This window comes from Dermacentor albipictus, chromosome 6 (genome assembly GCF_038994185.2).
Source record: "Dermacentor albipictus isolate Rhodes 1998 colony chromosome 6, USDA_Dalb.pri_finalv2, whole genome shotgun sequence".
NCBI lineage: Eukaryota > Metazoa > Arthropoda > Arachnida > Ixodida > Ixodidae > Dermacentor > Dermacentor albipictus.
The window spans coordinates 87,955,883-88,244,240 of NC_091826.1; the positions used below are offsets into that span (position 1 = coordinate 87,955,883).

The following is a 288,358-nucleotide window of genomic DNA, read 5'->3' on the forward strand; positions in this document are numbered from 1 at the left end:
AAATTGACCTGCCTTCGCTTTCCGTACAATGCAGCCTCACCATTAAACGCTAACGACGGTAATTGACTTGTGTGGATGATATAAAAATATTTACGCCTGCATTTCGTGGCGGCGGCAATAGGTGTCACAGTGCTTCGAGAGGGAAGCGCGAATGCACGAATTCCGAGATTACAGGCTTCGCCGGTCGCAATGCCCAGTCTCACAACTTTCGCAAACCCTATCGCATAAACTTTCTAGTTGAGATCGATTTTCTCTGAATTTTTTAAAGCGAAGCTTTCCATGCCTCTTCCTTTGAACTTCATACGGCGGCGGCTAGTGTTGTCTGGCACACAGTGCCGGCTGATGGTTCAAGGCGTGCATATATCACAAGAGGGAGCCATATTGAAAGGCGACGCGAGAAACTCGTTTGGACCCATCGAGCCCCCAGCCCCAAAAGTAAGCATTACAAAAACCGCAGCCCTCCTCTTTGTGCTAAGGTGCAAGTCTAGAGGGCACGTAGATAGACCTGCACAGAGGAGGCCGGAGAAGAGGCACTGTTCATAGAACAAGAGAGGGGGGGGGGTGACGTTTCAAGGCAAGGATAAGCTTACTACTATAACACAGCGGTGGCGGTCAAACTGAATAAGCTTAGGTTCAAGGTACGGCTGAGTACATTATTGCTATTTCCCAAAAATAAACACTACCCAGATATACACAGAGGGCAAATTTCGCAAGTCATGCAAAGCAGAATGGAGCGCATCTATATATTTTTTACTAGAGCGGCATATAAATCTACGAATTCGCATGTTAAGAAGCATTCTATGACAGCGTTACATGTGATAGTAGTTGTGGCAGTGACACACGTTAGATATACCTAATGTCAGCGTATCTTTCGTTTCTTTTTTCATTTTTTGTGTGCATGTCTGATCAACCCAATAGGTCATGTGGTTAACCTTAATGAGGCCCTCCATTTTAGCCTAACAATATTGTTTATGTTTCTTTGTCGTTCTTTGTCTAGGACTTATGTTAACCAATAAATATGTGTTCGCATGTTTTTTTTTAAATGATGCGTTGAAATATAACATTTGTTTAGAGGAGTGTCGTCATCCGTTTTATTCGATTTTGTTATTCCTATGCACAGAAGAATGAACACTTTCATGCAAGATTTGAAACGAAGAAAGAGGAATCTAGACAGACAATCACATACACCAAAAGCAACATCACTATCAAGAAAAGACATCTACGGTATTACCGAGAATTCACTCACCGTATTTACACATGCATGAAACATTTGTTGGTGGCGACGGTAAAATGTGTGACGCAGCTATGTTTATTGATACACTAAAAGCATGAAAACGGGGGAAAATGCATACACAACACACTAACTATCAAGAAAAGACAGATCCGGGTCCTGCACCGGCTCGTCACACACCCTGTCATCACTGTCCAGCCAGTCTGGGAATGGCGCAACTTTCAAAGGGTAATCGCCGTACTCGTCGTCGATCTGCGCGGTTTTGTAATTCTCGCTACCGCTAGGGACTGGACGGCAATCCCAACACTCTTCCTCGTCCACTCTCCTGCGCTTGGAGGGTCCAGGTTCTCCGTCATCAAAATTAGGCAAGACACCTTCTTGATCCCCAGAACTCTGCTTCGATGAATCTTTGTCCTCACCGTCGCAATCATCTCGCCCACGCTTCACGCCTGAGGCAGGAACGACCGGTACAGGAGGCCCGCCGTCGCCATCATCGTTGTCTTCGTCGTCGCTGGAGCTGCTGCTGTCAGAGTCGTCAAGCCAGGCCCATTCGTTCAGCGATTGCTCCAGCAACACGCGACGGTGCAGGCTTACCGACTTCTCGCCATTCTCGATTTCCTGGATCTTCTCCGTCGCCTGCGAGAGAAGAGCAGCGATGTTATAGCTTTTGTCGAAACTCATGCTGCAACTTACAGCGTTACCAACACGGTGTCGTCGCGGGCAGCGGGCTCGGCAGCGTCCGATCGGCAGCAACGTCAGCGGCCAACTGACTGCCTGCCTTATCTGAGAGAGGCGAGCGCTGCCCTTCCAAACATACTCTCTCCACTTCCCTTTATGCCTCCCCTCCGTCGAGGCCAGGGTGACGCGCTCAGGTCACTGACCTTGAAACCGGCTTCCCATTCCATTGATTCAGAAAAAAAGACAGAGCCAGATATTTATATTCAAAGTGATTATATCAATGAGCAAGCAAATGTTTTTGTCAATTAGGCCTTCATTGCTTTCATTCCACGGCGCCTAATACATTGTATTACATTAAAGCCACCTGTGGTGGTTCCTTATCTGAAGTCTCCAACCGAGGTACTTCTGCAGCCGTGCAACCCTGACCCCATTCCGTACTTTGGAAAGATCTATCAAATTTTATAGGGGAGAAAATTTATTTTTATGAGCAATATATTAGGCTTTCTTTCGTTCGCGTCTATTTTCTTTTGTTCCTTGGGAATTTAATCAACATAATATTTAAAATGTTTTTCCTTCTTCAGAGCTATAAAGCTATGCTCCTCTTACCTCGCTCTCATTTATGTTGCTATTTTTAACACTCTCATTTACCAAAAGCCATTTAAAAGTATTGAATTCATCGTGCCCTTTATATTTAGTAGTTTCATGGCGATTGCGTTGAATATTCAACCGTGAGTACGATTTCTTTGTATCGTTTTCTTTATCACTTGAGTCGCAATACATAACATATTTGCGATCGCCATCGCGAAGTTTATACCAGCAGCCAATATTTTATAGAAAGCAGGTGAACAATGACGTGAATTTCCACTACTGCGCTGAAGACTTGTAGAGTAGCATCGCGCAGAAGCCAGTACATTTTGTTGATAATTGTTAAAGTCCGGGGTTATAATTACTCAGCGGAGATGGTGAACGATCTTCATGTAAATCCAAGTACGAACACGTGTTTGCCGTGCAGGAAGACGGAAAAAATTGACCTGCCTTCGCTTTCCGTACAATGCAGCCTCACCATTAAACGCTAACGACGGTAATTGACTTGTGTGGATGATATAAAAATATTTACGCCTGCATTTCGTGGCGGCGGCAATAGGTGTCACAGTGCTTCGAGAGGGAAGCGCGAATGCACGAATTCCGAGATTACAGGCTTCGCCGGTCGCAATGCCCAGTCTCACAACTTTCGCAAACCCTATCGCATAAACTTTCTAGTTGAGATCGATTTTCTCTGAATTTTTTAAAGCGAAGCTTTCCATGCCTCTTCCTTTGAACTTCATACTGCGGCGGCTAGTGTTGTCTGGCACACAGTGCCGGCTGATGGTTCAAGGCGTGCATATATCACAAGAGGGAGCCATATTGAAAGGCGACGCGAGAAACTCGTTTGGACCCATCGAGCTCCAGCCCCAAAAGTAAGCATTACAAAAACCGCAGCCCTCCTCTTTGTGCTAAGGTGCAAGTCTAGAGGGCACGTAGATAGACCTGCACAGAGGAGGCCGGAGAAGAGGCACTTTTCATAGAACAAGGGAGGGGGGGGGGTGACGTTTCAAGGCAAGGATAAGCTTACGACTTTAACACAGCGGTGGCGGTCAAACTGAATAAGCTTAAGTTCAAGGTACGGCTGAGTACGTTATTGCTATTCCCAAAAAACAAACACTACCCAGATATATACAGAGGGCAAATTTCGCAAGTCGTAAAGCAGAATGGAGCGCATCTATATATTTTTTACTAGATCGGCATATAAATCTACGAATTCGCATGTTAAGAAGTATTCAATGACAGCGTTACATGTGATAGTAGTTGTGGCAGTGACACACGTTAGATACACCTAATGGCTGCGTATCTTTCGTTTCTTTTTTCATTTTTTGTGTGTATGTCTCATCCACCCAATAGGTCAGGTGGTTAACCTTAATGAGGCCCTCCATTTTAGCCAAAAAATATTGTTTATGTTTCTTTGTCGTTCTTTGTCTAGGACTTATGTTAACCAATAAATATGTGTTCGCGTGTTTTTGTTGAAATGATGCGTTGAAATATAACATTTGTTTAGCGGAGTGTCGTCATCCGTTTTATTCGATTTTCTTATTCCTATGCACAGAAGAATGACCACTTTCATGCAAGATTTGAAACGAAGAAAGAGGAATCTAAACAGACAATCACATACACCAAAAGCAACATCACTATCAAGAAAAGACATCTACGGTATTACCGAGAATTCACTCACCGTATTTACACATGCATGAAATATTTGTTGGTGGTGACGGTAAAATGTGTGACGCAGCTATGTTTATTGATACACTAAAAGCATGAAAACGGGGGAAAATGCATAAACAACACACTAACTATCAAGAAAAGACAGATCCGGGTCCTGCACCGGCTCGTCACACACCCTGCCATCACTGTCCAGCCAGTCTGGGAATGGCGCAACTTTCAAAGGGTAATCGCCGTACTCGTCGTCGATCTGCGCGGTTTTGTAATTCTCGTTACCGCTAGGGACTGCACGGCAATCCCAACACTCTTCCTCGTCCACTCTCCTGCGCATGGAGGGTCCAGGTTCTCCGTCATCAAAATTAGGCAAGACACCTTCTTGATCCCCAGAACTCTGCTTCGATGAATCTTTGTCCTCACCGTCGCAATCATCTCGCCCACGCTTCACGCCTGAGGCAGGAACGACCGGTACAGGAGGCCCGCCGTCGCCATCATCGTTGTCTTCGCCGTCGCTAGAGCTGCTGCTGTCAGAGTCGTCAAGCCAGGCCCATTCGTTCAGCGATTGCTCCAGCAACACGCGACGGTGCAGGCTTACCGACTTCTCGCCATTCTCGATTTCCTGGATCTTCTCCGTCGCCTGCGAGAGAAGAGCAGCGATGTTATAGCTTTTGTCGAAACTCATGCTGCAACTTACAGCGTTACCAACACGATGTCGTCGCGGGCAGCGGGCTCGGCAGCGTCCGATCGGCAGCAACGTCAGCGGCCAACTGACTGCCTGCCTTATATGAGAGAGGAGAGCGCTGCCCTTCCAAACATACTCTCTCCACTTCCCTTTATGCCTCCCCTCCGTCGAGGCCAGGGTGACGCGCTCAGGTCACTGACCTTGAAACCGGCTTCCCATTCCATTGATTCAGAAAAAAAGACAGAGCCAGATATTTATATTCAAAGTGATTATATCAATGAGCCAGCAAATGTTTTTGTCAATTAGGCCTTCATTACTTTCATTCCACGGCGCCTAATACATTGTATTACTTTAAAGCCACCTGTGGTGGTTCCTTATCTGAAGTCTTCAACCGAGGTACTTCTGCAGCCGTGCAACCCTGACCCCATTCCGTACATTGGAAAGTTCTATCAAATTTTATAGGGGAGAAAATTTATTTTTATGAGCAATATATTAGGCTTTCTTTCGTTCGCGTCTATTTTCTTTTGTTCCTTGGGAATTTAATCAACATAATATTTAAAATGTTTTTCCTTCTTCAGAGCTATAAAGCTATGCTCCTCTTACCTCGCTCTCATTTATGTTGCTATTTTTAACACTCTAATTTACCAAAAGCCATTTAAAAGTATTGAATTCATCGTGCCCTTTATATTTAGTAGTTTCATGGCGATTGCGTTGAATATTCAACCGTGAGTACGATTTCTTTGTATCGTTTTCTTTATCACTTGAGTCGCAATACATAACATATTTGCGATCGCCATCGCGAAGTTTATACCAGCAGCCAATATTTTATAGAAAGCAGGTGAACAATGACGTGAATTTCCACTACTGCGCTGAAGACTTGTAGAGTAGCATCGCGCAGAAGCCAGTACATTTTGTTGATAATTGTTAAAGTCCGGGGTTATAATTACTCAGCGGAGATGGTGAACGATCTTCATGTAAATCCAAGTACGAACACGTGTTTGCCGTGCAGGAAGACGGAAAAAATTGACCTGCCTTCGCTTTCCGTACAATGCAGCCTCACCATTAAACGCTAACGACGGTAATTGACTTGTGTGGATGATATAAAAATATTTACGCCTGCATTTCGTGGCGGCGGCAATAGGTGTCACAGTGCTTCGAGAGGGAAGCGCGAATGCACGAATTCCGAGATTACAGGCTTCGCCGGTCGCAATGCCCAGTCTCACAACTTTCGCAAACCCTATCGCATAAACTTTCTAGTTGAGATCGATTTTCTCTGAATTTTTTAAAGCGAAGCTTTCCATGCCTCTTCCTTTGAACTTCATACGGCGGCGGCTAGTGTTGTCTGGCACACAGTGCCGGCTGATGGTTCAAGGCGTGCATATATCACAAGAGGGAGCCATATTGAAAGGCGACGCGAGAAACTCGTTTGGACCCATCGAGCCCCCAGCCCCAAAAGTAAGCATTACAAAAACCGCAGCCCTCCTCTTTGTGCTAAGGTGCAAGTCTAGAGGGCACGTAGATAGACCTGCACAGAGGAGGCCGGAGAAGAGGCACTGTTCATAGAACAAGAGAGGGGGGGGGTGACGTTTCAAGGCAAGGATAAGCTTACTACTATAACACAGCGGTGGCGGTCAAACTGAATAAGCTTAGGTTCAAGGTACGGCTGAGTACATTATTGCTATTTCCCAAAAATAAACACTACCCAGATATACACAGAGGGCAAATTTCGCAAGTCATGCAAAGCAGAATGGAGCGCATCTATATATTTTTTACTAGAGCGGCATATAAATCTACGAATTCGCATGTTAAGAAGCATTCTATGACAGCGTTACATGTGATAGTAGTTGTGGCAGTGACACACGTTAGATATACCTAATGTCAGCGTATCTTTCGTTTCTTTTTTCATTTTTTGTGTGCATGTCTGATCAACCCAATAGGTCATGTGGTTAACCTTAATGAGGCCCTCCATTTTAGCCTAACAATATTGTTTATGTTTCTTTGTCGTTCTTTGTCTAGGACTTATGTTAACCAATAAATATGTGTTCGCATGTTTTTTTTTAAATGATGCGTTGAAATATAACATTTGTTTAGAGGAGTGTCGTCATCCGTTTTATTCGATTTTGTTATTCCTATGCACAGAAGAATGAACACTTTCATGCAAGATTTGAAACGAAGAAAGAGGAATCTAGACAGACAATCACATACACCAAAAGCAACATCACTATCAAGAAAAGACATCTACGGTATTACCGAGAATTCACTCACCGTATTTACACATGCATGAAACATTTGTTGGTGGCGACGGTAAAATGTGTGACGCAGCTATGTTTATTGATACACTAAAAGCATGAAAACGGGGGAAAATGCATACACAACACACTAACTATCAAGAAAAGACAGATCCGGGTCCTGCACCGGCTCGTCACACACCCTGTCATCACTGTCCAGCCAGTCTGGGAATGGCGCAACTTTCAAAGGGTAATCGCCGTACTCGTCGTCGATCTGCGCGGTTTTGTAATTCTCGCTACCGCTAGGGACTGGACGGCAATCCCAACACTCTTCCTCGTCCACTCTCCTGCGCTTGGAGGGTCCAGGTTCTCCGTCATCAAAATTAGGCAAGACACCTTCTTGATCCCCAGAACTCTGCTTCGATGAATCTTTGTCCTCACCGTCGCAATCATCTCGCCCACGCTTCACGCCTGAGGCAGGAACGACCGGTACAGGAGGCCCGCCGTCGCCATCATCGTTGTCTTCGTCGTCGCTGGAGCTGCTGCTGTCAGAGTCGTCAAGCCAGGCCCATTCGTTCAGCGATTGCTCCAGCAACACGCGACGGTGCAGGCTTACCGACTTCTCGCCATTCTCGATTTCCTGGATCTTCTCCGTCGCCTGCGAGAGAAGAGCAGCGATGTTATAGCTTTTGTCGAAACTCATGCTGCAACTTACAGCGTTACCAACACGGTGTCGTCGCGGGCAGCGGGCTCGGCAGCGTCCGATCGGCAGCAACGTCAGCGGCCAACTGACTGCCTGCCTTATCTGAGAGAGGCGAGCGCTGCCCTTCCAAACATACTCTCTCCACTTCCCTTTATGCCTCCCCTCCGTCGAGGCCAGGGTGACGCGCTCAGGTCACTGACCTTGAAACCGGCTTCCCATTCCATTGATTCAGAAAAAAAGACAGAGCCAGATATTTATATTCAAAGTGATTATATCAATGAGCAAGCAAATGTTTTTGTCAATTAGGCCTTCATTGCTTTCATTCCACGGCGCCTAATACATTGTATTACATTAAAGCCACCTGTGGTGGTTCCTTATCTGAAGTCTCCAACCGAGGTACTTCTGCAGCCGTGCAACCCTGACCCCATTCCGTACTTTGGAAAGATCTATCAAATTTTATAGGGGAGAAAATTTATTTTTATGAGCAATATATTAGGCTTTCTTTCGTTCGCGTCTATTTTCTTTTGTTCCTTGGGAATTTAATCAACATAATATTTAAAATGTTTTTCCTTCTTCAGAGCTATAAAGCTATGCTCCTCTTACCTCGCTCTCATTTATGTTGCTATTTTTAACACTCTCATTTACCAAAAGCCATTTAAAAGTATTGAATTCATCGTGCCCTTTATATTTAGTAGTTTCATGGCGATTGCGTTGAATATTCAACCGTGAGTACGATTTCTTTGTATCGTTTTCTTTATCACTTGAGTCGCAATACATAACATATTTGCGATCGCCATCGCGAAGTTTATACCAGCAGCCAATATTTTATAGAAAGCAGGTGAACAATGACGTGAATTTCCACTACTGCGCTGAAGACTTGTAGAGTAGCATCGCGCAGAAGCCAGTACATTTTGTTGATAATTGTTAAAGTCCGGGGTTATAATTACTCAGCGGAGATGGTGAACGATCTTCATGTAAATCCAAGTACGAACACGTGTTTGCCGTGCAGGAAGACGGAAAAAATTGACCTGCCTTCGCTTTCCGTACAATGCAGCCTCACCATTAAACGCTAACGACGGTAATTGACTTGTGTGGATGATATAAAAATATTTACGCCTGCATTTCGTGGCGGCGGCAATAGGTGTCACAGTGCTTCGAGAGGGAAGCGCGAATGCACGAATTCCGAGATTACAGGCTTCGCCGGTCGCAATGCCCAGTCTCACAACTTTCGCAAACCCTATCGCATAAACTTTCTAGTTGAGATCGATTTTCTCTGAATTTTTTAAAGCGAAGCTTTCCATGCCTCTTCCTTTGAACTTCATACTGCGGCGGCTAGTGTTGTCTGGCACACAGTGCCGGCTGATGGTTCAAGGCGTGCATATATCACAAGAGGGAGCCATATTGAAAGGCGACGCGAGAAACTCGTTTGGACCCATCGAGCTCCAGCCCCAAAAGTAAGCATTACAAAAACCGCAGCCCTCCTCTTTGTGCTAAGGTGCAAGTCTAGAGGGCACGTAGATAGACCTGCACAGAGGAGGCCGGAGAAGAGGCACTTTTCATAGAACAAGGGAGGGGGGGGGGGTGACGTTTCAAGGCAAGGATAAGCTTACGACTTTAACACAGCGGTGGCGGTCAAACTGAATAAGCTTAAGTTCAAGGTACGGCTGAGTACGTTATTGCTATTCCCAAAAAACAAACACTACCCAGATATATACAGAGGGCAAATTTCGCAAGTCGTAAAGCAGAATGGAGCGCATCTATATATTTTTTACTAGATCGGCATATAAATCTACGAATTCGCATGTTAAGAAGTATTCAATGACAGCGTTACATGTGATAGTAGTTGTGGCAGTGACACACGTTAGATACACCTAATGGCTGCGTATCTTTCGTTTCTTTTTTCATTTTTTGTGTGTATGTCTCATCCACCCAATAGGTCAGGTGGTTAACCTTAATGAGGCCCTCCATTTTAGCCAAAAAATATTGTTTATGTTTCTTTGTCGTTCTTTGTCTAGGACTTATGTTAACCAATAAATATGTGTTCGCGTGTTTTTGTTGAAATGATGCGTTGAAATATAACATTTGTTTAGCGGAGTGTCGTCATCCGTTTTATTCGATTTTCTTATTCCTATGCACAGAAGAATGACCACTTTCATGCAAGATTTGAAACGAAGAAAGAGGAATCTAAACAGACAATCACATACACCAAAAGCAACATCACTATCAAGAAAAGACATCTACGGTATTACCGAGAATTCACTCACCGTATTTACACATGCATGAAATATTTGTTGGTGGTGACGGTAAAATGTGTGACGCAGCTATGTTTATTGATACACTAAAAGCATGAAAACGGGGGAAAATGCATAAACAACACACTAACTATCAAGAAAAGACAGATCCGGGTCCTGCACCGGCTCGTCACACACCCTGCCATCACTGTCCAGCCAGTCTGGGAATGGCGCAACTTTCAAAGGGTAATCGCCGTACTCGTCGTCGATCTGCGCGGTTTTGTAATTCTCGTTACCGCTAGGGACTGCACGGCAATCCCAACACTCTTCCTCGTCCACTCTCCTGCGCATGGAGGGTCCAGGTTCTCCGTCATCAAAATTAGGCAAGACACCTTCTTGATCCCCAGAACTCTGCTTCGATGAATCTTTGTCCTCACCGTCGCAATCATCTCGCCCACGCTTCACGCCTGAGGCAGGAACGACCGGTACAGGAGGCCCGCCGTCGCCATCATCGTTGTCTTCGCCGTCGCTAGAGCTGCTGCTGTCAGAGTCGTCAAGCCAGGCCCATTCGTTCAGCGATTGCTCCAGCAACACGCGACGGTGCAGGCTTACCGACTTCTCGCCATTCTCGATTTCCTGGATCTTCTCCGTCGCCTGCGAGAGAAGAGCAGCGATGTTATAGCTTTTGTCGAAACTCATGCTGCAACTTACAGCGTTACCAACACGATGTCGTCGCGGGCAGCGGGCTCGGCAGCGTCCGATCGGCAGCAACGTCAGCGGCCAACTGACTGCCTGCCTTATATGAGAGAGGAGAGCGCTGCCCTTCCAAACATACTCTCTCCACTTCCCTTTATGCCTCCCCTCCGTCGAGGCCAGGGTGACGCGCTCAGGTCACTGACCTTGAAACCGGCTTCCCATTCCATTGATTCAGAAAAAAAGACAGAGCCAGATATTTATATTCAAAGTGATTATATCAATGAGCCAGCAAATGTTTTTGTCAATTAGGCCTTCATTACTTTCATTCCACGGCGCCTAATACATTGTATTACTTTAAAGCCACCTGTGGTGGTTCCTTATCTGAAGTCTTCAACCGAGGTACTTCTGCAGCCGTGCAACCCTGACCCCATTCCGTACATTGGAAAGTTCTATCAAATTTTATAGGGGAGAAAATTTATTTTTATGAGCAATATATTAGGCTTTCTTTCGTTCGCGTCTATTTTCTTTTGTTCCTTGGGAATTTAATCAACATAATATTTAAAATGTTTTTCCTTCTTCAGAGCTATAAAGCTATGCTCCTCTTACCTCGCTCTCATTTATGTTGCTATTTTTAACACTCTAATTTACCAAAAGCCATTTAAAAGTATTGAATTCATCGTGCCCTTTATATTTAGTAGTTTCATGGCGATTGCGTTGAATATTCAACCGTGAGTACGATTTCTTTGTATCGTTTTCTTTATCACACGAGTCGCAACACATAACATATTTGCGATCAACATCGCGAAGTTTATACCAGCAGCCAATATTTTATAGAAAGCAGGTGAACAATGACGTGAATTTCCACTACTGCGCTGAAGACTTGTCGAGTAGCATCGCGCAGAAGCCAGTACTTTTTGTTGATAAGTGTTAAAGTCCGGGGTTATAATTACTCTGCGGAGATGCTGAACGATCTTCATGTAAATCCAAGTACAAACACGTGTTTGCCGTGCAGGAAGACGGAAAAAATTGACGTGCCTTCGCTTTCCGTACAATGCAGCCTCACCATTAAACGCTAACGACGGTAATTGACTTGTGTGGATGATATAAAAATATATACGCCTGCATTTCGTGGCGGCGGCAATAGGTGTCACAGTGCTTCGAGAGGGAAGCGCGAATGCACGAATTCCGAGATTACAGGCTTCGCCGGTCGCAATGCCCAGTCTCACAACTTTCGCAAACCCTATCGCATAAACTTTCTAGTTGAGATCGATTTTCTCTGAATTTTATAAAGCGAAGCTTTCCATGCCTCTTCCTTTGAACTTCACACTGTGGCGGCTGCTGTTGTCTGGCACACAGTGCCGGCTGATGGTTAAAAGCGTGCATATATCACAAGAGGGAGCCATATTGAAAGGCGACGCGAGAAACTCGTTTGGACCCATCGAGCCCCCAGCCCCAAAAGTAAGCATTACAAAAACCGCAGCCCTCCTCTCAGAGGGCACGTAGATAGACCTGCACAGAGGAGGCCGGAGAAGAGGCACTTTTCATAGAACAAGAGAGGGGGGGGGTGACGTTTCAAGGCAAGGATAAGCTTACTACTATAACACAGCGGTGGCGGTCAAACTGAATAAGCTTAGGTTCAAGGTACGGCTGAGTACATTATTGCTATTTCCAAAAAATAAACACTACCCAGATATACACAGAGGGCAAATTTCGCAAGTCATGCAAAGCAGAATGGAGCGCATCTATATATTTTTTACTAGATCGGCATATAAATCTACGAATTCGCATGTTAAGAAGCATTCAATGACAGCGTTACATGTGATAGTAGTTGTGGCAGTGACACACGGTAGATATACCTAATGTCAGCGTATCTTTCGTTTCTTTTTTCATTTTTTGTGTGCATGTCTGATCAACCCAATAGGTCATGTGGTTAACCTTAATGAGGCCCTCCATTTTAGCCTAACAATATTGTTTATGTTTCTTTGTCGTTCTTTGTCTAGGACTTATGTTAACCAATAAATATGTGTTCGCATGTTTTTTTTGAAATGATGCGTTGAAATATAACATTTGTTTAGAGGAGTGTCGTCATCCGTTTTATTCGATTTTGTTATTCCTATGCACAGAAGAATGAACACTTTCATGCAAGATTTGAAACGAAGAAAGAGGAATCTAGACAGACAATCACATACACCAAAAGCAACATCACTATCAAGAAAAGACATCTATGGTATTACCGAGAATTCACTCACCGTATTTACACATGCATGAAATATTTGTTGGTGGCGACGGTAAAATGTGTGACGCAGCTATGTTTATTGATACACTAAAAGCATGAAAACGGGGGAAAATGCATAAACAACACACTAACTATCAAGAAAAGACAGATCCGGGTCCTGCACCGGCTCGTCACACACCCTGCCATCACTGTCCAGCCAGTCTGGGAATGGCGCAACTTTCAAAGGGTAATCGCCGTACTCGTTGTCGATCTGCGCGGTTTTGTAATTCTCGCTACCGCTAGGGACTGGACGGCAATCCCAACACTCTTCCTCGTCCACTCTCCTGCGCTTGGAGGGTCCAGGTTCTCCGTCATCAAAATTAGGCAAGACACCTTCTTGATCCCCAGAACTCTGCTTCGATGAATCTTTGTCCTCACCGTCGCAATCATCTCGCCCACGCTTCACGCCTGAGGCAGGAACGACCGGTACAGGAGGCCCGCCGTCGCCATCATCGCTGTCTTCGTCGTCGCTAGAGCTGCTGCTGTCAGAGTCATCAAGCCAGGCCCATTCCTTCAGCAATTGCTCCAGCAACACGCGACGCTGCAGGCTTACCGACTTCTCGCCATTCTCGATTTCCTGGATCTTCTCCGTCGCCTGCGAGAGAAGAGCAGCGATGTTATAGCTTTTGTCGAAACTCATGCTGCAACTTACAGCGTTACCAACACGATGTCGTCGCGGGCAGCGGGCTCGGCAGCGTCCGATCGGCAGCAACGTCAGCGGCCAACTGACTGCTTGCCTTATCTGAGAGAGGCGAGCGCTGCCCTTCCAAACATTCTCTCTCCACTTCCCTTTATGCCTCCACTCCGTAGAGGCCAGGGTGACGCGCTCAGGTCACTGACCTTGAAACCGGCTTCCCATTCCATTGATTCAGAAAAAAAGACAGAGCCAGATATTTATATTCAAAGTGATTATATCAATGAGCCAGCAAATGTTTTTGTCAATTAGGCCTTCATTACTTTCATTCCACGGCGCCTAATACATTGTATTACTTTAAAGCCACCTGTGGTGGTTCCTTATCTGAAGTCTTCAACCGAGGTACTTCTGCAGCCGTGCAACCCTGACCCCATTCCGTACTTTGGAAAGTTCTATCAAATTTTATAGGGGAGAAAATTTATTTTTATGAGCAATATATTAGGCTTTCTTTCGTTCGCGTCTATTTTCTTTTGTTCCTTGGGAATTTAATCAAAATAATATTTAAAATGTTTTTCCTTCTTCAGAGCTATAAAGCTATGCTCCTCTTACCTCGCTCTCATTTATGTTGCTATTTTTAACACTCTCATTTACCAAAAGCCATTTAAAAGTATTGAATTCATCGTGCCCTTTATATTTAGTAGTTTCATGGCGATTGCGTTGAATATTCAACCGTGAGTACGATTTCTGTGTATCGTTTTCTTTATCACTTGAGTCGCAACACACAACATATTTGCGATCGCCATCGCGAAGTTTATACCAGCAGCCAATATTTTATAGAAAGCAGGTGAACAATGACGTGAATTTCCACTACTGCGCTGAAGACTTGTAGAGTAGCATCGCGCAGAAGCCAGTACATTTTGTTGATAATTGTTAAAGTCCGGGGTTATAATTACTCTGCGGAGATGGTGAACGATCTTCATGTAAATCCAAGTACGAACACGTGTTTGCCGTGCAGGAAGACGGAAAAAATTGACGTGCCTTCGCTTTCCGTACAATGCAGCCTCACCATTAAACGCTAACGACGGTAATTGACTTGTGTGGATGATATAAAAATATATACGCCTGCATTTCGTGGCGGCGGCAATAGGTGTCACAGTGCTTCGAGAGGGAAGCCCGAATGCACGAATTCTGAGATTACAGGCTTCGCCGGTCGCAATGCCCAGTCTCACAACTTTCGCAAACCCTATCGCATAAACTTTCTAGTTGAGATCGATTTTCTCTGAAGTTTTTAAAGCGAAGCTTTCCATGCCTCTTCCTTTGAACTTCATACGGCGGCGGCTACTGTTGTCTGGCACACAGTGCCGGCTGATGGTTCAAGGCGTGCATATATCAAAAGAGGGAGCCATATTGAAAGGCTACGCGAGAAACTCGTTTGGACCCATCGAGCTCCAGCCCCAAAAGTAAGCATTACAAAAACCGCAGCCCTCCTCTTGGTGCTAAGGTGCAAGTCTAGAGGGCACGTAGATAGACCTGCACAGAGGAGGCCGGAGAAGAGGCACTTTTCATAGAACAAGAGAGGGGGGGGGGGTGACGTTTCAAGGCAAGGATAAGCTTACTACTATAACACAGCGGTGGCGGTCAAACTGAATAAGCTTAGGCTCAAGGTACGGCTGAGTACATTATTGCTATTTCCAAAAAATAAACACTACCCAGATATACACAGAGGGCAAATTTCGCAAGTCATGCAAAGCAGAATGGAGCGCATCTGTATATTTTTTACTAGATCGGCATATAAATCTACGAATTCGCATGTTAAGAAGTATTCAATGACAGCGTTACATGTGATAGTAGTTGTGGCAGTGACACACGTTAGATACACCTAATGGCAGCGTATCTTTCGTTTCTTTTTTCATTTTTTGTGTGCATGTCTGATCAACCCAATAGGTCAGGTGGTTAACCTTAATGAGGCCCTCCATTTTAGCCAAACAATATTCTTTATGTTTCTTTGTCGTTCTTTGTCTAGGACTTATGTTAACCAATAAATATGTGTTCGCATGTTTTTTTTTGAAATGATGCGTTGAAATATAACATTTGTTTAGCGGAGTGTCGTCATCCGTTTTATTCGATTTTGTTATTCTTATGCACAGAAGAATGAACACTTTCATGCAAGATTTGAAACGAAGAAAGAGGAATCTAGACAGACAATCACATACACCAAAAGCAACATCACTATCAAGAAAAGACATCTACGGTATTACCGAGAATTCACTCACCGTATTTACACATGCATGAAATATTTGTTGGTGGCGACGGTAAAATGCGTGACGCAGCTATGTTTATTGATAGACTAAAAGCATGAAAACGGGGGAAAATGCATAATCAACACACTAACTATCAAGAAAAGACAGATCCGGGTCCTGCACCGGCTCGTCACACACCCTGCCATCACTGTCCAGCCAGTCTGGGAATGGCGCAACTTTCAAAGGGTAATCGCCGTACTCGTCGTCGATCTGCGCGGTTTTGTAATTCTCGTTACCGCTAGGGACTGGACGGCAATCCCAACACTATTCCTCAACCACTCTCCTGCGCTTGGAGGGTCCAGGTTCTCCGTCATCAAAATTAGGCAAGACACCTTCTTGATCCCCAGAACTCTGCTTCGATGAATCTTTGTCCTCACCGTCGCAATCATCTCGCCCACGCTTCACGCCTGAGGCAGGAACGACCGGTACAGGAGGCCCGCCGTCGCCATCATTGTTGTCTTCGTCGTCGCTGGAGCTGCTGCTGTCAGAGTCGTCAAACCAGGCCCATTCGTTCAGCAATTGCTCCAGCAACACGCGACGGTGCAGGCTTACCGACTTCTCGCCATTCTCGATTTCCTGGATCTTCTCCGTCGCCTGCGAGAGAAGAGCAGCGATGTTATAGCTTTTGTCGAAACTCATGCTGCAACTTACAGCGTTACCAACACGATGTCGTCGCGGGCAGCGGGCTCGGCAGTGTCCGATCGGCAGCAACGTCAGCGGCCAACTGACTGCCTGCCTTATCTGAGAGAGGCGAGCGCTGCCCTCCCAAACATACTCTCTCCACTTCCCTTTATGCCTCCCCTCCGTCGAGGCCAGGGTGACGCGCTCAGGTCACTGACCTTGAAACCGGCTTCCCATTCCATTGATTCAGAAAAAAAGACAGAGCCAGATATTTATATTCAAAGTGATTATATCAATGAGCCAGCAAATGTTTTTGTCAATTAGGCCTTCATTACTTTCATTCCACGGCGCCTAATACATTGTATTACTTTAAAACCACCTGTGGTGGTTCCTTATCTGAAGTCTTCAACCGAGGTACTTCTGCAGCCGTGCAACCCTGACCCCATTCCGTACTTTGGAAAGTTCTATCAAATTTTATAGGGGAGAAAATTTATTTTTATGAGCAATATATTAGGCTTTCTTTCGTTCGCGTCTATTTTCTTTTGTTCCTTGGGAATTTAATCAAAATAATATTTAAAATGTTTTTCCTTCTTCAGTGCTATAAAGCTATGCTCCTCTTACCTCGCTCTCATTTATGTTGCTATTTTTAACACTCTCATTTACCAAAAGCCATTTAAAAGTATTGAATTCATCGTGCCCTTTATATTTAGTAGTTTCATGGCGATTGCGTTGAATATTCAACCGTGAGTACGATTTCTTTGTATCGTTTTCATTATCACTCGAGTCGCAACACATAACATACTTGCGATCGCCATCGCGAAGTTTATACCAGCAGCCAATATTTTATAGAAAGCAGGTGAACAATGACGTGAATTTCCACAACCGCGCTGAAGACTTGTCGAGTAGCATCGCGCAGAAGCCAGTACTTTTTGTTGATAAGTGTTAAAGTCTGGGGTTATTACTCTGCGGAGATGGTGAACGATCTGCATGTAAATCCAAGTACGAATACGTGTTTGCCGTGCAGGAAGACGGAAAAAATTGACGTGCCTTCGCTTTCCGTACAATGCAGCCTCACCATTAAACGCTAACGTCGGTAATTGATTTGTGTGGATGATATAAAAATATTTACGCCTGCATTTCGTGGCGGCGGCAATAGGTGTCACAGTGCTTCGAGAGGGAAGCGCGAATGCACGAATTCCGAGATTACAGGCTTCGCCGGTCGCAATGCCCAGTCTCACAACTTTCGCAAACCCTATCACATGAACTTTCTAGTTGAGATCGATTTTCTCTGAATTTTTTAAAGCGAAGCTTTCCATGCCTCTTCCTTTGAACTTCACACTGTGGCGGCTACTGTTGTCTGGCACACAGTGCCGGCTGATTTATTTTATTTATTTATTTACAGATACTGCAGGCCCTTGTCGGGCCCATGCAGGAGTGGATACTGAGAATACAAACAAGAGAAGTAAATTTAAACTAATTACTTGACATAATTGCAAAGATATAATACATACAGAAGTGAAAAACAAAAAACCAAAAAACATGGCTATACACTGGACATAGATGACAAATGAATACGCGGACAAGGCAATATTATCAACTCAGTGTGTACACCACTTGGACTCGAATTTCAACAAAAGTTGACATTACTAATAGATTCAACAAATGATTACAGCGAAGCGGAGTTCACTGCTTCCTCAGATAACATATTCCAATAATAAATTGCGCGAGGAAATAAAGAGAACTTGTGAACATTGATGTGGCTGACTGGCTGTCTAATAGTTTTACTGTGGTGCGTTCGCTCTGATCGTTTGAAAGGATCCTGAAGATATCGTTCCCTTGATAGCTTAAAGTTCTCATGATAAAGTTGGTAAATAAATGTTAATCTAGATATTATCCTGCGCTGCTCAAGTTTTTCTAGGTTGGCTCTATTACGTAAGTTGCTGACACTGGAGTGACGGGAGTAAACAGAATAAATAAACCGCAAGGCTAAATTTTGTACTCTTTCGATTTTATCAATCAAGTATTGTTGGCAAGGGCTCCAAATAACCGATGCATACTCCAGTTTTGGTCGTATTAGCGCTTTGTATGCGTTTAGTTTTACTGCAGGAGGGGTATTTCGCAGTTTCCTTTTCAAAAACGACAATTTCTGTAGTGCACCCCGACAGACATTTTCAACATGCGGCTCCCAATTGAAGTTACTGGTAAGTGTGATGCCTAAATATTTAACTTTGTCAGTTCTTGTGATGGTAACGTTACCTAAAGAGTAAGTAAAGTCAAGGGGCTTCTTTTTGTTGCTAAACGTAATGTAAGCTGTTTTGGAAGTGTTTATTCTCAATCCCCACCTTGCGCACCATGCATCATAGGAGTGTAAAGAATTGTTCAATTTAATTTGGTCATCTCTGTTATTTATGGCTGTGTATACAACACAGTCGTCTGCAAATAGTTTAATCTGGATTGGTGGTTCGACGCAATGATGAATATCGTTAATGTATACCAAGAAAAGGAGAGGCCTGAGGACCGTGCCCTGCGGAACACCAGAGTACACATCCAAATCTTCGGAGACACTGCCATTTATGGCAACACACTGCTTTCCATCTCTTAGGTAGGATTCAATCCATGCCACTACTTTCTGTTCAATGCCAATTGCCTTAAGTTTTGTTAATAAATCTTTATGAGGAACAACATCAAACGCCTTTGAAAAATCCAAGAAAATAGCGTCCGTTTGGCCTTTTATATTGAGTGTACTAATTAATTCATCAGTTATTTCAGCAAGTTGGGTTACAGTAGATAAACCAGATCTAAAGCCATGCTGTTGCGGATAAAGCAGATTGTTATTTTCTAAGTAATTAACAATGGCCTTAATGATAATGTGTTCGAACATTTTACAACAGGTGCTAGTTAAAGAGACGGGCCTGTAGTTGTTAATTTCAAGAGTAGAGCCAGATTTATGCACCGGAATGATTTTTGCCGAGCGCCAATCATCAGGAATTACTGCAGTGCTTAAAGATATAACGAAAATAGGATGTAAATATTTGGCCACCCATACAGCATATCTGCTCAAAACGGTATTGGAGAGTTGGTCAAGACCAGGTGACTTCTTCACATCTAGCCTATGCAAGAGGCCCAGAACACCGTCCTCTGTTATCTCTACCTCGGGCATAGGACAATCATAGCCATATGATAGTAACGGTGCATGCGAAACTGTACGCGTGAACACGGATTGGAAAAATGCATTAAATTTGTTAGAAATGACAGTCGAGTCAACAATACTTTCACCTGAAACTTTTATCTCTGATATACCCCGTTTATCCTTTGATAGATAGCGCCAGAACTTCTGAGGTTCTTTGTTCATAAATGATTGCAAAGTGACTGAAAAAAAAACGTTCTTTCGCCAACCTTGTTTGCTCCCGCAGATTAAAAATAAGGCTTGAAACGTCTTTTGTATTACCGAGTTTACGTCGTCGCTTAATTTTACGTTTTAAATGAATCATTTCTCGCGTGAACCATGGGTATTCCCTATTAGTGCGTTTCTTTTTTAACGGGACATATTCTTGCTCGCAGAAAAGAAGAGTTTCTCTAAAGTATGACCACATTTTGTTAACATCACTGATATTCTTGAAGTTAGCAAAGCGTGATTCCAAATAGTTTAAAACCGCGATATCGTCGGCGTGTGTGTAATCTCTGACGAAAGTATCTGAAGGCTTAGTAGAAGAATGCCCTCCCACAACCGGACATGACAGAGCAAGCAACTTATGGTCAGATATGCCGTCTTCAACACTAACCGTACAGCCTTGAAGTGAGCTGCTAACAAGTGCTAAGTCAAGGAGTGAAGATGATGAATTATTGACCCTGGTATTGTCGGAAACTAGTTGGTGCAAACAAAAGTTGAATGTAGTCGTGAGCAATGCATGAGCACTTTTAGAATCTTTGCCGTCGTGAGAAAAATTAGACCAGTCTATTCCCGGCAGATTAAAGTCTCCCGTTATTATAATGTTCGACCGGGAATTCGTGTTATCCGCAAGGTAGTCGTGCATGGCTTCCACATATTCCGGTGAAGCATTTGGGGGTCGGTACACACCACTTAGAAGTATACTTTTGCCCCGGAATTCAAGTTTGCACCATATGCTTTCATGGTTATCAATCCCATCCATTAGTGTGAATGCAATATTATTTTTAATCGCGATAGCTACTCCACCACCTTGTGACTCTCTGTCTTTACGGATAAGCCTATAAGTAGAAGGTACGACTTCCGAATCCTGTACATGCGCATGTAACCATGTTTCAGTAATTATTAAGACATGCGGATGATAACAGGAGATTACATCTTCGAGGGAACCGGATTTATTTACGACGCTGCGCGCGTTGAGCGAGACAACTCGGAGAACTTTGCTTGAAGATTGTCATTTTTTATCGCGACTTCGTGTGGTTACACGGGCAGAAGCAGGGTGATCGGAATCACTCTGCGTCTGCGCATCAGATCGTGTGATTTCCACTCGGCGGTTTCGAAGCTGATCCCAGATATAAACTTTATCATCTATTTTCAATTTATCAAAAACAAGTGAAACCTTTGCTCCATTGGTCTTTTCCACAGTTGCAGAACGCCACAGTCTACCGCGCAAGTCTCGAATTTTTTTAGAAAAGTCCTCTGATATTGAAATCTGCGTTCCTTTTAGCTTATAGCATGATGACATTATTCTAGCTTTCTCAGAAAAATCAAAGAGCCTCAGCATAACTGGTCGGCATTTCCCAGCATGTTTATAACCAACCCTGTGAATGCGCTCAATTGAATTCACTTCGGTGTCAAGCAACTCCTTAAATATATCTTGTTTGACTCTATCTTGCAAGGATTTATTATCCTCTTTTGTTTCTTCACTTAATCCATAAATTATCACATTATTTCTTCGACTACGGTTTTCAAGATCATCAACCTTATTCGATAACTCATTCACTAGCTCCCTCGTCTCTTTGTAGTTTACTTCGTACTCAGCCAGCTTCTTTTCACATTTTTCTAATCGCCCAAGCTCTTTCTCCATTGAAGATAGCCTTTCTTGAACGTTGCCTACCGTTAATTCCAGTTGCTTCATGTTGGCGGTGAGTATGTTGAGCGTCATATTAGTCTTTGTTTGCTCTTTTAGGATTTGCCTGAGAAGCTGGCTATTTAGAGTCGCGTCGGATTCTGACTCTGAGGACGGTCCAGGGTTAGGCTCCACATCCCCTGATGTCAACAAGAGCAGTCTAATAACATGCAAACAATCGCACAGAGAAACAAGCAGGCACTGTGGGCTTGGCAGCACTGTCAATGTAAGTGAATCGTCCCGAATAGAATAGACAAAATACTTGTCACCAACCTGGACGAAAAAGCAGAAATGCATGAGCGTCCGTCCGAGCACGGTGCTGCCAAGCCCACTGAAAGGCTGTTGGAGATGGCTGCGGCTTTTATGCTCGAGCTGGGAAGTGTCCGTTGACCTCACACTACTGACGAGATCGGGTCGGAACAGCACTTGAGGCGCGGCTTTCCATGACGGTGCTCCATCGAGGGGACATTCCGGCGCAGGCGCGACAAATCTGTGTTGCAGTGAAAGAACCTCCGTCGGTCCCGCCATGGCATCCGCCCGCAAAAGGGCAATCTGGACGAAAAAGCAGAAATGCATGAGCATCCGTCCGAGCACGGTGCTGCCAAGCCCACTGAAAGGCTGTTGGAGATGGCTGCGGCTTTTATGCTCGAGCTGGGAAGTGTCCGTTGACGTCACACTACTGACGAGATCGTGTCGGAACAGCACTTGAGGCGCGGCTTTCCATGACGGTGCTCCATGGAGGGGACATTCCGGCGCAGGCGCGACAAATCTGTGTTGCAGTGAAAGAACCTCCGTCGGTCCCGCCATGGCATCCGCCCGCAAAAGGGCAATCTGGACGAAAAAGCAGAAATGCATGAGCATCCGTCCGAGCACGGTGCTGCCAAGCCCACTCAAGGCGTGCATGTTCAAGGCGTTCAAGGCGTGCATATATCACAAGAGGGAGCCATATTGAAAGGCGACACGAGAAACTCGTGTGGACCCATCGAGCCCCCAGCCCCAAAAGTAAGCATTACAAAAACCGCAGCCCTCCTCTTTGGGCTAAGGTGCAAGTCTAGAGGGCACTTAGATAGACCTGCACAGAGGAGGCCGGAGAAGAGGCACTTTTCATAGAACAAAAGAGGGGGGTGACGTTTCAAGGCAAGGATAAGCTCACTACTATAACACAGCGGTGGCGGTCAAACTGAATAAGCTTAGGTTCAAGGTACGGCTGAGTATATTATTGCTATTTCCAAAAAATAAACACTACCCAGATATACACAGAGGGCAAATTTCGCAAGTCATGCAAAGCAGAATGGAGCGCATCTGTTTATTTTTTACTAGATCGGCATATAAATCTACGAATTCGCATGTTAAGAAGTATTCAATGACAGCGTTACATGTGATAGTAGTTGTGGCAGTGACACACGTTAGATATACCTAATGTCAGCGTATCTTTCGTTTCTTTTTTCATTTTTTGTGTGCATGTCTGATCAACCCAATAGGTCATGTGGTTAACCTTAATGAGGCCCTCCATTTTAGCCTAACAATATTGTTTATGTTTCTTTGTCGTTCTTTGTCTAGGACTTATGTTAACCAATAAATATGTGTTCGCATGTTTTTTTTGAAATGATGCGTTGAAATATAACATTCGTTTAGAGGAATGTCGTCATCCGTTTTATTCGATTTTGTTATTCCTATGCACAGAAGAATGAACACTTTCATGCAAGATTTGAAACGAAGAAAGAGGAATCTAGACAGACAATCACATACACCAAAAGCAACATCACTATCAAGAAAAGACATCTACGGTATTACCGAGAATTCACTCACCGTATTTACACATGCATGAAATATTTGTTGGTGGCGACGGTAAAATGTGTGACGCAGCTATGTTTATTGATACACTAAATGCATGAAAACGGGGGAAAATGCATAAACAACACACTAACTATCAAGAAAAGACAGATCCGTGTCCTGCACCAGCTCGTCACACACCCTGCCATCACTGTCCAGCCAGTCTGGGAATGGCGCAACTTTCAAAGGGTAATCACCGTACTCGTCGTCGATCTGCGCGGTTTTGTAATTCTCGTTACCGCTAGGGACTGGACGGCAATCCCAACACTCTTCCTTGTCCACTCTCCTGCGCTTGGAGGGTCCAGGTTCGCCGTCATCAAAATTAGGCAAGACACCTTCTTGATCCCCAGAACTCTGCTTCGATGAATCTTTGTCCTCACCGTCGCAATCATCTCGCCCACGCTTCACGCCTGAGGCAGGAACGACCGGTACAGGAGGCCCGCCGTCGCCATCATCGCTGTCTTTGTCGTCGCTAGAGCTGCTGCTGTCAGAGTCATCAAGCCAGGCCCATTCGTTCAGCAATTGCTCCAGCAACACGCAACGCTGCAGGCTTACCGACTTCTCGCCATTCTCGATTTCCTGGATCTTCTCCGTCGCCTGCGAGAGAAGAGCAGCGATGTTATAGCTTTTGTCGAAACTCATGCTGCAACTTACAGCGTTACCAATACGGTGTCGTCGCGGGCAGCGGGCTCGGCAGCGTCCGATCGGCAGCAACGTCAGCGGCCAACTGACTGCCTTATCTGAGAGAGGCGAGCGCTGCCCTTCCAAACATACTCTCTCCACTTCCCTTTATGCCTTCCCTCCGTCGAGGCCAGGGTGACGCGCTCAGGTCACTGACCTTGAAACCGGCTTCCCATTCCATTGATTCAGAAAAAAAGACAGAGCCAGATATTTATATTCAAAGTGATTATATCAATGAGCCAGCAAATTTTTTTGTCAATTAGGCCTTCATTACTTTCATTACACGGCGCCTAATACATTGTATTACTTTAAAGCCACCTGTGGTGGTTCCTTATCTGAAGTCTTCAACCGAGGTACTTCTGCAGCCGTGCAACCCTGACCCCATTCCGTACTTTGAAAAGTTCTATCAAATTTTATAGGGGAGAAAATATATTTTTTTGAGCAATATATTAGGCTTTCTTTCGTTCGCGTCTATTTTCTTTTGTTACTTGGGAATTTAATCAAAATAATATTTAAAATGTTTTTCCTTCTTCAGAGCTATAAAGCTATGCTCCTCTTACCTCGCTCTCATTTATGTTGCTATTTTTAACACTCTAATTTACCAAAAGCCCTTTAAAAGTATTGAATTCATCGTGCCCTTTATATTTAGTAGTTTCATGGCGATTGCGTTGAATATTCAACCGTGAGTACGATTTCTTTGTATCGTTTTCATTATCACTCGAGTCGCAACACATAACATACTTGCGATCGCCATCGCGAAGTTTATACCAGCAGCCAATATTTTATAGAAAGCAGGTGAACAATGACGTGAATTTCCACTACCGCGCTGAAGACTTGTCGAGTAGCATCGCGCAGAAGCCAGTACTTTTTGTTGATAAGTGTTAAAGTCCGGGGTTATTACTCTGCGGAGATGGTGAACGATCTGCATGTAAATCCAAGTACGAACACGTGTTTGCCGTGCAGGAAGACGGAGAAAATTGACCTGCCTTCGCTTTCCGTACAATGCAGCCTCACCATTAAACGGTAACGACGGTAATTGACTTGTGTGGATGATATAAAAATATTTACGCCTGCATTTCGTGGGGGCGGCAATAGGTGTCACAGTGCTTCGAGAGGGAAGCCCGAATGCACGAATTCCGAGATGACAGGCTACGCCGGTCGCAATGCCCAGTCTCACAACTTTCGCAAACCCTATCGCATAAACTTTCTAGTTGAGATCGATTTTCTCTGAATTTTTTTAAGTGGAGCTTTCCTTGCCTCTTCCTTTGAACTTCACACTGTGGCGGCTGCTGTTGTCTGGCACACAGTTCCGGCTGATGGTTCAAGGCGTGCATATATCACAAGAGGGAGCCATATTGAAAAGCGACGCGAGAAACTCGTTTAGACCCATCGAGCCCCCAGCCCCAAAAGTAAGCATTACAAAAACTGCAGCCCTCCTCTTGGTGCTAAGGTGCAAGTCTAGAGGGCACGTAGATAGACCTGCACAGAGGAGGCCGGAGAAGAGGCACTTTTCATAGAACAAGGGAGGGGGGGAGTGACGTTTCAAGGCAAGGATAAGCTTACTACTTTAACACAGCGGTGGCGGTCAAACTGAATAAGCTTAAGTTCAAGGTACGGCTGAGTACGTTATTGCTATTTCCAAAAAATAAACACTACCCAGATATATACAGAGGGCAAATTTCGCAAGTCGTGCAAAGCAGAATGGAAAGCATCTATATATTTTTTACTAGATCGGCATATAAATGTACGAATTCGCATGTTAAGAAGTATTCAATGACAGCGTTACATGTGATAGTAGTTGTGGCATTGACACACGTTAGATACACCTAATGGCAGCATATCTTTCGTTTCTTTTTTCATTTTTTGTGTGCATGTCTCATCAACCCAATAGGTCAGCTGGTTAACCGTAATGAGGCCCTCCATTTTAGCCAAACAATATTGTTTATGTTTCGTTGTCGTTCTTTGTCTAGGACTTATGTTAACCAATAAATATGTGTTCGCGTGTTTTTGTTGAAATGATGCGTTGAAATATAACATTTGTTTAGCGGAGTGTCGTCTTCCGTTTTATTCGATTTTGTTATTCCTATGCACAGAAGAATGAACACTTTCGTGCAAGATTTGAAACGAAGAAAGAGGAATCTAAACAGACAATCACATACACCAAAAGCAACATCACTATCAAGAAAAGACATCTACGGTATTACCGAGTATTCACTCACCGTATTTACACATGCATGAAATATTTGTTGGTGGCGACGGTAAAATGTGTGACGCAGCTTTGTTTATTGATACACTAAAAGCATGAAAAGGGGGAAAACGGATAAACAACACACTAACTATCAAGAAAAGACAGATGCGGGTCCTGCACCGGCTCGTCTCACACCCTGCCTTCACTGTCCAGCCAGTCTGGGAATGGCGCAACTTTCAAAGGATAATCGCCATACTCGTCGTCGATCTGCGCGGTTTTGTAATTCTCCTGGTCACCGCTAGGCCCTGGACGGCAATCCCAACACTCTTCCTCGTCCACTCTCCGGCGCTTGCAGGGTCCAGGCTCTCCGTCATCAAAATTAGCCAAGACACCTTCTTGATCCCCAGAGTTCTGCTTCGATGAATCTTTGTCCTCACCGTCGCAATCATCTCGCCCACGCTTCACGCCTGAGGCAGGAACGACCGGTACAGGAGGCCCGCCGTCGCCATCATCGCTGTCTTCGTCGTCGCTAGAGCTGCTGCTGTCAGAGTCATCAAGCCAGGCCCATTCGTTCAGCAATTGCTCCAGCAACACGCGACGCTGCAGGCTTACCGACTTCTCGCCATTCTCGATTTCCTGGATCTTCTCCATCGGCTGCGAGAGAACAGCAGCGATGTTATAGCTTTTGTCGAAACTCATACTGCAACTTACAGCGTTACCAACATGGTGTCGTCACGGGCAGCGTGCTCGGCAGCGTCCGATCGGCAGCAACGTCAGCGGCCAACTGACTGCCTGCCTTACCTGAGAGAGGCGAGCGCTGCCCTTCCAAACATACTCTCTCCACTTCCCTTTATGCCTCCCCTCCGTCGAGGCCAGGGTGACGCGCTCAGGTCACTGACCTTGAAAGCGACATGCAATTCCATTGATTGGGGAAAAAAGGCGGAGCTAGATATTTATATTCAAAGTGATTATGTCAATAAGCCAGCATATTTCTTGTCAAATAGGCGCCCATTACTTTTATTCGACGGCACCTAATACATTGTTTTAGTTTACCGCCATCAGTGGCGGCTCTTTATCTGAAGCCTTCAACTGCGGTACTTCTGTACCGTGAAGCGTTACTCCAATTCCGTACTCTATTAAGCACTATCAAATTTTATATTCGAGAATGTAATTTTTGGACAGCAATATATAAGGCTTTCTTTCATTCGCGTCCATTTTTTTCTGTTCCTTGGGAATTTAACCAAAATATTACCATAATTGTTTTTCCTTCTTCCGAGCTAAAAACCTATTCTCCTCTTACCTGACTCTCATTTATGTTGCTTTCCTTGAGACTATCCTTTATGAAAAGCCGTTAAAAAGTGGTGAATCCATCCAGCGTTTCACATTTAGTAGTGTCATGGCGATTGCCTTGATTATTCAGCCGTGATTGCGATTTCTGCGCAGCGTTTCCATTATGACTCGTGTCGCAACACAACAGGTTTGCACGTGGCTGTCGAAAAGATTATAGCCGCAGCCAACATTTTATAGAAAGCTGCTTAACAATGGCGTGAAAGCCCCACATCGTGCCGAAGACTTGTCGAGAAACAGCGCGCTAGACGCAGTACTTTCTGGTAAAGAGTTTTAAAATTGGGGATGGTATTGGTGCGCGGAGATGACGAACGCTCTACATGGAAACCCAAGTACGAACACGTGTGTGCCCTGCAGGGAAGACAGTAAAAATTGACCGTGCCTTCACATTCTTTACAATGCAGCCTCACCGTCGAACGCTAACGACGTTAATTGATTTCTCTGCGATATTTTAAAGTATTTACGCCTACACTTCGCGGCTGTGCCAATACGTGTCGCAGTTGGTCTGGAGTCAAGCCTTGAATGCGCGCCTTCCTAGGTAAAAGGCTTCGTCGGTTGCAATTCCCTCTCACAACTTTCGCAAAGCCTATCGCATAAACGTAATCAACGTTCTACGTGGGATAGGTTTTCAGATAATTGTTTTTTAAAGCTGTGCTTTCCTTTCCTCTTCTTTTAAACTTCGCACTCCTGTGGCTGCTGCTCCCTGGCATACCAAGTTGGGAGGTGGTTCAAAGCGTGCCAATATGACAAGAGCAAATCATATATTAAAGGCGATGCGAGAAAGTCGTTTGGACCCAACGCATCGAATGTGCTCATTGTCCTCTTGAGCTCCCTGGCCTCGTCACATTTACCTTGTGACAGCTGTGATAATCCGTGACCCCCCAGCCCCAAAAAGAAGCATTGCAGAAACCGCACCGCTTCCCTTGGCGCTAAGGTGCAGGGCCAGAGGGGACGTCGATAGAACTGCCTTGAGGATGGCGCAGAAGAGGGACTTTTGACTTGAGGAGGGGGGAGAGGGATGACGTTTGAAGACAAGGCTAACCTTACTCATATACCACAGTGGTTGCGGGGAAACCGAGTAAGCATAAGTTCAAGGTACGGCTGGATACCGCATTGCTATTTACAGAAAATAAACAATATACAGATATGTAGAGATGGCAAATTACGCAGGTCGTGCAGAAGTAGTCCTGCAATTATTAAAGCACACCGCAGAGTGCAGGGGACACTATGGAGGCGGTCGACCGCCAAATGCACGTTTCTGTGCCCACTGCCGTAGCTTCGTGGCTGTCGCCTTGTTAGAAGTCGCGGACTTCATCCCTACGGTGGCAGCCCCATTTCGATGGGGCGGAATCGAAAACGCACGTGCACTTATCTTTCAATAGAATAAGCGCCAAAAAGTGACAGCACGCTAGAAGAAAAACAGACAGGACAAGGCGCTACTTGTCCTGTTTGTTTTTCTCGTGTGCTGTCACTTTTTGGCGCTTATTCTATTGAAAGCTAAGCACCAACTAGCCCCACAATGTGTTTTACGCGCACTTATGTTTTGCGACACGTTTCAGAACGTCATAGTGTCAAGCCTAATACTGTGTCCGCAACTACAGCGTGCTTCATAATCCGACGGAGGCTTTGGCACGCACAACCACGTAATCGAATTTGCGTTTATTATTACTGCCACTATAGGATGTGCCATGTGAGGCAGTGGCAATACTGAAACTTCTCAAGTTGTGAAGTGTGGCGCAACAAAATGCACAGCACCGACACCTCTCCTTTCGTGTTCTCTGTACTACGCAAACACTAAGCAGTGGTGCACGCGAGGTAACGTTTAAAAACTCACCACGCTTGTGTTACATTAAACGTTGAAGCAAGCAGACTTTCGGCGTCGACACCACCGATCACCATCATCAGCCTGGTTACGCCCACTGCAGGGCAAAGGCCTCTCCCATACTTCTCCAAAGACCCCGGTCATGTACTAATTGTGGCCACCGATAACTGTCATCAAGGAAAGCAACCAGCATAGAAACTTCACTTAACATGGATACTCACATTGCAGCGGATCTCCAACATTTTTTTGTTTCCCTGTCATTATTTGCCGATTATGGATCGCATTTATTTATTTTTTGTACTAAATCTTCGGCATATAAGCCAACACCTTCTGATTTTAAGAAGTATTCAATGACCGCTGTATGTATGATAGTGCTAGTTGTGGATCCGATAGACATCAGATACACCTACTGGCAGCGTATCTTTCGTCTCTTTTTTGTGTGTCTCATCAACCGAATAAGTCAGGTGATTAAACCTAAGGAGGCCCTCAACTTTCGCCAGGATATTTGGTTTAAATTTCTTTGAACATCGTTGTCTAGGATTTTGCTAACTAATAAATGTAATTTGGTTTTTTTTGTAGCAATTGTGCGTCCAAATATAAGATGTGTTTAGTGGAGTGTCGCCATCCGTCCGTTTTGATATGCATGCAGTTGTGAACGCTTTCATGCAACATTTTATTACGAAGAAAGAGAAATCTATAAAGACAACAACATCCGCCTAAAGCGCTTTCACTATCAAGAAAACACACCTACGATATTACCGACAATGCACTCACAGTATTGTACACATACACGAAACATTTGCTGCTAGCGATGGTAAAATGTGTAACGCAGCGCTGTTTATTGATACACAAAAAGCATGACAAGGGGGGCGGGGAATGCATAAACAACACACTAAATATCAAGAAATGACAGATCCGGTTCCTGCACCGGCTCCTCGCACACCCCGCCATCACTGTCCAGCCAGTCTGGGAACGGCGCAACTTTCATCCGGTAAGAGTCATGCTCGTCTTCGAGCTGCGGTGAGGTGTAATTTTCCTGGTCACCGCTAGGCCCTGGACTGCAATCACAGCACTCTTCCTGGTCCACTCTAGGGCGCTTGGAGGGTCCAGGCTCTCCGTCTGCAAAATTGGGCAATACACCTTCTTCATCTCTAGAATTCTCCTTCGATGAATGTTTGTCCTGACTGTCGCAATCGTCTCTGCCACGCTTCCCGCCGCAGGCACGGACGACGGGTACAGGAGGCCCGCCGTCACCACCATCGCTGTCCTCGTCGTCGCTGGAGCTGCTGCTGTCAGAGTCGTCTAGCCAGGCCCATTTGTTCAGCAATTGCTCCAGCAACACGCGACGGTGCAGGCTTACCGACTTCTCGTCATTCTCGATTTCCCGGATCTTCTCCGTCGCCTGCGAGAGAAGAGCAGTGACGTTAAGGCATTTGTCGAAACTCATACTGCAACTTACAGCGTTACCAATATGGTGTGGTCGCGGGCAGCGTGCTCGGCAGCGTCCGATCGGTAGCGACGTCAGCAGCCAACTGACCGCCTGCCTCATCTGAGAGAGGCGAGGGCTACCCTTCAAAACTTTCCCTCTGCACTCCCCTTTCTGCCTTGCCTCCGTCGAGGCGAAGGCGACGCGGTCAGGTCACTGACCTTGAAAGCGACATGCAATTCCATTGATTTGGAAAAGAAAGCCAGATATTTATATTCAAAGTGGTTATGTTAAAAAGCCGGCATATTTCTTGTCAAATAGGCTCCCATTATTTTTTTTTCGATGGCAGCTAATACAATGTTTTAGCACACCGCCACCTGTGGCGGTTCTTTATCTCATGTCTTCAACTGCGGATCGTCTGTACCGTACAACCCTAACTCCAATTCCGTAATCTATAAAGTTCTATCAAATTTTATAATAGAGAAAAGTAATTTTTGGAGAGCAATATATAAGGCTTTCTTTCATTCGCTTGCGTTTTTTTTTTGTTCCTTCGGAATTTAACCAAAATATTACTTAAATCGTTTTTCCTTGTTCAGAGCTAAAAACATATGCTCCTCTTATCTCGCTCTCGTTTATGTTGCTATCTTTAAGACCATCCTTTATCAAAAGCCGTTAAAATGTTGTGAATCCAACCTGCCTTTATTATATTGTAGTGTCATGATGATTGCCTTGAATATTCAGCCGCAAGTGCGATTTCTGCGCAGCGTTTCCATTATGACTCGAGTCTCAACACAACAGATTTGCACGTGGCCGTCGAAAAAGTTATAGCCGCAGCCAACATATTATAGAAAGCAGCTTAACAATGGCGTGAACGTCCACTATCGTGCTGAAACCTTGTCGAGAAACATCGCGCTGAACGCAGTACTTTCTGGTAAAAAGTGTTAAAAAGGGGGGTGATAATTGCTGCAGGGAGATAGCGAACGCTCTACATGGAAACCCAAGTATGAACACGTGTCTGCCTTGCAGGGAAGACGGTAAAAATTGACCGTGCCTTCACGTTCTGTACAATGCAGCCTCACCGTCGAACGCTAAAGACGTTAATTGATTTTTTTTGTGATATTTTAAAGCATTTACGCCTGCACTTCGCGGCGGTGCCAATACGTGTCGCAGTGGGTCTGGAGTCAAGCCTTGAAGGCACACATTCCTAGGTAAAAGGCTTCGTCGGTTGCAATTCCCTCTCACAACTTTCGCAAAGCTTATCGCACAAACGTAATCAACGTTCTACGCGGGATAGGTTTTCACATAATTTTTTTTAAGCGGTGCTTTCCTTCCCTCTTCTTTTTAACTTCGCACTCCTGCGGCTGCTGCTCTCTGGCACACCGTGTTGGGGGGTGATTCAAAGCGTGCCAATATGAAAAGAGCGTGTCATACAATAAAGGCGACGCGAAAAACTCGTTTGGACCCAAAGCATTGAATGTGCCCAATGTCTTCTGGAGCTCCCTGGCCTCGTCAAATTTACCTTGTGACAGCTGTAACTATCCGTGACCCCCCAGCCCCAAATATAAGCATTGCAGAAACTGCACCGCTTCCCTTGGCGCTAAGGTGCGAGACCAGAGGGGATGTCGACACAACTGCCTAGAGGAGGGCGGAGAAGAGAGACCTCACATGATAGGAAGGGGGGTGACGTTTGAAGGCAAGGCTAACCTTACTGATATACCACAGCCGTTTTGGGGACACAGAATAAGCAAAAGTTCAAGGTACGGCTCAATACGGTATTGCCATTTACAAAAAATAAACAATACGCAGATATTTAAAGACGGCAAATTACGCAGGTCGTGCAGAAGCAGCCCTGCAGTAACTAAACGGCACCGCAGAATACAGGGGACTCTACTGAAGCGGTCGACCGCCAAACGAACGTTTATCTGCCCACTGCGGTAGCATGGCGACTGTCGCCTTGTTAGAGGTCGCCGACTTCATCCCGACTGCGGCTGCCGCATTTCGACGGGGCGGAATCGAAAACGCACGTGCACTTATGTTTAGGGACACGTTTTAGAACATCATGGTGTCAAACAGCGTATACTACTACAACGTGCTTCGTAATCCGACGGAGGTTTTGGCACGCACAGCCACCTCATCGAATTTGCGTTTAGTACTTGCGCCACGAAACGATGTGCCATGTGAGGCAGTTGCAATACTGAAACTTCTCAAGTTGTGAAGTGTGGCGCCACAAAATGCATCGTACAAACACCTGTCCTTGTGTGTTCCCTGTACTACACAGACACCAAGCAATGGCGCACGCAAGGTAACGTTTAACATCTCCCCACGCTTGTGTTACTATAAACGTTGAAGCAAGCAGACCTTTGGCTTCAACACCAGCGATCATCATCATCAGCCTCGGTACGCCCAATGCAGGGCGAAGGCCTTTCCCATACATCTCCAACTACCCCGGTCATGTACTCACTGTGGCCACCGATAAGTATCATAGGAAAGCAACCAGCACAGAAACTTCACTTAACATAGATCCTCACATTGCAGCGGATCTACAAAATTTTTTTGTTTCCCTGTCATAATTTGCAGATTATGGAGCGCATCTATATTTTCGTTGTACTAAATCTTCGGCATATAAAGCAACACCTTCAGATTTTAAGAAGTAATAAATGAACGCTTTATGTGTGATAGTATAAGTTGTGGCTCCGAAAAACGAGGGTCATGCAATTCAATCCGGGACTTTGTTTTCTTTCCAGGTTTAAATGTACGCCTAGGCTGCAGGTTTTGTATGCAGCTGAAAGTGGTTCCTGTGCCCTGTTTTTGGTAGACGGCGCTCATTTTCCGCGCTTTTGGTTTGACTGTTATTCAAGATGGCGGAGAACAGTGTGAACGTCTACATGGAACACCGTATTGTGCTGAAGTTTTCAGTGAACGAGGGCCTAAGAGCTGCTGAAATTTATAGAAGACTTCAGGCTCAGTACGGTGATTATACAATCAGTCGTAGAAAGACATTTGAATGGTGTAAGCACTTCAAAGATGGCCGTGTCTCTATGACGGACGATCCCAGTCGTGGTGGATCACAGCCCACGGTGGTCATTCCTGAGAACAATGTGCGCGTGGAGCTGCTGATCGTGGGCAATCGTCGCATAACCTATCGTGAAATTGCAAGGGTGTGGAAGCTGCCGTTGGGAACAGTTAAAACATTAACTCATGATCATTTGTTGTTCCGAAAAGTGAGCGCACGCTCGGTCCCAAAGCAACTGTCCGCTTTTGACAGACACAGAAGAGTTGAAGTCTGTCGAGAACTGAAGGAAGGCCATGAAAGGGAAGGCCAGGACTTTCTGTATCACATCATGACATGTGACGAAACATGGTTCGCCCTTTCATCTGAGAATCCAAAAGAGCATCGATAAAGTGGAAGCATACGGAATCACTACCTCCCAAGAAATTTTGAACAGTTGCGTCTGCTGGTAAAGTGATGGCAAGTGTATTCTGGGATAAACAGGGAATTATTCACGCTTATTTTATACGCCATGGTGTCACTATCAACTGTGAGGATTACTGCCATTTTCTGCGTGATGTGCACGAGAGTTTACGGAAGAAACGTCCGGGTTTGATCACAAAGGGTGTGGTCTTTTTGCAAGACAATGCACGGTCGCATACCGCTCACCACACATTCAAAACAATCCAGGAACTTGGCTGGGAGATATCAGACCCCACCTCTATATTCCTGACTTCGCATCAAGTGATTTACACCTGTTCGGGCCCCTGAAGAATCCCCTTCGAGGAAAACATTTCAGCGCTGATGGTGAAGTGCAGAATGGTGTCCTACAATAGTTTCGTCGAAATAATAAATCTGTCTATGCCAAAGCATTGCAGCTAGGCGTTAGTTAAATGCTGTGATGAGCGTATAACTGTAGCTGGAGGTTATGTGGAAAAATAAATGCACTTTCCACTCTTTGAAATTTATTTTTCTATTTTTTTCAATGTCCTGGATTGACTTGAACGACTCTCGTATGTATGTATGTATGTATGTATGTATGTATGTATGTATGTATGTATGTATGTATGTATGTATGTATGTATGTATGTATGTATGTATGTATGTATGTATGTATGTACGTACGTACGTACGTACGTACGTACGTACGTATGTATGTATGGATGGATGGATGGATGGATGGATGGATGGATGGATGGATGGATGGATGGATGGATGGACGGATGGACGGACGGACGGACGGACGGACGGATGGTTGGATGGATGCCATCTTATTTTACCTAATGTACTACGTGCATTCATAAAGCAGAACACATTCCCAGCGCCAAACTTTGCGAGCCCCTAATGGGAACCTAAACCCATGGAGACGGGGCCCGCAGGCTCGGCTTCTTTCTACGCGCTGCTGCAACATACCCAAGCCACTGACATTGATTTATAGGTTGGTAGCATAGCAACGTTCAAGGCAGCTTTGCTCAAGACATCTCAGCAACAGCGCATGACACTTCTGAATGCACTGCAATGAAAATTTTATTGGAATTACTCGTTAATTCTGACCGGGCCTTACCAAATTTGAATTGGAACTTCAATGACTGTGTCGTTTCTGAGAGCAATGTTCAGTCTGTAATTCTAAATTTGTCGTTCAGCATTGTTGCAGTTGTGTTCATCCTTCCTTTCATTTTGTTCTTCGTGTTTCGGGAGCTTATATTAGTCTAACATTTTCAAACGCCGCAAGTAAACATTCATTTCTCGTTGTGATCGTAACGTGTGAACGTGAAGGATACGGGCAAACTAAGAGCTCGATCCTTTTTAGTTAGAACCCTATAAAACCAGACATAGATGAATTTGACTGGTCTTTTCATAGAAATTATGCAAATTATGCGAAAAAGAAAAAAAATGAGAACAGGCAAAATTTTATGAATATTTTATTTCTCTACCAAAGTTTGCTACCACCGGGGCTGCGGCCGCCCAGTGGTTGCAGGCACAATGAAAGTAATGACAAACAGTTTGCGGGTGTACAAGACTCAAATATGCATTACACATGAAATAACAGTGCATTGTCAGAGCACGGACAGGAAGGCAAGAAAACATGTCGCGGCGGATAAATGTGATACAGCGCCACCTCCGAACACAGCATCATCTAAACTTTCACACCAGCGCGTCACACCTCCGTCTGGTCGCGTCTCATCCGGTTGAGTGCGAGGACAGGCGAAAAACCTGAGAAACCTATTACCGTTAAAACAGCAGAAAAGGCTGAAAATATGAATTTGGGTTAACAACACAACGATGCGAATAAAGCTGAACACGTGTTGCTGTAAAGATATTTACGCAGCATTTGTCATTTCGTTGCGTTTTCCTCGAACAAGTGAGTCAAGAACGAGCAACATCTGCAAGGGTAATAAAGATGGCTGTAGACACTGCGACTATATATAAGTTGGCCGTCCTGCGATGGAGGCATGCGAAACTATGAAGTAGTTTGTCTGAAACGTAACGATGTGTGAGACTTCTAGAAAAACGGCTTCCACGGTAAAAACGAATCAGAGCACGCGGGAGCCGAACCCACATGTACCGCAAAGCGGTTGGCTTCACTCAACATTGAAGTGCTGTGGTCGAATACGTGGTTGAGCACTTTAGAAAAAAAAATTCTGGGGATTTACGGGCCCAAGCTATCATATGATTTTGAATCCGCCGTATTGGCGGACTACGGAATAATTTAGACCCTCCGAGGTTTCCTAGCACGCACCCAATACACGCTGCACGGGCGTTGTAGCACTTTGCTCTCACCAAGTGTACGGCTGGCAATGGCTGCGATTTGATCTCGCACACTCGGGCTTAGCAGCGCAACGCGAAAGCAACTGTAGGCCACCACGGCAGGTACTTTAGAATTAACCGCAACCTTCACCGTGGTAGAGGGAAAAGTTACCCTCCAAATGGAAAGTCTCGGCTGTGCATAATTTGAGATCTTGCATTCCTTTGATCCTTTACTGCTAGAAAATGCGCTACCACAGTAAGATAAAATACCATAGACCGTAGGAAATTACGTCATGTATTTTAATAACTCACAATAACACATTCCTAAAAAAATGTCATAAAGAAGCACACGAAGGAGGGAGGGTCAGGCGCAGAGGCCATCACCCGGCGTTAGGCACGGGGTCGCAGCCGAATAGTTGAAGCAACAGCTGAAACACCAGAACGATGCACAGGCACGGCGGCGCATCCTGTGAACGGTGAGACGGGAGGCGACGAGGCCGTTTATTCCAGCGAGTGCGCAAAACGACCGCGCTCCTCCGCTGAAAAGCTAGAGCGCTTCTAGATGGGTCTGTCCAGGTCCAGTAGCTGGTTGCACATGCGCACGGCGAGCACCAGATGCGACAGGTCGATGTGGGCCTGCCGCCAGGCCCTCGCGGTTAGACTCGGGTCTCGCTGTCTTTGGGCGCGGTACGCGTGTTCGTGGAGGAAGGCGAGCGCCTTTCCGGCGAAGGCGTCCTCCGGATCGGCGCCGAAAGCCATGTTCCTGCGTGTGTCAAAAGCGGGAGGCCCCCTAACGGCTCTGGCACTCTCACTTCGTGCGGAACTCATTTACGAAAGACGGGTTGTAGTGAACGTGTTTGTTTATTCTCGGGCAGCCTTGCTTTAGTGCATCGTGTGTTGTGGAGGCTTCGAGCGCAAATACATAAGCAGTATGTTTATAAACAAGCCACTATATTATAGGAAAAAAAGAAGAGCGAGCAACTGTGCTGACCTTTTTTTCATTTGCGATTGGCCGTTTTTCACAACAATCTTCGAAAAGCAACTTCTGGAAATTGGGCTATGCCCATTAATTTTATATCGGGGTAGAACTCCTGCGGTAAACTAGAACATTTCTTAAGAGGAAATAATAGGGAAGTTTGTTAATTTATCCTTTAAAACATTCTGGTGTTACACGTGCTAAAACTACGGTCTAATCATGGGCCACGCCATTGTGGGGGATCTCGGATTAATTTTGAGCACCTGGGGTCTTTCACGTAGCAACTAAGCTTTCACATAGCAACTAAGCCAGCGCAGTGGGTCCATGGGCACCTTGCAGTGGGCACGTGACGCTACGGTGGTTTCGTTCATCACGTACTGAAACGTGAACTGCACCACCGCTAGGGCTGCCTAGAAAATGACAAGGCGCTCCAAGCAACGCGCCCTTGCTTCATCCCTATGTTCTATGTTCCCTTCATCTCTATGTTCTTCATCCCTATGTTCAGCTAGAGGCATTGCGCCTCTAGCTGGGACCATCCATCATCACCTTCAGCTCTAGCTTGAGAACGCGCATGCGTTCGTGTATTCGAGTGCTACCACGCCTTCTCATGCCGACCGTGACATTTGCAGATTGGAACATCTCGGGTACTCTTGCCCTCCAACAAGCGAATGCAGGATTCATTGCGAATATGCGTGTTTAACCTATTTATTTATTTACTTATTTATTTATTTATTTATTTGAACATACTGCTAGCCTCCCATTTGAGACTGTTGCAGGAAAGGCGCAGGTTACATATTCAAGAGAACACAGTTCAAGTAGGCGTGGACATGGATAAGTTTGGTTGAATAAGGCAGTACATACGCACTCTATATTTATTATACGAATTCTATAAAAGGAGCGGGGAAAAATAGTAAACACCATGTTGGAAGGTTTAGCACACAGAAGAACAAAGAAAGAAAATGTAAATATATTTAATGTGCAATGCGCAAGAGACAGCATTCAGCAGGTATTTATATCAGGGCAGAATACAAGACACTGGGAAGTGAATCATAATGTGATTGTACGACGCAGCTCACCTATGTGCAGGTCAGAGCTACAGAGCATTGTTTCATACCTTGGCGATAAATGTTTCGAGCGATGTGCAGGTCACAACGTCATCAGGCAACATGTTCCATTCACGGATTGCATGTAGAAAAAAGGTGTACTTACATATGTCTTTGTAAAATCTGTCTTCTGTTAAGTGCTTGGTGTGTTTTGTTCGAGAACTACGTGTATCTGTCCGTAGTCACTAGTAAGTAGTAAGTAGTAAGACTAGTAAGACTAGTAAGTAGTCACTAGTCCGTAGTAAGTAGTCACTCCCATCGTTTTCGTGAGTATGTTGTCACTGAAGAAAAGAAAATTGCAAGATGCCTATGTCGTGCCGTGCCGTGTCTCGAGCGAGTTGTTGAAACGAGTCAAACGAGTCAAACAGCTGCACAGCGTTGTAATCCGCTAAACCACATCACTTAGCCAAAGATGCCAAACAACACACCCCATATTTTTTTTTTTTGTATGATATCATAGCCAGGTTCACTGCACTGAAGTTTGGCACGAAGTTAGAGTGAAATATTATTTCCTCTTTAATTTATTCCAAGTTTCTTCCCAAAAAACATCCTGGAAAGTTACGCGTCAATTTATCACGTGTTACTTTTTAGGGTGACGAACACAGGCTGGATCAACAGGGTTTGTTTTCATTCAACGGTCATGCGCACTTACCTGACGTTAGGCTTTCCTAGCAATCCGTCCCGCTTGATGAACGCTCTTTCAATCAGCACGAGTCTTTCGTTGACCATCCGCAAGGTGGGTTTGCTGCATGGAATTAACAAAGAGAGGGAATTCACGAAGGATAGCAGGAGCCTCGGCGCCTAAAGCAGGTCTCATTGCGCATGACGCGATGACTATCATCACCGACGTATTTAGGTCTACTGCAGGACGAAGCCCTTTGACAACAACAAATTGTAATAGACAAATGCATGCATTAATCGGCTCTATCTTGTATTGTAAGCGACAAGAAGATTGCTACATGCTCGGGCAACTTTTTATGGTCATAAAAGGAAAGCTACGGCGGAGAGACATGTACATGTAAAGGAGCCCCTAAAAAGAAGTCACGCACTCTCACCCATGTTAGTAGGCTCGGAGAGCATCAACGCAAAAAAAAAAATCTTAATTATAACAGCATAATAAGACAAAATAGACCTCTGAGCGGTAATAAACAAAGTTCTATCTTTATTTCTTTCTGCGTTCGGGCAAATCGGAAACCGCCGCACATGAAAGCCAGTCAGTTTAAGCATTTGTTTGAAGACACAAAAGCGCTCTCAAACACTGCCGGAATACTTGTCTAACAGTAACACATGCTCAGAAGTACCGCCTTCTCGGCGGCACAGGATGTTGTACGAGCGCATTACCGCCATTAAACCACCACCACTACTGCGTTCTAAAGCATTTTCCTTTCCTTGGCACCCATGTTGTTTGTTAGAACACAGAATACATGTCGCACATTTCGCTCGGATAGTTGATCAGACGAAACAAGCTCACACTGCGAGAAAAGACGAGGAGAGAGGCCAGAATGGCATAGGACGTTGCGCAGCCAGGTTAATATAGGCAAATGGGCAGCGAAATTTCTATAAAGCTGTCATGTCTAGAATGATTTGGCCTGTTGCAACTCTAACAATCCGTCATGGGGACAATTTATGTCAAGAAAGACGTATGACGTCACACCTGGACGTCGACATCTCCTGCTCAGCGCGAACGTCTGAGATTTTTTAGGGTCTGGCATTTCGACCGCCACGCCCGCAGTTATGGTTCTTCGCTGAGCTTGCAACTTGCCCCGGGTGATGCCGCAGTGCGTCATCAAATTGCAGGCATGACCTTTGTGTTCAGGTGAACTTAAGTACGCTGCTGATTTTGTAAATATTTTTTCGGTACGTTCCTTAAGAACGCCAGAGCATAGGATGGGAATGAGTGGCGGTATACCACAGATATTTCCAGAGCCGCCTCACTCTTATTTGCACTTCGTATTGTTATGCATCCCATATACGTATCTAAACAAAAAATAATATGTTTCAAAGAATGAATACAGTACGCAAAGCCAACACGCAATCGCAATATTACAATACATGCGCAACCTTTTCACAGAATCATTCAAGCACTCATAATTCTGTGCCGGCACCGTATAATCACATCTAACAGTTATCAGACAACACAGTGTTGCACCATATTGTCAACAAAATAAAAACACACATTTCAACCTATCAATTTTGCTGTCCGAAGTGCGCTCTGAGCTTGTCAAACACTGCCCCACGATTCTTCGCGTAGCGCTTTGCATTCATTGTCACGACGCGGCACACTACGTCGGATGCAGCAGCGTGAACATGCTCGATAACGACAAGTCTGGCCCTGACACCTTTTGCCTATCAATGCCGTGTGCTAGCTCAGGCGAAATTTGAAGTGAAGCGCATGCCAAGCGTTGAATAAACACGCAAATGAATAAAGAACAACGAACTGGACGATACCACCAGGCTCAAGTTATCAAAGCCATCCCGCACAACAATACCGCTGTACTGAGGCTTGCTAAGGCCGGCTGTATCACGGATCAGAAGCACTAGGCGTTAGGGGGCCCCAAAATGAACTAAAACACAGCAAAAAAAATTAAACATTTCCTACATTAGTATACCATATTCATCTGAGATTGTTAGCTTATTTGGCAATATTCTGTTGAAACATTTTCGAACATTTTTTTTATTTTTCACATATGTTTCTTCCTTCAGTGTTTGCCTCTCCCCCACTCCACCTAGTCGTGCTTACATCGTTCTGCTCTGCATGATTTCTCCACCAATAGGTGTTGGCTGCAAGATTCACGGCGCTTTCCTTTCCAAGTTTCACGACCTATAGCCCTAATGTGGTGTGCGAATAGTCTGCGCATCGCACCAACTGTCCCTTTTCCACTTTTTAAAGACACTTTATTTCTTAGAGGGTTACGGTATTTTACCGTATTGGGTATGACCCTATTTCGTGAGCCGACCCCGGAGATAGTGCAGTCTAAAACGTGTGCGCTGGGCCTGAACACAGATCTGGTACCAGTGTTCCCATGTTAACGGTAGTACCACCAAGCGATACCAGGGTTACAACCATGCCTTGTCACCATCTGGTACAGGTGGTAGCACCGTGAACCACTGTCGTGGTATCGTCATGTGCTTGTGTCTGTATTAAGGGGAGCGTTCTTGTATTTTTCCGTCGGGCCAAAGAAAAACAGGTAAACATTTATTTTGATGCATGTTCGGAGTAGACTTCGTGACAGCTTGCGTTTTGAGACACCGCCATTGCAACGTTGCGCCTCTGGTCGATGATGCAGACGCTGTCTTTTGAAATTCTGCGTGACTATCAGAATAAATTATACGGTTCATATACGCCACTCTTACTAACAACTCGACCAGGAAGATGACTATTTTTTACACTTGGCCAGGTACGGCTATCAGCTTCCTTAGCCTCCCTGGAAGTTTCTGAACTGTAATCCAAGTTCCGGCTTCATCTGTACCCACTAACAAAACGTGCCTATGAGGCACAATATGCATTGTAGGGGGGGGGGGGAAGAGCTTGCGGGCACCTGCCAACTGAATAGGCAATGCCACGTTAGGTGTTATACGAGGCGCCGCGACTCGATACAACAACCAAACTTCGCTGCCCCGTATGGCTCAAAATTTGCTTCAATTTTACGTGACTAAACAGAATATTCTACGCCACAGCAATTAAAGAAAAACCATGCAAGAGAATTTGTTTTCCAAAACACGCATTCTCTCTCAGGCGCATTTGCTCTTGACGGATACAGGCTCGGTGATGGCGTAATTGGGTGTCAAGTAGCAAGGGAACAACAGATCGCAATATTCGTAGCTGCCTTCGCCTAGCTTTCTTATTACTTTGTAGCTGAGGCTGCGATATAACGTAGGCGAATATTGGCGAAGATCCCCGGTGCGAATCTTTGGCTGCTTTTTGCCGCACAGATGCGAGTTGTTTGCTTGTCCCATGGGTAACACTTTTGTCTTTTGCCCTATACATTTTTTCTATTGCACACAACGGCGAGGTGTAACTGTACTTGTGTTTACAAAAGACGCATTTAAATAGTGAATTAATTCTCGCCACCAGAGATACCCCAAATTTCTGACCAGAGATTAAACCGGCGATAGCTACGAAAACTTATTTTAATAGACTTTTGAAGTTGTCTGCCACAGCTGTTGTCATTCTTGCAACCGTGAATACTTCGTTGCCCCAAAGAAACAATTCGATTTCACCCCTTAAGCAGAGGGTAGTGTGTCATAAGTCAATCAAACACCCTTTATGTACCCATGAATGCATCAAAACGTTTAGCGTGTTGTACAACTACAGATACAACTATACATGGCGGCGTTACACAAATGTGCTAGAAGAAACTCCCTCCGAGTACAACTACAGATACAACTATACATGGCGACGTTACACAAATGTGCCAGAAGAAACTCCCTCCAAGACATTTTATTAGCAGTCGCATCTAGCGAATGAGTGTTCACAGGTGGTGATTACACGCCAAATTGTCAACTCACTCGAGCTTGCGATTGCCCAACCAGGAGCGGAAATTCTGGGCCCGTTGTTGGAATTTCTTCGTCTCGCTGATCAGCCATTCTGGAGGGCAAAGAAGAAAGCGACTATACCATGCTGAAAGATGGACATAGAGATAAATGCATAACTGCAACGTTCGTGGCCGCATTATGTGACGGTCCGTATGCATATATATATATATATATATATATATATATATATATATATATATATATATATATATATATATATATATATATATATATATATATATATAGATATTGTTACGGGAATGAAGAAACGTTCGTATATTTACAGGTAGCTTTTAATGGCTGAGCCAACAAGCGTAGAGCATCGATCCTGCTAAAACACTTCTTCGTCCTCTCCAAGACCACCATCGGCGTCGTCTTCTTTCAACATTACCGACTGTGACATCACCCCCGTCGGAAAAAGCACCTGATTGGTGCGGCTCATCGGTCGAAGAAAGGTAAGGTTTGAGACGGCTGACGTGGATGATGTCAGAGAGGGGTGAAGGCACCGTGGCATTCAGCGGAGACACTTCATATGGGACAGGGGTCACCTGGCGAAGGATGCGGTAAGGGCCATATTATCTCGAGAGGAATTTCTCGGAAAGACCAACATGCCGAGCTGGATACCACACTAGCACAATAGCGCCTGGCTCGTAGTTCACGTCGTGATGGCGCTTGTCGTAACGCTACTTCTGGCGTGTCTGGGAAGCAGAAAGACGAATGCGGGCAATCTGGCGTGCTTGGGTCGCTGTGGCTATTACATCCCGAGTGTACTCTGTCGGCGACTCGAGCGTGGTCGAGAGGAGTGTCGAAAGGCAAAGTCGGCTCACGGCCGAAGAGGAGATAGAAGGGTGAATAGCCAGCTGTGTCGTGGCGCGAGGAATTGTAGGCGAACGTGACAAATGGTAGAGCAATGTCCCAGTCGCGATGATCGGAGGAAACATACATTGCGAGCATGTCCGTTAATGTACGGTTCAGGCGTTCGGTAAGACCGTTAGTTTGAGAATGGTAAGCGGTAGTAAGTTTATGTTTAGTAGCACATGATCGAAGTAGGTCGTCTATGACTTTGGCAAGAAAGTATCTGCCACGATCGGTGAGAAGTTGACGAGGTGCACCGTGGTTCAAGATAACGTCGTGAAGCAAGAAATCAGCGACGTCTGTAGCGCAGCTGGTCGGTAGGGCTCTAGTAATGGCATAGCGAGTTGTATAGTCTGTAGCGACGGCAATCCATCTATTTCCGTGCTTGGATATAGGGAATGGTCCGAGGAGATCAAGGCCAACGCGAAAAAAAGGGTCGGCCGGTATTTCCAAAGGCTGCAGCAGTCCGGCAGGAGGCACAGCTGGTCTTTTGCGGCGTTGACACGACTCACACGCGGCAACATAGCGCCGGACGGAGCGGTTGAGACGGGGCCAGAAGAACCGTCGCCGAATTCGGTTATAGGTCCGCGTAACGCCAAGGTGTCCAGCGGTGGGAACGTCGTGCATCTGCTGCAGTACAGTCTGTCGCAGATGAGACGGAATGACGGTCAGGAGCTCGGGCCCGTCGGGGTGCATGTTGCGGCGATACAGGATGCCATTTTGTAGCACGAACATGTGAAGGGATGGGTCAGACGGATCAGAGAGCAGGCGTTCGATAACTGGGTGTAACGACTCATCGCGTCGTTGTTCAGCGCCAATGTCTTGCAAGGCAGAGAGCGAAAGAACGCAGATCGGTGCGACATCCACTAAGCCGTCCGGTACATCGACGGGATTTCGAGACAGGCAGTCGGCGTCCTGATGTAGATGACCCGACTTGTAGACCACAGTGTATGTGTATTCCTGCAGCTGTAGGGCCCAGCGACCGAGGCGGCGGGTGGGATCCTTGAGGGAGGAAAGCCAACAAAGGGCGTGGTGGTCAGTTGTAACTGTAAATGGTCGTCCATATATGTAGGGTCGGAACTTGCCCACCGCCCAAATGAGGGCGAGGCACTCGCGCTCAGTAATCGAGTAATTGCGCTCGGCGGGAAAGAGGAGGCGACTGGCGTAGGCGATAACGTGGTCGTGCCCACATTGGCGTTGAGCTAAAACTGCGCCGATTCCGTAGCCACTGGCGTCAGTGCGGATTTCTGTCGGAGCGGAGGGGTCAAAATGGGCGAGAACAGGAGGTGTAGTAAGCAGCGTGATGAGCTGCGAGAAAGCAGACGCTTGTTCAGAGCCCCAATAGAAAGGAACGTCTTTCTTCAGGAGGTCAGTCAGGGGACGGGCAACACGGGCGAAATTTTCCACAAACCTGCGGAAGTAAGAGCAAAGGCCCATAAAGCTGCGAACATCTTTGGCACAAGTTGGTACAGGGAAATTCTGCACAGCATGAACTTTAGCGGGGTCGGGGCGAATGCCTGACGAATCGACAAGGTGTCCGAGCATAGTTATTTGGCGGTGACCGAAGTGGCACTTGGACGAGTTGAGCTGTAAGCCAGCGGTGCGAAAAACAGAAAGAACAGATGAAAGTCTTTCAAGATGAGTCGCAAAAGTTGAAGAGAAGACGATGACGTCATCAAAGTAGCACGAACAGATGGACCATTTCAAACCACGCAAGAGCATGTCCATCATCCGTTCAAAGGTCGCCGGGGCATTGCACAAGCCAAATGGCATTACTCGGAACTGATATAGGCCGTCTGGTGTGACGAATGCGGTCTTTTCACGGTCCATGTCATCCACGGCAATTTGCCAATATCCAGAGCGAAGGTCTATAGATGAAAAATAAGTGGCACCGTGGAGACAATCCAGAGCATCGTCAATGCGGGGAAGTGGATACACATCTTTCTTGGTGATCGTGTGTAGATGATGATAGTCAACGCAGAATCGCCAGCTGTTATCCTTCTTTTTGACAAGAACAACAGGGGACGCCCACGGACTGGAAGAGTATTCAATAATCCCTTTGGCAAGCATCTTGTCAACCTCGCTCTGGATAACTTGTCGTTCAGAGGGCGACACCCGGTATGGGCGTCTGCGAACAGGTGCTGCATCGCCGGTATTTACCCGATGCGTCACGACCGTAGTTTGTCGCAAAGGGCGATCGTTCAGATCGAAAATGTCGGAGTAGGACTCGAGGAGGCCACGGAGCTGTGCGGCTTGTTGGGTGGAGAGGTACGGTGCAATCATCTTTGTAAAGTCATCGGTCGGGGCTGATGCAGAAGGCGCAGAATGAGCAGTGGTCGAAGATGGCACAACAGATAGAGCAGAAATGTGGCACTCGTGCGTTGGTGACAACGTGGCAAGAGACATGCCTCGAGGAACTACTTGCGGGCACTGTCCGAAATATAGGATCGGAAGACATGTCTGATTGTCCGCAACAGAAACGATGGTGTGTGGGAAGGAGACATTGTGAGAAAGCAGGACTGACGTCGCGGGAGTGAGGACATAGTATCCATCAGGTACAGGTGGGCTGGCTAAAACAGGGATGAAGGTTGCTGCAAGAGATGGCAGGCGTATAAAATCCGCGGAACAAAGCTGAGCGGGAGCTTGAGCAGGAAGGTCAATGGGAACAGGTAGGGGTAAGTCAAGTTGTACGACACCGGCGGAACAGTCAATCAGAGCAGAATGGGCGGACAAAAAGTCGAGTCCGAGGATCACATTGTGAGGGCAACGTTCAAGCACACTAAACAAAACGGACGTGTAGCGAACGGCGACACTGACACGAGCAGTACACATTCCAAGCACAGCCTGAGTTCCACTATCGGCGACCTGGAGCAGTCGAGTCGGAGCAGGAGTAAGTACCTTTTTCAAGCGCGTTCGAAGCTCCGCACTCATGATGGAAATTTGGGCTCCAGTGTCGATGAGTGCTGTAACGGGAAAACCATCCACGTCCACGTCCAGAAGGTTCCGATTAGTAGGCAGGGTCAGCAGAGGAATTTCAGGCCGTTGTTCTAGAGCAGCGTCACCTCCAGGAGCTGCCCCAGTTAGTTTCCCGTCGGAGAGCGGCGACGGTAAGCTGGGGATGGAGAGCGACGCAGCTGGGGCGAACGGGAGCGGCGACTATGTGGTGATGACGATCGGCTGGTTGTGGTGGCTCGAGCGTTGTCAGGTGCGTCTCCAACCTCGGTGGAGAGTGATGGTGGGCGAGGATTCTGTGGGGAGCGGCGGTAGGCGGGAAAGCTTGGTTGAGAGTGGGCTGGCCAGGAACTTCGACAGTGGCGAGAAATGTGGCCCACACGTCCACAGTAAAAGCAGATGGGTCTATCGTCATGGGTGCGCCATTCGGCCGGGTTGCGATAGCTCGGATATGGACCGTATTGGCTCCGGTGAACAGGGGCAGTGGCAGCAGACGAAGCAAAGTCAGGACGGCTGGCGGAGCAGATGGATGGAAGACCTACATTCGCAAGTTCTTGGCGAATGACCGACTGAATAAGTGACACAAGCGGCCGGGAATCGTCAAAGCACTGCGTCACAGGCGTGGCAGGAGACGCTGCTTCGATTTCTCGCCGAACGATACGGACGACGTTCTCGGAGGAGGTGGGCTCACGCGGTGGACAAATGTCTTCGCACGTCGACGAAGCTGCGGTATTAGGTAGACGCGTAAACTGTTGAACTATGCGGCGACTCTTCGCGTCTTCAATGATCTTCGTTAATGATCTCATTGACCGTTGTGATATTCTTATAAACTGCAGGTTAAACGCGTCGTCCGCGATGCCCTTTAAGACGTGGCTGACCTTGTCTGCCTCTGCCATATTGTTATCTACTTTGCGGCAAAGAGCGAGGACGTCCTGGATATAGGCCACGCACGATTCAGTAGACGTCTGTACACGGGTCCCAAGGTCCTTCTTTGCAGCACGTTGGCGGCCGACGGGTTTGCCGAACAAATCCCTAAGCTTCTGTTTGCACTGGTCCCAACTCGTAATCTCTTCTCCATGTGTTTCGAACCAGACCCGTGCTGTTTTCTTGAGGTAGAATATTACATTAGCCAGCATAAGCGTGTTATCCCACCTGTTGTGTGCGCTGACCCGTTCATAATTCTGTAACCAGTCATCGACGTCAACGTTGTCAATCCCGGAAAACATGCCAGGGTCGCGAGGCTGGGCCAGGATGACCGTCGGTGGCGACGACGGGGCCGCGGTTGAACTGTCGCCTTCGGAAGACATGGCGGCCAGGTTACGTCCGCTGCGGAGCTCCGTCTTGCTCGATTACCTCGCACGTCCACCAATGATGTTACGGGAAGGAAGAAGCGTTCGTATATTTACAGGTAGCTTTTAATGGCTGAGCCAACAAGCGTAGAGCATCGATCCTGCTAAAACACTTCTTCGTCGTCTCCAAGACCACCATCAGCGTCGTCTTCTTTCAACGTTACCGACTGTGACAATATATATATATATATATATATATATATATATATATATATATATATATATATATATATATAAAGTAAAGACGCCGACAACAGGCAGTAACACGACAACAACAGCGCTGACTATCAAGCTGTGGTTCATTCTAACACAGCAAAAATAGTTAAGGGACAAACGGTAAGCAAGGAAGGCAGCCAATTTTGCCGTCAGAAAAAAGACAACGAAAAAAAGGAGAGAAACTAATGGTATATTCGACTGGTTGCCTTCAACGGCTGACTCGGATTTGGGCAGATCCGAGACTCGGGGGCAGAGGACAAGCGAGCACTTCGAACGTGTGAATCACTCTCGCACGAGGAAATCTCAGAGGCGAAAGCAAGTGACTGCAGGAACCGGCGGATTTCGCTAAGCCAAAACTCCCAGCCGCGGGCCCGTGGGACAAGATTTCCTTTCAGACGCTGGCATGCAGTGGCTCGTCACCAGGAACGGTGACATTGTGTCGTGCTGACGTGGCGGGAAATACTCTCAGTGTTGACGACTGTTCCGACGACGAGGCTCGGAGCTCCTGTGAGCGCTTGACGCTGGAAGAGAGCGGTCGAAAAGAGCCAGCCTACCGAAAGGCGCGCTCTGGCTTTCCACTAGCCTTGAGGGCACACGAGTGTTGCGAGAGTGGTCTGGAGCACTCCGAAAGGACCAGCCAAAGATGCCATGGGTAGCGAGTTACCAGGCATTGACTGGGGTAAAAGCCACGGCCGAACAGCAACATCACTAACTATATCTATTACGTGGTAAAACTGAAGGCAATCCTAAACAATGCCAGAAAGATTACAATTACCACGCAAAAATGACAAAATCAATGAAAAGAAATATGACAAGCAAAAAAACAGACATAGAGAACCCAAAATCGTTCGCTTCTGTTACCTGGCAGTCTGTTTTAAGGCTCGGCAAGAAGATCTTATATATTGTAACTAGAATCAGTTATGTTATATTGTCACTCACCAGACTCTTTGCTGCCATTGTCAGCATTATTTTTGCATTTCTTGTGTTTTTGGCTTGATCTTCAACATGAAATACTAACTAGTTTCCAATGTCCCATTAGTGCCCCTATGACGGTAGTTCAGCCCAGGAAACCCCTGGGTCATATAGTATGGTAGAGAAATAAATGCATACGCATCCAGTGTAACTGTTCATTTTATCATGCGAACGTCGCCAGGGAAAACAGGCCCTTGTCACTAGCCCGATTTCACACCTACTTTAAATGATACTAAGAGAGAGATCATAGGCTTTGAATGGCCTTCACTCAATTAAGGCCAATCACAGGCTATAAGAAAAGAAAGACAGGATGCCCCCAATCATTGTCAGATTTAAGGAATAGGCTGATCGGGACCTGTGGATTACGAAGAAATATGCACTTCAATCTGATTGCATATACATAAACGAAAACTTGACACGAGTGCAAAAGAAGTTGTTTTGGCTGAGCAGACAGAGGGACAGACAACAGGGCTATAAATTTGTCTGAATGCGCAATGGCATAATTTTCACTAAGCTCGACGAAGGAAGTCCTGCTATGATCATTGCAACAAGAAACGATTTGGAAAAATAAACTAATGTCTGAGTTCATGTCTTTTTCGGAGTGAGATTTTCACGTAAATCAGTTCAGTAAGAAAGAACGGTTAAAGCAATAGCTAAGTTTATTACATATAAACATACGAAGCAAAAACAAAAACTGGCACCGGTTATGTGCTTACGTAAACACTCGGCAGAAAAGAGGAGATGCAATCGTCTTGACAGGTTAATCTCGATTAAACTTGACGAAGCCTTTACAGCCTTGCTGAGTACTGTCATTACGCTTGGTGTCGAGAAAACAGAAAAGGAGGAGGGGTGGTCATGTTTGTGAGCGATACCTGGTTATTATATGAAATTGAGGTATCCATAGAAAACGCAGAAATGGTGCTTGTCTCTCTTAGCAAGATGGATACAACTTACATTGTATGTGCAATATGCAGAGCACCAAACAAGAACATTACTTTATTTCTCGAAGAGCTAACCTCACTCCTAAATATATATATAAATTAAAAGCAGTTTATTTTAGCGGCAGATCTAAATATAGATATAATGCTAAACTCAAAGAGGGTAGTAGGTAGAGACTACTTAGACCTGCAGGCTGAATTTGACTTAGTTAACCTTATTAGTAACTGTACAAGAGAGGAATTTTTAGGTTTCCTAATAACTACATCATGCATCGACCATATAATTGTTCATATAGAAAACAAACACTGTTCATCAGGAGTCATTAAATTGAAACTAGCAGATGACTACTTTGTGGCACTAGGAACCATGAAAGAAACTTGCAACCATAGGGACAATGCGAATATAAGACCTAGAATCAGGGGCATTTTAGACAGCATGAGTGTAGACAAAGCTATTCAGAACACAATCTGGCATGCTATATTAGCTTTGGATCATATGAGGCTATATAATAAATTTCTCGAAAAGTTCCACCTCATATACGCGATGTCATCCAAAGCTGGCAAAATAAAGCAAAGAAAACCAAACAACAATTGGATAACGCAGGATATCATGTGGTTGTGTTACTTAAAGGATAAACCTTGGCAGAACTGTAGAAGGGATCCAGAAAATGCCAGACTTAGGCAGGAATTTCGCATACTGCGAAATCTTATAACATCCAAAACACGACAGGCAAAAAGAAGATACCTATACTAGCAGTTTGCATAAACAGGAATGATGGAAGAAAAACATGAGAATTGCAAACAGTTTAATGGACTGCATCAAAGAGGCTATAATTGAGGATGTCAGCGACAAAAACTTTCCGAAGGACGAAACACAGTCATTGTGTGAACTGTTTAACGAGACATTCATTCACGCATCAGATAAGCTGCGCATGGCTCATGGTACGAATCATCTCGATATAAGTCAATACATTCATGCGCACAGACATCGTTCCTTCCTGAGATAACAGAAGCTGAGCTATGGAATATAATAGATAGAGTGAAGATGTTCAAACCACCAGGTTTTGATAAGATCGACGTACGAGACCTGCACTCAACGGAATATGAGAAACCGCAATAATGCCCAAGGAATAGAAAATTTCAGTAGTGAGACCTGTGTACAAAAGCGGAAAGAAAAGTGAGTGTGCAAACTACAGACCGATTTCTATTATATCGGCCCTGGCTTATAATTTGGCAAAACACGTGGCATCCGTTATGCAGTCTTTCTGCGACAAATATTCATTAAACAACCCGGCACAATATGGGTTCACAAAGGACCGGAACACAACTACACTCTTAGAAGAATTATCGGATAACGTTAACACCGCAATTGAAAACAATCACCTTATGCTAGCATTGTTTTTACACCTATCAAAGGCATCTACTATTATTGATCACTCCTTATTGTTGCAAAGGTTCCTCACCAACGAATGCTCCTAAGTGAGTCTCTATTTTTATATAGCTCACATTGCGATCCGTGCACATGTAATGCAATATTTATTGAACATGCGATCAAGTATCTCGGAACAGTATTTGATTAGCATATAACATGGAATGATCATGTGCAATATATATGTAACATGCTTAGAACTGTGTCTGAGTTGATGTACAACCTAAAAGGTAAAACTTCGATGTACTTGAGACGCACCATATACATGGCACTGGCTGAACCTGTTATACCCTACGGTATTGCATTGTATAGAAGTTGTTCTGATCACAAAATGGGGGCAATAAACCGCATAATTAAAAGAATAGTAAATAGTGTAACCTAGGGAAATATGCTGCAACAGGCTGACTAAGAGGAACAATGCAACATGCATGGCATACTGGAAATGCGTGAACTATTTTATTAAACTCTGTTCACACGTCATTACCATGCAAAAAATTTCAAAGTACCTGTAGAAAAAAATGACGTCGCCTTAAAAAAGACAGAACTATACATTAAGCCACGATGTCTTAGACATTATGGGAAAAAGATACGGTGATATTACGTGCCACAGATATTTAATGATCTTGTATAAGCGTTTGGGAATTTCAAAACTAAACGAAAAATGACTAAATCAATAAAGAAATCGTGCTCATCTTTGCAGATAAATCACTGATGGCCTCTTGCGTGCACAAGGTTGCTTTCTTGGGTTTGTGCCTTAGATGTTCTGTGAGTTGTAATATGGCTCATTTCAAGCTATTATGACGTGCTCTATTTATTTATTTACTTTGTTTAATTTATGTCGAGTTGTACTCATAAATGCTTATTATGTCTCTATAATTTTGTATAATATGCCTTGTATGCACAAGTATACCATACATCATTGTGTTGTGGTACACATTCCGTAATTCACCATTCTGGCTGAACAACCAACAAGCACGCTGTGCTGAGGTTGAACAAATGAAAACCTATGTACCAAATGAAGATTAGTTAATTTTGATTTGATTTTATTACACTGACCATTACATTTGACACCTCGCTTCTGCTGTCAGACGACACAAGTGATCAGAGCAACCAAGCTACGTCTGTTCATTTTATCGGCGCAACAATCAACGCTCCCTGGAATTTGCGCACAACGCGGCGCTACCATCGGCGAAAAGTGGCTGCGCGCTGACAGTGGTCCAGACTATAGCCGGGCTCCTTGGCCACACAGCCTCACTTATCTCCGTGCCACTCTCTACCTTGCCCATTTCGAGGCGCAACTAAAGCTTCCGAGGATCTGTCACAAGATACGGTGCTCCAGTAAGAAACTGAACCCTACTTGGAAGCCTAAGAGCTTTTCAATGGGTATTTAAAAGAAAAGGTAGCGTTGCATGGTCGACCTACCAAGCGATATGTTGTGCTTGCTCATCTCTTTGACGATGTGCGGCTCCAGCCCATCGACGGCCGCTCGCAGCTCGTCTGCCATTTCGGACACGTTGTAGGGCAGCAGCGCATCCTCGGCAAGCCGCAGGGTAAGCGCCGCGTTCATCTGGCTGCAACGCAGCGTCAGCTCGAACTTCGAGTCCACCGCATGTTCGAAAAGCTCGCGGTTGTCGTACGCCGTGTGGTAGGCCGGAAACCAGCCCGACGGTCGAGACTGCACGAAAAGGAATCGCTTGAAAACCTACGGCACAGAAATTTCTCTTTGGCCTAATTTGTTATGAATGATAAGCATATATCACTAAGGCAATCTTGGCAAAGCCTGAGAGCTTGTAATTGTTTATTTCTTGATGCGAAAGCGCTAAATGGCTCATTGAGCGGGAAACCTTCCTAGTAGTCTTCAGCTTTCGCCTAAAAGACGCGAAGGCGAATGCCTTGTACAACTTATTGTAATTCGGCTTAATCCACTTTAATCCGCTTTAATCCACCTTATTCCTCGTTCATCCACTATAATACGCCTTAACTCTCCTCAGTGAACCTTAGAAGACCCTAATCCTCACCAATCCGCCTAGTTATCTTTGGTCCACCTTAATACAATCACTAATCAATCATTAATAATCTCTTATGCACAGAGGGACATGTTTTGGTTCGCTTCTGACCTTCCTTGGGTCACGTAATATTTTTTTTACTTTACAAGGCCACCTGCAAACTTAGAGATGTATGGACGGTAAGGATGTAAGGCATGTAAGAGATGTAGAGCTGCATTTGCCGCTTCTCGGCAACTTCACCTTATGCAGCCGTAATATTTTCCAGGAAACGTTTCCGGCGAAAGCTATGCACGATGGCGAGTTTTCTGTTTTTTTTTTCCACCATACGGCCAGTGCCGCCGCCGCCGCGGATGCATGGAGGTGAGCACCATCTGGTGGTGTTTCATGGAACCTGGCAACGCCCCTGGTGCGTGCCTCCAGCTCTGATTGGTTGAAATTTAGGTCACGGACACCACACATTCATTGGAAGGTGTAGGTAAACAGCTTTGCTGTGGAACGTTGGTGGTAGTGAGTTTAGAACTTATGACCGCACCCTCAGAAGTCGATTCTTTCCCACAGGGCTAAACTTGCCAAGGCGTCTCAACGCGCTCGCTTGCCCGCGAGGAGTTCACAACTCGGACGATTCAGCGGCGTTCAGTTGAACAACAGTGATTTCGCATTCACAACTCATAAGTGCTTAGGTGTCCTCGGAATGTTGGTTTTAGGACCGAAGTGTGATCCCGTCATAAACCATTTGGTTGGTTCCGGGAGCCTATTTATTTCAGTAGTTCCGCTCAGCATGACAATTAGCCATATGCTGAATGGACGATTGTATGGTTGATTCGCGTGCTTTTCCAATCCAGGAGCAGTTGCTGCGCATGTCGTTGGTATCCTTTGACATCCTCCACTGGCTGTTTCGAAGCGCTCTAGACCGCTCTCGTGAACGGCGTTGCCTTCGGCTCGTTGAAGGAGGGCGGGCACCCTTCGTTCGGCTGGTTCTCGATCGCTCTCCTCCTTCTTCAAGCGCTCTGAGGCCCTTCGAGCACTGTGGTTGAAGCAGTCGTCCAGACTGTTTCCCGCAACGTCATAACATCAAAGAACCGCCGCTTCGGCGACAGTCCACCGTAACCGAGACAACCTAAGCTATTGCATGCTGGCGTCTCAGTGAATGCTCGTCCCGCCGGCGCATCCGCCGGTTTTACCGGCAGCGCTGGGAGCTTTGCATAGGCGAAACCGTGGGCGAAACATCGGACATTGGCAGCAGTAACGTGGTTTCGCATCTGGCGTCTCTTCCCTCGAGTGCGAATCATACGTTCGGCTTGCGCGCTTGTCCTTTACTGAGTTCGGGGAACGCCAGATCTGCCCAACTCTGCTTCGGGGGATGGAAGCGACCACTCCAAGGTACCGTTAGGAATGTGTCAGAGTAGTGAGAACAGCTGGAAAAATATTTGAACTATGGACCTGTGTGTACCGGTTTGGTCTTTGAGTGTGTATCCATGGGTATTTACTCAAGGTAGAGGGGCATATTGCGGGCATCTTAATTCGCTGACTCGGTTCCTCGCTTTTCTTTCGTCTGCATAAGAATTTACTCTAGGGGTGATTTTTCCAGCTGCGACTTTTGATACGGCGGTGCGTTCTTCTAGCCGGGCGAAAGGGAAAACCTGCTGCCACAGTAGGACGTCAGGTGTTGCATGAGCGGAGAGGGCAGCGCCGCAACCCAGCAGTGCAGCGCCTCAATGCCAGTCCCTTTTGTTCACTGCCGGTGAAACACGTGACCTCTTGCGTCGAGGTTACGGAGCAAGAATCGAGATTTTTGGACATGGAGGAATTTTTTCCTTACTCCAAGGGACTGGGCACCGAAAAAAAACCAACTGGGAATACTAAATCCTACCGTGCACCCTGGCCTATCCTAAGTGCTCTGAGGTTTTGATCACGTGTTGGCACGATACTCTTGGCTTCACGCGCGTTGTTTGATGCTCCTTCCTCACTCTTTCCTTCCACCATGTGAGAAGTTTTGCCGAAAAGCCAGCAGCTTGAGGTCATGTGTCACTTTAGGCAAGCGCTAACGGCGAGGCTTGCTTCTCAATTTCAGTATCTAAAACAGTTATTTTTGTGAACTTCCATTGATGCTATTGCTGTTATTTAAAACGTCTAATGTACAGAGCACTCTGAAAAATTTTCAAATGAAGCCACAGGTGGATTGAGGGGAAGTACACGTCCAGTTCTCTACCCAGTGTTACCAGCTACTGCTTAAAAAGCTCCTCAAAATGTATTTTTTTCTTTTTGTTTATAAGGTAATCCTTGATATGTTTACCATACTTATAAAAAGAACAAGGGAAAAGAAAACATTCTTTTCGGGGTGTTATGTTATGTGTCCCTTCATTACAGCGTTAACTTGAAGCCCATTTTTTACTTGGTCACATTACCTATTGGTGCGAAGGTGCTCATAATGCTCACAACACTTTCTTCTGTACGTATTGGGTAGGCGTAATCTTTACCGAGTAAAGAATGGGCTTCAAAGTTAAGGTACTTCTATGAGTACGGGGGTTAAAGTAGGCTTTATACGCGGTCTATAGTTATGTTTCAGCGCCAAATTGGTGATCACAACATTTATTACGGTATCCATTAGTAGGACACGTTTTTACAGCACGTGAAGTTGTAGGTATGTATTTGCCTTTCATAAAGTCGTTAGACTTAATACAAAGGAAGCATGCACAGTCTCGTCGGTGGGTCGTCACGTTTCGGTTACCTATATTGCTAACCCAGCTACACAGACAACACTCCGTCAATTCACCAATGGAAGCACAGAGGTTTCACGAGATAGCAGGTTGTTTGCAGGATTTTACTTTTAGTTCAATTGACAATTTTTGTGGAGGCTATTTCAGGACACGTTGTGGAAGCTACGCAAATAGCGCGACCTTACAAGTCTTACTCCACGGGCTTCAATGCATGGCAGTTCTTGATCTGCAACGATACTTATGAAATAACTAATTAACATACTGCAATTAACCATTGCAGACACAAGTTTACGTTACACAAGTAGACGTGGACGTGTCTCGTAGGGAAGCAAATAATCGCGCATTCTTTTTCTCCGAAGGACAACGTGCCCGGAAAATGATGAACCCTGACGGTGAATTCGTTCCTCCACTGGAGGCACCGGCGTTTGAGCCGGCGCCCGAAGAGTTTAAGCGCCCCATGGCACACATAGCAAAAATTCGACCCATCGCCGAACAGACTGGGATTTGCAAAACCAGGCCACCCCCGGACTCGCAGCCACCATTTGCAGTGGATGTGGAGAACTGGAAGCTTCTAAATGAACTAGAAGAAACAACGAGAATAAAGCTCAACATTATAGACCAAATAGCGAAATTTTGGAATCTGCAGGGGTCAAGACTGAAGATACCCAACATAGAAAAGAAGGTCATTGACCTCTATAAGCTTTATAGATTTGTCCACGATGAAGGCGGCATGGAGCAGGTGTGCCGAGAACGAAAGTTGAAAAAGGTGGCATCACGCAAGGGCTCTCTTTCCATGCGCACTTTGGGCTTGCTGCTATGGCAACCCCCATTATGAGCCCGTACTCTACCCATACGACATCTTCCAGAGTGGGGCCAACCTTGGCGAAGTTAACTTGAGTGAGAACTCTGAAGGCTGTGACAACAAAGGTCGGGACTATGTGCCCCACGGCATACCGTCGCGGCAAGCCATCAAGCCTCCCCATGATCGATCGGCCCATCCTTCCAAGCGCCATGGCATGGAACCGCCATAGTGTATGGACATTGTCGCAGGCGATGGTGTTGACTATACGAGCAACAATGAACTAAGAAAATTGCAGTTTTACGGAGAAGGACCGAAGATGCCACGCAACTGTCTAAAGGGTCTGGAAGCACATGCACTAATAACATGAAAGACGAGTGCTGTGAACTGAAAGATGAGCGAAAACCAAAACCTAGGATGCCGGTTATTGAGCAGATAGTGTGCCACACGTGTGGCCGGGGCGCTGACGATTAAAGCATGCTGCTGTGCGACGGATGTGACGATAGCTACCACACTTTCTGCCTGCTACCTCCGTTGCCCGCGATACCTCGGGGAGATTGGGGTTGTCCACACTACGTTGCTGCCGAATTGCTCAAACGCCAGGAAGCGTTCGGCTTTTGACAGGCAAGACGTGAATACACCCTCCAGGGCTTTGGTGAGACGGCAGACCGGTTCAAATCTAACTACTTCCAAGTGCCTGTGCATATGATTTCCACCGAGATGGTACAAAAAGAGTTCTAGAGGATTGTAGCTGCTCTTGATGAAGATGTCACAGTGGAATACGGTGCGGATCTGCACTCAGTGGATAACGGCTCGGGCTTTCCCACCAAGAACAGTGACCTCCTGCCTGGTGACGAGGAATACATGAACTGTGGCTGGAACATGAACAACCTCCCTGTTGTGGATGGTTCTGTGCGGCGACACATCAACGCAGACATCTCAGGGATGAAGATTCCATGGATGTATGTCGGTACGTGCTTTGCTACATTCGGCTGGCATAGCGAAGACCAGTGGAGCTACTGCATCAGCTACCTTCACTGGGTAGTTGATGGAGCCTTGATGGAGTTCTTGGTAGCCCAAGACTTGGTATGGAGTGCCCGATGGTAAAGCGGAGGTCTTCAAAGATGCCATGCGCTGTGCTGCACCTTAGCTTTTCCAAGCACAACCAGCCCTACTTCAGCTGGTTACAATAATGAACTCCAATATCCTCCAGGCTACAGGAGTGCCTATATATCAAACAGATCAAAACGCAGGGCAATTTGTAATCACATTGCGCAGATCCTACCATGCTGGCTTCAATCAGGGCTACAACTTTGGTGAAGCTGTCAATTTTTCACCTGCTGACTGGCTCCTCATAGGGCGATTATGCGTGTCGCACTAAAGCATGCTGCAGCAATTCTGCGTCTACTCGCATGCCGAGCTTGTGTGTAAGATGGCGGCCGATCCGGAGCACCTAGACATCAGTCCATCATCCACATACCAGGACATGTTGAAGATGGGGAGACAGAGAGAGAGCAACGGCGGTGCCTGCTGGATTGGGGCATCAGAGATGCGGAGCGCGAGGCATTCGAGCTCCGCATGATGGGTGGTTGATGAGATGTTGGGTGGTTGGGTGGGTGGTTGAGAGGTGGTTGAGATGTTGGGTGGTGTTGGGTGGGTGGTTGAGAGCTCGAGATGATGGGTGGCAGTGTGACTACTGCAAGACGATGTATTTCCTTTCAGCTGTCACATGCTCATGCAACGGCTCCAAATTTGGTCTGCGTACCTCATCGGGACCATCTTTGTGATTGCACACCCAGCAACCACTGCCTCAGGTACCGCTACACACTTGATAAGTTGCCCGTCATGCTCCAGCACCTGAAGGTCCGCGCAGAATCATTCTATAACTGGGTGATAAAAGTGAAGGCTGCACTGGAGGCCACCGAAGATGAAGACAAGGTGGAGCTTTCTGAGCTGAAGAAATTGGTTCAAGAGGAGAAGCGCTTTCCGCCGACGGAACTGCTTCAGTCACTGACAAAGGCTGTGCCGGAGTCCGGGAAGACGTCCAGTGTTGCCCAGCAGCTGCTGAGCAAGAAGGTGCGCAACCGTCAGTCGCAAGATGCCAAGTACACGTCTCGGCTCCCCCTCGACGAACTGCAGGTATTCTACGAGCAGATTTGCAAGTTGCCCTGTGTGATCAAAGAGTCGGCAATGATTCGGGATCTTGTGGACAGAGTTGTCGACTTCCAAAGCAGTACCCATGACCTGCTTACGTTGGATGAGATGGACGAGTCGTGGCGCCTAGAGAAGCTTCTCGAAGCAGGCCTCAACTTGGACATGGATCTGCCAGAGGTGCCACAGCTGAAGCAGAAAGTGCAGCAGGCGCAATGGCTAGAGGAAGTGCAGGCCACCCTGCTGCCACAGCCATAGCCACAGTCGGAGAGGCAGTCGGAGGCGCAGCCACCAGGGGAGAGGGATCCACCGACACTGGATGAGCCGCGCCGCCTGCTCGCCGCTGGGGTTGTCATACCCCCTCACCCAGTCTCTGGGCGTGGCTTGGCGAAGCTGCAACGTCTCCTGACAGGGTCCGAACAGTGGGAGGAGCGCGCAAAAACTTGTCTGCAGGCACAGCCACGCCAAACACTGGCTGCTTGCGAGGCACTGGCCGACGAAGGAGTCGCTATTCCTGTCCACCTGCCGAGCCTTGCCGCCCTGAAGGATGCAATCCGCAGGGCCAACGAGTGGGGTGCCCGTGTTGAAGCCCTTCAGGGCTCAGAGGCCAAATACCGTTACATAGAGAGCCCGGAGAACCTGATGCAGAAAGGCCGGCCAATCCCAGTGCGCCTGGAGCAGCTGCCCCAGATGGAGTCTCAGGTGGCCGCTGCAAAGGCCTTGAATGAACGCACGGAAGGCACTTTCCTCAAGAAGAACGCTGCCTACTCCCTGCTTGAGGTGTTGTCGCATCTATTAGGTCACTGCACGAGGCTAAAGGAAACGTATGCGTGATGCAGCACCATTGCCAGAAATGGAAGAGCCACCAAAGATCAAAGTGGAAGAGGCCAAGGATCCGACCAGCATTGTGGCTGCTTTGAAAAAGTACGGTGCACAGGAACTGGAGAGCATGAAGCAACTACATGTACGCAATTTGCGGAAGCACCTCGAGGACACAGGCCAGGCGCGCTACTGCACCTGCCGCAATTTATTCGGAGGCCAGATGCTTCAGTGTGAGCGCTACAAGGACTGGTTCCATGCCAGTTGTGTGCCGACAGCCAAGCCGAGAGGTGCGGGCAAGGCTGCCAACTCTGCGGGAGGCAGCAGCCCCGGTGGTGGCTCTTCCTTTCCAGCGGCGTCCGTGGCCTCTGCTGTCCTGGCCAAAGAGAGCAAGTTCCTGTGCCCTGCGTGCCTGCGGTCGCGGCGGCCTCGGCTCGAGACCATCCTGTCGCTTTTGGTGTCACTGCAAAAGCTGCCCGTGCGGCTGCCTGAAGGAGAGGCACTGCAGTGTCTTACCGAGCGGGCCATGTCGTGGCGGGACTGTGTCCGGCACGCACTGGCCACCGATGAGCTGGCGCAGCCCGGCCTCTCAAACTCATCGTTCTCTTCGTCTTTTTTTCTCTCTTCTTGTCCGCCCCTTTCATGTCCGTTACAAAATTACTTGTTGTCCATTTGTGCTTCTAGTTGGTGACGCAATGTGTTTTACTCGTGCTTTGGCTGTTCAAAGCAGAGAGGATTTACTCCGCTCGCTTAGAGGTGAATAAGTTCAGATCACCGACACTTTTCGTTTAATAAATATGCCATGTTTTGCGGCGCAGACGTAATCAATCTAATTTTACAATGAATTACATGACACGTACCTAATATACGTCTTTCATACGTGACCCGCTACTTTCTGCTCGCGGATGCATACCTTTCTGGACCAATATAGCTGGCCACTTGGACATTCCCCGTTTTGAATGAGCGCAAATAGTTTAGGGGGGAAAATGCATTGGGAAAAAGGAAGCAAAAACACGATCGTTGTCTTCGCTGTGAGAGAATGCTGCTGTAGTCGTGAACGAGTTCACAGCTGACGGAAACGCGTATCTTGCTTGTTTGATTCCAATAAAAATTATACGGTCCTTCGGGGTACGTTCGCACCGTCACCACCGGCGCCGCCACCATCGCGCTGTCGCGGTATTGGCGCACCTGCTACACGCATGTCAAGGATTAGCTGTCCAGAGATGCGCAGACGAGATATTCTTTCTTGTCATCAGAGGAAGATCTGCGGTCCCTTTTCTGGGGTTTCTTTCTTGCAATGTGCCTTTGACTTGAGAGTACAGAGGGCAGCGCAGTTTTATTCGTTTAACCGCCACTTAAATTTCCGTGGAAACGGGTTCATAGCGACCGCCAGAGTCCGTCATGACTGTCATATGTAAGAGGCATGGGACAGAAAAAGAAAAGAAGAGAATGATGTGCGCCGACCGGTCCGAACGGCACGAGCCCTCGAGGCGCGTGACCCGAGGTGTGATTGGAAGAGAAGCGGTGCCAAGGTGGGATTATCAACGTGGCTCTGGGCCAAGAAGGTTGGAGCGCCAGCTTCGCACTGGCGACGGGACCCATGGAGGTTCGGACAGGCCCGTGACGCTGGCGACCCAGGGTGTGCCCGTCGACCTCGGCGACGTTCGAGCTAGACTCCCTGGACCTGCTGCAGCCCTGCACGGCAGTGCCGGTCACTCCAGGAATCGGATCCCCCTTCTTCGGCAGACCAGCACGGACGATAGTCCCCTGAGCTTCTCGTCGGCACACGGAGAGGTAGAGGCGGAGCCCGGTGTTAGGCCTAGCCAGGGAGGCCTGAGTATCCCGTCACCAACATATTTCGGGACGCCGGCTCCGAGAAGGAGGAGCTGGCCGGCCGATACCAAGGAAGCAAAATTTCTGGAATCGGCGGGAGCACTGACGGTGACCAAGAGCCGACGGACATCGGACTTTGAGATGCGCACTACGGCTGAACTTTGTAAGAACGTTCCTTTTGTAAGCGTGCGGCAATAGGCCAGGGTTGCCGGACTTTCGCGCAGAACGCGCTAAGGACGAACGCAGGAAAAAATAAGGACATATTTGTGCTACACAAGTGTGGAGTTTTGTCTTTGTCAGTTGAGCTTTGAGTTACATTTTGAGTGTGTTTTATTTTGAGTTTGCTCTTAGTAAAATCTGTTTGCTGTGCTCACCGGCGTCTGCCGACTCCATCTCTCCCTACATCCGCACGGCCTTGAGATCAGTGTGACAATGACGAAGCGGTCGTTGGTCGTCGGTGGTTAATCTATGTCACTGGTTGCACGTAAAATAAGCTTTACCGCTTTGCAGTGTGCCGGCGACGGGAGGCGATCTTAACACATGGTGCCACTCGGGCCCACGCTGCGCATGCAACACCAAGCCAAGAATATGAACTTCAGTGAAAGCTGCAAATGGTAATTTTACAATAAAGCGAACTCGCAGTTACAAGTTTTCCTTATACCCCCCTTTCACTCCCGACCCCCTTGTCCGCGTTTCGCATCGGCTCGCTTCACTCCCCTTCGTGTCCATGTCAGGCGAGGCGGTGACGCATAGGAAAAAAAAGAACATGTACTGAAGAAGTCAACCGGGGAAATTTATGCAATATAATTGCACCAATATTAAAAAGACATTAGGAACACAATTTGAACTGATTGCCTAGCTATCATGAGCGCAATTTATTAATGCGACGGTGTAGAATACACGAAAGAAGAGGGAACTAATCCCGCAGTATTTATCCGCTCAGCCGGAGTGCAGCTCGGTTAGGGATATGCGAAGTAGAGCGCTTCCTCCTCCATAGTGTATAGCAGTGCGGAGGACACATTTCGAGAAGCGGAAGCTCATAGATCACCCTCGAGCTCTATACTGGCGTATTTGTGCGCGATGTTCGGGCAAATGAGAAAAAAATACGATAAAGAAGTTTTCCTAGTGTGTAGTGCCTTCGTTTGGGTGGCTAGTTAGGGAAACTAAAATGCGGGTCGTGTTTCCGCAGCCCGCTAGGGGAATACTTGGCGCTGGGCTCGTGGTGTCGTGGCCCTATTCTAACGTGAGTGACAGTGCAGCCAGTCATTTTTGTGCGTTTTCTTTCAATTAGGCCAGAGAAAACGAAGTGTTTCGCTAAATTCATTTAGCATGCGCCCTGCTTCCACTGAATTAGAAGTCACTGCCATGTACATCTATTTTAGTACTTTTCTGTATTTTTTATTCTATGATTACACCACTTAGCCCAAAGGTGCTGCAGCTGGGGGGTTACAATGTCGAAAACACACATAATGATTCAGACAGTACACTTGCTGACTTGATTGGCGATTCCATTCGGTAACGGAACGAACAAAAATGAATTAGCATACGTACACATTACTTCTAGTGCGGTATTCTAATATGCTGAAACAATGATGAATAGTCGCAGATACATAATGACGCCTGTGTAAATACATTTCCTTTCGAATAACGGTTTTACCATGAAACATTCGATAAAGAATTTTCAATAGCAGTTGTTTTCGACGAGCGGAAGGAATTTCCCATCCTATTTCGTTTTTCATATTGGTACAGCTATCGGTTTTCGAGTGTCAGCGTAAGACCAGCCTTGCTGCCCTTTTCTGGATTTTTTTCAAGTTTCTGACTTTGTGTTTTGCTGGGAAGCACTCTGATAACGGACGCATGAACTCTGGCTGCGTGCGCTTGCTTATGTATTTCTACAAATGGTGTAAATAAATTGCAGTCTCAGCCCTTCACCCGCACATCACGCATAATATGTTCCGCATTGCCTAAAATTTATAATTTGTAACACGTTCGCTTCCTGAAGGACATTAAGCAAACTTCCTGCGTGGCTCGCTATCAACGCTTGTAGAGCTCTGGAACGCTTAAATGTGTAATTTGCTGCAGATACAGCACTTACCCTGCAGCTTTAAACTTTTGGTTCACTCCTCACAGTATGACTCCCGTTCGCTGCAAATATAAAATTGCTTCTTACTTTCCTTTCTTTCGAGGGCAACGAAATACGGACCTGTATATCCACACGTATTTCAATATTTGCCTGCCTATATCAACGCTTGCATACCCCCAATTTCCTCTCCCTGTAATTTTGGTGAATGATCTCGGTCTTCCAGGACTGAGTTAGCATTCATCTATAATGTTTTCGGGTATTTTTTACTCACGATAACAGATAAAAAGTAACCGCGCGAAATAAGGTTCAAGCCGCTGCTTTTGCAGACAGCACCACCACTCCGCCGACAACACCGGCGGACGGCGCCAGGTGAGCGTTCTGGAAACAAGCTCCGCCTCCTCCCCTCCCCCCCCCATCCGCACCGCTTTCAGATCTTACCCATTCTGGCATCTAAGATTTTTGAATCCAAGATTCTTATCGCGGAGCAGTTTGATGTAGAGGAACGAGATGGCCCTTCCGGCTGCGCGCCTGACGTTGCCTCAGTGAAAACGTACGAATACGAAATCAAAACCGCTTCTGCTCCGCTGCTGTGCGATAAGTTGCCGAAAAAGCTACTGGGTGATTACTAACGCACCGCCTCCGTACATGGTGCAATATGTGAAATGGCATAGGGAAAATAGGTGCATTATATAGTTGGCTGCAAAAAGAGTGATTGGCCTAATGAGGGACGTAATGAAATGCGAAGGCCATTCACGGATCGCTGCTACATAAGGAGTGCTTGTGCTGCCAGGCCTTTGCATTACAGGGGTCTTATAGAGAATAAAAATTAAAAAATTACTCATCCGTCAATGTTGTATCAATAATCTCCAAAGAAAGCACTTCAATCCTGCCACATCACCAAGTACGGCTCGTTACAGAGTGACAAATGTAGTAACGCTGCTTCCTGTCAGTGTAGTGTAGTGTAGTGTCAGTGTAGTGTGAGTGCACGTGTGTCACTGCTGTGATAGTGCGTGGGCCTCCGTGAGCGTGTATACAGGGCTAGACGTGACGTCATCCGCAGACCCTTTCGCGAAATTGTTTGCTCCGGAGAAATGAGGTGGTGCTTTCGGCGGCGTACCACTAAAACCCCTTCATGCTCGACAGTAGCGACGCTCTTAGACATTTGCCGCCGTAGACTCAGCAACGCTGCCATCCTCCTCTCTTTGCTTCTTGATATCGCCGCGCTGGCGCTTCTCGCATGCATGATCGCCATATCAGCTAACCCTCATGGCCAAGGAGGCGTTGTGAAATTTGTTTTAGCTGTCTTTGTTTTAGTTTTTTCCAGCCGCCATTTCCAAGCCACGTGTTGATCGTGCTGCCACGGCGGACGCGAGTTTTGCAAGTTAAGTGAGCTTCGGTTGCCGAAAGATTGCGTGGCTGCTGCGCATTTTAATGCAGCAGCAAGCCAGAAAAGGGACTGGCGTTGTTTACAATCCCCAAAGGGAAACGGGAGTTTGTTCGGCGAAAACAATGGCTGCACAACACCTGAAGAAAAGACTCCGCCCTTACGAAACACGTCGTTCATTGCGAGGCTAGCAGCGTACTTCTTGTAAGACTTGCAGACAAATTTGCACGAACACTTTTATAATTTTTTCAAGCCACATCCTTTGCTAATTTTCTCACAGTTCAGCAGTGCACTTCACATTTACCGCGTGTGCGATTTCTCGCATACTTTTTTGTAACGGTTCGCCTCGCTATACAATGCGTTTCTTCTGGCTTTGGCATTGTTTTTTGAGCCTCATATAGCATTGTGTCAGTTCACTTGGCACAGTACATTGCGCAGATATTTAGTGCAAGCTAAATGTAGTTTCTATTACAACTGTACTGGCATGCCTTTGGAGGCTGAATTTGTCTCATAAAATTATATTCAACATTAAAAAAGGAAGAAAACTTTAAGGTCACAATAACTACTGCAAGGCTAATGTACAAGAACAGTTTTTTTATGCGAGTCATCTACCAGTTGCGAACGCTTAACCACGCCTAAAAAGCTATGAAGCATCCTTTCTTTCATCAATTAGTAGTCGCATCCCAAGAAGCTCAATTGTTCCTAGAGTTAAGTGCCGGAACTTAGGGAACACCAGTGGCGGATGGGTTGAAAAAAATATTGCGCATAATAAATGGTTTCCAGTGAAACCAAATACTTTTAAGTTCTTATGCATGAATTGAGAATGCGGCTTGATTTTTCGAACGCACGCTGTAGGCACCTGGCCTTCAATCTCTGACGGTCAGAATGAAAAAAAAAACACTTAACAGCTACCCTTATTCATGTGGAACAACTGGGGTCAGCGAAATAAGAAAATTAGGTTATTTTCTAAACACGACAAAGAAAGTTAAGAAATACGGCATTGTTTATTTACAAAATTTCCATGCCCAACAAAAGTCTCTAACGCATGCGAACTGCTAGCAGTTTCGTGGGAAAAACGTCATATTGTTTGGCTGCATAACACGACGCCCAGCCGCCCAGTGCTCGGTGCACAGCTTTATCTATTGGAACATGCTTCTCCTGGTGCATCTCTTAGCGCTATAGCCACGTGATAATCACTCAGGTTGAGATATATTGACTAAGGGGTACGCTGGGGGGCAGCCGCTGAAAGCTCTGATTTTGAGTGGTCGTAACCACTGAGGGGTCAGCATGTGGTCGAATACTGCCATGACCTGACGTCAAGCAGATGACGGGCACCGTTCACAGGGTGTACATCATTTGTCATTTACCCCCGTCGTCGCAGTTCAGCGGCTGTGGCGTTGTGCTTCGCTGCACGGGGGAAATGTAGACGTGTATGCAAAACTGAAAATGCAGGAATGGTATAAATTACACTTGTGGAAGGCCAGAAACCCCAATATACCCTTAAACAAAGACCTAAGTGATGTAAACTTGTTAAGTGAGTGAAGTCTTTAAGTGATTATTGACTTGAAATGTCCATGCTAGCTTCTCGCGAAGCTGTGTCAGACTTCGCCAGAGAAAGCAGTTTCAGATACGTAACTTTGCGTCGGACCAGCGTTATTATTATTTTCCCAATACTTCGATAGATTAAAGCTACTAAGTTCGACTAAATTTCTTCCGAAACACAACGGATAAACACAACATCCTCTCGAGGCCGCCTTCCCATGGGGGAAAAAGGTAATTCATAAAAGGAATAGGGATGGCTAAACGTCATTCTTTAAAATATTTTGGTGCAAAAATGGGTCATCAGCTAGATGAGGGTGATCGATGGATACAATTTTAATGCTGTCACCGACTTGATTGTACTTTAAGTATTTCAGCTGCTTTGTGGAGCTTAATTATTGCAAACGTTGAGTGGATGCGAGTTTTTCGTATTTTAACACGCAGTGCAATCGTCTTTTTTTCTGATAAAGGCTTCACTATCGCTGAGTGAAGTGCGCATTCGAAATCTGTCGTGTCAGGGAGATGATGCGCGGCAATTCTTATGCAGCGTCGTTACCTGTCGTTCAGTTTTGCGTCCTTCGTGGCTCACTGATACCGTGACGCCTAACTAGTGGATATTCCAGGAACAGTGGTCTGCCTATCCAGCTTAATACTTATCTTTGAGGTCACCTTAAAAGCCATGCTGGGCGTGACGCCTAAGCGAGTAACCATGGGCCGTCATGGCACTTGAACTCATCAGCATGTACCATAAGATAACCGCAAGGCGACGTAGTAACATGCAGATACAAAGTGGAAGGTAAGAGATGAAGCTTTACACCGTGCAAAAGTGCTTTCGAAGATCCGTGGAACTGCTTGGAGAGGCAAGCTTAACAGGAAGCCTACAGAGTTTGCCGGCTCGCTCACCTCCTTGGGTCGAAATGTGAACTCCACCGAGGGTATGCCCGCGTAGAAGCTGAAGGCCGCGTGGTCGCCGACGCCGTGGATAAGCGGGATGCTGCGGGTGAATGATTGGAGACCATGGAAGAGTGCGCGGGACGCTCCGACCTTAACAGAACGTTTGACCTCGCCTCACACGCCGGAGATGTGCAGATAGGCAAGGTTGACGAATCACTGTGAGCGCTAACAAAGGTAAAGTTTGGAAAAGCTCTGGCTCACGTTTATCAAAAGGCAATCTCACATCAGAAAGAGTGCGTTTACATTTATCCCTGCCAGACATCATGCATGAAATTGATAAACTGCATTTCAACTGAAAGTCTGCTGAACGAAATGAAAATTCCATAGAAATTTTAGCAACTACCAGCAGGATACGCTCCACGCGGAACACGTTTATACGGGTGCCTTGTCGTTTTAGTTTGTTTTGCTTAGCGTGAATACATATTGCCATTTTTTTTTTGCATTTACCGGTATGTGGGTGCAGAATCGATTCTTCGAAAAACCGCTAGTCGCAAATGAGCCTTCATGGTTCGTGCTTCTTTTTTCTCCTTTTCAAGTGACGCTGCTTTCGGTCAAGAACGCTTTAAACACGGGTTGATCTCATGGAATAAGCTGTCTTGAAGCGACCAATGCTCCACTACAGGTAGGTGCCTTTAGCATGTTTTTGGCACGGCTAATTAAATAATAAGGTTGTACATGCATGCATTAAGAGTATAATATGGTTCCGGTAAAGGAATTGTTGCCTGTGGTTAGGCTAACACTACGGCCAATTTCCTACTTGCTTAATACAGTTTTATGAAGTGAACGATGCAAACTTTTAGTTCCGTACTTTTAGAGCGCGAATGACGAACACTAAACGAAACCCACAATTAGCATATTTAGTGCTCGTACATTGCTCGCCTAATGCACCGCTTTCAAAAAGTTATACAAATTAAGCGGTGTTACCTGATGCGAAATTCACGCAACGAATTCGTACGTATTGCACGAATAAGACTTACCGGGGCCTTTTTGTCCCTTCTGCCTTTTCCCATTCGTCCATGAGTTTGATGCCACCATTGGGGACCTGCACATAGAATTACCGTTTTCCTTGATTATTTTTCATTTACTCAGAAGAATGAAAAATTACGAAAATGAACTGCACAGCTCATGGAAACTTCAGCTTCAATACAATAGAACGTCACTCATCAAATGCTTCTTCCGTCATCTTGTGTCATGCACGATTACTTTTCACTGTTTATTTTCCTGCTACATGTCATGACGCTCATGTGGCTTAGCGAAAGGCCGGTCGTTAGGTTCACGAGGAAAATTCTACGAAGAAATGATGTAAAGTGTTTTGTTCTACCCACCGTGGTTGCTCAGTGGCTATGGTGTTAGGCTGCTGAGCACGAGGTCGCGGGATCGAATCCCGGACACGGCGGCCGCATTTCGATGGGGCGCAATGCGAAAACACCCGTGTACTTAGATTTAGGTGCACGTTAAAGAACCCCAGGTGGTCGAAATTTCCGGAGTCCTCCACTACGGCGTGCCTCATAATCAGAAAGTGATTTCGGCACGTAAAACACCATAATTTAATTTTTTTGTTCTATTTTAAAATTAAATTAGGAGAGGTATTTACATCGGGTGGCCTTGACGTACTACGATAGTGCTTGTTGGGCTACTCTTCATCACTTCCGATCCTCAATCTTGCGTACCTTTGTCGTCTTTATTTTTTATTGAAATTGGACCCTGACAAATGTCTAAAATTCAAATTGCCCTATTTGCGCTTAAGTCGAGCTTGCGCCTGTACAGTTAACCTTTGTATTTGACTGTCGCTGGGTATCGTGTGCTCATGTAGTGATTAAAAGCACCGACAACGACAAAAAATCTTGAATTATAACGGTTTTGCGACTGACGTCTGAAAATGGTTTCTATATATAAGAGAACGTCTTGCCAGCTGCTGCCATCGTAACAAACTGTGAACGGGGGAAACGATTCGGTGAAAACTCTTCATGCATGACTGACCATCATCCTGCTGTTTTGCCAGCTGTAACGGCGTCCGGACCTCGTCAAGCTGCTCAAGCTTTTAGTCTCATACTCCTGCTTTCCTATGTAAATGAAGCTGATTGATGGATTGATGGAGTGGTTGATTGATTGATTGATTGATTGATTCATTCATTCATTCATTCATTCATTCATTCATTCATTGATAAGTGTCACCGGGCTCGATCATTTTAGGGAGCCGCGCAGGCATTTTTCATTTTGTAGCTGAGTTATAGTGCACTGCAACAACACATTGTTTGGTAAACAACTGGTAGCTCAAAATATAGGGTTATCCTGTGGTCAGAACATTTCTATGATACCAGTGGTAGGACTGCGTTATGTAATCCAGATATTTTTGGAAGCAAGCTTGCCTAAATTAGCACACTAACTAGCCACTAAGAAACCACACCCACAAAAAAACAAGAAAAACACCACTTCCAGTCTTTGAGGAAGCATTAAACTGAAAATTATACGGCTGCAATAATTTTCACTAATGCTGTTTGGCTGTTTAGGCTGTTTAGCCTGTCTTAGGTGTCGAGACATGGTGGATATTATGAATCTTCGCACTGCCCCGCGTTTGTTGAGAGCGGCCAGGTCCACAGGTCTGCAAAACTTTCCACCGAAAACACTGTTCGGTTTGCATTTCGTACTTTGGTGGGGTAACAATTGAAAGCCCACCGTAACCCACCGCCACCTCGTTTTTCAAGCTTGCGTGGAATTCCCGCATTGGACTGTGAAAGTTTAGCCCTGTACTCAGTGTCCAGGCCGATACGCATAAACAGCTATGCACCCTCGCGTGCTAACACTGAAAGTAATCACCTGCTTGGCTGCCTTGTATACCACGTCTCGCAATGTGGGCGACGCATGAACTGCGAATCGGGGTCCTGCGAGAAAGCCACAAACACTCACAGAAACAAACAAAACTAATAGCTAAGCTAAGCGTGGACGTACAAACACAGTGAGGCTAACTGCAGTACGGACTGAAGAGAACGTAGAACACTGTTAGAATGAGCAAATAACTTGAATTCAAACATGCAAACACCTGTTACACGTGTTTATATGTTATTAAAAACAAGGTCATCGAAGTAAACTTATCAGTACTTTAAAAAAAATGGCTGTGGCTTAGCTAAGGTTAAGCCCAGGATGCGAAGCATACTAGCCTTTATTTTAGTTGTTGAACCACTGTTTAGCTAGGTGAACTGCTGTTGCTTGGCTATATTTGGTTCGGCTAGACGAAGAAACAACTCATGCGTTACTGTGCTTCACCTTGGACGCCCCGCATTGGACGCGGTGAGCGTCGAGCAACGCAGCGTTCGGCGCGGCAACGAAATGTGCGCCTGAGCAAGCGACGCACGCCTGAGCCTTAGAAACAGCTCGTTTCTAAGGCAACACCGCATTCACTAGAGGCGCTTTTGTACCGCTTTGAAGCATCGTACTCGTGGCTCAGTGGTAGCGTCTCCGTCTCACACTCCGGAGACCCTGGTTCGATTCCCACCCAGCCCATCTTGCAAGAGTTGAGCCAAAGCCACTTCTCCTCTGTCGTGACGTCACGGTGCCACGTGGTTTCAAGGCGACACCACCGCGCCTGAGGAGCTGGGTTGAGCCCTCGTAATATGCTTCGCATAAAAGGTAATGTTAGCGACACAAATGCTGCCTGCAGAGCTAGCCTATTTAGTTTTGAGGAGAATATTTTCGCTTACATGTAGAGCCTGCATGTACACAGTAATAAAATTTTGTGCACTTTTCGATTTTGGCGTGTATGGCATATGCTTATACACGCGAAGGCAATCGCAATCGAGGATGGCTGCACATAACTCGGCACGTGCAAAGCGTTTTTGTTTTTATATACTCATCACGAAAGTTGACCTTCAGTGTGCTAAATTCGCATTCCGAGGTAACAGGACCGACACCAATATGAACAAAGGTAGGAGTGAATTTTATGTGGTTCGTCTGCAGGCTATTTGAAACCAACATTGCCTTGGCGTAGGGCAAGGACAGACTTAGTTTCTCAAAATTTCATATTTTATTAAAACAAAGATGCCGTTAGCAAGCAAGAATATTTTGGTGATGAACACACGTACCAGACACACAGCTGTCCACATTCACGTAGCCGACGGCACTGGAATCAAGCAGGACAATGTTTTCCTGAAGAAGAGAGTGAAAAAAAAAACAAGTGAGGACTGCAGTTCTTACGTAATCTGGCCTAAGGCATGACGATAGACAAAGGCGTCCACTCAGGGCATTCGTGAAGTGTCCTATCAAACTCTGTGCTGGCAGGGAAGATAATGATCTCCATTGTTCATAGGGTGGCACTACAGGCGAATCATATCTTATTTCGTACCTTGATATGAAAGGGACCTACGAAGTATGTATGTTTACTATCACAGCCACGGAAGTTAATTATTTAGCGAGTTATTATTAAAAAAAAATTTATACATAGGAAGTGCTTACGGCTCGGAGAACTAAATTTTGCATTTTCACCGAGAGAGATTGATTACAGAGTCAACAAGGCAACGTGCTACGATTGCACAGCAATGTCCTACATAGAATGGATGCTAACGCCACAGCAATGAGACTGAAGAATGAGTACACTAACACACTGCACAAGGCATTGCGAACTACCCGACATGATATAGCCCGACCACGCGAATCCACTTTCTAACTTTGATCTTGTCTACTTGAAATTTACTGCAGGGGAAGGATTAGCTGCTTAAGTAAATAAAGGGTATAGTATCACTTATGAAAAAAAAGAAACGTTTTTTGTCCTGTCTTTCTCCCTTTCTCTATTTCGTGTCCTAATTGTCATCTGTACCACAGGGCAAAAGAAGACAACGCTCCCCCCCCCCCTTCCATGCATCGGTTGCAACTATAAAGGCACTCATTCTTGAGTGCCTTAGCTAACATCCTACAGCGAGGAAATGAGCGTTCTTTTCCCATTTATCTCTTAATTGTGCATTTCTTTGCATCAAAGAATAGTTCTTTCTTTCATATTTGTTTTATCAGCAGGAGGTACCAATGTTATTAAATAAATAAATAAATAAATAAAAAACAACCTGACGGGCTAGTTTGCACTGCGTCGTAGCACTATTGCATTGCATAGCAGATATTGCAACATATTGTAACGAAAATGAACGAGACACTGCAGAATCAACACAAGGAAACAGTGTCTATTCAAAGGAAACACAGATTCAGGTTGCATTTTTATATATACATTCCTGCAGAAGTACCGCTGTTACAAATTCACGGGAGATTGTTTCCATGTCTCCTGCGAAGGCAATGCGTCTAAATAATGAGACTCGTTGAGAAATGAGCGGACGTTGCCCGTATTTTTAACACGATGCGATTCACCAAACGAGAACATCTGTGTGAGTCATGAGAGTGGGCTAGACTAGAAGGTAAATGTAGCACATTGCATGACGCGAGATGTTGCTTTTAATGGTCAACAGGAACTCACGTTTGACTTGTCTACTTTTTATACTTTGCACAGTGCTATCACATAAGCCAGGAGCACTGGCGTGAAACAATGGCTTAGCTGAAGATCATAACCGTGGTATGGTAGTGAGTAAAGACAAGTGCTTCCTGAAATAGTTACACGGCTTTCATCTTCTTTAATGCATTTGTAGGAGTGATTGGCATCACGGGTGATGCCCGCTACTTTGTCTATTAGGCAAACAGTACATATAAACATGGGCCTGCTCATACCACCACACAAATAAGATAAAATGTGAGCAGCAAAGGTAAATAATGTTCGTTTTGTGCTCTTCCTTAGCTTGATTCTAGGGTGTGGCCAATGTATGTAAAAATAGATTGTATGAATGATCAGTAAAAAAAGCAGCATGCACTATGCGGCTACGCATGAGTATGCGGCTACCCATTATAGTTACCAAATTCGCTTAGCATGCCGTGTTTTTTTCGCACCATGTTATTGTCCGTATTAAACGAAGCGGCATTCCCAATGCCGATATTTGGTCGTAAAAATGATGTCCCACGACTGACGTATATCCATTGCGCGATACGTTAAGGGAAGGAGACGGTAGTCAAAGACGACAGAGGGTTAGATGGAGGGACAACATCTAATTCTGCAGGTGTAGGACGGACTCCCTTGTTCCGGCACCGACGTAATTGAGCATCTGTTGGAGAGGGCGTGGCACTTGTCCTGCTGTTCAAGCTTGACAGGCTGACAACGTTATGGGGAACTACAGAAGACGCGCAGCTCAGCGGGCATGCCTTTTATTCGCAGTCCCTCAAGAATAAACTAAGCCAACCCGCCTCGCCGCCACCCTTCATTGTACCCACCTCGACCCACTCGCTGGATCCGGCGAATGCCATCTGCCCGGCAGCCCACGATGCCAACACGATTGTCCGGCGTGGAGACCAGCCACGCTTTATCAGCGTGCCCACGGCGCGACCGAGCTCCAGAAGCGCGGCTGTGGCCGATGACGGTTCGATGGCTCCGTAACCCCACGAGTCGTGGTGTGCCCCCGTGATGACGAAGCGATCTGCGCGAGGCAAAGTTCGTGAGAAACCGCTAGAACGTTCCGAAAAGGCACTTAAAGAGCTAGTAGATTGCAGTATACTTCACAGTGACCGGTAGCAGTGCCTAAACCGAGAAGAAAAAAACAATATGAGGTCTGTTCCGCTTTAGATAAAAACATTGTTTATACTCACTTCAAGGAAAAAAAAGCTTATTACAAGCAAGCCTATCAAGTGTAAACTTGCCTTTGAATTTGTGGGTGTGACATTTAGCGCAGATACGGGAGTGTGGCTTATAGTCATCACACCATCTCTTCACGTATATGTCCTGATTAAGCAGCAAAATGTACTGAAATGTTCTAGCTTGAGTATTTGAATAATTTAGTTTGGAGTAGATGCCATGAATATTCTTGAACTTTCTCGTAGTCTAAGTAGCAAAGGTTTTTCTCCTTGAAAGTATGAAGTCACGTGTCAGATTCCTGGGCGCGGTCATCATCATCATCATCATCATCATCATCATCATCATCATCATCGTCGTCGTCATCATCATCATCGTCATCATCATCATCATCAGCCTGGTTGCGCCCACTGCAGGGCAAAGGCCTCTCCCATGCTTCTCCAACAACCCCGGTCATGTACTAATTGTGGCCATGCCGTGCCTGCAAACTTCCTAATCTCATCCGCCCACCTAACTTTCTGCCGCCCCCTGCTACGCTTCCCTTCCCTTGGGATCCAGTCCGTAACCCTTAATGACCATCGGTTATCTTGCCTCCTCATTACATGTACTGCCCATGCCCATTTCTTTTTCTTGATTTCAACTAAGATGTCATTAACTCGCGTTTGTTCCCTCACCCAATCTGCTCTTTTCTTATCCCTTAACGTTACACCTATCATTCTTCTTTCCATAGCTCGTTGTGTCGTCCTCAATTTGAGTAGAACCCTTTTCGTAAGCCTCCAGGTTTCTGCCCCGTAGGTGAGTACTGATAGGTGATAGGTACTGGTGAGGCCTAATGATAGCGGAATGCGAAAGAATTCAGACATCCCGTTTTGCGTTTCTCGTACAAAACTCAAAAGGTTGTGTAAACTAGGTAACCCAGAATTCTCGACTAAGTTGTTTTTCATCGCCTATAAGGGCTATTTTGTGCGTCAAAGGAGTCCAAAACCGCCCCAGGAGCTTCGTGAAAAAGACACAATCCACGGACTGTCTGCGCTGCTGTGAACATCTCCACAAAATGTTGCACTCGTGCGCGGCGCGTAGGGTTCACAAGCGGAGCGCGATTTCCTCCATTTTGCAAACCCTTTCTCTTCTATTGAAGCCTTCTCTTTGCTCATCTTGGGGCAGCTGCCATGTTTCGTCATATAGTAGATTTATTTTCGTACGCGTATGCTTTTGGCCTATAGCTGATAGCAGTCGACGAGCGTTAGCTCGTTGTCGTGTCGTCACTACCGGGTGCTGCCGAGACTCTCGGCCGCGCCTGTCCGCTGGGAATGAAACTTTGCTGACATTGCTTATCGGTTGTCCGAGCATGTGTGTCTCGCTAATGTTCAGTAGGCTGGAATACTCACCTAACCTCACACTTCCAGAAACATAAACCCAGAAAACACCCGAGTTTGGTCTTGCCGCACCTCGCGAGGAACGGCGGTTAGCATTTACAAGGGACGTGCGCCAGTGCTGATTCATTACAGGCCGATCGTGGCTAAAGGTGCTACGTATTGAGCTTCGTATTGACCTTCGTATTGAGCTTCGTACTGAGCACTACAAAGTGCGCTATCTAGATTTGCCATTATCAACGCCTGACAAAGCCAGTCTGCACCCCTTAGCAGGGCACTACTAGGCTGTCGTGCACGTGATCGCGTACTACAGCCCTGCCGTGCTCACACAGTTGCACGTAGCTGCGTCTGTTGCCTAGCGTAAGTACCTCGGTCGCCGCAGGTTGGTGCGACGAGCCCTCTCGACTTAACCGCCCAAAGCGGGCTGTCGCCGTTCTACCGGCACAGATGCTCGTCCGTTCTTTGGGAGCGGAGAACGTTGAGGGCGAATGGGACAGGTAAATATGGCGCTTGAAGTATGTACGCTCGTGCTATGTCATTTCGAAAAATTGTTTCTGCAATATATTACTGGGAGGCACCATACTGGTTCCAATGCGTTTGTAGGCTTCAAAGAAATATGGTCGTGGACCCCGTTATGCGCCGCATGGATAAAAATTCTTCACAATGAGCTGGCGCAAAAACAGCATTGTGGCGGCGTAATTTCTTATGAGTTGTTTTTTTTAGTTATACAAAGCTACATGTTGGAGTAGTAGTAGTAGTAGTAGTAGTAGTAGTAGTAGTAGTAGTTAGAGTAGTACTTGGAGTTTATTGCAGCTTAGCGTAGTATCCTCCTTCTTTAATGCAGCCTTATGTTCAGGAAAAGTATCCTGCAAGGGACCTCCCATCCTACCTCATCCCATAGCTCACAACCTCCTGCTACTCGTTTTTGTTCTCCCGCACCTTCCTCCTACTCCTGCTCATTTCAGCGCGACAACGCGTCGTGGCTGAAAAGGTGCCTTTGGAAAGGCCATACAACTCGTCTCGTTCCATACGGGATTTCCCGTCTTTCGCACCTGCTGATGAGGGCGTGACTTAAGAGTGCCTGGAATATGGTATACACGAGGTCGTACTTAAATATACCGCTACCCTTGTAGACCTTACTCAAATACACATTTAAAAGGAGCGTTGAATAGAGATGGAAGTTGTCCGGCGTTAGTAAATTATAATTCTTCCATACCGAAGAACCCGCCTTTAAAGCGGTAAGAGGATTGGTGATCCGGAAAAGACGCGATAGACTAAGACAGGTGGCGACGCCTACGAGAAATCCCCACACCAGCTTACTATGACGTCACGGATTTTGACGGTGCCTGGTATGTCGAGGTTATTTGGTTATCGATAAAGAAAGAGATACACAGTGTTCTAAAAGGTCTATATACTGACCATAGCGATTTGTTTCGAAAACTACTAAAAGTAAAATTCGGCCTCCATTTTTTCTTGCAGTAATTAACCTCTTACTGTGAAATTAACAAAATAATAATTTAATAGCATATTTCAGAGGCGTAAGCTGCTGCAGTGTTTTTCTTTCTCGTCTTTTCAAGAAAACCAACAGAGGAAAGGCAGGCACTGTTTATGCGTTGACCTTTAGCACAATTTTTTGTCCTTTCTGCAACACGGCAGCGTTTGCGCAGTGATCCTTGTTTTCTCTGTAAGTTGTCTTGGAATATTTAATTACTTAAATGTGAAGTCGGGAATTGGAATTTGCTATGTTTCGCATAAACAAGCGCTGCAAAAATGATTCTTGCAAAGAAACCAACGGACCTGCAGTTAGGACTTCGACCGAGAGCACTTCGACCGGCACTGAAATATAGCTTTCTGAAGAAAACCTTACAGAAGAAGCAGTGGAGAGCTTAATTAGATTCAATTAGCACAACATATTGTCTAAATACGTTTGACACAGGCCCTAAAACACACCATGACTTAATTAAGGAATAGTGTCAGCTGCCGCTTGTACTTTCTTTTACATAGTGGGTGCAGATACACGTATCTATTTCAGCTGGCAAACGCGATAGCGCTTGCGCGTGAGACAGTGCAGTTGAGCAGTTAACATGCCCTCTGCCATCTCTGCCCACAAACGCAAACACACGAATACACACACCCGCACACACATGTACCGAAACACAAACACGCACACACAAACACACAAACAAACACGCGCGTGCGCATGCACTTATATATTCAGCATGCACACACACACACGCTAATACAGCGTGAACATACACTTCTAGCTTATTTTAAAAAATCTAGCTACAACAATGCCCCTCGGCACGCCTTTTTCGATTTACTGTGGGCTGGCAATGAGAAACTATGAAGATATGGTATATGAGTGCATGTCGTGTGCTCATTGTATCGCCGAGGCAACCCTGCAAAATGCGTGGCCTCGAAATTTACTCACCGGTTTCCCCACTTCCTTTGACGACTCCAAGCACGCTCTTCACAAGTCGCGTCACCCTCTTACTGCTCACTGACATTGCAACTTTCCTGCAGAAGAAAAACGAAGAGAAACGGACAATACACCAGCAGAACTATAACAGTTGGATGACTGAAGATATGAAGTTGATTGCACGTGATGTTGAACGGTAATTCACGTTTTCTGATATTCCAATTCCACCAGCTGAGTCGATGATAACAGAAGTCTTAAAGGGGCAAAAGTGGGTATTCTATATAGGCATTGTCAACCTCCGCGTTTAGATATTTCAAATGTATGAAGGGCACGATACTTCTGCCCTGTTCAGAAGGCACTAGCAATGGAAACGTTCTGCCAGGATCACAGATCGTGAGTGGCGCTTGAGTTTGGGCTTCTGCAATCTGACCGTCTTCTGCTCAGTTTTTCAAATAAGAAAAAAAAACTGCTTTCTCACTCCGTCTAGTTAGATCAAACCAAGTAGGACGAAACTCACTCCCGCACCGCTACTGCACATCGTTCACTGGCCCTGAAAATTGTACCGGTTCAGCGCAGCGCACACATCATCAGCACAAGCACAGTGGCACAGCACCGGAGCGAACATTAGCATGACATGAAGGAACGGACGCAAGCTTTTTCGCAGTGTAAGAATATAAATGTAATTAAGGAAACCTAGATAAATTATTCTTATGACCACTAATTATTATTCTTAATGTTCGGAAAAACAATTATCATGATTAGCAGTACAAATATTGTCAAACAATTGTGAATTGTGAACGCGCAAAATACGTCGTCATTGCCTTCTGCAGCATCTATACCTGGTTGAACGTTTCATTCTTATACGAAAAAGCCAAGTGCGAAAATTCTACAGATAGTGCCGCCTATGGAGTAATGTGGCTAATTTTCGACTAAACCATCACTAATTAGGCGTGTACCGCTAATGTTACCTAATCTGCGACTAATTCTCACCTCCTGTTGGCACAGGCGAAGCCGCACTGCAGAAACGATTGTTTTGCATGAGCCCTGCTTTAATAAGTGGCTCTATTTCCCAAAGTTTGCCGTACGACTGCTTCCCCTCAATATGGCTCTATCTACGGCAGTGCACCCTTTACAGGGATATTGTGCAATATGGGTAATTTTTGATCATCTTGACGCCAATCAATGTCCGTACGGTAATCTCTACCGACTTCGCGACTAATTGAAGCTTTTCGCGGGCACCTGAGGAGCCCCCTTGCTGACACTATTGTCTCGCGCGAGCCTTGCTTAGCTCAAATGAACCGACTGAATTTACCAAATTGTGTCATACGGGGCTTTGCCTCAACATAGCTCTATTCACGGCGGTGCCCCTTTTACGGAGATACAGTGAACTGTGGGTAATTTTCGACTGTATTGACGCTGATTATGCCCGTACCATTATTTGCACCTCATAATCATAATTATCGTATCTTTATGTCCACTGCAAGACGAAGGCCTCTCCCAACGATCCCCAATTACTGCTGTCATGCGCTGATTCCAACTTGTGCCTCCATATTTGCTAATTTCATAACCCCACCTAATTCTCTACCATCATCGGATGCATTACCCTTCATTTGCCGTCCATTCTGCACCTCTAATGGTCCATTGGTTACTTACCCTACGCATTAGATGGCCTGCTCATTTCAATTGTTTTACCGTATGGTCAACTAGAATATCGGCTATCTACGTTTGCGTTTGGACCTACAATGCTCTCTTTGTGGCCCTTAACGTGACACGCAACATATTTCGTTCCATCGCTCTTTGCGCGGTTATAAACTTGTTCTAGGGCATCTTCATTAACATTCATTTTTTTGCTCCATATGTTAGCACTGGTACAATGCAAAGATTGTGCGCTTTTCTTTTCAACTACAGGGGTAAGCTCTCAGTAAAGACATGGTATTGCCTGAGCGGCACACTCCAATCAATTTTAAGCATGAAATGTTTTAAGCTCCCATCGTCGGCCACCTTCATATGACCTTAAGCCAAAAGCCAGAGCCGTTATACCGGCATTCAAACGAGAACAACCAGGAAATTTGGGCGAACAAATCGAGATCATCCAGGCAAGCATTACGCACGCTAGTTACTTTAACTTTAAGTACGCTGAAGTTTTAGTTGTCATTTTCAGTATCCACGTTCAAAAGGCAGACACAGGGCACTATAGACTTGATTGTCATCTTTTGGTGCTGACGAAGCGAACGCCAGCGTTCCGCGGCGCGTCCGGCGGGCCACGAATGGCCGTTTGACCGAGATGATATTTGCAAGGATGATCTGTAGGTGACAGGAAACTATTGCGTCCATATAGACCAGTACGCAGCATAGCTCGGGCGCGGTATGATGTGGTGGGCTTTGTCGTTTCAAACGTGCACTACACCCAGTTTAAGATTGTGGCCAGTATCTTCTCCAATGAATCTGCTTTGCCTGTAGCCATTTCATGCTCCTACTCTCCATTACGGGAGAGCTAGCATTTTTTTGCTCTTGTGAATATTTCCTTCTCATGGTCAGGGTCGCCTGTGAGTAGTTGACCTAGGTATAGTTACTCTTGTACAGGCTCTAGAGGCTGAGTGGCCTTCATGAATTCGTGTTTTCTTTCCAGACTACTGTGAAAATTCTTCGTCTTGTGCGTATAATTCTTCAACGTCTCTTGCAAGGTCCTCAATCATTTGTTGCAGTTCATCTGTAGTGTTGCTGAATAGGAGAATGTCATCTACAAATCAAAGGTTGGTAAGATATCCACCGTTGATCTTCACTCCTTAGCCTTCCCAGCCTAGTAGCACGAATACTTCTTTTAAGCATGCAGTGAATAGTATTGGAGAGATTGTCTCCTTCCCTGATCCCTTTCTTGATAAATATTTTTACTTCTCTTGTGGAGAACCATGATAGCTGTGAAGTCTTTGTAGATATTTTCCAAGATATTCACGTATGCTTCTAGTACACCTTGATTACACAATGCTTCCATGACGGCTGGTATCTCTGCTGAATCAAATACCTTTCATAATTCATGAATACCATTTAAGAGGTTAATTCATGTGTTGGCCTGATTGCATTGAAAATTATCCTGGTGAATAGTTTATAGAATACGAAAAGCAAGCTAACAGGGCTTTAATTCTTCAGTTCTTTAGCTTTTCCCTTCCTATGGATTAGTATAACGTTACCATTCTTCCAACCCTCTAGTACACATGAAGTCGTGAGGCATTGCATATGATCGGGTCGCAAGCATTTTAAGCATATTATCTCTGCCACCTTTGATTAAATCGACTGTTATTCATTGTTCTCCTGCCACTTTGCTCCCGCACATGTTTTGCAAGGTGATTTTAACTTCATCGCTACTTATAGAAGAAGCCACTGCATCCTGTTCACTACTTCGAATGAAGGCAGCGTGGCTCTGTGGGTACTGTACAGGTCAGTACAGAATTCTTCCACTGCTTTTATAGTAACATCTAAATTGCTTATGATATTGCCCTGCATAACTTTCACTGGATGCACCTTGCGTTGTCCTGAGCCAAGTTTTCAGCCCACCGATTGCATAGTGCTGCGGTTTTAGAGCACGGCTTATACGCACCCGTTTCTGCAGCGAGCGTCACCCGCATTGGCGGCGTGGCCGAGAGAACAAGCACAGCGAAAGATGAAAGAGCGAACGCGAAGCGGGAGGTGAAACTCGCCAGCAGCGAACGGTAGAGACCAATGAGAGTGACTCCTTTGTGTCGTACGTGCGAGAAACTAATGTCATGCGGACCCGCCCAACGATTATTTTTGTAGTATCATCTGATTGCGTCTGCTCTGGCTCGCGCTTGTCTTGTTTGCGTGGTTTAGTAGAGTTCGCGCTTGTTTCGATTGTTATGGTTTGTTATTTTTGTAATGTGTTTGTGTCTGCGACATGAATGGCTTAGTACTTTCTGGAAGCCACGTGGGCACCAGCGATTACATTGGAACCTTCGACGAGTCATGTATAAAAGCCGATGTGCTTGTCCTGCAGGTCAGATTTCCGACGATCGCTGACTCTGCTCGACGCTATTGTTGGGCTTGAGTGTTACATGTTTTGTGGCCACAAGTTCGCTCACTAAAGAGATAATTTTTGCAATTCACAGGTTCAACACTCTTTCGTTCTTCACTGGTATTGCCATGTTACGATGTAATGACGATAGAACATAGTGTCAGCCACTTCTTTCCGAACAATTACCAACGCAATCAGTGGAAGAGTTTCCTCTACCGCACTGCTATTTTCTTTGCTCGTTAACATTGCGAATATACCATACTTTTTTCTAATAGATCAGTTTTGACATGTCAGCTAGTTGTACCTGATTTCTTCAGTTACACACTTTCAAGCTTTTCTCGTTTCCATAATATGCCCTTTGTTGCTTGGGAAAGCTTACCTACTGGTTGCCTGGGTGTCTTAGTTCCTATTTCAATTGCTTCTTCATAACTCAGCGTAGTTACGGTTTCAGTCATCAATTTTATGTTATCTTCATCTTGCTGTTCTAAAGCTGCATATCTGTTTGCGACAACCAGGGTTATTCGCTTGCTTTTATCCTTATGCGCCTAATTTAACCTCTATTTTCTTTAATAATATCACCTTTGTCTCCTAAAATTCAGAGAAATCGTAGACCTCACTAACCTATGGTGGCTGTCCTAAACCTACCTAACACTCCGATATCCTGCCCTATGCTGTGATCAGCAGAATGTATGAAATCTATTTTGCTTCGTCTTTTACCACTAGGGCTTTTCCAGGTCCACTTACTGCTACTGCATTTCCTGAGGAAGGTATTTATGATACGGAATCCATTCCTTTCCACGAATCCTACCAGCACCTTTCCTCAAGTAATACCTCTAATTTTATCTACTCTGCGACTAGTCCCGGCTTATTGTGAGCACCGGAGAAACCCCTTTAAAGGCGCCATTGCTTCTCGCGAGCGCAGCTATTTCCCAAAGTGTGCCATATAGTGGCTTCGCCTCAGCGTCGCTACCTTCGGCTGTACATCGTTTACAGGGATATATTGAAATGTGCGTAATTTTCCACTATATTGTCTCACATTATGCCCGTGCTGTTCTTTTTTTTTTTACTTTGTGACGAACTATCGATTCCTGTGGACGCTGGCGAAACCACCTTCCAGAAACACTTCGCTTGCGCGAGCCCTGCTGAGTTCAATGGAATTCGCTCCATTTCCTATAGTGTGCCGTACGTCAGCTTTGCCTCAACATCTGCATATCTACAGCTGCGCACCCCTTTCAGAGTTGGTGTGATGTGGGTAATTTTTGACCATATGGACGCTAGTTATACCCCTACCATTAATTCTATCTACTCTACTACTAATTCTAGCTTTGTAGGGGCGCCGGTAAAGCAACTTTCCAAACAACATTGCGTTGGACGAGCCCTGCTCACTACAAGCGAAGTCGCTCCATTTCCAAAAGTGTGCCGTATGGCGGCTTTGCCTCAACATTGTCTTATCTACGGCGGTGCACTCTTTACAGATATGTATTGTCAGGTGGGTAATTTTTGGCAATATGGACGTTAGTATAGCCGTCCCATAATTTGTACCTTCTCTGCTACTAATTCTCGCTTTGTGTGGGTGCCAGTAAAGCCACTTTCCAGACAACATTGCATTGGAAGAGCCCTGCTCACACAAGCAAAGTTACTCAGTTTCCAAAAGTGTGCTGTATGGCGGCTTTGCCGCAACATCGCTAAATCTACGGCGGTACACGCTTTACAGAGATGTAGTGTCAGGTGCCTAATTTTCGACCATAAGGACGCTAGTTACAGTCGTCCCATTAATTCTACCAATTCTGCTACTAATTGTTGCTTTCTGTGAGTGCCAATGAAGCCACTTTCCAGACAACATTGCGTTGTCTGGAAAGTGGAAAGCGAAATCACTCCATTTCCAAAAGTGAGCCGTATGGCGGCTTTGCCTCAATATCGCCATATCTACGGTAGTGCACCCTTTACGGAGATGCAATGTGAGGTGGGGAATTTCCACCACATGGATGCTAGTTACACCCGTACCATTATTTCTACCTACTCTGCTGCTTATTCTCGCTTTTTCCAAGTCTCTTTGCAAGCATCGTTGCCTTGCGCGAGCCCTGCTCATTATAAGGATGTGGCTCCATTTCCCAAACTGTATTATACGGTGGCTTTGCCTCAACATGGTCCTATCTACGGCGGTGCATGCTTTACAGAGATGCAGTGTGAGGTGGATAATTTACCACCATATGGAGGCTAGATATACCCGTACCGCTATTTCTACCTACCCTGCTATTAATTCTCGCTTTGTGTGGTCACCGTTGAAGCCACTTTCCAGACAAGATTGCGTAGTGCGAGTGCTGCTGATTATAAGCGATGTGGCTCCGTTTCCCAAAGTATGCTATACAGTGGCTTTGCCGCAACATCGTCTTGTCTAAGGCGGTGCATGCTTTACAGAGATGTAGTGTCAGGTGGGTAATTTTCGACCATATGGACACTAGTTGCGCCCGTACGAAAAATGCTGCCTGCTCTGCTACTAATTCTCGCTTTGTATGGGCGCCAGCGAAGCCACTCTCCAGACAACAATGCCTATCGCGTGCTTTGCTCAGTATAAGTTATGTGGCTCCATTTCCCAAAGTATGCCATATGGTGGTTTTGCCTCAACATCGTCCTATCTACGTCGGTGCAAGCTTTACAGAGATGTAGTGTCATGTGGGTAATTTTCAAACATATGGACGCTAGTTGCACCTGTCCCATTCTTCCTACTCTGCTACTAATTCACGCTTTGTATGGGTGCCAGTGAAGCCACTTCTCAGACAACACTGCGTTGCACGAGCCCTGCTCACTATAAGCGATGTCGCTCCATTTCCGAAAGTGTGCCATATGGTGGGTTTGCCTGAACATCGCCATATCTACGACAGTCCAGCCTTTACAAAGATGCAGTATGAGGTAGGCAATTTACGACCATAGGGACGTCAGTTATAGCCTTACCATAAACTGTACTTACTCTGCAACTAATTTTCGCTTTTCGTGGACACTGATGAAACCACGTTCCAGACAACACTGCCTAGCGCGATCCTTGCTCAGTATAGGTGAAGTCGCTCAGTTTCCGAAAGTACGCCGTAGAGCGGCTTTGCCTCAACATCGCCATATCTATGGCAGCGCACATGCTAAAGAGTTGCAGTTTAAGGTGGGTAATTTTCGACCATATGGAGGCTAGTTATACCCACAGCATTAATTCTACCCACTCTGCTACTAATTCTCACTTTGTGTTACCACCGCTGAACCCACTTTCCAGACAACATTGCATAGCACGAGCCGTGCTCAGTATAAGCAAAGTCGGTCCTTTTCCCGAAGTGTGCCGTACGGCGACTTTGCCTCAACATGTTTACATTGTGTCCCAGCTATCAGGAAGCACTTTTTAAAAAAGACGGGCCATTCTACTCGAAGATGACGAAGTGCATAATATTCACCGTCGAACACAGGAGCCGCCAGCAATTTTTGATGATGCCATCCCTATTGCAAAAACCAGTGCCACTGGGACCCAGTGCGCCGGATTATGGGCCCAGTGCAGCGCGCTGGACGCTGGGGCGCTGGGAAGGCGCTGGGAAGGCGCTGGGAAGGCGCTGGGAAGGCGCGGCGTACTGGGAGGCACTGGCTACTCGTGCAAAAAACAGCTCTAGCGCGTTAAATATGCGGTGCCTGGGCACCGTATATATTTTTTTTTAATACAGAAAGCAAGAAAGAGCGCTTTAGTGCAATAAAAAAAAGAAAAAAAAGCCGTAAGACATAAAACTGCTCTGACAAGGACTCGAACGACCGACATACACATCCCGAGCCCGCCACTTTACCACTACGCCACGCCACCAGACAAATATTCGCGGATAGTTTGCTATGTCAAAGCCGAGAAGCAGTTTGTTTCGCAGAGCTACGTCTTGTACAGACATCGTTGATGCGCTATCGCCCAGCAACTAAAACTCACGCCTGTACCAGAAATAAAAGTTGCTGTCCGTATTCAGCAGTATGCTTGGAAGTGCCACACCATCGATTATCACTTGCGATTGCTATTTTAACTACCCGCGCCGAGATCGCTCCCCACCAAAGCTTAGGCCTAGCGTATCCGTCGAGTCCGTCTTCCGGGCTGTCTAGGCGCAGGAATCAAGAAATCTAACAAGGATAAATCACTCTATATGTCAGCTTTTGCATCGATGTTCTTAAATAAACAGTTTTTTCATGTCTACAATGCCAGCACAAGAAGCGATGAACGCAGATGTGACGCGTCAAAAACACAGGTATGTGTGCTATCGCCGAAGGCTCCCAGCACTAGCCCGCGCTTCTCTGGCGAAGATCTATGACTAGACGGGCGTGTTGACTGAAAGGCATCACTGAACTAAGGAAACGGTGCATATCCTTTGCGTGAAAAATAAGAAATGGCTATCGAAATCGGCAGTAACAGGCCATACACCATCCCGGGTCGGCGGTTCATATAGGACTTTTTTTCGAAAGTAAAATAGCAATCGCAAGGGAAAATCAATGGTGTGGCACTTACAAGCATACTGCTGAATACGGACAGCAACTTTTTCTTTCTGGTACAGGCGTGAGTTTTAGTTGCTGGGCGATAGCGCATCAACCACGTCTGTAAGAGACGTAGCTCTGCGAAACGAACTGCTTCTCGGCTTTGAAATGGCAAATTATCTGCACATTCCCGTCTGGTGGCGTGGCGTAGTTTTTTTTTTTTTTTAGTGCGCAGGCCGGGGGTAACACTTTCTTGGCTGATCAAGAAGTCTAACTGGGCTTGCAGTTCTTTTTCGTGTTTTATTTTACTGTGCTTAAGTGCAGAAGCGACAACTTGAGCTTATCGATGTCGAAAATTATAGAGGAGCAGTGATACGGGCTCGTGCAGAGCATTTGTGGATGGGCGAAACGCCCACCAAACGCACCCTTAGTGACGAAAAAAGATAAGCGACCAAAAAAGATATCAAAGAAATAAGGTACCGGGGTGTAGTCACAGATAAGAAAAGTGATATAGAAGACGCTTTCATAGAGCACTTTCGGAAATTGTTTGGTGAAAGGAAAGAAGTAAACAAGGGATTTGTAAACGCTTTTCTTCCACTTATGCCGCAACTAGATAAAAATGCAAAATCAATCCTAGAAGCCTCAAAACATTAAAGGAAATTGAAAAATCAATCGATGATTTGAACCCCGGAAAGTCGCCCGGTCCCGATGGACTGGGTTCAGCGTTTTATAAGAAATTTAAAACTCCTATAGCTAAGCATTGCATGCGGTAATACAAGAGGCATATGACGTAGAAGAGCTTCCCCTTTCCTTCAGTCAATCACATATCATTCTCATTCCTAAAACGGACGACCGACTTAAGCAATTATTGGTAGGTTCTTACCGGCCAATTACCCTCTCTAACGTAGATTACAAGATATTCATGAAGGTCTTGGCAAGAAGATTACAAGGTTTTCTTAAAGATATAGTCGGACCACACCAGACGTGCGGAATTAAAGGTAGGAGCATAACGACGAACATTCATATAGCAAGAAATATTTTGGAGTGTTGTGATGTTTTTTCCAACCACGTGGCAATGCTCCAAATAGATCTGGAAAAAGCTTTTGACCTTGTTACGCACGAAATATTGTTTGCCATTATGGAATATGTAAATGTAGGGAAAATAATACTGGAAGGTGTAAAAATGTCGTACACTGGATGCTCTGCCTCAATTATAATTAACAAACAAGTCAGCAAAAGCATCCATGTCGTCTCTTCGGTGAAACAAGGGTGTCCTCTGTCGTCACTACTTTTTAGCATTTATTTGGAGCCATTTTGTTTAAAGATTATTCAAAATGAGGAAATAAGAGGCTTTCGTATTATGGCTTGTGAAGTCAAAATATTATCTTACGCCGACGACATAGCTGTTTTCTGTACCGATAGAGAAAGTGTAACAAATGCGATAAAAGATGCCACAGCTTTCTGTCAATACACAGGGAGCAGAATAAACTGGAATAAATGTCAGGGTTTCTGGCATGGTGAATGGGAAAGTGTGCCAGTCACGTACGCCAACATTCAGTGGACGACTACTCCAAGTAAATACCTAGGCGTACCACTACAACACTACAAGGATACAAAAGAATACTAGAAAGAAATGACAGACAAGGCTCGAGAGAAAACACAGAAATGGGGAGGACGAGACCTATCAATTTTTTCCCGTGCCACAGTGTGCAACATTTTTATTATTGCTCGAGTATGGTATGTTTTGGAAGCGTTACACATGTCGCGCATGAGTATTCAACGACTGCACAGAGTGTTGGCTGTTTTTGTATGGAACTCATCATGGGAAAGGGTGAGCAGCACAAATTTGTTCCTTTCAGTGCGATCAGGAGGACTGGGTTTGATTAATTTGTTCGTTAGACAAATTGTCTGTAGGTTCGTATATTATCGCAATCAAAGAAATCCTTTTTTAAGAAGTGTTATGCAAGTGAGACTGGCGAACGCATTGCCAGATGTCATTGTATCATCATGCGCCCATATGCAACGCAATGTCCGCGGATACATGCATTAAATTGTAGCGGCTGTCCAGTTTCTGAAAGTAAGATTTTCAATGGAATATCTCAGCGAGGTGAAGAGAAAACACCTCTACAAAGACCTAATTGATGTGATGATGCCTGCTCCCTTGTATCGAAGGATGTACAATCCTGGGCCAAGCAGCAATGTGTTAAAAAGGGTTAAAAGTATGACTATCCGATCGTCAGTCAAAACATTCTTTTTCATGTTCCATAGTGGCACACTTTCTACAATACCGTGGCTAAAGGAAAAAGGGTTGTTGGTACCATGGTCGGTTGACTGTGTAATATGCAAAAGGCCTGAAACAATCGAGCACATGTTTCTCGATTGCTGGGATGCCGTATTCTTATGGGACATCTTGCAAAGAACCCTAAAAAAGGAACTGCCGCTTACACCCTACGGCATTCGATTTCTTCCCGTCCAGAGCGAAGGTGTGCCGTACGATATGCTAATGATTCTAGTAATGCACAGTGTTTGGAAAACCAGAATCTCAGTGCGTAATGCGGACGTCAACGCGAGGTCAGCCCGGGACAGCTTCAACGAAAGCATCGCATATTTACGAGATGTGTACAAACAGAAGGAAGAAAAGCCAGATTGGTGTGTATATCTGGACGAACTCCTGACCGTAAAGCGTTTTTTACCCACTTATGCTAGCCAGACACAAGCTACCATTTTACTGTGATGTTATGATGGTATTTTTCACTGTATTGTGCCAAGTTGGCAATAAAGAAAAAAAAGTGGCGTGGCGTAGTGGTAAAGTGCCTGGCTTGTGGTCTGCAGGTCGCACGTTCGAATCCTTGTGGGAGCAGTTTTATTTTTTACGTTTTATTTACTTTTTTTTATTGCACTAAAGCGCTCTTTCTTGCTTTCTGCATTCAAAAAATATATACGGTGCTCAGGCACCGCATATTTAGCGTGCTAGAGCTATTTTTTGCACGAGTAGCCAGTGCCTCCCAGTACGCAGCGCCTTCCCAGCGTCCAGCGCGCTGCACTGGGCCCATAATCCGGCGCACTGGGTACCAGTGTCACTGGGTTTTGCAATAGGAATCCTATTTATTAATACATTAATTGCATCTCTTTATTTATTGCTTTGAACGAGGAGTTCGTGAAGAATTGAAATAATTACGCAGGTTTCGTCGATGAACATAAAACACACGAGTATGCGTCATCGCTCGATAGGAAAAGTTATGAACAAGTTTACACACAAATAATAGTCACAATATTTCCGTATCCTTTCGAAAGCGTACGCCACACGCGCCTATAGTCATAGTAAACAATGCGCCCGAGAAACTGATTGGGCAGAATGTGAACAAAGCGTAATGCATTCATTGTTGTTCGCACTGGTCTGATTCCTACAGTTCCAAATTGGAGGACAAATCTGCGGCTTTTTGCTCATAAAGAAAACGTTGGATAAGGAAAAAGCTATTATACGAAACCTTCTTTTGAGGAATCTCTATATGAAGCCTAGCTTTTAGGTATGATGAAGGAAACATCTTTGCATCATGCTTCATATTGACACGTGTACTTGTCCACGTAAAACTGGAGTCAAAGAGCACTTAACGTTCGCACATACAGCATGCATTTTTCCCAAAAAGATATTAAAACAATCTTATTGCTTAAAGGGGCCCTGAGTCACTTTTTAGTGAAGTCAAGAAATGCATTTGAAGGTAAAATAGACTACTTCAGAAACGCTTGGCTGCAAAACGTACTTCAATGCGTTGCGCCGAAGCGGAGCTACTCATAATCGAAAATTGTCATTGATCCCCTTCTCAGTGCTTCCGCTCTTTTGAATGACTTGCACTGCGAATGCGACGGCGGATCGGCCGTGCCCACAACGCGCCGCCTACTGAACGTTACCGTGGTGTGCAACTGAAACTTCATATTGGATTTTCAGGTAGACGCCACTACTTGTGGTTTTGGCGCCTACGACGCGCCATACGCGGTTATCCTGAGCGAGACAAAGTGCGCTCAGCCAGCGGCCTGGTCGCGGTACCCCGTTCGGTCGCGGTATCTACGCTACGTAGGAGACCGCAACTACAAAACTATGGGGTTTTACGTGCCAAAACCACTTTCTGATTATGAGGCACGCCGTAGTGGGGGACTCCGGAAATTTCGACCACCTGGGGTTCTTTAACGTGCACCTAAATCTAAGCACACGAGTGTTTTCGCATTTCGCCCCCATCGAAATGCGGCCGCCGTGGCCGGGATTTGATCCCGCGACCTCGTTCTCAGCAGCCTAACACCATAGCCACTGAGCAACCACGGCGGGTGAGACCGCAACTACATGCGTGTACGCGGCGTTTGCTTTGTGCACGACAGAGCTCAAGTGAGTGCTCGCGCGCATGCGATTCGTATGGCTGTGCTACTTGGTGGGGACCGGCTTTGTTCTGCACTAGCTTGACCGACGGAAAGCAGCCACATCCGACTTTCGCATTTTGATGCGCTCTCAATAGCTCAACATGAAGCAAAGCAATCGGACCGGAGTGGGTGCGTGCTCGCAAGCATGTGTGTGGACCAATCTTAAGTTTCGCGTGGTTCGAGGCAAGTTGAGTGTTCAAAACTAGTCGAAATTAGCGAAACCCGATGGCTACGACATCGGTGAGCAGGGCAGACAATGTTTAATTCCTGCACGGGCAGCCGCAGCCCAGCGTGAGCAGACAATAGTCGACTCCTTGCAGAAGCGCATATTTATTAACGAGATTAACGAGCACTGATCCCAACACCCTTCTCGATTGATGTCAACTATTCGACAATAGCGACTGCGTATGGGAATCTGCTATATTACGAAATAAAGCTCCCGGAAAAAAGTCAGGAGCCGAATTCTGTTGAAAAGGCAGCGCTTGAGAAAAAGAAAAAAAACACTTTGCGCTGCACTTGCGTGCTCTACGCGCCCCGGGCGACTGCACACGTGGTTGAAATGTTCACAGTAGCCTATGCTAACCGCGGTCTGTGTTTTGTCACCAAGCGCGAGTGGTGGTTCAGGACCCCTTCAGGAAAATTCATTGAAAGGCATACATCCGCTTAAAGCTGTCGCATTCACGGCAGTGTGCCCTGTGTAAAGAGAAGAGAAAGGATTTCCGGGCCCTGTTAACGCTAGGCTTATAATAAATGGCTCGTTGTGTGATCTTTTGCTGAATAATAAGTTTACGTGATTGTGCTAATAAAACCTGCGACAACAGGGAGAAAGCGTGAGAATGAGAGCTTTAAACCAGGCAGCAACCGCCGGCCTCGGCAAGGCGCTGCAGAGAAGCTGATTCACAATGTTCTCTTTGACGTTATTGCACTGTATCAGCTGAAAAAGATTACCCACCTTCCCTCGGGGAACAGTGGACCCGCCTTGTAGGTGGTAGTCAGGCCTCCCTTCCAACCAAGATCCTTGCCTCCAAGTGACCTGAATGGCGATACACAAACCGAGTAAAATTTAGGGGATTAGCGCAGCGTAGAACTAAAGATTTAGAAGGAGGGAGGCGAGCGAACATGAGCGCTAGAATAAATTTTTTTTATTCCTATAGTGAACAAGCAGGATTACTACCCCTGCGCATACGTTGAGCAGCCACAGTGATATTGTCGCAGCATTGTGTCGAACCAATGGAACTCATCCCCGAAGAGATTTCTGAAGAATAGACGTAACGCTAAGGCAATTCATGCCTACTAATACGGAAAGCCTCCAACAATCACTGAGGTGTTATGGGGGGAGCGCGTAAGCACCAATTTTGTTCAGGACCTTAGCCTAGAGCACTGCACGGGCCCTGAATGTGCCTAAAAAGCGGGTCCGGCCCAGCCAAGGGGCCGAACTCGGGCTGAGGGAACAATTGCTGAATTGCGCACATGTCCGGTTTTTTTTTTTTTCAGAGAGACCGATGTGTGTTCATTTTCCAGCTTAGTGCTACGTTTGAATAGATAAATGTTTCCTTTCATAAACCATCCTCCACTTCGAGGGATTCCACTTGTAACTCATTTACGAATAAAAAAACTCTTGTCAACATCATTCTGAGGTTATTAAGACCTAAGATTCGTACAGGTGATCGCGGTTAGGCGAGAGATGGACGGCTTGAAGTTCGAATAGAGGTAGCGCTTTGAATTTAACAGCTACCCAGGCTGTAAGCAAGTTCAAGTGCATTAGGGGGGTTGGGAGTGACAGCGAAGGACGAATTTCAAGAGTGGCAATACATCATATAGTCATATGAAAATGACCATTAGTTAGAAGGATATTTGTATTGCAATGACATTGAAGAGAGTGGAAGATATTTGAGTGGTGGTACGCTCGCTGAAACCAAAATTACTACTAGATTGTTTTCAGTTGTGCAAGGCATATTTCGTATTGCATCCACAAGAGGAATAATTGACAATGGTTTCATTACAGCTAGTCACATTTTTCCTGAGCAGAAGGCGCACTTCAAGGCAGAGTCATTTAAAATATTTTTCGCTGCATAAAAATGTGTAATTTTCGGTAGTAATCATTGATATGCTTCTTGGCACTGGTCTTATGGGTGATCATTTTGATTAAAAAAGTAAGATTTTAAGCAAGCTATTAAAGCATTGATTTTGAGCGGTATCAAGTGAAATCTGCGCTATTCATAAACGAAATATTTTTGTGGTAAGGGATAGTGCAAATTGCTACTGGTTTCTGTTATCTTTGTTCCCTATTTGTTCATGTTCAAGCGAGTTGAATGTTCTGCCATAGTTCATTGCACAATTATGTCGAACAAATTAACTTTAGGCTTTATGATATAAATAGTTCTTAGATCCATACGTTAAGCCTTCGCGAATGCCCCAGTATATGGCAAAATTCGTGAGAAGGACGTGAGAAAGAAAACAGAATTTTACTCACAGTGCATTATTTTACTGTTATATTCACACTAAATTAGGTGACTAACCCGCGTGGTCACAGCCTTGTATATGTTTTTCTGGCACCTGAGGGGTTCGCTGCGAAAGTTTTACGTTAAGGAACAGTTACATCATATCAAAATCTGATTAAAAATGGCTACGTTGCATACGCTGTACATGCACTGTTTAGCACTCTGCGCGATAATACGACGTTAGGCAGAGTCCAACTTAGCTCAGATTGCGAAACAAGGATGCTGAAATTAGGGACTGAAAAATGCACACCACTTATAGTAAAGCCGAAGTAAGCAATCAAAATGGCACGTTCCGTGCCACAATGTGATTGCACATGAGCACATCACCCATTTCTGTGTAATGAAGAAAGCTTCTAGTGGTCGTGCATTGTGGTATTTGTGAACGTTAATGAATAAGCGCATTTATATTTACATTCGATCCACGTTTATTGGGTTAAGTTCGATAACTGTACATCGCAATGATTATATGAGATTCTAAAGTAGCATGAAATGGCTAGTGGTGGGTACGGCAGTGTTCAGCTAGGCTTTCGCTTTATATTGCCGCACAACTAGTGGGAAAGTGTAGTACGGTTGATCACATCGCACTTTAAAGCACAAGCATGGTGATCAAAGCATTCACGTTTCTTTATTAAGCATCAGCTTTGACGTAAAACGTTATGCGCTGTATTGTGCGTCTTGCTAATAATGTTCCACTTCTTTTTCTATATCGTCATTCCCAAAGAGTAAGCAGTTGTGCCTGTATCGGTTGCGGTAGCCCTGATTCCTTCATATTTTCTTCACTGTCCATTGCATACATGTCATCTTTTTTTGCTCTGTGAATAATCGCAAACCCTTCGTTTCCTGCGCCGTAGGTGTAATTTATCGATTTCCTCTGCCTTGCAGAAAAGCCTTCATTGGGCAGATGGGCAGGTGCATGAACGAGCGCCTGCGGGAGCATAACAATATCTTAAAAGAAAAGCCGATCTTTCATCTCTCATCGCACTGCAGATCTTGTGGGTGCAAACCTTCCTTCGATAAAACTGACCTCATCACCAGGCACAGAGAGAGAAGGGCCCGTGAACTTCAAGAAGTCTTCCATATAGAATGATTGCGCGATGTTTGTATATCTGAGCCGTTTGTCTTTTTGCTGGCTTGTGAAACGCATTTGCTCAGTAAATATATCCACGTCGTTTAGACTCCGTGCGGACGCAGGTGGTTCTTTTTTTGCGTGTTTTCTTCATCAAGTGTTTTGTTCAATGAATTTCAGTTAGACGGCGCTCGTCCTGTGGCCTTCTAACTCGGTGTCGTACGTTGTTTTGCCGCTCGATTATTTAGTATAGATAGAATGTTGGCAACAGCAATTTCTTTTTTTCCCACTCGTTGCATATATAGTTTAGGGAACAACCATTACTGAAAAATAGTTAGCTAATATTGCGCAATCTGTAAACATCTTAATGTTTTTTGTATCTTTCGCGCACGGGAATCAAGGCGTACACGTAGGTTTTCATCGCTAATACCTACTCTGATTGTTAGTGAGCGCTCTTTTGTGTTGTGTGCTATTGTTCTGCTTTATGGTGCTCCATTTTTTTGTATGTTCAATATACACACACTCGCCATCCGAAATTAACACTGCTCTGCAGCGAAAACTGATGGTGCAGAGGCTTACTAAAGTTCCTATGCTGGAGTACACATTCTCACGTTCCGCCCTCAAAGTTTTTCACTGAGATTACGACAGGGTTGTCTGATATGCTACAAATTCTAAAATGCCATGGGAATCATGGTTCCAGGAGACGTTTCTGTTCCCAACCTAATGCTGATCAGTTGAGATTATTTGCCTTCCATTGTTTTCACGTCAGCTGCGTTTTAATGTGTTCGGCACATTGAAACCGGTATGAGCTATTCAGGAACAGCCAAGATTATCGAATGCGTCAGGCACAGTATTTTCCTGGTGCTTGACCGTCTAGCTTTTATATGCAAATACGAGTTTGCCGCACTCCGCAAGCTTAACAGGGGCTTGCGTTGCTGTGTTTGCGATGACAAAAGTATGAAGATATTGAAATGTTGGAATTCTCCCTAAGCTTTGAGGTCTTGTTTGCGCAGCGGGTTTCCATTAACCAGGGCGCTTCTGAATATCCACTCGAAGTTTTCTCTTAAATAGGGAAGGTGTAATAATCGAACAAGTGATTTTCTTAGAAGTGCTCTCACAAAAAGGCTCAAATTTTGAGATGACTCGAATCATTGATGATCGTCATCATCATCATGATAATAATTGATTATAGAAGTTGTTATAAGGCTAATAGTGATTAATATTGTTAGGCGAAGTACGAGTCAGTAAGACAAGCAACTATTTACATGTTATATTTACAACAGCGGTTGAAGAGCTGACCGGTTAGATTCATAGCGCGAGCCCAGTTTGTTCCTCCTCTTTTCTAGAGGGATGGTGCCCATGCACCTCGTTCAAACAAGCAAATATCACACCCGTCTCGCATAATCCCCCAGCGACAGAAGCGACGTCCCGGAGCGTCTAAATGTCATCACTGGGAGGGTGATGCTGCTTCAGTCGTGTAAGGTGCCCCATATCACTGGACTGGGAAGCAGATGGGGCGTCAGGTGCGATCTCGTAGATGACGGGAGTCACGGCACGAAGTATTCGGTATGAACCTTTGTAACGAGACAGCAGTTTTTTTGACAGGCCGACCTGACGCGACGGAGACCATAGAAGCACCAAAGAACCAGGCGGCAAGTACTCGTCTCGGTGTCGCTCTTCGTACAAACGCCTTTGAATGTCTTGGGATTTCGGAAGACGATCACGGGCAATTTCCCTTGCGTGGGCACAGCGGGCGATGGCCTCAAGTGCACATTCACTGGTCGGTGCCACGTGTACAGGGAGGGTTGTGCCGAGGGGCAGTTCTGGTTCTCGGCCGAATAGAAGGAAAAATGGGGAATAACCGGCTGTGTCGTGGCGCGAGGAATTATAAGCAAATGTCACAAGCGGTAGAGCGAGATTCCAGTCAGTCTGGTCTGAAGAGACATATTGCGCGAGCTGCAAGAGTTGCATGGCCTAGTTTTTCGTCCGTCCGTTTGGCGAGAAAAAGTGGGGAGGCTGGGGTGACGGGAATCGATGGCGTTGAGGCGACGGCGATCGCACGGAGGAGTGGCTGTCAGGGGCACAGAAGTAGGATACAGACGGCAAGGTTTATAACGGCAATCGGCGTATGGGCGAGGAGCAGAAAATGAGCTCCAGTACGGCAGTATCCAGGTGGTGGGGCAGTGGCGGGATACATGACCAACGCGGTGGCAGCGGAAGGAGATAGGTTTGTCGTCTGGGGTTCGCCATTCCACAGGATTGCCTGGTCTAGGAGCGAAATACTGGTTATTACAGGTTGTGGACATGGGAATGAGTGCCGAATCAGGCCGGGCGACAGAGCAGGTGGTAGGGATGCCAAGGTTTGCAATTTCTTGCCGCACAACTGCTTCGATAACGGAATTAGTGGGGGCCGCTTGGTCAAAGGTACCTTCAAGTGGGTCGTGGACGAAGGGGGGCTGGACTCACCGCTTCAATCTCACGGTGAACGACATGGGTGACGTTCTCTTGAAATGGTCGTGTGGCGGTAAGAGCGGAGAAAGAGGATGTGACAGGGGTGTTTGGGAGCCGGGAAAAGTGCGGGACGACGCGGCGGCTTTTGGCTACCTCGAAGCGCCGGAATTCTTTCACAATGGCGTCGACGGTAGAAACGTCGTTTAGACGAGCAAATTGAAGGCGTCGTCCACGATGCCTTTTAGGATATGGCCCCCCTTGTAAACCTCGGTCATGTGCTCGTCGACTTTCCAGCAAACTTCCTGTGTGTAGGAGACATACAATTCGGCTGACGACAGGACACGGGTGGCAAGCTCTTTTCGCGCAGCCTGTTGGCGACCTGACGGGTTGCCAAGTAGGTTGAAAAGCCTCTCTTTGAAGATGTCCCAGCTGGAGAGTTCGACCTCATGGGTGTGAAATCAGACACGTGGTGTCCCTTCCAGATAAAAGATCACTTTGGCAAGCATGATGGTAGGGTCCCAGTGGTGGCTTTGGCTAACACGCTCATACATGCTCAGCCAGTCATCGACGCCAACGCCATTTTGGGCGGAGAATGTCCCAGTATCACGGAGACTAGGAACCATAACGGACGTTGTGGTAGGCGCCGCACGTGTAGTTGGCAAAGGGGTGGTTCCATCGGAAACCATGGCTGAGAAGACGATGGTGCGGCTGTTTCTGAGCTCCGTGGCGAGGACGGGGAACGTTCCACCTCCACCACAATGTTAGGCGATGGAGGAGTCATAAGACGAGCAACTATTTACAGCTTATATTTACAACGACGATTGCAGCGCTGACCGGTTAGATTCACTGCGGCGATATCAGTTCGTTCTTTCTCCTCTTCTCTCGAGTGATGGCGCACACGCACCTCATTCAAACAAGCAAATATCACACGTGTGTAGCAATATTCAACCAAAGTACTACGACTATTGTAATGCAGAACTCAAAGCAGCAATTCTATATGGTCCTAACTGGTTCCAGAAAGGCTAAAGATGAAAAAATATTCAACGTAGCAAATTGCGGCCAAATGCGCTAAAGAATAAGCTACCAACCCCTCAACCGGCGCTTTGAGAGAGGCGATCGTTTGCGCGTCCCTGTCGGCAGAGTATAAAGGAAGTGTCACTAGCATGTAGCGATGGTGCTAATTTCTTGCATGAAACGACATCTATTCATTGTGAACCTTGATCACAAGATACGAAACATTGCCAATGTGCGACACTAGTTCCACCCGGCCCTTTATTAAACTTGCCCGCACAGGCAGGCGAATGAATAAGGAGTGCGCAAAGAATCGATCTTCGAGTGCGCTAATCAATGTAGATCCAGCAAGTGCTTACTCGAGGAAAACGGCAGCGTCATCGTAGCCAATCACAAGCGCAGGAATCGGCGAAAGGTTGCTGGTGTCTTCCTCTCGGACAGCTTTGTCTGCAGTTTCAAACGTCGTCGCATGGGAACAAAAATAATGAAAGGTGGAAAGTATTAGTCAAGCGCAGCTTGGTTTCATTAACAGTGCTAAAAAGACAGCGACACTTAATAAAATGAAACAGAATACGTCGTTGAAATACCTTGGTGTATAGGACATAACCGAAATATATCTCTTTAATTGTATAGTCGGATACAACTTTAGAAAAAAGGGGAGGCCCCGCCCAGATGACCAAAGCGGCGAAGTCATCGGCCGTCCGGCGCATGACGTCGGTCGAGAGTGCGCGCCCATTGGAGGATGCTCGTGTGCATCCACCTCGGTGGAGTAAACGCCCCCTTTTTTCTAAAGTTGTATCAGACTATAGACGAATCTATCAATGAGGGGCTAATAATGAATGCACCCACCAAGTTTGTCGGATAAAAAAGATAGAAAAGCATCAGCGAGAAGTCTGCAGAAGATACAGGTGTGAACGCATTTGGGGCTAATTAAAGGTAAAAAAAAACTTTGAAACCGTTATCAATGTCTACGGTCGGTCATACCATGTCGCTTTCTTTGTCTACATAGGCGCGATTGCAGCAGCTTTATTGAGATTATGTAATAATAGTAATAATAGTAATAATAATTCCTTTATTTTTCCATCCTTTGAGATTGGGGAGGCTAGAAATAAAAGCTGCACGAACAGCTTGACTTGCTCCTCCCCCCCCCCTCCCACATGAAATGCAATATGAGATGTTTTCAGCAGCGTGCAGTGCAAGCATGGAACCGCATAAACAAAAACAAAAAACACAACAATCAGCAGTCTTTGCAATAACAGAAAGCGCGCAATAGTCAAACATGCAGGCATTTTTCCATGCAGTCTTCGCAATAAGAAAAATGGCACAACAGTCCCGGTTAATTTGTCTATGTGTTCCCAAAAAAGGTAATAAAGAAATAGAAAAACAGTTACGAACGCAACAAGGCTATCTTGCGGTTACGACAGGTAAGCACAGGAGAGCGCATGAATTGCCATATATATATATATATATATATATATATATATATATATATATATATATATGCTCCAGTATATCTATGCTTTCATTCATGCTTAAACTAACAATTTTATAGAACAAAGTAATAATGTGAATGTCAGGCTACACTGACTGTAATCACGATGTCTTTCATGCAGACAGTTTTGGTTAAACGCGCTGAAGAGAAGCTTCACTTTAGGAGTATATAACGAGATAAATAGGAACGGAAGGATAGTTTTGCTGAGCTTACGCTGCATCAGCTTTGTGGCAGTTAAAAAATAATGCAAACCTGTTCCGACTGTACTAAGTAGACCTTTATTCAATATTTTATTTGTCAAGAATTCATAAAACTTAAAAGTCTTGTTAGGTCAAGTGTCATGTCTAGAATGGTATCTCTCAGCAATAAGAAACGTATCATAATTATGTAAAGCGCAGTTATCGAGACACATAAAACGGAAAATATTGACAGGTGACCCAGCACTCTCATGATGTATATCTCATTTGCCAGTATGGCTTTTGCAGAACCATCGTAAACACTTTACCATCTCACGAAAGCGCATGTCGCATGTGGCCGCTACGGATGCTCGAAACGATGTAGTTTACGGAAGTGCGATATCTGTTTTAGATATTAAGTTAAGCCTTTGTGAACTTTGTGCCTCAGTTTTGCTTAATGTTGGCAATCTTGGGTGACTACCACAAAACAATATAGTTGCTAAGTCACAATTTTGCTTCCAAAAGCCGTGAAAGTAAGATTTGTTTCTAAAAAAACAGCTTGATTTTAACTGGTTCGCCGGTGGTCCAATGAAAGTATTTCTGCATTTCACATGTCTTTCAATAGGGCTCATGGGAATATAATGAAAAATTAAGCATGTTAGCAAAACTGCACGCTTGGAGTGACAGCACAAACACACCAACCTCAATAGACGAAGAAGTCCACGGAGCAAGCGCTTAGTTTTGTTCATATACATAAAAAGCTAATAATTATACGCATACACGAAAGCTAAACAAGACAAGCAGGCAACACACGCATGCCCATGTGTACTCCCCCCCCCCCTCCACAAAAGAGCTACCAATGTACCTCATTTATTTCTGTGAATGCCTTAGATAAGGCTGGCTAATACTTGTGCATGTTGTTTTCATATCGCGCGTGTAATACGTTGTCAGGTATTCATAAAAAATAGTTGAGATTGTTAGCTTGACCCGTGGCCTTCTCCATCTTTAGGTGTCGTCTGTTCGCGCTGTTACGATGAGCAGACAAATCGAAGTCGTCCCGGAGCTGAATCTCTGTTTTTTTTTTTAAATGCAGGGTGACAACAAGTGAACCGACCAATGGACGGGTATCCGGGTGTCTCAGGGTCCCCGTAGTGGTAGAGCGAGCCCCTCTGCAGCGCCGAACCATCCACGAAAGCGGTTTTCGGGTAAACCTTTTCCGGGCCCAGCGGTGCCACATCCTCCGGGTCGGCGAACACGAGCAGGCCTACCCCGCCGCGCTCGTGGCAGTTGCGACCCTGTCACAGAGGAGAAACACACGACCGAGTTTGAATGGGCAGCGCATGGTATTTCTTACAGAGCTGTCAATCACTCGCTTAATGTAGAAAAAAAATTATATAATTACAGGGCACAAATTGGAGTCTCAAGCTTTTTTTTTTTATGCGTTTAATGAAATGCTGTACAAGTATTCATTCATCTTGTGTACCGAGTTTTGTTGCTTATTTGCCTGCCCGGCTAGTCAGCAGGAAGCTGAAAACCCCATCCCGTCACCCTCACGACCACGTAATAGACTGATTCTGGGCTCAGCCCACATTTCCAAATGCCTTATTATGGCAGCAAGCTGGGCTTAATGTCTAAAATAATTTATTCACGATGCTATCTATTTCTTTTTTCTCCTTCGATGTTAAGAACAAGCCGTGGCGATTCCCGGCCTCACGCGCCAACAGTCCCTGCATGCCGAGTTCAGTGGGTGTCTTTCAAGGTGTCAGATTTCTAGTATCTAGTGTAGCGGAAGCAATACGGTAAAAAAGAACGACTTTCAACAAAAGCGCGTTTCTTATCTCTGAAATATGAAATTTGGTTCTACACGCCCTTGTCTGAACACACTTCTTTTATGACTAACTAAACAAGTGCATACATAAGAACGGAAGATGTTGTTTAAGAAAGTCACGCCTGCTGAAACCTTGTACGCCAAGATTCAAGTGCGATCCTCTGAGGACGTGGTGTTAGCGTCTACGGTGGTAAACGGACGTCACACCAAGAAACACGCAAACGCACGCGCACTCGCGCAGCCAGACTGTCAGCTAGGAAGATTTCGCTTGTTTCACCATGCGACTTGGGCGCGGTTACCGCCAGTGACCTGGTCACAGTAGGTCACTGTCTGCACATCAACGCGTTTTCCGTTGGTTCAAAAGCTATTTTTCATTTATGACAATTGTAATATTTCTGGGCCTCTTTAAACTGTGAAACGAAGATGAGGCTTGGAATGCGAGCTGCAGCTATTTTCTAAAAAGGGGTATCACAAATTCAACAACTGAACTTGATGACGGTTCGCCGATTTGTTTTAACGTAAATATGTACAGTACTCACGGATTGAAATAGGACATTCGGAGCGCGTGGCCGTCGCTACATGCAGCGCCCCCCGTGGATGCTCATGGAACCAAGGTGCTGCATTGTGGTACAGCGCGAGGGGGAGAACATCTACGGCGCAGAATTACTCCTTCCGGTCGCCAACGGGCCGGCCTGTGGTTTACCACACTGCCTGCGTGGCGCTGCAAGGCTTGTGCGTTCGTGTGCCGACCGAAATGGTTCGGCGGTGCGCATTGCCCGTTTTGCGGCGGCGTCTACTTGCGGATCTTGCTTGCACGTTTTGGCGATGCGGCACGCATGCTGTGCAGTTAAGACACAGGATTCAGCTACGTGATAGCGTCGTACGTGCCTTCATTGACATGATCAACACTTGCACAAAAGAAAAGAAAGTTTATTTCGTCCGTTTTGTAACGACAAAAAAGAAAAGAAGCAGTCACAAGCCTGTCCTCGTGCGAGATTTAAACGAAGTCTCAGTATTTTGTTGGTTCGCCGCTAGCAGCGAATACGGCGGCAATTCTGCGTGGCAAGCTTTCGTAGAGGCTATCGCCCAAGGAAGAAGGCGCTAGCTTCTCCCATTCTTCTTGAAGAGCCGCGTACAGGTTGTCCGAAGAACACCTGTGGAATGGCCGACGAGACAGGGCCTTCTTTATTTCAGCCCATACATTCTCAATAATATTAATGTCCGCACCTTGCGGAGGCCAGTTCAACACCATCACACACTTGTCTTCCAGCAGCCGAGTCACGGATGCTGCGGTGTGAACTGGGCTCCGGTCGTGCTTGAAGTAAAACAAGCCGTCCTTAGATGGGCCAACCAGGGCGTACGGCATAAGGACGGTGTCGAGGAGGTCTAAGTATGCTGCGGCATCAAAGCGGCTGTCCGGGCGTGCAAGCGGACCGAAGCCGTCTTTGCAAATACACCCCCACACGTTGACGCTACATCGACCGCTGCTTGCAACACGATGCAGATTTGGGGTGTCGAACCTGGCTGAAGGAAGCGGAAAGAACACAAGACATTATTTTACTTCACTGCGATTGATAACCGCGACAATAGGGGTCCGGCTCTTGAATGTTGGCAGAATGCACTGCTTTAGTGACCATTTCTACGAACCGCTTGTGTCCAACCCACGAAACAAGGCACTCATGAAAAGTTTCTTGGCGTGCGCTCTGCTGACAGGCGCTTCTGCTGACGTCAGTACGACCAACAATGCCGGGTGTTATCATTTCGAGGCTGAATAAAGAAGGCAGTTTCTCGTCGGCTACTACACAGGTGTTCGCACGAAATAAGCTATTCTTTTGTGGAGATGGTTATCATATCTACGAACGCACACAAGGCGCAATCTCGCAGCTGGATCCCGTGTCTTGCTTGCACAGCATGCGTGCCGCATCACCAAAGCGCGTGCAATGAGAGCGTCGTCTGCTCGCGCAGGTGTGCACCATCGAGCCATTTCAGTCGGCACACGAAGGCGCGCAAGCCTTGCAGCGCCCCACTGGCAGTATGTTAAACCACAGGCCGGCTCTTTGGCGACCGGAAGGAGTAATTCTGCTCCGTAGATGTTCTCCCCCTCGCGCTATACCACAATGCAGCACCTTGGTTCCATGAGCATCCACGGGGGGCGCTGCATGTAGCGACGGCCACGCGCTCCGAGTGTCCTATTTCAATCCGTGAGTACTGTACACGTAACCACGAGGTAAACGGCCGTGAAAAAGCTCGACATTGTATCGGCGGCTCAAAAGTCTTTCATCCTACACTATTACAGGCTTATTTTATTACACTTGCTGTCCGCCAGGCAGCCAGAGGACGTCGCCGCGAAACAACTGGCTATCGTTCTTTCATTCAGGACAAAATGGCTCCGGTGCCTAAACTGCAGGGCGCCATGTGCCCGGCTTTGAAATGCAGCTTGCCGCAAGGGCGAGAATTCGAGTCTGAGTCGAGGTGGTTGTTGAGATTTTTTTTTTTCTGGCACTATGTCGGTGGTGAAGTTGACAATGTGGATGCGGGCTTACGGTGGAGTCATGGAAAGGACATACGCAACATACCAACGTCTTTGAGCTTCAGAAACAAGCGTCACCTTGTCGACGGGATGAGAGCCTCCAAAGCGAGCCAGGCAGATGCGCCCCTTGACCACGACGCCATTCCCTTCAAGCTTGTCCATATCTTCGCGCCGGCCATAGTTGACGAACACCAAGTCGGCCTGCGCGATTGAGTGTGTGCCAGAAAATGGTTCTAAGCACGCGTAAGTGAACGAAACCAATGCATTATGAATTTTTGGTTCGGGGGCTGGAATGGTGTGCTGTAGAGAAAGTTGACTAGGTGATCATGATGTCCTTCTAAATAAGCTTTCGTTGGCTGCAAGGTCTTCAATAGTCGCAGTGCGAAGAACATAAGCAGTGGGCGCCGAGCGAACCATGGAAGTGCGTCCAAGGTGCAGAGCTGAAAGGAAGTTGTCTCAAAGCAAGCAGTGGTTTGCGTCAGGCAGAATACACTCACTTCTGAGCACACCATTCCTGCACCGTAGGCAATCGCATGGGTGCTGCAGAACTTAGAATATTCATTCTGTGGCTAAATTGTTAGGAGCAAGATGTGCAGGCGCCGCCACGGCAAGCTGGAACTAGACAACCCGTGGATCGATGGATGGATTATTGGATGGATGGATGCTCTGAGCGGCTCCTTTAGAACGGTGCGGTGGGTGGCGCCACCACGGTCTGGCTTTTATATTGCCTAATGTCCTACCTATGTGCAAAAAGCTAAAAAAAAGGACGAGAGAAGAAACTCGCGATAAATTTCCATAACTAAACTTTCTTAACCCCTACAGTGAAATTGCTTTTTGAACGCCTCTGCTGTTTGTCGTTTCCCTACTTTTATTGCGGCAATCTTCCTATCTGTGCTTACTTCACTTCTCTCCGCAGAGCGACACCACTGGTGCTTGTCTAGCAACGAAGTCGCGATCACATTGATTGGCGAAGAGCCCGGCGCGCCGTCCGCCATGGTCTATCGTTCCTCCCCTTCTTCGCCACGTGTTGGTATCAAGACCGCGCGCACTCACGCTTCCGAGTTATCACACAATATTTAAGAGGTACCGTAGCAGACGACGTGCCTGATTTTCACTTGGATAGAGCGTGCGCAGCTAGTCTTCTCGAGACACCGTACGTGGCGTCACACGGAACCATGCCACAGGCTCCCCTGTTCTCGCTTGCAGTGGCCGAGCCTGGAGAACACTCATAACCGTGCACAGCTAAAACGAGTGCCGCATGTCGTTGCTAATTCGACCAGTCACATCTTTGAGAAACAGCTTGACAGAGAAGGTCTGAGAAACATCATAACCTCAGCACGGGTCAAGTTTCCTAACAGCTCTCAACACATTTCCTGAATGTATATAGTCCGTTACTCCTAATCAGACGGCCATTAAAAACTAACTGGAAGTTGAGGCATTTTACTTCAAAAGGACTCCTTGTGCAACTTCGTGCTTAGATTCCCTAGGTATACTTGATTGTGAAGCGAAATACATTTGATGAAAACGAAAAGAAAAGAAAGAACACAGTCGAGCGCCAGCTTTACTTGTCCCACTTTGGTTGCTGCGGTGGCCTGCGGCCCTAAAGCAATACATATTTGCTCCATACGGAAACATCGAAGCCTTAGAAATCTGCTATCAGTTTTCTCCGTTAACTCCGAATCGTGAATGCGCTCATATCCCGTTCTCCACCTGCCACGGGCCTATTTTCAGGTATCACAGAAAAAAATGAATTCCACTACGCCGTAAACCTGGTGCACGTTTCCTATACAAAACAGCGACGGAACCACACCTTACAAGAGGAAGCGCAAATTTTTTCTTATCAGACGAACCTCGACTGAGCCGTTCGGCGAGAAGGCCAGGTAGCCGGTCACCACACTCATCTTGCCAGCCTCTTTCTTCTCGATGAATTTGGCCTCGTGGCGAACGGTACCATCGGCTTCCAACAATTGCACCTGGAGCAAGATAAAGCAATACCAGAATAACTGCAGTACCAAATGCGCGTTCGTCGACTAATTCTGCCTTATCTGTGAATTTAAATCTCAATTGCAAATAATTTTTACTCAGCACCTGTGACTAAACGGTAAGCACAATGGAACGTTATAATGATTGAGGCAGGGAGTTATTCCACGACTAACGTCCCAGACATTGCGATCGACCCCCTCAGATTTTATTCTAAAAATTGTGATCAATCATGTTGCTGCACTAATTGAGGTGCGTGTGAGAAATATGCGTGGGATATGCAATACTACCAACACTTCCGCTTGTCCGCTTGCCTCAACCCTAGGCTGAGACTCATTCCTGGGGAGAGGTTGTGCTAGAAGTTATGGCGCATGCGCTACACTACGCCGAAAGCTACAAGCTCGGAAGGTGTTCTGCAGAAAAGTGGATCTCGTTCTGATCGGAGGGAGCCGGAAATTGAGGATGATGACGGAAATGGGAGACGCTGGGCACCCTAGGGATGAGTCATATAAAAAGAAAGCGTGGAAATAAAGAAAGACCCGACAGCTCATACGTGTTTCAAATGTCAAGAACATCAGTGATTGAAGTAAAGAGCGGGACCTCCCGAATACACCCAAACCAGGCACACAATCTACATTCTACTGCGTCGGTTGTACCTGCTCCAATGCAGAGACATGGCAGTGAAATACCCAATCCCAATACTCATTCAGGGTCTTTTATGTCCTTGCGAAACTTAGTGCTCAACGAAAACACAACGCCGCATCTCTCCGCTGTATGAGATCCGACAGGCGCAGTGAAGCGGACTTCCGGGCCGGCACGCGGGAACGCGATGGCCGTACAACTTAAAAAAGATATATATATATTTTAGCCTATATGACTCTCATCAAACTTTTGGGAAAAAAACATTTTTTATACTTTCTTCTAATTATTTAGGCATGCTTTTCTTACATGACAGCATGGCCTGTGTACATGCGCCTCAACATTATGCATTTCGCATAATTTTTTGCGTGTGTTTGCGCCTCGTCCACTTCAAAACTGCATGGCCTTTGACTTCAATGTTCTTTTTATTTTCACGCACTCATTGCTAACTCTCCAGCCCCACGATGCAGTTCTATTGTGTGTGTGAGTATTATAGGATTTTGTAAACATAGTCGAAATGGGCGCAGAATCGCAGTATTGCTTCAGCACAAAGCAGATAATGAGGCAACGCAGTGGCCACCAATAGGACACAATATGAAAGAGGAATTATTTCTTGCAAACAGCAACTTTTTATGGCATTCCGTGCAGTACTGAATTTTTGCGGCTGTCTTTTCGCAACTTAGGCTTCGCCCACCACGGCAACATTCAAATCGCTGTGAGACAGAAATTAAACAAAATATTTGAAGAATAGTTGGTGATGTCAAATAGCGCACCAAAACAATTAACGACAATTTTTTGTAATAGAATCGGAGAGGTTTGAGAGCCGTGTCTGGGACGTTTGGCATGCATTGACCAAGGCGTGAAGTCGCATATATAGGCTCTAAGGTGGAAGCTATAGGCGTTCCCCAGAGCAAGAATGCTGGGCGAGATGGGAGAGATCTGGAAGAGATGGAAACTGCTAGAGCCGTGTCACAATGTACTGCATTGGTTTCTAGCTAGAGCACCTACCCTTTCCTGCCTTAAGTAGTTGTTGGGGATAGTGGTTCATTTCTTACATAGAAAGCTGTATTGGCAAGTATTAGAACGAAGTAACCCGCATCCCTGAGCACACGTAATTACTAAAAACTGCACGAAGGCATGTATAGGATGTGGTACTGGTAGCATTTTCGCGCTTTTTCATTAATTTTCGCTCTCTAAAACAACTACTACAAATGAATGCTTTCGCTCTCATTGCTTACAGTGACACTCTTCCGAGTGTGGGGTCCATCCCTTCACTTGGCCTCGCTGATAAGCGTAAGTTCCCGAGCTATGCACTTGAACAGGTAACGATAATTCACCAGCATTCTCTGAGAAACATTAGTAAACTGAAGAATTCAATATGCATGGTATGAAGTATTTGGAACATAAGGACCCAATACACGGAAACGTTCAGATTTTGTGGTGGCGTAAGCGTGCTTTATTTAGGAGAAAACTTTAAATAGATGTCTGATTTACAAATACAAAGGAGAAATCGTTTCTTTAGCAACCAGTGAACCAAATTTCAAGAGGTGTGTTGCAGTTACTGGAAAAATTAAAATGTATTGATTGTTGGGAGAGAATTCTCGATTTAGGTGGGCAATTTTCTGAGAAATGTTGCTGAAGATCACAAATTTTCAGAAAACTATGAAGTTTAGAACGTTGTAACCGAGCAACGAAAACTGATATCACAATTCTCTGAATAAATCTAAAAGTACATCTAAAGCGGACAGTATTGGCGTATTATACATGACTCTCAGATACATAGTAATATGTGAGTATGAAATTTGACAAACCCTTTGTAAACCATATAACAAATATACGTAGGACACAAATTAGTAAAGCAAATTTGTCCCCTTTGAATGCTCTAATGGATGCAGTTTACAAAACTGCGATATCTGTTCTCAGTGCAGAGCTACGAATTTGTAAACTTCTTTCCTCTATTTTTTTCGAACTCACCAAATTGTAAAACATTCTGCTAAAAATTCAGGCTTGCAATCAAACTCCCGCTTGAAATACTCACCAGAATTTCACTTTTTCTCTCAAATGCAACAAAGTTCATTAAAATCGCCAAAAATACGTATCTGCATTTTACATGCATTTTAATAAGTGGCATCGGCGTTGGGCCTGAGCTAATGCTTCCTCTTAACCATCGTAAGAAAATAGCGTTGTCACTCGATGGTGTTCGTGTCACTACACATTGGTCAAGTAGTTTCGCACAGCACCAGAGTGTTGCTATGTTACAGGCACACTGAAACGCGCGCTACTTCAAAAGAGGCTCGTGCGAATCGAAAAATATGCGAATGAAAGGATCACAAAAGTTGTGGAAGAATCCAGTGGGTACTCACTTTGTTAGGGTTGCTTGTGTCTGGGTACCTGATGATAGCGAGAACAAAACAATAAAACATAAGTATACTTCATTTGCGCTAGATATACCTACTTTCGCCTATCGAGATTTGCGGTTCTCTGCGTTATTTTTCTTTCTGCTTCCTACAAAATCGGGAGGTTGGGGTGCTATTTCTGTTCATAAAATGGCGGCCTCCCCCACCTATACCTTGATGCCACGGTGATAATATCACTTAAAACAAGTCTTGCCTGTCTTTACAATTCTTAAACAATGCGTAAGGCGCATCCATGAAAAATAAAGATAATTGGAGTATATGCGAGGAGCATTTACAACGCAAAGTAGAAATGAAGCAGTTAAAACACAATTGAGGTAAGCTGGAAAAGAAAGTCTGGAAGAAAAATGAAAAGTTATTCTTATTTGGTGTAACTGACTGCGTTGCTTTAGTATGCCACATTTATAAATCTTAAAACGTTCCGTCACTCGATAATTCAAGCTCCGGACGAGTATCGTACAAGTGTGAGACCAGGGCATGCAGGAGCCTATCCTTGCTAATCAGACATGAGGAATGGTAAAACAGGTTTTGTGTGTCCAGAGTTATTCCTTTCATTTTCTTTCTTTCTTTCTGTCCTTCCCTTTCTCGTTGTTTTGTCCTTCCTAAAGCGTTAAACACCGTGGCATTAATGATGCGGAGCTTTCTGCGCCTCTTGCTTTAACCTTGCGCATGGTGGCTACTCCTGTCTTGCGGACTAGGCCACTTGAGCCACTCGGCATGTACCACTGGGCATGTTTCCATTCGTGACCAATTTCCTAGAATGTACATGTGTCAGTATGACACAATGGGTATAGAAGACCTACATGTATTCAGGTATCTGTCATCTGTGCATACATCTCACGCCAATGTTCTTCCCTGGTCATGCAATATACTTGCTCATGAAACAGATATCTAACAGCTGCAGGTGACGGGGCTGTACACTTTTCATCCACTACACGGCCACTACCTGGCCGACTCAAATAGGCTTCGCGTCATTTAGACTGGAACACTGCGTTCCGTCTGCATTTTTTATCAGTTCGCTACACAACTGGTTCATATTGTGTTTCCTTTTCGCATGGATTTCATCTTTTAAAACTCAGCATTGAGCCGCTTGATCTCTGTTATTCACACTAGTGGTTGCTTGATTTAGCTCGGTGCCTCATCAGGAGCGAACGGTTTCTTTTCGGGCAGGCCTACTAGACCTATGCGAGGTGCCTCACAGACCTTCTACCATCCAGTGGACCCTGGTGTGCTTCTTTGGTAAAGGTATCCAGTGAAGTGTCAGTTGGGCATCATTTATTCTGCATTTATTCTTGTAGTCTTGCTACACAAGGATTCCAACTAGGGGAGGGAGGGTGCATTCATTTAGATGCCGAGTAGGAAATGACAATTAGCACTAAGCCGAAAGTTATCACCAGAACAGCTTGGCGCAATACGATGTTTCAAAAAATGATCACGGCCAGTTTACCACGTTGTTTCCCACGATACAGTTTCTTTTGTTTTCAAAAAGTGCACGAAATTGTGATGCATGCGGAGAGTTCATTATCTTTGCAAACCGGCTGTAAATTTATATCTTTTTCAGGTGAAACACTCAACTTTTCTAGGGCTGTTTCTGAATTATTAGAGTTACTTTTCTGCACTTGCTTAGAATGGGCTGCTTTCTTATTGACCTGAATGAACGTTGCGTAGTTTATTGCTACGTGTGTGTTTCAAGCTCAATTCTTACAGAAGTTCGCCCTTAAGAGGAAGCTTTAGCTCGGGCCCAACTCCGACGCGGCCTATTCAAATACATGTAAAACGCAAAAACGTTTGTATGAGATAACTCCTGGAGCGCTTTTGATGAAATTTGTTGCATTTGAAAGAGAAAGCTAAATTATAGTGACTGTTGGAAGCGGAATTTCGATTTAGGGCTTTAATTTTCTTAAAACTATTTTCAAATATTTGACCGTTTGAAAAAAATAGAAGCACAATGTTTACAAATTCATACCTCTGCATCAAAAACTGATATCGCGGTTCTGTAAACGGCATCCATTAGATCATCCAAAGCGGACAAATTCGATATGTCATTTTACATCTTACATGAATTTGTTACGTTGGTTACAACGGTTTTGCAAAAGTTGTATTTCCCTCTAATTAATTTTTTTATATTCATGTGTAACATATCAATTTTGTCCGCTTTGGATGTACTACTAGATGCAATTCACAGAATTTTATTACCATTTTTAGTGGTTGAGTTACAGAGTTGTAAACGTCATAGTTTCGTTTTCTGAAAATTTTCGATTTTTGCCATTTTTTAATAAAAAATTGACAAACTAAATCGAAAATTCGAAACCAACGTCACTAGATTTTAAGTTTTTCTTTTAAATGCAACAAACCTCGTCAAATTTGGTGCAGTGGTCGCCGAGAAAAACGAATTCTCCTTTTACATGTATTTAGATAGGAGCACCCGAGCTAAAGCTCCGGAAGCTTTAGCTCGGGTGCCGCTATCTAAATACATGTAAAAGGAGAATTCGCTTTTCTCGGCAACCGCTGCACCAAATTTGACGAAGTTTGTTGCATTTAAAAGAAACACTTAAAGTCTAGGGACTGATGGTTTCGAGTTTGTGAGGAATGTCGTCAATGTTTTATCAATAATTGACAAAATCGAACATTTTCAAAATACCAAACTATCAAGTTTACAACTCTGCCACTCAGCAACGAAACATGATAATACAATTCTGTAAATTGCATTGAATAGTACATCTAAAGTGGACAAAATTGATATGTTACACATGAATATCGAAGAACTTAGTAATACGGATATATAGTTGTTGCAGAACCCGTGTAACCTGCGTAACAAATTCACGTGTTGCACGATGCACCTATCGAATTTGTCCGCTTTAAATGGTCTAATGGATGCTGTTTACAGAACCGCAATATCTTTTCTTGATGCAGAGTTATGAGTTTGTAAACTTCATGCTTTTATTTTTTTCAATCTGTCGAATATTTGAAAATCTTTTTAACAAAACGCATGCCCTAAATCGAAATTCCGCTTCCAACAGTCACTAGAATTCAACTTTCCCTCTCAAATGCAACAACTTTCATTAAAATTGGTCCAGGAGTAATCTCAGCAAAATGATGTTACGTTTTACATGTATTTGAATAGGCCGCGTCTAAGTTGGGCACGAGCTAAAGCTTCATCTTAATCACGTTCTGCTCATTATTCTAGCTGAATAATTATATGATACTTCATATAAGAAAAAAGTGTTTCATTCAAGCTGTCGTACTAACGAAAAATGAATTGTTGCACAATGCGAAGTCTTCATTATTGTATTACTGAAGCTAAGCAAACACATTGAAAGCAAATGAGAATTAGAATAGAGAGCGAGAACAGGTTACATACTTTTGGTGATGAGAGCTGGACAATGGTCCAGGTGGTCACTGCCAAATGCATGCAACACACTGCTAAATAGTTGCAGCACTAATTTGACCATATTCCATGTTACGTTAAGCATGTTTGCTACCATAATATATATATATATATATATATATATATATATATATATATATATATATATATATATATATATATATATATATATATATATATATATATATATATATATATATATATATATATGTATATATATATATATATATATATATATATATATAAATATATATATATATATATGTATATATATATAATATATGAGATCCACACCTCGCAATGGCTGAAACTAGCCCACCGCAAGCACCCCAAACCAGCCGAGTCCACAGCAAATAACCATTATGCATTCTCTGGTTCCCGATCGCTATCGCGGTGTAGTCTTCGAAGAGATTGAAGACTGGCTTGACAAGTACGAAGGCGTCGCGCAGATTAATCAGTGGACTGAGCAGCAAAAGCTCTCCCACGTCTACTTCGCCCTTGACGACAGTGGCCGCACTTGGTACGAGAACCGCGAAGCTAACCTAACGACATGGAATGACTTTCGTCAGAAAATTACAGATACTTTTGCGAGTGTCGGTCGACGCGAACGCGCCGAGGAAATGGTGGAGCTACGGGTACAAGAACCTAATGAGTCGGTCACAAGATTCGCCGAGGACATGGCCCGCGTCTTTCGTAGAGCCGGCCCGAACATGACTGAAGAAAGCTGCACTACCTCATGCGAGATGTAAAATAGCAGTAATCCGCGGGGATTGTGTGGAATCCACCAGTCACCGTGGCTGAATTTATCAAAGAGACTACGGCTATTGAGCGGGCCCTTCATCGGAGATGCAGGCAGTACGATCGACTGTCCGCCAGCACCAAAATCAATGCCACCGCAGTGACTGGCGAGTATCAGAACACCTTGCGAGAATTGATCAGAGAACTCGCCAGAGAGGAAATTCAAAAGATTCTGACACCGGCAGTGGATAGACCCGTAGCGCCGATCGCCGGAGTGGTGCGTGACGAAATAAGGTAGACGTTACCGGTAGCCTATCTTCAAGGGCACCTGCGTCCCATGACTCACGCAGCCGCTATCCCATGTCGACCACCCGTTACAACCACACCGCCATACCAGCAGCCTCCGACAGTCGCTCCTTGGTCGCCGCCGGAAGACGTGGCTTCGAGGCGCGCAACACGTTACGCAGCTCCAGTCATACCACTAGCCGCCGTTCACAGCGCCTTCTTCAACGCCGCAACATGACACCACGGGACGGCCACAATTTCGGAGAACCGACGCATGGCGCAGCGTCGATAGGCGCCCACTCTGTTTTCACTGCGGAGGTGCCGGCCCCATTTCGCGTCATTGTTGGCATCGCGACACATTATTTCGACCTTTTCGTCCGTGGTCCTATGGTCGACGTGCAAATGACGACTCCATGTTACGCCTTGACGGAACTGCTTTTCAGGGACCTCCAACAGAGCACCCGAATGACGACTCCGTGCCGTATGTTCAGTCCTTTCGGCCGTTGGTCGTGCTCTCCCACCCCTCCACGTCAGATGCATTCCCCTTCTGGACGTAATTTTGTTCACCTCCGAGGTTGAAGGTCGCCCAGCCCACGCCGGCGAAACTGAAGGCGGTGACCTCTGGGGGTAAGGTTGCAGGCCCACCGCAAGACAATAAAAAGCCCCCAAAGCTCTCGCCGCAGAACGACGTGAAGCAGGTAACCCTCGACACCAAAGAAATTGTGAGCGCCGACATTACGTTTTGGTGGGTGGACAGCCGGTGACAGCTTTAGTCGACACTGGTGCCGACTTCTCTATAATGAGTCAGGAACTCGTCCTCCCCCTGAAGAAAATAAAGACGCCATGGACGGGACCTCACATAAGGACGGCAGGCGGGCAATTACTGATGCCCACAGGAATATGTACTGCAAGAATTAGCATCCGGGATTCTTCTTTCGTGGCCGCTTTCATCGTTGTTCCCGCGGCTTGTAAATATTTGATTATCGGAATGGATTTCCTGGAAGAATATGGCGCCGTATTTATTATCCCGGACCGCATGGCGACGTTTTAAAAAAGCCCTGGTTTAGTCCATTAATAATCGCCGCTACGCAACTCCTTTCGTCTAGCAGAAAAAGACGTCGTCATCCCACCTCGATCATGTACCCTTGTTTCGGTAGCATGTGACGCACCGTTTCATTGCCAGGGAGTTGCCGACCAAATACCCACGTTGTTGCTTACTCACGGCATCTCGGTCGCACGAGGAATCGTAAATGTCACCGACAGGCGCACGAACCTGTTACTAACCAATTTTAGCAGAGAGCGACGGTACCATCCAAAGGGCATGGCTGTGGCTCATTTTGATGCTGTTGCGGATGTTCGCCGCTGCTGTTCTCTACTCGAAAAGGCGCCTGCGCAAGACCCGGCTCCTGCACTTGACGTCAACACTGCTTTGTCACAGCATGAACGACAGCGGCTTCTCACGCTATTGCCGAAGTTCAATGGCTGCTTTGCGTCAGCGTCCAGCGTTGGACGGACGCCTCTAACGAAGCATCGGATAATTACAGAGGATACGACAAGACCAAGCCACCAAAATTCTTTTCATGTGGCTCCCAGAGAACGTGGAGCCATACAAGCGACAAAAATGCTGGAGACGAAGTGATCCAACCATCAGTGAGTCCCTGGGGATTTCCTGTAGTTCTAGTCACGAAAAAAGACGGCAGCTTGCGTTTCTGCGTGAACTAGCGAAAACTGAATCAGGTGACAAAGAAAGACGTGTACTAACTGGCCTGTATAGATGATTCACTTGACGGTCTTCGTCACGCGCGTTACTTCTCTTCTATGGACTTAAGAAGCAGGCATTGGCAAATCGAGGTAGATCCGAGAGACCGCGAAAAAACTGCTTTTGTGACGCCAGACGGCCTGCACAAATTTAAAATCTTGCCTTTCGGCTTGTGCTCTGCTCCTGCTACGTTCCAACGCCTCATGGATACTGTGCTTTCGGGTCTGAAATGGAAAACCTATTTAGTGTACCTGGACGACGTCATCATGCTCTGCGCAACGTTCGAACGGCTTGAAGCGGTTCTGCGGCCCATACGGTCCGCCGGCCTCACCCTGAAGCCGGAGAGGTGCCACTTTGGCTTCGCGGAAATACACTTTCTCAGTCACGTCGTCAGCCACGCATGTGTTCGCCCAGATCCTGAGAAAATTGCCACCGTAGCACAGTTTGATTCAGTCGTAGAAAGCGTTTGATTCAGTCGAAACCTCAGCAGTCATGGAGGCATTAAGGAATCAGGGTGTATATGAGCCATATGTAAAAATACTGGAAGATATCTATAGCGGCTCCACAGCCACCGTAGTCCTCCATAAAGCAAGCTACAAAATCCCAATAAAGAAAGGCGTCAGGCAGGGAGATACGATATCTCCAATGCTATTCACAGCGTGTTTACAGGAGGTATTCAGAGACCTTGATTGGGAAGAATTGGGGATAAAAGTTAATGGAGAATACCTTAGTAACTTGCGATTCGCTGATGATATTGCCTTGCTTAGTAACTCAGGGGACCAATTGCAATGCATGCTCACTGACCTGGAGAGGCAAAGCAGAAGAGTGGGTCTAAAAATTAATCTGCAGAAAACTAAAGTAATGCTTAACAGTCTCGGGAGAGAACAGCAATTTACAATCGGCAGCGAGGCACTGGAAGTCGTAAGGGAATACATCTACTTAGGGCAGGTAGTGACGGCGGATCCGCATCACGAGACGGAAATAATCAGAAGAATAAGAATGGGCTGGGGTGCGTTTGGCAGGCATTCCCAAATCATGAACAGCAGGTTGCCATTATCCCTCAAGAGAAAAGTATATAATAGCTGTGTCTTACCAGTACTCACCTATGGGGCAGAAACCTGGAGGCTTACGAAAAGGGTTCTACTCAAATTGAGGACGACAAAACGAGCTATGGAAAGAAGAATGATAGGTGTAACGTTAAGGGATAAGAAAAGAGCAGATTGGGTGAGGGAACAAACGCGAGTTAATGACATCTTAGTTGAAATCAAGAAAAAGAAATGGGCATGGGCAGGACATGTAATGAGGAGGGAAGATAACCGATGGTCATTAAGGGTTACGGACTGGATCCCAAGGGAAGGGAAGCGTAGCAGGGGGCGGCAGAAAGTTAGGTGGGCGGATGAGATTACGAAGTTTGCAGGCACGGCATGGCCACAATTGGTACATGACCGGGGTTGTTGGAGAAGCATGGGAGAGGCCTTTTCCCTGCAGTGGGCGCAACCAGGCTGATGGTCATGATGAGCAGTTTCCCGTACCATCCGATAAAAAGGCTCTCAGCCGCTTCCTGGTCTTCTGTGCCTATTACCGATGGTTTATTGCGGGGTTTGCTCGCATTGCGTCGTCGTTAACTCGCCTGACGAGAGATGACGTTGCTTTTGTATAGGGCGAGGTGCATTCAACGACTTGCGGAGACGTCTCCAGACACCTCCCGTGATTGCTTACTTTGATGAGACCGCTCCTACACTGCTCCACACTGATCCCAGCGACGCTGGCTTGGGAGCTGGTCTTGTGCAGCGGCAGGAGGGCACAAAAAGAGTACTTGCCTATGCAAATAGAACACGGTCACGCACACAGGCTAATTACTCCACAACTGGGAGAGAATGCCTCGTCGTAGTATGGGTGGTCATGAAATTTCGCCCATATTTGTATGACCGCCACTTCACAGTTATCAGCGACCATCATTCACTGTTTTGGTTGACAAACCTTAACGATCCTTCAGGACGACTGGCGCATTGGAGCCTACGGCTGCAAGAGCTTGACATGACAGCCAAGTACAAGTCGGGGAAACGACATATGGATGCGGATTGCCTGTCTCTATCGCTGCTAGAGTCGTCTGCTCCACCCGAAGAAGACTCGGCATTTCTCTTTGTTCTGGAAACATCCACCATTGCGCAACAACAACGGGCCGACCCTGAGTTGCTTAAACTCATCAATTACTTAGAGGGCAGATTTGCGAAACTGCCTAGAGTTTTCGCAAGAGGACTGTTGTCGTTTTGTTTTCCGGTCAAAGTCCTCTACAAAAGAAACTTTTCTTCGACCGGGTCCCCCTATCTGCTCGTCATTCCTGCAGCTTTTCGTACGGAAGTACTTAGAGCCTGTCACAACGAGGTGACTTCTGGTCGCATAGGCTGCACGAGAACGTTGGCCAGAGTACAGCAGAAGTATTACTGGCCGAGACTTACCACTACCATGAAACATCCCGTTCGCACTTGCCTCGACTGCCAGAAACAAGTCGCCTCTGTCGAAACCAGCCGCATGACCGTCCAGGTTTCTCTAATACCATTTGATCAAATCCGAATAGATATATTTGGCCCACTTCGTACTTCTACTGGCAGTGCAGCGGTGGCGTAGAGGTAGAACACCTGCCTCGCGTGCAAGAGGGCCGTGGTTTGAATCCCGGTGCCGGCAATTTTCCACCGGATAAAAAAAAAATTCGCGTGTTGATGAAATTGCATAAACAGGCCTGGAGTGTGGCCTGATCCCGGTGACCAGAACCGGTAACGCACTCCCTCACCAGAGCAGGATTGGCCACCCTGGTGCAGTACATGGCCACAACCTCCTATATGAACAACACAATCAAACCCCGGCCCTCAGTCCCCAGCAGCTGCGAAGCAACTGACCACGGCCGCGGTCAGACCTGCGATGCTGCAGAGGGTGCTAAGAATCACTGGCTCCGGACAGGCCGCCATTGCAATATGAACCTGGCAACGTTTAACGCTAGAACGTTATCTAGTGAGGCGTGCCTAGCAGTGCTATTGGAGGAATTAGAGGGCAGTAAATGGGATATAATAGGGCTCAGTGAAGTTAGGAGGCCAAAAGAAGCATATACAGTGCTAAAAAGCGGGCACGTCCTGTGCTACCGGGGCTTAGCAGAAAGAAGGGAACTAGGCGTCGGATTCCTGATTAATAAGAGTATAGCTGGTAACATACAGTAATTCTATAGCATTAACGAGAGGGTGGCAGGTCTTGTTGTGAAACTTAATAAGAGGTACAAAATGAAGATTGTACAGGTCTACGCCCCTACATCCAGTCATGATGACCGGGAAGTCGAAAGCTTCTATGAAGACGTGGAATCGGCGATGGGTAGAGTGAAAACTAAATACACTATACTAATGGGTGACTTTAATGCCAAGGTAGGCAAAAAGCAGGCTGGAGACAAGGCAGTGGGGGAATATGGCATAGGCACTAGGAATATCAGGGGGGAGTTATTAGTAGAGTTTGCGGAACAGAATAATATGAGGATAATGAATACCTTCTTCCGCAAGCGGGATAGCCGAAAATGGACGTGGAGGGGCCCGAACGGCGAGACTAGAAATGAAATAGGCTTCATACTCTGCGCTAGCCCTGGAATCATACAAGATGTGGACGTGCTCGGCAAGGTGCGCTGCAGTGACCACAGGATGGTAAGAACTCGAATTAGCCTAGACCTGAGAAGGGAACGGAAGAAACTGGTACATAAGAAGCCGATCAATGAGTTAGCGGTAAGAAGGAAAATAGAGGAATTCCAGATCAAGCTTCAGAACAGATATTCGGCTTTCACTCAGGAAGAGGACCTTAGTGTTGAAGCAATGAGCGACAATCTTGTGGACATCATTAAGGAGTGTGCAATGGAAGTCGGTGGTAACTCCGTTAGGCAGGATACCAGTAAACTATCGCAGGAGACGAAAGATCTCATCAAGAAACGCCAATGTATGAAAGCCTCTAACCCTACAGCTAGAAGAGAAGTGGCAGAACTTTCGAAGTTAATCAACAAGCGTAAGACAGCTGACATAAGGAAGTATAATATGGATAGAATTAAACATGCTCTTAGGAACGGAGGAAGCCTAAAAACAGTGAAGAAGAAACTAGGAATTTGCAAGAATCAGATGTATGCGTTAAGAGACAAAGCCGGCAATGTCATTACCAATATGGACGAGATAGTACAAGTGGCTGAGGAGTTCTATAGAGATTTATACAGTACCAGTGCCACCCACGACAATAATGAAAGAGAAAATAGTCTAGAGGAATTCGAAATCCCACAGGTAACGCCGAAAGAAGTAAAGAAAGCCTTGGGAGATATGCAAAGGGGGAAGGCAGCTGGGGAGGATCAGGTAACAGCAGATTTACTGAAGGATGGTGGGCAGATTGTTCTAGAGAAACTGGCCACCCTGTATACGCAATGCCTCATAACGTCGAGCGTACCGGAATCTTGGAAAAACGCTAACATAATCCTAATCCATAAGAAAGGGGACGCCAAAGACTTGAAAAATTATAGACCGATCAGCTTACTGTCCGTTGCCTACAAACTATTTACTAAGGTAATCGCAAATAGAATCAGGAACACCTTAGACTTCTGTCAAGCAAAGGACCAGGCAGGATTCCGTAAAGGCTACTCAACAATAGATCATATTCACACTATCAATCAGGTGATAGAGAAATGTGCGGAATATAACCAACCCTTATATATAGCTTTCATTGATTACGAGAAAGCATTTGACTCTGTCGATACATCAGCAGTCATGGAGGCATTACGGAATCAGGGTGTAGACGAGCCATATGTAAAAATACTGAAAAATATCTATAGCGGCTCCAGAGCCACCGTAGTCCTCCATAAAGAAAGCAACAAAATCCCAATAACGAAAGGCGTCAGGCAGGGAGACACGATCTCTCCAATGCTATTCACAGCGTGTTTACAGGAGGTATTCAGAGACCTGGATTGGGAAGAAATGGGGATAAAAGTTAATGAAGAATACCTTAGTCACTTGCGATCCGCTGACGATATTGCCTTGCTTAGTAACTCAGGGGACCAACTGCAATGCATGCTCACTGACCTGGAGAGGCAAAGCAGAAGAGTGGGCCTAAAAAGTAATCTGCAGAAAACTAAAGTAATGTTTAACAGTCTCGGAAGAGAACAGCAGTTTACAATAGGCAGCGAGGCACTGGAAGTCGTAAGGGAATACATCTACTTAGGGCAGGTAGTGACTGCGGATCCGGATCATGAGACAGAAGTAATCAGAAGAATAAGAGTGGGCTGGGGTGCGTTTGGCAGGAATTCTCAGATCATGAACAGCAGGTTGCCATTATCCCTCAAGAGAAAAGTGTATAATAGCTGTGTCTTACCAGTACTCACCTACGGGGCAGAAACCTGGAGGCTTACGAAAAGGGTTCTACTCAAATTGAGGACGACGCAACGAGCTATGGAAAGAAGAATGATAGGTGTAACGTTAAGGGATAAGAAAAGAGCAGATTGGGTGAGGGAACAAACGCGAGTTGATGACATCTTAGTTGAAATCAAGAAAAAGAAATGGGCATGGGCAGGACATGTAATGAGGAGGGAAGATAACCGATGGTCATTAAGGGTTACGGACTGGTTTCCAAGGGAAGGGAAGCGTAGCAGGGGACGGCAGAAAGTTAGGTGGGCGGATGAGATTAAGAAATTTGCAGGGACGGCATGGCCACAATTAGTACATGACCGGGGTCGTTGGAGAAATATGGGAGAGGCCTTTGCCCTGCAGTGGGCGTAACCAGGCTGATGATGATGATGTACTTCTACTGCAGGGAATCGCTTTGTTATGGTCGCAACCGACTATACAACACGTTGCGCTGAAACAACGGCAATCCAGAGAAGCACAGCAGCCGAGGTGGCGCACTTTTTCATTTAGCACATTGTGTTGCGCCCCGGCGCACCAACTGTCGTCGTAGCAGACCAAGGAACTGCATTCACTGCTGAGCTTTTAGATCACGTCTTGCTGCTATGTGGAACATCTCATCGGAAGTCAACCGGCCACCATCCTCAAATCAACGGATTAACAGAACGCCTAAACAAAACAATTAAAGACATGCTCTCCATGCACGTGGATGTTGAACATAAAAATTGGGACGACATCCTACCTTATATCACCTTTGCATATAAAACGGCGAAACAAGAGACGACGCGCATGACTCCGTTCACCCTTGCTCACGGACGGCATGTATGAATGATGTTGGATGCAATGATTCCACATGACTTTGACGACACTGATGTGCACGCCGATGTGTTTACGCAACGCACAGAAGAGGCTCGGCAGCTCGCACGCTTGCGAATCTGTGAGCAACAAGACTATGACCCAGGGCCATATGATCTTCACCGTCGAATAGTAATCTACGACGTCGGCGACATAGTGTGGGTTTGGACACCCATACGGAAACGAGGCCTCTCCGAGAAGCTGTTAAGGCGATACTTCGGACCATATCGAGTATTACGCCGACTCAGTGATGTCACGTACGAGGTCGTCCCCGATAGTCCCAATTGTATGCGGCGCCGCACGCACCGTCCTGAACTTGTGCACGTTGTCCTCATGAAGCCGTATATGAGCGAATAACTATACGATAGACCCTTACTTCCGCAAGTGACACTTCTGGTCCAGCATCGGGACGATGCTCTCTTAGGGAGGGACAAATGACGCGTGCAATCTAGGCAGACGGCAACGAAGATAGGGACATTAACGGGCTTCATCTAGTGGGCAAGTGAGATTCGGCGAGGACGCAGAAGACGTGTCTCTGACCTGAGTTGACCTGCGGTTCTTGAAGAACGTCTCCCTCCCTACTTTCCGCGTTGTACTGCGACAATATATATATATATATATATATATATATATATATATATATATATATATATATATATATATATATATATATATATATATATATATATATGTTTCATGCCGCGCGGATCCGGGAGGCACATTATCAAGAGTGTTAAGCGGTATCGGAGTGGGTCAGTCCTTGCTTGGGGTAACAGCCTCGGACAGCTTGAAGGACATTGGAAGTTATCCTAATCGTATATTCTGCTGTAAGTACCTGGTTCGGAAACCAAAAATCGGCGGAGCTTGAAGTAACCCCAGACCGTCTCACCCGATTGAAAGCGGCCGGCGCTTTGAATACGTCGGTATATGCAAGGTTCCCATAGTAGGCTGCTCTTAGGCGACAAGTGTCGTCAATCAAGAAGGGTGTTTGGATCACTGTGGTATTTCCTAGCTGCTACTGTGTGTATTTATTGAGGCAAAATTACCCAACAGGCGTAAGTAACAAAAACTGGGTTTCAAATTTCTCTAAGGAATACGAACTTCATGAATAAGCCGACTCCGTCGCGCCCGACTATGTAGGAATGAAACGCGGCCACAATGTTTATCAGTGTCGTAACCATCGGGCCTCACATTTCCTGGCTAGACGCCTTGGCAGATGTCGCTACGTAGTGAGTTGTTAATAGCCCTTAAAGATACGCAATTTGGGCGTGGCTATTATACGTCTGCGAAGGTGGTGCAAGACAAAAGCCGGTCCACCCAACCTAGCATGGCCAGACTGGAGCACATCAGCGCAAGCGTGCACTCCAACCCTGTTGTGTACATAGCAAAGGCTGCGCTTTATCACAGTTACACTAGAGTAAGGCACTGCAGTTGCGCGTAGCTACGTCTGCTGTGTATCGCAGATACAGCGTTCGCAACCGAATACCGAGACGAGCGTGCTCCCTGACCTCACTGCAGCCCGCTGGGGACAACAGCATGCTCTGATTAGTTTCTGTGGGTTTCGTGGGTCCAGGCGTGAGGCGAGCCAGTCCGACCACCAACACCTGGCTGGCAGAACTGGCCGTCTGTGGCTTCGCGATTTGCGCACCTCCCAGGTGTGTCGCAATCATGGTTGAAGCTCATTACGTCAAGAATCATTTCAACGCAAGTCCAGAGTGTGACAGCTACGGCTTACCCTACGAGCGCACAGCAGATACACTCGCCCGAGTGAACAAAAAGACGATGTTTTGTTCGACACTCGTAAACAGTGTTAGTGCCATCGAGTAAGCGCGAAAGCAAATGTGCTACTCATGCCAGTCGTTGCGACAAAACAGAGCCGCGCGTAGCTATCTAATGCACTGTAGCACAGCTACGGCATGACACATCATGAACTCAACTGTAAATTGAGGGTTAGCCTCGGACTGTTGCCCGTCGCAGGCGCCGAAATCGGAAGTAGTGGCGTCTGCGTAAAGATCCAAAACCAAATTCAATTGCGCGCCACGGTTACGTTCAGTAGGCACAGCTCTGCCGTGGCCTTCGCAGTTAAAGGCATTGAAGAAGGAGCGGTATCATCGCGAAAGGGCTGAATGACAATTTTTTTTTTTGATGAATAACTCCACTTCTGCAGAGCGAAATACCGTACTTTTCGATTCACGTGACGTCTTATATAACGCATCTTAACGTGAAATGCATTTCTGGATTTTGATCAAAAGTATTGCAGGACCATTTTCAAGAGATGGTCTGGCAATTTTAAACTTGCAGAAGCAAGTAAGGCTTTAGAAAACTTGCGTGCAGTTTACACGAGGTTATCTAAGCAGGACAAAATGGAGCCTTTATTGACGCTCAATGGTGGAAATAATTACGATGATTTTCTGTTAAATTTATGCGTATTTAGTCTCAGATGACGTCATGTGTATCTCTCATTCCATCAATGTTTCGTTCGTCAGGATCGGGTTCCCTTCAATAATTTCATGTTCACTTCCAACACTTGGGCTCTGCCTCATTAAGCTGCTGCCGGCAGCAACTGCAAGGCTAATCCCACCAGCAGCCTACAAACACTCAACTCAACTCAACTCATTAAGCTGCAACAGCTTTCTTTGTTCGGCAGCCTCCTGTACAAGTACACGGAAAATTGAGGTTCTTTGGATTAGTCAGCCAAATCGTACCATGCGAAGTTTTGTATTTAAGGTAAAAACGGGCATTTGATGGAAATATTGGTCCTGAGTTGACGTAATAAAACGAGTGCAGGCTTTTCTGGGCGTAAGAAAAGTATGACTGCCTTGCACAACCGGAATGTTTCCCGTAGCACTGGAGAATTCGTCGACAGGCTCACAGGGCCACTCGCGTGAGGGTAGTCGTGAACAGTTCCCCGCGTAAACAGTCTCCAATAAGCAGGCACAGGTGCGGACTCACGCGTGTGTGATGCGGTGGGGCACCTCGATGACCTGGTGGAGTCCACTGCGTCGTAGCTTCGCGGCCACGTACTCTGCCGCATGCTGGCCGCCCAGCTCACCCGACAAATGAGTCTCCGCTGTCAGCGACCTGCGAATGCAGAGGGGCAACGGTAGGCGTTAAGCGTTTTCGAAAAGTACGGACACGTTGGGAGGCAAAGACACGATAAGTTCGGCTTGGCAAATGCAGCGAAAAGATTTAATGTGCCATTTGCACATAAGCAGAATTTGTGTAGTAAGTTACATGTCCTGGTATCTCTCTGCATGTTGCGAATTTGGAGTTCGAGGCGAATGGGCCTGAGGTTGCCGCTGTCTGTAAATATGCAATATAGTTTTTGCACTTCAACAACGTGAAAACGTGCGCCAGATAGCGTACAGTCGCCCAACTCTTTAACTGGTGTGCGGGAGCGGCGACTTTTCCGTGCGTCAGTGCCATTTGACGGGGCGAGGCTGGAAACAGTCTGAGGCTAAGCGCATGCGGACAAAGCGCGCTCAGCTGGGCCCATCGTCTACTAGGCTGTTTCCAGCCTCACCGCGTCATACGACGCTGACGCCCGGAAAAGTCGCCGCTCCCGCACACCAGTTAAAGATTTGGGCGACTGTACCTAACTGTACATTTGGGATGAGCATGTGCTCCGATGAAGCTCGAGTAAAAGCGCTTTGAGTGCCCTCATTTCTGCCGCGTAATCTCAGCGCTGGTCATCGAAAATTTCAAATATACCTGCAGTTTTATAAGGAGGGTGGTATGGACAATTGCTCCGTAACGAAGGAAAAAAATTGTGTGGCGTATTCACAGTTGAAATTACAATGCAATCAAGGCTGATACGGCTGAGTCAACCACCTGCTGTTTTATTAGCGCTTGAGTGGATGCCCCAATAAGCTCATTGAAACTGTCACCAGAAATGCCCTATTTGACGAGAAGCAATGTTTAGGGGAGGTACAGTAGTCCTAAAATATGACCTCTGCAATAAATACACTACTACTAGTAATATGACACAAAATGACAACAACAACTTTAAGCTAGCCGAAGAAAAATATTAGGTGGATAAATGAGGGGATCAGCTTGCGAGTAACTAGAACAAGAAATAGCTGGGCGTAGTGTTTATTTATTTATTATTTAGCAGTACCGTAAGCCTTTACAGACTTATACAGCTGTGGGTCACAAGCAAAACAAAACAAACCATTATGAGCCAAAACAGAAGAAGGCAATGAAATGCGGTAATTATTATAATGTAAACAAGTAAGATGCAAACAGAATGAACATATCAAAGAAAACAGTGCAAAGCAGGTAATACATGGAAGGGGAAGAGCTTGGATATTTTATAAAAGTGCATCTTTTCGTGGTCACTCAACTACTGAAAAGGGACTGTAAATGATCCCCCAGTGTGCGACAAAAATGTATCGTAAGCTAATCAACTGAGGTGAAGACAAAGAGTGCCATCGTCACAACAGGGCTGTCGTTTCATCACGATAACATTTTACGCTTACGCAGATTCAAGTGAGTGAGACCAAATGTGTTCGGCCTTGACGTCAGGGAGTCGGTTATTACTACACATATTTGTTTCATGGATCAGTCGTAATTTTAGAATTGGGTGACCAAACACATTCAGAACTTCACTTTTGACGAAATATTTGATGGTTAGCCTTTTTTTAAATAGATGACGGTTGCAATGTGGGTCCGTTATGACATTTTCTGCAAGTAGCGCATGCAGAAACGCGGGTAAACGAGATACAAATACACAGATGCTGAAACTTAGCGGTGTGCGTTTATTTGCATCTGCTTAGATCCACATTTCTGTTGGCATCACTCCAATGTCTTCGATGATTATTTTAGAAGAGTTGTATTTTCCTTGAAACTGAAATGAGTTTTCGTGGATTCCCGCCATGGGGACGCGGGGGCCATGACGTTCTGCTGCTGAGAACGAGGTCGCGAGTTTGATTCCCGGCCACTGCTATCGCATTTCGATGCGGCACATATGCAAAAAAAAAAGGAACGGTATGAATTAAAAATATGTGAACTAATACCTGAAAATCGGCAGCGGCACATTGACGTACTGCATCCAAACTTTCTGGGCGAAATTCAAGAACCGCAATGTTTGACTATAGATTTCCTACAGCAGCAATCATTCTCTTTCAACGAATTAAAGAAAAGGATTGAAAAATCACTAGATTAACTTAAACGTATGTAGCGTTGCAGATTAGTATCCCTGCAACTAAGCCTCACCATGCGCAAATATTCATATTTACAGCCTGCTTTGGGGGAATCACTGCATGCACGCAGGGAAGGGAGGCTGCATTCTTTTTACCGAAAATGCTCCGCTATGCCTTTCGCATCCAGTTCTGCCAGCATGCTATCGATGCTAGACCGTAGGCGCTGAACCATGGGGGCCGCGAAGTTCATCGTCTCCTTCTTGAGCCTGCCCCGCGCATCGGCCGAGACCTTTGGAGGGTGCAGGGAAAGACCAGGTAGATCCGACTCGCCATCTTCGACAACTGGTAGCTGCAGAGACAGTGAGAGAGAGAGATTCGCAGGTCTTCTGATTTGACGGTCATCCGCATTGAATACGTCAAAGGCGTACCTCAGCAAAATTCTACATGGTTGACTGACACGGCTACGATTGTGCTGCGTGTCTTCTTGCCGTATTTGTTTTCCTAATAGTTCAATCTCTTCAGCACGAAAGCCCCCAAACAGGTGAGTGTGCTAATCGGAGATGCTATACAGCAAAATGTGAAACGGCTTGCGAGAAAAAGCAGTTAGCCTGCATTTGATTGAAGTGCAGCACATGTAACAGCTTTCTACACCAGCAGCTGACTGAAATTCACACTAGGACATAGGTGTTACGTTAGAGTGCTAATTCATTCTCCTGCCTACAGGACGTACCTTCGACATCTTAAAATCTCAGACGCTTAATCATATACACAGTAGAGAAGATGGGAAATGGCAACGGCAACAACGGACAAAGATGTAAAAGGTGTCAGCTTTTCGTCTGTCACAATAGTCGCACGAAAAGACAAAGTAGCATTATAGCTATGGCAGAGCTTGCCATTTGGCTAACAAAAATGGTGCTTAATTTGGCTGTCAGCTTTGCCTCGTGTCTCGGGTCTCCAATCGACATCTTCCTTACCTGAAGTTACCCGAAGAACTGTACTTCGGACAAGAGCCAAATAAGTCAAGGCAGGAAATGAACGTGCTAAACTATGAGCTCAACTATATGGTTAACGTATATCTTCAAATCAGACTATTTACAGTCCAGTGGTGACCTTTTCTATTCCTTTGGTCCGCTACCCGGGGTTTAGAGAATTGTATGCAATTGACGGGGGAAGCAATCATAGCTGTGTCGACTGTCATCGCTGCAGAGTGCTTGAACATGGGTGCACTTTGTGGCCAGCCATCGGTGGTTATATTGCCTTGTCCAAATTTTCGTCGCCTTCTCAATGGTTGTAGCCTCGGAAAGGAAGTCAGCAACGGTCTTGGGTGGGGGGACATATCAATCTGACGGAGAGCGCTTGGTTGACACCCCTCATCAAGAAGCGAACGTTTTTCTCTTCTGGCACGTCAGGGTCGCCGTGTCTGAACAGGCGAGTCATCTCTTCCACGAAAATCGCGATGGTCTCGTTGGGTAGCTGCACTCGGGCTTCTAGCAGAGCTCCGGCCCTTTCCTTGCGAACGACGCTCGTAATGGTTTGGAGGAAGCTGTTGTGGAACAGGTCCCCATGTTGTCAGGATCGGCTCCCTGTTCTCAAACCTCGTTCTGGCGGCGTCTTCCAAAGCGAATTATATATGCATGCTGCAGCTTATCTTTGGTGTTCCAATTGTTGAAAGTCGCAATTCCTTCGTAGGTCTCCAGCCAGCTTTATGGGTCTTCAGTGGGTGATCCGCGGAAGTTTGGTGGCTCCCGATGTTGTTGCAGCAGGGTGGGGGACGCTGGGGCTGCCATTGAGGTCACTGACTTGGCCTTGCTCCCTATGGTATTTTCGGGAAGAGGTCCGCACTCCAGTAGCACTCCTTGCTGCCTACGGCTAGCTGGCTGTCCTTGGCGACGTTGCCGTTGTCCTCGGATTTCGGGCTTGGATCACGGCTCTCGGGGGCGTTCTGTACATGAAAGCAGTAGCACCTCCACCACATGTCACGTGGTAGTGATGGTCAGGAAGAAGGTCGCAATACTGTGAATGACGAAGCTAACTTTTTATTGGGTGAACCTGTGTACACAAAGGTAAGTCACTCCGAATGCACAACGATAGTGGCGAACACAGTCAGCGATCGTCGAAATCTGATGTGCGGGGAAAGCGCGCCGGTTTTATACGTCTCATCGAAGGTTCCAGAATAATTGGTGGTGCCCGCGCGCCTTCCAGAAAGTACCACACAATTCGTGCCGCGCATACATGCAATCAGATTATACAAAGTTCGGTGGGAACACCACTGGATAGAACCATTGATAGCATTCGAGAAACTTCCGATAGATGCAGGTGGGCCTTACGCTGAGCGATAACATTTGTTAGACGGTGAAACGAGGTCACCCGATAAAGACTAATAGGAACACAAGTTAATATATGGGCCTGCGGCTTCCGTAATGTCATTAAATTATTAAGCACTGCCAAACTTACCAACACATCAGTCAAGTAGACAGATATATTGATATCAGACAGACAGACAGACAGACAGACAGACAGACAGACAGACAGACAGACAGACAGACAGACAGACAGACAGACAGACAGACAGACAGACAGACAGACAGACAGACAGACAGACAGACAGACAGACAGACAGACAGACAGACAGACAGACAGACAGACAGACAGACAGACAGACAGACAGACAGACAGACAGACAGACAGACAGACAGACAGACAGACAGACAGACAGACAGACAGACAGACAGACAGACAGACAGACAGACAGACAGACAGACAGACAGACAGACAGACAGACAGACAGACAGACAGACAGACAGACAGACAGACAGACAGACAGACAGACAGACAGACAGACAGACAGACAGACAGACAGACAGACAGACAGACAGACAGACAGACAGACAGACAGACAGACAGACAGACAGACAGACAGACAGACAGACAGACAGACAGACAGACAGACAGACAGACAGACAGACAGACAGACAGACAGACAGACAGACAGACAGACAGACAGACAGACAGACAGACAGACAGACAGACAGACAGACAGACAGACAGACAGACAGACAGACAGACAGACAGACAGACAGATAGATAGATAGATAGATAGATAGAAAAGGAGGTTGTAAAAAGCTTAGATGAAAGGAAAAATTGTCATCAGACTGACTGTAGCGCCATGCTGAACAGGCGAGCACAGACGATTTCCACAGAAAGAAAGCTTCGCCGTAAAAAAAAAATATCGTCCTGGGATCATCATCTGCCTGGTTACGCTCACTGCAGGGCAAAGGCCCCTCCCATATTTCTCCAAGTACCCCGGTGATGTACTAATTGTGGCCATCTTGTCCCTGCAAAATTCTAAATCTCAACCGCCGACCTAACTTTCTGCTGCCCCCTGCTAGCTTCCGTTCCCTTGGAATCCAGTACTCAACCCTTAATTACCATCGATTATTATGCCTACTCTTTGCTTATCAGAATGGCCAACAGCCCACTGTGTGACTTCTGCGGGTGCAACGAAACGATCGAGCATCTTCTTTGTCAATGTTCTCGTTTTAACTCACAAAGAGGAGTCCTCTCAGCCACCTTAGACAAACTGGACAAGTGCCCAATGACAGAAAACAAGATCCTTGGAACCTGGCCTACGCGAACATCAGCGCGATCCGCTATGAAGGCGCTGCTGCGATATTTGAAAGACACGGGACTTTCTGACAAATTAGGACTGTACAATGTGTGACGTAGGACTGTACGGTGCCCTGCGTAAGGCTAGGAACGCCTTTGCGGGCTGCGTGACAGTGCCCACAGAAAGAGTTCGTGTATAAGTGCGCGTGTGTGCTTAGGCTTCTTTTTCTCCTTCTTTCTTTCTCACCTATTGCATCCCTTTGACCGTCCCCCAGTTCAGGGTAGCCAACCGGAGGTAATCTCTGGTTAACCTGCCTGTCTTTCCTTTGCCTTTCTCTCTCTCTCTCTTCCCTCCTCATTACATGTCCTGCCCATGTCCATTTCTTTTTCTTAATTTCATCTAAGCTGTCATTAACTCGCGTTTGTTCCCTTACTCAATCTGCTCTTATCCCTTAACGTTACACCCATCGTTCTTCTTTCCATAGGTCGTTGCGTCGTCCTCAATTTGAGTAGAATCCTTTTCGTAAGCCTCCAGATTTCGGCGCCGTACGTGAGTACTGGTAAGAAACAGCTGCTATACACTTTTCTCTTGAGGGATAATGGCCACCTGCTGTTCATGATCTGAGAATGCCTGCCAAATGCTGCCAGCCCATTCTTATCATTCTAATTATTTCACTCTGATTAAACGGATCCGCGGTCACTGCCTGCCCTAAGTAGACGTATTCCTTTACCACTTCCAGTGTCTCGCTACGTATCGTAAAGTGCTGTTCTCTTCCGAGACTGTTAAACATTACTTTAGGTTTCTGCAGATTAATTTTAGACCCCCCCTTCTGCTTTGCCTCTCCAGGTCAGTCAACATGCATTGCAATTGGTCCTCTGAGTTACTAAGCAAGGCAATATCAGCAGCGAATCGCAAGTTACTAAGGTATTCTCCATTAACTCATATCCCCAATTCTTCCCAAACCAGGTCTCTGAATATCTCTTGTAAAAACGCTATGAATAGCATTGGAGAGATCGTATCTCCCTGCCTGACGACTTTCTTCATTGGAATTTTGTTGCTTTCTTTATGGAGGCCTACGGTGACTGTGGAGCGGCTATAGATATCTTTCAGTATTTTTACACACGGGGCGTCTACACGCTGATTCCGTAATGCCTCCATGACTGCTGGTTTCGACTGAATCAAACGCTTTCTCGTAATCACTGAAAGCTATTTAGAAGGGTTGGTTATATTCCGCACATTTGTCTACCACCTGATTGATTGTGTGAATATGGCCCATTGTTGAGTAGTCTTTGCGGAATCCTGCCTGATCCGTTGGTTGACAGAAGTCTAAGGTGTTAGTGATTCTATTTGCGATTACCTTAGTAAATACTTTGTAGGCAACGGACAGTAAGCTGATCGGTCTACAATTTTTGAAGTCTTTGGCGGCCCTATTCTTATGGATTAGGATTATGTTAGCGTTCTTCCAAGATTTCGGTATGCTCGAGGTCATGAGGCATTGTGTATACAGGGTGTCCAATTTTTCTTGAACAATCTACCCACCGCTCTTACAAAAATCTGCTGTTACCTGATCCTCCCCACGTACCTTTCCACTTCGCATAGCTTCCAAGGTTTTCTTTACTTCTTCCGGCGTTACTTGTGGGATTTCAAATTCCTCTATAATATTCGCTCTTTCATTATCGTCGTGGGTGCCACTGGTACTCACTAAATCTCTATAGAACTCCTCAGCCACTTGAACTATCTCATCCATATTATTAGTGATATCGCCGTCTTTGTCTCAACGCATACATCTTATTCTTGCCTATTATTAGTTCCCTCTTCGCTGTTTTTAGGCTCCCTGCGTTCCTAAGAACATTTTGATTCCATCCATACTATACTTCCCAATGTCAGCTGTCTTACGCTCGTTGATTAACTTGGAAAGTTCTGTCAGTTCTATTGTAGCTGTATGGTTAGAGGCTTTCATACATTGGCGTTTCTAGATAAGATCTTTCGTCTCCTGTGATAGCATGGTGGTTTCTTGTCTAACGGATTTACCACCGACTTGTATTGCAAACTTTAATGATGACCATAGGATTGTCGTTCATTGCTTCAACAATAAGATCCTATTCCTGAGTTAGAGCCGAATACCTGTTCTGTAGCTCGATCCGGAATTTCTCTATTTTCCTTCTTACCGCTAACTCCTTAATCGACTTCTTCTGGGATCAAGCATAGGATATATGCCTTAGTGGCGTGGTCACTCTAACAATTGAGCTAACCAGGTGTGAAGCAAAGGGCAGCGCGAGGACAAAATAATCGCCAAGGCGGTGTTCAAGTTTATACAGGGCAAATAATCGACAGTGGGTGGATGGAAGTTTTGCTTTCCTCGACGTTCTCATGTTGCGGGCTGCTGGACAACTGAGTTGCTATTACAGAAACATCATAAAATGACAAACGTACAGAAGAACATAAGCATGACACGCTGACGAATATGTACCCTAAATTAAAAAAAACACGGTGATAAACAACTCACGACCCCTTTTTTATCCGTCTCTAGGCGCTTGAGCTTGAAGAAAGCGAAAGCGCCTGCCGTTGTGGCCAGAAGCAAGGCAGCGGCCATCAGTGCGAGCAGCCTCGGCAGCGTGAGATGAAGAATCTTGGTGCGGTACGCATCCAGCCTCTCGGTGGAGTCGTTCGTTTTCTCGCACGTTGTTCCCTCCGAACGGCTCTTGCTGGCCGAGGCCCTGTGCCAGGAACGCAAGGACAAGCAAGCCATATCCACAATTTCAGAAATCGACTTACACTACCGCGCCGAGTGAAGTTAATTTCAATCGCCTTATTGTCAAGGTGCCAGTAGTATTCATAAACTCCAGCCTTTTGTACCATATGTATTATTGCTATTTGAATGATAAAAGCAAAGGAGGCGCATTCGCGACCCCGGTGCCGTAGTTCTGTCTTGGAAACGACAGCGCATGCGCGGACCGCGCGTGGGGGGTCGCAAGACCTCCATAGTGGTGCTGTGCATTTGATTACAAATGTGACGACGCAGAGTGGGTGCGCCAACACGCTTCATCAAGCCGGAATTGCGAGATGAAGAACAGCGTTCTGGCACTTGCTGCTGGCAGGAGCATCTCTAACGTGCATGTACATACGTGCACGCTTTCTGTTTAACTTGCGGCAAAGGTTAGACAGGCATGATAGAATATCTTCATAACTTGGCTAACATTCACAATTGCTTAACCGTCGTATAAGCTATCATTGCAAATCTGATTTTTTTCTGATAGAGAAGTTCAGTTTTCACGCAGATATAATAGAACAGGCAAAACAATTTAAGCTTTCGTTATCAGAAAGCGCGAAAATTGGTGAGCTTTAGTTTCACACATCTAAAATAACTTGGTTTCTTACACGCTACGTCGCCTGGTTACATTTATTGATGGCTGCTTTTTAACTTTCATAGGAAGATAAATAATTGATCTGCATGTACTCCTTTTATTCGGCAGATGTATTCACGGTGTTTAAGCTAAATTTAGTCAAGCTGATGCCCTCTAAGACGACGCGACCAAATGTATGTTGCTCCCTTTCGTACGTAGTGTCGCGCTATTTTTTTGTATTTTGCCTAATTAGAGAATTAGTCAAGAATTTTAAACCAACTTCTGAAGCAACGAAGTTAAGGAAAGAATGACAATTAGGAAGTTGCAGAGTGGTTTGCGAAACATCCGAATAAACACTTTCTGAGTTTCCATCGATTAGGTATCAGTGTTTTCCAGCTTACTGCTGATGCCCGCGAAATACAAAAAAAAAGCGCCACGTGACATGCCCGCGTGCATGTCGTGATTGCACTGCTCCAAAGCGTTCCGCGTACAAATGAACAGCGCCTTTAGCCGGGTATGTGGCTGCTGCGTCTGCTTATCGATATCATGAACCGCCACGATGGAAGTACATCGCGGGCGAAAATCGCACAGCCAACGCCTTCGTCAATGCCCTGCCGTCTTTCAAGCGGCAGCACGCCCTGCTAGATGCTATGTTCATGTGTACGCGGACAGTTTGGGAGCCCTGCAATCACGGCGCGCAAGCGAGTATGTCAAGTGGTATTCTTTTTTTTGTGTATTTCGCAGGAATCCGCAGTAAGCTGGAAAACACTGATACCTAATAGATGTAAACATTGGAAAGCGCTCTACAACTTTCTAATTGCAATATTTCGCCTAACTTCATTGCATCGGAAGTTGGTTGATTAATCTTGAATAATTGTCTAATTAGGCAGAATACAAAATAGTGCGATGCACTAAATACAAAAGTGAGCACCATGCATTTGGTCGCGTGTCTTAGAGCGCATCGGCAAATATTTCAACTCTGGCTGAAGTTAGCTGAAACACCGTGCGTATCTAGCCTACAAAAATAAACTAACTTTTGAGTTCAGTGCTTGTTTGTTAAATCTGCCTATGTTCTTCTGCTTGCGTGCGCGTCTAAGTTGAACAAAGCTAAACAATTGAGATATTCATTGTCTCCTCGGTTCAAAGCCTGTGTGGAATTCAGCGCTAGGTATGTTCTAGATGCTCGTTTGCGTTGCTACAATCTAAGCACCATTCATCAGTGCAGACAATGAAATGCACTGTTTTGTGTAGGCGCTACCCGTTTTCAAAAGTTGGGTAATTGTTTTAGTCTTTGACACCTGTCACATTTTATTACGACAGGTTAAAAACGTGCAGTGAGTGCAGCACCAATGCTTCGGCCTTGATGTGGATTACTGGACGCTTGATAGAAGCAGAAGGTGGGGTTCACGTGGTATCGCAAACCGGTCACACACGCCTGTCACACTGGTACAAGTGGTTGAAGGTGGGCGCTGAGGCATAGACAGCCTCCCGTATTTTTTTCCTGTGCTATCTCAGTGACATCAAAACCGGGGGTAGTAAACCACTGTGTATGGGGCATGGTTATGGTCACATGAACTCTATTTCATCATACGTTATGTGAGTCCGGAGCAGCAGTCTCTGAGTTGCAGGAGCGCGCAGCAAACTTTTCCCATGCTACAGCAAAAACATTCAGGGAATGGCTGAAAATGAGGTGGTTCTGGAGTGGACCACTGACTCTGGTGCATTGCTAAGCGACTGCATAGGCATTGCAAAAAGTCAGTAGGCGGCGGCTCAGGTCTTTTTCTTTGAATCTGAGCGCATTTCGGCCTCTGGCATTGCCGCTTCGTAATAGAGCTGTAACTTAGGTACCGTTAAAACCTGAAAACAATGAACAGCAGCGCCCACGCAGCTGCAAACTAGAGAGGTGGGATCTGCAAGCCATTGGTTGAGCGTCTCTTCATTGAAAGGATTGGCAAAATGAACGCAGTTGCATGGGGAACCAATGAAAGCAACGACCAAGAGAGAAACTACTGCGACATAAATTATTTCTGGGTGACTTGGTGTTTGCTGTAAGACATAATTTTGTTGTGCGAACATTCAGAAAAGGAAAATCCAGGGAAGGGAAAAAGCAGATCACAGCGATTTTATAAAGTGAAGGATCCTGGGCGAAAGCAAAGATAAAACTGCCCGGGAATTTTTAGGAGCTTTTCACATTCGCAAGAATGGTCAAAAACGTGTCAGCCAAATCTCAATTTCTTTATATGATGCCGAAAAGCGATTGAGTTCTTGCCACTGATGGTGCCTCCTGCGCTTCGCATTCATTTGTTAACGCTGAAAAACAAAAGTAACGCCTGTCTTTCTGTCTGCTCTTTCATTTCACTGGTTCTTCTCGTTGTGAATTTTTGCGGTACAATATAATCACAAATTCGGCCAGGAACCACGTAGTAATTGTCTTTGTTATCAAAACAGCTGCGGGCTGCCGAATGATGGAGACGTCACGGCATGCTGGATAACGGCGGTGACCAGGTTCGCAGGTAGCGCGTTTGACACCTTTGGTCTTAACAAACAAGAGAATAGCAGACATGTGGCATGACTTACGGTTCTTGAACGCCACTAGCTGAGAAAAAGTATTTGCGAATCAATTGCATGGTTGCTTCCGTGAGAGACGCACTCCTTGTTCTTCTTTCGAATCAATGACACTTGCCCACTACGGGATCGGCACAGAGCAGGCATCATGAGAGAGAGAGAGAGAAAAAAAAATAAAAAAAATAAAATAAAAAATAAATAAAATAAAACGCACAGAAAAAGAAATGATAATAAGTATGAAAAATGCAAACAGCAACTTAAACGTATGCTAATTAGTAGCCTAAATTTCAAATAAAAAATGAAGTTGCAGTTTACGCCTTTGCGTCAATAAACGCCTCTTCATCTTTAATTTTTTAAAAGCAACATTTTCATTCGTTTTATGGAATTTATTGCATTTATCATCATCAGCATCATCTTCAGCCTGTTTTATGTCCACTGCAGGACAAAGGCTTCTCTCTGCGATCTCCAATTACCCCTGTTCTACTCCAAGCAATTCCAACTATCGCCCGCGAATTTCCTAATTTCATCGCTGCACCTAGTCTTTTGTCGTCCTCGATTGGGCTTTCCTTCTCTTGGTACCCATTCTGTAACCCTAATAGTCCAACGGTTATTTAACAGGCGTATTACATGGCCTGCCTAACTCCATTTTTTCCTCTTGATGTCAATTAGGATATCGTCTATACCCATTCGCTCTCTCATCCGGCTCTCTTTCTGTCTCTTAACGCTATGCCTAGCAATCTTCGTTGCATCGCTCTTTGCGCGGTCCTTAACTTGTTCTCGAGCTTCTCTGTCAGTCTCCAAGTCTCTGCCGCATACGTCAGTATTGATAAAATGGACTGATTGTACACCTTCCTTTTCAATGATAATGGTAAGCTTCCAGTTGGGAGCTTAGAATGACTGCCGTATGCGATCCAACCCATTTTTATTCTTCTATGAATTTTCTCCTCCTGATCAGGGTTCCCCGCGATTATTTGATCTAGGTAAACGTACTCCTTCACACATCTAGGGATCGTTAAGGATCTTAAACATTTGTTGTAACTCGTCTGCAGTATCGCTGAATACAACAGTGTCATCGGCAAACCGAAGGTTGGTGATATATTCGCCGTCGATCCTTACTCATATGCCTTCCCAGTTCAAATACTTGAATAATTCTTCATGGACGCAGTGAATTGCATTGGAGAGATTAAGCCTCCTTGTCTGACCCCTTTCGTTATAGGTATCTTCCTGCTTATGTAGAATTAAGGTAGCTGCAGAACCTCTGCAGATAATTTCCAAGGTATTTCCGTAAGCGTTCTGTACGCCTTGATTATGCAATGCCTCTATGATTGCTAGTATCTCTACTGAATCAAATACGTTTTCGTAATCTATGAAAGCCACATTGAGGGGCTCATTGTACTCTGCGGGTTTCTCGATAACCTGATGGATGGCGTGGATGTGGTCTATTGTAGAGTATCCCTTCCTGAAACCAGCGTGTTCCCTTGGTTGACTAAAGTACACTGCTGCCTTTGTTCTATTCGAGATTATTTTGGTAAATATTTTATACATTACGGGAGTAAGCTGATGGGCCTATAATTTTTCAGTTCTTTAACGTCTCTTTTTTTGTGGATTACTATAGTGTTTGCATTCTTCCAGTTTTCTGGGACCCTTGCAGTCGATAGACACTTCCTATAAAGATCTGCCAGTTTTCCAAGCAATATGTCTCCTCCATCTTTGATCAAATCGACTGTTATTCCATCTTCTCCTGCCGCTCTTCCTTGTTTCATGTCTTGCAGGGCCCTTCTGACCTCATCTCTAGTTATAGGAGGAGTTTCTGTATCCTGTTCATTACAATGTGTCATTGAGGTATCCTTACTCCTCTGGGCACTGTACAGGTCAGTATAGAATTCTTCCGCTGCTTTTACTATGCATTCAAGACTGCTGATGATATTACCCTGCTTATATTTTAGTGCATAGATCTTGGTTTGTCCTATTCGAAGTTTCTTTTTCACTGATTTCAGGTTGCGTCCATATTTATGGCTTCTTCAGTCTTTCTCACAATATAACTTCGAATATCACTTATCTTCGCCTGGTTGATCAGTTTTGACAGTTCCGCGAATTCTACCTTGTCTCTTGAGTTGTACACTTTCATTCTCTGTCGTTTCTTTATTAGGCCCTTTGTTACTTGGGAGAGCTTGGCTACTGGTTGCCTTGGTGCCTTCCCTTCAATTTCAATTGCTGCCTGTGAAGCCAGCCTCATTACAGTTTCATTCATTACCTCTATGTGATCATCATCATCTCCCTGTTCTAAAGCTGCGTACTTGTCTTCAAGTACCAGCCTGAATTAGTCCGCTTTTACCCTTACTGCCTCTACGTTGACCTGCTTCTTCTTGACCGATTTTACTCTTTCTCGGCTCAAATTCAGGTGAGTCCTAGCCGTCACTAACCTATGATCACTTTTGCCCTACCTATCACTTCTATATCCTGCACCAAGCTGGGATCAGCAGAAAGTATAAGTCCATTTCATTTCCTGTTTCACCATTAGCGGTCTTCCACGTCCCCTTTCTGTTGCTACGTTTGTTGAAAAAGGTGTTCATTATTCGAAGCGTATTCCTTTCTGCGAATTCTACCAGCATCTCTCCTCTAGAGTTCCTAGAATCGACGCCGTAGTTGCCAATTGCTTGTTCCCAAGACTGCATTTTCCACACTTTTGCATGGAAGTCGCCCATTACTATAGTATACTGAGTTTGCACTTTTCTCATCGTTAATTCAATATCTTCATAAACCTGATCTACTTCCACATCACCATGACTGGATGTTGGAGCGTAGGCTTGTGCTACCTTTAATTTATACCTCTTATTAAGGTTGATTACGGCTACAGCTAACCTCTCATTAATGCTGTAGAATTCGTCGATGTCGTCCGCTATGTCCTTATGGATTAGGAATCCTAACCTGTGTTGCGTCTTATCTAGGAGACCTCTATAGCAGAGGACATGTCGGTTATTCAGCAATGTATAAGCCTCACCAGTTCTTCTAATCTCACTAAGGCCGATGATATCCCAACAATCTCTGATAGTTCCTCAAAGAGTCCTGCTAAGCTAGCCTTACTCGAGAGGTCTTCGGGTGTTAAACGTTGCTAGCGTCAGTTTCCGTTAGCTGCCTGTCCGGACCCAGAGACCCAGCAGAGGACGCAGCAGAGCGCCCTCTGCTGCTTTACAGGTCTGACCGCCGCCATGGTCAGATGCTCCGCAGGTGCTGGGTACTGAGGGTCATTGGGTAATTGAGTGAGCCATGTGGAAGAGGTTGGCCGAATACTGCACCAGGGAGGCCAATTTCTGTTCTGATGAGGGAGTGTCTTGTTGAAGCTTAGTGGGCCTTCCTAGTTTGGTTGTACCTGGATTAGTATAGCCCCACTCTCTCTCGGCATCTTTTGCAGGTGGCAGGCATCACTCCAAGCCTGCAGATATTGTGCACTAGAGGAGGTGAATTTGAAGCTCACCATCGTAAAAAACCCTCCTCTTATAACGTGATTCAAACTTCCGACTATTGCAACCGAGCATTCGACATAGCTCCGTCAGCTAATCCCACATGCGGCGAGGCTACCTTGTCGCCGAAAAGTACAGCCCCGAAGGCCCTACGTGCCTACAAATTTCCTTTATTTGTCCGCGATCGATGGTTTTAGCTGATCGCGATGGGTAACTCAATATAGAATGATTTCTGAACGGTTCTGGGAATCGCACGGGCATAGAAGGCCGTGAACGCGGCTACGTATGGTGTAAAACTGGTCGTTTCTCTCACCGGAAAGGCGACTTGACACGGGGTACTTCCATCTTGCGCTCCTATGAAGGCCGAGCCGAGGAGAATGGGTAAGCTGCTCAGTCGTATGCACACACGCATATATACACCTACACAAAAACGTTCGCTCACGGGTGAATCGGAAGACTGCGAACAAGAATTTTTCTACAGCACGGAGCTCATGACGCGCTACTCTCATTTAAAAAATGATAACAGCAATAACGTCCACTATGTGCTCGCTTTCACCACAAAAGGGGCGCATGCATCTCGGTTGGCACGCATCGGTGGTGCATTTCAGGAGTTTCTGCTGTCTATTTCGTGAATCTTACGTGCCCAAAATTGCCTTGATTTGTCCGCGGTAGATGCCTTTAGCTGATCGTGATGGGTGACTCAATATAGAACCCCGCAGGGGCGTCTGCGTCAGCAGGCGTTTGGTCGAGAAGCCGTTTAGCAGGCCGAAAACCCGGCTAGGTATAATGCGTCTGGGCCGCCTTATTGCAATCCTAGGTACCATAATAGGCAAACCAGCGAGCTAATGACTGTCTACTCTATTTGCACGGTGAAATAAGCACATAGAATAACCGCTACAAAATTATCTTCATTTGGATGCGCTGTTTAGGAAAGCGTACAGGAACCACTAAAATGTTGGTAAGGACAGACACTATAAAGATAAATAACCCCGGCCGATGTATTGGTTCTAATGGAGCAGGGCGCGTGCAGTGTTTAATTTCCAGTGGAATGGCTTGAGTGGTTGAGGTAGTGGTGATCGACGACGAATTTTCGACAAAGTATAGAAAGTTTCTCAGGAAGGATATCAGGTAGAGGTGCAGTATGAATTCATAAAAATCTAGGCTGGAAGAAATTATAGTCAGAAACGCCAAATATGTAAAGATTGGAAACACCCATATTTACAAACAACGCAAATACTCTTAAAGAACAGTATACTGAAGACGTCACGTATGTAGCTTATATAGTTTACATAAAAAATATATTTTTTGGCCCTTCGGAACGCACAAAAATCTCAGGGAGTACGACTAAATGCGACCACTTCGCCTACTAAAGGGTGTAGCACACAAACCGGCAACAATATTCACTGCGGGACGAACGACCAACAGTACACTTCAGTATGGCGATATCATAAAAGCCGATGGTCGGATATAACTAAACTCTGCAGTGAATCCCCGCCCACGCCCTCATAACCGGCAGCCACTGTTCCTCCGAGAGGCTGCAAATAGTCCGTACTTCAAACTTTCCCTATCACCTCAATGAGGCGGCAACCACAAAATTAAAATTATGAGCGCGTAATTTTGTAAGTTTTCACTCGTCTGCTATATAGGAACGGTGAAAGCCGAATTCTTTAATAAACTGAAATAAAGCGCTTGCTTTGCTGCGACTATATATTGTCTAGTTTCCCTTTAGTTGGCAGTGAAGTTTCACGAGTATAACGGAGTCAGCAAAGCGAAACGTTCAGAGTTGAGTTGAGTGGTTGTAGGCTACTGGTGGGATTAGCCTTGCAGTGGCTGCCGGCAATTGCTCCACCGTAGCGACACAAAATAAATAAATCACCTATATCAGACACAGACCTCACAATTATAAATAAGCAAAGTGAAACGTTCAGATCCCATACACTTTGTCCATACCTTTTGCACACCTCATCGCTTCCACCGATGAAAAGGCTCTTTAAGAATAGCAAACGCTCCGGAGGTATCAAGTACGGTGCCATTTTGAAATGGTCGCATGACGACGACTTGTTGTTTTGCTTCTGTGAATGGCTGGCGGAGTAACAACCCCGTGCAGTCAGTGCGCCTTAGTTGCCAACTGCTGTCTTTTTTAAAATTTGTACCCTACTAAAGTCATTGCCTACGAATACAGTAACTGAAAAAGAAAGCGAAAGCACTTTACTTTGTGAAAGAACAGTTCACTGTGCTTATTTAGCTAATGATGCCTTGTCTGAAAAAAACGCATTTTATTCAAAAAGTAACAGTTCACTGGCATCTGTAAAGATCACCTTATGCTCTCCTGTAACTATTGCAAAAAGAAAAAAATTGCTTAGATAGCTTGCACCATTAAAAAGTTAGAAAATAATTTGTAGCCTTCGCTGTTTGAAACGGACACGTAGGAGTTTATTAGTGAATGTACGGATGTATCCATTTATTATGTGTGTGTTTTTTGCTCACATCAATGCTATGTTTTCGGGACGCGTGATATTGCGATACAGATGAGCTCTAAATTTTCACGAGGTGGCAACTCTGAAACCCGATGAGTTCACATTTGTTCTGCTCCATTACCTTGTGGAGTGTCGCCTGGCTTTTCATAGCGTGCATTGACTACGAGCTCGTAAAGGAAAAAGACTTTTGTCGCGCTTGCAGCACAATGGAACAGTTCAGGATGATAAAACTGGCTGGAGAAATAGTTTACAGGCCACATGCGGATGGCTTTGAAAAGAACACGAGCGTTTCATTCATTACGCCGCCATAGGAACGCGGCCAACGTCGGAACGGATCGAACCCGCATCCTCGCGCTATGCAAAGCAATGCCGTAGCCGCTAAGCTACCGTGGCGGGTCAACGTGACTAAAACTTAACTCAATCGAAATAACACTGCGGAGCATAGTAGGACGTTATGTCTTACACATAAAGGGTGCAAACATGACATATGTGCAATACACTAATCTTTCCATTACTACTGTCGCTTATTATCTCGGAACAGCCTTGCGAAAATGCAAACTGTTTTCTCCTTTTCAAGACAAATTGTCTACAGACATATCAGATATACTCTACTCTAGTTCATTACACCGCACTACAGTAGGCTTAATAAATGCCAAAATTTCATGGGATACACTAATTTCTTAGTAATATATGACATTTGACGTTAGAGGCACAGCGAACATTTTCCTAAGACATTGTATGAAATATTAAACAATTTGCTCATCTACAACTCCGCGAAATCATCAGCCTAGCAAGAATCCAAATTTTCTTTACTAAATTAAAAGCCTGCATTGTGGCATAATGCTTGAAATAATGTACTGATCGCTAATTTATCAGAGCAAGCAAAGCTGTCTAACTTGACGAGAAGACAGCCTCTTCTCTGCACAAGTCTGTGCATCAGAATAACGAACACGCTTAGACATTGTTCGTAATCTGGGGAACGATTTGTAAGAAACGGGTAAATGATAAAGAGAGAATGATTTTCTCGAAAAAGCTCATCTTAAAAAGCAGCGACTTCGCTGACCCTTTTTGTACTAAGTTGCTCCTTAAATGGACTGTCTATCGTTTTTTGATATCCTTCTATGTTGTAGTGCATCAGAAAGCTTACCTTTTGAAATGTTTAAACGTGCGGAGTTTCTATGGAAAGCGAGTAGAATTCTTTTTGAAAAAGAAGAAGAAAATTGACTTTATTGAAAAGAAGGGTCCGGTAGTTTTGGCTTCTTAACAGAATTCTTTTACCTACGTGGCTTCTTGTTACAAGTCTGCGCTTGAGCCAACAACCCTGATCCCTGGATGCAATGGCAATATCGGCGGCCTTTCACCATGACTCTGTTAGCATAAGGCGACGCCGCTTTTCAACATGAGCTAGCTGGAAACGAGAAAGAAATTCCTCTCTCTGTCTCTCTCTGTTTCTCTCTTTATCACACACACACACACACACACACACACACACACACACACACACACACGCACACGCACACGCACACGCACACGAACACATACACACACACACACACAAATCTTGCACAAGCGCATAAAACACAACTTTCTGCTTGCACTGCGCAAGCAGAAACCTCTCGCGTGCTTGGTAGAGGAATTTGCAGATGCATTTGTCAGTGCAAGCTCAGGAATTCCTCCCTGCACTCCACCTGCAACATCTACGTCTGTGATGGACGCCCCGTTTACACTTCGAGAGCTACAGACAGCACTCAGCGGCCTGCGGCGTCGATGTGCACCAGGTCCTGACGGCATCACCAACCAGATGATGCAGAACCTACCTCTGGAACACCGAAAGATGCTTCTAAGCTATCTCAATCGAGTGTGGGAGACTGGCGACGTTCCTCCTTCATGGAAAGTGGCTCGCGTTGTCCCAGTGCTGAAGCCCGGCAAAGAAATGACAGACTTGGCCTCGTATCGTACTGTATCACTGACGTCGTGCGTGGCTAAGCTTATGGAGAAGCTGGCAAGTAAGCGTTTATCTTGGTGGCTCGAAGATAGAAGGGCTCTGCCAACATGCATGACTGGATTCCGAACAGGTTTAAGCGCGCAAGACAGCGTCTTGGGCTTGATAAGCCATATTGAACATCATAGAGCTTTCGGCCTTTCAACACTAGTTATTTTCCTAGACATATCAAAGGCTTATGATACCATCCTTCAGAGCTCAATACTAAACAGTTTGCAGGCCATGGGCGTACAGGGCTATCTTCTGCGCTTCATTCACTCATTTATCAGTGATCGGAAAATTCAAGTGCGGTTAGGAAGTACCACAAGCACCGAAAGGGTGGTATCGCGAGGTGTACCTCAAGGAAGTGTTCTTTCCCCAACGCTCTTTAACGTTGCAATAGCTGGTCTTGCCGCTGAAGTGCAAAAACATTGCAGGCATGTCCATATGTCGATATACGCGGACGACATCTGTCTTTAGTTAACCGGATATCAACACAAGCGTTTAGCTCTGATAGCTCGACAGGCATTACTTTCAGTTCAAAATTACCTTCAAGGTGTGGGGTTGACTCTCTCGGTGGAAAAATCTGGCTTCATAATGTTTCCAGGTAGAGAAAGAAGGTATGTGCGGCTGAAGATAGACCTTAATCAATCTTGTCTTCGACAATTTAAACACAAGCGCTTTTTGGGCGTCATTATCGACTACCGCCTACAGTGGCGACGAGCTGTGGACTCGGTTGTGACATCGATATCTTTGCGTCTCAATGTAATCCGTAGAGTTGCAAGTGAGCAATGGGGAAATCACCTTTCTTCAATGATGAGGTTGCACGATGCACTAGTGACGAGTCGAATAATGTATCAGCTCCCTTTAATTTCCCCATCGATATCACAGCTGGAACGACTTGAGGTTCTGCACAGAAAGGGCCTAAGAAGGGCTCTTGGCGTTCTGCAGACTGCTCCTAACAATGCAGTACTTTATGAATCTCTATCGAGACCTCTTAGCTTAGTCGCTTCACAAAGGTTATTGATGCAAATTGGCCGCCTCAAACAGACGGCAGCCGGCCGAGCCCTTCTACAGCGCCTTCGAAAGAGATCCGAGTCCCGAGCATACTTGGCCCTTAATACTCTTGGTTACCTGGGTCTTGACGCTAGAGGTCGAACTAAGAAGTTGAAACCACCTTGGTCTTTCGCGAGCCTCGATAGTTCGTTGGCAGTTCCTCACGTTCGTGCTAAGCGGAGTTCTCCTTTGGCAGCAACGCGTTCGCTCGTACTGGAACATCTTGAAACGGAATATGCACGTCATCTTCAAATTTTTACTGATGGCTCTGTGGACAAGGTCAGAGGATCTAGTGCAGCTGCTTTTCACATTCCCTCTTTGAACTTTGATTAGTCCGTTCGCTTCACTGCAGTCGTGTCCTCCACAACGGCCGAAAGCGTTGCCATTGAGGCAGCTCTCAAAAAGCTACGGTTTTGTACGCCTCAACCTGTGGTCATTCTTACAGATTCGAAATCCGCTCTTCAAAGGTTAGAGCACGGATTCCCTACTGATGCCTTATCTCTAAGCTCCCTACGTTCGGTGCAAAATCTCAGTGTCAAAGGCTTCTCCATACGATTCCAATGGGTGCCATCACACATAGGTATCATAGGCAACGAGATGGCGGACAGCCTCGCCCATAGAGCGCTGTCTGGGAATCCTTCAAGAAAAGTGCCTCAAGAAGACGGGAGACTCTTCAGAGAAGCGGTGCCGTGCCACTTCAGTTCTTTGTGGAGCTCACCTCACAAGCCATGTGTGATCAAGGGTCTCCAAAGAAACCAAGCAACCTTACTGCTCCGCATTCGCACGGGCTCTGCTCGTACCCCTGCGTGGATGTTTAAGACTGGCCTGGCGTTATCACCATTATGTTCAACGTGTGGTGTGTGTGGTGACATAGAACATTACCTAATGTGCTGTACTGTGTATAGCGCGGAAAGGAGGGTGTTATTCGGGTCCCTCAAGAACACAGGACTTCCTCACAGTTCGCTTCAGGACATAGTTTTCCCGCGCGGGAACCGGTTGTGTAGGAAGGAGGTCTCTCGCCTTCTGTTAAATTACTTACAGGACACGGATTTGGCTTCCACGTGGTGAACTGAGGAGTGCACATTTGTAATTGGGAGGTCTGTGTCGGATTACGTGATTTAATTATTTTAAGTGTCGCTACGGTGGAGCAATTGCCGGCAGCAACTGCAAGACTAATCCCACCAGTAGCCTACAACAACTCAAGTCAACTCAACTCACAACTTCCCGCAATAATGTATACAAGCGAACAAATACTTTCCCTGCGTGGCTTTTAGGCTAAGTAATGGTTTACGGATAAGTTGCACAATTTCAACAAGTAATTCTTGCACTTTTTTCAAAGCCAAATTTTTAATAATTGGAGGACGCCTAAGCTTCGCCTTTAAGAGTGGAACGCGATAGATTTCAAAGATCCCTGACAACTTGTCACGCTTCCCGGCCACCGCGGCTTTCTTGCGGATGCACGGAAACGAGCCCGATGGTGTTGCAAGGAACCGAGCGGGCCGAGCCACTCCGAAAGGGGGCTTGTGCTTGAGTTTCTGCCTAATAGAATTATCTTTTGTAGTATATTGAAATTAAACTCAGACACTATCGCCTCTGTACGTTGTGTTTAGGTCGTGCTTTACAACTTTTCTTATATACTTTAGTTTGAGGAATTCAATTAGTTCAGTAACACATCTGCGCCATGCGGAGGGCCTGGGTGGTTGCGGTTCGGAATGATGTTTCACCGAGCGAAGCCTACACCAGATTTTTTCCGACACAAGGCGCTATAATGAACTTTTTCGAAACACATATATTTCTTTATGGGATACAAGTATACTCATTTTCGTCTATATGACCTACAGTTTTCTCAAGCTCTCCACATTCTAAATAGATATTTCGAGCGGTAGACAGTCCCTTTAGTCGACGTCATCAGCCTGCGTTTTATTTTACACCTAACATTTTTAAGGGCGATATGCACGTATACCGCACGGAAACGTTTACTTTTCCTTTATATGTGCAAAATAAAACCAGAATAGGCGTACTGAACCAAAATAAAAGCAAATATATTTTTCGTTATTCTTTCCAGCCCTACATGGAGGGGCGCCACAGGGCAGAAAAGTGGAAGTGGACTTCATCCAAAGCCACTTAATTCTTTTGAACTTTTACACACAGCTCTCGACGAGGTGAAAGGAACGCATACATTACATTTGCATTACATTACCTGTACGATATCAATGGAGCCACGAACCTCAGAAAAGTATGTTTCCTCTGACCGTGCTTTAGAATTAAAGCGACGCACATGCCACCATTTTCTCGTCGTCCTGTGACACTTCTATAACCTAACATATGCTGCATCATGTGTGTAACTCAGTGCTGGCTGAAGAAATGTAGCCGGAAATTCACTACTCAATAACGAAACTAGTCGTGTCTGGCTTGCAGGCTAATGTTCTTCGTAAATGACTAAACAGAACTGACGCTTACATCCCTGTCATGCGGACAAAGCGAATAGCACTTCGAGCAAGTGTGCTTCACCGCGCTAAAAGTAATTTTGGGGGAGCCCTGCTACACGAGAAAGAAAAGCTTTCAAATTGGTGGTGATGCTGATTGGAAGTCGGAAGCCAGAGCATATATTTGTAAACAGACCGAGAGCGAGAGTAGGTTTTGCTGGTTTTTTTAGTGTGGTAAATTTTATTACTTTGTAACGTTAGCAATTAAAATAAATGTTATTAAACTTGCTCCTCGCTCGGCTTTCAACCTTACTTATTTTTCACTCATTGCCAACTAGGCTACACTCTTCAGCGCCTCGAAGTGTGTACCACGCCCCTCGCTGAACGCACTCGTCGAGGTGTGCGCTCTGCAGCGAGTGTCACTAAGCGTTCCCGTGTGGCAGCCCCCGAATGACGATAGCGGCAAAGTGCGCTCGCTCGAAGTGCACCAAAGTTTCTCCGTATGACTGGGGCATTACTGTTTCGCTCACTAGAAAAGTTTACGGACCAGCTATGTACGTGACTGATGTGCTGAGTTTACGCTGCACATCGCGAGTTAGCATGGACACAATTCATATTTATTCCCGTTTTTTTTTACTGAACCACAAAACAATTGTGAAGCCTAAGATATACAAGAGGTTGGGAAAGGCAGGAAGAGATTTTCTTTTTACCCTGCACCGGGTAAGTAGAACACTAAAATTATAGCGTCCAGAAAAAGCAAAGCCAAGAAAAGTAAATAGAGGAGCTTGAGAGCACCCCTCAAAACGAGCCATAGGCCACACGGACGCAAAAACATTTCAGGACTGCCTTGACTGTCTTGTGGGGTGACGTCAGCAGAGGTCAGCGCTGCAGGACTGTCGGCTCTGAAAGCCATCGGTCGCCAAGACGCGCCAGCGTGGTCACGAGTGACTTGACTGTGTGCACCATGTCGGGCACAATGGAAAAGAACGTGTTCGATAGCTTCCACGTTGGTGCACTGGCCACATGCAGCACTATCTCACGTTTTGATGCGGAAGCAAAGGATTTTGTAAAAGCTACCCCAAGCCACAATCGGTAAAGAACCATTCTCTCGGAACGGTGAGGACGACGTCTCGGAGTCCAGCTGGAGGACGACATTGCAGATACGGGACAAGTCCGTGCAGACATGTGTGCTGGAAACTAGATGTGTTTTTCAACGATTATTTGGTGCCATTTGCAAGCAGTCAAAGTTTCACTGCTGCATCTGTTGCAGACAGCGGGATTTGATCCTGCATGACCATCTCCAAAAGCAGAACAAGCAGCTCCATTGGCATGGTCGTTGCAAATTACGCCACTATGGCGAGGCAGACATAAAATATCTCTTCTTTGCTTGAAGAGGCGATAAAAGCTCTCGGATTTCTATAACTAATTGTTCGTAGGGTCCTCCAGTGTAAGCCGGAAAGCAAGCAATGTAGAACTACCTTGGAGTGACCGAAGACTCATTCTTGAAGTGATTTCTTTCTAGGTGGTGGTGGTGGTGGTGGTGGTGGTGGTGGTGGTGGTGATGTTGAAGCAGGCGGGGTTAGCCTGGCATACATAGCCGGCAATTGTTCCGCCTGATCCTCCTTCCAGTTGAGATCAGTGGTGTGTCACCAGGTGTCGATGAGCCCCGTGTCTCGCAGGAAGGAAGTGTCCCGCAGTCGTGGCCGAGTGATTTCTTTCTAGTTATGTGAAGTGCGCTACGAAGTGCAGTCTGTCGTTGTCCGGTTTGATGTAGTGAACTTAAGTTGACTCTTGCAGGAGAAATCACTGATCCTGCAGATCCGTCCACGGTAGGTGAAGCATTTGTGTATAGTCGTGTTTATCGTTTTATTTTTGTAGAGCATGAGAAGAGAAAGTTGCTTGATATCTGGTGATGGGAGTTCCGCTTTCGTTCGAATTCCTGGTGTCATTTGAACTTTTGGGTGAGCCAAGCACCGAAGGGGGAAAAAAACTCGCTACAGTTGTGTAATCTGATGATATGAGTGCACGATAAGGCAATATATCTTCTGGCATAAAGAGGCACGTGGCCGGTCCTCTGGCAGTGAGGCGATAGTCGAAACGGGCGCGAGCAGTGCCTGACGTGTGCTCTAAGCGTTTCCACAACCATGTGAATCATGGCTGCATAGTTTATGCGCAATCGCAATTGATTCTGATGTTGATGCAATACTTTTAATATGTCCTACTCCCTAGATCAGGAAGACAAACTTCTTCCTCTACATATGGTTACTGTCAAAAATAAGAGGTTGATAAGCATAAAAATTACGTGTCGAAGCTGTGATATGATCATGAGGCACGCCGCCAAGCGGCGGACTCCTAAATATTTTCCACGTCAGGTTATTTGACGCGCATCTAAATTTAGACACACGGGTGTTTTTGTCCCATTGAAATGTGACCGACGTCGGCTGGATCGAGCTTACGACCTGTAGTTCAGTAGCAGCACTCCATAACCACTTGGCTACCGCGGCAGGCAGGCAGAGAAGCAAGAGAATATTATGTAATATAGGAACGTGAAGAGCCCCATTCCCATCTTCAGAATAAAAATTTATTCTACAACATGTGCAAGACGTTGCTAGCGGGAAGTACAGCGACGAACAACCCATACACAAGACTCATTGAAGCAGTCACTCGGGAAGCACTGGGCGTTTGCCTGCTTACAACGTTCTGACAGCCTTACAAAAAAAAATTACGAACATCCGCCGTTATATATTACTGTGTATAATAATGAAACTGCTTTGAAATACCAGCTTGAAAATGCTACGCAATAAGCGGTACAAACCTCCAAGAAATAACAAAAATGACCGTTTGTTGACAAAAAGCCTAAGAAAAACAAAACCAACGCAAGAGCTAAAACGTAAACGGGCATTCGATCCTGGAACTACACTTCAGCTAAAAGTTTACACCGGAACCAATTCCACAGATAAAAGTACAACGCCACATAAAATCGAATAGCTCGCTTAGCGAGCAAACGTGCACGCATTCTTTTTCCTAGACATCATTGGTCAATGGGGCATTTATATATCCCAGTGCATGGTGACGTGGCAGACGAGGAGCCACGTGGTCGACAAAGCCGTTGTAAGCACCATTAGCGGGAATCCGATCCTAAAAAGAGAAGAACACAAGGGCAGAACTTTGTGGTGCCTCAGGTTTCGCAGTGACGCCAGGCGAACAATATTGCACGAACTTTTCACAAAAGAGCATGCAGCTATACTACAGAAACGCAGATGCTGTGCACTGCGTTACACACACTGTACAGCCGGCACTGTCAAAGGAAAATAAATACTTGGGCCGTGGTGACAAAAAAAAAAGAAACCTGTGCGCTAAAGGCAGCTGCATCAGTAGCTCGCTTTCTGCTGTATACCGGCCTGCCAGGTAGGATGGGACAGTGACCTGTGACACTACAAAATCATGTGCGTGAATTTCCATTTGGCATTCTCTTTCTTTCGTCGCCTTCAAGTCCCATATTCCTTCGTGCAAGGTACCGAGCATTTGTTAACCTCCTTGCTTTTGCTTTTCTTATTAGCCTCACATTAGCAGCATGAACAGGAAGAGGGACACGCAGTAGTCTAACACTGAATCAGCGTCACTTACCTGAAAAACTCGAAGAAGCTGAACTTGTAGCCATGCTGCTCCGCAACTCCGGCGCAGACAACGTTCGCTGATGCTCCAATAAGGGTTCCATTGCCTGTGAATAACGGCAAATGGTTACGTGCGTATTTACTTCTTTCATTTAAAAAGTACTATGGGCCTCATTTTTATCAAAGCAGGAGAGCGAACGTGATACAATTAACGCAAGAGTACAGGATACAGAAGAAGACACAAGTGAGCAAGAAATATAAAATTGTGTAAACTTTGCTTGCAGCGGACTGAAAAGAATTACAAAAGAACGTTCAACAAACCAGTTCTGCGTAAGTCCGCAAGGTTGGAGGAAGAATAATGAAGGTGCGAAATTGTCGTACACTCGACTTTTACAAAAAAAAAAAAACGTACGGTTTTCTGAGAACGCCTTTGCATATGAAGAAACGTTTGTTTTGGTGGGGGACGCGAATCTGGAACCAACGCCTTTTTGGGACGGTCGCTCTCTCATCTCAGAACTATAGGAGTCTAGCGGATTGCAGTGCGAGAGCGAATCAGCTTTGCGGAAGCTCACAAAAACCAGCTTTACTGAAGCTCGGAAGGTGGGAAAAGGTTATTGAGCAAGTCCCCGACCGGACCATATTTTTCGACTGCGAAGCTTCCTTCTGCAAAATCTAGTCATTTCCTTTGCAGCTTCGGGCTACAGTCGAGTGGATGACAATTTATATTTCATATTGATTCTTGCTCATGTATATAGCTTCAGTAGGCGGCGATAAGCGTCATACCTGAAAGCATTATTTCATGGCACTGAATCTGTTTATTGTATTGTCCTTCATCACAAGCAGACACAGAAAAAAAATCGCGGATGATCGAGTCCTTTGTAAGCGCAGAATGACTGCCATATGCCTTTTGCAGCAGTCTAGCTGCCTAAGATATAGCTTTTCAACAGGTTTGTCAGTGCAAGTAAAATAGCAAGTGGCGCGAATATGAAGGAGCGAGGAGGAGGAGGAAATAACGAGAGGCAGGAATACGAAGCGTTCTCACCTCCGAGGCAGGCTCCAAAAGCAAGTGCGTAGATTAGTGGCCCCAGCTTGAGGCCCAAGTCGCTTTCGGCAAGAGCGGTCACAATTTTAATCTGGAAAACAAGATTGCCCCATTGTAATTAGGTTGAACGTAGTACCGGCGCTATTTCTTGTCCCTTAGGCATACTGCTGAGCTCGGGCACTGACAGATGCAAGCAGCGTACACTAACAGTCTGCGTCAGAGCATATAAGTGTTCCATGTAAGGACACTGGCCCTTCCTCAGTGCGCATGGAACATCACCTGCTGTAAACGTGAACTGCAACAGCACGAACGTTACTTTCGATAAACTCAAAACTTTACTTAATAAAAGGGCGAACTTGCAGTGGCAGGGATCGAGGTGTCTTAGTAGGGCGTGTTCGCCACACTTGGTACCGAGGCCTTCGCAGTTCTCGTATGCTGAGTATGCATTTGCTACGTCAACCTTAACTTTCATTTTGAATACCTTGGGGCCTTATGTCGAAAAAAAATTAAATAGATGGGTGACCAGGTGTCGAGGCAAAAGAAGTCTGAGTACATAGTTGTTCAGACAATTCAATGAATAAATGTTCATTATATTTATATCACTATATTTATCTCTTGTATACCTCTACCTTCTTTCTGTTCAATATTTTCTTATTTTTTATCATATTCGTATTGTATTTCAAGTGGAATTACGTCATCCTTGTCTCGTTTAGCGTTAAGACTTCGTTGAACCTTTCTTTTTTTTTTGAACGTATGACACTAATGCACCCCTCGATTGCAATTTTTTGTCGCTCTCTTGACTAGTGATATATTTAACCTGTTAGCCCGAAGTGCTTACGGCTTCTTCAAAATACACGCGTCTAAGGCTCGAGTGACGCACTCGCGCGGCAGCTTGCTTTCCGCTCTTCCGCCTTCTGCACCCAGCTGACCTACGTCCCCGCACTCTGCAGTTACTGTATAGGCTCCATTTCAGGAACAAGAGTTGAGCCACTGTGTCTCTCGCGCCGCTCATGCCATTACCAGCCAGGCATTCTAGTGGCACGTGGTCAAAACGGATTCCACTGCGTTGCGGAAACGCCAACACTTCGTGGGCCACGCCAACGCTGCGCAGGAGCCGTCGAACGAAGCGCAATTGACCGAGGCGTTGTTATTCTTGTTCTTATTACTCTATGTTGCTGGCCGAAAGATACGTGTGCGTAGATTTTTTTGCGCGGCTAAATTACCGAATCAGTGTCACGCGACGCACTCGCAGCTCTTGCAGTGTGACGGGTTGTAAAAAAAATAGTTTTTGCTTGTCTAAGCACATCCGTGCAGAAGCTGCACATATGGATGTAACACGAGAACTAGAAGAATAAAAGCGTAACGCATGCAGCCTTAGGCAGCGTTTATGTCTGCTACACACGAGACCCATAATGCGGCTAAATTTAAATTTGTACGCGACGTGTAAAACGCGACAACTACATACTGGAATCGTTCGAATCGATACGGTATTGCGGTGAGTGAGGTGGGAATGGGGGGAGTCGGTGTAAACAATGTATGAATGTATGCAGTAGCACGTCTCATTCACCTGGATCATACCTACGGCTTTTCTACTTTATACACGACAAATGTTGGACGTTACAGCGCTATAATTTGAATACAGGTAAATCTCGGTGTAAAAAACTCAAATAAACCGAATTTTTCAATATAATGAAGTATTTTTACTTTTCATAACCTCTTGTTTATATAAGACCATGCATTTAGAACATCAATATAACGAAGTGCGTTTGTGTGCAATTTCAATATAACGAAATTTCACTGCCACCGCAAAGAATGCCAATACAATAAATTGAAACTTCGGCGGACTCGTATGGTCAAATAATTACATTAGAAGCGGCTGCTTGCAAACGCACCTCTGAAAGCATATGCCGCGTGCTGCAAGACCGCGCCGAAGTGGAGCGGTGTCATGTTCCATATAAAGTCCAACTGCGATAAGGTCCTATCACGCCTCGCCCGCTGTGTGCTTTGGGTGCGAACGAAAGTGTGCCAGCGTGAGACAAAAAGCATAGCCTTCCGGCACAAGCAAAGGGAGAGAGGTGATAGGGAGAGAGCTCGCTCAAGCATAAGTTTTTACGTTGAAGCGTAAGGGGGCGTAAGTTCGCGCACGTCTAGATTTTTGGCGAGCTTTTCGGCCTTTTCTGCTCTTGGCTGTAAGCGCGGCTGAGCGTATACGCAGCCGCGCACCCTGATTTAGAGAATCTGCCGCGTGCGCAAAGAGTGGGCGTGCCGAGATGGCGAGGCATCATGTAAGCTGTCTTGCCTGGAAGTTTTGTATTGGAGGTGGCGTAATCTCGAGTTTCGGTGACCCGTTGGAGGGAGAGGCGGAAGAAGCATTCGCTCCCCGCTGCCGGCGCCATTTATGATAGCGCCTTTGTATCAAGGATGAACTGTACTAGCATTCAGGTCTTTCAGCTGTGATCACATGCGCGCCTAATAATTATAGCTTACCTATGAAAACATTACATTTGATGCACTTTATAGAAGTTTTGTGGAATTAATTTCTAAAGTTCCATAACATCCTAATTATTATCACCTTTGCTTTCTGTAATCGTTAGAGAGCCTTAGGTTAGGGCAGCCAAGCGTTAGAGAACGAAAGCGATCGGGTGTTCAAAAAAAACGTAAAACGAGCAGAAAGCAACGCAAAGGGCCAACAACTTAGGGTTCTTGCGTTGGAGAGAGAGGTGGCTTAGGTATACGCAATGCCAAAATATTTGTCTGTTCATACGATAGAAACAAACATCAGTCAGGAAAATGCTGCAAGGACGCCAGACCATGACTGTAGTGAAGGGAATGTTGTCCACAAAGGAGGAGGCCAGGGCGGAAACCCAGGTTATGATCATAATGGAGACCATGAGCCGCGAGTCATGGTGCACGCTGCGTATCCAGTTCTGCGTCAGGTGACCTACGTAGAGCAGTAGCTTCAGCTTGACTAGAGCCTGGAACGAAAAAAGGCATGTCATTGTATTAAAAATAAAGAAAAAAGTGTATAGCACAATGAGTCTGTAGAATTAAGCGAGACCACCAGCGCAAAGCTTCCCTACTCGAGTTCTAGAGCAAAAAAAATAAGGGCATTCCATGAAAAAATATATGTATGTACTGCTCGCGCACTTGGGGAGCGTGACGCATACCAGCTAACTCGAAATGTTTTTTGCATGGTTCGAGAATTCCGGCTAATTATATGATTTTTCCAATGTTGCAGCCAATTTTACGCAAAAAAATTATGTTTGTGTGTTCTAAAGCTGTTTAAAAGGGAGTTGCATAAGAGCGGTAAAAACACGCAGCAAAAAAACTGTCTGGTCACAGACGCTGCTGCGCAAGGTCTCAAACAATAGCATCTGCGTATTTGACCAGACGCGCAGCGTCTCAACGAGAGTCTCAAAAAGCTAGTTGTCCCGGGCGAAAAATGTGACAACGCTCCCCTTGCCATCGCGTGGTACCCGTATGGTCTCACCCGTGCTACCTACTCTACCAGTGGTGGCGGTAATACCAATGTTACCATAGACAGTGATAATACTAGTACCGGTAGTATGCTATCACCGGGCGGATTTTATCGCCTTATTAGAGTACTGTCTTTGGGATCGTCCAATGAAACTATTTCACTCACAAGAATTCGCAGTTCCCAAAAATGTTGAACGCCTTAAGATTAGGAGCGGGGAGCTTTAGGCCAGTTAGTCCCACATGTTTAAAGAGAAAATGAACCGACACTTCAGACGGGACGTAAGACGAAGAAGTGGGCAGGAGGAGCGGTAGGTCTTACGTCGGAAGTCGCGGTTCTTTTCCTCAATAAGGCTTAAGATCAAAATGTTTCAGACGCTCGTTAGGAAGCATTCTGTTTTTATATCTAGTGGCCTCTTTCTTTCATAACAGAAGAGTTTCAAGGACTAGATCAAGTGTTCTGCACCGCATGTTCTGCGTTTCAGAAAGTGCAAGTGGGAGAAGTAGCACACAGCCGAAACTTTTGCGGGGAGCTGATCGACTAGTGGTGACAGATTTGACGTGGAAGATGCTGCAGCCGTGGAAATTGCCAGCAATGTCTGCCACGTTAACCCCACGGGTACCACCGCCGTCATCACCATCTATGGCGACCACGTGATTGCCAAAGCAGCTGTCTTCATCATTAGCCTATGTAGCCCTGGGGGGAGAGGAGGTAAGTATAATGGTGGCTAAGCTGCCTGAAAAGCTGCTTTTGCGGCCCGAAAGAACGTTGCGTCAAGAACAGCTAACGGGGAATCGCGGGGGTGGGGGGGGGGGGGGGGTGCGGGTTGGGGACAGACTGACTGAGGCGAGGAGCACAGTATGTCGTAGGCTAGGAATTTGCGGTTCACTGACCTCCATGACGACAAAGAGGGCGCCAAAAAATATCAGCGTGGTCCACTCCACGCGAGCGATGACGGCGTCCAGTTCACGCGTGTCAGCTAGCACCATGAGCATCACGGCTCCCAAGATTGCGATCCAGCCTGCGGGCACAGAAATTGCGTGGATAGTTCAATGCAGACATAAACACGTGAAAAACATGCTCTCGTTAGACAACGGCTGAGGAGATTGATTTGAAATTTGTTGCATTTTACGAAGCAAATTCTTTCGACTATTGCAAGTACCTCTTAGACACGCCCCTTGATTTTTACCTTAATTATTCCATGTCGCTAATAAGAAACAAAGAAGTCGTTGAGCTTTCTCGACGTGGACACACGAAAAATACTGTCCTCTATGTTATATCATTTAAAGCGTCCATAAACATGGATTAGGTAGCAGATTGCCTGAAACGGCGTCGTACACGCGAGTTCTGCAAAATTTGTAACAAATGAGTGTATTTTAGGGCTGTGTATCATATACCAATTTTGTGGGCATTATATTTGCCGTCCGAAGTAGATTTAGGAATTACCATGTATTGATTTAATGGAAAGTTCTGGACATAACTGGCTCCGTTTCTGAGATTGTTTGTTATGTATAGTTGGATTTTTTTTAACTCGCGATACGAACCAAATTTGTGATCCAAGATAAACGGTACTATACGGCGCTTTTTATTTCAAGCGCGAAAAACTTCATGTCATTTGGTTTTCTGCATGCCAGATAATTAATTTTCACTGTACATGCACTGGAACAGAAGTTGCTTTGGTAAAGTTGCATAAGGCGGATGAAGGCAGTGGAACTTCTACGTGGAACAAAGGGAGAAAAATAAGGCAAGAAAGTAAGAAAGAACACAAACTGAAGCTTGAGAATGTAGTTGCAGTTTGCCGCTTTTTTATGCCGCCATATAAATGCGCCCTTTTTCGTTTTCTTGTGTTTTCGGTACGCGAATTAAAAACTTAGAAACCACGTTTATTATGGTTAGCACCTTTATTGTGTACCTAAGTTTATCCTTTGTAGAGGAGGTGCCTCACAGACAAAGCGCAGAGTGCTCGCATTACATCGACGTAATCAGCGAGGCATAAGCATTTTTTGACGAGCATATCAAGAGTGCACTAACACACCACACTCACCGAGTGTCAGGTGAATCGCTGGTATGCTCTGGAGGAAGAAGAGAACGATGACAGAGGCAAGAACAATGGTCGACTTCACCAGGAGCGCCGGTTCACGAATCCTGTACTTCTCGCTCAGCACCCGGAGATTCTCGCGGAACTCAACTTCGGCCAGCCTGCATTACGCACCACATTGGTGCCAATTGTGTCATCTTTCCACGCGACAATGATTTTGTACGCAGTCAACAAAAGAATGCCGCCTTTTTAGTGCCGAAACCATGACCTGATCATGAGACGAAGTATTGGGGGGGGGGTGAACTACAGGAAAAAGTTTGACGACGTAAGGTTTTTCAGAGTGGTCTTAAATCAAAATACACGTTCATTATTGCACTGCGCTTAGTGTTACATTGACAGAACAATTGAGCGAACATAAGGAACACAACATGGACCTACGTGGCACGACGTACTTCCATGTTTCGGTCATTATGTTCGTCCATTAGTTCTATCAATCTAACACAAAGCACACTACAATCATGAACGTCAACCAAATAGCACCGTTCATTGCTTTAGGAAACGAACTCGACGGGTGTTTGAGTTTCCCTCAATCGAAATTTGGCCGTAAGCGCAGGGATAGAACCCACGACTTCGATTTTAGCAGCGTAACTCTGTAACCGCTATTTTGACACCGTTATGGTTATATAAAGGGTGCCTGGTTAGGTCCATGGCGAACGCCCTCATCCTATGCCGTCGATTTTAATTAAGTGTCTTCATTTTTCACTAATTCGGTGGAGTAAAGAATGACGATAGCGGCAAGAGACAATCTGCATGAAATAAACTTTAGCAACTATCACCACCTCGTACCAGATACTTCAGTGCACCTCAAGCGTTCAGCCTTAAAAATCAGGTTTCAGCTATAGCCGCGTAAGCAGTTCGAACCCGCTATTGTGTATAACGGAATGTTTATAGCGGCAAAGGTAGGATGGGAGTCATGGGAGAAACGACTCTTTCCGAGGGAGGGAAATCTTAAATTGAAATTTTGCGACAGTGACGCGCACAATTATATGCTGCCAGAAATAATCAGCAAGACTGTGAAACTTACATTTGCTACCGTCGAAAAGTATACTGTCGCAAAAACAGTTTACCACGGGCCCCTTTTCTTTCCGCGAATCCTGAGGGTTCCTCGATGCGGGGGAAGCCTATGTGCAGAAATGACAGCGACGGCGCCTCGGGCATGTGCTCCCGCCCGGCCGACGACGCCGCACCTGACAGTCACTACGTACACCTGTCGCGCTCTCTTCCCGCACTCGGCTGTATCGGGCGTTGAAAAATTGATTAGTTTGGGCAAATTGATTTTGTATGCGGATTTTGTATGACCTGATTGGATCCAATCGTTCTACCTGATTCATTGAGATAACACATTGGTGGAGAAGCTTACACCGCCCGCCGGTCCGCGGGTCCCTTAAATGCTGCAGACACTCATTTAATGACTGGTCTTAGCAGTTTTGAAGAGAGCAAGGAGACAGCAACACATGGCGCCACTTCACCACAGGAGACCAGGCCGGTCAGGTAGGCCATCGACGACGGGTATGACATCGTTTTGTATGTAAATATGGGTACAGTGTAAATCTAAAGTAAATAGCAAGGTAGTAAACCTATTTATTCGAATGGCACTTCTCATCGTCTTCGTACATGCGGATCTGGACTTGCCCCTGCCGGAGCTCACCCCCCCCCCCCTTATTGTCTCCCTGGTCAGTCGATGCGTCGGAACACTAACAGCTGCGTCACGTTGCTACAACAGTCTGCAGAACGACACTAGGTGTTCCAATCCCGCACCAGAAACGTCCTCGCAGTACTAAAGGGTGGTTTATTGAGATCATCACCATCAACAGCCTATTTTATGTCCACTGTAGTGCGAAGGCCTCTCCCTACGATCTCCAATTACCCCTGTTCTACGCTAACCGATTTCAGCTAGCGCCCGCGGATTTCCCAGTTTCATCGCCCCACCTAGTCTTCTGCCGTCCTCGATTGCACTTCCGTTCTCTTAGTACCTATTGTGTAACCCGAATTGTCTAACGGCTTTCTAACCTGCGCATTACATGACCCACCCAGCTCCACTTTTTTCTCTTATAGTCAATTAGAATTAGAACCCGTTTGCTCTTCGATCCAAACCGCTCACTTTCCGTCCCTTAACGTTATGCCTAGCAGCACTCGTTCCATCGCTCCTTGCGCGGTCCTTAACTTGTTCTCAAGCTCCTTTGAGAGTCTCCAAGTCTCTGCTCCATATGTGAGCATCGGTTAAATGCACTGATTGTGCACCTTTTTCAATCGTAACGGTAAGCTCCCACTCAGGAGCTGACAATCGCTGCCGTATGCGATCGAACCCTTTATTCTATGAATTTCCTTATGATCAGGGTGCCCTGTCATTAATTGACCTAGGTAACCGTACTTCACAGATATTTGCCTTCTGCATAATAATCTTCAACCCCACTCGTGCAGTCTCTGTAAAGGTCCTTAATCATTTGAACTCGTCTGCCGCATCGCTGAATAGAACAATGTCATCGGCGAACCGAAGGTTGGCGAGATATTCGCCGTTGATCCGAACTCCTACGCCTTCGCAGTTTAATTTGCTCAAGTAAAACTCTTGCTTGAGCTAGTTGGTTTATGTTTGAATCAGTAAAGGCAAGGCGCACAAGACCAGTTCTCAAGAAGAACACAAACGACCGGACCAGTGCCCTCGAGACTGGCAAGCTGAGACGGCGATCAGGCTGACGCACAAAATGGCAGGATCGGTGCGAATGCTTTGTTGAAAGAAAGGGTCCAATGTAGAAGAAATATGCTCAAATAAAACTTGCTTGGGCTAGTTGATTCATGCTTGAATTAGTAAAGGTAAGGCACAGAAGACTCAAAACGGACGATTCCTCGGGTGGTAACGAAGACAATGAGCATCGTTTTGATGCGAGGCTTGCTCATTCGCGCTTTCCTGGGGTGGGGGTATGATTTTAAGTGCCACTAACTGCTTTTCCTTGTCGATTCTGGGTCGTGCTCGAACGTCCAGGATTCGTCTCCGGTTACGCCAGAGTAAAGTCTGGCTCATTTTGAATCAAATCCAACAATTCTTGACACCCCAAAACTCAAAGTTCTTTCTCATCTTCCGTCAGCACTTCCGCTACAAGCTTCGTGCAGACTTTGCGCATTTACACACTGCTTGGACTAAACTGGCGCCCGGCTGCGTTGGCAGGGTAGAACCCTCGCCATATTTCCTTACCGGTTTTATCGCGTTTACATGGATAGTCGCGTCATAAAATCATGCGCATTTCTGTCTTAATAGACCCTGTGATAGTGGGCGTAAGCTAATGGGCCTATTTTTCAATTCTTTAACATCTCCCTTTTTGTGGATTGAATAAACGTAAAAATCATGAGCATGCCAATGCCCCTGAGGATACATGAAATAAATAAGCATGTAAAAAGTAAGCTGTGCCATTTACTGCTTACCGCAGTAACTGTCTAGCGCAGTCTGCGGACGCCTAAGTGATAGCCAGCAGTGCGGAAAAGGGCAACAGAACGACCTCCCATTTCACCAATTCTGAACGTGTCAAAGCGTTTTTAGCGATGTCGAAGGCAAAAGACACGTCCTGGTATGTAAAGTAGGAAACACTTATCCAGAGTAGGCGAAAGGCTAGCCACTGACTGCACCTTAACTCTTCCCAATTGCAGCAATGTATACAGCGAACGATTTGGCTTCCATAGGGCGATGATTTTGAATCTCCCTCTAAAATAAAATTGACCAGAAACACTGAGATTGTAAGCCCTTCTATTGCCAAGTGACTCAACTTTTCCTTAGTCAAATAATGTTTGTTCAAATAAACGAATTTTACTTCGTTGGGCAAACGGGTGTGTAGTTCACCCTATTGTATTTTTTTGTATTTGACAAGGCACTACCCGGATAGGTTATTGGCCCGTGAAATTCGAAAACATTTTTTTATTTGTTTAATAATGCTTATGTTTAATTGATTCATTATTGATGTACTGCTCAACTGCTTATTTAACTTATGTGTAAAAACACAACAGCGACCTTCAGTGACATTTTCTGGCGATCACTTACAAGGGTACAGCCACTTTGGCGAGATTTCGCATTGCTAGCACCGCACGCGTCGGCATCTACTGGCGACAGCGTTCCTGGCAGCGTCATGCATGGTCAAGAACGCCCGTGTGCCTTCTGCGATCCCCAATAGAGTTGTAGGCTAGGGTACCCAAGCGTTCGGGAAGCAAACCACCGGGCGTAGAACAGATAGCGAGCACGAAATAGGGCGAAAGGTCCACAGTGGAGATAGTGGATCAGTGAATGGCGTATACAAAGCTCGAAGTGCGTGTAGTCTGGGTACCCTACTTCTAAACTCTCTACCTCCGCTGAAAAGCAAACATTGTCATTAACTCAATTTTTTTCCCTCTCGTGTACCTTCCTCCACCCTCTTTGGGCTTTGGGAGGACTGATTTGCCATAATACGTCCCATGTTCGTAGCACACTAGTCCACTCACACGCAGGAGGCGGTCTTTCCGCCGACGGGGTCGGGGCCAGCGCTGGGTGGCGGCGGTGGCAGGGTAGCGGACCGGACGTAGTGGCTGCGCTTGCTCTGTTGACGCACCAGCTTGCGAACCTTCTTGCGAAGCACGTGACGCACGTGAGTCTCGTCGCGCGAGTACTCGGCCAGCGAGAAGACGGCCTTCTGCCACACCTGGATCTCGTGCGCCATCTCTGCGAGGGTGATGGGCACGCCGCCAGATCTCGGAGGTTATGCTGAACTCATTTAATCTTATGCAAACATTACTAGAGGGAGCTCCGGCGATGCAATCCGAAGCCCACTCAGCACATCCTAATGAAACGCGAAGGCATTCACCCACTGAGTCCCGTAGGGCACGTACGCCTTCCAGAAGCGCTTGGATTTAAAGTGGACGGAAGCATCAACAGGTCAGCAGTCAAGATAGCAAGATACGTTTAGAGTAGTAGTGGAAACAATGTAGGGAAGATACTGATAAGACAGGGTTCGTTACAAGCCTAGGTAGTGGTACAAGGTAGAATGAAAAGCATGTGTAGCATACCTCAGTAACTCAAGCAAGTTAGGTGACTTACCACCCCGTTTCAAAGCAGACAAGAGTTATGACTACCTCCAGCTATATACCGTGGGAATGAGGGGTAGAAGTTCTTGTGGCATTAATATATCTGATCGCAAGCACCACAAGCTTAATCTGGAGGATATGCGTTCACTCACAAGTGTCAAACTGCGGTGAGTTTTCTCTCCGTCCACTTTCATTTCGCTTTGCCCTATTGTTTACACATTCAACATAAAATCTTATGCGCTTTCTGTGGCTTCTATGCGAGTTTGATCGTATGGTCGTGCCTAAATATTTAGCCCTTTCTGATCACGTTATCATCTTGCTGAACTTCCAGACAGCGCCATTTTTACAAGAAATAGCAAGGCAGTAAATCTCGGCGCGAAAGCATACATATTCATTGCAAATAATTATCCCTAGTGATTTGGGTTGCAAACAGCCTGTGAGCAAGAGCACATGGCCACATGCCCACTGCCACATATGGTTGTCGTGAAATATCATGCCAGCAAGCTCTACCGAAGTGCACGACACTCACATTTGGGTAATTTTAGCGTATTGGCCTGGAAAAAGCACACTCACGACACAACACTTCTTAAAGAGCGGGTAATAGCATATCCGGCTCCCAACTACCTATTTTAACTAATGCACAATTATATCCATACCTAAGAAAATTAGAAGGATCTGCTCGCTTATTTTTGACCCCGGAAAGTACGGTTGAGCAGAAAAGATGGTATCTGAGGCGAAACCTAGATAGTATTATGGTTATTTAAATAATCACTTTGCTGTAATATAAAGTAACATATCAAAAGCGCAAAGTAATATACAAGAGTTGAGTCAGGTTTCCTTTTCTTGAGAGTCGGAGCTTTAAGGTACAAAACTCGTGCGCGACGCCTTCCTGGTCACTGACGCAATGATCATCGCTACACTTTCGTGACACGTCACTGCCACGTGACGTGTCGTGCATAAGCAGTCGTCTCGCCTGCTGCGTCCCGACAAGTGGCCTCTGCGTGTGGTTAGAACGCCGTATGATGTTCTACATGCGCGATGCCACACCTCGCTATTGCGTCGTTCAGTGCCTTCGTCTTCTCACCAAACTGCAAATGCTTTCGAGATTTAATGCTGCCGGACAATTCCTTTCAGATGCCATGAACTAAGGCGGCGGCAGGCATGAAGACCCAAGACTTTTTTTTTCTTGTTCCACGGGCAGGCAGCGGCATACCTAGGTAGTCGGAGCAGTGAGCTGAACGGAGTTTGTTGACGTCCCGGTAGAAGACGCGCAAATAGATGTATGCCCCCAGTGCGCAGAGCAGGACGCCAGGAACCATGTGCGCCGTGAACGTGGTGAAGGACACGCCCTGTGCAATCCGAAAAGTGAGTCAGCTTGTCCGTTCATGGACGTCTATTGGTGGCCACGACAGTGTTCGGTCGTATTTATGAGAAACTCATGGGCGGATACATCGAGTACTCGTAATATACCAATGGCAGATTGAGAAACTAAGTACAACCTACCTTAGGGTTCCACGTACGATTCTTGTTGCGATACGAATACGTAAGGCTATCAAAGGTCAAAATCTGTTTTAACCAGGAGCGGTGATCAACACTGGCATATCTGGTTGTCATTATCCCGAGTTATTAAAAGACGACCAGAATGAAACTGGTGTGACAATGTTTGAAAAACAAATTAAATTCATTTGTTTTACGTGCCAAAAACGCGATACTAATACAAGGCATGCGGCAGTGGGGATCATCAGAATAATTTCTACCACCTGGGAAGTTTTAACACGCACCCGAAACTGGCACGACGATTATATTCAAGGGTAGACGTCGTGCTAAAAGGATTATAGCATTTGGCATGACGTTCCTATCAGCGGTGCTGCGTCTGCCCAGAGAAATCTCGAGCTCATGGACTAGTCAACTTGCACAAGCATGTTGACGACGATATTCATGCACACACCCGTTCTCCCGAATCATGAATGAGCTTTACATTACATAGAGGTAAACTCCAGCTGAGTCTCAAAAGTTTTATTCCGCTTGCCGGAAGCGAACTGGAACAACATCGAAGCACATTGTACACAAACCCAATACGGTCTCTTTTTTTCGGCTCTACAACGTGGGCCTACAGGTGAGTTCGGACGTTGAGCACGCAAGCGTTTGGGGTCTTAGAAAACCCAGTAAAGGCTAGCCCTATAGTCCAATACGGTCATACCACCGAGGCAGTAATGAAATCTAAGGTTTCAGTGCAATTTCTCCAACAACTATTTCTCTATCTCGTCAACCTACGAAGACGAGACGAGTGATTACTGTCGTCTGCGCATGAGTATTTTTCGTATATAGGGGGCGTCCAAATCCACGCTCCAGCAAACATTAGTTAAACAGATCTCTAAGAACTTGTTTTTGAGGGCTGCATGCGCGAGAAGTGATAGTGGAGCGGGAAGTACATTATGACCCATATGCTGTAGACACCACATATTGTGCGCTGTGCTTACGTACTTTACTATTCCGGCTAAAAGTAGAGAAAAAAATCTACATTTAGCGACAAGATTGGTCGATAGCGCCGACTAACCAGGGAGCGAACGCTGGCATTCGATATGATGATCACGTTGGGAGGGTCACCCACTGGCGTGGCCGCACCGCCGATATTGGAGAACACCACGAGGATGATGAGCACGTGCTTTGGATCCAGGTCCATCACTTCACACAGCCTGCATGAGTAAGTGCGGTAAACGCAAGTTCACCCATCAAATTGGGATAAACGGCAAGATATTCGGGTGTAGTGGCAACTTCAAGAAATGTCCAGACTTCCCTGATAACGCGGCTGCATGAGTGCTATCTCATCCACAATAAAAAGTAACCTGAACGTTAGCGATCAATATTGCAGCGAGAACTAATGGTCAAAATCATTTGCTGGTGTTTAACCTGCGAGGGCCACATAGTGGCACCACATATTGCAAGAAAAACTTTGTTCATGATGCTATATCTTGTAAAAAATAACTTAGTGCACTGTGCCACAAGTTTTTAACAACACGTGCATACGTCTGCAAGAAGTTTGAAGGTGAATGAGCAATAATACTTGCATCTTATATTTATTGAGCTAAAACCACGACCTGGTCGTGAGGCATACCGTAGTAGGGAGCTTCGAATTAATTTTGGCCACCTGGAATACTTTAATGTGTTCGCAATGCACGATGCATGAGCATTGTTACGTTGCGCTCACTATTGTAATGTGGCCGCCACTGCAGGGTTTAATCCCGAGAGCTCGAGCTCAGTAGCACGAAGCCAGAACTGCTCGACTATGGCAGCGGGCATGAGTGAGTTAGTAGAAAGTTAAGATGGCCCCAATAACAATGAATTCGTTATTACCTGCCTCTGGACAGCTTTGAGTAGGAAGTACCGGAAGCTCAATTTAACAAAACATTACGCTGTCAAGATCTTCCGAAGCCAGTCTGTCCCCTTTCAGCGCTTTACACTTCGAGAACCAGGTCCTTGTAGTCTATGCAGGGTGAAATAAAATGAAAAGATGTGTGCAGCGGTAGTCGTTACTACGCTGATTTTCGGATACGAAGCCGCAATACAGCTTTTAATGAAAAGTAAGCACTTTTACTCAACTCGATACTAAACGGAATCTCCAAATGGAGCCCTTACAGATTTCTAATCACCCACTTTAAGTGTTTAGGCAAAACCGATTAACTGAACAGATGTATTCGTCGCACGTTTAGCTTGTCATCAGCAGAGGTTTCGACAATGCTTTGTAAAAGTGTTGCCGCACAGCTGCTTCACTTCTTACTTGATGGTGACAGGTGTCATGAGCAAGATCGTGGTGACGTTGTCCAGGAACGCGGAGATGACGGCGGTGAAGATGCAAAGCGTCGTCACCATAGGCCAGATGCGACCGTGAGCCAGTCGGTAGGCCTGGAGAGAAAACATTCGCATGTGTACCGAGGTTGAGTTGAGTCAGCTGAAGGGGCGATAATGTACGTTGTATTGATTCGAGTTACGTGTATTACTAACGTCAAAACGGGCTCGAGCACTAGCTGCCTGACTGCTTTATGTTGATCTGTTTAAGCGAAAACAATTAGGAACATTCGTAACATTCGTAATTGCGTAACATTTCTTGTAGTTGGTACTTACGAAGCCTATACTGTGCCATTGGAACCAAGACTGTGGTATTTAAAGGGATAAGCGGCTCCAAGAAATACCACGCACAATCACGATATTCGAAAATAAGATCGTTTTTTACCACCACTCTTGTGTTCCATAAATTATTAAAGAAACCTTGTTACAGCGCTTTACTTTGGCCCGTAACTTCCCCGCCGACACGCTCGCCTGCATTCCAGCGAGTCCTCAAGAAGCGTCTCCCTGGCGTTGCAGACGCAATTCTCTGGTTGGAGTTTTCCGCGCGTTCTTTCCTGCGCAAGCTCTCGGATGCGTTCTAACCGGGCCCTGGTAAGGCCAAATCGAAGCGTGCCAAACGTTCCAAGGGGCTCGCTTGCGAGCGAGAAATTATAATGGTGTTCTTTCGCGCTTGTCGCCGCATGGCGACTTAGGATAATGGGTTCGGGCTTCTATGCCAGACGTTGCGAGTTCGAATCCTCCCATCGGACAATATTACCGTGACAGCGCTAAGGGCACCATGTCACAAAAAACCCGACGTTGGAGATCACTTGGCGAAAAACCATTCCGAACCGCAACCACGCAGACCCTCCGCGTGGCGCAAAGGCGTTACGGAACTAATTGAATTCGTCATAGTCAAATACACCAGAAAAACCGCGAACTACGACTTAAACACAATTTACAGACATCGTAGGAGTTTATTTTTATTATACCAGAAAACGTAATTCTGTTACGCTGAAACTCAAACACAAACCCCTTATCGGAGTGGCGCCGCCCGCTCGGGTCCTCGCGACACCAACAAATTTGAGACCGAAATCACCGCACCGAGTGGCAGTGGGGAGACTTTATTGAAAGGGGGGAGGTGGCTGACGGATGGGGCTTAAGGCCTTGGGCCTGCTTGGCCTTCTCCGCCCAGTCCACCAGTTCAAGTTGTAGGTCGACGTCCCCTGACCTGAGCCAGGCGGTCCAGTCAGTCTCGCTGCTGACAGGGGGATGAGAAAACGGAAGCGAGGCGCATTCCCACATTATGTGTGGGAGTGTCCCTGTTTGTGAACACAGCCTACATAGGGCGCTTTCCTCGCGCCCTGGGCTTTTGTTGATGCACCTTGGGTGCGAATATGTGTTTGTTTGAAGTCGACTGAACGCGACCGCTTGCGTTTTATCGAGTTGCTTGGCCGGTGGTAGCAGTGTCCAACGCCTCAAGCGATGCCTACGGGCTATATCGTGACACGTCCCGCACGCAGAGTTCCTCGTGTCTGTCCTCTTTCACGCGGTCCGCAACCCCGCACGAGGCTCGGCACGTGAGATTTCGGGCCAAACTGATCTGACGCGTTGCCGGGCACAGCCGCGTAAGGGAACGCTCGCAGGATAAGCGCTATCGGAGACAGCTGTAGAAGAAAACGACTAACGCGCGAGCAGTGACACGAGCGCGTCCGCGCGGAGGGGCGCCAACGTGCCAGCTGTTGTAGAAGACCAACGCGCGAACAGTGGCCGGAGCTATTGTTGATGATACTTTTTGCTTTGACAGATTTGTTGACGGAAACAAAAAGGCAGGGAACCCTAGCCATACACAGCTTCGCTGTAAAAGGCCAGCCCGAACGCGATCTAGTTTCATTGCATTTTTGTTGAAATGCAAGAACTGCTTCTTGGCCTAGGCTGTATTTGCTAAAAGATATATGCCACTAAAGTGACGAAAGGTAGAAGGTGATTGACGCTTGCGTCATCTTCAATGTCTTTACTGTCTTACGTGTCCTTTTAGAGCGAAATATACTGCTCATAAGATATGTCTGCACGGTCGATGCAGCCGACACATGTTCCAGTGGAACAAGAAAAAAAATGAGGAAACCAAAGCGCATCTCACCAGCACAGCAGCATAATCGAAGAAGCCCGTTTCACAGAGGACGCCGACCAAGATCATCATGCCAAAGAGGAGACACAGCGTCTCGACGTCCAACCACGAGACCACTTGCGTCAGGCTCGGACGCTGCAAACAACACGATACAAGTTTTCGAGTCCTCCATTATACGAGATGTGATTTCCGGGCGGACTGGCATCTGTGCCGTACTGGGATTAGTAAAGCTACCGGTTTCCCCGACCTGATGGTACAGTGTTGATTGTAGTCATGTCCTAGCGCGTTGCAGCACGTACGAAGATAGAGAAATAAGAAAAGGCATGGAGGTTAGCCAAGGTTGCGTCACGTTGGTGATGCTACACTTGGGAAGGAAAAAAAAGGGGGCAAGAAAGACAAGAGAGGAGACTGTAGCGCACACCAGCACATGGCTGTGCTCTCTCATTTGAATGTCACGCGCTTGTCAACGCCAGTCGCCTTCAATGAGCGCAGTTGTGCTCTGGTGACATTGTGCGTACTTCATGTCTGCGCCGAAGGTCTGAGGACCTCTGCTTTCGAGAACGGTCTGGCGTCTAACCAGCTGAGCCACGTACGCGGATCGTGTCGTAACCTTGCGATTCTTACGTTACACAGCGAGGAATGTGCTCTACAGTTTCATCACACATGCGAGTAGCTCGTCGCGCTGTTGGCCATTCTTGAGAGAAATGAACGCTTCCTTAAGGTTGTGCATACTACGCTAGTGGCAGTGGTGGCGTGCGCGTACACATAGTAAAACGCACGGGAGAAAACTATGTTCGTGTCATTGTGCTAATTACACGGCCTTCCGACAAACCCAAGGTAGACATTCTCTGCGGCAATGACATGTTTTTGCAGTACCAGTTTTAGGTGTCATACTTAAGCAAGAAATAACCTTTAATTCTATACCACTATCAATTTGTTACCTTTGATGACGTAAGAGAGGGCACAGTTAAGAAAAGATGAACCGCATGAAGGAAGAGTAATGTCATGCCCAGTTGGCAAGCGGACAGAAAAATAGGTGCAAGGAGCCAGAAGATACGTACCTCGCCTACGACGCATAGGGAACCGACCGCCATTGTGGCACCAATGAGCGCAGCCAAAGTCCGGTGCACCAACTGCCAAGATGCGAGCACGACTAAATGAGTACAGAATACCTGGCTTTAGAGATTCGCATGCAGAATCGCTTCGGCTCCGGATATAAATTTATTTAGTCGAATGAAATTATGAGGTTAACCTAAATCTAAGTACATGGGTGTTTTCGCATTCAGTCCCCATTGAAATGGGGCCGCCGTGGCCGGGATTAGATCCCGCGACCTTGTGCTGAGCAGCCCAGCACCATTAGCCTCTAACCAACCAGGGTGGCTTAGAAGTTTATTGGCAACTAATTTACGCACAATCGATAGGATATATATTTACGTGAATATATATTGCCTTGACAATTTCGCGTCGTATGTTGAGAAAGCCTGAGCGCGGAGATAATTCAGGGCCCCCGTGATGTAAATGCAGATCGTTTATCCATAGTTCAGAGTTCGAGTAAAGTATACAAGTTTACAAGCAAAAGCTGGTGCAAAATTTAAAGTGCGGTGGAGGTCAACGGATCCGATATTTGTATGGATCAATCCGTGAACTACCCAAACAATCTGAAAGACCTTCAAAGCTCGACTTTTGTAAGGGTCAGCAAAAATTTAAGAATTTCAAAGGCTGAGAGAGGGTGTTACCGCGTAGAGCGCGAGGGCAAGGGCGCCTATAACTCACGATTTAACGAGATTCAGACGTGAAAGTTCTATTTATAGCCGCATACTGCCGGTGTACGCCTCTTTCATGAAAATGTCACAGACGCTTACGACACAAAAAACTGATGTGAAAATAATGTCTGCTTTACGACTGCGTGCGCTTCCATTTATGTCTGTTTCCACGTTCGACGGTATACAGTCTACTGGCGTCAGTCAACGAATCATCCTTCAAATAAAAAGGTAAATTATGGGGTTTTGGGTGTTCCGTGCCAAAACCACGATCTGATTATGAGGAACGCCGTAGTGGGCGTGGCACAACTTGGACCACCAGGGCTTCTTTATGAGGCACCTAAATCTAAGTACACGGGTGTTTCCGCATTTCGCCCCTATCGAAATGGGGCCGCCGTGGCCGGGATTCGATCACGTGAGCTCGTGGCGAGTAGCCGAACACCATAGCCACTAAACAACCACGCGGGTAATCCTTGAAATGTGCCCACCACCGAATGAAAGGGGTGAATTGGAATCTTAATAGAATCGTTAGTACCTCGTTTTCTTTGCTTTGACATGGTCGCTGAGTCGCAAGACGGACTGTGGACATCACAAGTGGCGCGAGCGAAGATTGATTTACATTTTTCGTTGAATAACGAGGCCGGTAATCGCGACAAATATTATATTGTACAGGGTTGTACTTTTACCTCTGAAGACCAAATCAAAAACGAACCAAATGGTGTGAGAAGCAAATCCCATTATTTTTTTTCGGAAAGCTCGTGCATAGTGTACACAAATGTGAGATTCAAACGCGAAAGTCGAAGCGCACGACTTTCAAAGCTTTTTGAAACGAGTGGGCGGTGGTGACACCCAGTCGATGAGTTAGAGTATACGGTGAATGCAAGATTCAGAGTGACGCATTTTGACTGCATTTATTGGGGTGCAGCCGGCTCCCGAAGCAGTATGTGCCTTATGATGTGTTGTTCACTGTGAAGGGGATTGTTATCGCAGTTTTGCTTAAATTTCATATTTAGTAGTGCGCAGTCGGCGTTGTGAAGTTTTTAACTACAAGATAAACAAGCAGATTTTCGAATAACAACTATTCCATTGGAGGACCGAATGAAATGCAACAATCATCGGCTTATAACCGTAAGTTTCGCGTATTACCGCACCCATTAATTATCGAACAATCTGCACTATATGCAATCACGCTGCGACTATGAACAGGACCGCAGTAACAACATTCGCTTTTTATGAAATAAAAAGAAAAGCTCAGGTTTCTGTACAGCCCAGGATTAGGGGCTGGATAGAGGTGAATTGAGTCCTCCCTTTGATCTTACAACAGACCGCACACTCAGCATTCATGTGCCAAGCATGATGCAGAGGAAGGCGTTCGCTGTTGTCACAGTAACCGCAGAAGGCGATACCCTTTTCGGTTTTACTCATCCCTCGTGCTGTGGGCAAGTTAGTGGCGCACTTTATGGCATAAAAAAAGGTTATTAAACGCTTGAACAGGAAAAGCTCACCTCGAACACGATGAGTAAATACAGGACTGTCAGCACCGAAGCTGCCAGGAGGACGCTCAAGCCGAACTCGACCTCGGAAGGCTCCAGCAGGCTCTGAAGCGGGTAGGAAACTTCGGACGGGCTACCATGAGCCTCGATGAGGAGATCAAGATTCTTTCCACTAAAAAAATTGAGTGCTGTCAGTGAATACCCGGTATTCAAACGCCTTTGAAGTATTTAACTAAGTGGTTAGGCATATTTATTAGTCTTATTGAGAACAGGATGACGTAGCGGCTCGCAAAGCTGAATCGCCTTTAACTCATTTTTGCTGTTTGCTGACGAAACAATTTCGGCCTAGGGGAAAAATACACCACAGAGCCACCTACCAAATGGGCTAATATATTTTGCTACACTACAGCGTTAAAGAATAAAAAAATATTAAAAATCTACAATATTGCTAAGAACAATCTTCTGTAGGAAAGGTTTTAAAGTACCGGTTCACCGCACATCGTTCACACGGTCAAGACAAATAAATCGATATATTGGATACTTCTCTACTCACTGGTATTGTCTCACGGTAAACTGGTCTTTCACGACGAAGCTGGTCTCGGCGATGGCGTCTACCGTCGCCACCGTTGGAATGCGCATAATTTGCGACAGTCTCGACGGTGAGCCCTCAGAAGTGCTATTGCCGTAAGTCACCAGCGTTACAGTTGTGAAGACGTGAGTAACATTCGCGAGGGAGCGATGCAAGAAGGGCCCTCTCAAGGCGAATATAACGGGTGAGTGCCAGTCGTCCAGATGAATTCCTGTTGCAGACGAGCAAGTGATGGATCCTAGTCAAGTCAACCTTCCGCACGTTTCTGAAACCCACATGAACTCGAGGCGGTTTGCTCAAGTATAGGCTATCTATGAGTGCTAACTTTACGTTCTAGTGCACCGTATGTGACGTATGTTTTGATTTGTCTTTATGTTTACGTGAGCCGGCTTCATGTTCGAATGTGTCCTACGTCAAAAGTATTGCGAGTTGCCTTCTGTGGATTGATGACTAACTGATATTGTAAAATGTGTTGCGATTCCTGTTGTGAACTGTTTTTGTGCATGAACTTCCCCGGAATGACTCGTTCTAATTAGCTTTAGTTTGTTCGGCGCATCGCTGTTAATTATTATTTAGCATATATTTCTTCTGCTTGAAAAGTACCCAGCACCAGCTAAAGGCGATTACATCTAAATACGTCGACGTCCAATACGTCGACGTAAATACGTCGACGTCCAAGGCGATGCACTAGAAAGGTCTTGTACTAAGCGTCTCTACTGTCCTAATGAAACAATGTCTATCAAGAGAGAAGCAAAAATGGTGTATTTGCCAACTAGTTGTAGCGAGAGTTTCCTACAAAGGTTGCTAGGGGGAACCTTGACGTTAGTGTCTCTGGGAGCTACAACTGATGCTTCTCCGGACAATGACAACCAGTACACCCATTTTCCTGAAACATCCTTAAAGCTTCCAGCCCCTTTGCAACTTTGCAAACTGATTTTAAAGGAAGCATTGCGATCTTAATGAAAGATTTCGCAATGAATGTGCTCAAGTACTCAATGCTCTCGTGTCTATAAAGTTATGATCGCTTGAAACATTCAAACGCAAAAAATTAACATCTCATGAAAGTCTAAGCTAGCACGGATATTGTACATATCGATGCGACACTCGTGTTTCCGTTAATAGCCAAATGATGGTTACGCTGAACCTATTGCCAGTAACGTTTGACAAACTACGCTTGCAGTTTTAGGTGTTGATGTGGAGCAGAGGCAGAAAACCAGGTCGCTAATTTCAAGGTAGTAAGCTGGAGTCCTCCTCCAGTCCACCACATTTTCAGGCTTAGTGTGGAGCCTTACTCCAGTAAATTGATTCCCGAGAGCCAGTGGAGCTATACTTATCCAGGTGCAACCAAATTGGGAAGCGCCACTACGTTTCAACGGATACTCCTGAACGAGAACAAGAATTGGCCTTCCTGGTGCACTACCTTCCTCATGACTTGCCATCAACGCGTGGCCCTCAGTCACCAGTGGGTGCTGAGCACCTCACCTAGGCGTTGGTCAGAGCTACGATGCGGCAGATGGTCCTAACAGTTTCTAGATCGGGAAACACCGCCACTAAAAATAGAACCTGGCAATGTTCAGCACGCGGAACCTATAGAGTGAGGCCAGCTTAGCAGGGCTTTTTGAGGAATTATCAGGCATTACAGCATCGGGCATTATCAGGCAAAAACGGCCACGTTCTCTACTACAAAGGTATTCCAGGTAAAAGACTACGGGGTAGGATTTCGGATCCTTAAGCACATAGCCGACCAAATCGATGAACTCTACAGCATTACTGGGAGGGTAGCAGTCTTCGTAATAATGATGAATAGAAGGTATAGAATAAAGATAGCACTATCCTACGCCCCAACACTCAGTAACGATGATGAAGAAATAGCAGTTTTATGAAGATGTTTAATTAGCCATGAGAAAGGTGCAAACGCATTAAACTGTAGTCATGGGCCACTTCGATGCAAAAGAGCCAGTATGCTTCAATGTAAAAGAGTGAAAAAAGCCAGATGAGGAACAAACAATTGCTAACTACTGCATCTATTCTATGAACACTGAATGAGAAATGTTAGTGCAATTCGTGGAGAGTAATAGGCCCCGAATAATGAGAACTTTCTTCAGGAAGGGCCGTAACAGCAAGTGGACATTGAAAAGCCCTAATGGAGAAACAAGAACTGAAATAGATTTGATACCCCCTGCCGAACGAAGTGTAGTGCAGGATGTAGAAGTGCTAGGTACAGCGAAGTGCAGGGACCACAGGTTAGTGCCGTCTAGGATTTCTCTAAATTCGAAGAGAATATAATTTTTTTTAAAAGAAATGGCCCAACGCACACGTAGTAAAGAAAAAAGCAGATGAAGTCAAGCTGGTGCTCTAAAACAAATATGCAGCGTTGGATAAGGAAGATAAAGACAGATGTAATGAATCAAATCATAACTAAGCTGTATTCGGAAGGAGAATTGAAATGGGAGGTAGGACATCAAGGCAACTAGTAGCTAAGTCGTATCAAGTAACAAATGACGTCATAAAGATACGACGAACCATGAAAGTGTCCAACTCAAGAGAGCAGTTTTCTGAACTATCAAAACTGATCAGCTAAACAAATAAAAATAACCGATACTTGAAATTATAACTCGGGAGAGACTGAGAAAACAGTGAGAAATGGCCGCAGCATAAGATGAATGAGGAGAAAGCTTTGCATAGGACAAGGCAAGATGTACGGAATGAAAGACGAGCAGGGTAATGCCATAAACAGTTTCGATGTTATAATAAGTGCAGAATTCTACTCTGACCGGTACAGTGCACAAAGCATCCACGCTACTTTGATTCGAAGTAGTGATGAACAGGACGTAGAGGCTCCTTTTATATCAAGCGATGAAGTGAGAAGGACCTTGCAAGACATTACCCAGGGAAAAAAATTCATTATGGGGTTTTACGTGCCAAAACCGCTTTCTGATTATGAGCCACGCCGTAGGGGAAGACTCCGGAAATTTCGAACACCTGGGGTTCTCTACGGGTGTTTGTTAGCACAAGGGTGTTTTCGCATTTCGCCTCCACTGAAATGCGGCCGCCATGGCCTGGATTCTACCCAGGGAAAAGAGTCATGAGAACATGAAATAACCGACTGAATAAAAAAAGGAGGAGATATGCTTGAAAAGCTTGCGGCCCTTTGTGCACAATGTGAAGACTTCAAGGTTTCCTGAGAACTGGAAGTATGCCAACGTTCTACGAATGCATAAGGGAGACGTTAAAAATTGAGTTATAGACCTATTCGTTTGCTTTCAGTATCCTGTAACATTCAGCAGCGTAACATTAAATAGAACAAGGGCAACGCTTCACTTCATCTAAGGGAACAGGCTGGCTACAGGAAGAGATATTCTACAGTTTATTACATCCTTGTCATCAAACCGCTAATACAGAAATTTTGCAGAGTACAGTCAACCTATGTGTGGCTTTCATAGATTATAAAAACTTATTTGAGATGGTTGAGATGCCATCAGTCTGAGGCATCGCCTAATCAGTAAGTACAAAAGGCATACAAGAATATCTAGGGCAATACCTACAAAGATTCCCCTGCTACCCTGATTGACCACGAGAAAAGTCGGAAGATTTCTATCAAGAAAAGGGTCATGTAAGAAGACAATCTCTGCAATGCTGTTTGCTGCATGCTTAGAAAAACATTCAAGGTATGAGACTAGAAAGGCTTAAGATTGAGGATAAACAGCAAGTATCTCAGCAACTTTTGGTTTGCAGATGACAGTGTCATTCAGCGAAACTGGAGATTAATTCTCATAAATGACTTAGGACCTTAACCGTAAAGGGCAAGGATGGGGCTGAATATTATTATGTAGAAGATGAAGATAATGTTGAATAGGCTGGCAAGGAAACAAGAATTCAAGATCGCCAGTCATACTGTAGCGTTTGTACAAGAGTACGTTTATCGAGATCAATCACTCACAGGTGACTGACCATGAGAAGGAAATAGAAGAAAAATTGGTTGCAGTGCATATGGCAGGCATTATCAAATACTGAATGGGAGCTTACAATTATTGAAAAGTAAAATTATTGCATTATACCAACGCTGAAATAATCGGCAGCGTCTTGGAGGTTATCAAAGCAGCCCGAGAATCAGTTAAGGACAACACAAAGAGATGGAGCGAAAAATTTATAGGCGTAACGTTAAGAGACGGAAAGATAGCAGTGCGGATCATAGAGCAAACAGTGATACCATTCTAACTTAGTTGACATTAAGAGAAAAATCGAGCTGGGCGAGGTATGTCGTACGTAGGGTAGATGACCGGTGTACCATTGCAGTTACAGAAGAGGTGCCAAAGGAAGGGAACTATAGCCGAGGACGCCAGAAAACTAGGCGGGTGATGATGAAATTTGCAGGCGCAAGTTGGAATACTCCAATGCAAGGCAGCGGTGATGGGAGATCGCAACGAGAGGCCTTCATCCTGCTGTGGACATGAAAATAGGCGGCTCCTTATGCTCGCAGTGTTCCCGACATCCCCGGTTTTCTCATGTCATTGCAGCTACCTCATGGAGGACAATGGTTCAGACTAACTCCCTGGCCCAACTCCAAATGCAGTAATTGCCAACCTTTATATAGGGCCTTCTTTTAGCTGCACCAAATTAAAGAAAAGCACCTGTGGCAGATAACACAATTCTAACCCTTGAACTCTATTATTTGATTAGGCAGTCATTACATCTACGAACATTTACAATTTTTGATTGATTAAAGCAAGTACACTAATTATCTTTTTAATTACATTACCGTAGCTATTTTAGTCTACCATTTGTAGCGAGTGACTGGAAGTCATATCGATTTGAAGAACTCAGAATGGCACTGGTCGCGAGATATGCGGCGTCAAACTATCTTAAAATGCACTGTTCCACTTGTGTTGATTTCAGAAAAACGCAGCTTTATATATTGAAGCCACCGAGTAACTTGAAAGCCAATGCATTTCGTCGGACAGTTCGAAAATCAATCTAGAAACTGGTGCAATCCTCAAAATTCGTTCCAAGCGGGTACAGCTTGTGAACTCTCCTGCTGCAATTCATAAATGGCAATGTGCAGTAGAATAACTTCTTTAAAGTAACTCAGTACAATTTGGTTAATTAACAAATTATGTATTTTGATTTCATGAAGTGACGGGCCACCTCATTGAGCTAGCTCAAGGGTGAGCGTTGTGGTATTGGCAAAGGCAATATTCAAAATATCTGGTGTAGCTAAAAACAAAACACCTGGCATAACCTTGCACGTAGAGTAGCCGTAGATGTCAGCCTGTATTAAACCTCGCCATCGGAACTACTCAGTTATTGCAACTTTTACGATAACACCTGCCGATTTGGGGATTTATGGGACCCCCCGAAAAAATGCCTAGGCTGGTCAACATACAGCAAGTCCCACTATTCGATTGAAATTTCGCAGTTCCTAGGTATAGATTGTAGAATTTTGTGTAATGAACCGACATTGACTCTAAACTAAGCACTAGGAAGCCTTCTGTGCATGTGCTGCGAATTTCCGAGGTTGACAGCAAGCTTTATCATGCTAAGCCAACGCCTTGAACAGGCAGTCTTGGCTCCTAGCAAAAATAAAAGGGACAAGCTCCTAGACGTATGAAAGCGGCACGTGAGAAATTCGCGAGTGTTGGTCCAAAGGATACGGTGCGATCCACGGCCACTGCTGACGTTGAACTGGTAGGTCTTGGTATGTTCGCCGGCTTCGGGAAATATGCCCATTAGGACCTGCAAATGACAGGCCGTTTAAATATAATTCGGTTTCGCTCATCAAATATCGCTCAGTCACCATCACTATATCTCAGTAACATTGCTTGAGCATTTGCGCCGTTTCACGCACTGAAGCTGCCGCATTGACAAATAGCTATTTACGGACCTATCGGTTGAATTGTGAACAATTGCAGGTTCAACATTTGAGCCTTCATTCGTTCCGAATTAGCTTGTCTATACGCCAGCCATCCTACACCTGTGTGGTTGAAGAACGCTGGAGTGTCATCGCGTGGCAATGTCCATCAGCGCTCAGGGAAGCAATGCATGCTGCAAGTGGGTATAGAAGATGAAGTATGGCGCATACATTCTGTAGCTTTATTTTCATATCATGGTCTGAAAAAGTTGCCAGTAAACGTTATCAGCTTCGAGTGTGAAAAGTAACGTTTCAATCAATCGGGCTCAGAATATGTCGTGCCCTTGCTTATGCGCGAAACCACGTCTTGCACCGAGCACAAAATTGATATTGTTTTACTGAAAGTTGCCCTCTGAGCCTGCCAACTGAAGTGGCAGGCAGTTTTTATTGCATAATGAATAATTTGCTATATTTGTCGTTCACCGAAAATTTATCATTTCCGATATTTGTCGTCCACATAAATCATTGAGCCTGACTAATATGCTAGCACTGCATGTCGAGACGAGACTAGATGCGGATCATCTAGCACTGCGCAGTAGCTGTACGCCCCCGTATGGCACGTATAACGCGCTATGCATACATAACTAACACGAGCAATACTGACAATGCTTGATTTACCTGATACTAGCCTTCCGATATTCTCTTTCTTCCATTGTCCTTTGTTTTTTTTCGCGTGTGTTTGCCACTGCGGTTCATTTTTAATGAGTCATCCAGCCCTTCACCGTACCGCAGGACGTGCCAGTGTCCTAACCACGCATGCTTTAGAATATTAAGAGGCAAAATTTGTGTAGTTTTCTACGTAAGCGGAAATAATTTTCCAATAGGATAAATGGCTGTGCTGCTGAGGCATGTCTCTGTGGCAAAGAGCCCAGTTATGCAAGTTGTCAGCACAGAGTTACTGCCTGAGCTTTTCTAGCAAATGATAAGTGCTTGCCCATTTGACCCCCGGCTAATAAACACGATGTCGGTTTCACATTAACAAAGGAGCTATCTTCTTTTTGCCCGACGATACGGGTTTAGGTTTTTTTCTCGCTGCTTCCCACCACTGACCAGTATACTTTAACTATTTAAATGCCACTTTGATAAGTGTGCAATTGCTTTCACTACTTTTGCTTGACCGTAGTTAAGGTTATGTATGCTTGATTTCTCTAAATTCTTTACGATGATCTCGAGTGTTCTTCCTTTCTTGCAGCTTTTGCTCCGTACTTAGTCAGCAACACCACTAGCGTCTGAGCCATGACGTTCCCGACTGAAAAGTAGCAGTCGCAGGACGTTAACTAAATGTGAATTTGTAGGAGAAGAATTTGTATAGGGTTTGTTCATCTGGTTTTGAACTAGATGTTACTGTACCTTCTCTACATTCAATAGTATCTCATTCTCTGGCTCACACAAACGCACAACTCTGCCTTGAAGGGTGCATGTAAATTTTAAAAATTCCTTGTAACTAATGTGCAAAGGGGACGAGGACTGCCATTAGTTGCAATGAATTCCTTCCGACTAGCCCAGCTTGCAATACATTGAGAACTAGTAAACGCTCTCTGCCAACCATCTCACCACAGCAGCCAGCAGGGCGACCACGAGGAAACACTTCTTGAACACGTGTCCCGCTTGCTTGAGTCGCTCGCAGCCACCGAGGCCGCACGAAGAGCCAGCAGCACCTTTTTTCGACGGCGGGCAGAACGGGTCTAATATATCGTCGTCGCTGAGGCACGACGAAGGCGAGCCGCTGGGAAGGCGCCGTCGCATCGATGATGGAACACCACGGGTCAGTGGCGTCTTCTCGTCCGACGACGTAAAGCAGCTGCCATCCGGTCCCTCTGGGCTCGCGCTGCGCGTTGATAGCAGGCAGGGTCTCACTTTCGCAACCAACCATCGGTGGTGTAGTAAGGAAGCGCTAAGCCCAAACAGCACCAACGGACTTCGCATTGCGGTACACCCATGTTAACGTTTTCTTCATTGAGACACTATAAAGAGAGGTCGGCGCGCGAGTAGCGCGCGGGCTGGGTTCTTGAATGCTTGGCACATAGAACACTGAGTTCAAACCTTACAACATATAAATATGCAAAATGCAGTCAGGCCGAAGTTCCGTTACGACGTAGAAGTCGAAAATACCACTAGAGAACAGTCACCATTAAAGCAATAATGCGAACAACATTATCACGTAAATAAGAAAGGCTCAAGCAACGGTAATAACGGCAATAATATCACACATGCTACCTGACAGTAAAAATAACAGGTGTTCTAATAAATGAAATTTCTTCCATGCTTGATTAACGGCCAATAAAGTCACCGACATCGAGAAATTCTTTAGCGCTATTAAGAATAAGCTTTAACTCGGGGGCTCTTATCTAAATACATGACAAAATATAAATCACTTTTCTCGACAACTGCCACACGAAATTTGATTAGATTTGTAGCATTTGAAATAAAAAGGTAAAACTTGGTGGCCGTTTTTACGAGATCTTAAAAGCCGCAATCTTCAGGAAGCTGAGCTAGGCTTACAACTAACTCAGCAATGAAAAACAATATAACCATTCTGTAAATTGCATGTAACACTAAATGTAAAGCCAACAAAATTGAAGTATTACACATTGCTCTCGAATGCACCAATATGGGAGTAGGACTTTTGCATAAGCATCGTTAACAATGCAACACACTCACTTACGCTATAAATTGATAAATCACGAGTATCCGCTTAACATGCTTTAACGAAAGCAGTTCACAGATTTACGATACCTGTACTTAGTAGAGATTGACCAATTTGTAAATTTTGTGCTTCTATGTTGTCTACACCACAATTCCGCTTCCAACAGTCACTAGAAGTTAACATTTTCTCACAAATTCAATACCTTTCATTAAGATCGGCCGAGTGGTCACCACAGACAAGCGTTCCTGCGTTTTACATGCATCTCAACAGGCCGCGTTCGAGTTGGGCCCGAGGTCATTCGGCTCACAACTGTAGCATTAAAGGGAAACTCCGGCGCTGTTAACCATATTAGGAAATCGTCATTTTCCATTGGCATTGACAGTTCTTTCACCGGTAGGGTAATTAAATTTCATTACAAATTCATCGATAACGTTAAATAACCAGTAAACGAGATGCAGAGACCGAAAGCGCTAGCTCATTCGTGTGAAAGCACGATGAATCGATGACGTCCGATCCTACACTGCCATAATGTAAATTCGCAGTACACGTGGCGCTAACGCCGAAGAAACAAAGCTGATGTCTCCTAACGACATAAGGAGCTTTTACAGAGTTTCCGAACTAGACGGCGACGATTTAAGCGACGATTTCAGCGGCAGTGGTGGTGTAGTCTCTCATGTCACAAATACAAGGTGGCCAATGGAAAGTCAGGAGTCGGGAACGCAATCAATCTAAAATTTACTTTCAGGAAAACTAAATGACTGGCAGCCGTATATTCTGGCACAGATAATCAGAGTGCAAAAGGGAACACATACTCAAAATTTTATATCAGTAGACATCGAAAAATCGCGGGAGTTGCTTTGCCCTCTTGGACTGCTCTTATTAGCTACGGCCCCAACGATTTCTTCAGACAGGGGCCGTAGCCACACATTGACCATAGCCAACTGTCAATTATGTATGCCATGACATGTACTCTAACGCTCCACGTTGGTTTAAGCAGTAAGGTAGAACGTGGCAGAATGTCCCGAAGAAATTGCACCTATCGGTGAGCGGCCTAGTCGAGTGCACTAAGGGCGCACTTTCGACCGTTTCAACGATGGCCTACGTCAAAAGATGCTGATCGGCGCTATGGTGGGTGCTCGCGTGATATTAAAAAAATTGCGGGGGTTTTAGCACATTCGAAATCTATCAATTTATTTCAAACCTGCACAGTGTATGAGCGACGCTGTAATGGAAGGTTGTGGGTTGATCTTTACCACGTGGCTTTTACGACGTCCATGCAAAGAATAGTGAATTGGACGGGTTAGTCTAAGGGGACGGTGCGATTTTTGCGACAAAATAAAAAAGAAGGAAGGGTTCGTTCTTCGGATAACCCTTCCTTTTGTCCATCAGTGCATCATGCTGCAAAAATCACGCCCTGAAAGAAAAAGGCACGGTACACTAGGGTTTCGCTTTCCGCCCCAATCTGAATGCGGTTTCGATGGCTGGGATGGAACACGTGACCTCCTGGTCAGCTGCGAAATGCAACAGCCACCAAGTCACCGCCACGAGTCCGTCCTTACTGAGTATGTGCCACTATGCATATTCACTATGCTATGCACTATTCAGTAAGCATACGCGCCACTAAACTAGGGCCACAGCGAGTGCCTTTACGAGCATTGGCGACCCACAGAGCACGTTAAATAGTCTAGCAAACTGGACTCAGCACCACAAGCGGGGTCGCTTCGCTGCTGTAATGCTTTGCTGCATTCGCAAATTGCCATTTCGCGTAGTTTGCAACCTGCCAGCAACGGCTGAGCTTTCAGCTTTGGCAATGATGGAAAGGCCGAGAAAGCGCACACGCCATAATTTTTTTCGAGCAAGCAGAGAGAGAGAGAGAGGTGATTAAGGAAAAGTAGAAAGGTCAACATATTGAAGTTCGGTTGGCTACCCTGCACAGGTGGAAGGGTATAGCGAAATGTGGAAGAACGCAAGTTCACAGTACTTATACATATATGTACAGGTGCCAGAAAAAAAAGAATGGGAAACCTGGAACTGCGGCCGAATAGATCAGTGTGCCTTCAATCAGGCTGGGAAAACAAACCGTGTATCTGCCCAGGCCGACGCTCGCCGCCTGATCACTGATCTCTACCGTGTTCTTTTTATTCCTGTATCGAAGCGTCGTACGCAGCTTCTGCTGTTGAACAGTTGCTTTAGCATAGTATGGCTGACAGCGTTGACGTTTCTGCAGGTCGCACACGTTACACACACCTCCCTGACACAGACGAGTGCAGCTAGTGTAGCTATGCTATCAGCGCCTTCTCGATAGCGAGTGTTCAGCCTTAGAACAGCAAATGGGCAGGTAAATGGGAATGAATGGTGATAAGTGGTGGTGAGCCCGCGCTGGCGCGCATGAGTAATCCAATTTGCACCTTCCCCTTGAGGCTCCTAAAGGGCACACTATGGTATGTCATGTGGTCAGAGTTTCCGTTTTATAACTATTTTTATCAGTACCTGTAAATCTTAATGAGCGTAATATCAAGAACAGTCAAACAAGCAGAACCTGACTGCAGAGAGCGAGCATCTCCTATAGTAACTATCTGATAATGCACGCATACGCATCAGTGGACACAACGTGAACAAAAGTCAGTGTTGTACTTCTCTCTTTGGTGTGCTTATTTTGTTAGATAACACCAATGCCTTCCGCTTATCAGGATTCGGAGCTTTTCGGCTACACGCTGCTGCTGCCCCACGTGGAGCGCAAAACAAGCTGCACGAGATGAAATCAGTTGACTGCGCACAATACGAAAATGACACGAGGAGCAATAGTGGTCGTGCCACCACGTGACAAAGGCGCGCTGGCACGCGGGTCGAAACTGTTGTCCCTCGTACTGAACATTCGGCAGCTCCGACCTTGTTTACGCGATGTGTTGACGTAGCGACACGCGTAGAGGGGACCAGAAAAGCCCGGAGAGGAGGAGAAAATTACACATTTTTTTCCTTAGCAAGTTACCTTAAATTACACTTCCTTCCTTAGCAAGTTACCTACAGTTTTCCGCATGGGATATCTGGGTTTCTGGCCTTTCTGTGTGTCATTCTTTAAGCTATAGGGCAGTATAAAAAATGTGAGGTGATCCCGAAGGTGCATTGGAAAAAATTCAGCAGTCCCACGCTCCACGCACTCTTATCAGACGAGGAGCGAAGCGATAGTGTGCCCTGCACAGTGACGCCGTTCCATATTCAAATCCGACTTTTTCAGGCAAGCACTGACTTTCATCAAAAGGGAGCTTGAATCGTGCTCGAACTTTGACTACCAGTGGTGGTTTAGGGGCCTCTTGAATTATAGTAGTGGTCAAGTGACACCGGCAATATTCTCAGGATTCCCACACATATGAAAATTTGCCTCCAAATTGGCAATGCTGATTACCGCAGCAGAACCTATGTTTATCAAGCTTCACCTATCAGTGGAACAATATGTCAAATGAGATACCTGTGAGCGCGGCTCCGCTGCGACAACAAGTATCTCTATTTCTCTATTCAACACATTTCTCTATTTAAGTGGTAGCATTTCCCTCCTATTGAATGTACTAACGACTGAAGTAACATACTGCGTTTTGACAAAGCCTGCTGAAAGTTACGCTATAACCGTGCTCTCCTTTACAAAGTGCCACTAAGAAATGCTGATCACAGTATACGGGTGACGAACAACTGCCTTCTCCACGTGTTTGTCACCACTGCCCGCTGATTAGCATGTACCATTATGCGATAATTGTGTAAACTGACGACTTACACGACTGCATCGACTAAACCCCTCCCTGCAACTCCGACCTCCACTAGGACTTCCTCGACGTGGAGCTACGCTTCTCTGTCGCCTTTGGTTAGGAGTTGCCTTCACAAAGGCACACTCTACATTAATTGGAATGACTAACAGTTCAGCATGCGAGGTCTGTGGCACGGAAGAAATCATCGACCACCTGCTGTGCCACTGTCCACGATACACCCATGAGAGACAAGAACTTGCCAAAGCTTTTCAAAAACTGGACAATCAGCCGCTCTCTGTGCTGATGCTGCTGGAACACCGCCCCCATCGCCAATCGGCCCATAAAACGGTGAAGGCACTTTTGTGCTTCTTAAGGACGACGGGCTTGCGCGACGATCTGTGACTATTAATGCAATTTATGTAAGGCCACACACGTGAGCGAACTCATCGAAATTTCCTTCTTTCCTTCCCTCATCTCTCCCTATTATCTCTGTTTTCCCCCTTTCCCATTCCCCTTGTGCAGGGTAGCCAACCGGACATTATCCTGGTTAACCTCCCTGCCTTCTAATCTCTTTCCTTTCTGTGTGCCGTAAAGAAAACGCACCGGCGTTTGCTTTGTTTTTTGACAAAGTGGTAAATTACTCTGAATGGCGCCATTTAACGTCTACAAACGTGACGGCGGGTTACTTCGGAGGCCGTAGCAGAAGAATCCAGTGTAATCCTCCCCTGGTATGGTTTCGTAACCTGCGCGTTGATCTAAAATCTAAATACGCGAGCATTCATAGATTTTATATTGTGGAGCACTTACGCGCCAAAAAACCCCCACCTTATAATGAGGCGCATAGTACTGGGGTGACTACGGAAAAAAAAATCAGTGTCGGGTTCTTTAACGTGCACGTATAGATTTAAATACGAGAGCGTTTCTCGGACATGCTCCCCATTGAAATGCAGTCGCCGGTGTCGAAACCGAACCCGCGACCTGGAGTTCAGCAGCGCAATGTCATCGCCACAAATGCATCGCGGCTGGTTGCTTCTACGTATCGACGTCGTAAAATAATGCGCCCTCAACAGCCGGGGATCGAACCGCCGCCTTCTTGCTCGCCAGCGCTGTGCCACAGCCACGGAGCTACCACCACCGGCTGAAAAGTTACACCTATAGACCCTTCAACATGGCAATAACGTTGCAGTGAACTAGATTAAGACCACGAATTAGAACGCGAGACCACGGACGGGCGAAAGCATGGCATACTATACAAGAAGCCACGACTGACCTGTCGACCTTGTGGACGGACCGCCTTCTCTTCTTCCTGGTGGGTACGGCGGTCGATGCCGCGCTGCCGTAGTCGACCGTCGGGGCGCTGACGCCCGAGGACAGGACGGCCACGCTGCTGGACATCGCGGCGCCGACGCACTGCTTGTTCCCGCTGTCGCTGTCCAGACGTGCGAGGCTGCGCTTGAGGGCCCAGAAGGGCGTCCCGGCAGGAGCAGCCATTGCAGCTGCAATGGCGTGCTTGTTGTAGTAGCTAGGGTCGCTCCCCAACTCTTGCCGTGCTCCTGCCATTCGATGCGCTCAGCCGCCGGAGGGTGCACTGACAGCCGATGCGGCCACGCGGAGCGTCCCGCGGAAAACGCCACGCGAGAACTACGCATGCGCCAAGTCTGGGACGTGCGTGATTACGCTATTATATGCTATTATCGCGGTTCATCGCTTGCGCCGCTAAAGACGTCGGAGCAACCGAATCGCCGTGCAATGGTGTTTTTGAGGCTAAGCGCAAAGGAACAAAATGCGAAGAACCTCCGTTCTATTTGGTTGTTGCGATAAGTAATGATCCGTGCTGCGTAGAAGGGACATGTATAATGTGCGAATCAGGTCTTCAAGAATAACGCTTGAGACTATTCTGGCTGATGAAATGAAATAAACACGCGAAGATGCATCATTGGAGCAGTGCGGCCTGATGAGGCTGAAACGAAGCAAGCATCAAATTTATGGAACAATTGCTAGAAAAAGTTTTTTTTAGTTTATTAAAACGACGCATTCTTTTCAAACCCCCCTGTACTTTTCTGAACAAGACCATTAGGTACTGATGCTGTCAGGTTGATTAGCGGGTACCTAAAAGTAGTTAAAAGATTATTACGTGCCACTGATGGTGGGATTGAACATTGGTCCACCAGCATAGCAACCCAGTGCAATAAAGGACAGGCATTAACTGTTTTTTTATTATTATCAGAGTTCCACATCACATACACGTACACCATAATAGAGGTCTACACAATTTCCTTTGAACCCCACGGGTTAATGTACCCAGCTACTGATAATGATGATAAAGTTCCTTTTGACATGATTATGGTGGCAGGCCTACAGTACATATGGCGCACCCATATGGTTCGATATCATTGTGGTCCAGGCAGACGGCCTTCGCGCATGTAATTCAGGGAAGCCGTTTTATTGTTATCTGATGTCGAAAACGAATACCTATGTGTGTATCTGTGCAGGGTATATATTTATTTATTAGCAGCCTGAAGGCTAGGAGGTAAAGAGGAAAGTGGTGCATGATAACATAGTAAATTAGATGGGAAACAAAACGGAGACCAAATCTAAGTTTCTTATGATACAAAGCTAGTAGGGTACATTAGGAAAGTTGAAACACAATGTCGCAATAACAGCTAAGGTAAAAAGTATTTATGACAGACTGTTGGCGACAAGTGCTCGAAAGCAAACAGGGCCTTGAATGCAGGCGATTGATCCGGGAGGGCAATTCTATTCCTTAGAAATACGCGGTATGAAAAAGTCTAGGCATGTTTTCGTAGGGCAAGGCGCCATACCAAGCTTCTTAAAATGCTTGATGTGTGAAGGCATGCATGATGGTTGGGGCATTAGGTGAGAACTTAGCTGTGGATTATCATAATAAACGTGAAACAAATGCAAGCTAAAATGCTTGCGGCAAGAAGCAAGTGGAGGGAGTTCGAGTGTTTTCATTTCACTGAGGCTAGCTGTGCGATGACAGTTGGTAGTGATAAACGTAGCGGCGTTATTCTGGACACGCTCAAGTGTTAGAAGAACAATTTCGTATGGAAGACGCGCAGTCACATTTTGTTCTGACGAGTGTTTTGTAGAGAAGTAGTTTGAGGGAGGAAGGAGCAGAGAAGTTTCGACGGAAGTAACCCAGCATGGGGTTAGCATTGTTAATTTTGATAGTGATGTGCAGAGTCTAGTTTATGGTTGATGTTATGTTCACGCCGAGATAACGGTAGGAAGCAATAGACTCCGAGATAACGTGATTGAGGAAACAACAGGTGGAGGTGGATAAGGTTAGAGTTACACGCACAACTTTGCCTTTGTTTAGATTTAGTTGCATAAGCGATGTGTCACACCAGTTACATATGGCCTCAACATCAGTTTGAAGGGCATTAGTGTTGTTATATCTTTGGCGATCTGACGGAAAATTACGCAGTCATCAGCAAGTATATGAATGTTAGAAAAGTCGGAATCAGACAGGCCATCAATAAATATTAGGAATAGGAAGGGAGCAGGAGGGGACTCTGACGGAAATTCAGGAAGGCCAGGGCAACCATACCGTTGTGAGGGACCAGGAGCAGATTGGCGCATGGGCTGATTGCCATAGGGTAAGGCCGAGCAGCGTCGCTGAAAGCTGGAAGGCGACAGCGTCAGTAGCGAGCGACGTGTCCCGGAGTGCAGCAAGCATAACAAATGGGACGATTGTCACGCGTCCCCCAAGGATTGCTGACTCGCGGCCCAGTCCCAGATGCAGTAGGAGCGGCGAAGGGTGAAGATTTCTGTAAGGTCGCGAAAGGCGGCTGGGGAGACCTACCCACCACCTCCGCATATACCTATGATGCGCGGCAGCAGAATTCTGGTGGAGAGTAACGGGAACAGCTTGAGCGACCTCTACGGCACTGACACGGTGGAGCATTAGTGGCATACGAAAGTGCGCCACATGAGTGAAGAGGACCAAGGAAAGTTAATGGGAAACTTCCTCCTGCAAAACGTCTTTGGTCTTCAGAAGCAATGGGGTTGCCGTGTCGAGGTACGTTGCTCCTCAACTGTTGCAACTCATCGTAGCTCTAACATAAGGTGACGACTTCAAAAACGGTGCATTGATTCCTGACCAGAAGCATCTTGAACGCTCCGTCATCAATTCCTTTTAGAGTGTGCTAAATTTCATCGAATTCAGGCATGGCGGCGTTGGCACATTTACAAAGGTCAACGGCTTCTTGAATGTAACTTGTAAACGTTTCTGCAGCCTGCAGTGCTAGGGCGCGCAAGCGCTGTTTGGCGAGTAGTTTGCGGACAGCAGGTCGACCAAACACTTCACAAATAACATTTTCCAAATTGACCATGTCGGGATGTCGCTTTCTTTGCTATGGAACCAGAGTTGGGCAACGCGAGTAAGATAAAATATGACAGTGATCAAGATCACGGCGTCGTCCCATGTCTGAGGCACATCTGACACACACAGCGCTAACTCGCGAACTTGCGCTGTGTGCGTCAGATGTGATTTTCTGTGGTCCTTGTTCAGCTTGCGCTACAAAAAAAAAATAAGTCACTCATGCACGTCGGTGTCATTTGTACCACTGAAGACCTTCGGATCACGTTGGCGGGGAACCCAGGTGCAGATGATGGACAGAGGCGAAGGCACCAGCGCGTCTGTGTTGTCAGTCATGACGGGCGGAAGCGCTCGCGTACCAGGTTCCATGGTGCAACTCCTCGTGTAAAACACCTGTATGTAGCACGTCGTGAGATGCAAGCCAGTGCTGCACGTCAGTGTCATTTGTACTACTGAAGAGTTTCGGATCACGTTGCCGGGAATTCTGATGCTGATGACGGACTGGGGCGAGTACACCAGCAGCAGAGCGAGCCAGCATTGGCGATGCTGCGGTACGGAGGCGCGTCTTTTTCTTAATATATATATATATATATATATATATATATATATATATATATATATATATATATGCACTTGCGTTGTCATTACCATTCTCGCCGATTCCACCTCTTCATAGAAGCTTTCAACTTGCTGGTCATCATGACTGAATGTAGGCGCGCAGACCTGTATGACATAATTAATTAGGTTCACAACGAGACCTGCTACACTCTCGTTAATGCTACGAAATTCCTATATGTTACCAGCTGTATCCTTATTAATCAGGAATCCGACTCATAGTTCTCGTATCTCTGCTAAGACTCGGTAGTACAAGACGTGCCCGCTTTTAAGCACTGTATATGCTTCATTTGTCCTCCTACCCTTACTGAGCCCAGTTATATCCCATTTAATCCCTGCTAATTCCTCCAATAGCACTGCTAGACTCGCCTCACTAGATAACGTTCTAGTGTTAAACGTTACCAGGTTCAGGTTCTAAAGGCGGCCTCTCTGGATCCAGAGAGTCGTAGCACCCCCTGCTGAGTCACAGGTCTCACCGCCACCATGGTCAGTTGCTTCGCAGCTGCTGGGGACTGAGGGCCGGGGTTTGGTTGTTGTATTCATATCGGAGGTTGTGGAGAAGACTGCACCACGATGGTCAATTCTATTCTGGTGAGGGAGTGCGTTACCGGTTCTGGTCACCGTGATCAGGCCGCGCTTCAGGACTGTTACTGCAATTTTATCAACACGCTGATTATTTTCTTTTTTTTAATCCGGTGGAAACTTGCGCGGCACTGGTATTTGAACCAAGTTCCTTTTGCACGCGAGGCGGTTGCCCTGCCTCTACGCCATCTACGCAATAGAAGTCGGTGGTCACTTCGTTAGACAGGATAACGGTAACCTATCGCAGTAGACGAAGAATCTGATTAAGAAATACCAATCTATGAAAGCCTCTAACCCTACAGTTAGAATAGAACTGGCAGAACTTTCAAAGTTAATCAACAAGTGTAGGATAGCTGGCATAAGGAAGTGTAATATCGATAGAATTGAGCATGCTCTCAGGAACGGAGGAAGCCTAAAAGCAGTGAAGAAAAACTAGGAGTAGGCAAGAATAAGGTGTCTGCGCTAAGTGGCAAAGCCGGCAATATCATTACTGATATTGATAAGATAGTTCAAGTAGCTGAGGAGTTCTTTAGAGATTTATAGAGTACCAGTGGCACCTACGACAATAATGGAAGAGGGAATATTCTAGAGGAATATTAAATTCCCCATGTAACGCCGCAGGAAGTAAAGGAAGGCTTGGGAACTATGCAAAGGGGGAAGGCAGCTTGGGAGGATCAGGAAACAGCAGATTTGTTGAAGGATGGTGGGCAGATTATTCTAGAGGAACTGGCCACCCTGTATACGCAATGCCTCATGACATAGAAACATTATAGACGGATCAGCTTACTGTCCGTTGCCTACAAAGTATTTACTAAGGTAATCGCAAATAGAATCAGGAACACCTTACACTTCTGTCAACCAAGGGACCAAGCAGGATTTCTTAAAGGCTACTCAACAATAGCATTCCCAGATCATGAACAGCAGCCTGCCATTATCCCTCAAGAGAAAAGTGCATAATAGCAGTGTCTTACCAGTACTCACCTACGTGGCAGAAAGCTGGAGGCTTACGAAAAGGGTTCTATTTAAATTGAGAACGACGTTACAAGTTATAGAAAGAAAAATGATGGGTGTAACGTTAAGGGCAAGAAGAGAGCAGGTAGGGTGAGAGAACAAACGCGAGTTAAGGACAACTTACTTAAAATCAAGAAAACGAAATAGGCATGGGCAGGCCATGTAATGAGGAAGGAAGATAAACGATGGTCATCGAGGGTTACGGACTGGATTCCACGAGAATGGAAGCGTAGCAGGAGGCAGCAGAAAGTTAGGTTGCCGGCTGAGATTAAGAAGTAGAGGGAGCGCCTCAGCTTCACAAAAACTGGCAGAGCAATGTTGGCTAGACTCAATATCCCAGCATACCCCATTTATCTCACAGAGCAGGCCGTACCTCTCCCTCCTTCGATGAGATCCAAAATTACAGTAGCCCCAATTCCAAAGAATATGCATCCAGAGTACAACAAAGAAAGGCGCAAAGCACGTGCACAACACATTCAATCAGCCTACTCTAATAACCATAGGTACAACACGTACTACACGGACGCAGCTATGTATGCAGAGGCGACCGGGCAGCGCTACCAAAGGAGGTACGCCCTGGCAGTCGTGAACGCTATCAGCCAACAGCATATTACCGCGTCGGCCACGGCGGGATCCCTCTATCTCGGCTGAAATATTAGCAGTGGCGATCGCACTCGCTCACGCGGAGCGTTCGCAAAGGGACTCGGTTGTGGTCACGGACTCCCAGGAGACATGTCGCATGTTTCTCAAGGGGCACGTGACTGCGGCTAGCCTCGCGATAATCCCCAAATCCTTCAACCACCATCATCGCCTACTCTGGTGCCCGGGCCACGCGGGGGTACAGGGGAACGAAAAGGCTAACGCGTTAGCTCGAGGTTTCACTAACCGAGCGACGGCGTCCTCTTCTAACCCCAACCACCCGCACTACTCCTCACAAAATTCCACCAATTTAAATGCCAAAGACATCCTTGCTCATCAGTGTGGAGTCCGAAGAAAATACCCGCCGCCTCACCCATAACTTAACGGGGAAGAGGCCGCCGATTGGCGTATAATTGAGACCGGGGTGTTCCCCCATTTAAAATTGCTAAACGCCATGTATCCCACTCGTTAGAGGGCCAACTGTCCTTGGTGCGGTGGCATACCTACCCTAATGCACATAACCTGGGAGTGCACTAAGCACCCTCATAGGCCAAACACCAGTAGGACAATGGAGCAGTGGGAGGCACAGCTCGCCCGCTCCGACCTGGCAGGACAGAAGTCCTTAATTAGCCAGGTCAGGCAGGCGGCAGAGGCCAGTGGGGCCCTGGACTGAGAGGCTCCGACCACCCCTCCTTCAAATTTTTACAAGTACAATAAAGTTTCTCTCTCTTTCTCGCACGAACAACATGGCCACAATTGGCACATGACAGGGGTAGTTGGAAAAGTGAGGGGGAAGCCTGAGTCCTGCAGTGGGCGTAGCTAGCACTTCCAAAGTGGAATAAGGTGCAAGTGAATGAAATGCGGGAAAACGGTGAAGCTGTATATATATATATATATATTCACTTACACTTTTTCCCACTTTGAGAATGGTAATGGTAAGTAGCAAGAAATAAATATATAAATGCACCGATAAAATTGCGCAGATACAACGTGCTTATTGAAATCTATGCGAAACGAAGCTGAAATATATATTTGCAGATTTTATTGCGGCCTCCTTGGCGTAAAGTAAACTGGCGTGCGCCCGTGCTACACCATGTGAAACGCACGCGATGATCATCTCAATGAGATAGCTGCATGACAGAAGACATGACAGAAATATACGTGAGGTTGTGGCCTGACTTACATATCGTAGGTTAGTACATAGGCTTCACATATACTTAACGAGACTTTGCATTTGTACAGGTATTCAAGGGTTGTCAGTGGTTTTGCCCTTGGAGAACGCTGACAGGAGTTGCCCAGGGGCTCTGAGATGGAGCGGTCAAGTAGCCGTACTCCACTTAGCATGCGCTGAAGTTGAAGTTTCGCCGCTGCGTGAAGCGCCATCCCACGAAGCTCTTGATTGGCCGCCTAAACTGGTCATGCGCGAGGATAACGACATTAATTACGTCTGGCTCTTTTGATTTGTCTCAGTCTTCTCCGGTGCCATCACCGATGTTACGGTCTTCTTCCCACCGTCTGACATATTTATGAGTCGCAAACCATTCCACTGCCTTTCGCAACTCTTCACATATCCGCCGGCTTCTGCCATATTTTTCTGCGCAATCCCCTTTCTGCGTCTGTTACGCTCTTTGTCGGTGAATGTGTCGGTCGCATGGAACACCTCGACTCTTCATTCTTCGTCAAAGTGCAAGACGAATATTGCCACATTGACTCCAACGAACTACATGCGCTTTAAACTCTTGAAGGGTCGTCGAGTGACATGTTTTAGAGTTCCATCACCAACATGCTAACCTGTGCCGAACATTCGAGCTTCTACACCACTTTACAAGTTCGTTCGATGTTTCTCAGCCGTTGGAAGTCACGCACTTCACTGACACCGGTTTAAACAAGCCGTTGCGTCAAAGGCTGTACCGCGTCTCTGCCGAAGAGCGTCGCCTCATTAAGGACCAAGTCGAAGATATGCTACACCGTGGCGCTATTCCACCATCCCACAGTCCCTGAGCATCTCCTGCCACTCTAGTTTGCAAGAAGGACGGGTCTACTTGCTTTTACGTTGACTACCGTCGATTAAATGAGGTAACGCACAAAGACGTCTCTTGTTTGGCGCTCATTGATGCCGCCCTTAACAGCCTTCAAGGAGCTGAATACTTTTCGTGGCTAGACTTGTATTCTGGCTACTGGCAGCTTTAGATGGCGGAAGCGGATCCCCAGAAAACTGCATTTACAGCACCTGGCGGCCAATAGGAATTCAATGTGATGTGCTTTAGAGTTCGCAACACACCTGCCACGTTTGAACACGTTTGAACCATATTTTGGTGGACTCAAGTGGCCTATGTGTCTACGTCACCTCGACGATGTAGTTTTCTCTTCCGATTTTCTTTCTCATTAGACATGCTTTGACATGTCGCACCAACGCTTGCCTGCAACTCAACCTGAACAAGTGCCGCTTTGCTGCGCGATAGCTGACCATCTTAGGCGATACCGTGTCCGTGCACGCCGTTCTATCCGACCATGCGAAATGTCGCGCAGTAGCTGAGTTCCCGAAGCCTACTGATATCAATGAACTTCCCAGTTTGGCGGGCCTATGCTCACATTTCCGGTGGCTTGTTCAAAATTTTGTATCGACCATGTTGCCCTTCACCCAGCTCCTGCGCGGTGACGCTGACCTGTCCTCCTTGTCCTCTGCATGCGACGTCGCATTCGGTATGCTGCGTCATCTTTTTACATCTCCGCCTACTCTTTGATATTTCGACGCGACAACTGCAACTGAAATACATACGGACGCCAGTGGTGTCGTTCTTGGCGCTGTCCTCGCGCAGCAAAAGCCCGGTGACTCCTGATGCATTGTCGCCTATGCGAGTCGCACGCTGACAAAAGCAGAAGCCAATTACAGCATGACTGAAAAAGAGTGTTTGAGAGAGAGAAAGAAGTTTAATGACACGAAATGCCGAGAGGTCGGCCTGAGATATATTCCTCTAGCCAGCTACTCGGCATTGGGGGAAGGGGAAGAGAGAAAGAAAGAGGAAAGAAAGAGGTGCATGATGGGTGACGATTACGATAGAAGGAAGATGTAGAACATATGGCAAGCAATTTGGCATGCTCAAAGTCTGCAATCTAGGCCCCTATTTTTTAAAAAGTTCAGTAATGCCTTGATAGCCTTGAAACTCGACTGAGCGTCTGGCCAAGGGCCTAAAATAACGTCCTCCGACAACAGTGCACTGTCGAGACGCGTAAGGTCCTTTTGCTCAACTATGGGTACTCGGTAGGTTGCGCTCATCCTTACATGGCCGTCCGTTCGACCTAGTAATTGATTACCATGCGCTTTGTTGGCTCACCGCGTGGAAAGATCCTTCTGGCCCCCTAGCTAGCTGGCAATTCCGTATCCTGGAGTACGATGTTCACATCGTCTACCGCTGTGGACGCAAGCATTCTGACTCAGACCGTTCACCTCTACTTGACGACCCGGCCTGCGGAACCACTTGCACACACTCCAAATCATCTCCCGACCTTGACTCGATTGGCACCAAACAATGCCGCGGCCTCTGCGTGGATCGCTTCTATTTTCGCCTATCTCTATGGATCATCGACCATGCCTGTATCCCGATCCCTCCGACGCCATGCTGTTCAATTCTGCATTCGCGATCGGCTGCTCCACTGACGCAACTAAGCTCCCGAAAGCCGCAGATGGCTACTGGTCATTCCCCACAGATTAAGAACACAAATCTGTGCGTCTTTTCAAGACTATCCACAATGTGGCCATTGCGGAGTGTTTAGGAAATACGAATGTATTGGCCATCGGTACTACTAACACGTAATGTATGCTTTTGTTCTAACATTCATTCAGTGCTGTACTGACTGTCCACGCCGCAATCACCGCCTTTACGTGTGTCTGGCGCTTTCAGAAGCTTCCGTGCCCTTGCAAACCCTTCGATCAGCATCGGCGTGACCTCTGCGGCCCACTTCCAATGACACCTGAAGGAAAACGGTGGATCATAGTTGCTGCGGACTATATGACACGCTGCGCCGACACTGATGCTTTACCAAATGCTACAGCGCGTGATGCAGCCTCTTTCATCCTACATCGCTTCCTCTATCGACATGGCACCACCTCCAGAACCCCTTAGTTTCTTCTCTGCTCTCAGAATGCCGCATTCTTCACCATGCGATCACGGCATACCATCCCCAGAATACTGGGCTCACAGGACGGTTTAACCACACTTTCGGTGGCATGCTCGTGATATACGCTGCAACTTATTATGGTAACTGGGACTGCGTTCTTCCTTTTGTAACATTCCCATATAATTCGCACGGCGCAACTCAGACCTCGGCATCCAGATGTGGGCAGTCCAGCAAGCCCATGCGGTGGCGTTGAGGCAGGGCTTTGACGCACCTCCGTGACAGATCTAAGCCCGGGCGGCGTTAAACCTTGCGGAACGTTTAAGAAAGTTGTATCCATCTGTCTATCCATTCGCATACAACACCAACATACAAGCTACTACGGGATTTTCACCTTTCTTCCTGCGGTATGGACGTGAGCCTTCACATGCCATTGACATTCTCCTTCCATACCGTCCTGACGCTTTCGAGCGCTCACCTGCACATGAAGCTGCCCGGCAAGCCAAAGAGTGCCGCCAGCTCGCGCGCACCTTCGCATATCAAGAAAAACGGCGCCACAAGGAGAGTCGCGCCGAGTTGCTTCGAAATCGTACCTATATTCCAGGGGGTTTTGTATGGCTGGCGGTTCCTTGCAAACTCCTGCACTTTCCTCAAAACTCTTCCCAAAGTACGAAGGGCCCTAGCGGGTCTTGGAGAGAACATCCCCGGAGAATTTTCTCGCCGAGCCACTTACCCCTATGACGACATGCGCCGGCGTGGACGTGACCTCGACCACGCGGCGCTTCTCAAGGCCTACCACAAACCCTTGCCTCGAACATCTTAGGTAGTCCGGATGGCTATCTTTCTGCGGGGGACGGTGGAGAAGAAGGTGCGCCTACGTCCAGCAGCCTTGCCAACGCTATCGGTTCACTCTACTCGCGCCGCTGGTCGCTGGTGTCGTTTGAGACTGTGCCTCACGCTGCCTGTTCGTTTGTACTGGTACCGTCCTTGAAGGAACACACACACACACGCACACACACACACACACACACACACACACACACACACATATATATATATATATATATATATATATATATATATATATATATATATATATATATATATATATATATATATATATATATATATATATATATATATATATATATATTATGTATTCTATATATAACATAGAAGTGACATAATGCTAACACATTTCATTCGTATACACGTTTAAATCACAACTGCATATTTGTCTTCATTTCTTCATTTAATTACCGACTATAGCTCGAATCCCACAATGAGAGGTTTGACACGGGGATGTTAGAGAAGAAAATTATTTTATTAGATAAATAACGTAGCTTTTCTGATTTTGTGTGGTCAGAAATGTGTACAGCGTATGTGGTGTTGCGACGCTGGCCACTCGAACCTCGAGCGGCGTTACTACTGGGCAGAGTGGCGTTGTCGGCAGGCTGCAGGCGTCCGGTAGACCACGGCGACCAGGCCGGGGCGAGACGATTTCTAGTGCGAAACTTGCTCTGTTGATTCCATGGTAGGTGAAGGATGTAAAAAAGAGAATAATAATGAAAATAATTTGCGGGGCCGCTTAACCCATTAGGGACCGGTTTCTTTTTTTTCTTGCTATCTTGAAATAAATCTTATATATTAACTTACCTTTATACTAATAATTCACATGCAAAAAATTAATACTCTTGCCTAATTAGTTTTTGAAATATAGCCCGTGACCATATGGTCACGCTGGGCCCTTACGCTGCAGCAAAATGCGCGCAGTGAAAAACATTTATTTCAAGCCATGAAACGCCACAAAAAACATACATAGCGAATAGTCGAGCACTTTAGTGTGATATGGTTTAAATCATGGAATACATATGCCGACGTCATACTTTGTGCGTTTTGGGTGCACCGCGTTGTTGCAATTATCTCATGCACACCTCCACCTCTTGCCATTAGGTATTGGCGCAACAAAGTGGGCCACTTGGTCATACCGTGTACCAGTGAGGACATCACCAGTCTTTGGGATTCTGCATTGACCAGGCCCTCTAGGCTTATTGCCCCATCGCGCATCAGGTAGCTTTGTGCAATTTGCCTGCGGAACTTCACGTGCGTGACGGTGAGCCCTGTGCTACGAATTAACGTCCAAGTGTTGCTGATAGATACATCACAAAGTCAAGTGAAAATCGGCCACCACCACTTTTTGCCACGGATTGCAAACCTGTAGGCACCTACATTTGCATCCATCTGGTCCGTACCTCCCATAAATCTTGTACTGAGCAACAGTGTTTGGACGGGCCTCCTTGATTCGATTCTTTTGAATACGAGAGTACCTGTCTGCATATGACATTGACTCTACGCCTTGTATGGTGCCTACGATCGTTACTACAGAATTGTCCATCTAGCGGACAACAATTATCCCATTGTCGCTCAGCACTGGCTCTTCGTGCTTGCGAGGTTGGCGCTTGACGAGTTCTGGTCCAGCGATAGGGCATTCTTTGGGAACACGGTTCTGCTTCACTGGGCCCGTGCCTTCGTAGCCCTGTGCCTTGAGATGCCTGAGTAGCTGCATGCTTGTGAATAAATTATCAAAATAGAAAAAAAAGGAAGGTTGTGCGTCTCTGCTGCGAGCTCACCCCGCATTTGAAGAAGTGGCGCCGCTGCTTTTCCGAAGTTCTTTTCATATTTTTAGATGTTCCGAGATCCCCTGCTTGCCTTGAGAGCCTTTGAGGTTTACAAGGTATCCGTTCTTGGCATGTAGCCGCCATACTATATGCCCGAAGCGGATAGGCTTTCCGCGTATGAACTGTTTCCAGTCATGACGACCATAATACTCAATCATACTTTCGTCATAGCTCAGGTGACGCACAGGTTGAAAGTGCTCCAGAAATCTTGTTTTCAATAGTGCCATCAATGGGCGCAACTTTGCCAAACTGTCACTTAGCGTTAGGTTTGCATTTCGCTCCGTGCAGGAATCACATTATCTGTATGAAGCGATTTCTTCGCATAGCATTCTAGGTCATCGTGTTGCACATATCCGTGCCGCTGTCCCGATAGCACTTTTTCTCTGGCAAGCGGTTATAGCCGGAAAAAAACAAGTACTCCAAGAAAACTTATCTTAATTCTTCTTTGGTAACCTTTGGATCAGGCATATTCAATATAACGTTTCTTGTTTGTTCGACTAACAGCTCCACGACGGCTTCGTCAAAAAAGAGTTCGAACAACTCAACAGCTGAAAAGTCCCTTTAAGCAGCAAAGTTTGGGTCGGGAAATATGCCAAGGCTTTTCTGGAGACCACCCTTCGTCCACTTAGAAGCAGTGGATAATTTCGCAGGAATGGCCGCATGAACTGCAGCAGAAGACACCTCTGATGTTCCGTCACTTTGCCCGCCGGGGTCTTTGTGGTCAGACTCGCATCCACCAATGCTGCGTCCGTCAGAGAAAACAGCTTCAGCGCCGACTCATAGCTGCCGCCCGCTTAGATTCTCAATGAGCCTGTCTGAGTCTTCATCGGCCGAGCGTTCATCCAAATAGGTGCTAGCCTATATCGAGCTGCCAGATCTGGCAGCTCGGTATAAATCACTGACACATCGTCATCTTCTTCTTCGAGTATCTTCGCTATTTCTTCCAACGTCTACCTATTCAGACAATAAAATAACAAATAACCACTGTGGGAACGCGCCAGCATCCGTGCAAGAGATGAGAATGCAGTTTGAAAAAAAACCAAAAAGTTCGGTATCCTAAAGGCCTAGCGTGACCATATGGCAACGCACACGATAACGTACTCGTTCATGGATAAATCAAACATAATTCTTTCCCAAATGCTCATCGGAGGTCACATATTCAAAGAGCAATATGGAGGTAACGATATCCAACAATTGCTTAAGCAAGTAGTGAAGAAAAAAAAACACTTAACCTTTGGAGCGATGCATCGCGACGCTACTCGCATAGCAACACTTATTCACGCCTCTGCGAGGGACTCCCACAAAACGACTGACAGCTGCTGACACTTGGTATCCATAAAGGGGACTCTAATCTGTCAATCGGCATGTCAAAGGCGATTTTGGTGCCGTTTTCTTAACCTTAATTAATTGAAATCCACTGTGCAGACTAACGTGACCATATGGTCACGCTGGTCCTTAATGGGTTAAGTAGGCCCGCTAATATTGTAGGCGGGTTTTTGTTCATGGCAACGTCACGTGACTTCTACCGATTCTGGTTGGTGATGGGCGGCTGCTTCCTATCTCCTAGGTGACGTTGCACGTGCTTGCCTCCGCTGGTGGCAACCCGTGGGTCCAGTTTGGTTCGCGGAAAGGAGCCTCCCTTTGAGTCGCGCAGTTCGCGAAACGCGGCCCGTCCTCCTGTCACACACACACACAAAGGGGCCCGTACTCAGTGCGAGGCGCCCGCCAGACCAGTAACCACTGGAGACACCCATATCAAATTAGGGATCCATCCTCCGTTTCGATTAGGCATTGTCTCCCGATCATCCTTTCTGCACGGCATGCTACGCGCCAACCGTAACAATGGGCAAGCTTTTCTCGTGTCTTGCTTTTGTTGGGCAATGAAAGGATTAAAAGGGGCGGAGGAGCGAGCTGGTGGAGGTGACCTCCTGCCTTGTGGTGACTCTTACATTCTGAAAGACGGTTTGCAGAAACGTTGTTCATTTGAAACGGCGGGAGCCACATGAGTGACCATCATTTGATAGCGGTGTGATCGACCGAAGGTTTGATGCATATAAACAGAAGCGCAAAACCTAGCGCCGTAGAAGTAACACTTCTACGTGAGCCTTGGATTTGAAGTATCCCTCACCAGGCCCCACAGGACTTCCTGTTATAGACAAGAAATTGTAAAGCCTCGTTTAGGGAGCGCCTTACTACAATTTTTTATTGGGTAATTGTAAGAGAACGCAGACGGAGGGGGGAAGAAATTGAAATATGATGTGGACATGGGGGCTGCCGTGCTGCGAGCTTTAGTGCTAACCTAAGCAGTCTCCCCTTTTATCTCGACTCGGGTCAGCAAGCGACATATATTTCGCTGGGTTGCACCGTAGCCCCGTACCGTAGCCAAGAAACCTTGTCAGCTTACGTCAAAAGCTCTGCCTCCGTTTTTTTTCCTGTACGGTTCTTGCTGCGTGATGCACTTCCAGGGTGGCAGTGTGCGTTTTGCTTTGGGCGATTCACCGAAGTCAAGCACTATGATTCGTGGCATTGCAAGCATTGTGCCTGACATAGGCGTGAGACCTTGACTCTGGCTGCAAGCGCGGCTCTCTCGAGGGGACCGGTTACTTTCGTTATGATTTCCGGCTGTTTCGCGGTGGGCAGCCGTTTGGTACTCTTCAGACACGAATTGCATCACGGGATCTACGCGACGAGCTTGTTTGTTCGAAATGCCCAAATCTGGTGAGGGGTTCTTTAAGAAAGATACACCAGTGAAATAACAATATGCCAAGTAACCACATCTAGGTGGACAAATTTGAAAGGCCTCAGATAATTTTATGTTGATAATAGCATCAGCAACGTCAATATCTTTTTTTAATTTGGTTTCGAAAGCAGGTGCATGAGTTGCACAATTTAAAGAATGCCCCCTTTTTCTTGCACTACTCGGTAGAGAGTTTCTGTTTCTCCGCAAACGTCTTGCCATTTACGGGTTAACAGTGTACCATAGCTGCGGATGGCACTCACAAATCTTCTAGCGACACCTTGTGACTTTTATTTCAACTACAATGCGCTTGAATAAATTTTGTCCCCTACGAATGTTCTCGTCGAAGCAAAATCGTAAAAAATCGTAAACAGACTGCACATTACAAATTTTCTCGTTCATACAGCTTTACATCAGCAGTTTATTAGAATGTGGTAGCTAACTTCATCCCGAGAAGTCGCTACCAGGGTTGTCGCTGCTGTATACCTATCCGGTTGCCAGGCACTGGAGGAAGCGATAATACGTTTACGGGCACGCTAAAACTATTTGTTGAGTCAGTTCTGAGGAAACTGACGTAGTGTACTATGCTACTTGGAAATATTCAACATTTATTATGTTTGTCCGAAATGGCGGGTTTTCGAGAGGAGATTTCGTAATTTCTTCACTAAATTCAAGGCTAGACTCCACCAGCAAGCATCTACATAACCACAAGACCGTGGAATTATGGTAGAGAATTTAGAAGGTAGTGAAATAGCGCAGCGGTGGCGGTGCAGCGGTGGCGTAGAGGTAGAACACCCGCCTCGCGTGCAAGAGGTCCGTGGTTCGAATCCCGGTGCCGGCAATTTTCCACCGGATTTAAAAAAAAAAAATCCGCGTGTTGATAAAATTGCGCAAACAGGCCTGGAGTGTGGCCTGATCCCGGTGACCAGAACCGGTAACGCACTCCCTCACCAGAGCAGGATTGGCCACCCTGGTGCAGTACTTGGCCACAACCTCCTATGAACACAACAATCAAACCCCGGCCCTCAGTCCCCAGCAGCTGCAAAGCAACTGACCACGGCGGCGGTCAGACCTGCGACGTAGCAGAGGGTGCTAAGAATCACTGGCTCCGGACAGGCCGCCATTGGAATATGAACCTGGCAACGTTTAACGCTAGAACGTTATCTAGTGAGGCGAGTCTAGCAGTGCTATTGGAGGAATTAGAGGGCAGTAAATGGGATATAATAGGCCTCAGTGAAGTTAGGAAGCCAAGAGAAACATATACAGTGCTAAATAGCGGGCACGTCCTGTGCTACCGGGGCTTAGCGGAGAGAAGAGGACTGGGAGTCGGATTCGTGGTTAATAAGAATATAGCTGGTAACATACAGGAATTCTATACCATTAACGAGAGGGTGGCAGGTCTCGTTGTGAAACTTAATAAGAGGTACAAAATGAAGATTGTACAGGTCTACGCCCCTACATCCAGTCATGATGACCAGGCAGTCGAAAGCTTCTATGAAGACGTGGAATCGGCGATGGGTAGAGTGAAAACTAAATACACTATACTAATGGGCGACTTTAATGCCAAGGTAGGCAAGAAGCAGGCTGGAGACAAGGCAGTGGGCGAATATGGCATAGGCACTAGGAATAGCAGGGGAGAGTTATTAGTAGAGTTTGCGGAGCAGAAAAATATGAGGATAATGAATACCTTTTTCCGCAAGCGGGATAGCCGAAAGTGGACGTGGAGGAGCCCGAACGGCGAGACTAAAAATGAAATAGACTTCATACTCTGCGCTAACCCTGGCATCATACAAGATGTGGACGTGCTCGGCAAGGTGCGCTGCAGTGACCACAGGATGGTAAGAACTCGAATTAGCCTAGACCTGAGGAGGGAACGGAAGAAACTGGTACATAAGAAGCCAATTAATGAGTTAGCGGTAAGAGGGAAAATAGAGGAATTCCAGATCAAGCTACAGAACAGGTATTCAGGTTTAACTCAGGAAGAGGACCTTAGTGTTGAAGCAATGAACAACAATCTTGTGGGCATCATTAAGGAGTGTGCAATGGAAGTCGGTGGTAACTCCGTTAGGCAGGATACCAGCAAACTATCGCAGGAGACAAAAGATCTGATCAAGAAACGCCAATGTATGAAAGCATCTAACCCTACAGCTAGAATAGAACTGGCAGAACTTTCGAAGTTAATCAACAAGCGTAAGACAGCTGACATAAGGAAGTATAATATGGATAGAATTGAACATGCTCTCAGGAACGGAGGAAGCCTAAAAACAGTGAAGAAGAAACTAGGAATTGGCAAGAATCAGATGTATGCGTTAAGAGACAAAGCCGGCAATATCATTACTAATATGGATGAGATAGTTCAAGTGGCTGAGGAGTTCTATAGAGATTTATACAGTACCAGTGGCACCCACGACGATAATGGAAGAGAAAATAGTCTAGAGGAATTCGAAATCCCGAAGGTAACGCCGGAAGAAGTAAAGAAAGCCTTAGGAGATATGCAAAGGGGGAAGGCAGCTGGGGAGGATCAGATAACAGCAGATTTGTTGAAGGATGGTGGACAGATTGTTCTAGAGAAACTGGCCACCCTGTATACGCAATGCCTCATGACCTCGAGCGTACCGGAATCATGGAACAACGCTAACATAATCCTAATCCATAAGAAAGGGGACGCCAAAGACTTGAAAAATTATAGACCGATCAGCTTACTGTCCGTTGCCTACAAAGTATTTACTAAGGTAATTGCAAATAGAATCAGGAACACCTTAGACTTCTGTCAACCAAAGGACCAGGCAGGATTCCGTAAAGGCTACTCAACAATAGACCATATTCACACTATCAATCAAGTGATAGAGAAATGTGCAGAATATAACCAACCCTTATATATAGCTTTCATTGATTACGAGAAAGCGTTTGATTCAGTCGAAACCTCAGCAGTCATGGAGGCATTACGGAATCAGGGTGTAGATGAGCCATATGTAAAAATACTGGAAGATATCTATAGCGGCTCCACAGCCACCGTAGTCCTCCATAAAGCAAGCAACAAAATCCCAATAAAGAAAGGCGTCAGGCAGGGAGATACGATATCTCCAATGCTATTCACAGCGTGTTTACAGGAGGTATTCAGAGACCTGGATTGGGAAGAATTGGGGATAAAAGTTAATGGAGAATACCTTAGTAACTTGCGATTCGCTGATGATATTGCCTTGCTTAGTAACTCAGGGGACCAATTGCAATGCATGCTCACTGACCTGGAGAGGCAAAGCAGAAGAGTGGGTCTAAAAATTAATCTGCAGAAAACTAAAGTAATGCTTAACAGTCTCGGCAGAGAACAGCAATTTACAATAGGCAGCGAGGCACTGGAAGTCGTAAGGGAATACATCTACTTAGGGCAGGTAGTGACGGCGGATCCGGATCATGAGACGGAAATAATCAGAAGAATAAGAATGGGCTGGGGTGCGTTTGGCAGGCATTCCCAAATCATGAACAGCAGGTTGCCATTATCCCTCAAGAGAAAAGTATATAATAGCTGTGTCTTACCAGTACTCACCTACGGGGCAGAAACCTGGAGGCTTACGAAAAGGGTTCTACACAAATTGAGGACGACACAACGAGCTATGGAAAGAAGAATGATAGGTGTAACGTTAAGGGATAAGAAAAGAGCAGATTGGGTGAGGGAACAAACGCGAGTTAATGACGTCTTAGTTGAAATCAAGAAAAAGAAATGGGCATGGGCAGGACATGTAATGAGGAGGGAAGATAACCGATGGTCATTAAGGGTTACGGACTGGATCCCAAGGGAAGGGAAGCGTAGCAGGGGGCGGCAGAAAGTTAGGTGGGCGGATGAGAAGAAGTTTGCAGGCATGGCATGGCCACAATTAGTACATGACCGGGGTTGTTGGAGAAGCATGGGAGAGGCCTTTGCCCTGCAGTGGGCGCAATCAGGCTGATGATGATGATGATGATGAAATAGCGGAGATCGAAGCTCGAAACCCAATCCAGGAAATGTGTGGCTCAACATTTTATAGATGTTCTGACACGGCACATTACCGATGTATCTCGTTATTCTACTTCATTACTGCGATTTCCTTTTTGGGACTTAAATTTGTGGGTTATTTTAATGTGATCTAGATTCCTAGGGTATTCACCGTATTTTCCGGGTGCTGTTTATCTATCTGTGCCTCTAACTGTTTTCCTGCCGAATGGGATCACTGGGAGTGGGTGTTCCGTGGTCTATTGGGCAGCGTGTCTAGGTGCGGTGCAGTTGATACAGGGTTCAAAACCAACGGTCAGACTAACTCATGTCACTCAGTACGCGGCACTGGGTATGTGTTGATGCCCAATAAACATCTTTGATGCCAACTCAGAGCACTCAGTGCCACCAGGTGTGTGCCGATCTTCAACGACAAAAAGTGCCCGTTTAAGTTTCTCCAGTACTCGGCCGAGCCTTCGCGGCGGCAACGCAAGTCGGCCAAGAGCCCGGTTGCATCCACGTTTCGGCATCGGCTGTACGGTGTTGCTGCGTCGATTCAATGCCAATCGCACAAACGTTGACATTCTTCGCGGGATGGGTTCTGTCTGAATTTGTGCGTTTAAAAATTGTGTCCCGTAATTTACTCCCAGCAGCACGAAAATACTGCACAGTTATTGCTTCGATGACAGCGATGAGCTGCCATTCAATTCCTGAGCCCGACGTACGCGCCCCGACTAATTTCCTTCCACCTGTAGATTTTATTAGGACGATGCGGACATCATGTTAGCACTCGGCCTACGCTCCAAAAACAGAGTTCTGGGCACTCTCTCAGGGGGAGTAGCTGCTCGTCCCATATTTCACTCTCTTTTCGAGAGTAGATCGACACTCTTTGAGAGAGAGTAGAATAACTCCTCCTGACAGTGTTTTGTTAATCCACCTCAAGGGAGTGCTAGTACTTTTCCTCGGAGTGCTAATACTCTTCCCTACAGGGGTAATGGTGCTCGCACAGACCGAGTGCTTCTACCCCTCCAAATCGAGTGCTACTCCTCCGAGCCGGGTGTTCCTACTCCCCCAAACAGAGTGCTAGTACTCTTCCAACAGTGTGAAAGCACGATGTAGATGCATGGTCGCGTTAGAAGGGCTTCGCAATACTTACAGGTGGGGAATATTTGATTCCTACATAAATAGCTCCTGCAATTATGCTTGGTGAACGGGATGTAATCTGCAGTCACCGAGCTACTCAAATGAAACATTTTTTCTCTTAGAAGGTCAAAATGTTTATTGATCAGTCACAAGACAAATTTAATAATAATTTGAGGAACATACTGACAAACACATAAAATCAGATTACAATGGTGCCCATGAACATTCGAACACATCTTGCAATAAAACATGAGTGTATTCTCTAAAGTTTCATCAGTATTACAGTGTAGAAATATCCTTTAATTTCAATTGGCATATTCTTTTCCAAAATAAAGTACACAATGGAAAGTTAAACATACAACGAACGCGTGCAAACTCGCAATTATTGACACTATGATCGAAGAGAAATATTCGCCACATTATTGGCAAGCAAATGCATAGCTGGCACAAAACACATGCACTTATATGGTAGTGGTTACCAGATGAGCTGCTAAGCATGGGGATGGCAATGTAGATAAATCGTGCAAGAAACTTTCTTGTGTGCCATATTCAGGACATATTGTCACATTCTAGTAGGAGATGGGAAAGCCGGTGCAGAGGACGTATGAAAGTACTTTATCAGAGCAGTGAACGCGACGTCGTTGTCGTCTCTGTTTTTCTACTCGCGCGCTAGTTCAGCGTCGTTTTTATCACCTGGAACATACCCGCGGTGACCATATAGGATGTGGTATTTTCCCCTCCTTTGAAATACTGGCATCGTCCCGATGCATTAATCAACGAAGGCTGTGCACAGACGGTACAAAGTTGAGATCATGAGGAAAAGTATGGCTTCATACGAAGCACGTGCACAACATGGGGCAGATGCCGCCGGCGTTTGGAGCAGTTTTGGCTGTCGGGGACCACTTCATAATTCACATCGCTGATGCGGCGCAGAACTGTGTACGGGCCGAAGTATCTTCGCCTGAGCTTTTCAGACACCTCCTAGCCGACGAATCGGAGTCCAGATCCATACCTGGTAACTGACGTTGTATGTGACGGGTCTGTGTCGAAGATTGTAGTGTCGGGCATTGCATTCCTGTTGTCCTTGGAGTCGCAAAAGCGCAAGCTGCCTGGCTTCCTCTGCACGTTGCGTAAACTCCTCGGCACCAGTCTCGTCGTCACCGCACTCGTGTGGCAGCACTGCGCCCAACATTGTTGTCACTTCCCGTCCGTAAATGAGGTTGAAAGGCATCACGCGTGTTGTCTCTTGTCGAGCCGTGTTATACGCAAATGTGACATATGATAAAATTTGTTTGCAGTTCTTGTGGTCGACGTGAATGTGCATACTCATCATATCTGCCAGAGTCTTATTCAAACGTTCTGCCAGCGCATTGGTTTGGGGATGATAAGCCGTGGTCTTTCGGTGAGTGGTACCACTTAGTCGCAAAACGGTATCCAGAAGCGTAGCCCTGAACACAGATCCTCTGTCTGTTATGACCACTGCGGGAGCGCCATGCCTTAGGACGACGGTATCGACGAAAAATTGCGCTGCTTCGGCTGCTGTTCCACGTTGGATAGCACCTGTTTCAGGGTATCGAGTAAGATAATCTGTGACGACGATTATTAATAATCTATTTCCGGCAGTAGACAAAGGAAACGGACCCAAAAGGTCCATGCCAATTTGTTCGAACGGTGCTTGCGGTATCTTAACTAGGTGCAGCAGTCCAGCTGGCGTACCGGGTAGGGCTTTGCGGGGCTGGCAATCCAGGCATGTCTGTATGTAACGTTTCACGCTCGACGCAAGTCTCGGCCTATAGTAATTTAGCCTAATTCTTGTCAATATGCGGGTGTAGCCCAAGAGACCAGCGGTCAGCTCGTTGTGACAGGCATGTAGGAGTTCGTCGCGAAGAGATGCGGGAATAACGAGTAGGTAGCTGCTGTGACAAGGTGAAAAGTTCTTTGTATAGAGAACGTCCTGGCGCAAGCAAAACGAAGGAAGCCCTCTCGCGAATAACCTCGGCACGCTGCTTGTTATCGATTTAAGTAATCGAAAACAGTTCTGCATCCTCGCGTCGGCGGCGCGAAACGGCGACAGTATCTAGCACGCCTAGAAAATCAGCGTCATCATTATCGTGGACTGCAGTCTCAACAGGAGACCGAGAGAGGCAGTAGGTGTCGGTGTGCCGTTTCCCCGATTTGTATACAACAGTGCAGTCAAACTTTTGGAGCCGAAGACTCCAGCGCACAAGCCGGCCAGTTGGATCTTTTAAATTAGTCAGCCAGCAAAGTGCATGATGTCAACTGACAATGGTGAAACACCAACTATACAAATATGGCCGAAATTTCAAGACGGCCCACACCAGTGCGAGACATTCTTTTTCTGTAGTGTAGTAGTTAGCTTCCGTCCTTGATAGCTTCCTGCTGGGGTGAGCAATCATTCTTTCGGTGCCGTCCTGCAGCTGTACCAGCACTGCGCCAAGGCCGACATTACTAGCGTCGGTATGAAGGATCGTAGGGCCGTCTTCATCATAGTGTGCGAGCACGGGAGGCGTCTGCAGCCGTTGCCATAGGTCGTGAAATACCTGTTGCTGGTCTTCACCCCACACGAAGGGGACATCTTCTCTGGTGAGATTTATTAAAGGGACACTGAAGGTTAATATAAAGTTAACGTGGATTGTTCAAATATCATCCCATAAACCTCTAAACGCTTGTTTCGTGCGGAACTCTCAGGCCTTCAGACTTATTTTAAGAGAAAATGCGTTCTGAAGCGTCCGCGTGCCTCTAGCGCAGTTCAAATCACCCGCCCTCCGATCGAGTATTGACGTCATGGTCTCACAGTGACGTGGCGCCATCGGTGAGTAAAACGGCTTCTGCAGACGGTGCTATGGCTTTTCTGCACAAAACGCCAACGCGCGGCCCGAAAGAGCCAAGACAGAGCCGACCGCAGCGCGAAAGCGGAACTATGGTGGCTAGTGGAAGGGAAAGCGCGCGACTATAAGCTGGTTCTTTATTTTATGACTCCAACTTTGACGCTCGTTGCAATGGACGACCCTGACGACAGGTTGGCTCGCGATGCTGGGCTAGACTTCAGCGATATAAGCACTGATGAACGTGACCTGCCGCTAAGCGCTCGCGCTGCCGGCGTCGTTGCGTAATACTACGACTGCAACTGTATGTCATGGCTGTACATATTCGCACATTTTAGTTTTTCCTTCGTGAAAACCAAATGCCGCACTCACCGCCTCGTCTTCGATCTGCAGTTGTTCTTGCGCGTCGGAGAATGCAGGCAAGAGCGACGGAACAGCGTTACAGGAAAGCGTTGCTTTGAAAGGCACTCCACACGACTTCAGTAAGTCGGCATTGAACACGTAATCCTCTGGAAGAAAGTGCAGCGAGCACAATATGCGATTGTTCAGCTCTTTGCCAACGCGCTGTGGCATTGGTACGGCACTTAACCACTTCGAAGGGAGAGGCTCACTCGTTGGCACCCAGTGATAAGCAACGTTGGATTCGCCTCTGCAACTGCCCTTGGCCATGTTCCGCCGACCATTCGCGCATCCCACGACGTCACATGGACGTGGCATTCTCGCTGCTTGTTCCAAATGCAAGTTTCGCGAGCCAGCAGAACTAGCGCAGCACGACGCGATAACGAAACAACTGAGACTCCAAAGCGCGGGCGGCGCAGAGTCGAGCGCGCAGAGTTGAGCGAAAACGAAACCTTTCGACCGCCCATACTACTCAAGGGTAACGTCAAAATGTTATTTTTTCTTACAATCCAATAGAAGTGCACAAGTAGCTTTTTCTTCCGTCTTATAATGTAACGAAATGATCTTTTTAATATTTGTAGTTGAGTACGAGTGACCTAAATTATGATGAGGATTGCCTTCGTCATCGGAGTAGTACCGGGATGTCGCTGGGGGGTCTCAAATTGTTTCATGCATTTACCTCAAGTTCTCGGTTACTAAAGCTCTGTTTGCGATTATATGGACGCCTTAGACGTTCTAGAGCATTGCTTTATCACTTTAACTTGACTTCGTAGTAACCTTTAGTGTCCCTTTATTGGCCATGCGATTCGCGAAAATTCCTCAATGAACCGTCGTTAGTAGGCGCAAAGGCCCAGATAACGTCGCACGGTATTTTATTTGATGGCGTTGGGAAATTAGCAACGGCAGAGATTTTATCAGAGTCAGGTCGGACACCTGCACGATTAACAACGTGACCGAGAAATTGAAGTTTTCGAAAACCAAAATGGCAGTTTTCAGGTTTCAGACTTCCACCAGCTGAGCGTATCACTTCAAAGATCGTCTTTAGTCTCCGTAAGTGCTCCTCGAACGTGACGTAGAAAACAATCACGTCGGCGAGGTACACCAGACAGGTTTGCCATTTGAGGCCTGAGAGTACCGTGTTCATTAGTCGTGGAAACGTTGCTGGCGCAGAACACAAACAAAAGAGAAGCTCCTGAAATTCATGAAGTCCATCGGGCGTCACAAAAGTGGTCTTCTCACGGTCTCTCTCATCGACTGCTATTTGACAGTAGCCGCTTTTCAAGTCCATCGACGAGAAGTAACGTGCGTTTCGTACCATGTCCAGTGAATCTTCGATACGCGGTTGCGGATAAACGTCTTTCTTTGTGATCTGGTTGATTTTTCGATAGTCGACGCAGAAGCGCAGGCTACCGCCCTTCTTTTACACCAATACGACAGGCGATACCCAAGGACTCAGATGGCCGAATAACCCCGTCCTCAAGCATCGTCTTCATTTGCGTTTCTATTGCCTCGCGCTCCTTAGGCGCTACATGATAAGGATTCCTCCGAATTGGTCTAGCATCGGCTTTGGTGGCAATACGGTGCTTAGTGAGCGGCGTCTGGCTAACTCGTGACGTGGATGAGAAACAGCTCTTAAACTACTTATCGATGAGCTGAAGGCTGTTGCGTTCGACGGGCGATAAGGCTGGACTGATATCGACCACAGAGGCAGGCATAGCCACGGTGGACAATGCCTGCTTCACTGAGAAGCAGTCCTGTATTGAGGTAAATTCGTCGAAGAAAACAACAGCCGTGCCTTCAACAATGTGCCGATGTTCACTGGTAAAATTCGTCAGCAGGAGCTCAGCACGTCCATCGCCTACGTTGATTACGGCCTTGGCGACGAAAACGTCTTCACTCAGTACCAGTGCGTCGATGTGTTCAGCGACGCCAGTCCCAGTATTGCAGTTGTTGCAGATTACAGGTGCGGGGGAACAGCTTCGCGGCGGAAGCGTGACGTCGTCGTCGGCGATACGGAAGCGGGGTCGCTGGTGTTCCGTGGGGTTGACGCCGTCTGAGCTCGTAGAAAATGTGACGACGAGGGTATGGGCATTAATCATTGCACCGTACTCTCTCAAGAAATCCATCCCTAATAAAGCACACTTACAACACTCAAAGAGAATGACGAGGGTGGCGACGAAGGTTGCACCGGCGATTGCTATTCTGGCTGTGCATTTTCCAATCGGCGTCATCAACTGGCCGCCGAAAGTTATGGTTTTGGGTCTGGTCCACGGCGTCTTCACTTTTTTCAGCCTGTCGACTAGTAACGACGAGAGCGGCCACTTGGTGGCCGTCAATGCAAACGACAAAATCGGTGCTGACGGCTTCGGTTACAGGGGGTGTGGTTGGATTCGTCGGAGATTTAGAGTAGTCGGTCGTCGGTGATGGGGGCTGTTAGAAAGCTAGACGGTTTGCAACCTCACCCCCTGAGGTCGCTACCTCTAGTTTCCCCGGCGCGGGCTAGGGAACCTTGCCCTAGAGGCGTCAGAAAAATTGCGACAAGTTGGTGGGGTGCAACAAGCCGGAGAGGGGGAACTCGATGGAGGCATCGCTGAACATTCAGGCCGAAAGTTTGTAGAATTTTCGTCGCAGGTACGTGCAGCATCAAACACAGGGTAATAGAAGTTGGGAAATCCTGGATACGCGGCTGCGCAGTAGCGGCACGCGCGATAAATATGTCCTGCTTCGCCGCAATGAAAGCATAGCGGCCGGCGGTCAGCGGTGCGCCACGAGTCGATCTTTCGAAGCGGGCAGCGGGCAGAGGATTCACCGTAAGAACGAGGCGCAGCGATCGGCTGGCGGCAATACGGCATAGCTGACTGCGGCTGTGACTGTCGAAAACAGGGCGTTGCGGTTGGCGGTGATGGCGGTGATGAGTGGTGCGCACCGGCGCGCACCACCCACAGGCCTTGGCGGCAGACGTGGAAGGTACTTTCTGCCGCAGGCGTCACGAGAACGTGATCTTTTTGGGTGAAGGCAACTGGTCAATGAACTCACACATGCTACCTGAAGGCATCAATGTTGCCGGATTCGATACCCTCGTTATGTAATGAACGAGAAAAAAAAGGGGGGGGGGGCAACCCGAGGGGCCCTAATTCTTTAGTCATTTTATAAGAAGCAAACAACACTGACACTAAGGACAACATAGGGGAAATCACTTGTGCTTTACAAATGAAATGAAGAAACGACAAATTAATGGAAATGAAAGTAGAAGAAAAAACAAATTGTCAAGGTTCTACTAGGAAACAAATACCCAAGAAAGTGGATGGGGCTCAATTGGTAGAGCATCGCACGTGAAATGCGAAAGTTGTGGTATCGTTCCCAACCTGAGGCAAGTTGTTTTATGCGAAGCAATTACTAGAGCTCAACCCACCTCCTCAGGCGCGGCGGTGTCGCCTTCAATACCACGTGACACCGTGACGTCACGACAGAGGAGAAACGGGGCTCCAACTCGCGCCGTCGCTCGAGAGCTCAACCCAGCTCCTCAGGCGCGGCGGTGTCACCTTCAATACCACGTGGCACCGTGACGTCACGACAGAGGAGAAACGGGGCTCCAACTCGCGCCGTCGCTCGCGGCGTCGCCTTCAAGGCTGACCACGTGACACCGTGACGTCACGACACAGGAGAAACGGGGCTCCAACTCGCGCCGTCGCTCGCGGCGTCGCGGCGGTATATAAGCAGCTGCGCTTGCCTCTGCTAGACACTCACGAGGTGAGATGCCTCCTGTAGACAGAGCTGCTCGTTGGAATGAGAAGCGAAGGTTGCGGCGTGCTACAGAGACTGATGAAGAGCGGGAAGAACGTCTGGCCAAGCAACGAGCTCAGTATGCGGCTCGGCGAAAAGTTACTTACCAAGTTTAGCCACCAATATGCTTCGCATCTGACTTGACTTAACCAAGCTAAGCCTCAGCCAATTTTTTTTCCCCCGCACTATCTCTGGTGGAGCCATAATTTGAGGATCATGTCTAGAAACATGATGCTCAGTAGGGATGAAAATATGGTCTTCCAGTTCAATGGATATGACACGATGTGCCTATAAGAAAGGGTAACAAGGCTTGTTATGGGAAGATTACCTACATTTCAATGTTAACAGAAAAGTTCACTGCGGCCTGCATATTAGCTTACTAAGAAGCATGATATTATTTTCATTTATGAGGTGCGCAATGGAGTTCATTTTTGACAGACTGGACTAATGCTGCAGCTTGAAATCTAGCATTTTACATTCTTGAAGGCCTGTAAAAGTTGCAGTTACACCGCAGTTATTAGTTCATTAGACCAGCTCTTTCTTGTGCACGACAGACGAATGGTAACACGGAATTAAAATAGCGTTTTATTTTAATACTTTATTCCTCCATTAAAAATAATAAAGCGATAAACACACTTTGATCTGCCATGGAGTAGCAAGAACCGCACGTTAGTCTTGTAACCCCCAGAGGAAGGGTGATTTAGCGGTTCATATGACATAACTCTGAAATGCCAACTCCTAATAACAAACACAGGCATCTCCAAAACAGTAAGGGTATGCAAAGCACCTCTGCACTTGTAATTCCACACAGCTGCCGTTATATTCGATGCCGATACTCGCTGCTTGAAAATTCACCGAGTTCGTAGGCATAAGCACCCTTCCAGATTCACACCGTGCTCTAAAACCACGCCAGGAGACATATCAGACATATAATCACACCATTTCAATACATGAGCAAAAACAGTTCAGTCTTAGAGCTAAACCACATGAGAGCGAGTTAGCGTTTGATGGCGACGAGCAACGGCTTCGCGCAACAAAACGGGCCGTCGCTTGAACAGATCGCTCACTTCTAGAAGTCTAGAATTCGTCGCTCGTCTCCCGGAAGTTTTATGAGCGACTAGCCAATAGCGCGAAGCCGGAACTGGATGTACATCGCTCAACTACTACCTATTGTCGCGCAGAAGGCGCAAACGATGAATTTTTTATACGTGCAAGAATAAGGACCTTAGATTATTTAGAATTGGCTTTAGACCGTATGCCGGGAGAAAATGATATAGAGGAATTATGGAGGTTTATTACAGAGTGGTGACCAGTTCATTATCTCTGTTTGTCCCAAAAAGAGCTAAGCGTTTATATAAAAGCCATCCGGGGGTTTCTCGTGAGTTAAGACATTTAAAACGTCAGCTACATCGTGCGAGGCAGCGAAAACCGAAAAATCCCGAGAGAATATCGGCCCTTAGCACTCAAGTTCACCAGAAATTAAAAGCATCTGAAACGTCTTTTTTCGCTGCAACAATGACTAATTACCTTAAAACATCACCTCAAAAATTTTGACGATAGGTTGCCCGATCAAAGCCTTCAATCAATGGAATAGTTGTAAATGATACTATGTGCAACAATCCCCAAATTATTGCCCAAGAATTCAACACTTTTTTGGTTCTTTATTCAGCCGAAGAGATGAGAGTGCTAAAATAGATTTAGAATGCGAGGACCGTACTAATGACAGCATTTGTATCTCTAAAGACGGTATAGTAGACGCGTTGTTAAAATTGGACGTAAAAGTCTCCTGGTCCTGACATTACTGAATGAGTATTTAAAGCGATACTGTGAGTGGATTGCATGCTTCTTGTTTAAAATTGTTTCTCTGTTGTGATTAATAGATGGTGCATTACCAAGTCAATGCTTATCTGCCAGAATTGTGACTGTTTATAAGGCTGGAGCCAGGCTACACATTGGGAACTACCGTCCGATTTCCGTAACTTGTACGGCTTGCAAAATCTTAGAGCATATAATTAGTAAACACTTAGTAGAATATATTGAAACGAATAATATTTTTTACAAGAAACAACATGGTTTTAGAAGGCGTCTGTCAACTGTCACGCAATTATTTGGAACAATACACAGTTTTGCAGAAGCCTTTAGTTGTCGTGAACAAGTTGATTTCATCGCTCTGGATTTATCAAAGGCATTTGATAGGGTTAGCCATAGCAAGCTATTTGAAAAGCTTTATGGGTATAATGTCAATTCAAACATTATTAAGTGGATTCAGGCTGACTTACACAATCTGTTTGCATGACGGCTACGAATAAGAAAACTCCATTGATGTTTTCGTACGCTGTAAATATTAATGTATTTAGGCGTTCCACAAAGCTGAAATAACTTGGCGTAACAATCACTACTAACCTCAACTGGAATGAACACGTCGAAAACATATGTGGATCAGCCCAGCGCAAGCTTGGTTTGTTACGGCGTATATTGAGAGATGTTGCACCAGATATTAAACTTAAGGCATAAACTACCACTGTTACACCAAATTTAGAGTATGCTTGTATAATTTGGGACCCTCATCAACAATACGTAAAAGATAAATTAGAGCGCATTCAGCGAATGGCGGTTAGGTTTATTTTTTCTGATTACGACAAAATTCACTCGGTAACCTCCATGCTCGTCAGGGCTGGTCTCACTACGTTGGCTGTGCGCAGAAAAATCGCACGCCTTAATTTTTTATATGAACTGTATAACAATGAGCTAAACCTGAATTTCACTTTGTATTTGAAGCCTCCGGGAAGTGTCTCACCACGAACTAACCACAATTACGCTATAACGCCTTATGTACCAAGAGTGATGTCTTTAAGCCCTCTTTCACTGCCAAGACAATTGTTGAGTGGAGAAACTTGAATTCTTGTGTGTTTCCGAGCGATAACACGGTTGACACCTTTGAAGAAAACTTGACGACTTTCTTTGCGTGAACTTTGTGCTCTGTATTCCCACCATGTAACAGCCCGGCAGGGCTCACAGTATTGGAAATAAATAAATAACCTGCTGCAACACTTGCGGAAACATTTTATGCTACGTTTTACAGTAAAATACATCAACTTAATTTACTAAAGCACGCGCCACGCTAGTTTCGACACGTATTTGCAGCCCTCATACTGATCGCTCCCACGGGGTACGATTTGTAGGCGGCGAGCGAACGCGACAGCCATCTCTATCGCATCGCTTGTACCTGTCGCGTGCAAGATCGTGTATATGGGGTTTATACTATATTCGGCAGAAAGCACGGATTCCTCAGGCGTTTTTAGTAATTTGAAGATAACGCGCAAAATTGATATCTTGCAGTGTGCAGCTAAATGCCTGCGGCAAAATTTCTTATCAGCACTGGCACTGCACACAACTTCAGTGGTCGCAGAGTACCTATGGGCCAGACACCGTGAAGCGCGCGGATTATTTATAGCGAAAGCATGCCGCCAGCAAAATGACGTCTTCTCTTGTGCGACTCTTTGAGACTGAGTGAAACGCTGTTACCGCGTTCTCGCCTCGCGAACTAATGCTAAAGAACTGATTTTCTATGTACGCAGAGATTGTCCGCGGTATTTCTGTCGACTTCAAGGCACGAGAGACATACTAACACTAGTACCCGTCTCCGAGCATTTGCGCAAACCCAGAAGATTGGCAAACAAGTACGAAGGCTAGCAAGCAGGCGGCACTGTAGCTTGTAATACTCCATCGAGCCTTCAGAGCAGTAATAGTCTGTGTCCTGTGCAGCCTTTGTGAATCAGAGCTGATAAACACCGCGAATTCACTTGCTAAGGACGGCGCGGATTATTTAGGTTACCGAGAGTTTCCTGGAGGGCGGGATGTTAGCGTTCGATCGTAAACGCGTCATTCAGCACCATTTGCAACAAGATTATGCAGCAAGTGCTTGACAAATGTTGCGTACCCGATTGTAGCGTACATGATACATTCGTAGCCGTAATGAGAGGGCGTCAGTCTTCACTTAGATACTTTTTAAAGGTATTTATTGAAACAAGAAAAAGAAGGCTGCAGTCGCTGGCTTTGTGCAACCCTCCGCATTCAAATTTTATGCTATGCTCGAAGTTACTTGGAGCTAGTAAGGCAACACGAATGCTTAAAACACGCCACCTTGCTGTGCGTACATTCACTCTGCGAGAGCTCGTCTGCTACGGTCAAGCAGACAACCAGATGAAGCAAACGATGTAGGCAGCGCCATGGTCGAGCAGGGAGCCTAAAGAGGAGACACGAGGAGGAGCGATGACGGAGGCGCAAAATGTCGCTGCTTTAGGAAGTTTCAGGTGTTTTAGTTCACGTGACTGCTGCGTCGTTCGGACGTTCGCAGCCAATAGCAGCGCTGTTGACATGTGCGTCATACCTACGTGATGGGGCGGGCGGGGTAGGGCCGGAGACCAAGCGCCTCGCCGCTCCGATGACGCAGATACATTTGTTTTTTCGCCGATCGAGATGCTCGCCTGTTTCACCGCTGACGGCGGCCCAACAATCGGCTGCAGTTTGCGTCTCACATGCAACCCATAATAGAATAAAGGGGCCTCGAAAATGTGCCTGTGATAAAACATCGCACGAAACTAAATCGTTGGATCGATTTCCCCGATGCAAACGTCCGTGCGTTCAGGCTCGCCTGGATGGCGTTTCCTCATTGCCGCCAACGCCGTCGGGAAAAGACTTTCCCTTGAAAGCAGCATATGTGTGCGTACATCGATTGTGTGGACGAATATAGGCGCTTTTCTACGAGGTTCGGGTGAATCAAAAGGGCTGTCCGGCCCGAATCCGATGGCTATCGAGCCGGGCCTATATACTGTGTCCCAGCGATCGCCTGGTCTCCTGGTTACACCATTTGCTTTTCGCTGCACTCAGCGTTGAGAAAACTAAACGCACTGCAATATTTGGGTACAACTTGGGCTGACGGACATAGGCGCGTTATTACGAGCTACACATGGTTGTGTCGCAATCGCTCTGGCCTCTGATCCGACGACCGAGCAAGCTATAGACATGCTGGCTCCAAGCCATCGCGTCTGCCATTGCTGAGGGCCTTGAGGAAAATTTGCCGCTCGCGTAGGGACGTTTCAAACAGGCATCATTTGTTTACATCGATAGACATGTGCAAAGCATATTGCTTTCACATCGTTGGCGAAATTACGAAGTATTCAGAGCATCCAAGCATGGAAGGGGATGTAGGTGAAGTTATCCGCCCCTCACTCAATCTAACCATGTGCCCCGAATAGACGTATGCGGCTAGTCACTGCCATGCTTCGCACGATGTACCGTGCGGAAGTTTGCACCATGTCTCCTGGGCTTACGCTAGCATTTGCAGCGCCTGTGAATAAACAGGAAAACTTACGCGCTTCTTCACCCCAGGCTGAGTAGGCCGCAACCATTCTTCTACAGGGAAGTACAGACGAGCTTTCATCAACGCTATCTTACTCCACAGTGTGTACCCCACATGCTAAGATCTCAACTGCAAGCATTGCACGGTGCACAACACCCGGCGCTGCATGGTGTGGAAGTACACCGTCACCAAGGAGCGACGTGTGCAAAACCAACCGAAGAGCAGTGGCACTCCCGGCTGACGGGCCCCGACCCTGAGGACAGGCTCATGCCTTTGGTCAGGGCCCTGTGAACGTGGAGGGCACGCATGGCTTCCTGGACTGTGAACACCACCCACCTAAGACGAAGATTTTCGCCTACTCAACTCAAACTTTACCGCTTCAACTAGGAGAGGGACCGAATCAAATAACAGGACTGGCTTCATGGAGCTCTTCGTAGATTGTATTGGTTTGTTCTCCCGTAGATGGTTGCAGGTTGGCACCACGCAAGTCGGTAGCCAAACAAACTACCGTAAAATATACAAAGCTTCTGCGGTGACAGTCGTCCTGACTGGACGCCCTGCACTTTCGAAACCATGAGGTCTAATTGCTTGTTAGAAGAACTAACAAAGCAGCAATTTATGTCAAAGGACATTCATGAAGGGAGGAGGCGCTATGCACTCAAAAGAGAGAGAAGTTTAATGATAGGAAAGAGTAAGAGGTGGGCCTTGGAAACTTGTTTCTTGTCTGCGACTGCTCAAGTGGGGTAAAGGGTTAGGGAGACAGCTTAGGGAGAGCATAGGCGAGCCTTTCGATCGTTCCAACAACAGAAACGGGCGCGAAATTCCATCTTCATTTTGACTTGCCTTCAATGCAGTTGTTCGTTCTCGTCGAACCTTTTGGACAATCTCGAATGTACGACAGTAGTTGCTTCGCATCTGACAAGATTTCAGGAGCTGGTGTCATGTGGTCAAGATCCGGCTAGTATATTGTTGGTGTCACATGATGCATCAGAGGCGTTGCTACGATGTCTGTTCACCGCCTGCTCACCGAAAATAACACGCACACACGCACACACAGCAAGGAGCACTTGCTTGTTTTTATGTCAGGACATGAGCGCCTGCGCAGTTTTTCACATACTCCTACTGGCGCAGATAACGTACGGCGTGAGCAGTTGCGCCATTTCCACTGGGCTAGTAGCGCTCGCCACAGCACGCGCTGCACTACATAGCATCGTCTGTGCACTGGGCTAGTAGCGCCAGTCGGCGGTACTAGCCCAGTGTACAGACGATGCTGTGTAGTGCATAGTGCTATGTAGCATTATATGTTGAGGCGCCTCTAAGACTTGTAGTGGCATAAGCAAACAATCTGCCACAAAGGACGTTTGTCAGACAAACTGCGGGAGAAATTAACCCGCAAAGGAATTCTTTATTCGGGCTTGTTTCTAGCCTTTTACGCGGGCCAGTCCCGAATATAGTGCTTTCTAGTATATGTGGGCTGATACGTGCTACTGAGAATATTGTGCATCTTCCTGGGGCCAATGCCGCCGCGATCGAGAGAACAGATTTCTGTAAATAAATTGCGCTGTCCACGGCCAGTTTCTAGCAAACGTCCTGCAGCAGTGAATCCCGGTACTGAAACCATTAAACCGTGGACGCTCTTCCTCCAGTACTGCATCGGTCATAAATACATCGTTTAGCACCTAAATGTCGGCCGATCCAGACGATAGTGCAGTAAAAAAACGTACGTCTGACGGTACACCTATATCTTTCACACAAGGGTGAAAGAATTAGGAGGTGCCATGCTTAGTGTCTTTGCCCTCAGTAGGGGAGAGTGGTATGTCGGGCTAGCGGCAGGAAAGTTTCAGTACAAGGGGGAGAGGCGGGGAATTAAAGCGGCATTGGCTAGTTAGTTGTCTTTGCTTCATTATGCATTACCGTAGCGGAACAGAAAGAATTGCTGACTTAAAAGCAGAAACCGAATGGCGCAGACGCAAGCAGACATCGCTTTGCAGTGAAGATGCTGAAGTAGGTAAAGGCAAGGCGCAGAAGACCAGGACTTAGGAAGAAGAACACAAACGACAAGACGGGCGCCCGTCTTGTCGCTTGTGTTCTTCTTCCTAAGTCCTGGTCTTCTGCGCCTTGCCTTTACCTACTTCAAGCATGAACCAACTAGCCCAAGCTAGAGTTTTACTTGAAGATGCTGAAACACCCGAGGAATGGTTATCGCGACTGCAGGAGGAGGATTTGCTTAAAACCTTTATGCAGCGTCATTAATATTGAGAAGGCACAGATGCAGCGAATTCAAGAGACACAAAAGAACGCAAAAAGCGCCGAAACATTTAGAACACAGGGATATTTGCACTTCACTTTTATTAGAGCAGCAAGTACAAGCTGCATCTAAATTACGAGCATTCCTAGGTTTTATTAGGGAGAATAAAACAAGTATCGGAAAAAATGCTGAGTTAACGCTAGTACATGTAATTGAACAGCCGGACTACTTAGGTTACCGTGACGGACTGCAGTTAGGCTCATGAACGATAACCTCACAAAAATGCAAAACGCATGACGCCGATAAAGAGAAGGCCACACGCGGACGCTTAAAGTGAGCGTTATGATATATTCAGTCCAGTATTTTGAAAGTAAAATGGTTCTCATATGTGCGCTATGACGGCAAAGAGGTGCTAGCAAATTCTTATGCACCATAAGAAGGAAGTTCGCTCTTCAAGAGGACGCGTGGAAGACAAACTGCACTTTCATCCTGTATCTTGCAGGCGTTAAGCAATGTTTTAAAGGAGAACTAAAATGTAGGTAAATGAATAACTGGAGTTCCAAACAAAGGTACTTCGTTACGAGGTGGCTTTACGCCAAGGGAGAACATAGGTCGTGTGAAAACGCAACCTGAAGATTCAGTTCATCCGACGTGCGAACGTGATGTACTGTTATACTAGAATGGTGCTAAGTCGTTCACATGAATGGGCTAACGGAGTGAAGTGCCGGGGGAGAGCAACCGAGTCTCGAGCTTTAGTAGCGCCTCACGTCATTGATGTGGAGGAAACTGCAAACGCGCGCGAGAACGCTCACGTTAAGTTCGCTGATCTTGGGCCGGCGCACCTGCTCTCTGTGGCAGGTTACTCTCTACCTGACGACGCCCGTCACTACGAAGTAGCATCAAGCCGACTACGGGCCGCGATAACCTTCCCGGCCGCAATAGTCTCGTCGAGGCCGTCGTTATGGGACAGAACGTGCTCTACGGAGTACGTGTGTGCCAGTTCTCTGAAGGCAAGGACGTGGCTGTGGTCACTGGAGCCATTGACGAAGTGGACGGCCATGTGGACTTTCATCTGCGATAACAAAGTGCAGTCCCCAAGGGTCAAGAAGTTAACGCACGAAGAAGCAAACACTGGAGCTAGGATCCGTATTTGAGATCGTTCCTCCACTCAGCCACTGCAGTAAAACGAGAGATGTTTCCTGGTGAAAGAAAGCTTCTGCTGCTTGAATTTATTCGGGCATGCTAGGGTCTGGAATACCCATGAAGGTATGTCATCGTCCTTTTCCTAACTCACAATGCTGTACGATGTTCAGGTGTCAATCACGCGCATTGCAGTTACACTGTAGACAACACACGCTGCCTTTCCATTTATTCTACGTCCCCAATCTTCGCCGTCTTGCTACCTCGATCTGGGGGACCTACTGAAGGGAGGGCACTAATAAAAGAGGGAATGCATGCCATTTCTGGTGCCGTGCTTGCTATGCGTCATAAAGAATCGATTGGCTATATTTTGTGCGACTGCGTGCAGTACAGTCCAGAAGGAATCGCTTCGCCACGAACTCGACCAGGCAGACGAGCGACCACTATCGCAAGAGGCATTTTACACCATTAACAGGAGCTAAGTTCACCGAAGGCCGTGCAAGCTCTACTGCGCTTGCGATCTACCGGCTCTTGAACATCTCTAACTGGAACGCCTTTCGTGCGTTTCTCTGTGTGTGCATTTTTTAAACCCTTTCTTCTCTATACGCTTTCGAACACCTGTCTCCCAACCCCAGTGTAGGGTAGCAAACCGCAGAGTAATGTCTAGTTAACCTCCCAGCCTTTCCTCTTGATATCGATATGTATGGGGTACGTTATATAGAACGAAGTTAGTTAATGGTGTCGCTGTTGAGACTACACAACGAAAGACCTATCGAAGGGCTTATCACAATGGCTTAATTCGGTGCAGAAGTGTCTGTAGTGGGGGTTAATAATGTGAAAGATGCTGATTTGCGCTTCAGCTGGCAGCTGTTGCAGAAATCATCGTCATGCGGGTGTCGTTCTAATTACCTGCTGTACTACAAGATTCAGTATTTGCCCACTTTCTATAGAGAAAGAACTTTATCAGACTTCACGCGTGACAGTGGGCAACCATGTATAAACAGTGGTCATGTATATTCCGCCAATGCTTTCGCTACGACAGCATTGACCACAGTCACTTGTCGAACGCGACGGCTTATACCTTTAGGTAATGGGACTGGGCGACATTCTTCGTTTTCACCTCTTATTGGAAACCTGCTGTTGCACGGTCAATAAGTCCTACGCCAGTTCATTGTATCTTCTCAAGACAGTGAAATGGACGTTCAGCGAAACAGCCTTACTTATAACGCGATAAAGGCTCAGGTGGTGGAATTGCCCGCCAACATGTCAGATTGCTTGTAAGTGGGGCGCAATTCACACTATAGCCACAAAAAGGCCTACGCCGAAGGTATGTTATGCGGTGGTACACTTTGGCATGGCAAACAATCAAAGGCTACAAAATCGGCAATTGTATTTGACAACCGGCATACTGGTGGAGAAACGTCTCGCGGTTGGCATGACCATTTTTTACAGGCCATTGCGTAAAAGATACAGAGTACGACGGAAAGAGAATCACTAGAAATATTTAAATGAGCACGCAACTTGTGCAGCGCATACTCACCATGTTACGACGGAGAGCCTGCTTTACTTCGAAGGATGTTTCCTGGTTGACGTTGCAGAGCATCAGATTCACGGCAATGAGGAAGGGGTTGAGAGGAACGGCCTTACTCATTTCACTGCGGAATATCTCCACATCTTGCTTCTTGCATTTGAGATCCTCAATGACTATGGTGAGGATGTAGATGGTCCGGTTGTGTACGACCAGTTGGCCCATTGCTGTGACGACCGCTTCGTCGAACATGTGCTTTGGGAGTTCCAAAATTCCGACGGAGCGATTGCTTTTGAGTGCGTCAACCAGCTTGAGCATTTCGGGCACTCTTACGTAAGCGTTCAGCGTCAAGTGCCTGCATTGACACAATAGCCAGTAGTTAAGTCACTGGTCTAGTGAAGCATTCAGCCTTTCACAGCTGGCCGTCGTGTAGGTTTAATAGCGGAATGAATAAAGCAGTGTTGTTAAGAAGATCAAAATGTCCGGTTTTGCGTCCACCTATTGTAAGGTTCATAACAGCGCAACACAAGACACGGACAAAAGGAAGGTAGAAATGACAACATGGCGCCGACCCCACCGTTTAGCGCTCTTCATCATAAGGAACCCCATTACCTTTGTCACTTGATTATGCACCAGGCCATCACTGTTGCCTTGATGCATCTGTCTCACGCATTTCATGTTTCTGAACTGGCACCTACATATATGTTAGACCTATCTTCAATTAATGTCGGTTGAGGGTCAGCACCGTGTTGTCTTTACCTACCTTTTGTCCATGTCTTGTGTGGCGCTGTTACGATGCTGACAATTAATCCTCACCAACTGGCACAACTTGCCATCTTGATACATTATATTGTTTGCTTCCATCTACTGGGGGAGGCGGAAAATGGAGGAACAACCGTAAAAGAACAGAAAGTACACCATAACGACTAACAGAGCGCCGGCGTGAAAGCAAAATTGCGTAGAAGTGGTTTAGGCTGTAGAAGATGAGGCGCTCCTTGCGACAGCTGAAAAAACATCAGCTGAAGCAAAGAGTGCGCTTTAGGAGATACGCGTGGCCTGTCAGAAAAACGGGTACGAATTGCTTACGTTACAGACACCGAGAGAGAAAATGTTTGTGCAGCGAATATTTCGGAGCTATGGGCATAGATTTTTCCGGTTGCAAGTGAGGAATGTCGGATATTCTTTAGAAATAGGGCGCGTATATGAAACTTGTTTTATGGTTGAGGTGTTTTGCAAGTCCTAGCATTAACTGTAGAAATTTTGACAAACTGTAGCAACAGAAACGACAATGGTGAAGACCGTGAACAAGACGTTCTTTTTGCATGTTTCTGGATATGACGGACGACAGCCAGTATAATTGCATACATGTTGAACAGGGCAGGAAAGAATTTTTCACCGGCATCTTAGAGCCAATGGAGATCAGCGCTGGTAGACTGAAAGGTTCATACGAGCTCGTTATTATTCCTTCTCTAATCGACTTCGGCCGACTAATAGTCGACCGAAGTCGACTATTACCTACTACCTATTACCGCCGAAGTCGACAATAGTCGATTTCGGTGGTAGCGTGAGCGAAGTGCTACTCGAACATCAGGAGATGTAGATGAAATAGCATTGAACTGTTGCATTACTCCGCTAAATGACGTTGAAGCTGTGGAGCGACTACGGGGGAAAAATTTAATTACCGAGCACGTTTCACCGGTCTGCTTGGCACCGTGGTTCTGTTGTCCTGATGGCTCAGTGCCATTGTCGCAATATCAGCACTCTTCGCAAGGCGTCTGCATTTGCGTTAAATTCGGATGTGCGAAGTTCAATTAAAACGATGGAATGCCGAGCAGGTAAGCGGAAAAGGCAATTGCGCGGGTGCTTCATCCTACGTTTCACGCGGTGCAGCCCTGAGTTGGAACAATCTGCTAAGCGGAATTGGAGTGAAGGGGAAGGGTGGATGGATACCTGAGGTACCTGGCCGAGCGGACTGCGTCGATGATCGTTTGAATCACAAGCACTGGTGAGCTAAATGTGCACTTTATGCTGGCGATCCGGATGTGGCGAGTGGTTGATAGAGTACCCATGAGGGCAGTGGCGTCGTCGAGGGTGCGCCTGTCCAGAGCGAACTCGCAGGTGCATAGGCGGCACAAGGGGACACCCTGCGCAAAAGGGGTCGCCCGGGGTTCCTCCCAATGGAACTGGAGGCGAGCGGAGACGCCATGTGTCCTGATGAGGCTGAAGAGGCGGAGGAGTTCATCCACCGGTTGCATCCTTAGTATGGTCACTATGAGTGTTTCCAGAGAATGGTTAACCTGCAGGAGCATTTAGACATCGCGCATGCGGTACGCAAAGCAAAGAGCAGCGCAAAAGAGAACACCAAAGCCTCTTCGAAGCAGTAAACGCTCGTAATGCGCGGCTCTGTACCTGGATTGCATGTGCGGAGCTTGCAAATTGTTATAGCCAGTCTCAGTCAACACTTGTAAACTTGCAATATCACGTACGAACGCGGCACCAAGAGAAAAAAAAAGTTCATGTGCCTCTCTAGAGCTTAAAAAAATTAAATAATGGGGTTTTACGCGCCAAAGACTCTTTGTGGTAATGAGGCGCGCCCTAGTGGAGGACTCCTGAAATTTCGACCACCTGGGGTTCTTTAGCGTGCATCTAATTCTAAGGACACGGGTGTTTTCGCTTTTCGCCCCTATCGAAATGCGGCCGCCGTGGCCGGGATTCGATCCTGCGATCTTGTGCTCAGCAGCCTAACACCATAGCCATTGAGCAACCATGGCGGGTTCTTTACAGCTTGCGTCGCCGTTTTGCGAGTTTAGTACGAAGTGCCGAATCATCCAAGTTCACAGACTGATGACAGTCTGTTGCAGGACTCGCATGCATAACCAGTGAAATCACTACATTTACTTCAACACCTACACGCCTCAGTGTTGTAGGTGCTACAGGAACAAAGTACTACCGCTTAGGCTTGGTAGTCGAGCGATACGTTGGGATAGCCCTCAAACGATGAGTGTCTGATCGCCCTCCACTCTTGAAGCTAGGGGATGGCAACGGCTGGTTGGATTACGACATGTGACGTGATCGGCACCCCCATTTGCTGAAAACTTTGCTAGTGCATTAAGGATATCTCAAGGCTTCTTTTACACATCCGTAGACTTCAATTCACCATTCTCTCGAGGGCGTCACTATGTTGACCTGCCGTAAAGAGAAAATCTCAAGGCAGGACTACTCAACCAAATTGCAGTCGGAGGGGGAAGGGTATGCAAGTATACGGGGAATGGGACGAATTTGTCGTTGGATGGACCACCGTGTAAAGCGAGTTCTCCTGCAATTAGTGGTAGCATGCGGTAATGTAGTTTTAGCTTAGCGTTTCCGCCACGGCTACGGGACACCACCAATGCGCATGCGCAGAGTTCGCTGGAAGGCTGCGACTGCGCAAGTGGAGTGCACAGGCTGCCCAATTCGATACCGACTCACTCGGGGCCCTTGCTGTCCGTCGCCACAGCATGAAATAAGCGAAAAGAAACCAGCCGCAACTTAGTCTCGCGACGCTGGCGACACTTTATAAGCACTACTTTCTCGGCATGAGAACGGATTGTTGTGACGCTGCCAGACCCAGAGCGACGGCGTCGATGAGCAAAGTGATGATCGCCTAACAGATAGTGCCACATAGTACCACAGCAGAGTGAAGATATCTACTGGATTGAAATTGACACTCCAAGCTTGTGTCCTGATCATCTTGTTCTATGTGCGTCAAATCAAAACCCATCGTCTTAATGAAGCAACAGCGCTTGTACTTGGTTACGAGCGTGAGCCGATATTAATCGATTCATTAACAATGGATGCAATTGCTTGCCTTTCGTGATGGAGAGCAAGTACCATGAGTTAATTAGGTTCGAATCGTGATGCCCGGGCAACGTCCTGCTGCGCAGTCAGGGTAAAGTACGGGGGCCACCCTGAGAAGCTTTGCGCAGTCGGCTTCGATAACGGTAAGACGGTCGCGGTATGCTAAATCAGATCTGATCTACATTAATATCGTAGCATACGTAAATTAGTGGAGCGGAATCATGCTAGGGATAACTCGAGTATAGAAGAGTTAGACTTCTTAGGCGAGAAATTGTTTAATGTGCACTGCCGTGGTAGCTATGAATGGATGAATTTCGCAGCGGTAAGAATAGAGCACAAAGAGGTCATATTTAATACAAGTGCACGTGTTTATAAAAACGGTAAGAGGGCAGGAAGTTGCAGGCAAGGATGCTTTACCAGTGCTTACACCGTCAAATCAAAATATAGACGGGCGTAACCCAAGAAAAAGGTTGAACTAAGCAACATCATGTGCACACCGAAAATCGTGCAATAATTTTTGGGGACCAGAATAGAGAAGCTAGGATATAGTGGTACCGAAACGCAAAATATATAGTCAAATTCAGTAGAAGATGCGGAGTACTGCTGCGAGAAGACGGTGTAAACAAGCAAAAATCAAACTGGCAGAACAGAAAATTGACATCCAAATACAGCTCAAGGCTAATTTTGCATTAATATTAGGCTAAATATTCCGTGCTTGAGTTCTATACTTGAGACGAAATATGGAAGTGATTGACTGAAAAACTGCAAAAAAAAGAACTATTTGGAAATACCAGTGCCCGATAAATGCATTTTAAATTTACAGTGCATAGGAGCCTACCTTGTAAAGGCACTCGCTGAGGTTGCCTGGTAACTAATAAAAGAAAACCAAATTCTTCATTTTTTTTCGCAAATCCGCGTACAGCACGAATCCGGAGCGGTGGCTGACCTGCATGGCCTCGACCATTCTGTAGATCCCGGCAGGCTTGATAAGGTTCTTTGCCACGTTGAGCTTCAGTAGGCGGTCATCTATGTTCAGTTTCAGGGCCGCAGCTATGCCGAATGTGTCGGTCAGATGGCAATTGAACAACGTGAGACTGAGTAGCACACCTGCACCGGAGCATTGACATGAAACGAGATTAATGCAGCCGATATGCAGAGCGACCACCGTTTTAACCACAGAAAAAGTAGTAGTATAATAAGCTCGGGTATTCTTTAATGTATGAAGCTAACAAGAGGAGCTGAACGACCAAAAAAAATAGACATGGAGGTCATAACACCGTCGCCCGTCTGAACATGTTTCTCCTCTTTGAGATGCGTGAATTCACGATAACTTCACGGAACACCAACTCGCCTTAACTGCCACCCTTGGCATAAAAAAAGAGTTATGCGCGTTCATGTGCTTTGTTCTATGTAAACGTTTTGCTTTTCGCAGGAGGGTCGCATTTTATAGTCAGTCGGCATAACGTTTGCTCATATATTTTAGTCAAGAAAGAAAAAACTGGATCGGGACTTCTCAACCGAAGAGATACGCACGGTGCTTCAGAACCTAAACAGCAAGTCAGCGCTGGGGCCGGATGGCGTAACTAACAAGGCACTTTGAAACCTCGATGAAACCTCAATCGAAAACCAGCAAAATCAGGAAATCCGCAAATCAGGAAATCCCAGGAAATGAGCAAAATCTGGAGGAACGTAGCACTACCCGAAGACTGGAAAACGGCCCTCATCGTGCTCATCCCAAAGCTTGGCAAGGCGCCCAGCATCAATAACCTCAGACGTATCTCGCTGACGTCTTGCGCCAGCAAGGTAGCCGAGCACGCGGTCCTAAACAGGCTCTCAAAACATCTCGAAGAAAAAGATATCTGCCCCGCAGAAATGATCGGCTTTAGACCCGGGTTATCCACCCAAGGTGCCATGAAGCTCCTCAAGCATGAGATCATTGACACAGACACGACAGACGCGAGAGTAATCCTAGGGCTAGACCTCGAAAAGGCATTCGATAATTTATCACATGACTGCATACTCGACACGATCTCCAACCTCGACACGAGACTCTACGCTTATACAAAATCGTTCCTGAGCGACAGAACAGCCACCCTCCGTCTAGAGGAAATCAAGTCCCAGAAATACAAACTCGGCGGCAAGGGTACCCCGCAAAGTTCTGTCATCGCTCCGACGCGTTTTAACCTTGCGCTTGCCGGCCTAGGCAAGCAACTGGATCAAATCGAGAACGTCAAATACACGATATACGCAGATGACGTAACGCTCTGGGTCCTAGGACGTAGCCTGCGATCAATTGAAAGGGCTTTGCAGCAAGCGGTCGACGAGATCGAGGAATACCTCGCTCCCACCGGCCTGCGATGTTCACCTGCGAAGTCGGAGTTCCTCGTCTACAAACCATCGAGAAGCGGTCCGAAGCCAAAGAACCAAATCAGGGACACACACTCCATTACTCTCAGTACAAAAGACGGAGGAACCATTCCATACGTCAGCGAAATCGGAGTCCTTGGGATGTTCATTGAGAGCAACTGCTCAAACGTTGCAACAGTGGAGAAGATCGTGACAAAGTCGAATAATGCCTTGAATCTCATACGACGCGTAGCAAACAGATAACACGGCCTTAAGGAAGAAAATCTCCTCAAGCTAACTAACGCCTTTGCACTATGCCACTTCATCTACGAGGCGGCCATGCACAGATGGAAGGCAGCGGAGAAGGACAAACTCAATGTATAACTGAGGAAGCTAGTCAAACTAGCGCTTTGAATCCCCAAGAACACCGAGACAGAGCTCCTGCTACACCTGGGGGTACACAATACATTTGAAGAAATCGCCGAGGCTGAAGAACGGGCTCAATTGACAAAACTCTCTGGAAACAACCCGGGCAGAAAAATCCTAGCTAAACTAGGTCATGACCCCACAGCAATCAAGAATCTATACCAAAGCGTTCCGACGGACACACGCAACCGGTTCGACCACTCCCGCGGAACGTGAACACCCGCACTATCAACCCCGAAGGCTGGCACACGGATCGTTCATCCTGTGCGAAATACTTGATAATAAGATCCTAGCCTGCTTCGTAGACGCGGCACAGTACCCGTCTAGGAAGGCCTTCGTTGCCACCACGGTCAATAAGCGAGGTCAAGTCACAAACGCTCTCACAGTCAACACCCACAAGTCGGAGATAGCCGAACAGGTCGCCATCGCACTCGCAGACCCGACCACCACCCACGTCTACAGCGATTCACGCTCGGCCATCAAAGCCTTTCAGAAAGGAGCAGTTGCAAGCCAAGCATCACAAATTATCAATAGATCCGCACCGTTGCAGCATCACACCATCTGCTGGTTCTCGGCACACCTCGAAGAGATCGAGGACGCCCCTCGCAATCTCAATGAGATGTCTCACAGGAGCGCGTGAGACATAAACCTCCGCGATACCACCTATTCTGGTCGTGACCATCCCAGCGAGAATCGGGACCCTCCCTCCACATAGAACGAGATCACAAAGCACGTCTATCTAGACCGCAGAATATACACCACACCTCACAAGCTCACCAGACCTCAAGCCCTCACGTTCAGAATGCTTCAAACAAACACGTACCCCATGCAGAACAGACTACATCACTACATGCCTGACCTATACAAAACATATTGCGAAAATTGCCATAGCACACTAGGCGTACATCACTTGCTCTGGCCGTGTGGTCGGACCCACGCAAACAAGGGTCAAGACTCCGCCAGTCTACAAGAAGCATTACGCAGCACGGACCAGGCGGAGCAGCTCTGGGCTGTCCAGCGAGCCCACGATGCGGTCAGGGAGTTACAGCTCGTGGCCCCAACGTGGGAGTAGCCCGCTCTATGGGACCTTGCACCCCGTAGTTCGCAGGAACTTTCATTAAAGTTATTCCATCCATCCATCCATCCATGCATCCATCCATTTGTAACCTGGTCATTACTACTTCGAATGGAGGTAGCGTGGCTTCTCTGGGTACTGTACAGGTCAATATAGAATTTTTCCTCTGATTTACTATATTTCCGAAACTGCCGATATTACTCTGCCTATCTTTTAATGCACACATGTTGGCGTGTCCTATGCCAAGTTCTTTACACCCTTTTCATGGTGCGTCCTTTTTTTACTGCTTCCTCAGTCTATCTCGCGGTATATCTTAGAATTACCTTTTGATCTCCTTGTTTATCAGTTTTGACAGATCCGTGAACTCTCTGATCTCGCAAGTTGGACATCTCCATTCTTTTTTATCTTTATTAGGCCCTTCGTTACTTAGGTGAGCTTACCTATCTGTGGTATTGGTGCCTTACCTCCCACAACAACTGCTGCTTCTAAAGCCACTTTAGTTACGGTTTCGTTCATGACCTCCAATCAATCCAATCCAATCACCAGCCTGGATTTGCCTGCGTTTACCCTTACTGCACCTAGATTGGCCTGTCTAATTTTACTGTGTCTCTTAATAATGAGGTAAATCCTAGGCCTACTTAACCTATGATCACCGCACTTCATTCTACCTAAGAACTCAACATCCTTCACTTTGCTAGGATCGGCAGAAAGTATGAAATCGAATTTCTTGTTTCTCTATAAGGGCTTTTTCAGGTCCACTTTTTCTCGCTACCTTCCTGAAGGATAACTACCTCGGCGTAAATACTAGCAAAAACACAATGTTCTGCATACACGTGTGCGTCTGCCCTTCGTAAATTGTGGTACCTAAAAAGAAACCTAGAAACAGAACCAGCAAGTGCTGCCGTTAACTAACGGGGACGGAGTAAGCTTGAATACGTTCGCTTGAACGTTTTATTGGAAAGCAAGGTTACTTCATCTATGACTAACGTACAGAAGGATCATATAATTTAATGGAAGCAAATAACGTACAGGGAATGGAACTTTGAAGTTATTAGGTTCGCATTTACTTGGGTTGTCTGACAAGGTGAAACGAATGCCAGTTGTCCCTGAATACCTGAAATCGCTCAGGGAATGGCGAACTGGTCGAAGCGATCGTAAATAAATCCCATTTTTGCAAGATTGAACAGTCATAAGGACAGATTTGTTGCGATGTATTGCCGGGTGGAATCCTTTACCACTCCATATTTTTGAAGGTAATGACCTGGTAACTGCACTAGAGAGCAAAATTTATTCATTTTATTCTTGATACGCTCCTGATGAAGCGCAACTGTTTTATTTTTGAATATGTTTAATCCGATGCGATGTAATCCTCGCCTGCAGTATTTGAATAAAAATTCGGAACTTTCCAGCTTGAAAACTAAGTCATATATAACTTTTTTTTACTGCAGAATGTTGTCGACGTACGCGCCCAACAATTATATTGCGCGAAAGCAGCTGCACTTTAAACGGCTGCCTGACGCCGTCGGCGAGGGTGCCTTTATTAAGCACTGTATGAGTGGATGCCTGTCTCCGGTGGCTGCTGCTGCGGCGAATCCCACTTACGCGTCGGGTCCTAGGAAACCACGCGACAGTGCGCGACGTTTGTAACAGAAGCCAGAATCGGCAGTAGCGTAATCGTAATTGGGCAGTATCGTAGTCGTCCATGAATGTTTCCTCGCAAAATGTTGATGGTGAACAAGTTGTTGGGTCATAATTCAAAGAACGGCAAGGAGCAAACAAGACGAGGGCAAAGTAGGCCTGTCATTCGCACTGTCGTGCTTTATCTTCGTCTAGTCTGCACTGCAAATTTCTTGGAATGATGACCCTTTTCTAAGCGACGTTTAGGTCGCCTTGGTTACCTGCTAAGTGCGAGAGTTAGGTGCAGTACTCGCCTCCGATGAGGGAGGCGTAGGCACGTTCCAAATCAGTATCGCACTTGGCGAAGTTGAAGAATCCCAGTCTCTCCAGGCGGCGAGTCGGTGTAAGTGATTCTGACGACGTGCCCTCGGAACTTGACGGAGAAAGTGGGCGTCGAGTTAGGGCAACGGCCAGCTCTTTGATGTCTTCCAGGCTGGCCTGGCAAGAGTAGATGTTCAGGCACCTCAGAGTTTTATTCCGCACTGCTCCTCTCAGCAGGGCCGACGGGGAAGTCAGACCCGACCCGCGAACCTGCGGCAAGCGAAGAAAACTTCAGGAGTCATGGTTTGGGGAACCCGAACAAGCCGCCGCGCGCGCACACACATCGAGAGTGTGAAGTTCAAACACATGTGATCGCACCAGAGACCGCTATGAAAAATTGATATATTGCCGATTTTTGTTGCTGAACTGCTCAATGTGAAAAGTTTATGGAAGAGAAGGGTCTCTGAAGTGCGCAGTCGAGTTTTCCGATGCGGATGTCCAAATTAGAGTTACGGTGAATGACGACGTTTGATGTACGTAAGGTAGGTTCACAAGGTACAAGAGATGCCATTGAGTATTTGCTCGAGACATCGACCGCCGAGAAAATCTCACTGGAAGAAAACGCCGCATTGCAGCATTTCTGAAGTCATCAGAACACGCGCGCTGCGGCAAGGAAATTCCACGTGAGCTCTTGCGGTCAGCAGGGCTAGACAGCTGCGAAGCCAGCAATATGGGTTTATTTCGAGAGGGTACTTCGTTTTCTTGACGGGTATGCTTCGCGAGGCATATTTTGCCGCGCTTTGTAAACTGCCATTGGAACAAGCAACTAAATTAAACACAGGCATGTGGACCCTTCAGCGTGCCAAATCGTTATTGTGGAAATTTGTGGATAGTGGCAGGTATGAGGCACGCCCATATCAAGTTGAAATAGAAACATTTTAGATTATCATCAACTATGATTTCAAACCAAAGCGCCTTAGCAAACGTCAGCTCGTGGTCTCTTTGGCAATACCGCTTAAGCTTGCGCTTCTAGGTTACAGCGCAATGTAATAGAAACGTCCATAGTCAGGTTCTGCTCACTTACCTCCGAGGTCAGTTTTGGAGAGAAAAATAGGGAAATGAGGGAGTCTGAGCAGGTTAAGATCAATTGAATGTAAATTCTGGGGTTCCGCGTAGCGAGACCGCGATTTTAATATGAGGCGCTCCCGAATAATTCTAACCACCCGGGGTTTTTAACGTGCACCCAATGGGCGTAACCCGAACGCTTTCGCATTTCAACCCCATCGATATGTGGACACCGGCGCCTGAATAGGATCCCGCTCTCTCGGGGTTAATAGCGCAACATAGGCACTACGCCACCATGGAGGGTCCCGAGAAGATCAATCGGCGGGACGCCACTCTGCCTAATGATCATTGCCACCCAAGTCGAAAAGAAAGGTCTGAAGGGCTGAACATGTGCTTTTCGAGCAGCCAGTAGTACGGAATAATGCCTTTCTTTAGAGAAATGGTAAAGATAGATACACGGGTTGAAGCAGAGCTCGTAGACCTATCAAGTTCGTGTGGCTACAGAGCTAGTTTCCTTATTTCGGCACACGTTAGAAAGTTTTTTAGGTGAGGGTCAGAGCCGAACAAGCTAGTGTGTAGTAGTTTGTCCGGCTTCGTATGACAGCGCTTGTGGGACAGGGGTGGTTCCCGAAATACCAGCCGATAGGAGATGCTAATTTGTAGTTGGCGAAATGGGGCAGTAAAACGTTAGAAGACCACAATCTGCCCGTACAGAACATAACCGAGCTTACCATAACAGACGATTTGCTTATTCACCGAAAAGTTCTGTCACCCTGCAGTCATGTGAAATTCTTGTGCACCAATAATTTCATGCTATCAGCAACCACAAATTTTCACTGAATGCAGCTTTATCGCATCATGTGTATATAAAGTGTGGGACATGTAGCATTGTTTAACAGATGCCCACTAGAATAATTTATGTTAGTTTCAAAAGTGTATCTTCGCATAACTTTAATCTTCAGATATATTTTACAGTGCAGCTTCTATAAAAAATAACCCGCTTGGAGTTAAGTGTCGGCGTCTCCTAGGCGTAACCACGTGACGGCGCTCGTGCCACTGCTCGCGCGTTCGTCGTCCTGCACAGCTTGCTCCGATGACGCGCACCATGCTAGCGTTCCCATACTACCCCTTCCTCTGCGAAGGCACAGATTGCACTGGCTTATTCCCAATCGGAGCGGCAATGTCGGTCTCAAATTGTTTCTTTCAATATATCGCGAAGTGAGGCCTTAGCGTGCGGCTCTAAAATTGAGCATTAGCGATTGTCATATTCAATGTAGCTTTTTTTTCCGCACTGTGCTGTAGCCTCTGCCATCCACAGTATGGAGATTAAATTTACTATAGGCGCCGCCAACAGCGCGAAAATTCCTGTAAATAGGCAATGCCGTACAGTTAGCTGAAGGAAGAAACCCGTCACAAAACTCTATGGAGAAGAAAAGAGATTCAAATCACAACGAAAGACGCTGTGATGTGTTTTCTTGTCCTTTGCGTTTTGCAACTGGTTTTTTCCTGCAACTATGTACCAACTGACGCGTATTTCCACCCATCTCGTGCACTTAGACTCGTTGAATGCTAGGGGAAATCAGGAAGCACAATGGTGCAGCAGGAATTGGTGTGAAGTGTGTTTTACTTGGGGATAGCACGCACGCAATTCGGAATAGACGGCAAAAGCACGTTCCGAAAATGAGACTGAACGCTTTCCGTGTGGTTCAATATGTCCATCATTGTCCTCGTCAGTGGACCTATGTCAGTGGACAGTAGTGCCCATGTTTACTGCAGAGAGAAGCACACTGACACGTGAGCGTCATTTGGTCTTGACGGGGCTCTTGTCGCGTTTCTGCTTTCACTCGAGAGCTCACTCACTATACCAGGTAATGCAAAATTGCTGAGCGTAACAGTGGTTATAAAGCAAAGCATCGTAGGCGCGCGAAGTGACAATGGTGGGACGTTCTGGACTTTGCCGCGCCGCTGCAAGCACACTTCGACGATTCGATGACGCATGTGAATAGCGCCTAAACGCACGTAACAGTCCTTTCAAAGGGTCTCTCGTTGACCGCGCTCGTTGACCTCAGCGAAATACTGAAAAGCGAGAAAGAGCAATACATGGACTGTCGTAATACCGGTCTAAGCGAAGTATTGAAGAGCCGGGAAGGCGAAAAGGCGCACATCTATAAACGGAACGGGCGATGTGTTCGGCGACGAACACATCTTGCTGCTTTGCTGAGCAACCGTAGGGAGCGTTGCAAAGTGCTGTAAACTTTCCGGGGTGCCGCCTCGTTCGCGAGATTTATGGCTGTCATATCGGAGCTCTCCAATGTCTCCATCTTGTTCGGGTTCTCGAAAAATGGTGCTCCGACTGCATTCGGTTAGCTTGCGATTTGACTCCGTTGATAGGGGAAAAAGCCCGAGGTTGTTCAAATTACAGACGTTGATGGCTGTTATAATGCTAAGAGGGTATAAATACCTTGGTATAAACTTTCGCATTGCGAATGTAATCCCGCTGCTGAAATGCCTCATTGGTGATGCAGGTACTGAGTAAATGACAAAAATGAAGCTGCACTTAGGTGCAATGAGGTGCGTTCCTCAGAGTGACTGCCTTCAGTATTTAAAAGTTCATATTTCTTTTCAATTTATGCCAGTAGAGGCAAATAAAGAGTAATAAAAAGAAGGAACTAGCACGAAAGTCAAACTCGTCATTACTCATGATGTCTGGGTATGAAGGCGGACTACCTAGCGATTGCAGAAATCACTAAACAAATAACCAGTCGTCTCGCTCCGTGTCCATTTGCGCTGCTGCCTTATCAAATATTGAGGAATGCATGCAATCTTGTACTGGGCATAACCGGCATACATGCAACTGCAGTGGAGTAGAACGTGGGGCTACCGCCCCCGTGCGATTTAGGCAGGAAACAATAAACGGAAGAGGCGTTTAGCGCCAGCCAAAACGCGGCGCCGCCTCCGGCATGATGGAAATCGCCCGGGGTCGAATGGCACGGCGCAGTTAGAGGGCGGAGCGTCCGCGGTAATGCGGATACACTCGCTTGGTGCTGTGGTTTTCGATACGTTCAGGGTAAGAGTGGCATAGAGGGCAACACACTACTGTTGCCGTTGCAGGGAAATGAGCTAAACATCACGGGACTGGACTCCGCACTCATCGCTGGAAAAGCATGCGGCGTCGAGACGCGGTGTGTTCTCGTGGTATTCTAGGTAAAGTAGTGCATGTCCCTCGAGTGCTCAAAGCTACTCGGCGATACATAATACAGGGCAAGTAGAAGAGTGGCTCGCAAAAGAAATAAAGAAAAAAAATGGCTGTGGCTTAGCTAAGGTTAAGCCCAGGATGCGAAGCATACTAGCCTCTATTTTAGTTGTTGAACCACTGTTTAGCCTGGTGAACTGCTGTTGCTTGGCTATATTTGGTTCGGCTAGACGAAGAAACAACTCATGCAGGCGAGCGCACGAGCTGAGACCCGTCTATGTAGCTACGCGGCCACAAGCGAGCGCACGAGTTGAGCCTCCGCTTTTGCAGCTGTTATGACGTCATATGGTAGCTACGCGGCCGCGCGCGGCGCAGCAAGGAAGAGCGTGGTTGTGCGGCTAGTATGCTTCGCATAATAGAAGCAACTTAATAACAAACATAGCAAACTTAAAAGAGAATAGACCCACATATGAGACGCGCAGCAATGAACAATGGCTCATACCCTCAATGGTAGCTACGCGGCCGTGCGCGGCGCAGCAAGGAAGAGAGTTGTTGTGCGGCTAGTATGCTTCGCATAAAAGAAACGCCCCTTGTAATATTTCCAATCGAAGGTTGCCATGTAGCGAGCAGACGACCCAGCCTACTGATGCAATGGGGTGCAACCGAAAGAAATGTATAGAAGCAGAGGCTGTCAACTAGTCATATTCGTACCAGAAGCCTAACGATGGCGTTAGGGTGCGAAGGATTATGAGGGAATGCTGCCTGCTAAAAGCAGCTTTTTGGAGAACGGTGTACTTTTGTTGGTAATATACAGCACCGTAACTGTGGATATGTTACGACTGAGGGAAAACGCCCCTTCTGTCCGGTTGTGGCTAGCCTTCCACGAAGTTGGTTGGGGAACACTTGATCCCCTGCGGAATTTCACAGGCGGAGGCACGACGTTTGCTTCTACGCGTATGGATACATTGGCATGGGGGCTCTGAAGGATAACTAGCACGCCATGCACGTTGGCGGAGAGCCTCGTCATACCATGCCAGTCACCACATGCGCCTCTTTGATAGAAGCTGAATTGAGCCAACTCAAAAAGAAGTGCGCCCCCGATCGCCGAGGACCAAAACTCCGTGGGCATATCACCAGTGGATACAAGTCGTCAGCCGTCCACGTAACGTATGACGAGCCTTGGTAGCGAGTCGGGACTTTGTGCCGTTCCTCGCAACGTGCAGATGCTGCATCCGGTGTCTTTCGTGGGGCTGAAGGCGAGCTTTTGACAACACCAGTGTTGTACATCGCGGAGGCACGGCTGCGCTTGCACGGGACGCACGAGATCCTGGGACGCCGCAGTCACATATAAGGGGTCCCTTCGTTGTGCACGTGAAGCATCGATCATTATCATCAGTAGTAAGACCAGTTATACGAGACACATTTCACTTCCAGCTATAGTTAGGATTTGGCGAAGCATATTTAAAGCGACGTCAGCAGGAGGGTGCCGGCAGGAGCGTTACAATATTACGCGCATTATGCAAGTCGGGCAAGTCATGTTTGGCTTGCTCCAACACGTTGGAACACAGCCCTGATCTCTGTGGGCATGCCTTACCTCAAGTTCTTCGAGGCCAGAGTGGTTGCGAACGGCATCCGCGAGGAGTTCGCCGCTTTGAGCACTTAAGAAGGCCGCAGGCAGGCAGAGTTTCTTGATCGACGTGTTGTGAGCGAAGTGTATGAGGAAGTGGGAGACTTCTGCCGCCTCGGCCTGCGAATCAATACAGAGTACACATAATGGCACCATGCTATTTATAGCAAGGTCATGTGTGGGCAATAGTTGCTCCACATCACCTTTTTATTGCATGGTATTTAGGAGATGTCACCTTTAAGTGAAGCCGGGTACTCCCGTTCACATAGGGATATAGAAGAAAGAATAAATCGGAACAAAAATAGTGAAATGGTAACGCAAATTTTGGTAACAAAAGTAAACTAATGCCACACGACAACCAAGTCCAAACCATAACTGAAAGTCAACTCAGTAAGACAGAAACACAAAGTCCAACCACATATGTTCATTAAAGTGAGCACAAGGTCCGGTCACTTAGCAAGAATAACATAAGGGCACATAAGTCACGGAATTATGAAGTTACGAAAAACCCCAGGCATCGGATTAGCGAAAGTCGGGTCAAAGAAGAAGAGAATGCGCTATCCCACTTAACCACTCCATTCAATATTTACCGTGAACATTGCTCGCTTATAGATATCTTTGAAGGGCCAGTAAGGACCGAAGATCTTCCCGAGGCTGAAGAGCCTGTGATCTAATGCCAGTAAATCGATTGCTAAGAACTGTCTGTGCGTGTCGTGGACATTCTAGCAGAAAATGCTGTACATCAGCATGGCCGCAAGTGCATTCCACACTATCAGCTGTTGACATTTCATGTAGAAAATGTTTTGCGTACGCGGTACCGAGCTGCAGACTGAATCAGTGCTGCAAATGATGTGGTTGTACTTAATCGACGGGATTTTAAAATTGAAGTAATGGGTCAATCTGAAATAAATCTGAAGTTTTCGAGTTCTGATCAAACAATGTCACTTTGCAACCAAGGTCTGATGTCTCTCTTAAAATGCGGCGCGATTCGCCTTGTATTGGAGGGAGAACTTGTGTGGCGTTATTAACATGTGCTTTACCGGTTGCCTTATGTGCTCAACATTTCCAGACATACTGCAGTGGCCAGGTGTCAGTGGAACATTACTGTGCGGTTTTCCGCCCTTGCGAGTTCCTGAAGTATCTCGTTAACCAACTCCACATTTTGCGAGTTGGTGATGGCACGATGAAGTTACGACAATGTTTCCTGCGAGTCACAAAGGATGGCGCATTGTTGCCCTTTTTGGAATGAATTTGCGTAGCCTGTTAGAAACAATACTGGATAAAGCTCTGCTGTAGACGACGCTGTGCGAGATACTTTAAAGACCTGTATTTGGTTCTATTCTGGAATGAGAAATGCTGCCGTAGAGTAATTTGTTTGGTAAGCAATATCTGTATGCGCTTAAATACAGCCAGGGTATCTGAAGTATATTTGGTATAACGCTAGTTGTACCGCTAGTGTAAACATCTCGCTTGCGAATAATTCCTTCAGTGGAACGTACAATTGATGGTAGACGTGGAGGTGGTAGTAGATTTTTGTGCACCTGAATAACTGAAATAATGTTGGCGCTTTCTAAATAAGTACACTTGCTAGTGGGTGCCTATTGTGCTGCACTTAAACGCGAAACTAGTATCGACAGATTTCAAACGCCCTCATAATAGGAAAGTGAGGATGACTTGCCTCTAATTACTAAGGAATTTGAGCTTGCTCGAGGAACGCCTAAGCATACTATAAGGCTCCTAGCTAGTAAACGTTGAAGTCGAATCAGATGAATGGGGTATTCCATGCACAACACCAGAAAAATATGTTTTCGTTTGCTTTATAAGTGCATTATGTGCTTTCAGTAAGGATGAATGCGACCGTCCCCATGCCGTGCATGCTACGCGGCGAGGAACATTTATTAATAAGTCTATTTGTTCTTCGATGGTTTTAATGCGAGAATTCCAATAAGGTTACCCGCCTAGTATAACCCCCACAATTTGTGTTGCTTCACTAAGTCTAAAGGTTGCCCCTAAAGACACAGCTGAAAATTCTTTCGATATTCTCTGGTGAATGACAACAACCGCTTTACTCTCAGACAGTTCAAGTCCTCTTTTGTGTAATAATTGGTCGACAAGGCGGAGGCCTTCCTCCGCCATCACACAATGGAACCGCAATGAACCTAAGGCACTGCCTTGTGGGAATCCTTGAAACACGAGAGGAACCTGTTCCTTCGCTTGTTTGAATAAATACTGAGCTGCCATTCAAGAAGTAGGATATCCACTGTAGCGCCCTTCCATAGATTCGCATTTATAGTAGGCCACACAGTATATGAGCATGGCACAGGTTGGCTTCAAGTTTGAAAAAAAAAAAAACGCTATTGCGACATTTCCCCTACCTCGTTCATGTTAAAAGTACGTAAAGATATCCAAAATCGCGTCTGTGGTGCATTGGTGCCGTCGAAATCCTCTCGTGTGATCGGGAAGCGCTTCTGTTTGCTCCCACCACTACTGCAGCCTAGTGTCAGTCATTTCCTCCATGACCTTGCGTAAACAGGTCGTCAGGCTCACAGGACTAAAAGATTTAAGAGGAAGATGTTTTTCAATGCTTCTATATAGGTTTCACACGTGCTGTTTTGCAAGAGTTCTGGACGCGCTCTTTTTTCCACGAGTAATTGGGGAATTCCAGAAAGGTCAATCGACCATTAGGTTGTTGCGCACCACACCGCATATAATGAAATCTAGCTGCAGCAGTCTGTCCTAAGACACATGCGCACATTGTAGCGCCATCATAGAGAATTCGTATTGTAATTGTACATGTGCAGTGGCCACTGTGGCTGAATGCCTAAACAAGTCGGTTTCGAGGGGCACGGACGTGATTACAGAAATCAGTAGGAGCAAAAAAAAAGAAAGAGGCTATTCCGTGCATTCATTCAGTGCCACACAAGCTTTAAAAAGTTGCAAGTAGATATGACGTTATTATTGCATTCACTGCTCCCAATAAACTAGGTAAGAGATGCGCGGCAGTAGAGAGGAGAAAGAAGCAGGTAAAAGGCAAAAAAAGAACTGATATTTGTCCAGTGAAGCACAATAAGAACAACAGTTTTACCGACTGTCGTATAGGTGTGGTTTATCAAATTCCCCTTAGCTGGGGCCATTTCTACATAGGGCCAACGGGACGGTGTATCAATCAGAGGCTAATGGCGCAGAAAAGGTCGTTAACCGGTGGATCGCCTTCTAATCTTTCCCTACGTTACCAAGATTGTAATTGCATGCCAGAGTTAGATGAATACGCGATATTCTACAGGCATAGGTATGAAGATACGCGTGTTATGGTAGAGGCATGGCATATATATAATGGTGGAAGTGCGTGCCTGAGTCAGCCTTCGATTACTTGACATAAGGAGGAGAATAAGTGTCTTAACAGTTAACTCTCACGTAAACCGGCATATGTACCCGACTGAGACGTGGTGATACCATTCCAGAGCTTGCGCAGATGGGTTTTATGTCTTGTTTCTTTTTTCGCCTCAGTGCTCCCTTCAGTTGTTAGTCGGCGTTCGTGTTGTCCAGTTCCCTACTCTTGTGTCCTGTCTGCACGCTTCACCTCGTTTTTGCGTAACCAATTGTACAAGCATGCAACACGCAAGATCATTGATTTGCCATTTGAACGGAATATTGAAACTCCGCACTAATAATAAATAAACTTTTTCTAGTTGTATCTTCGCAAGATTCCTCAGCAATCACTAATTCTAAAGTATCCTTCGCTATTGCGAGTACGAAATGGTTGTGCTTAAATAACAGGGTTGCTTACTGCACGAGCAGTTATCAATAATCAGGGAACTGGTGTCAGGGGAGACGACGTACGGACAAGTTCACGCCATCCTATTTTCCCTTAATTTTGGAAGTCGTCTCTGCATGACCGAGTGGATTTACTGTGAATTTCGATATTTCCACTCCGGCCATAAGCTCTTTCTGCTCTTCTTACAGCTCTCAAATGTTCATATTCTTCGTCGGTGGATGCGTATTCGTCCAGAATGGGTGCTTGTATTGTTCACATTTTCATTGTTTCTTCTACGTCAGCATCACAATCCACTGGACTAGACAAGTGTCAATGAAAGAGCTGCCAGTTTGTCATAACCGAGTATTTTCGTTTCGCAGTACTTCTTAAACGCATATGTGAAATAGGAATTGGGATGTGATCGCTTCCACGCGTTTCCCGAATCTTGTCCACCGACGTCGGTAACAAGATCATTAGAGCACAGTGGTACGTCTATGCAACTGTCGTAGCGATATCCCCGCATAAATGCGACATCAATCATTCAATACTGACAGACTGCATCTTTTTGCGGTGCATTAAACGATATTCGTAGGAGCATCACCGTGATTACTCCACATATTACGTTGTGTACGTCAAGGTCCCCACATATGATAACGTCTGATCCTGTTGTGCTAAAAATATTTACCTAAATATCAATCGTAACATGTCTGAATGATTGCAGATTGCTCGAGACTTACACATAGGTTTGCGAGACATTCTGTGCAGGCTACTGATTCAGGAATATCTGAATATCTGAATTTTGCTTGACTGAACGACTTGTGAGCCCAAATCTTCTGGAATGCTGAGCATTGTTCTATTGTTTCCATCTAGACGAGAGGATTTGTATATTATGTAATTAGCAAGCCGGAAACTTGCGAAAATCAGATTGTGATGGAAAGCTATCAGCGTTACACCGTGACATTGCGACACTTTCGTAACGACTATTCAGGATCGTCATCCGGTAGCACTGATGTGGACCACTGGCTCATTAATGGCTTCATAGGCAAGAGTGGCTGTACCTCTTGAAGCTTGTTCGCCTGAGGTAGAGCTGTGACAATTGCTCGAACTGCAGCAAACAGCATGCGCAGAATCGTGTGTCGAACACTGAGTGGCGCAGTGTTATCCTGGAATGCCGATGTCCCAGTCGCCATCTGAAGTGATCGCTGAGGGGTGTTCTGAAAAGATCGCTGTGGTTTGTAACCTAGCCGAAGAATAAGAAGCGAGAAAGGTGCTCGCGAAGACGGAGTGGGAGACTAGGGATGAGCTGAAAGAAACAGTGATGGCCGCCTTGTCGGTCTAGTTACCTGTTCCGTTACAAATCCTGTCGGCTGCGTCAAATTTGTAACAGCAGGTAAATAGACCGACAAGGCGACCATCACTATTTCAGTTTCAACGGCGGTTTTTTGTTTTGATCCTGTCTAATCATTAGTTACCCATAACTGCAGACAAGTGGAGTTTGATTTGGGGCGTAGGGCTAGCTTTAAATATTTGTTTTTTTAAATTGTTGTCAGAAGGACTTTTCGTCTCTGCGTGTCACCGTCCTGTATAAGCTTTTCTGTGCATACAATTACTGCATCCGTTCGCTCTATAATGCACTGGAAGGCTTGTTAGTCCTGCGCACCAATCTGTGCAAAGAAACAAACGCGGAGGACAGCAGCTACTCGTGAGGACAGCAATTTGTTACAAAATTTCCTCGCAGATCCCGAGAACCATGCAATGAGCACAGCACAGTTGAGATAGAAAAATGTAGGTTGGAAAGTCAGCAAAATACTAACCGTTATGTTAGTCAACGACAGACTTTCCAGTGCAGTAGTCTTCATGTACCTGGCCAGCGCTTCGGAGACTTCTTGGTTGAAAAGTACGCCGCTGAGGTTCAAGGAGACAACTCTCCACATGATAGAAACCGAGGAAGCCCATAGAACACCGTGCCCTACCTGCGAGGATAGAAGTAAACTAGCGTACACTGGTAGTCATATTGAGCTCGCAGTGTCATGACCGTAAGGAAATACCTTATAATAGCTATGTTTAAAGCTTGTTGTGGACAGGTTAAGTATGACGGAGGCTAGGTGCAGTCATATGAAAGCGTCCTAGTAAAGCAGAACTGGTCGTACAATGTTTTGCGCGTCGGGGCAAGCTTTAATAAGGGCGCGGACGGGTTCACTGGTTTATAATAGGGGGTTTTGCTCCGATATGCATGGATGTCACAGTAAGAAACCTGCACCAATATAATCGCTTATTATGGTTCTCAATACACTACTAGGCGAGTACAGCTTTGGTTATAGTGATTGGAAATCGCGCTGCAAGTTCGCACTCGAAAGACTAGTTGGAGGAATGAAAACGTGAGTGTTGTGCCAAAACGCTCGTTTCGCTATACAGCGAGTCCTAAACTTAGCAAAATATTAGCTGATGTGTATTAAAAGGTGATGCACCACAAGAAAAAAAGAAAGATATAAGAAGACGGCACTGTAGAACGCGATTTACAGGCGTGACCAGGTCCGGCAGCCTAGGCTATAGGGTGAGTCACAGTATATAAAAGGAAGGGTCGTCGCAGGGCACACAAATTGTAAAAAATTGAATTTACACGTATTGAACTTTTGAAACACCCATATTGAAGAACAAGTCAAACAAAACGAAGTATAAACGAAAAGTCAGCGGAAAAAAATAATATAACAAGGACAACCTAAAATGAAATGCATCAAGCCGATTAAAAACTCGGGCGTAGAGACACTGTCGCCATGCATCGCCACACTTAGTTAACGAACTAGCAACTGTAAGACGCCACCTAAAGATCGCGGGCCAGCGCATTCCTTTCGGAATGATCCATTAAGAGGGTTTTCATGTACACATTGCTGAATAGATTGTCACCTGAAATTCGGACGCAGCCATGTGGAACGTTAAGAAAGATTTCTCGGAATAGAACGTCAGTGCGAACAGGAAGTGAAAGCATTAGTTGCATAGCATAATATGATAAGGGCAAAAGCAATTGCTACAGATGTAAACATAATGGCGTGAAAAGTGATGTAGAAAAGCAAGCAAGTGAGACTCGCTAGTTTACGGCAAGCATAAGTCAGGTGATGCCACGACACGCTACTATCAAATATAAGCCGATGCTGCGTAGTTATATTGCTACGGAACAATATGTGCGATCATGAAAGGGCGAGCAGTGGGAAGACGACGACGACAATTAGAAGCTAGCGCGGGCTGCTGCCTCTTGGCCAAGCGCAGCGTATCTTCCTTGTAAATATACTTGTACCTAGCTTTACCTCTGCGTCTTCCTACGTAACATATCTGGCGGAGGTGCTGGGTAGTGAATCTGTAGTGAATCTATCATTCAGGTACTACGCCCAGGAGTAACTGACAGGGCTGTGGCTCAGACACACAAGCAAAAAAAAACGGCACAAGGCAGGCAAACTGAATAAGAAGTATTACGAAAGTATGCGTAATTGCAAAGGAGCTACAAAAAATAAGAAACTGCAGCATCGCCCGAAAAGCGAAATGGTCATCGCAAAAGGAAATTATCAGACAGCCATGCGCAAAAACTGTACTGTGTAAACCTGTGTAAACCTTCGATTACTAACTAAATTAAGAAACATGGTGTCACGCGCGCACAGACAAACAATACCACATCTCCCTCAATGGCCGCAGATGCTCCCTATCTAAATGCTGGCGTGTTGAGCGGCAGCAGCGGCCTGCGAAGTCTCCTTCGTGCTGCACTTCGCTTCAGTGCGGACTAGGCCCCCCGAGAACACAGAGAACGCGAAGCTATCAACTAGTTCGGGTTGGCAGGCTTCGAACCCACAGCTGACTGCTGCCTCAGTTGCCCCTGCCTCAGTTCCTTGTTGATATGAACTTTCTCCTCGCCCCTCATCCCTTCCCATTCAACGCAAACGGTATTTTCTAGCTAAATTTCTCTCAAAAGCTGTAGACAATCGTAGTCTAAGCCTTCCTCTTCCAAGATGTCCCACAAAATGTTGTGGTCTACGTTGTCATAGGGGCCTGTAACCTCTAAAAAGGCCACATATAACGGTCTGCTTTCTACTTTTGGTATTTAAATACACTGAGTAAGAACAAAGTTATCTAAACGCCTACCTATTCTGAAGCCGTTCTGAAGTTCTTCCAAAATGCCATTATTTTCTGCCCATGCTTGAAGCTTTAATATGATTGCCTGCATTGCTAGCCTGTATATTATCGATGTAATGGTCAACGGTCTATACGAGTGAATTGAATCTGTCTTACCCTCACCTTTTTATATTAAATTTATCCTACTTTGCCGCAACTGTCTGTCGCCAACTTTAACCAGAGCTCCCTTACTTTTTCATCCTAGTATATTGGTAAGCCTAATGGGAACCTTGTCTAGCCCTGTGGCTGTACGCTTAAGAATTATATCTTCCGCTTTCCTCCGGCTAAAATTTGTCAGCACCAGCTCCATTTCCACTTCAGTCTCTTTCATGCTGTTTTTTCCTTCAAATGTAACCTCGCCATTGCTTTGGAAAGATTTTGCTGTTATTTTTCCGATGTAATTTATTGCCGCATCTCCTTCCAGATTGTTTTCATCTTCGTCTAGAATATGTGGTTGTACTGTTCTTGACTTCCTGCCTAATAACTTTATGTGGCTCTAAAATATTCTAGGTGCGGCCTTCTTTTTCTCACGTATTGAATTTTTAACTCCACGTATTTCATCTTTCAGCTTTTAATTTTGCCTGCACCAGTATTTGAACCATGGACTTTTTCTGCCGGTATACTTCCTGTGCATCCTGCGGCGACTGCGCCTTCTTTGCCTGCCTGTGCTCTCGCCTGTCGTTATTACACTTAGAAGCTCACCATATTCCCACTCCTTCCTTGTCCATTTACCAAGTTCTTCCTTGATTCTAGTGACTACATTTGCTATTTGTCCAGCCTTCAAATTTTGGACTGGCCATTTTGCGCTGCTTGCGCACTTTCTCTACTACAGATCCCATTTCCGAAATGATGCGTTTATGGTCACTCCCTGTGCTGCTATACCCTTCCTCAGCAATGATCATTTCTCTCAACTTATCCTGAATTCCTTCTGTCATCAGACAGTAATCAATGGTCAATTGCCGGTCTCCCACTTCCCACGGGATCTGCCCTACACGCTTAGGTCCTCTATTCACGATAACGAGGTTATCTTGCTCACAGTGGTCTAGCATTGACGCCCCGTTGTTGTCGGTATAGCCATCTAAATCCTGTATGTGGGCATTCATGTGACCTAATAGGACAATTTCCGAACCATTCCGGAAACCCTTAATAGCAGCGCTTATGCCTTCCACTAACTATCTATAGTGTGCAATTTCCGGTCCACAAATACGTAACGGCCAGCCAAGTTTTTTCCCCACTCAGTGTACTTGATAGCCAAAGATGCTCTTGACATTTTGAATGTACTCTTTTCCATTTCGATCCCTGATTGATGAGCATTCCGACTCCCCTCCCTTTCTTTCCGACTTAGTTCTGTTGCACCCTTCCCAAACAATTCTCAATAACTGGCGGCTCTTTCGAGTCTCTAAGGTGCGTTTCCGTAACCACATACACACTTATTTTTGTTCTCTACTTAACTGCTCCTCAATCTCTGCCCACTTTTCCTTTGTTCTGCTGCCATGCATGTCTATGTAGCCTATTGCATGGCGAGCTCTCTTTCTTGCTTTCCTCCTTTTCCTGTTACCGACGGTGATGCTCTTCTGAGGTTCCCCTAGGGGACCTTAATTACTATATACTCTGACCTCCTGAGCACCCGCGGGCCCCCAGAAAAGCAATGACGTGACCACCAAGTCGCAAGCCCACTTCTCTTGGCTGCCTGTAATTGCAGTGGATCCCGTCTCATTTAAAACCACCACACCTTCGCACTTCCCTGTTTACTTCGACATCCTCGAAGCCTTTCTCTCGGCTAATTTTCCATATTGCCTCATTAGCAGTGTTAAGGCTCTTTGTACGTGACCGTCACGTACAGGCACCTCCGGCACCCTGCACACCACGATGTGCACCTCAGGGGATAGCTCGCGCAAGTCCTCCACTTCCTTCGCCAAGCGCTGGGCTAGTCTTGTGCCTTTCCTATGGAGGACGTCATTTAGCCCACCTGCTACTATGACAAGGTTACACACTCGGGCATTTTCCGCGAGCTTTCTTTTTGCTCGTTCCATGACAGGACCCAGTGTCCACCCTGGAAATGTCCCTACCACCACTATTTTATCGCCTTTCACCCTGTCCAGAATTGATTTTGAGCACCTAGTCAGGTTTGAGCCGCCGGAGATAATCACCATTTCACTCTCTTCTACCTCTCCCTGCCTCCCTTTGTCCTTTCCACGTGATTCGCACTCGACAAGGGGCATTGTCCCCTGGGCTGCTTTTTCCGCATGTCGGCTTCAAGGTAGGTGCCGCTCTTTCCAGCTAACCCTTCAGCACCCTGCATGCATTCCACGTACTTTGTTAGCACTCTTTCTCCTGTCGCGTGTGGGTGTCTGCGTTCCATTGTCACGCACATTATCGTTCACAATCGCGGCACTGTTGAGCTTTTCCTCGGCTGCTTCAAGTCATTTTCAACTACCTTCCGTGCATCACGCTCCCTATTTAGCTCAGCTTTGAGCTCTTCCACTTGGCTGACAAGCTCTTCCTGGGAAGCCTCCATTTTCTGCAGCTCAGTGTCGACTTTCTCGCCATGTATGGCACGGTTTTTTTTGCAAATACTATAATACTGATGCTACTGATGCAGATACTGCAATACTATATCAAAGCAGAGCACGTGCCTTTTAGCAAAAGCCGATACGCAATAAATCCAAATCCTGAAAATGTGGCAAAGCAACTCAACCCAGTTTCAAACGTAATGCCGCGGAGACCGAAGGTATGATGCGCTCTCGCACGCGGTGAACCATGTGGCCACGCTCTCACGTTCCCACCAAAACACGCACAGTAAAACCACTAATAGCTACTAGTCTTGCCACCTCCAAGCTACCATTTAAAGCCTACAAACACTCAACGTCCCACCCGGCTGCACGTATTGAAGGACGTGGCGCGAAAGAACGCTCTAACCATCCTGCAACACCAAATGTACACGAAAGGCACCCACGCACAGGAAATACGAGATGCGAAAAAAGGAAGAAAACCACCAAATTATCATTTAAAGGCCAGAAAAATCCGCAAATCAAACACCAGCAAGCTGAAAGCATGCATAAAAACTTACGATTCCGTCGCCGCCATGGAGCCCCGAAGAGCACGTCCTTTCGACACAGAAGACGCCAGAACACGCACAAATTACAAGAGACGCCACAAAAGATGTGGACGCGAAAAGTCGACGCGCCCCCTCCCCGCTTCTCCGTTTGAGCGAGGAGTCACCGCTCTCCCCCTCGCGCCTACAGCCGAAGGCGCACGGCACATGTACTTTATACGGAACACCACGGCGATGCCGACGATGCAAATTCGCCTTGATTGTTCATAAAATTGCTGTCGCAATAAGAAGGTTTCGCCGAAGACGGTGAAGAACCAATGGCTGCAGCAAATTACCTGACAGCTGTGTGAAGAAAGGCCATTTTTATCGGCTGTATACTAGATTGCAGTGAACATATCCTTCTGTGAAGTCCAACACTAGGCACTCGAGAACACAGCGAATACGAAGCCTGAAGGCACCTCGGCTATTGTAGCCGGTGTACCCACCACCGATTGCCTTCAAGATAGGGCGCGCTTACCTGCTCACAAGAAATAAAAAAAAACAATTGGGTTAGGATGCCTAATATCAATACGGGATTTGATTGGGTCGGAAGCATCGGTTTAATGTAAGCATTTTCGCACAAGTGATTGCGGCGCACTCACGGGGTCTTCGCCGTCGTAGATGTCGGCCCTCAAGTCTAGGAACCGTACCCGATCTTTGCTTTCAGCCATGGCATGCCAGAACAATCGGCGCTCTAGCTTTGCTCCTACCACGTCGACAACTACGCGTGTCAGGCAACTGCAAAAGGAAGAAAAGTCGTGCGTTACATGTGACAGTCTGTCTGAACGAGCTCGTTTGTCACGCTACACAAACGCAACAAGCAGGAACAGAAGACACAGTGAGCGCTTATAATGCACATCCGTGTAGTTTCAACACTGCAAGTAATAAAAGGTATCCTTGCGTCGAAAAGCACGTATCGCTGTGAAGCTTGCGCCTCTGTTCCCGACATGAAAAGTGTCGAATACTTTACGCCACAGTAGTTGCCTTGCGTTAAATCCCTCTTATGAAATAGAGCCAGACTTCCGCAACCCAGGAAATGTGAAGGCAGAGGCGTCTGACCTAGATCTTTAGTTTAAAGATCATGTGCCCATGCTAGGTGATGAACGCCCCGTCCACTTGGATCTAGTAAAGGGTTTGATAGTTTGGCTGGTAGATAGCCCAAGCAAATGAAACGATTGCCTAAGCGACTTGACTGTTTAAGGAAAAATCAGGAATATTTTTGTGCCGTTTAACTTGTATGTGTGCGCATTTTCTCGACGTTTCTTTTAGTCTTTAAGGACAATGCAGCCACTTGGGTCTGGCATTACGCTCTCAGCGTTTGTTTACGTTGCGCATCATAATAGTCGCAGAAAGTGTCAGCCCAATTCTACAAGGACAATTTAATGAAAAATTGAAATGGTGCTCAAGTGGCTGACCTGTGCCGCTGGAGCAGTACGATGATCAGCAATGCAGTCTGAAAGACGTCGTAGTTACTCGGATTGTCCAAGAGTGAACATCTGAATCCCACGAGCTCCAATTCGTAACACTTGTGCACAAGCAGCTCGAAGCAGCCCTTGGCGAGCAGGGAATTCCACTGCTCGAGCTCGTAGAAAAGCCAGCAAGCTCGATTGTGCCGCCACGTGCACTTACGGGCGTAGTCATCGTCGTTGGGGTTGGCGTCGCCTCCAAGACTACGCTGATAACCTTGGACAGATGGAAGGCGGCCAAAAAAGAACTATGTTAGGACAGGACTATGCGGACTTGTGCCGGAAGGGCTGATCTGGCGTTTGTAAAGCAGTTTTTTTGGTAGCAATCCCGGGATGTTGATCGTGACTGCTCTGCCAACCAGCCCGCCCTCATCCCACCGCTCCCCCCCCCCAAAAAAAAACAAAGAAAGGATAGTAGTAATCCCTCCTACAGGCTGCTCATATGATGTGAAGCTGTTATAATAAGCCTATTTCATGTTCACGAACATTTTATTCTACTCTAAATATCCCATTGGATTCAGAATGTATTTTCCGGTTTAACCTGACTAAAAGTGTACACGGGCACATGGAACCAGTTTGGCGTATCTTTTTTTTGCTCTATCCTCGATTTGCGTTTGTCCATTTGGTGTACACGAGGGTGCGTTTGTGTTCACGTCAGCTGCGGAACTGCATTGGCACTATGTAGGTGCCTAGAAATGATGGACAGACATTAGGAGCGGTACGAGAAATTGTGCAGCACTGATCTCCAAATGAAATGTCCACATTATATGGTGCATATAGTGGAGGATCGGTTGGGTCCACCACTTGAAAGAAAAAATTATGCAAGTGCTACGTATGGTAGTGATTGACGTTATACGAAACATTGCGCCAGCAGTTGGTTGTCCAGCTTCATTGGAGGCTCCATAATGTACCAGATGAGAAAACGTTCGTATGTAAAGTAAGCAATTGAGTTACACGAGCCCTCCACGAGACGCACCCCCGACATGTCACGTGAGGACGCAGGGCCACGTGAAACAACGCCTGCGTTGCTGTAACTTCTGTTGCACAAGACTTTGCCACTGTAGCGAATTTCTGGAAATGACCAGGCCTTTTATATTATTCATGTCATGCACGCCACGAGTACGTTACGTTCCTAGATTTTATATGTAATACAGTTAAAGAAATGAGCACTACGCCAGTACGATGGTTAGAGAATGACGTACATGAAAGTGCCATCGTACCTCATTGAAGTCATGGCATGCACGCATATCATGGGTAGTGTGATCAAATCCATTGAAAGTTCATCGAATTGAAGCAATGACCGCGTCTGCGTAACGAGCCAGAGAGGTTGGAAGTGTAAGAACGCGAAAAGTTAGCGAAATACAGGACTGTTCCCCAGTGTAACAACCTATGAGACGACTGCGTTTATACTAGCTGGTGCATGCCACTGCATAGTTCACTGCAACCTCTTCGGCTTTACGGGCGACCCTCGTGCACATGGAGCACAAGGAACAGCAGAGGAGGTTGCAGTAGCGCTCGCTTGTGCGGGCACAAAAGCGCGAGTAATATTATGCGATAACAAATTAGCTATCCGAAATTTTAACAAAAGGAGAATCTCGGAAGAAGCCCTCCACATTCTACTCAAAAACCCTCCCAGGAGGGACATATCTTTTATTTGGGTACCAGCCCATGAAGAAGTCCCAGGCAACGAAGCCGCTCATGAGCTCGCCCGAGAACTCTACCATCGGGCAACTCTAGAGCAGGAAGTTCCTGGGATAACAGTTAGCATATTCACGTGCAGGGAAATTGTAGATCATTACAAAGCCGAAAGAAGAATCTTCCCGCCTCCGCATCGGTCTCTCTCTTTGGAGAACGCTCGCATTTGGCGACGCCTCCAGGGAAACAATTATACATCACCACGTTGGCTCTACTTAACACAGACGAGGGACTATGACGACGTCCTCTGCAATATGTGTAAGCAAAAAGGTACGCTAGACCATATAATATGGGAGTGTGCTGGCTCCCCAGGGGCCAAGGAAAACATTGACAGTAGAGAAGCCTGGGAGGCCTTGCTCCAGAGCAAGGCTGAAGACGACCAGCGTCGAGCCTGGCCTGGCCGTTGAGACCGTGAAGACACCGTCCTCAACGCGCGGGGACTGCTTCGTCCTCCCCCCCATACCTACGTGTAGATTAAGAGTCGGGCACCCCAGCTCGGCGGAATAATAAAGTTTTCAATCAATCAATCAATCAATCAATCAATCAATCAATCAATCAATCAATCAATCAATCAATCAATCAATCAATCAATGCGTAGTTCACTGCAGCCATGTAGTCTGAATGTTGCTAGGGAATGCAGTTCCGCCGACTCCTCCGGAAGTGGAGGGGGACGAGTCACACCGATAGTATCGGAAGGCAGGATTGCCTTTCAGATCTCGCCGGAACGTGAGTATGCGCGGTCTCGAAGAATCGCCCAAGCGATTGAAAGAAATACGGGCAAGCTGTAGGTCAAATGAAACAACGCCTGCATTGCTTCAATTTGTCTGTGTTGCGTCAGATTTTGCCAATGTATCGATTTTTGCAAATTAACAACATCCTAAACGCGACATATCAGTCTCGATTTCATGTCGTAATGTTGAAAGCGCGAACCAGTAGGAACAACTTTTCAATCGCTTGTCGACATCGGTGAAAGCCGATGTCAAGAACGATGCTATGCTCAGTAACACTCAAGCCAGATCTCGGCTTTCAGGCCCGAAGTGAGTAGGAATCGGTAAAACCGGCTGACGTCGACTAAGGCAGAATAGCTGTCAGACAGTTCCTTGTCGGACGCCAATAACCTATATAGTAGGACTGGCAGCGGAGCACTGCAATGCCTAACGTAAAACATTGATTCTCATCAATGTCAGTCGGTTAAAGTGATGAAATCATGGTCGGCTAGTTCGGAGCGAGGGCGCTGAAAACATTTTTTGGCGAACTAAATATACATTTAGACGTGTGCGGCATGAGGTGTATCGTGACTTCATAGCGCAATACACATCGAACGTGAAGAAACTAAACATGTCTGAAAGAGCTGCACTTGTGTTCCCAGGTTGCTCCCCGCGAGTTCAGGTTTGTATAAATGGACCTGTGGTGAAAGTACGACAACATGCGGTATGCAATGTGCCAACTACCATGCACCAAGGTCTAAAAATCTGCAAATGCAGCGTCGATGAACAGAATTAAGGTAATGTGTGCCCTCGCATGGAGAAACTCCGATTTTCGTGTTTCGCCTAAATATATAAGTAGTAATTTAATAAACTTCGGAAATGTATTAACATGCAAAGCGTCAATGAGAAATGAGTTGAGCGACATCAGAGACACCAGACACAGATTTGTGTTGCCTAGTATGTGCTGCATGGAAGTTTTCCCGAGCATGAAGAAAGGCAGTGAACAAACGCAAAATTGTGGCGCGACTGGCCGGTTGAAGTACTTTGTCGAGTAATGAACGCGACACCTAGGCTCGGTGTACCGCTACTGAGGTGTTCGGTCATTTCTGACAATTGAGAGGTGCAGCTACGGTGTCGTGTGAGCGCTCAAAAACTCACTCAACGCTTCACAATCTGGGTCTTAGATACCTAAAGCAATGAACCGTTCGCAGAGATGTTCAATACTTACAAGACTAAAAGACAGTTGCCTAGAGAAAATTTAAAGGCAGTAGTTACTGAACACGACGTGTTGACTCGGGGTACCACGGGATGTGGACGGAGAATCCGCCGCGGCGGCTCGAGCCATGTCAGAAGGCCTGGCGCTTCTGCTTCTCAGAGTATCGCGAAAGAAGCCTTCGTAAAGCTCGGGAATTCGGGTCCGACTCGGATGGTACCACTCGCACATTTCCCTCAGCGAATCCGTGTATGAGCGAGTGAAAACGTGGTCGTGGCCTGGTGCCCAAACCGACGTGTCGGCCATTTCCTGCACTCGAAGAGAAAGAAAAAATAAGAACGCAGTGTAAACATGCTTTGCAAATGCAGTTGCTGCAGGGGACAGCCAGTTACTGCTGTGAAGGACTCCCGACAGTTATGCTGCAAGCATTCGCACAGTGCAGTATCACGCCCTATTGCACAAGACGCGTTTACTTAGAACCTACAGCGGTAATTTGCAACATCTTCAGATTCAAACATGTGCCACATAATACTGTCCCCGGTATCGCCCTACATTGCAATGACACTCGCTTATTTCGGCCATGAGCATGACGAATGTGTGGTAACGACGTAGGGATGACGCGAAAATAAATAACGAAGGCATACCGAGATAACGATCATTAAATTATGACAGTGTAACGATGACGTAACGATAACTACTTCGAAGAAAATGCAAAACGAGAAATGCTCGACAGGGTACGTGCCGGCAGTTGTATGACGGCAATGCCAAATAACGATAGAACTGCAACGACCAGATGACAAAGAATGCATGACGACGATGGCGCTATCCCGACAGAATGGCGACATCCTTATTAGGACAGTATGTCGAAGGAACGAGGAAAGCAATGTAACGAAGATGGCATGATGGCAATGGTATGAAGCCGATGACATGGCGAGGGCCGGATGACGACGCTGGAACAGTGACGATCTAAGAACGCCCATGAGAGGACATTTGGTGGGCCGAGGTAGTAAACAATTTCGGTTACTTGGTGTAAGCGCCAGTTAGGTATGACCAGAATGCATAAATAGCTAAAGAATGCCAATAAATCCAAGAATTCTTATAAGCCACCAAGCTGTTACATTGCACGTAAATGTGAATACGGAAAACATAATCAATCCTAGTCTCACTAAGGTGTCTTTGTGGAACTCGCGCGTCTGCGTTAGTGTTCTTTAGGTTAGCTTTATGCAAACCCAATGAATGAAGTGAACGCGGAGGCAATTTTTTCAGTAATTAGCGGGTAAATATGCCACCTTCTTGTGTGTGATGTGAGTAGTGACGTCAATCAACTTTCTTCGTCCGAGTGTCCAGAGATTTCGCCGAAGTCGTCCTGACGTGGCTGATCTAAAGTCAACGATCTGAACGGCATGTAGTCATTTCTTATTCTAATTATTCCAGACACTTCATTAACGCGACGGGTTAGTTAACTTATGCTCTCATTTATCTATAATGAAACCCACGATTTTTTACTGCAGGATATGTTGCTATTTTTGTTATTTATTTTGAATTTCATCCCCCATTGTGTCAAGAGATGAACCGGAAGTGTTGTGTAAGGAACTAGAGTGAGTCGATGCTACTGCGACAAAAAAAAAATGGATAAGATCCTTTCATATAGCCACGTGAGACTTCGCCTGTCAGATTATATTTCAGCAACCGACCACTAGGCTCGCGACTATAAATGAGAGTAGCTAGTTTTCTGGGCCCAAGCTGAGTGAATAATGAGTACACCATTTAACTGATGCTTGAGACAGTGAGATCTTTCACCGCCAGTACGCCACGTTGTCGGTTATTGAATGTAATGAAGATTCCGACACCCTGTGCTCCTTCCGGCAGCTATGTCCGCGTGTTAGTAATGTTCTCTTACGCCAGCTTCGGCCACTGTACGTGTCACTAGGCATGCAGTGCTCGAAATAGTGACATGAACCTAAATGTATTGCACACCCGTCAGAACATGGATTGCTAAACCTATGAAAGCACGCGATCACTTAAGTATTGCCGCAAAATGTGTACTTAGGTAAGAGAATGCGACGGTATGCTCAGCGCGCTGCCATTTTAAAGCGAAGCTTTATTGGCTAGGCGAAACCGAAATCCGTCCGTCCCCGCCTGTGTACAGAAAACTATCACGATGCTCGCGCGTTTTCTTTCAGAGCACTGGCTCGTAGCCCGCGCCACCGTGATCATCGTCATTTTCACAGCTGGCTCCATTGCTGCTCATCATTCCAGCGGAGAATTTTACTTATCGTCTGTCATCGTAATGGGGAGGCCGCGCTTACGGGGGTACGAGTCATTCGTAGTCGAAAAATAGAAAGCGGCAATGGCGGGCGTATGCTGCTAACTACGCCGCCGAGCAAACTAGAGACGTTGAACGTAAGCGACAATGGGGGACTGCGGGCGTACCGTCTCTGACGCCATTCTCGACGCTGCAGGCGAGCCTGTGTAGCGTGATTAACGCGAAGACGTAACCAGTCACTGAGAAGGAAGAGAGAGAAAGCAAGGACGGGAATGGCAGGGAAGTCAACCAGAAGAGCACCCGCTTTGCTACCCCACACTGGGGGTAAGGGAGAGGGGAATAGAAACAGTAAAAAGGTCGAGAGTAAGCAAAGATTGCGTGTGGGAGGGGCATTACACACAGGGACACTCGAAATGGTCTCAAGCAGGTGCACTTCCAGTATTGCACCAGTGTACGAATCGCTTTTCGTGCCAGTGACAGGTGTGGCCACGGTCCGAGTATCTTTAGTGAACGGTCTTGAGTCCAGTCGGTGTAAAGTCGTCCACAGAGAGGGGCGTTGTACATCGTAGCGAGTGCAGGTACTCAATAGATGCTCGATGGTTTCCTCGCACCCACAGGAGTCGCACATCGGGCTTTCCGCCATGCCCAAACGATACGAGTATACGTTCGTGAATGCTACTGCCAGCCACAAAGGGCACAGCAAGGTTGTTTCGCCGTGGGAAAGGCTAGATGTCAGTTGTAGCCGCAGCGTGGGGTCCAGTTTACGTAATCGACAATTGAAGGCACTTGAAATCCAGAGATCTTGTGACTTTTGCGTGCAAGTAGGTGAAGTTCCCTGGCAGCGACCGACCTCACTAAAGGTGTTGGACGCGTCTGCGTATCTTTGTGGGCAGCCTTGTCAGCTAGGTTGTTGCCGACGTTGCCACAGTGAGCAGTAATCCATTGAAATATGAAGTTGTGCCCTCTTTGTAGAGCAGAGTGGTGCACTTCCCTGATGTCAGATATAATCTGCTCATAAGCTCTGCGGTATAATGCCGACTTGGTACTGTTAAGAGCTGCCTTAGAATCAGAAAATACGACCCATTTCTCTGTTGGCTCTTCGGTGACGCATGTCATAGCGCCATGGGGAGCTGCAAGTTCTGCAGACGTAGATGTAGTCGAGTGTGAGAATTTCAATCTAACTGTAACCTGCTTAGCTGGAACGATGACTGCGGCAGTTGAGCTGGCAGGCGAGGTCCAACCATCGGTATATATAGATATGTATGCGGTCATGATACGTTTGTTGTAGTAACAGGAGCGTAAGTTGCTTCAGAGCCGGCGATGGATGATTGAACGTCTTCGTAATACCAGGAATAGCACAATTCACTTGAGGTTTTCGGAGGCACCACAGTGGAGATGAAGGCTTCGCGACCGGTTTAAAAGACGACGGCAAGTACTCTTGATGGACTTGAATAACCCTAGAAAAGCTCGCTTGAGGTCTCTCGGCTGGTAGGGAGGCCAATTGATGGTCGGGGATCCTTGACAGATGACGATTGTGAGCTCAGAAAGGCGACAGCTACACGTGTCTGATTTATATAGTCCCCAGCGATGACAATTGCTGCTGCTGTTGAGGTGCACCGAGGCAGCCCTAAACACGTGAGTAAGGCTTGACCGTTTATGCTCCACATGGCACGAAAGTTCGCCTTGCATGCATTGGACAACACTGGTAGACTAATGAAGGAGTCCGAGAAACAGTACTCTATGGAGCTGCATCATAGAATGGACTGGTGTGCCCCACTTTTTCCCGCAGATAAATTTGAAGACCAGTACAATGCCAACCAACTTCAGATAGACGCAGTGAGGACTCCACGAGAGGTTGCGGTCAATTATTACACCCGAAAAGCGATGAGTCTTAACATAGGATACAGCTTGACCATTGATTGAAACAGGATACAATGACGTTTGTTTGCGCGTAAGGCCAACCAATGCGCACCATTCAGGAGACACACTGAGGCCTTGTTCTCGGAGATAGGACGCCATCATGGCTGCCGCCCGCTGAAGTCTGGCTTGTACCTTAGGGCGAGTCACCGCAGAGGCCCAGATGCAAATGTCGTCGGCGTATATCGAGACACACTGTCTGCGATAGATACTCCGCTAGTTCTACCAGGACGAGGTTGAACAAAATAGCGCGTAGCACTCCACCCTGCGGCACATCACGGCAGATGTAATGTTCTGAAGTTGGGCCGTCGTCAGTCTGTAGGACAAAGCACCTCTGTCAAATATCCCGAAGCCACCGATACATCAGGCCACCAACTCCAGCAGCGTCAAGTGAATTCAGTATGTCCTCATGGGCGACATTGTAGTATTATCCTTTTATATCTAGAAAAAGTGCCCCTAATAGGCGCTTGAGGCTTATTTTAATTTGGACCCACGTTACGATGTCAATGACGTTGTCCTTGGACGAGCGACCTCGACAAAAGCCCATCATGGCGTTCGGATAGATGTTGAACCGCTCTAAGTACCATTCCGAGTGCACAAGAATCATTTTTTCCATCACTCAATCATTGACAAAAGCTGAGGAATCATCGGGATTAACCCTGTGATAAACACCGCGGTCGCACGCTTCACTGGTTAACAATCTGTACGGAGTGCTCGAGATTTTTTTTCTCTTGTACCTTGCAGTGCCGTTACCAAGGTTAGCCCATATCAACTCAACCAACCTCTTCCATTCCTTAGCCACAAAATCTGCTTAGTCGATGGCCATGTTGGTGCTGCATGCCAAATACCTTTTCTTATTAAAATGTACTTGCGCCGAAAGTGGATTAGAAAAGACCCAGGCAGTGGTAGTCTTGAAAGAATGATCGGAAGCTCTTCGCATACCTGGACCGCTTCGTGAAGTTTACGTATGTCCACTGCCCTGCAGTGTGCCCAGAATGTGGATTTCGAAACTGAATTTGCACAGGCAGGCAACATTTCAAATGAAGCATTGCTTGGGCTAGCTAGCCGCGCGTTAGGTTTGAGGCCCTTTTCTTCTACGTACGCACTCACAAAAGGCAGAACCGTTCAGGTTTCACTCGCACTTTGCTCGTCGCGCCGGCATACGAAGTCGGGATCGCTTGTACTTTCGATTTGTGCCGCGTAAATTAGTGTAATGTATGACTGGGGCTGAATAGGACCGGTTAGGTGGCAGGGCTCAGCGAAATTGTACACAAGACTGGTTTCAATGGAATAGACCTTACCCTAAGGAGGCAGGACTAGTAGCCAGTAAGGAATACTTTCGTTCATAACGGAATGAGCGACGTGTAGTGGCGCCTTTTTACCGCAAGCCGGGAACTACAAGCAGAATCAAAACCTCAGCTGTACTTTGTTGATAGGGGTGGAGCACGGAATGTCGGGAAGGCTTGTGCTAGAGGAGTGAAAGCCGTACACCTCCAAAGAGACAGGAAAGAGTTTGCACTCGGCTGTCACCATTTCGGCTGCCAGAGTCATGCAACATGCGTGTCACTCGGAATAAGAATATTGGAAGAGGAAAAAGTCAGTGCCCTCTCACTGCACCACCGCCGGGTGCCGGCCCGTTATTGAACCATCGGCAGGATCGGCCCTCACATGAGGAGTGCGCCAAGCCTGCTTCACCTCCGCCGCAAGGCGGTCCGGCATTGAACTATCTTCGGGATCAGCCCACGTATGCATTGTGCGTTTATGCGCGGACGCGATCCGCCAGAACCTTGCGATAGACAGCTACGCTGGAGAAGGAGGAATGCAATGTCGTGATGCTCGTGGCTGCGTTAATGACGAGAGCTGGTGCATGGTATAGAAGACAAGGAAACCAGCTTTCGCAAGCTAGCCAGGTATCGCAAAGGTAGCAAGGAGTTGCTAAATGAACAATTGGGAGGACGGACGCCATTCGCGTAACGGCACAATTTGCGAACACCGCGGCGCAATCCACCGTGGGTGGACGACTCCGGAAGCAAAAGTTTGTGCATTATGACCACACACGCTGTAAATTTAAGTGACGAGGGGGTCCGTCAGCAACTATGGGAGACCTTTGGTGCACAGTATATCACTTCATACAACATATGCAATGTAGTAGCCAAGACACACGCATCCATCAATGCCACATGTAGGCCCCCCACGGGAGTACGCATCGACGATTCAGGACCGATGTAGTACAAATAATTTTTGACAAATTCTTGTCCGTGTGTTGGCGGAAAAAACAATTTTGGTCGACAGAGGCAGGCCTACGACTTAACAGAAAGCTTTAGCTCGGGTGCTGCTATCTAAATACATGTAAAAGAAGAATTCCTTTTTCTCGGCAACCACTTCAGATTTGAGGTTTGTTACATAAAAAAGAATTTATAATGTAGTGACTGATGGTTTCGAATTCTTGACATAAGTCGCCAATTTTGCATTAAACGTTTGCGAGTACTGACCATTTGCAGAGCAAGAATGTCAAGTTTGCAGCTCTAGCTCGGCAATGAAAAATGATACCACAATTTTGTGAACTGCATCGAATAGTGTGCGAATAGTACATCTAAAGCGTACAAAATTGATATTTTAGACATGAATGACACAAAATTTTGCAATATGGAAATACTGCTTTTGCAGAACCCTTGTAATGAAGGTAACAAATTCCCGTAAGATATGACATGACATAGAATTTGTCCACTTTCAATGATATAATTGATGCCATTTCTATAACCCCGATATCCGTGCTTGATTCAGAGCTATCAATTTGTAAACTTCATGCTTGTATTCTTTTTGAAACCTTCGAATGTTTGAAAATTCTTTACAAAATTGAGGCCCTAAATCAGAAATCTGCTTCAACAGTCTGTAGCATTTAACTTTTTCTCTGTCAAATGGAAGAAATTTCATTAATATCGGTCCAGGGGTCATCCCAAAAAAGTTTTTGCGTTTTACATGCATTTGAATACGCCACGCTGGAGTGGAGCCCGAGCTAAAACTTCCTCTTAAGGTATTTCCCTCATCGTGGCTGCTCACATTGTGCTCTTAGAGCTCAGAATAGTGGCTTATGTGCATTCCTCGAAATACTTGAGCCCCTCGAATACTCGCGCCCCCGCGGGAGAGACAAAGAAAAAACTTCCAATGAGAGCCCCTCTTATAAGCAGTAACATGCGTATCCATGATTGGTTGATCGGTGGTTGTGAAACGCGTCCCGCAACTTTTTTAGTTGCCAGCTGTAAGATGCGTGCTTCTAGTCAATAAAAAAAGGAGGTCGCTCATGCACTAGGCGAATTGTTTAAGGGTACTTTATTTCATCCTTTCAGGCATGGGTACGCAGTGCTAAGCTTGTATGTCGGGCTTGCTTTCGTTGTGTGTCTAAGAGAAAGTTCGCGCCCAGGTAATAGTTAAATTTATGCCCCGATTATGCTATTACGGAGCTGAGGTTCTGGTAAGTTGAAATGGACGCTTCACCTGGCACGAGGCGCGGCTGTTGCATAACGAGAGCTGGGTGGAGTGTCGATGTAGTGAAATTGAACCCGAGTAACCAGTGTAATCGTGGAGAGCCGGGCAACTGGACTTACGTACGGGTTTGAAACTGAGCACTGAAAAAGATCGGCTGTAAAGAATACAATAGTACACATGACGTACCGACATGCATCCAGAATGTCTGGGAAAGCCATTGTGTTATAAAGGACGCCGTAGCAGAGGGCTAGAAATTCGTTTTGACCAGCTACGTTTCTGGAATGCAAGCAGCTCTGCACGCAAGTAGTTGCATTCTGCCTCTTCAGAATGTGGCTGCGAAGTACGGGAATTGAATCCTCTACCTCGTGTACCGCAGTGCCAAAGCCACTGAGCTGCCAGCCTGAAAGCTCCAAGCTGAAAAAATGCGAAATTCCAGCGCTCGGACGGGAAAACATGCAGAAGTGAAACGACCATACGGGTGTCGTCTTGAAACACTCCACAAAACTGGCCAAGCACTGCTGTTAAGCACTCGCAGCAGCTATTGTTTGAATATGAATGCGAACATGTGTGCTTGTCGCACGCCGGTACGAGTTATAAAGGAAGCTTCAGCGCGTTGATGAAGACTTGCCACCAATGATGGATTCAAACATGTGCTCCTTACAGCTTCTATTTGCTACAAAATAAAACGAGTGCGTGTATAAGCTCCTGGAAAGGTTAAAAAATGGTTTCAAATCCTTACAAGGCTAAAGCTATGATTTCATGGGCGAAGAAATTCTCCAGCATGTGCGGAGTGATGCAGTCGCACGTGCAGACAGCAAGTTGTGTTGAGCATGATACTGGCCAGAAAAAACAAGGCTAGAGATTTGTACCGTGCCGAGACAATGTCTCATATTTCGCTGACATTAGGATTACGTAACGGCCAAACGTGTCAATGCATTATTGGAGGTACATTTCGCCACTATGAAAAACAGATGTAAGTCACATGTAACATCGCATTGCTAAGAATTTGGCTGTAAGCCTCCACTTGATTCTACGCGCATGCTTTGGAAGAACAAAGAAGCCCATCGCACATAGGAGGCAAACCACATTCAAAAAGTAGCGGCAATTTATTCAATGACGTTTATTAGCGTGCCAAAGGAAAACAATTATTGTGATCTGTATATTGATTGAATCTCTTCAATGGTGTCCCGGGTGGGTTTTCCTTAAGCCTTCTTTTTCAGGAGTTTGGGTAGGGCTTTGTCTAGTTTATATGCTTGTCAGCAATAAGCCTTCAATCATGAGTCGGCGTTCGCGTTGCGAGAAAAAGTAGACTTGTTCTGTGAAATACTGGGGAAATGTTGGGCGAATCGTAACAGGGCAAAGTGCGACGGGGTACATTTACTTCAATGACCATCGTGGTAGTGAACAACAGAAAATGTCGCTAGCACCTAAGGCAGAAATCCGGTGCTGAACAAACTCTTTTCGTGCCCGCTCCCTAGGAAACGGCGCGACAATTGCGGCGAGAAAGAGAACCGGTACTGGGCCTAGAAAAGTTCTGTTCTGTTACTAGTACATCACTTGTACCACTAAGGCTGAAGCGGCCGTACTGCAGCGAAGACTGCTACGAAAAATTGCATAGAACCTCTTAAAGCGAAAAACAACTATCAGGGAAAGTATGTGCCCTTTCTTTCGTAAAATTCAACGCTACGAGGGAAACAAACCTTTCTGGAGGCTGAAAGCCGCGGCGTAAGCTTGTTTGTCGCTTATGAAAGAAACACTTGGCACGCGCCCTTTTCGCAATATAAATCTGCATTCACCTCGTTTTGTGTGGAATATCTATCGTACGAAATGCGTGGGGAGGAGGGGGGGGCTGTTAGAACTAACGTACCATTAAACGAGCGGAGTGGCATGTTCGTGCGAGCCGCGGCCACACGGCATGCCACGAAATCCTGGTGCGCCGGCGACAGGAAACGTAGGTATACCGAGGGGTTGTGCGAATTCACGTAAACATTAGCCCACACATATTTATTTCGATACGCGAAGTTAATCTGTAGGACACGGAGAAAAACTACACGGTGGAATGCTCGCAGCGAGAGTTCAATTTGTTTCTGTAGTCTATAGGCCCGAGGCCTGTACAAAGAGCAGTGGCACACAAAATTCTGGGCACACTTCAAGTGGTCAGTGTTCATTATGGTGGCGATGGAGGCAGGCAGGTGGTTCCATTCATTGCTGGTGCAAAAAATGGACGCATTGAGGCAGATGTCGGTGCGCCACAACGAAACCCCAACCTTAAACTGATGGTCGGTACGGGATGACATGTACGACGGAGGAAAACAGTTGGTTGTTAAAGGTGGTGTTATGGTACCATTCACGAAATACAAGGCGGAAAGCACCTGGGGTAAACAGCAACGGAGGGAAGATTAAGGTTAATGTTCATAGAGGGTAGACCCTTGCAGTTCATGAACAGTGAGTCCGAATAAATCAGCTGGCCCGGTTCTGTACCGATTCGATAGCCTGCGACAGGACTAGATCACCGGGGTTCGGAACTGCATGTGTATTGTAGTTTGGGCTATACTAGAGCTTTCTAGAGGTTAAGAATTACACTCACAGTGGCAGACAAAAAATGACGAAGGAGTCCAAGCATTGGATTAGCGTTATTAGATGTGAAGTCAGAGTCGTCAACGGCTGCAGTGGTGGCATAGTCCGCATGCAGTGCAGGCAGTATACGAGAGCCACCTTAGCAGCCGAGCATGCTTCTTCGCAGGGCTTGGAAAAAATCTGTCAGGATCAGAAACCTAGGCGCAGTGTTGATTAGCTTATCTACTAGCCCGACGCAGGATACGATGGAAGCGTGAACTGCCCGGTAAGAAATTACAGTAGCTGTCAACGATGATTGCCAATGTCAGAGAATGCCGGGAACGAACAAGTGTACCACTATACGAATAAGCTCTGCGTCGACCGTGTTGCATAAGGCTGAGCTTCATTTCTTCGAATGATTGCATCTGAGACACGTGATAATGCTCGCCGATATGCCTTTGCGCTTTCATATGAAGCGATATGACATGCGCTAGAAAAAGAATGTAACCCGGCGGCGTGTTTAGAGGAGTAAATGATTTTATTAGCGTTGGTCTGCATCTACGAGCCTTTCAAGCACATGTGTCTGCAATGTGTTATACCAAAGAATCCAAACGGCAGCAGTGCCGGAGATAGCTAAAGCTAAAGAGAAAGCAAGAGAGCATGTGAAAGAACGGGCGCGATTTCTGCAGAATCCAACCTCCGAAAAACCACGAATACGATCTTCCGAGCATGTGAATCCTTTATATTAGCGCAGGCCGAGTGGTGCCATTGACAGCGCTCGCAGAAATCCTTAGTGGATAATAAGAAATGGACGAATATTTCAACCTACTTGGGTTCTTTGCACCTGCATGATGTTCACTTGTTAAGAACCTGCTGTAGAGGGTCCTCAGGTAGGTCGTCGCATGCCAGAAGCCTTGTCGCGTGGTTGAAATGCTAAAGTCTTTTACATCGAAGTAGTGCCTGAAGTTACTCTACAACGATGTTTGCGAAACTAGTGCGCATCGTGGTTGCGCGTGACATCGACACCCGTGTTAGGAGCAGTGCGGGATGAACGTCGAGCGTTGGCAAACAGTGAGTGAACAGCAGTAAATGCACATTCCTCCGACACGGGGTTTCTGTGCTCTGCACGCGCACAGCTGCAGCACTCCGCGCATCGGAGGCGTAAGGCTGCCGGTCGCACACGCGGAGAATGGTGGTTAATAGACAGTTTTAGCAGAGCGTTTGCTTGCGTTCCGCTCCGCACACGTTTCACGCGCGCCGGTGGCTGCATAGAATGCATTGATTTCGCTTATCTAACAATCGCGTCTCCCAGAGACGCCACTGACGTGCTCTCAGCTTGGCGGTAAAACGATTACGAAAGCAACTACACGCCCCCTCACGCACCGCTAAATCAGGTTCCTAGCGGAACGTGGTCAGCGTCCCACGTTCCGCTGCCGCTAAGTGTGCTGTGCGCACGCGTGTCAGTGTTCCCGGTAGCGTTTTGATGAGCGGCTGCATGCCAATTGTTGTGATGGGCTGGTCTGAGCGGAGCGGACCGTAAACGCTCTGCTAAAACTCTCTAATGCGAGCGTCCGAGTCCGGCGCTACGGTAGAGCGTGGTCTATCACAAAGCCGCGGGCACGCACCGACTGTTATGACGTCTACGTTGGTGGGCCGGGCGATGAAGGTGGCATCTCTGCAAATGATGCGTCCACGCCCACACCGACGTGATGCCGGGCTATACAGCAAGTAGAATTTCGTCACAAGTTCGGAAAGAAAACGTGTGGTCACGTAACGTGCCTTAAACACAAAGGGTGTTGCTCTCGAAATAGAAGTGAACTTACGTTTTGGACACCATGCGAGTGTGTTGCTGATAGCGGCACGATGTTTAGAATGTGCCAGTGAGGTTGTCAACCAGGAACGTGTGCTTGTTACGAAGCAGCAATTGTATTTTTATGTGGTGGGTCATCAGAATCACTTGCCTAACGAAATGGACAATACCGGGAATAAAGTAGATAAGTACCCGTTTGTGTGTGCTGCAGTCCCAGCGTTGTCAAGTAAATAGCAATCAAAGTCTGCCGCATTATTTACGCAAGTATTAAGGGTGAGCGTGTGCGGAGTTCCAACGGATGCATGATCAGTGTCAAGAAGTGCATCTAAGTGGATGCTAGATGGTTGGGATAGATGTCATTTGTACTTCCTTGCTTTATGTTGTAGCTCCGACGACATAAAGCTTACGTCGTGAACTAGAAAGAGCATTAAGCTTTTTTGACGTGAGAAACCGAGTGCTAAAGAAGTTATGGGCATTGATGGAGTCATGTGTGCTACCAAGGTGGAAAAGAAATATGTGGCCCAAATGTGCGTTGGCAAATTACATGGAACTATCAACAAACAAGATGCGCAACCACCACTACCAGAGAAAACCGTGTCAGACGCCGATAGGGTGAATAAAGAAAGTGGCGTCTTGAATGAACCTTTTTTGTTTTTTTGTATCTGAACCAAATTAGCAACAGCGCGAAATGCATATGGAATCCCAAAGCCCGTTAAAATATGTGCGCTGCAAAAAAGAATGCGTCTTAAATTTAATGCGCAAGCTAGAGTATGCCGGTCGTGTGCCTGATCTGAAGAAACATTTGAAGTTGCCAAACGAATCACGAATAAAGTACAATGCCAAATAGAAAGGAAGTCTGAAGCCCTAACCAAGTGTCATGGCATGCCGAAACGACCAACTAAGACGCAACATTTTTTGGCAGGAGTCACCGTCTGAAGGAGCACCACACCACAGAGTCAAAGGCTTCGAGCATAGCGACAGGAACGCACATAGGAACGAACAAGGCTAAGCACAAGCAGAAACAAAGGTATGCAAGCACTAAGGGAGATATGTTCGCCATTGTGGAGGGAGGCTTGAAGACCGGTGCTGGCCAGGCACATCAGAGCGTGAAACGAGATTATTAATCAGCCATCAAAGTATTACTATGTGCCTCAGACAGGTTTCTGCCGATGAGTGTGCTACGATCACACTGACATTGTTTCCTTGAGCATAAGAATGAAAGAAAAGAAATGACGAAGAGAGCTCTCCCAAGATTGTGCTGAAGTTTATGTGAAGGAGCACTAGTAATCGCTACTTAGCAGTAGACAAACCACGAGTCCTTCGACTCAAGGTTTCCGCAGTACTAGGGCCATGCAGGAAAGCAGAACAAAGTGCACATAAAAACATAAGATTTAAACGTAAACATAACATAAGTGCGCATAAAACATAAAAACAAAACATAAGCACCAGTTTTACAGCATGTGGTTTCTAGCAGAACGGTGTGTGAAGCGAAACGTGTAGGATCTAGTGCGGAACCGCATGTAAGATTTAAGTTGACATGCACAAAAATCAAAGTATAAGAATATCGTTCCAACTGCCAAATGCGTCCTCTGTAGTTTACCGAACAGAAAAAAGTATAACTACACATTTTTTCCGCAAGCCGTAGCCATGTCAAAACCGACGCAGATCGCAGTAAACACAGCATGTCATGGTTATTTATCTATCGGCAGTTGACACGCTCGTCTTGCGTATTCTAAGTTAACACCAAGCCGACGCACAGCTAAGCTACTTCAACGAGTTAAGCAGTTAGGGCGATAAATTCGGAACATAACTGCGTTGTGAAATTGAGCCGGCACTCAGCGTAGCTACAGACTAGACGGTCTGAAGCATGGAACGGCACAGATTCACAGGCGTATAGGAGTTGAAATATAAAAGACGATTGTATTGCACGTTCACACCCGGCGCTCTATGATCCGAACCAGAACATTGTTACGATGAAAGATTTACATCCATTGGGCAACCCACCACCGTATCCAGGTCTTGTTGAAAGAATGTAGGTGTCAGCGATGGCCTGAACTAAAATAGAGATAATTTAAGCAAGTGCTATTTCCCCAAACGGGAAAAAAAGAACAAAAAAGGTTTCAAATGAAGTGCTGGAACCGGCAAATCGTGAGTATTATGCGTGCCCTTCGCTTCACGCTTGCGGTTGTCCAGTACGCGTGCTTTTACACATACTCAAACCCTACCCGAATCACGTCAAACGAAGAAGGTTGAGCCCTTTCTACCAGGACAAATTGCTACATTGCCGTTAGTTTGTTTCGCGTATGGTCATAAAAGCCATGCTTGCCTGCAAAAGGCGTGCGGTGCCTAGCTTCGCTGCGACGGGGCTCCGTAAATGTCCGAGCAAAAGGCGCGCACCCCGAATGTCTAGTGACACTGCCTGCTGGTGAAAAACTAACGCGTGCCTACCGCGGGCGACAGAATACATGGAATGGAACAAAGTGGGCGTAACTACTGACGTCATCAGAGCTTGCAGGTAAGCGGACGTCACTACCCACGGTGCCTGCAACGATACGATATCTTGAGGCTGTGCGACAAAACGGGTAAATGGATCGAAAACTACGACATTGTGATGTATGTACAGCGATTATCATTCTTACGCAATGTCGGGAACTATTCATTTGATGTGTCCCTGTCAGTTAAATCGCTTTCACAGGCTATAAAATTCCATTATATATATATTTTTTTTCTGTTCTGGTTAAAATCCAACTTTCCTCAAGCACAACAACCTGAGGCTGTTGTACGGTGTCCACAAATACGCGCGGATGACGCAGTGATGACATCTTTGCTTATCGTCTAGTTTCGAGCGCAGTCCACAGGCGCATGCCCGGCTGATAAAACGGAGAACGGCTGTGCTTGAAGTTGACAGTGAATGCGAAATTTCCACCTTTGATAAATGCGTATGTAGTCAAGCCGTTGTTCATTCAAAGTCAGATAAACCGAAGTTAATTGAATAGTGTCACGAAAACAAAATGAGCAACGCTTAAGAGGCCACGTTTAGTGATATTTTTTTGTAGGGCCTGAAAGTGCAGACGCCGTGTTCAGTGGTAGCCTGGTAGCGCATCTTTGTAATAACGCGAATAATTTTATTACGCCTCTTTCCGATGTAATCCGTAATGATCTAAAAGCACCGCGAGATTAGAGCATTCCAAAGATCCGCGTGGGCTCGAAAGCACGGGCCCGGCCACGGGCCGGTATCGGGCAGGGTTCGGCTTAGAAGCTTTGTGCTCGGGTAGGGCCCGGGCCTTATACCCTTGTCCCATGGACACTCGAAAGTCTTTTGAGCAAAAAACTTCTCCCGAAAAATAGCTTTGTTCGCAGACACACGACAGGGAGTGCTCTCTTTTCCAGAAGTGGTCTTTTCAGGAAGCTGAGTTTATCGGTCTCTTTTACGGCTGAAACGGATTAGCCTGCAAACCAGTGGCTGCCATCAATTATCATATCTAAAAAGAAATAGGCAAATTCGTATTTTCTGTCGCCTAGGCTCATAGCAAAAAGTAATTTTGTGTCTCGCAGAAGGTGTAGTTTATAAATCCAGTAATGCTCATTTTCTTCTTCACCCTCGTGAGCAAGTCGAACAGATCTCGAAAGCAGGACAAACATTCTATAAACTACTCTAACAAATCTTTACATTAACGTCGCTTAGTCTGGCTTTATTAAGTTTATATGAAAACCACCTAATAAAATAAATTTTCACTTTGTATTTAGACAAACATCAGTTTATTGTAGCAGATTTTATTTCGAACATGCTTTCCGTTAAGCATGTCCAGAAGAAAACACTAAAAGGAGATCATCGGTGCGGTGTGTCTGCCGCGCTACACCTCTTCAATAAAAAGTATTTCAACTTTGTAAGAGATCGCTTACGTAAAAGTGTTTTTGGATGTTCATGTCACAGTGGTATTTGTCAAGCGCAGATTAGGCTCGAACATGCGGGCTATTTGCAACGAATCCCAGGAACGGAAGGATATTCCTACAAAACCCCACTCCACTTTCCCCATAACACCTCAACCGGAAAGCTCCTAGCCTTAGGACTACACAACACCTTCGATGAATTGAAAGAGGCGCAACTAGTCTCCCAACAGCGCAGACTACAGCAGACCCCAACTGGCAGGGTGCTCCTGAAGAAACTAGGCTGAGCCGATCAACTTCAGGAGATACAGAGGAACGAAACAATTCCGGACGAGTATCGCAACACACTAAATGTAGCACCCATACCCCGGAACATGGATCCCAACCTACACAAAGCACGCAGAGAGGCGAGGGCTGAATACGTACAAAAGACACTAGCACCCCAAGAAACGACGGTACATGTCGACGCAGCCACATACGCCAGAGCAGCGGGGCAGAGCAAAAGCAACGTGGTAGCAACGGTGATTGATTCGAACCGACGCGAGATCACCAGCGCGTTACTACAAGGCTGTACGATAGTCCAGGATGAAGAAACGGCCGTTTCTCTAGCGGCAGCGTAAGGATATCGGTCTTAACGGTCTCTAACAATCCTTAGAGACTCACAAAGGGCGTGCCGAAACTACTTACGCGGCAGAATAGGGCACGGAGCGCTCCGCATACTCCGCTCCAGGGACCACATAACACAACGACAACCGAAAGAAGAACGAATTAGGCATACGATAGTATGGACAACGGGACACACGGGAGTGGCAGGAAACCAAGAGGCGGACGGCATAGCTCGAGGGTACACTTATTGCCGAGCATCCAACGTAGGCGAGCTCGAGGAGACCGAACGTGTACCCAAAGACTATTAGGCGATTAAATTACTACAAGGGCTGCAGAAAGCGGTATCCACCACCGCACAGCTGCCTTAGGGGAGAGGACTCTGTCACGTGGAGGCAGCTACAAACGGGCTCGTACCCGAACCTAAACGTACTCAGCAAAATGTATCCCAGACGATACAAATATAAATGCACCTGGTGCCACGAAACACCCACGCTGTATCACATAACGTGGGCATGCCAGAAGATAGACATGGTGCCCGTTATACTAAACCCAAGTGCGGAGCAATGGGAGGGAGTGCTCTCCAGCGATCGCCGGGTCGACCAAGAAGGTTTGATTCGGCGAGTACAACTGGCAGCAGCATCCAGCGGAGCCCTGAACTAAGGGCAACCGACCGTGTGCTAGAAGATGGACGAAGCCATCTGAAGACCGCAGAAGACCAGCGAATCTAGAGCTAATAAAGTTTTTCACTCACTCACTCACTCCTCAACTGCGAAGCTTCCTTTTATAAAAAGCCGCACCGCACGAGTTTTTTTTTTCTAGCTCCGAGCTACCTTGGAGCGGATGACCATTTTTCGTTTCATAAACCTTCCTACACCTCGTTAAATATTGCAGAACAAATTTGCCACTTTCAGTGTCCCAATGCTACAAGTTGTCGATTGATTCGCCCTCGCGCTGCCATCGACAAGCCTAGTGGCTAGCTCCGATGGTAGTGCGAGCGGCCCTAAAGGCGGCGGCCCTGGGTTCAAATCCCGCACCAGGACAAATTTTTCATCAACTGTGAAACTTGCTTGCAGAGCAACCCGTACGGGTTTTCTTGTAGCTTCGTGCTACATTAGGAGGAATGACAGTTATTTCTCTCATGTTAGAGTATTGAAATCAAGTGGCATCAAGCGATTCTGAAATATTTATCAACAAATTAACTTTTGTGTTAAGGGATAGCACAAATCGCTACAACCATTTTTGTTCCCTACTTATTCAACGCAGTTGAATACTCTGTCGTAGTTAATAAAATTAGTCGTAAGTAAATTTACACTTCAAATCTCCATTGTCTTTAGATCAGTACTTCAAGTCTGCACAGATGCATTAAGATTTGGCAACATTGGTGAAAGGTACGTGAAAAATAAAACAGAACGCCAAACATTTTATTCACAGAGTGAGTATTTAAAATGTTTTCACACATGAAATGCCTAAGCCCTCGTTTTCACAGCCTTGTGTATGTTTTTGTAGTACTTGATGGGCTCCTTGCGAAGGTTTGAAGGGAAAAAACAGTTATATTCAAATCTGACGAAAAATGGCTACGTTGCATACGATGTGCATGGACTGTGCTTAACACCTTACGTGATGAGACTACACTAGACACAGTCCAATGTACCGTAGATTGGGAAACAGGGATGCCGAGATTGTGGACTGAAAGAAATGACACCATTATACTGAGGCCCAATAAAGGAATCGGAATGGCATGTTAGGTGTGCCCTATTACTGCACATGAGCATTACCCATGCGCCTCACCAATTTCTGTTCAATAAGAAAGCTTCTAGTGGTCATGTAATAGGGGATCTTTGAAAGTTATTGGACAAAATTATTTAAATTGACATTCGAGCCACATTTACTGGATTCAGTTACATAATTGTACATCGCAATGATTACAGGTCATTCCAAAGTAGGATGAAATGACTATAGGTGGGCACGAGAGTGGTTACCTATTGATTGCTATATATTGTCGCACAGCTAGTGAGAAAGCCTAGTACGATTGTACATATCACGCTTCAAAGCACGAGCATTGAGATCAAAGAACTTAGATATTTCTTCTTTAACAGCAACTTTAGAACGCGATGCATTGAAATCTGTCTCTTGCAAATATTTGTAAACTTCTTTGAATAAATCGTCATTTGTGAAGAAGCAACAGCGGTTGGGCTACTTCCTGTGGCAGTGTATTGTCCTAAACCCTCCCTATTTTCTTCACTGTTCATTGTATGCGTATGTTTGGACACGCAATAGGAATTTTCGTTGGTTTGACTAGTAATGAAGTGTCTATTTCACTCTCAAAGTTACAGAGTAGCCAGGAAGAGGAGACACAGGACAAAAAGTTACTTTGATGCAGTTAAAGACCGCCCGCCGCCCGTTCACTACATGACTCAAAATAAGCGTGAACTCAACATAGCTTCGTAAAGGCACAAGGGCTAATGAGCCGTGCCTGGATCTTTCGGGCTCAGGCCGGGTGTGGGTCAGGTGTCAAATCAGTGAGCCGGGCACCGGTGGTTCAACGCATGATACTTTCGGGCTCGGGTCGGGCACGGTCCGGTCAAGGGCTGGACCTGGGCTTGAAGAAAACTGACCGTGTATGCTTCAGAAATTCTAGGAGAAATCTTGTGCAATATTTGCGAATCTGCGATTGTGTGCAAATCGGGCACAATGGAACCAGGCAGGGTGCGCCATTTCATAACAAGATCTTCAGCTTTATTCGAGCTCTCCAGTCGGCTTGTGTAAAATTATGTGATAGAACGACGGCCGTCAAGCTTGGCTACCACTGGCTGCCCTTATTGTCGCCTTCTCGCCTTCTCGCCTCCATTCCAACATCATTCGCCTTCTCGAATGATGTTAGACTCAGGCAGACATGTCTGTTGCATTTGAGATAGAGAACAAAGACCTGGGCTATTTGATGACCTCTCATGCCCTCGTCCCTTTTGGGCCCTAATTCCTTTTTGTCACTATACAAAATTTCCCCGGCTGGTAAAAAAAGCACTAGTCTCTTGTACAGCGTGCAATCTGTTAACATTATCGGATTATTTAAAGTGAAGCCTTCTTTGCCTGTTCATTCGACTTTTACGCTTTTGCTGCTATGCTGCTACTGTCGCTGTCTTGCACACCACGTGAAAAAGTAATTAGAAGTCTATAAATACATGGAAGGTGCGCGTAGAGAGGAAAGTTGACGAGAGAAACTTGTTTGGTTGATTCCATCACGTCGCCACAATGGCCGCAGGAACTCCCTCTTTGCTGCTGTAATTACCCGTGACCTCCACAAATGCACTGCGAAAGCTGCAGTGCTTACTTTTGTACTAACGTGCAACAGTCAAGACACAATGCAAATGAAATGGTAGAGACCAGGTAGGTAGACAGGCAGATAAGGGGTACGTTTCTGCTGTCACCCCAAAAATTAACATTGTGCAAATCTGTAAAGCAAACATTTTACGCAGGGCGTGCAAACGCGTATCCCCATTAAAGTGCTTGTCCGTCTAGGCGATGCCATATGAACATTCCTGTGAACACTGCATGAGCTTTGAGACATTGCCGGTTCTTGAGGTCGAGGATTTGATCCCCAGCGTAGCGTCCACATTTCCACAGGTGCGAAATGAAAAACAAATGCTTGTGTACTTAGATTTAGGTACACATTAGAGATCCCTAGATGCCCACCACTACGTCCAGCACTACGGCGGGCTTGATAATCCAAGTGGGGTTTTGGCACGTAAAGCCGCACAAGTAAATTAAACTTTAACACTTCTGGCATGATGTGATGTGCCGTGTGAGGTAATGCCAAGTCTAACATTCTAGGATGTATTGAAAAACGACGCGCCACAAAGCCTCACGCATAAACGTCGAACTGCGTGTTCGGTGTACTACCCAGACAAGCAGTAGTGGTGCTCGCAAGGTAACGTTAAACATGAGCTCACCATTCTTGTATTGTACTAAAGGCTGAAGAAAATGGAACGTTGGCGTCCACATCCCCGATACTTATCGCAAATCAAACCAAACACAGAGAGCATCGCTTACATCGATTCCTACAGTGCGTATTTTCACTCGAGCGCTCTTGCCTGTTGGGACACAAGTCCGGCGGCATTTTGTAGCTGCGACGACGGTCAATTGTTGTCTGTTCGCGCTGTTGTTTCTTGGAGAGGTAGCATGCCACTTGGCCGCCGGCAACGAGCAGGTACGCTGTAGAGAAAGTGGGTAGGAATGCGGCAGCTTCCGCTCTCGAAAACTAGGAAGGTTGGTTATCAATTTATCCGATGCTCCCGGTTGCAGTGGTTTAAACTTGGGAGCGTTCCGTACTCGTTCCTCTTCCAAGTAAAACCAAGCTTGTCCTCGCTGTTTGATAATTCACTTGGGATTCGAAAAGTGTGAGAAAATCTTGTCATGGACTCCTAACTTGCCTACGCGGACGCAGCCACCGACCGTAAAGTGTCAGGTCCGTGCTCAACTACGTTTGTCTGTGCACCGCATCAAAGAAGCTTGTATCTGCTTGACACGCTCGCGCCACAGTTTCATCGCTTGTGCAAGATTTTCGCAAAAGGAATCAGCCGGTAGGCCGACGATGCTTAGTCGCGTGCGTGGCAGTCGTCCGTGCAGCAAGCCGGCGGGTGCAATTCCCCTCCTGGCGTGAGCAGCGCAACGATAGACGCCCAAGTAGTCTATGGCGGCACTACGAATGTCACGCCGCTCATTTTATGACATCTACACGTAACATTTTAGGGCTCTCTTGAACCATTCAACGACCCTGTTTGCCTGTGCACGGTAGAAAAAAAGAAAACAATGGCGCATACCACGTTCCTTAGGGAACGTGGTATACGTCAGAGCCTAGTTTGGTCTCGTGCAGAAGTCAGCAGGTCATAGGAGTAGGGTGTGTCTGATCCTGAGGTCCGATCATTGGAGGCAAATCAAACACAGGCACGATTGGCTCAGGGTGGTATGCGTTCAAAAAAGCAACGACTTCGCGGCAGCTGCCAGTTTACGGCAAACGAAACGTCTAGCTAGCTGACACGTTGGCAGAGGCGTACTGGAACGACATTCGCAAGAATTTTCCGAATGAACCTCAGAAAAAACATGACCTTCCCTTTTGCAAAACTCAGCGCCACTGGGACACAGTGCCCCGGTTATGGGCCCAGTGCCGTGCGCTGGATGCCGTGGCGCTGGACAGGCGCAGCCTACTCGGAGGCACTGGCTACTCGTGCGAAAAACAGCTCTGGCACGTTAAATTTTCGGTGCCTGGGCAGCGTTTATATTTTTTTCAATACATAAAGCAACGAAGAACGTTTTAGTGCAATAAAAAAGGAAAATAAAGTCAAACTGCTCCGACCAGTCTTCGATCGTCCGACATCCACATCCCAAGTGCGGCACTTTACCGCTACACCACGCCAGCTTTTGTTTTTATTACCGGCTTGGCAAAAGAAAATACTATGTGAATGTTACATGGCCATAAAAACAACTATTCAATGCCGGACCAGTGTGGTGTGATCAGAACGATGCAGGCTAGTCATTTTGTCCAAAGCACTTAGCCGATCAGGAGGACCACTCTGTGCACAGAAAAATTCGCTTATAACACACTTTCAATCAAGTATTCATGTGCTGAGGCCTGAACAATGCGCTCATGTCTAATATCCATACGCGTTCGCCACACGCTATGCATGCACGGAAGCATTAACAGATAAACAGGCACTCCTTCTGGTTCCGCGTACGGCAGGAAGCGTATCCTGAAAGCACTTACCGGCAATTCCTTTTTAAAACTGCGTTTTAGAATATCCCAGAAAAACACTGCGTCATGGCAGTCCAGAAAGATGTGCTCAATCGTCTCCGCTGTTTTGCATATAAGGCAATTCACAGACCAAGGTACAAAAATGTCTTTGCTTCGCAACCACGGTTTGACTGGGAGAGTGCCTGTATGTAGTTGGAAAAAGAAAGATTGAACAGAAGCTTTTACCGGCATTCGTTTAACTTTCTTAAGAACATCTCGTTCTGAACCTAAAACGAATACTGTACGATACAACGGTACAGGCAAGAATATATCAACAAGATCTTTATACAACTTCTTACTAGTAACTGCGGCCAGATATTCCCTAGAAAATGTCGCTTTTAGTATTTGGAAAGACGCGACCACGTCACGCAAAAAAGAACTTAAAGGTATTTGCCCCGTATACCTGGACGAAACTACATAATCAGGCAATGAATTGTGCAGTGGAGCTTGAATCATTGTTCTCAGAAACGCATCATTTGATCACGCAAAAAAAGAAACCTGCTTACAATCTGCTTGAGGAAGAAATATGACAACCCCCGCCCACCATTCAACACTCTATGGAACAGATTACTACGACTTGTACTTTCCCATGTTGAGGCCCAAATAAACATCGCAAATACTCTATGCAACTTTTGCACAGACATCCTCGTCAGACGTAACGCTTGCATCACAAAAATATTTTAGGGTCTAAAAAGAATTCACACACAGTGGCTCTTGCAAAAATTGACAAATTTATGCCCTCCCCATTCGCCGGTCTGGATTGTGAGTCGCGTTGCTTCATTGTGCCATGTTCTTTGCTATCTCGATAATGTTGGAGGGGCACACGTAGGTTGGTGTCTGGTGTTACCACCCATTGCATGTTAAAAAAAAGTCTCAGGCTTCTATTCACAATTCCCATGCCAAAAACCAAGACACTTGTTCCAGTTAATAGCACTTCCACTTGCAGTACAAAATTTTACAGCCTCTTGTAGAACTGCTTTAACACTGTCATGGTCCGTACAAAACACTGCTACATCATCAGCATATGCTAAACCTCGAAATTCAGTTATATGAAAAGTGTAACCCCGGATTTTGGGCTCTTCAGCAGCCGCAAACAAAAGGGCTCGAGGTAGAGAGCGAAAAGCAGGGGAGATAAAGGACAGCCTTGTCTCACAGACGACAGCACAGGAATACCATCACTTAACTGCCTATTAATTATCAGCTTCGCTATGCAACCATTGTACATCATTTTAACACCTTATGTAGTAACGGTTCCAACATTGATATGGTCTAGGATTGAGAACAAAACTTCGTCTACGATTTTGTCGAACGCCTTGTGCAGATCTAATTGCAACATGGCCACGTGCCCATACATTCCGTCACAGTATTCAAGGACAGTTGCAGCTGTGTGAACATTGGTAAAGATTGTCCTGCCTTTTATGTCGCATGTCTGATGTGGTCCTACAAGTTACTTAATACCACTTTGAAGGCGTCGAGCTAAAATCTTCATTAATACTTATAGTCCACGTTTGTTAGACTGAGGTGATGGTATGATTCAACAGAGTGTAACTTAACCGGATTGTTCGTTTTAGGAATTAGTACTACGTGGGACGCTCGGAAGGATGGAGGACTTGCTTTCATTTCGTAGAATTCGCTAATCAGCCTTTCAAGTGCGACTGCCATTTCTGTTCTAAAGGCTTTATATAGAGATGCACCGAGGCCACCTGACCCAGGAGACTTGTTTGAACTAAGCTCCAGAATCGCTGATTCAATTTCCTCAGCCGTAAACTGGCTTCTGGAGCGTGCACAAGGTCGTCCTCTAATCTCGGCATGAGCGATAGGAATTCTCCTCTGAAGTGGTCAGTGTTCGGTGTATTACGACTGAATATATCTGCGTAATGTTCGACGAATGCCTGCTTGATTACCCCTTCGGTTTGTGATTTCGTTTTGATAGCATATTTCTGTTATCTCTTTCGACAGAGTGTGCCTTTTTTAATCACTGAGCACGCGTTTGGTGGGCATCTCTCCGGACCGCAGTTTTTCTTTACGCGCCCTTATCACTGCGCCACGGTACATTTTTTCGTCTATTGCATCGACTCTTTAATTACTTTTGTGAATTATTCCGGCTCGTAGCACTCCATAATTAGCATAACATCTAGGGCACTCTGCAGCTCTTAAACTCGTTGTTTTTCTTTTCGCCGAAGCGCACATGATCTATCAATAGCGGCTATTTTAATATTACATTTGATCTGCCCCCATACTTGCATAAAACTTCTCGAGTTACCTCGCAGCATGCTCGCTATATAATCATTGACCTTAGTCACGTACTCTTCATCTTCCAGTAATTTATCGTTAAACTTCCACAAGTTCCAATTACATTTCGCAGCTATTCTCTTCGTACCAATTGTAACCATGACTAGGCAGTGGTCGCTAAAAGTGACATAGATCGTCTGGTAGTCAGAACATAACAGCGAACATTCGACAGGCACATGTATACGGTCCAATCTAGCATGACTGCCTCCCTGAAAGTGAGTGTACATTGCCTGTCCTTCATGCGTCGATATCAAGTCTACATCTTCAAGGTCATGCTCACTTACAATTTGTGAAAGTAACTCGGCACTCCGGTTCCGAAAGGAACGATTTGTTGTCCTATCCTCTGGTCTACAGACGCAATTGAAGTCACCAAGCAAGAACGCCGACTAATAATATTATCAACTATCAACGACGATCAACAGCTGATAGTCGCCGTTCGTGTTGTCCACTTCTCTACTCTTGTGTCCTGTCTGGACGCCTCACCTCTTTTTTGCATTATGAATCCTTACCAATTAGCTCAGCTTTCAGTCGTTCTGAGCTTCATTTCTAGTACTTTGAGCCCTTTTCCATGTTCCCCTACTTATCTGCAGAATCCTGCTTCGTTAGCTTCCTTAATTTCGATATGTATGTTCCGCGCTAGAACCATGTCGGGGTTTAGTCGTAATCGTGTCGTCCCATCAGAAGTGCAAATGATGTGCGGCTTCCTTCAACCAATAAATGGGCATGCCAGGAGGATTCGAGCTATTTTTTCCGCTGCATCACGGCGCCAAGTAAGGTTCTATCAGGAGTGTCTCAAGGTCCAGGAACAGATATTAAAAAAAAACAGAACGAAGTCCAGAACAGATATCAACAGAAAACAGAAGAAAAAAGTCCAGAAAAGATATCTAAAGGTCTAAAGCAACAGATATTTCTCCAGTGAAGCACAATAAGAACAACAGTTTTATTGACTGTCTATTGGCTGTATGGGTGTGGCTTATAAAATTCCCCTTAGCTGTGGCCATTTCTACGTAGGGCGAGCGGGACGGTGTATCAATCAGAGGCTAATGGAACATAAAAGGTCGTTAACCGGTGGATCGCCTTCTAATCTTTCCCTACATTGCCAAGATTGTAACTGCACGCCAGAGTTAGATGAATGCACGATATTGTACAGACATAAGTATGAGGAGGATACGCCTCTTATGGCAGAGGCATGGCATATCTGTAATGGTGGAAGTGCATGCGTGGCTCAGCCTTCGATTACATTACATAAGTAAGAGATTAAGTGCTTTGACAGTTATCTCTCAGGTAGACCGGCACATGTACCCGACTGACACGTGGTGATACATTCCTGAGCTAGCGCAGATGAGATTTGTGTCTTCTTTCTTTTTTTTTTTGGCCTGAGTGCTCCCTTCAGTTGATCGTCGGCGTTCGTGTTGCCCACTTCTCTACTCTTGTGTCCTGTCTGCACGCCTCACCTTTTTTTAGCATTATGAAACGAGTTAGGTTGCGCAATATCAGCGCAGGAGAGAGAAATGATGCGAGTATTGGCTGTGGAAAAAAGCACACAAATTTGTTTCACAATAAGTGTGCATCTTCGGCCGTGTATCACATACCTTTCTCATGAGGGCTGCCCTATGTTGACCAGATAGACCGTTGCGTGAATGAACGCATGCGTGAGCATCGCTATTTGCTGCCTACAGGTACAGGAGGGAACTTGCTGTTGCTTTTCAAAAAGCACGAATGCCGATCAGTTGCTTATAGTGTATCGATTGTTGGGAGAGAGCGCATGAAACTGGAAAGAGAATTAAGCGAAGCGTTCTACATCAAAACGGTGGGTGCACATGTAGGTGTGAGTGAACCTCCGGTCCATATCAATCATAATAAATTTCAATTTTTTAAATCTATCACGTTATTCAAAGTGTTGTTGCCCTTGTCTGGAAAGGGTGGGACTAGGCTTTTAGTGTGTGTTTGTGTGTGTTTTTGTTGATCTTTGACTGTGAACATTGTTATTCTTATTGGTTTTCTGCGCACGCGTGGCAGAGATTTGTGGAATGTACTCGCGATATACTTCAGTAGCAATTCCAGCGTTGTCCTGTCGGTTCCTTTTATGTGTGCTCGCATCCGTACTTGCTGCAACTCCCTATACGTTCACCTGAGGGAACACTTTGAATTCCGCCTAGATGAACGGTGGTCCGTGCTCTTATGAGAACTAGAGAAAGAGAACACATTTATTTCAACCATCAAGGTATTTGATTTTGAGGTCGAATGCGTGGTGTCCTCATTACAGGAATCATCTGGTCATGTATTCCTTGGTCTTTCTTTGTCGACGAAGTTTCTGGACGAGCACTTCTTGGTCCGCAAGGGTACCACCGGTCAGCTGTACCTCCCGCCACTCAAATGACGTGCTAGGCGTTGAGGTTTCCCTCGCACCCCCACGAGATATGGAAGAGTGTACAGAGTGTGTCGTCCCACCAGGGGCATAGGCTGCGATATCTTAGTGGGTACATTTTGCTGTATCAATGTATGTATCGGAATGTATTTGTTTGAATAAGTCTGAGAGCTATTGCCTCTTCAGTGCGGAGCTTTTTGTGATGGGGAGGATAAATCCTGCGGTTTAGCCACAGGATATCAAAGCGTTCGCCCTATTTGGATGAGAGGGACGTGAAAGTAAAGGACGAGGACTGATGGAACGATTGTTCTTGCTCCGCTCGGTTGGTTGGCGCTTAATCTAAGGCGTTACCCTTTCAGGTCTAGGATCTGAGTCACCAACCGCTGTGTTCGTCCCTTGGTAAAACTACGGTAGGCCTGCTGTGAGTCGGCAACGATGTGAACTTCTCGCCCACCCTGTCCTGTGGCTTTATTACTAAGGCCGCGGCTATAGTCTCAGCCGCCACTGGAATATCTGCCCTGACTGAGGCTGCTCACACTATCCAAACGCTGAGTTTCTGGGTCGGTTCGTGGTCTCACTGATGTTGAGGTTCGTGACCTCAAGAGAAAACAATTGTATCAGGAAGAACTCGATTGTTGCAGTAAAGACTTGTCATGAAAAAGCGACCTCTGGCCACTTGCTGTCATAATCAATAGGCGTCAATGCATAACGACAGTCCGCGGGAGCTCGCTCGGACAATCCAGTATATCGAAAGCAATCTTCTTGCAAGGTGTTTCGGTATAAGCTACAGACTGCAGATGTGCGCATTTCACCACGCGGACTTTTCACAGAACGGGCAAACGATACATGCTTTCATAAATTGTTCAACACGTTCGTCCATCCATGGCCACCAGCACAACTCGTGCAGTCGCCCTTTTATTCAACCGACTCCTGGGTGGCATTTGTGAGGAACGTCCATCAAAGGACGGGTAAGGATACCTCGAACCACCGTTCTGTTACTGCTATAAAGGAAGTCGTGTACAACGGAGAATTCTGTGCGCAGAGGAAAATATAGCATACACTCTGCTTGTATTTATTTTTATCAGGCCAGCAAGTCGAAGTGGGCTCCATGACCTCTGCAATAATACAGTCATTGGCACCGGCGGCTTCTAGTCGTTGTATCGATACCATAGGAGAAACAGGGCAAGCAAACTATCCTTCAACAAGAGCGTCGTTGTGCGCTCTCTGAAAAGGTAGTTGAGAAAGTGCATCTGCCACGACGTTATCACTTCCATTGCAGTACTCTCAGTGACAATGCCGAAAGACGTACCACAACATGGGTGAATCTCTCAATGAATGCTAATCGCATTAAAAAGTAGGTACCTTTGCATGCACGGATTGTTCGCTGTACATCGAAGCAGTTCCAACGTGGCTGCCCCTGCCGGGGCCAAAGCTGCCTTGGAGTGTTTTCTACACCTTGAACCAAGAGTGCCAAGCGACCAGCTCTTCCGAGGCCCATGTTCTAAACGGGCGTGCAAAGGGCCTTCGGCCAATTCAACGCTCTGTTTCGATGGAGCATTCATCTACCGCCACGTCATTTTCCAACGAGCAGAAGACGCAATCGGTGACGGAGAACGCCGCCGCGCCTCCCTCGACAACAACTAAGACGCCCGAGGTGGATACCGCGGGAGTGGCCGCCGATCCCATCGTAGCCAATTTTCCCTCCCAACAACGAGAGGTAGACACTCCTGCCGGGGAAAGGATGGAGGAAGATGCTACCCCAAACATTTACGACGACAAAACTGACGACGACACAGGTGGCTGTTGGAAGACAGTCATACATAAGTGACGCATCCGTCAAACGCACGCTAAGACGCAACCCTCCAAGAATATCTTGGGCATTCCGGACGCCTCCCAGCCTACCCTACGCAAGCGCAATCAGAATCATAACCTGCCTCAGCTTCTTCTGCACGATGAAAAGACAATTCTGCGGCCTCACGGAAGACTTTCCCTCGATAAGTGGACGCGCCCAGAACTCACAAGTGCTCTATTGAGTGCAGCCAGCTTGACCACCGACGATCGTCAGGACATCACATTCCGACTACGACCTCAGCAGAACTTTGCAATCATCAGCACACTCCAGTCACTCGTAGCCGACGCATTGTACAAGGTGACGGAGCAGAACCTTGGTCAGCGGGTCTATCCCATCACAACATATTTTGCGGCCCCAGACAACTCATGCAAGGGAATTGTTCCTGGTCTTGAGCCTGGTACACCGTCTTCCAAGTTAGCGGATGAGCTTATGGCTCCTGGAACTCAAATAATTCAAGCACGAATGATGGGTCAAACCAGCGTTGCATTGGTAACATTTGAAGGACCTAAAGTGCCGCGCTACGTGCGTTTCTATGGTACAGAACTCCGCTGCTACCCCCATCGACCCCGCCAACTAGTCTGCAAGATATGTCACAAGCTCGGCCATTGGGCTGATTACTGTCCTACGCCGCACGTGGTCATTTGCGCGATGTGCGGGACTGACAACCCCACCCCGTCACATCCGTGCACCCCACACTGCAGATCCTCTGACGGGACCCACCCTACAGCGGATCCAAACCGCCCGCGGCGTGCTAGGCAGACACTGAACATAGCTTGGGTGCGGAAAGCTCTCGAGAAAGAGCAGCGTGAACTCCAATCCTCCAGCGACCCGACCACTACCAGAGATACGGCGGAGACCAGAACGTCACGTGCCCCAACGAAGGAGACCAGACAAGACCGGTCGGAGACCCGCTTGAGATCCCGTCGAAAGTTCCAGACCCACTCCAAGTCTCGGTCCCGATACTGCGAGGCATTGGTGCACCTCCCAGAGAAGCGCCCTCCTTCCCCATCTTCCCAAGAACCCTACAAGAAGGCCCTGCAAACCAACGCCCCAGCCAAAGTGACCTGGTCCCTTCAGGGGTGCAGCGGACCCCGCAGAAGAAAACAGCAATGGCGACGCCTCGGGAGGTAGGTCGGGTGGAGGGTCCCCCACAGCTCGCTCTGTCCCGTAAATCTCTCCCTACCCCTTCCCCATTACTAATTCGTTATCAAATCCCGATCCTCTAATAGAAATAGCCCGCCTACGTCGTGACATGGAGGCGCGCTCTGAGCGCCTGCAAAAACAAATGGACGCGCTGGTGGCAGACATGAGCACTAGTATGCAGGCGGCTCTGGACAGGATAGAACGCCAAATGGAGGCCCTTCAAATAGGTATTACGGAGCAAGTGAAATCATGTATAGAGTGCACTTTCGCACGTATGCAAGCTCCTGAGCTTAACGGTAACAGCGAAAACGCGCTTTCCGACCAAGGTTCTCGGCCGCCACCTTCAAATGTCGGCACCCGGCGCCCGCATCCCTATGCACGACCGCCTGCTTCTTCTCGCGATGATGATGGCGCCGCGTAACGCGGAGCAACTAGTGGTGTGGCAGTGGAATTGTAGGGGATTCCGCCGAAATTGAGGTTCCCTACAGCAGTATATGGCCACATCCACGAACCCACCCGATGTCATCCTCTTACAAGAAGTCAATTGCACCCCTTCTTTATCCGGCTACAGCACGCTCTCGATTGTCTCTCCTCTTGTGGGAGCCTTAGTTTCGAAACATGTTACATGTCACATGCATACAACTAACACTGACATTCCTCACCAAATTTTGGAAATAATTACGCAAGGTAAATGCAGCGAGAGTCTGTTTATACTCAATGCATACAGTTCCCCCCGTTCGCGAACACACTGGTTTCAGCACCTGCTAACAGAATTTGGTAGGTTTGGATGGATTTGTGTGGTGGCTGGCGACTTTAACGCTCCGCATACTGCATGGGGTTACTGTAAATCGCAGGTTAAAGGGACCCGCTTATGGAATGCCATCTGTAACATGAGATACACACTGCTTACCGACACAGAGCACCCCACTCGGATAGGCAACAGCGTATCTCGCGACACCTGCCCTGACCTTACCTTCGTGCGCAATACTGGCCCAGTCGTTGCACACGGGCCTTTAGAGGAGCACCTTGGTAGTGACCACTACATTGTGGCCACCACCTTGTCATTACTGGGTGCGCACAGGCCCGAGCGAAATGTGCGTATAACGGATTGGGCGAAATTCAGGGAACGTCGCCAGGACCCACCTGAGCGCCAAGGGTACGAACGCTGGCTTAACTCTCTCGCACAAGATCTAGAGGCCACGACGAGCACACTGCGCACCACAACCGAGACACCAGACATAGACCCGCATTTACTTCATCTTTGGAACGCCCGCAGATGGTTGACACGATAATGAAACGACAACGCCTCAACCGCAAAACTAGGAAACGTATAGATCAAATCCTTACGAGGAGTAACTGGCGAGGATTTTGCGATCACCTCTCAGGCACATTGAGCACAGCAAAAACATGGTCGATTCTTTGCTCACTCACAGAACCCACCCCAACTAAGGGAAAAACATTTCAACAGCTGCACACCCTAATGCACGAGTACAGGGACGATGTCTCGACACTCCTCAGAGAGCTAGAGAAGCATTTCAGACACACAGGCCCACCGCAGCAGTACCGTGACTATCCTTATGTAGGCGAGGCGAACGAATTGCTCGATGCAGACATCACATCGAACGAGGTGCGGCTGGTCCTACAAGACCTACGCCGCAACACGGCACGGGGAGCCGACCACATCCGATTCGCCTCCCTTCGTAACCTCAGTGACGCGGATATTAACCACCCCACCCATATCTTCAATGATTGCTGGCGCAATGGCATGCTTCCCCAAGCATGGCGACACGCCGACATCACACTGATCCCCAAACCGGGCAAGCCTGCTAAGGTTGAAAACTTACGACCCATCTCCCTAACATCCTGCACTGGTAAGCTCATGGAGCATGTAGTTTTGCGACGTCTGCAGCTCTTCCTCGAAGAAAAATTATTCTTTTCTAACTCTCAATTCGGAGATCGGGCTCATCTATCTGCCAAAGATGTACATTTACAATTGCGGTAGGAAGTCATAGGACCTCCGTCGTCCGCCCAAACGAGAGCACTCATCGCCTTAGACTTAAAAGTGGCATTCCATAATGTTGAACATGACCTCATCCATCACAATGTTGCGCATTCACACTG

At 46.3% G+C, this 288,358-nt stretch overlaps 3 protein-coding genes and 1 pseudogene across 6 annotated transcripts; 1 reads left to right on the forward strand and 3 right to left on the reverse strand.

Moving 5' to 3' along the window:
* Positions 1 to 36,912: 36,912 nt before the first annotated feature.
* Positions 36,913 to 136,914, reverse strand: LOC139046965 (N-acetylated-alpha-linked acidic dipeptidase 2-like). Its single transcript, XM_070520884.1, has 20 exons — positions 136,791 to 136,914; positions 133,376 to 133,586; positions 127,418 to 127,611; positions 125,074 to 125,202; positions 109,641 to 109,668; positions 106,509 to 106,631; positions 104,737 to 104,859; positions 101,415 to 101,595; positions 98,992 to 99,079; positions 92,556 to 92,636; positions 78,703 to 78,788; positions 74,544 to 74,746; positions 72,329 to 72,392; positions 71,067 to 71,131; positions 69,227 to 69,291; positions 68,199 to 68,289; positions 53,387 to 53,639; positions 43,227 to 43,305; positions 39,370 to 39,462; positions 36,913 to 37,401 (listed from the first exon to the last, which is right to left on the reverse strand). Exons 1-20 carry the CDS (start codon positions 136,838 to 136,840, stop codon positions 37,197 to 37,199), a joined length of 2,412 nt encoding a protein of 803 aa, XP_070376985.1. The 5' UTR covers positions 136,841 to 136,914; the 3' UTR covers positions 36,913 to 37,196.
* On the forward strand, positions 57,064 to 62,487 carry LOC139061428 (lysine-specific demethylase 5A-like; annotated as a pseudogene).
* Positions 136,915 to 150,738: 13,824 nt separating the features above from the next.
* LOC139061275 (P protein-like) lies at positions 150,739 to 187,136 on the reverse strand. Its single transcript, XM_070540997.1, has 17 exons — positions 186,806 to 187,136; positions 180,706 to 180,979; positions 178,895 to 178,976; positions 173,208 to 173,454; positions 172,667 to 172,826; positions 170,463 to 170,534; positions 169,414 to 169,536; positions 167,227 to 167,351; positions 166,006 to 166,144; positions 164,662 to 164,797; positions 162,870 to 163,086; positions 158,355 to 158,509; positions 157,204 to 157,331; positions 155,646 to 155,810; positions 152,836 to 152,926; positions 151,807 to 151,900; positions 150,739 to 151,317 (listed from the first exon to the last, which is right to left on the reverse strand). Exons 1-17 carry the CDS (start codon positions 187,093 to 187,095, stop codon positions 151,230 to 151,232), a joined length of 2,586 nt encoding a protein of 861 aa, XP_070397098.1. The 5' UTR covers positions 187,096 to 187,136; the 3' UTR covers positions 150,739 to 151,229.
* Positions 187,137 to 222,090: 34,954 nt separating this feature from the next.
* LOC139061276 (uncharacterized) lies at positions 222,091 to 270,785 on the reverse strand. 4 transcript variants are annotated; one of them, XM_070540998.1, is made up of 12 exons: positions 270,630 to 270,785; positions 256,331 to 256,577; positions 252,603 to 252,870; positions 251,790 to 251,925; positions 245,750 to 245,908; positions 244,994 to 245,149; positions 240,149 to 240,301; positions 234,290 to 234,566; positions 229,458 to 229,618; positions 226,625 to 226,971; positions 224,687 to 225,029; positions 222,091 to 223,078 (listed from the first exon to the last, which is right to left on the reverse strand). In XM_070540998.1, the coding sequence occupies exons 1-12, from the start codon at positions 270,768 to 270,770 to the stop codon at positions 222,893 to 222,895; spliced, it is 2,574 nt and encodes an 857-aa protein (XP_070397099.1). In that variant the 5' UTR covers positions 270,771 to 270,785; the 3' UTR covers positions 222,091 to 222,892. The 4 variants fall into 4 exon arrangements, with proteins under 4 accessions (XP_070397099.1, XP_070397100.1, XP_070397101.1 ...); XM_070540999.1 differs by lacking the exon at positions 244,994 to 245,149; XM_070541000.1 differs by lacking the exons at positions 244,994 to 245,149; positions 245,750 to 245,908.
* Positions 270,786 to 288,358: the final 17,573 nt, after the last annotated feature.

Excerpts from the sequence above, each read along its gene's own strand:
- LOC139046965 (XM_070520884.1), bottom strand. The coding sequence starts at position 136,840 with ATGCAATTGATTCGCAAATACTTTTTCTCAGCTAGTGGCGTTCAAGAA. Across the intron at positions 106,632-109,640 it reads ACACAAGCAACCCTAACAAA|GTGCAATTGTTGGAAGCCGA; the intron begins GTGAGTACCCAC and ends ATCTTGCTCCAG. Across the intron at positions 78,789-92,555 it reads CCACTGTTCCCCGAGGGAAG|GAAAGTTGCAATGTCAGTGA; the intron begins GTGGGTAATCTT and ends TTTCTTCTGCAG.
- LOC139061276 (XM_070540998.1), bottom strand. The coding sequence starts at position 270,770 with ATGTATTCTGTCGCCCGCGGTAGGCACGCGTTAGTTTTTCACCAGCAG. Across the intron at positions 245,150-245,749 it reads TGTCGTTGACTAACATAACG|AACACCCCTCAGCGATCACT; the intron begins GTTAGTATTTTG and ends CGATCTTTTCAG. Across the intron at positions 229,619-234,289 it reads CTACGCCTCCCTCATCGGAG|GTGTGCTACTCAGTCTCACG; the intron begins GCGAGTACTGCA and ends GCTCCGGTGCAG.
- LOC139061275 (XM_070540997.1), bottom strand. The coding sequence starts at position 187,095 with ATGGCAGGAGCACGGCAAGAGTTGGGGAGCGACCCTAGCTACTACAAC. Across the intron at positions 167,352-169,413 it reads TCGATTATGCTGCTGTGCTG|GCCTACCGACTGGCTCACGG; the intron begins GTGAGATGCGCT and ends TTTTCTCTCCAG. Across the intron at positions 164,798-166,005 it reads ATGCCAGCGTTCGCTCCCTG|GGCGTGTCCTTCACCACGTT; the intron begins GTTAGTCGGCGC and ends CGGATTGCACAG.